The 218936-nt window shown below is 30.9% G+C and overlaps 12 protein-coding genes and 1 long non-coding RNA gene across 24 annotated transcripts; 7 read left to right on the top strand and 6 right to left on the bottom strand.

The window, feature by feature from the left end:
• Positions 1 to 8932: 8932 nt before the first annotated feature.
• Positions 8933 to 30042, bottom strand: LOC129908374 (adenylate kinase isoenzyme 1). Of its 6 annotated transcripts, none has more exons than XM_055984823.1 (7): positions 29791 to 30042; positions 16493 to 16576; positions 16071 to 16193; positions 15867 to 16009; positions 9665 to 9749; positions 9440 to 9589; positions 8933 to 9327 (listed from the first exon to the last, which is right to left on the bottom strand). In XM_055984823.1, exons 1-7 carry the CDS (start codon positions 29791 to 29793, stop codon positions 9235 to 9237), a joined length of 681 nt encoding a protein of 226 aa, XP_055840798.1. In that variant the 5' UTR covers positions 29794 to 30042; the 3' UTR covers positions 8933 to 9234. The 6 variants fall into 6 exon arrangements, with proteins under 6 accessions (XP_055840798.1, XP_055840797.1, XP_055840803.1 ...); XM_055984822.1 differs by lacking the exon at positions 29791 to 30042 and adding an exon at positions 16698 to 16804; XM_055984828.1 differs by lacking the exon at positions 16493 to 16576 and having other exon boundaries at positions 29791 to 30040.
• Positions 30043 to 41785: 11743 nt separating this feature from the next.
• On the bottom strand, positions 41786 to 54782 carry LOC129908373 (dosage compensation regulator). Of its 2 annotated transcripts, XM_055984820.1 has the most exons (6): positions 54569 to 54782; positions 53977 to 54505; positions 49474 to 49789; positions 49205 to 49414; positions 43619 to 44635; positions 41786 to 43558 (listed from the first exon to the last, which is right to left on the bottom strand). In XM_055984820.1, the coding sequence occupies exons 1-6, from the start codon at positions 54645 to 54647 to the stop codon at positions 41879 to 41881; spliced, it is 3831 nt and encodes a 1276-aa protein (XP_055840795.1). In that variant the 5' UTR covers positions 54648 to 54782; the 3' UTR covers positions 41786 to 41878. The 2 variants fall into 2 exon arrangements, with proteins under 2 accessions (XP_055840795.1, XP_055840796.1); XM_055984821.1 differs by lacking the exons at positions 53977 to 54505; positions 54569 to 54782 and adding an exon at positions 49906 to 49990.
• Positions 54783 to 62403: 7621 nt separating this feature from the next.
• On the top strand, positions 62404 to 64074 carry LOC129908370 (cytoplasmic dynein 1 intermediate chain-like). The gene is made up of 5 exons (XM_055984819.1): positions 62404 to 62751; positions 62807 to 63098; positions 63155 to 63512; positions 63571 to 63731; positions 63793 to 64074. The coding sequence occupies exons 3-5, from the start codon at positions 63344 to 63346 to the stop codon at positions 63892 to 63894; spliced, it is 432 nt and encodes a 143-aa protein (XP_055840794.1). The 5' UTR covers positions 62404 to 62751; positions 62807 to 63098; positions 63155 to 63343; the 3' UTR covers positions 63895 to 64074.
• A 204-nt stretch (positions 64075 to 64278) lies between these two features.
• LOC129908371 (uncharacterized) lies at positions 64279 to 65731 on the bottom strand. Its single transcript, XR_008771272.1, has 4 exons — positions 65475 to 65731; positions 65324 to 65394; positions 64720 to 65272; positions 64279 to 64635 (listed from the first exon to the last, which is right to left on the bottom strand). It is a non-coding gene; the product is annotated as an uncharacterized LOC129908371 (long non-coding RNA).
• Positions 65732 to 66783: 1052 nt separating this feature from the next.
• On the top strand, positions 66784 to 68593 carry LOC129909431 (uncharacterized protein KIAA1143 homolog). Its single transcript, XM_055986517.1, has 3 exons — positions 66784 to 66888; positions 66955 to 67132; positions 68415 to 68593. Exons 1-3 carry the CDS (start codon positions 66784 to 66786, stop codon positions 68591 to 68593), a joined length of 462 nt encoding a protein of 153 aa, XP_055842492.1.
• LOC129908369 (uncharacterized) lies at positions 67429 to 102331 on the top strand. 4 transcript variants are annotated; one of them, XM_055984815.1, is made up of 9 exons: positions 67429 to 67775; positions 68415 to 68615; positions 93109 to 95741; positions 95813 to 96085; positions 99235 to 99291; positions 99483 to 99746; positions 99812 to 99991; positions 100057 to 100423; positions 101991 to 102331. In XM_055984815.1, exons 3-9 carry the CDS (start codon positions 93171 to 93173, stop codon positions 101993 to 101995), a joined length of 3717 nt encoding a protein of 1238 aa, XP_055840790.1. In that variant the 5' UTR covers positions 67429 to 67775; positions 68415 to 68615; positions 93109 to 93170; the 3' UTR covers positions 101996 to 102331. The 4 variants fall into 4 exon arrangements, with proteins under 4 accessions (XP_055840790.1, XP_055840793.1, XP_055840791.1 ...); XM_055984818.1 differs by lacking the exon at positions 99235 to 99291 and having other exon boundaries at positions 67435 to 67775; XM_055984816.1 differs by lacking the exons at positions 67429 to 67775; positions 68415 to 68615 and adding an exon at positions 83543 to 84113.
• Positions 102332 to 105301: 2970 nt separating this feature from the next.
• Positions 105302 to 108526, bottom strand: LOC129912219 (uncharacterized). Its single transcript, XM_055990364.1, has 3 exons — positions 108199 to 108526; positions 105947 to 106024; positions 105302 to 105879 (listed from the first exon to the last, which is right to left on the bottom strand). The coding sequence occupies exons 1-3, from the start codon at positions 108360 to 108362 to the stop codon at positions 105501 to 105503; spliced, it is 621 nt and encodes a 206-aa protein (XP_055846339.1). The 5' UTR covers positions 108363 to 108526; the 3' UTR covers positions 105302 to 105500.
• Positions 108527 to 121951: 13425 nt separating this feature from the next.
• LOC129911767 (uncharacterized) lies at positions 121952 to 123331 on the bottom strand. Its single transcript, XM_055989681.1, has 2 exons — positions 122960 to 123331; positions 121952 to 122898 (listed from the first exon to the last, which is right to left on the bottom strand). Exons 1-2 carry the CDS (start codon positions 122981 to 122983, stop codon positions 122134 to 122136), a joined length of 789 nt encoding a protein of 262 aa, XP_055845656.1. The 5' UTR covers positions 122984 to 123331; the 3' UTR covers positions 121952 to 122133.
• Positions 123332 to 140669: 17338 nt separating this feature from the next.
• Positions 140670 to 149539, top strand: LOC129911761 (uncharacterized). 3 transcript variants are annotated; one of them, XM_055989674.1, is made up of 7 exons: positions 140670 to 140882; positions 141191 to 141417; positions 141488 to 141611; positions 144568 to 144771; positions 148157 to 148290; positions 148370 to 148579; positions 148640 to 149539. In XM_055989674.1, the coding sequence occupies exons 2-7, from the start codon at positions 141352 to 141354 to the stop codon at positions 149339 to 149341; spliced, it is 1440 nt and encodes a 479-aa protein (XP_055845649.1). In that variant the 5' UTR covers positions 140670 to 140882; positions 141191 to 141351; the 3' UTR covers positions 149342 to 149539. The 3 variants fall into 3 exon arrangements, with proteins under 3 accessions (XP_055845649.1, XP_055845646.1, XP_055845648.1); XM_055989671.1 differs by having other exon boundaries at positions 141025 to 141417; XM_055989673.1 differs by having other exon boundaries at positions 140670 to 141117.
• A 4288-nt stretch (positions 149540 to 153827) lies between these two features.
• Positions 153828 to 162722, top strand: LOC129911763 (uncharacterized). The gene is made up of 5 exons (XM_055989676.1): positions 153828 to 154487; positions 157959 to 158241; positions 158304 to 158632; positions 162134 to 162201; positions 162260 to 162722. The coding sequence occupies exons 1-5, from the start codon at positions 154413 to 154415 to the stop codon at positions 162564 to 162566; spliced, it is 1062 nt and encodes a 353-aa protein (XP_055845651.1). The 5' UTR covers positions 153828 to 154412; the 3' UTR covers positions 162567 to 162722.
• Positions 162723 to 165788: 3066 nt separating this feature from the next.
• LOC129911768 (glycine cleavage system H protein, mitochondrial) lies at positions 165789 to 168662 on the top strand. The gene is made up of 3 exons (XM_055989682.1): positions 165789 to 166174; positions 168139 to 168414; positions 168475 to 168662. The coding sequence occupies exons 1-3, from the start codon at positions 166054 to 166056 to the stop codon at positions 168570 to 168572; spliced, it is 495 nt and encodes a 164-aa protein (XP_055845657.1). The 5' UTR covers positions 165789 to 166053; the 3' UTR covers positions 168573 to 168662.
• Positions 168663 to 174945: 6283 nt separating this feature from the next.
• LOC129911755 (acetyl-coenzyme A synthetase) lies at positions 174946 to 207253 on the bottom strand. Its single transcript, XM_055989665.1, has 6 exons — positions 206852 to 207253; positions 178234 to 178972; positions 178008 to 178162; positions 177774 to 177942; positions 177522 to 177711; positions 174946 to 175600 (listed from the first exon to the last, which is right to left on the bottom strand). Exons 1-6 carry the CDS (start codon positions 207160 to 207162, stop codon positions 175152 to 175154), a joined length of 2013 nt encoding a protein of 670 aa, XP_055845640.1. The 5' UTR covers positions 207163 to 207253; the 3' UTR covers positions 174946 to 175151.
• Positions 207254 to 215219: 7966 nt separating this feature from the next.
• LOC129911765 (inositol monophosphatase 1) lies at positions 215220 to 216517 on the top strand. Its single transcript, XM_055989678.1, has 4 exons — positions 215220 to 215342; positions 215407 to 215540; positions 215600 to 215965; positions 216024 to 216517. Exons 1-4 carry the CDS (start codon positions 215271 to 215273, stop codon positions 216286 to 216288), a joined length of 837 nt encoding a protein of 278 aa, XP_055845653.1. The 5' UTR covers positions 215220 to 215270; the 3' UTR covers positions 216289 to 216517.
• Positions 216518 to 218936: the final 2419 nt, after the last annotated feature.

Here is a 218936-nt window from a genome sequence, read left to right as displayed (position 1 = left end):
ATTCCATTTCCTAGGACACTGCTATGACAAGGAATGCAACAGACCTTTGTACAAGGAACTTTAAAAAAAAACACCTTAACCTTAAAACAAGTATGTAACAAGAAATCACCGATTCGGTATCAGTTAATTTGGTGATATCAAATTGTAGTATAAAATCATAGATTAATAGACATATCTGTTATCAGGAAATTTAAACGAGCATACTAGTCCACAAATTGTACCGGGAGACTAAGCAGATGAAATAAGAATCCGCAATAATTAGAGAGTTTTTTCGCTTTTTAGAACTAATTGATCTCCTTCTCAATCCACATTGGAATTTCAGAGAATAAAAAACAAAAATACAACAATGTAAGGAACACCATATGCAAAAACAACAGTCAACTTAGAACAGGAGTGAAACATACAAGAGATTTTGGTAGGCTTTTAATTGAAAGGATTTAGAACAAGGGTAAAAGGATAATATCTGTAAGAAAAACCCCTGTTTAGTAAAGATATAAACTAGTTTTCTGACACATTCTTTTTCATGAACTATTGTTGAAACACTTCACACGAAATTTCGGTGCTTCACTCTGAGTGTAGCTGGAATTTTATATAACGTGTGTTTTCTTTTTGCAAAGCTATCCTCAGAAAGAGGGTTTCACGGGCTCTTCTTAAAATATGAATCTGTTATTTTATTTTTAAACTAAGCCTAATAGCGTCTTGATCAATAAAGTGCAGAACAAGGCTGATAATAAAGTAAAACTGAGTTCAGCTTTTTCAAAGTCTTCAAAATTTCTCATCTGTTTTTACACGAATAATATTCAAATAGATAGCAATTACAGTCGACCTCTCCAGCCAATTTTTTCATTAGCCAAATAAACACCCTGTAACGCTTATTCCTACGAATAAACTGTTTTTTTTTTATATTGACATTATTCTTCTGATAGTTTAACTGACGATTAAAAAATCAGGGCTTCGAGGAATAAAGGCCCTTATTGCGAGTATCATTTGTCTATCGATAGACGACTTTTGTCGATCATCGAAAATGACTTTTGGTATTGTGAATCTCTATCGATAGATGACTTTTGTCGAAAATCGATCATCGAAAATGAATTTTGGTGTTTTTAAATTTTGTTGTGAACGAAATTTTTCGTTTAATCGTTCGATCTTTTTCATTTACAATCTTGCTATCGACTTAAATCAAGTTAATAGTTTAAGGGCAGGCTAAGTCACCAAAGTTCTTATTTTATCCACATAACGGTAAGGGATCTTCTGGAAAAGTGGCAAGGTTCTATGTAAACAGTTTTCTTTATCAATAGTGACAATAGTACCTATTATAAATATACCTTTCATAAATTTGCTTGTTAAAATATGTAATGCAGTAAAGTCAAAAGGCTTGAGGCATTCTTAAAAGTTTGATTTAAACTGTTACTTACAGCTGATTGCAGATTACAGTGAATAGATACATTTAATACATCGTAAATATGTATATTTTTAAAAAATAATATAGTTCACTTTCAAAATTACTGGCACAACTTTCCCAAGGAAAAAAAAATGCATTGAAATGCATGTCTTTAATTTCAGTTATTCTTAACCAGTTTATTAGTGCTGAGTTATCTAATAGGGATTTTTTGAGTGTAGGATTTGTTGCAGGAATTCATTCTATCAACACTAAAGCAAGGAAACGCTAAAAAACTATCCCGAAGGGTATCGGTAGCACTAGAGGACAAACAATTTTGAATACAAATTTCTATTATCTCTTTGATAAGGTGATACTGGTTCTTTGACTTTACATAATATGCGATATCACGTAACAATATTACATAAAAACGTTTGCGTTACTAAAAAATCTACTACTTCTTCAATCCATTCCATTCATAATAAATTAATTACATTAGTCTCTTTTAGTCATTTTAAACCAACAAAAAAGATACCAACAAATTTACAATAAAACCAAATTATTAAACAATATTAAAAAAAAAAAAACAACAACCAACCGATAGTTAACTAATTTTTTTTATACAAAATGTGTAGTATTTTCTATGAAAAGTTTTATCATATATTTAATAATTTCTTCTTGACTGTTAGGAACCCATAATGTGACCATTTTATTGTTGAAATATTAATACAAACAAAAAAAAAAGTAAAATATTATTAATTATCTTGCTTTTATTTCTAGTCATGTGGTTCAATGTAAAATAAAAATGCGGGAGAATGGAATAATAAAAAGGATTTAAATATAAACAAAAAAAAGCATTTATTTAATATCTAATAATTTATTAAAACCATAAAAAATCACATCTAAGGCCTAGTCAAACATTTAAATTAAATAAACAACAGCAAAAAAAATAGCTCATTGTGCGAAATTGTTAATTTTGTTGAGCAATACTTTAAGGACATTTATGTCCTCTTATTCTTTTTTTGTACTGTAGAGGATATATAAGATATATTATACTATACATAGATATTGATTTATTAGTTATTTATTAATTTATTTTGATTAATATGAAAACAAAAACAACTGTAGCTATTGTATGTGAATAATGAACAAAGAACACCGTCCGTGTTGGCAGAACAAAAACTGAGTAGAATCACCTAGGATTTCTATTTTATAGCAAACTGAGACTTTTCGCATTTTGTATAAGAACCCTATACATTCCTTTTATTTTTGAACGACCACAAAAAAGAAATGGATGTTACTAAGCCAAAAGAAAAAAAAAAAAAACAAAAAAAAAAGTCTTCAGATTTATATTAACTATATTCCGAAATTGTTGCCAAAATACACCTTTTTATCAGAATTATTTAAAATCCGTGTTACTAAATGTTAGGTGAATCTAAATAATTCTGAATTTCAATTTATTAAAAAAAAAAGTAAAAAAAATGAAAAACAAAATTACCCTCTCCCCATTAATCCCGCCATCAAATAAAAAGGAATGAAAAAAAATATTAGTCTAGATTTTAAGAGAAAAAAAAAATAAAACAAAAATATTAAATTAAGCTCTGATTTTTCAATCGTCAGTTAGACTATCAGAAGAATAAATGTCAATATAAAAAAAACTTTTATTCCTAGGAATAAGCTCTATCTGAGGTTTATCTGACTATTGAAAAATTGACCCTAAAGTAATAAAAAAATACAAAGTTTAAGAGTCTGTTCCAAATAAAAAAATATATATGAACAAAAAAAAAAAAACAACAACAAAAACAAGTGGATAATAAATGCAATTCGGAATTATGTGGGGCTTGCCGATGTTAAAAATTTCATATAAGCTCATTAAAAAAAAATATTAATTTATATATAAACAAAACAAAAAAAAAAAACTAAATATATTACATTTAATGTTCATAGATCAAAGTAATAAATTACAATTAAAATTAAATCCATATTAACATTTATCATTTAACTTTATGATTTACATAATATTTAAAAGCGAATGCAAAAAACTTCGATTTAAGATGTATATTTTAATGTAAACAACCACAACAAAAGGTGTTAAATTATTTTTTATTTGTTTTTTTTATTATTTTTGTAAAAATTCTTTGAAAATGAAAAAAAGAAATAAACTGACATGAGTAAAAATTAGTTTGTATGTTGTTGATTTGGGCTAAGAAATCTATATGTGTTGGTATGTACAACACATCGCCGGCGGCGGCGGCGTGGCGGCGGAAAGCAAAATTGTTCTAAGTTCTTAACTTTCCGCAGACGACATGTACGTACAAGCCTTACAGTATCTTGTAGTGGTATTGCCGCAATTAAGGAGACAGTTAAAATGGATAGAGGAAGAGAATTTATTTTTAATTATGAAAAATGTTCTTACTATAAAAAAATGTTCCACATACACCCTAGTGACCCAAATTTGCTTTCAAGCTATTTTTTTTTTAAATACTTACATATATACGAAAATTCAGTTTCAAACTTTAGCACAACATATTTATCTAGAAATACAGGGTGTCCCAAAAGTAATGGATCAAACGAAGTATGCTGATAGGCCAACTTTAGGGCTCTCAGAATTGGGTAACTTATTTATCCCAAATCTTTACGGTTTTCGATTTAATGCAGTTTTTGTGAAATTTCGATAAATTCCGACTTTGCAACAGTATTTTGCTTTCTCCGCTCCGCTATGCCTTGACAGGATGTCGCCAGGCAACCAATGTGCAAACTGTTTTTTTAGACACTACCCTTAGGAAAATATAGCTTTCAACTGGTATAACGAATTGGATAGGTCGTCCTATGACGGGATTTTTTCCTTTAATATATTGAAATACGAAAATAAGGACTTTTTCAAAAAATCCCTCCGCAAAAACGGTAAGTTAAATTAAAAATTTGACAGATACGTGTCAAGTTATTTTATTTTTTCTAACTTATCAAATAAAAATTATTAAAAAAATTTCATTCTGATTTTTGGTGAATTATTTCTCTAATATCGAATTGGAGTGTCAAGACTTTAAAAAGACTATATCTCGAGTTGTAGATTTTTTACATTTTTTATTTGTATGTGCTCAAGTAGCACACTGGTGTATAAATTGGTGTAAATTCATTAATTTTGGTGTAAAATTGAGAAATTTGAATAAAATGGTGTATTTATCAAAAAAGATGTTATACAAATTATACCATCATCTTTTCTGTGCAAAATTTCAACATTTCTTTTCAGATTGCGTGCAAAAAATACGCCGATATTCAATTGTTTTTATAATACACCATTATTGGCGCATAAAATTATTCGATTCTCAAATGGACCGAAACGGTATATTTTGCACACTCTCTTTGGTGTAGGAACTACACCCTGTGGACATAAAATTCACCAGACTGCATAAGTGGGAGACGTCATATTTTTCAATGGCTGCTATTTAAATAATGAGGACAGCGATTAATTATTTTACTATTATAGTACTATATCGGCCTAATTATCCCGCATTCTTACTTTTTTTCGATTCGTTTATATTATAATAAGAGAACACTCTTCTAAAAAAATGTAAAAACAACAAAAAAAATATTATTTTTGAAAAACTGATATGTATTTAAAATCGAAAAAAAAAATCATTAATTCATTGAAATTTTTGAGGCGCTCGATTTTTAGACGGGGTAGTATCTAACATCAGTAGATGGAATTTGTTTCGTTCTTAAATTAGGCACTCCAATTCATATTTAATCATTAGTTAATTGTATTGTGAAAGAGAATAATTTATTTTCATTTATTTCATAAGAAATAGTGTACATTTTAATTCATCAAACTATTTAAGGTTAAAAAATAAACTTTGGTTCAAATTATAAATCAGAATAATTTAAATGGTGTATTTTATCCATAGATTTATTGTGTATTTTTCAATTTCAAAGGAATAATTTTTCACCAAAAACCAGTTCATTTTTTATACCACTAGCTCTATTTATATACCAATATCGGTTTAATTTTTTAACCAGCGGAGTTTATTATATACGAGAAAATGGTATATTTTTTATGATCAAAATGCATATCACGAAAGTGCAAAAAATACTCCAAATATTTTGGTGTATTTTAGACTTTTGTGCTACTTGAGGTGTGGCTTTCATATTTTTATAATATCTATCGATTGCAAATTTCAAATTTATTTCTATCACGTTTTGTTTAGAAAATAGATTTTTGCCCATTTTCTAAACTCACCTTTGTTTACCCTACTCAAACTTCAAATTTTAAAAAATCCTGAAAATCAAAATTTTCAAATGAAGTTTCCTATGACATAATATTTTTTTTATAACTCTTTGGCATTCCATATAAGCAGGGTCGCGTATTCAAAAATACGGAAAAATAAACTTTAAGGCCTGGCAACCCTATGCCTTGACAGGATATCGCTAGGCAACCCATGTGCAATTTATTTCCTTAGACACTACCTTTCAGAAAATATAACTCTCGACTGGTATAACGATGAGGGTAGGTCGTCCTATGGCGGGATCTCCTACGGTGCCGTGAAATAACGCCGAGCGAAATAACGCCGAATTCCAAAATTCGGCGTTATTTCACTTTACAAAAGCGAAATAACGCCGAATTTCAACATTCGGCCTTATTGCACTTTGTCAAAGTGAAATAACGCCGAGTTCCAACTGAGAAATAAGGCCGAATGTTAGAAAAGTGAGCATAAGAGCAGACGCAAGTTAACCGGTATGTTACCCTTTTTTTTATTTTCAAAGGCATATAAGGCCCAAATTTATTTGGGCACAATGGCTCCCATACTAATTTGGGACTTATGTCCATCCCATCGAGGTATAGGTTCAAAAAAAGTTTTGGCTCTTATATGCCTCTTAATTATTCATTAACCTAGATAAGTTTCAAGAGGTGATAAAAATGTGGCGCAGGGACATAAGACCCAAGGACATAACGCCCACTCTTTATTTTTGGGAGTTATGTTCCACTTGAGTGGGACGACATTTAATTTAAGAATTATATCCCACTTGAGTGAGACATCAGCCCAACATATTTTTTATTTAACTGGGACATAAGCCCCACACTTTTCGAAATATAAAATAATAATGTAGAATAACTTTTGTTCTATTTTATTCGCGTTTTGTTTCAGATTCTTTAAATGAAAAAGAAACTTTGAATACAACCAACCTCGCATGATAAGCGCGGGTCATTTTGAAAATTATATCGCAAATAGGGCGGTCACCACAATACAAAGATAAGAAACGAATAAATCCCACCTGTTTTAATTGGTGGAAAAGGCAAAGCGGAAAAAAATTTGCTTACATGAGAATCTATTTAATTTTCGGAACCCAAACGCGAAGCGGAAAAAATTTTGCCCACGGGAGAATCAATTTTGAGGTGTGAAAATAAAAATTCGCGCGAATTTTTATTTTCACACCTCAAAATTGATTCTCCCGTGGGCAAAATTTTTTCCGCTTCGCGTTTGGGTTCCGAAAATTAAATAGATTCTCATGTAAGCAAATTTTTTTCCGCTTCGCGTTTGCTAAGTTATAACACAAACATATCTTTGTTGTTGGTATACACATAAAAACAATAATAATACCCAGGACTTAGGCGTATAAACAGTGATGTATGTTTGGAGGCTGGGGACATGCTGTCCTGCTTTGGATACACTATTGGATAGGCGTATGTGCCAATAGGGTGGGACATAAGTGCAAAATCGAACTTTGTAACTATCCCAAATCCAGTTGGGAAATAATTTTATAACTTGTGAATTCTTCGTTAGTGAGACATAACGTCCATCTTTTATTTGTGGGTCTTATGTCCAACCTGAGTTTGACAATCAATTTGGAACTTATGTCTAACTCAAGTGGGACTTAAGTCCACAAATATAAAGTGGCTGTAATGTCCATGGGCTATGTCCCTTTGCCAAGAATATGGCATTTCAATACCAAAGTGACTACAGGTGGTTACATTGCAATTTTTCATAAGCTCCACTTAGCAGGATTTGCCTCACTGAAAAAGTGAAATAATGCCGAATCGGCGTTATTTCACTTTGTCATTGTGAAATAAGGCCGAATGTTGAAATTCGGCCTTATTTCGCTTTTGAAAGTGAAATAACGCCGAATTTTGGAATTCGGCGTTATTTCGCTCGGCGTTATTTCACGGCACCATCTCCTACTATAAGTAACTTTTACTATATGAGTAATTACTCGTATGCCCAACCAAGTCGTGCGTTTTGTTTTTTGTACTTATTTAAACGGTTAAAGTTTTGTATTCTATGGCATTTAACAATATTACTCGCAGTTAATTTAAAGTTTAAACTCATTCACCACGAAAATGCGAATTGTTGCATGCTTTAAGGATGAATATATTTCTTTTTAAAACAATTTATATTTGGTTTGTGCATTTGATAATAAAATAATTGGTTTGGTTTATGGTCTAACTAGGCCAGAGCTGTCACTTAGAAATAGTACTGTACGCAAAAAAAAACTGTACAAAATCATACTTAATGAATATTTAGAGCAAAAAGGATTTCCATACTGTGTTGTGATTGACAGCCTTATCATTGTGCTATGCAATAATTTTCTTAGATCTAGGATTAATATTCTTCTTTTTCTCAGAAAAGGCTCAAACAATTTTGATTATAATAAAAATACTAAAGGTTCTTGCCAACAATTGGCTTTAAAACTTTATCGTAAACTACTTGATTGATTCAAACGAACATTTTTGCACGGAAACGTTTTATATCGAAACGAGGAAAGAAATTCCATGGAATTAATCGAGCTAGAAAGACTGACGACTTCTTCTTTCTTTTAATCGGCGCTGGCGCTGTTACAATCTCGATGTCGGAAGTTATCATAACTCTCCCACGTTCCACATACATGCTTCACACTAGTGATCCGGAAGCGAGGTTTGCCGAGTTGACCTCAGAAATCGGCAGCAAGCCTTCTGGTTTTGTATTATTCCATTTCTGAGGCCATCTATATGCTGGAGAATTTTCATTTACTTGTACCAGGATTTTTGGGTCTACCTTTCTTCTTATTAGAACATTGTATGATATTGCCTTGTTGACGGGGTTCTTAGGATCTCTCCTTTGATCGTGTTCAATTTTTCGGGAGATTGTATTTTTAACATTGAGGCTTCCTCGGATTTTCACACTTCTAATTCGATCAAGCTTTGTCACTCCTGGTGTAATACGAAGCATCTTCATCTCATGTTTCAGCTGCCGTTAACTTACTCTCCTACTTTTTGTACATTCACTGAGGGAAAAGCCACCATAAAACCACGTAAAATCAATGAAAATCACATTGATTTAACTATTATTCGGAATGATTTTGCGTTGAAGATGAACATTTAAAAATCAACGTGGAAAAAAGGTTAATTTTTGATGGTTTCGTATCTTAAAGTCACATAAATCAAAGTAGTTCATACCTGAAATTATTGTTAATAATAGTGAACGTTTTTCTACCAAATTTTTCACAATACAAAATTGTATTCGCCGTTGCTTGCAGTAATTTAGGTTATATCAATTTAAAAAAAAAGTAAAAAAAAGAGTGTTTTAATTTTCAATTTGGTCAACAATTTGTATTTTTATACATTTATACATAAATATTTAAAAATAATTAAATAATTTTCTCATTAATTTGTTTAACAAATCAATTGTGTGCCTATAAATGAGTATTATATTATTTTTTATAAAGTTGAAAATTAAAGCAATTTTATTTAATAAAAATTAATTTAGAAAGCGAATATATTTTCTCAAAGAAAAATTTTCGCAAGGACTTGATGTTATTCTTTGGTATTGGTAATAATTTGTGTTGGCGGGCAGCATGCTTTTGTGACTACCTTAAAGTTGTAATTACGCAACTGCGGCGGCTTTCTTTTGCACAACAGCATCAATAGCACGAGTAACATCAGCAAAGATTTCATCAACGGTACGTTCGGCGTTGAGCTGGAAAGGAGAGATGGATACAAAATAATTAATATTTCAATTTTGATTGTTTATTATTTGTATTTGATCAAATATATATTAGTAAAATTCAATTACTGAAATAAACACTCACAATCAAAGTTTTATCGGTGTATTGCGAAAGAATGGCATTTGTATTGGTCCTGAATGTAGCAATGCGAGTTTTCAAGGTTTCTTCGTTGTCATCAGCACGAACTTCCGCTGATGCAGCAGCACGCTTCATAATACGTGCTACAAGAGTTTGCTAAAAAATAAGAGCAAACATAAATTTTATTACAAAATGTATTTGCATGAATAAAAATCAAAAATGTATCCATACATCAGCGCAGTCGAAAAAGATAATCAAATCAGCTGGAGCAATTTCTTTTTCAAAAGCAGCTCCTTGGTCCTTCTCTCGTGGATAACTAAAAGAAAAATGTATATCGTATAAATTAATGTATCTAAAATGTATGACGGTTTAATTAAATTAATTATTGTAAATTGAGGAACTATTATCTCCTACAAAAAAAATTTGATTTTTAATGTTTATCGATTATAGAAAATTCTAAGGTAAAAGGAAGGCAAGCTGCATAATTTTGGACAATCATACTTCTAGAATACAACTCATTAGTTCAAAGCTACACTCCGCTTCAACTGAATAAGCAGAAGCACACAAATTGTCAAAGGTAATTTGTGTATTTTTTCCTAGGATTGAGCTTAAATGTGTCATTTGATGATGTTTACCGTTAGCTTGTGATGTTGAGAAAACAAATAGGAAAGAATAATTCACAAAGTACCGCTATTTTTTTTCGTGTTCTCTTACAAAGCGTCCCATATGGAAAAATGCATTTTTTTTTCGCGTCAACTGAATAGACACACGGTCTTTCAAGGTCAATATCTTCGTTGTCTACGAGAGTTTTGAGGTGATTGGCATACCAAATGAAAGGTTGAAATGTTCTTAGTGAGATTTTGTCATTTAATTAAAATTTAAAAAAAGTAGTAGATTAAAAGCTTTGAATACTGTCGACAGAGCTAAAATTAATTTGTTAAAAGAACAAGTACTGACCGGGTCTGCTATAGCTACCAAAATTGTGTTTCCTATTCGTACCTCAAAAATGAAAGTTCGTACAGAAAAAATTTGAATTGAGGTAAAAAACTGCAAAAATAGCAGTTAATCGACGGGAAATTTTGAGATCTGCCTCCAATTCATTTGACTCTGGGGCAAAAATCAAACAAAAAGCTGTTGTTACTGCAAGTGTTTCAACACTCCGCGGAGTAATTAACAGCACGGATCATTTTAACCCATTAAAAGTCCAAAAGAAATCACCTTTAAACAAGCAACAAAATGGTATTCATTTAGAATTTTCTAGACTCCATATGAGCTGGAAAAATGAGTGACGCAATGTGGTTTTTCTCATTTGAAAAAGTTCAATTTTGATGACCCCGATTACTTCAATTATGAATCCATCAAAATTGAACTTTTTTAAATGAGAAAAACCACTTTGCGTCACTCATTTTTCCAGCTCATATGGAGTCTAGAAAATTCTAAATGAATACCTTTTTGTTGCTTTATACGATTTTAAGTTATGCTTTTCGCGGGTATCAATCATTTTAAGTTTAATTAAATTTTACGAAACTCACCGCGTATTTACAAGAAATATTAATTTTATTTCTTCGCCCCGACGAAGAAAAAATACACAAAATACCTTTGAAGATTTGTGTGCTTATTCAGTTGAAGCGGAGTGTATGTAATGCACATTGGAAGTTGAATAAGAAGTTCCAGGTTGGTCTCTATACATACAACTCAAGTGATTCCTATTATAACATTCAACTAAAACGGTCGTTATATTTATACGTCTAAAAATACATTAGGTACATCTATGAAACTATTCACGCTCATAAACTGACATGTTTTCAGTAGCTTGTTCTTCACTATCTTAAACAAAATTAAAAGTTATAGAGTCGTGGAAAATGGTTTCAGTTTGTTGCTATTCATAAATGTTTAGTGCCAAAATCATAAGAGAGTTTGTCTAAGCACTACCATTTCCCTTGATATGAATCTGTAATCTTTCACGCTGGAAATTTAGTTCCAACTTTTTTAATTACCTACTTTTTGAAGTTATACTTCTTATGGGAGGGTGAGTATGAAAATTTACTTTTTGACAAGAATGTCAAAGGGATTATGACGCGATCACCCTGGGTAGCAGGGCTGTCGTTTCACCTTTAGAGTAGGCAGTACTTTAGTATTTAAAAATGTTCGCCGCAGTACGGCAAACATAAAACACACAACACGTTGCAAGTTACATGTTTCATGTGGCAAGTTGCATGTGGCAAGTTGTATGTGGCAAGTTGCGTGTGGCAAGTTGCATGTGGCAAGCTGCATGTGGCAAGTTGCATGTGGCAAGTTGCATGTGGCAAGTTGCGTGTGGCAAGTTGCATGTGGCAAGCTGCATGTGGCAAGTTGCATGTGGCAAGTTGCATGTGGCAAGTTGCGTGTGGCAAGTTGCATGTGGCAAGTTGCATGTGGTAATTTCCATGTGGCAAGTTGCAAGGGTTGCAAAAAGCTCACATTTCAGCTCAGCTCAAATTTGAGCTAGGTACCATAGCTTAGCTCATTTGAGCTGAGCTGAAAGTGAGCGCCCCAACTTCCAACGCCTATATCGCGGAATTTTGAAGAAAATGAAAATAAAATTTTTGATGCCAAAAGGTAGAGGGGACTCTAACCTACATTTGGGTACAACTCCCATCCCTGTAGGTCCACGCGTTCTCAAACCGGGAGAATTTAAAAGTAAAAAAAAAATAGGCACGATTCTGAAAAAATAGGCATGATGTGGCGGTTTAACATGGAAGGCGATTTTTTAAAAATCTGACAATGTGCAAAGCGTAGGCCCATGGCACAAGCTATCATTTGGCATCACTCCCAAAAATTGCTCTCAAGCGGTTTAGCTTCCAGGAGCGTTCAAAGATTCGGGGATTTTTCGAAAAAAAAAATTTACCCCAACTTTCAAACGCGATTTTCTCGGAATTTTGAAAAAAGTCAAAAAACCGGATTGTACCGACATTTTTTTTATGATAAAAAAAGAAATATTTTACTTAAAAAAATAGAAATATATTTACTATTAAAAAAACCAAGAGAAAAGATCACGAAAAATTATCTGTTTTATTTATAAAAATATCCATGTGTTAAAATAATTCCATTAATAACTAGAACCAAACATCTTAAGCTATGGTGTTTTATAAAAGTTTAAAATATCTTCATATTTCTTTATACTTTCCAAATAAAAATCAATGTATCCTCTCACCCATCACAGCTATAAGATCACTTTACCTTAGCTCACCCAACAGCTCAGCTCAACCATCAGCTCAGCTCACTTTCAGCTCAAATGAGCTGAGCTATGGTACATAGCTCAAAAGTGAGCTAGCTCAAAATTTAAGCTGAGCTGTGAGCTGAGCTCAGCTCACTTTTGAGCTTTGTAGCAACCCTGCAAGTTCCATATTACAACATAAGTAAATTTCACAGATTGAAAACTACATGGACACAAGGAGGATGAAAGAATTAATTTATTGTTCACTTGATAAAAATGTAAAAAAACGAAGTGTGGATTAATTAATTTAATAATAGAAATTAAAAATATCAAATGAAATTCATTTACATATACTGAATGAGAAGTATAACTTCAGTCGCGTGTACATGTGTACACACACTCTTTTTTTGTTTATAAGAATTTTCGTTTTAGTCTATTGAATAGACCCTTTTGAATGGAACAAATTCGTTCAAGAGTTTATATTGCTGATTATAAAAATAAATATATATAATATAATAAATTAAAAAAAAAAAAAAAATATAATAAATAAAAAAATTATAAAATTAAATAAATTTGTTTGTTTGTCATATTTAGTTGATATTAAATCAATCCCTCTAAGGCCCATTTGCTGAAACGAGTCTTAAATAATTATGTGAAACATAAACCCTTAAATTAAACATAGTGGTTTGCACAAACTCAAAATTGGGTCATAAATTGCTCTAAGTTTGACATAACTTAGGGGGAAGAAATAGTAGAACTTAAGGGGTTTATGTTCTATTTAAAGTATTTTATTGACCAAAACAGAAAGAACGCGGCTTCAAAAATTGATGCATGTGGTAAAAAAGGAAATATATTTTCAATTTAATATATATTTACTCACATTCATTAACATTAACCATTTACCGGTGGTAAAATTTACAACACACATTTTTGAAACACTGTTCACTTTTTGTTTTTATATTGGTCATATATAGTTTTTGACAAACAAAAATATTTACAAAACAAATTCTGTCAAATAAATAATTTTTTTATTAAATTAAATACACTTTTATTGCCACTTTCACTATTTTACACTTTTTTCTGCAATTAAAATTGCCAAAATAATAAATTTGTTAAATTATTTTCGGTAAATTGCCCAAAAACAATTTAAATTAACTGACGTTTGTGTTGTTTGACATTTTAAATTGAAGTTCTCAGCGATTTCTCGCATGAAAGTAAATCGTTGCTAGGATGAACATAAATATTTTTTAGAAACTTAGAATAAACTAAGTAAAACATAAGAGTTATGTTCGTCCTATCTAAGACTAGAATTTATGACTAGTATGAGCAAATGGGCCTAAGTATGTTTACTTTAAAAGTCTAAAAGTTACCAATTTATACGATTTTATCGAGTTTTAAAAACTTTCTTTTAACTAAAAAAGTCAAAAATTTGGAAAAAGTGCTAATTTTTGAATAGGTACATTTAAGTTGTTTAAAAATTGCATAGGTATTATCAAAGGATTTTACCTCTACTTTATTTCATTAGTACAAAGTTTGGACGTACCGGCTACATACACAAAATGCCCCTTGATTTAGTAAAAAAAAATAAAATCGTCAATTTTTTAACTTTTTTTTCTTTGATTTTAGGTTAGAATTTCAGTGAAAAATAATTTTTAAAATTTTTTCTTCATCTTAACATGACAGAAAATTTTATTTGCTATGAAAAGTGTCCTTGAACCATTTCAAAGTTAGGCTTGGTTTTCGAGTTAAATCAAAAAAACTGAAAACCGACCAGTGTTGCCATTTTCTCAGAAATGCACCAATGGATTTAGTAGCACTTTTGGCTGGAGTATTCTTTTATACCAAGGAATCAAAATCAGCAATAAAAACTCTTGAACGTATTTGTTCTAGTTTTGCTCTGGAGCTCCGGTCTATTAAATAGACTATTTCAGCAGTAGAATAGATTGTACACTATAAAATTCAAATACCTACTACACGACCGCAAACTTTTCAGTTCTCATGGTACTATTTAATATCCACTTTTCTGATAAGTTTTATAATTATGTATATCAATCATTTCAAAAACCACATATTTATGTCACACAGTTTCTGAGGTCAATATTTTTGATACCCATAGCTTACATCAAATTGAAAGCAATTTTTCAGTTCGTTGATTGACTTATAATTTATAATGACAAAAATAATAAAATCAAACTTGTTCTTGCTTCTATAAAAAAATATTTGAAGAATTTGGCAAAAATGGTTGATATTGAATTCAGTCTGTTAGCAATCCTTTACCTACTCTTGATGTTTACGGATTTCAACCATCTTAACCCTAACAACAGATATAGTATTCACAATTGCCAATAGAGCTGTAGCAAATCGTATGTATTCGTTACTAAAATGCGGGTATTTGCTTCAGTAACGAGTAACGAACGTTTCGTAAACAGTATCGTTACTCGTATGTTTCGTTACTGGGTACTGAAATAACGAAACATACGAGATACGAAACATATTTTTGAGTAACGACCCCATTCCAATTTCAATACTAATCATTCGATACATGAGATACGAAACGAAGTGATATAATCAATTTGTCGCATTTAGCATCTTGAAGTAACGTATACATGCGGGTACTCATTTTGTCGTTACTTTTACAGCCCTAATTGCCAACACTTTACGACCATCGTTGCCACTTTCAAATAGAGATTATTTTCTTTGATAAAATCATTTTTATCAAAAAACAAAACCGACTTCCATTGGTTTTAAGGGTTTTCTAATAGTTGGCTAGAACTGAACGAAATTGAAATGGGACAACACTGCAGCCACTAGCTTTCCAATACAAAAAGAATTATCAAATTGGTTCACTCAGTTTAAAGTTATGAGGTAACAAAAATAAAAAAAAAAATTTTAAAAAACAGACGAAATGAATACCTCCCAGTTTTTGGAATTCGGTAAAAAGTGCAGTCAATCGAGCTATTTCGCTTTTGAAAAACCAATAGCGAAAAATAACTACAAATGTAAGAGTAGGTAAGTGACAAATAAAAAAGATCATTCAAATAAAACCACTTTTGATCGGTGTTATTCTTCGCTCTTTTCAGCTCTTTTTTTTGACGTACTTTTAAGTAGATAATGAACTTTAAATCTATGGTAAAAATAATTTTAATCCTTAGAAGAAGCTTTAATACATCTAAAATATAAAAAATACGGGTAACAAATGCAAAGCAAATTAAACCATAAAGTTTAATTTTAACTTACCCATCAATGAGAAAGCCCTTAGCAGTTGGTAAAGACTTTTTGATGGCATTTGAAAGCAAAAGCAGCACATCACTATTGGACACCAATTTTCCTTCTTTCATAACTTTTGCAAGTTCTTGGCCTTTTTCGGAACCAGATTTCACCTGAAATCACAACCAAACTTATTAAAGTTACAAGTTTTAAGAAATGTAAAAAGCTTTTTACCTCTTCACGAAGCAAATCTCCACTGCTTAAATGTGTGAAATCATATTTTGCAACAATTTTCTCACATTGTGTGCCTTTTCCGCATCCAGGACCTCCCAAAATCCAAATTACTGGAACGCCAACCTTCAATTAAAGATAAAAATAAAACATATGCATTAGCATTTTATATCTAATGCTGTATGAAATAACATTTTTTCCATTGACAATAATTAAGGATATTAATTGAAAGTGATTAACTTTGAGGGATATTAAGGATAGGTAATGGGTTCACTTTATTGGCAGCATACTGAAAATCGTAAATATCGTAACTTTGGTTGTTTGCTAGCATTAATAATAGTATTCAGCGGCAAAGCAGTATTTAAATTTTGAAAAAAAAAAGCTTTTTATGCTACAAATGATTTGAAATGTCTCCTCAAACTTACACCGATTTGAGCTCGTCTAATTTCCAGAGCCTTTTGTTTGTCGTCAGCTTCCTTCTTCATGGCCATTTGGTGACACATGAAAAGCTATATTATGGGTATAATCATATAAAAAAAAACAACTTCTAGATCTGATTATGAGTTAAAATGTTGCATGCAGCAAAAATAAAAGCTCAAATATTATACAAGGAGGTTTAATACATTATACCTCTAAACTTTGGGGATGTTTTGATGTCCTGGCCATTTTAGTTATCAATAAGTTTTGTTTTCTTTTTTTTTCTTAAGTTTCAATAAATTTTCAATTTAAAAGATTTATTTCTAACCCACATACCTGATGTTTAAAACAAAGTAGTTTCACCCCAGAAGTAAATAAAGCGATTTAAACATTCAATCAACAACCACAATTTATATTTGTTGTTCTTATACATATTTGGAAACATGTTCGCGAATTTCTTCCAACGAAATTGGCCAGAAGCCAACATTTTTTGAACGTTTTCTTTTGCATCCTGTTGAAGGAGTTCAAGTTTTTTCTTTCAAATAAATTGATTTTTTCGTTTGAGTGATTTGTATATGTATCGTTTTTGGTGTTAATTTATTGAGCATGACATTAGCGTAAACATTTAAAAAGTACAACGGAATGTAAACACATTGCTCATTCATCAGCAATCAGCATGGGTGGAATAAATTGGTGATATAAAAACGATTAGAACCAAAAGACGTCATTCGAAAGAGTTGTGTTGTTTTGTTGATTTTTTTTGGAATCGAAAAAGCCATGAAAAAGTTCAATTGATTTTATATTCATGTATCTATCTAATAGATACTCCATGGTTTAATTTTTGGTATGTAGAGTCCCTAGTATCATACTCCTAATTTCAATAAATAATGTTTATATGCAGTTCGGTATGCCGTATTGCGAGTGCGACGACTAAAAAGTGCCACCTTATGTGACTCCCAAATACAACATCGTCAAGAAAAATTTCTCAAACCACTTATAATTTTATTATAAACTAGAGAAACCTTCGTCCGCTTTGCAGAGGGTTTTTGAATTTTTTTTACGAACCTTTCCCTAACAAATACAAAGATTATACAAAAAGAATAAAGTAGATTGAACTCTCCGATCGTTTATTATATGCCTACAAACGAACATTTAGATTTTATATACATATGTATATGTATATGATTGATAACAGCTATATGAAAATAACGGAAACAGATGAGTTTGTTCAAAGTTTAAGATTGACTGGTCACTGTGGTGTATGCGTAATATTTTTTTTTTGTTGCAAAAATTTAAATGTTAAGAAAAAATTCTATCTCTTCCAAAATAATGAAAAGTTCGTGTTAAGGATTGTGAACTATTTAAACGATTTATTATTGCTCTGTAAAACTTTGCAATTAATTTAAATAAAATTCGAAAATGTTGTCTACTTTAATTACTTAATCGCACAATTAAACAACTATGAACATTTCGCTTTATGTTTAGTAAAATAAATCCTAAGCATGACGAAGTCAGTCTTGAATATCCGACCAATATGAGAAAATTATAATCTTCAAATGATTCAACAATTAAAAACTCTTAAAATGGACTAGAAATAGTTGATTTAAAAAGCTTATACATTGAGTTCAATTTATTGGTTGGATATTCAAAATTGAATTTTGTAAAAGCAGAATTTTTGAAAAATAGAATTTTGAAAAGTAGAATTTTGATCTCGGCAGAGTTCTGACTAAGAAATGCTGAAAAAATTGTTTTAAACTGTCTTTGAGGTTTTTCTACCTTGGTGTCATAATGACACATGCACAATCACTTAACTAGTTTGTCCATAAGTTTGAAGGTCGTTTATACCAGTAATGTTGTGTAAGTAATCGAATTAAATATTTATCATTTTAATAGCAGAAAAAAGCCTTGTTAATAGTTGATTCATTCGATGTGAAGGTATTCCGTGTGGGAACTCTTTCATATGTTCAATAAATCTGAAATGTACGAGTCATGGAATACCAAATATTTTCAATAATATTATGTACCTACTGTATTAAGTTTTCTACCCATTAAACTGTTGAGGTAATCAATGAATTGAAAAATGTATCATCTATTAAGTTGTTATTTAGATGTTTAGTTGAGTTATTTACGATGTTCATTAGTAATACAACTTTCAATATCTAGCACATAAGGCAAAGTTGTCAAAAAATGCAAAGAAACTTATAGTCTTATACATTTATGTATTTAATTTTGTTTTGATTTTTAAAGACTAGTTTTTGAGCCCACTCTAATGATTCAAATTTTTATTTTTCGTTGCAATAACTATTAACTTTTGAACGGATTGAGATATTTTAACAACTTTTTTTTTATTTTTTTTTTTTTCAAATATAGTTAAAACATTCAGCTAAAAACTGTTAATTACCAACATTGAAGACAAATTGCTTTAGTGGTTTAGGTTGTAGCTCGTATATACTGTATTGTACAGATATTTTTGAAGTAATATAATATTCTTTATCAGCTTTAGTATCAGAGTGAAAAATCGCTTTTGACAATTTTTCTTTGATTTTAAATGATAAGGAAACTAACTGTACCATAATATACAATGTTCTTACTGATGTTAAGTCGTAACACTTTTTTTTTCTTTTGTTTGTCATTCATAAGTAAAAAGCATTACCTAACTATCTTCATTATATCCATGATTTTAACCTAGATATTGTATAAATAAGTAAAACTCAAAGGTATAAAATTGTATAATCGATACAAAATATGAGGACTTTTATGCAATAAAATAAAATTGCATGTGTTCTGAATTAAAAGAGTTAAAGAAATAAATCTCAACTGTCTAATATATACGGATATGTATAATATATACACTTGATATGCAAAACAGGTTGTCCTAAAATATTTACAATCTTACCTTTTTGGAACCATCTGAATGTATGTTATATTTGAAATAAATTTTTGCATTATAGTCTTGAATCTTGGGCTGTTTATTTGTTGGTCATCCAATTCTTAGCAATTTTAAAAATTTTATGATCTGCCTTCTATCGGAAACATTTCCGAGACCAGATTTTTAGCCTTCTACGAATGTTAACCAATTATGTTCCTGCGCGATTTGAAATCGAAAAACGGTTGTTCGTAATAGCTTGCGTATTTAATTTGCTCTTGTTTTTCCGCCAAAATCACTTCGAGCAAATAATATGAATGATGATTTAAAATCGTGTAAAGACTACAAACCACATTCCGTACAATAAATCGACATGCCTAATATATTTCAGTACACCACACAGCTGGTTATTTTTCAAACATCTTGTTTAGAAATTTTAATTCCATTGTACTTTTATCACCCGTAATTGATGATTATTCAAATGGGTTTTTAAATTAGGAAGTGCTAAAATAAACAAATATTAATATTTTTTTAAGTTTTTTGAATTTGTTTGTTTAATTTTTTTCGATATAAATAGAATGAAACGGAAATTCTAGGCAAATACTTTCGGCACTCCACCGCACATTGCTAAAACTAATTTCTTTTAAATTGTCTAATAAACATACTTTATTCAATTTTATTGATAGGCTATCGTTTTGTGGTAATTTATATTGCGTTATGCTAACACGATCTTTAAATATCTGTACAAATTGAAGAATATTGGAATGAATTTGGAAATGTTTAGAATAATTTTAATTGTTATGTGTTTGAAAAAAAAATTCGTTTTCTTTGAACTTCCAATTAAATTTCGTTGTGAGCAAACTAAATAATATTTTTAATGAGCCTTAAATATTTGTGAAACTGATCATTACAAAACTATAACAATGCACCGACCAACGCAGAATATTGCATTTTATTAGAATAAAAAACATATTCAAAGAATACCGATCATCTAATCTAACTTTTGATCGAGTATTAATTTGAAATATATTTTTAAACATTTTTTTAAATCGTTTTAAACGATCTATCCGGCAGAGTATGAAAAAGAAATCATTGATAAACATAAAAATAGCAGTGGTGTCACATGGCAACTCTGAGGAACAAAATTTTTTCAAAATTCTTCGGTTTGGGTGCTAGATTGAGATTCTTATATATCGTGGGCACAACGCCCAAAACCACGAATCTGCAAAATTGAAGTTTTGAGAAAAACGGCTTCAAAGTTTTGGAAACACATGCAATCTTAAGATTGCATAATTATGGAAACTCGAGTAACGACATTTGATATTTTAGGCTTCTAGGCAACAGATGGAGGATAGGGGTCGACGCATAGTGAATAGAGGGACCGATAACAAGGTAAATGACTCTTTAAAGTGATAATGTCAAAAAATGCAGATTCGCAGTTTTGGCTTTGTGCCGACGATATGTTATAAGGCGCAGATAATTATTGCTATTCCAAAAAGGGGGATGTATTCAATTCGTCTGCATTTTTTTTGTTTTGTTTTAATGTTTGTTACCTCATAACTTTGGATTGAGTGAACCAATTTTGATAATTCTTTTTGTATTAGAAAGCTGGCAGTGGTGGTTCCATTTCAATTTCGTCCAGTTCTGGTTTTGATCCATGAGTCGGTTTTGTTTTTTTGATAAAAATGGTTATGGTAAAGTTTTCAAACCCTAGTGGGGTATTCGAAAGTTGAACCATCAGCTGATTCTCAATTTTAGTAAAATACATAAAATAAAATCTTTGGAAGTATGAAAATTTCAATTTTGTTTTATTGACAACAATTAAGAAAAAACCTAATTTCAAATTTAAGTGGTAAGCCGTGCTGACCATTTTGAGTTCTGAGAATATGGGTCTTACGTAAATTTGTCTCAGAAACATTAGCGTTTGCATTTTATAACGGTAATATTTCAAGAACGGGGGCTAATAGAATTTTTTTGACTTCGGATTCGAGTTCAGAAACCTTAAGACCTTTAGAAAAGTATATTTCAATTCTTTTGGCAAAAAAATAGTTTAATTTGGTTGACCAGTGCAGTTTTTGAGCCAACGACTTACTTAAATTTCAAATATCTGGGATGTGAGTTTTCGGATTTGAGTTTAGCACCTAAAAAACCTCTACAAAAGTATATTTTGGTTCTTTTGGCAAAAACCTTGTTGACCAGTATAATTGATGTATTGAACAAAAAGTGCATGTCTTTTAGTGAGTACAGAATTTAAAAAAATGGGGTTAGCCAGTGATAAGTTTTTCCTTGTTTTTCTTAATTTTTTATAAAAACTCAATTTTTACAACTAAGCTGAACGGATCACCCACTATTTTTGCAGATGATATTGCACACACTTATCAGTGTAACTCAAATCTTGAATACATTTTTAAAAATCTCTGAAAAACGCTAAAAATCTGATTCGTTGAGCATACATTAGTGTTAAGCGAAAAAACCATATTAAAAGGTTTTTAAGTTTCAGCGAATGAGATTCTTGATTTCAATCTATTGGCTTGCCGATTCATAATTTAATCATTTATTTTCAAAACATGATAAGTCCATGATTTTAAATTTTTCGGAAGACGAAAAAAAACGTTCTATTTTCTTTTGATGTACGTAGCAATATTTATAAAAAATATATTCTGTAGAACTTTTGCCTAGGTACAGAATACCGTTTCGTTTTAAATTTTTGGAGCTATAGCTCAAAAGATAAAAAAATAAAAACGCTTTTGGACTTATCATACCTTGAAAATAAACGGATGTGAAATTAGTTTTAAAATGGGTATACATTATACAATTTTGCTTTCATCCCCAGTCTATTACACAATTGTATTTGAGATTAAAATATAATGTCCGGAGAGCCAGTAGCCTAATATAGATGATAATTCCGGGACTTATCCTGTTTTTGATACTAAAAAAATATTTCGCGTAGTTGTAAAATCGGATATTAGATGGAGTAGATACTTAATATTTTGAAGACAGACGTGGTTATCCCTAGAGTAATAATTCAGTCAAAAAAACACGAATTTTGAAAAAAAGTAGACTTACCATGTTTTGAAAATAAATGATTCAATTGTGACAAACAAAATTTTAGTAATGATTCAAATTGCTCTTTTATCTGCTTCAACATTGAATCAGAGTAGAATTATAAATATTTTGGAGTTGGTTTCTAGCTTAATTAGAAAATACAAATTCAATCAAATCAACTATGATGGCAAAATATTTAATCCATACAAAATTAAAAAAAATGAGATAATTTTAAGCTCTTTGGCACAAAATTACCTTAACATTTTTATGGGTAGGTAATTATATCATTTGCCCTAGTTCAAACAGGCTTTTACCAAGGAAGTTTATAGTTTAAAGAAATTGAGTTAATTTTTACTAAATATGTGTTGACAAAAGATGGTTCAGATCTTTAATAGCTAATTGGATCTATTCAAATATCGTGTGAAAAGTAAATTAAGTTCTAAAATGAAAGTAGTGTAGGTAATTAAAGAAAATTATATAACAAGTTGTGAAACAATACCTAAATATACATATTTTCCAGCTTTTCGTTATATTCAAGGTATACAAATATCTAAATAACAAAAAATAATAAATGTTTCTCTAAATAACAAACTCTGCTCTACATAATACATACATCTAGCCACAAAGTGATTATTAATTTGAAAAACACAGATTAGGTATACATTTGAAAACGAAAGGAATTTTAGAAATTTACCAAGCGAGACTGAAAAAATAAAAGTTTCTCTATAGAACCACACTATACGACTGCATTGAGATAAAAATAAATCTTTTTCAATGTCATGTACCCTGCTGCTGTACGTTGTACAAGTAAACTTTAAGTACAGACAGTGCATTCTCAATTGAAAGAACATTATGTTAAGCTTTTTTTTCTTAGATGCAACAAAAATATATTATAAGCACAGGCCCACCCATATCAAGGTCAAGAGCAAACTTATTGTAGACCTTGTGTCGCAGTCTTTAAGGAGATAATTGTGTTCGACATCAACAAAAATAACAAAAACAATAGAAAAGAAAGCCAACTGAAATGTGTGTTTATTAGGTTTCTTTCTTTATACTGTTTAATAGTAGTTGTTAATTAAATATTCATACTGAATGATATTACATAAACTATTTCCTTACAGCCGGTAAGTATCTTTGGTCATTTGAAAATTTATTGTTTCCGCACAAAGTGGGCTAGAATTAGAACAACAACAAACAAGAACAAAAGAGCGCCATTATACCGATATTAAATCAACCAAACACCTGGGTAGATGAAGGGGATGAGCTGGGGATGAAGATTAAAGAGCGAATTTGCTTTCTTTCTTTCACTTTTTTTTTTGTCTTATTTTTATATCTCGCAAGGAGAACAGTGGTCAATCAATGCTAAGCAAAATTCTGTTATTTTATTTTTTTCAGACGATGACGGGACAAAATATTTATTGTATAAAAAATTTATTTTTAAACTTGTAGGTGGAAAAACAACAAAAAAATATATTATTTTTCTGTTTTTTTTTTTTTTGGTAACGAAAGGAGGTGGGACTTTTTTAATTTTTTTAGATTTGATTAGACAGAAAATATGGAAATTATATATAACTTATTTTTTTTTTTTTTTTGTTATACAACAATTTTTAATTTTTTATTATATACATACCATTAATAAAAATTGAGCAGATAATAGACACATTAACTTTAAAATAATTAAAATTTAAATGGAAAATTGTCATAAAATTTGAAAATCACGCCACACTTTTTAATTTGTTGGTAAGAAATAAGAAAATGATTTTTTTTTCTTTTGAATATAAAATACGAATATGTTTATGATTGAAAAATTCATTCAACTATGAGCTTACCACTATGTGATTTAGAAAAACTATAGAAAATAAACATTTTATGGAAAATAAAATGTATAAATGTATCATATTTTAATTTATATTTACAGCTTCACGAACAATGTTTATTGATTTGTTTTTAAATGAGAAAATAAAATTAGATTTATTAATTAAGAAAACTTGATTTTTTTTTTTTGTGTAAATATATAGATTGAATTGAATTTCTTGATGTCTCGATGATGGTCGATGAAAACCTCACTGAGTTTTGTTTGGATCGAAGCCATGTCAGTTCAAATTGTTTTCAGGGTCACAAGAAAGTCGCTACTATTAATGGGGACTTAATGAATTTTATCTATTCCGTATAAGCTTATGCAGCCAATAAAACTTCTATTATTTCTTTATTTAGTAAAATTGAGTAAAACAAGTATAATACTGGATGCAATAAAGTTGAGATTTTTGTTCCTAAGACACCATAGACTCAATTTTCTCTCCAATTATATTGCGGTTTTGAGATATTGTCATCGCAATAAACAAAATAAGGTAAGGTTACAGCATCATAATCCTCCAAGAATCAGAGTTGCCAGACATTAAAATTAAATAATGTTATGTGTTATTTTAAAATCATTTTTCTCTATTGTTATTTTGCTTACTTTAAATTTAAAAGGTGTAAAAGTGTAAAAAGTATACCTAAAGCGATTAAAGGGTTGCTACTTCCATGTTTTACATATCGAATCGAGCCCTTCCCGAAAAGTTATCATAAGCCACATGGCGCTTACAATATTTTTTTTTACAGAAAAACCTTTATTATCTTTAATTTTAGACTTGTTGAAGAAAATTTTGATGTGAATGATTTCTTGAGCAATTATTGATAAGATTAACACAAAAAATTATAAATTATTCGCTTTCAATGTTGAAAAAATACAATTATATGGTGTGGCTGTCCATAATATTACGATAATTTGGAGGGAAGGGCTCTAAAAGATTGTTTTTGTTTTTAAGAAAAGTACCCTGGACACTAGGAAAGTTTTTCCTTCAAAAGGGGAATTCGTTACTATTTTTTTACATGTCTCACGAAAACTTCAATTTGTATATAATTCAATATAAGTTCAATATATATTCAATATATATATATATATATAATATATATATATATATTCAATCACTCCACTTAAAATAGAAATAATTTTAATAATTTTTATTATTTTTGTTATTTTTTTCTTCGTTACTACAATTTGTATACAACGAGACGAAGCTCGATACACTATTTTGAATTAAAAATGCACACTTCATCAAATAAATCGGTACCAGTTCAATTTAGGAAAGCAAAATTTGCATGGCCTTTAGCGCAGTAAGAATAAACGGTTTTTGATATACCGATTGGTATTCACATGTTTTAAAATCTGTAAAAAGTCCTGTAATCTCTGCTAGCCCCGTTATAAAAGTTACAAAATTTTTATAAAAGCTAGGTTTAAGATAACAATTATGTTGTACAAACTTGATAAAAAAAATTGTCCTATAAAGTTTTCTAGTATCATAAAATTTTCTTGGAAATCATAACCTTCCTAACCATCCCATATAATTTTAATTAAATAACAAAAATAAAAATTTAAAAAAAACATAAGTAATATTATATAAAAGTTTGAAGTGCTATAATTTACACAAGAAACCTGCAATCAGTATCAGTGTTATTAAACAATGCTTAAAATCAAAAATTAAAAAAAAACACTCAATTTCCCGTTTTCGAAAAAAAAAACATTTTTTTGATCCAAGATGTATCTTTTGAAAATTTGAGTTTTGATATATCTTAAAGAAAAAAAAAATTTCGATGATAATGATTTTTGAAAAATAAAAAAACCGTTTTTTCATCGGAAGATAGACCTTTTTCAAAAAAACAACACTCGACATTTTTGTCAAATCCCAAAAAATTAACTCCGAAAATCACTCTGGGAAGTCTCCAAAAACGATCCATACTAAGCTTGAAGTGAAAAGCGACTCATTCCCATAGACTGTAGCGGAGCCAACTTTTTCGCATTCTCTACATGAACCACACCATTATAAATTTGATGGTGGTGCATAATGCATCACAAAAGCACAGTGCTATATGCACCTGTTGCACTGTTCAGCTAGAAAAAAGTTCTTTGGACTATTTTTGGTAAAGATGCGGCGATATAGCTGATCACATGAGACATGAGGGCAGCGCAATAAGAAGTATCGATAATGGCGAATGTCGATTTAAAAAAAATTAGTTTTCGATGTATTCAAAAGTTTACTAGTTATTATCGATCGTTTCTTTTCATGATAGCACTGTGGAAATATAATACATATACAATGCTAGCACTATCATTTTGTATGGTCTTCTAGAAATGCGTTATAAAAAGTGTTTAATAAATAAATGTATTCTTATGAAAACAGCAATCATAAACAAAAAATAAATACTTGGAAATCTTTTTTTGTTGCTATAAAATCCAAGTACAAGTAGTTTCAACTTTTGGAGCCTAAGGAAGGACGGTAAAGGACCCAAAAAAGGGAGAGTTGTCGTAACAGAAGACCATATAAGAATCAGAAAAACTTTTGAACTCTATGATTAATAGTTTTTCATAGATTTTAAAGCACAAATGTCACACCAATCGATGGAAAATTCTTAAAAGAATATGTTTGTCAAGAATATTCTCAATTGAACAACAAAATTCTTTGTTAAAAATGTACCTATTTCCTCATTTTTCTGATTCAAATCACAAATCATTCAAAATTAAAAATTAACATTAAATTAACGGTTTAATTAATTTTTTTACTTGCGATATAGGTACTATAGGGCAAGTTTAGGATTCGTAAAAAAAATCGAACTCGAGATAACAATTTTACATGACATTACGATGATGGAGAATGCCAAAAAAGTGGGTCCGGCAATTCTGTCTGTCTGTCTGTGTGTACCTCGAGCTACCGCCTAAACTAATGGAAAGATTTTCTTCAAACTTGGTAGTTAACAGTTTTGGGTGATTCCCTAGAGGACAAATTGAAATTTTTTTTAGGACCAAAATTAACGGTACCTGTCATATAACGGAAATAGAAAAGTTAATTTTGTTCAAAAACGGCTCTAACGATTTTGATCAAAATATTTGTGTGTAGTGAAACACATAAAAGCTTCCTTTGGAAATAAAAAAAATATTTTTTGTACCGTTATTAACGGTACCTGCCATAGAACGTTTTTTTTGATTTATGAATTTCTCGTAAACGACAAAACAGATTTCGGTCAAAATTTTTATACAGAAACGTTTAAACAATTATTATTTAAAAATTTTTTTAATTTTTAAAAAAACATATTTTTGGATTTTTAAAAAATATTTAAAAATTTTTTTTGAAAAATCAATTTTTTGGAAACGGGTTGGTGAAAAATTTTGAAATTTCGTTTTTATGTGTAAATTAATTATTTATTCAAAATTGCATATCAATTTTTTTTTGACAAATGTTAGGAAATTTTAATATATAAAAAATTAATTTTTTAAAAAACGGCTCTAACGATTTTCGGATTTTTTTTTCTAAAAATTCCTTTTTATACAAGAAATAAAATGGCATACTTAGTTTTTTGTAAAAGATCATATAAAACGGTATTTAATTATTTATAAAATCAGATTTTATTTTTTTTGCACCACTTATGAAATTCCGTGAAAATATCAAATTTTAAATTTTCTCTTATTTTGTTCAATGAAAAGCTTAAACATTAGAGTAACTTTTACCATAAGAGCAAGTACGTGCGACCCCAGTCGTGCAATTTATTTTGTTCTGAAAAGCAATTTTGTATCGATTTTCTCTGTAACCGTTTTCATAATAGCTAAAACCGACTTTTAAATTAAAAATAAAATTAAAAAAAAAAAATTATATTTACAATATTTAGATGAAATCAGATTCAGGAATGTACATTGTACAATCTTTCATTAATTGTTAATTGTACACCAGCTTTATTGTTTAAATCTATAAAATAATAATTAAAAGCGTCACACCCGTAACAACGACACCATCTACATTTACAGATAGGTAAATTTATTAAATGCGAAATAAGTTAAATTCAGAATATTACGTAATTATTCTTAGTGATACAAAAAATAACAATGTTTACCTACTGTGTAAATTTTCTGACTGACTGTAGCAACAAAGTTTATTATATCTATTCGAGATAGAGGTACATTATATCAAATTGAAATAAATATCCAAACAAAATTGATAATTGATTTAATTTTCAGTTGCAAACTTAATAAGCTTTTATTATTATCTTAAATTTTATAATTATGTTAAAAACACCGTTTTTTTCTAATCACTAAAAGGGTGATTCAATTTAAATTTATCTGAGTTTTTTTTTTTAATCAAACATATGAAAAAATGATCTCCTGCTAACATTAAGACTGTTCGTTCCTCGAATCAATAACAATCTTGACAACAAATGGATTAAATGTTAGTGTTTTTCCCGCCAGAGAGATCAAGGTACCTACATGATGTTTAAAAAGCAGCTAGTGACATTTTTTGGCAAACAATATTGTTCAATAGTCATCAATCACTTACAAAATAAAAGTTGCTATCAACAAAATGCCAAACGACCACCCTCACATTGTTAACGAAAACTACAAGGTTGGAAACATTTTGGTTTTGTATGCCAAAATTCTATTAATCCACTGGGTGGTTTTGTATTTTTAAATTATTAAATTCTGTTGAAAACTCTATTTATTCAATGGAGGTAAATAAAAACTGTTATCTTAAAATATTTGCAATTATTAAACATGTAGGATTTATTATTTTCTTAATAATTAATTCCATGCCAAAATCATCCAAATCGTTCCAAAATAAATATTATTTATTTAATATGGTAAACTATTTTTAAACCAAAACATTAGCTAACGTTAGAGAAAGTATTTATTTAAAAAAACTCAAACTAAAATAAATCAACGAAACACAATGCCATTAATGATGATGATGAGCAACGTTGCCAATAATGGTTGAAATTTTTTGGCAAGGTATTCAAAAATAACTTAGAATCAATAGAATGTACATATCTATTGTATCCATAAAGTTTTTATATAAAATAAACATGATTTTAATGTAAATTCACTTTGGCTTATAGTTCAATTTTCAAAACCACCCTGTTTCTGACTTAAAAGAAAAATATCACTCAAAAGAGAGTATTTTTTATTTATCCAAACAAGGGAGGCATACTCTACATATAATAGATACTCAGGCCAAAGCACCCTCGCATTCACTAGGTGAAGGTCAATGAGCACATTTTACTCGTTTCTCCCCAATCCCCAAACCAAATGCCAAACCCTTAACAATTTGAGAGTGCATGAAAAATTTGAAACCTTGCATTTTCTTCGAAGAAAATGAAAATGATTTTAAAAAATTTTTTTGGGTTTATTTTTATCGAATTTTCAAAAATACAAAAATACCCCTTTTAGAATTATTATGAAACTGTCACACACATGTTTCAATGGGATATGAAAATCCAACCAAAAATAAATAAAAAAAAACACTTCAAACACTCAGCAAAATTATTTTATGTTTCAGGAAGACACTGGTGGTGCTCATCTATTTCTGTACTCACCATGATGATTAATGGAATTTTATTTGACTTCTTTGGGTTAAGAAAATATGACTGCGTCAATGTAGACACCGATATAGCTTTTTATTGTCAAAAAGGGATTTCCTAAATGCACTCTTGACAGTGTTTAGTGTAAATAAAAAAAATAAAAGAAGTAGTTTTTCGCGACTTTCACTTTGTGGTGCTTTCGAGTGGATTGGACGAGTTAACCGCCCTTAGTCAAACGAGCTTAGATAGTCACTGAAAATTATTTTTTAGCTTTTCGGTGTTTTTGTATACTTTTACAATTAGTTTAGACTCAGTTCAGAGATGGTAGAGTGATAATTGAGTAAATTTATATGGTGCTTTTTTATTGAGAAAAGCACTCATTAGTGAGAGATGAAAACTATGGAGTGTAAAATATTCTGAGTAGGTAGGTACTCTTGAGGGTGGCAATTGGTATTGTTGACAGATAAAATAATATACATTTATAAGTAATAAAACGATTTAAAAAATTCTTGTTTTTTTATGAGTTTGAAACATTGTTTCTTTACATAATACATTGTCCATTGATTTCATGTAGAGTATAGGAACAAAAGTTGCAACAGATTGAATTTATTTTGTTTTAAAAGGGTACGTAGAATGGATGGTTTCAACTGAAAATTTGATAAGATTTTGTATTTAATTAATTTTGTATAATATGTACATGTACATATGTATATGTATGTTATGTATGTAATGTAGGTATGTGGTAAATTGATAATGATTTACGAGTTTTTTACTTAGACCGACTGATTATACAGCTTAAAAATATGTGCACTGAACTGCTTTGATTGATACGATTAAGAAAATGTTTAGATTTAAAAAATACTACTAAATTGGTCACCAAGACGTATACGTATTTTTAGCTTGATATATATTTTTTTTTTCGATTCGTAACAAAGATACCATTAACTGTAGTTTGAAACTGACAGTATTTGCGTAATTTGTCAAAAATAAATTCAAAGGATACAAGTATTTAAGTTTTGCGTTTTAAACTGGGAAGAAGAAAAAAAAAAGAACAAATTTAAACTTGGGTTTAAACTCTTGAAGCCAACTCCAAAGTTAGCCAACTTAAGAGTTTGCTTCAAGTTGATCAGAAGGTTAATATGAAGTTCAATCAGAAGTTTAATATTAAAATGACCCTTAAGTAGTCCAGTAATTTTAGGTTTTATCTGCGGAAAAATTTCTACTGGGCTGAATTTTGGTATACAGCTTAATGACGGCTTTGTTATGAAGATGTGAAAAATCGACATTGATATCGTGTCCGCGTTAAGAGTTATAGGGGTCAAAAGGTCACAAAAACTGGTTTTTCACGATTTTCAGCAAAACGGTAAGTCTTATCAAATAATTTTCAATGCAAGAATTGTAGACCAGATTATTATATATAAAAAGTGTCATGACACTTTTTTTCCTAAGACCCACCGTTTCTTAGGTATAACGATTCAAAAAGTTGAAGTTTAATTGTAATCGTCATAATCCTATTCCTGAAAAAAAACTCCTAACTGAAAAGTTCCTGAAATTTCATTATTTTTTTAGCTTGAAGCCAACTCCAAAGTTAGCCAACTTAAGAGTTTGCTTCAAGTTGATCAGAAGGTTAATATGAAGTTTAATCAGAACTTTAATATTAAAATGACCCTTAAGGTACAAAAAATATTTTTCAATTTACTTAATTTCACACAAATTTTAGTTGATGTTTTTCTCTCCAAACACCAGCTAAGTCTCTACACGGAGAAAAAAGAACACCGTAAAACAAGCGGATTCCACATTAAATTAAGAGGATTTCACATTAAATTAACCGTCCTAAATTAAGCGGACAAATCTTCTTTATTTCTTGAATGTGTAAATTTAAGAGAAATGCACTTAATTTATGCGTGATAAATAATCTTATTTTTATGTGGAAACATTTTAATTAAAAAAACTGGCAGCCACTGGGAATCAAGACCATAGTACACTTATAGAAGGTAATATATTGTGCATCTTGTCACACATACAAACAAAAAAGTGAGGAACTGTCTCAAACGCATTTTGGACGCGTTTTTTGGACTTTTGACGCGTTTTTCACGCGTTTCGGATGCGTTTTTGGCGCGTTTTTGACGCGTTTCGGACGCGTTTTGGACTAGTTTTGGATGCGTTTTGGACGGGTTTTTGACGCGTTTCACTACTTATTACATACAGAAAGTAAATAACTGAGTTTTTTCACGAGTGCCTATCTTTTTTCAGTGGAAAAGAAGTACTTCTTTTACTTACATATTTCACCGGTTTTTTCTGTAGTTCTACGTTTGCTGGGTTGCTTGTCATCACCTCTTAAAGGCTTGGCCACACCGGAGGGTACATGCGGTAGCGGTACGGGTAAAAGCTAGGCTTGGCTACACCGGAGGGTACATGCGGTAGCGGTACGGTTAAAGGCTAGGCTTTTGGCCACACTGGAAATTGCGGTATCATCTGCAAAAGTAGCCATTATGGTGTGATTACCAACTGGGATATCCCTTGTGTATAGTAAATACAGGGTAGGACCCAGGACACTTCCTTGTGGTACACCGGAATCTATTTTCTTCAATTCCGAATATTCTTGACCTTACTATAAACAATCGGTCTTAGATGTACGATTTTAATATTTCATAGTACTGTCTGGGAAGATCCCTTTGCAGTTTGTACACAAGTCCCTCATGCCAAACCTTGTTAAAGGCTTGAGGCTGTAGGTGGCTTACCTTGCTTGGGTATGACAATAACTTCAGCAATTTTCCAATGGTGTGGGACATGCCGTTGCTTAAGGCAAGCATTTATTATAAAGGCTTTCAATGGCATTTCTTTCATAACCTGAGCAGTAATTAGATCGTAACCTGGTGATTTTTTATTTGATAGTTGATGTAAACACATATGTAATTACTTTTTATTTCCTTTAGTCTTACAATTGGTATTTCACTTTCATCTATCTTATCAACAAACTGTAAGCTATTTTCACCCGCGTTTGTTAGGTATGGCTTAAAAACATTCGCAAGATGCTCCGCGAAAAGGTTAGCTTTTTCTTTTGGGTTACCGATTCATTTCCCATCTTGAGATTTCAAGGGCGAGTTTTGTAACTGCGGTCTTTTCAGCAGGCGCTTGGCTGCTTTCCATAGCGAAAAATCGGTTGAAGCATCAGTCGTTAAATTCTTTAGGAATGTACTGAGTGAATCATTTTTGAATTTATAAATTTGTTTTTTAAGATTGTTGCTTATACGGTTAAACGTTGTTTTATCATCTGGAAATCTAGTATTTTGCCATTTTCTTCGAGCTCTTCTTTTCTCTATTATCAACTCTCTTATCTCTAAAGGATATTTTATTTCATTTCGTCTTCTATTAGAAAATGTTGGAGTACTTTCTCCAGCAATAAATTGTTCAACTTCATGGTCAATTGTATAAATGGGAGATCTTAAATTTATAAAACTTAAAAGCTTTTCTCTAAAATCACTCCAGTTTGTTTTCTTATTTACAAGCTTTGGATTACTTTTTTCTATTACTTCCGATTCACTTAGTGATAGAATCACTGGAGTATGATCTGATGACAGGTCAAACCTTCGACACTAATACTACGTTTCCACCTACCGTAAATCTGAGATTTAGCTAAGTAGATTTAGAATAAATCTCGAGGTTTATTCTAAATCTACTTCGCTTTATCACGGATTTGGGTTCAGCTACCCCAAATCCAAGATTTTCAACCATTTTCAATATGAGATTTAGAATAAATCTCGAGTTTTTTGCTAAATCTACTTAGCTAAATCTCGGATTTAGCGTAGGTGGAAACATAGTATAATGTGATTTCGTTTGATTCCTTTAGCTACGAAAAAGTCAATAAGGTCTGGTATTTTGTTAGTATCGGAAGGCCAGTAAGTTGGCGACCTGGAGGAATAGAATTCGCAATTGTATTTACGGCCTGCTTGGAAAAGTCTTTTGCCTTTTGTTGATATAAGTCTTGAACCCCCAATGGGTGTGTTTCGCATTGAAGTCTCCACCAACAAGAAAGTTATGCCCAAGAAGATTTAAAATTTAATAGATCTGTATAGTCATCTTCTGTCGGGGAGCGCCTTGGTGGGCAGTATATAGCTGCTATCTTAAACTCTTTCTTTTTCATACCAATACTAATAGTTGTTACTTGCATAATTTCATTAGTAAGCTTGGTTTCTTCATAATGTTTCAAGCTTTCTTTTATAAGAATCGCCGATCCACCTCTTGCCTTGTCAGCTGGATGTGGAGCGTGGTAACATGAATAGTGTTCTATTACATTATCTAGACTTTGCGCATTGGAGAAATGAGTTCCGGACACCAGGCAAATATCTATATGTTCTAGATCTAAAAAGATTTTTAATTCGGATAAGTGTTGTAAAAGACCGTTTGCATTCCATGTAGCGATTTTAAGTGTTCCGTCCATAATTGTTTTTTAACCCTCTACCTATTTTATATCGATTTATTTCCGTTATATTACACCAAATGTCAAAAAGAAAAAACTACGTCTATTTTTTTATAATAAATCGGTTTTTATTATCAGTAAGAAAGTCGTGATTCTGAAATAAACTCATTGTTTCAAGAGCATGTGTAAAGTGCAAATCAGTGAATAAAAGTGTGTACTTTTCCGGTGTTTTTTTATAATTTATTATACTTTTATATGTTTACGAAGTTTGTTTTTTGTTTTTATAATAATTTTTGTCTTTTTTGGCGTTTTTTCCAAAACACCATATATGGGTTATCATGCGTTGGCGACATACATTACTGATTTTTGTACGATTTTTATTTTTTTTTGTAAAATGAATTCGAAGACTTTCTATAGAAAAAATAAGTGTGTTTATGCTATAACTCGTGATGGCTTTCGAAGTGATGATGATCTATCTTCAGATTCTGGCTCTTTTTAACATCAAACAAGCCATCTCCGAGCATTTATATGCAAATCTTTAAAACCTACAATGTCACGAAAAAGAGGACGACCTTCAACTTTGGCAGGTGATCAAAGCAGAGATGGAACAAAACAAAGGGGAGGGGGTTATACAAGTCACGGAAGTCCATCCCCATCTTATCCCGAAACTTCAATTCACTCACAACAACCAAGGGCAAAAGTCGTTGAATTCAGTGCCAACTGGAAACATCGACCATATCCCTGAATGGCAAAAAAACGCCAATATGTTAAATTTGCGTACATGAAGACGTACACAATGTGTAGAAAATGAAATGTGTTCTTCTGCTACAATGATATAAAAAAGAGTTTGAATAAATTCTATGAAAAAGAAAAGTCCATAGTAGTTAAAACATACTTTACAAAACAAACCTTGAATGCATACTAAACCATATATGGTTTTTTTTTTTGCTGGAAATCACCTTGCTGCATACTAACCCATATATGGTTTATGTTTCCAAAAATTTATATATATGTAAAAAAATAAAAATTTGTATGTAATACCTTTTTTCAACCCCTAATAAAGCTAAAAAATTGTAAACAAAAATTTTATATCACTTCCATGATAATTCATGCAGTAGAGGGTTGAGCGACTTTTTCGCTTAACTGTTTGATATTCAAATCCTGTTTATCAATTCTTTGAAGAATGAGTTGTAGCATTTCTTTTATGGAAGTCTCTCATTCTTCCGCACATTTTTTAGAATCTGAGAATAGGCTTTATTTTCATCGCTTTTACTTTGAACAGCTTTTTTAGGAGGTTCATTCTTATGTCGAATTCCTTTCAATTTTTTGAATCGCCTCAAAAAAATCGAATTTTTGGTGTTAAAACAGACCGAATTCTTTTTGCGATTGTATGTGTGTCATTTGACAACAATTTTTACACGAACGTCAAGCTGAAACCAAAACAATTTCTGCAAAATAAAACCAGAGATTTCTTTGATCAATAATTTTGTTTATTTTCTTCGGTAATATAATCAGAATCAAAGGGAAATTGCAGTTATTATTCAGATCTGAGTGAAGATGAAGTAGAAGGCTATTATTTTGGCCGTATGCTGTGGTTTTACAGAGAAAAAATTTTCTGACGACAATTACGAGAAGAAAAGTCACAGTAATTTGACTTTTTCACAAGGACTATGCCAGGAAAAATATATTTTGATCGCACATTGTTTTTTTTATTTATTTCATATTTTCATATTCCGCAATAAAAATACGATATTCAATTAAAATTTACTCTTTATTTGAAGTTGGTGTTCTCAAATAAACAAACAACACGAAGAAAACTTTCATCTTGACGTTTGAGAAATGTCAAATGTTCCAAGTGTGTCTGCAAATCCGTGTAAATCTCTCAAAAAAGAGGGATTAAAAAAAATTCGAATTCTGCTTCGTTTGAGGCGAATTTTTTTTCTATGGAACATGATTTTCAGAAAAAATTCGCTTCGAGATCGCCGAAAATTTGATTTTTGCATTGAAAGGAATTCGACATTATAGACCGAGAGCCGGCAGCATATTTTGGCAGTTTTGATATAACCGAAATTCGAGTGTGCACATATCTAGATATGCACCACAGTATCTCAACGGAAAAAGTCTGGCAGTGATCTTTTTCAGCTTTCCCTTGCCAGACGCATCCAAAGTGCAGCAAAAAATCAACTTTTGGCGTTTTGGTATAACCGAATAAATGATACACCAAAAAATCATAAAAAATCCCCTGATTTCGAAACTGTGGGTACCGCAAGTTTCTTTTTCAGCTTTCCCCCCGCCAGACCGCTTTAAAGCATTTTTAAGTGCATTTTTCTAATAAAAAACCTAATTACTTATTTTCTGTTAGGTATAACCGTATGATGGTAACAAATTAATATTCTATGTCTATTCCAGGTCCAGAAAATATAATTTTTAGCCAGCTATTTTTCAGCCTTCCCTCTGCCAGACGCATCCAAAGTGCAGTCAAAAATCAACTTTTGGCGTTTTGCTAGGTATTAACCGAATAAATGATACACCAAAAAATCATAAAAAATCCCCTGATTTCAAAAATGTCGGTACCAGAAGTTTTTTTTCAGCTTTCGGCCCGCCAGACCGCTTTGAAGCATTTTGAAATGCATTTTTCTAAAAAAAACCTAATAGCTTATTTTCTGTTGGGTTTAACCGTGTGATGGTAACAAATTAAAATTCTATGTCCATTCCTGGTTTAGAAAATATAAGTTTAAGCCAGATATTTTTCAGCCTTCCCTCTGCCAGACGCCCTTAAAGGTTTCCCAAACAGGTTTTTCCATACAAAAAACACCTAGTTTCTGTTTTTTTCTTATAAAATTGAAATAATATTTTTTTGTTTAGAGTAACCATATGATGGCCAAATATTAACTTTCTCTGAATTTTCCTGATTTAGAAAATGTAAGTTTAAGCCAGTTTTGTTTCAGCCTACCCTCTGCAAGACGCCCTAAAAGGTATCTCAATAGTACGGGAAAGTTAGATTTTGCTATATGGGGGTCTGGGAAAAAATCCGAAATGCATTTTGACTTCAGGGATCGAAAGAGCATAAACCGAGGGATCGTAAGAGTCTAAAACCACATTTTGTACAACGGTACCAAGAGTCATTTTGTTTGTCCCTATACAAAAAATTGCAATTTTTTTGAAGTTTTTTGCCTACAGATCGAAAACGGTCTGTCAATATGACAAAAATAAGAAAATCACTTTTTGACGTGTTTAAAAAAAAAAACACCCTAACTTTTAAACCAAAGGGATATTCGAAAAATGTTATTTAACATAATATATTGTAGAAAATTAAATTATTTCAAGTTTTTCATACATTGTTTTTCTGTAGGTTAACGTGAGTTATGCGAAAAACTAAAATTTTTATAAAAAAAAAATGGCGGCTAAATGACTCTTGATGCGATTGTACAAAATGTGGTTTAAGACTCGTGTCTTTATGCCTTTCGATCCCTGAAGTCAAAATGCATTTCGGATTTTTTCCCAGACCCCCATATAGCAAAATCTAACTTTCCCGTACTATTGAGATACCTTTTAGGGCGTCTTGCAGAGGGTAGGCTGAAACAAAACTGGCTTAAACTTACATTTTCTAAATCAGGAAAATTCAGAGAAAGTTAATATTTGGCCATCATATGGTTACTCTAAACAAAAAAATATTATTTCAATTTTATAAGAAAAAAACAGAAACTAGGTGTTTTTTGTATGGAAAAACCTGTTTGGGAAACCTTTAAGGGCGTCTGGCAGAGGGAAGGCTGAAAAATATCTGGCTTAAACTTATATTTTCTAAACCAGGAATGGACATAGAATTTTAATTTGTTACCATCACACGGTTAAACCCAACAGAAAATAAGCTATTAGGTTTTTTTTAGAAAAATGCATTTCAAAATGCTTCAAAGCGGTCTGGCGGGCCGAAAGCTGAAAAAAAACTTCTGGTACCGACATTTTTGAAATCAGGGGATTTTTTATGATTTTTTGGTGTATCATTTATTCGGTTAATACCTAGCAAAACGCCAAAAGTTGATTTTTGACTGCACTTTGGATGCGTCTGGCAGAGGGAAGGCTGAAAAATAGCTGGCTAAAAATTATATTTTCTGGACCTGGAATAGACATAGAATATTAATTTGTTACCATCATACGGTTATACCTAACAGAAAATAAGTAATTAGGTTTTTTATTAGAAAAATGCACTTAAAAATGCTTTAAAGCGGTCTGGCGGGGGGAAAGCTGAAAAAGAAACTTGCGGTACCCACAGTTTCGAAATCAGGGGATTTTTTATGATTTTTTGGTGTATCATTTATTCGGTTATACCAAAACGCCAAAAGTTGATTTTTTGCTGCACTTTGGATGCGTCTGGCAAGGGAAAGCTGAACAAGATCACTGCCAGACTTTTTCCGTTGAGATACTGTGGTGCATATCTAGATATGTGCACACTCGAATTTCGGTTATATCAAAACTGCCAAAATATGCTGCCGGCTCTTAGACTATTAGTATTGTTTTCAGCAGTTAAATCGATATTTACTGTGTTTCTGGGTTTTTTCTCTAGCAGATGTATTTTTGCTTCTGAACTCTTGGAATTTTTTGGCAACTGGGCAGCCTCTATAGCTTGCCGGGTGATTACCCTGGCAGTTCACACATTTTGCTTTCTGATCTTTGCTCATCGGACAATTTTTAGTTGCATGTTTTCCTTCGCATTTTACACAAGCAAACTCGCGGTTGCAGTATTTTTGGGTATGACCAAAAGCTTGGCAACGTTTGCACTGCGGAACAACTTTAGATTTTCGGAGTGGTTACGGATAATTGTATGAAAAAAATTCCAAACTGGAATAGCAAAATTCAGCTGTGGAAATTTTTGATGTTTGACGCGCAACAAAATGTATAGTGTGCCCTGGCCCTTGCATTTTTTTCAATCTGGCAACGCTTATTTCACAGAAGAAAAAAGGAACGGTAATTTTTGACGTTTATTATTTTTGTTTTTTTTTTTTTTTTTGTGTTTCCAGACTCCTGGGTGAGCACAAAATATAAACAAGAAATTTTATATATTTTAATTTATTAATAATTTAATACAATTTTAAGGTAAAACAAATAAATATTCATTATAATTTTTATATAAAGTGAATCTCTATGGTATTGTGAATGAAATAATGTAAAAAAAAATATGTTGCTTGATTTCTTTGGTACCCATTAACAGGAGTCTTATCTAAAATAGACTTTTTACTTCATTTTCTTGGAAAATGTTATCAAATAACCCAAAGAGAAACCGGTAAATTTAAGATACTTTCAACTAGATTCGCCGACTTTTCACTTTTTCAAATCAACCCATTGACATTCTTCCCAACTGTGTATTTTAATATCCGTTCACCTTCAAATACTGTTAAGTGAGTGAATTAACAAGACCGCTCGTATACTAACATGGGTCAAAAGTGGCTGCAGCTTTTAGTATTGTCAAAACTTAAATGATCAAAAAACCTACAAAAGTAACCTGCTGCGGAGGTAAAAGTTGAAATTTCAACAACTTGTAATGGAACTTACCTCTTGACCATTGTATTCAAGGGTTATAGCAGCATATTTTTTAATCTCTTTGCCTGTTATTGAACGGTTTCTTTTACTTTTAATAGCGTCAAACTGTAGTTTAAATAAAATCGGAAAAACATACATACTTATTCCTATGCAAACATTTTTTTCTTCAAATAATTTCTTGAAAAAAGATACATATAAGATAATCGAGGTATCCGTCGCAGTGGAAAATTGTCCGATTTCATACGAATCATGCTTTGGAGTGTGCTTCCGACAGGTAAAAACTCTGACTCGTATGAAATCGGACAAATTTCCGCTTAGATTCTTAACAACAACCCAAAGTATATGCAAAACTACGAATTCAGGAAAAAGTCTCAAATAATATGCTGCGCCCCTTTGAACTTATCGAGTTCAAAGGCGAATTTAATTTCAAATCAAAGCTAATAGTGTCAACTTTTGAAAATCAGAGGTCTTCCAAGTCAGAAATTGGAACTTAGGTCCATGCAGCCCGTTTTACGGTTAGGAGCTTTTTTCACTTCTAACGTTCCCACAGACTTAGGGGTGAAGTGCCAAGCTTCGATCCCCCTTCGATCGATCTCTTAATTTTGAAAGAAGATGTTATTACCTTTATTTTGACATCACTGATTCTTTAATTTCTATGTTAATAACATTTGCAGCAAACCTTTTTCTAATTTTTCCTTGTATTTTGATGATTTTAAAAATACTTTGTATGGATACAAAAAAAATTATCAACAAATGGCTTAAAAAACTTTTATGCCAGGAAGGATCTTTGATTTAATACCAACAAAACTGTTTAACTCGTCGACGAACACCACCAAAAACAGAACTTTAGCCAAAAACTCATGTTTAGCGCTTCTAACCTTAAAACGGGCTTTATGACAAAACTGCCAGGCCTTCACCCATAAGACCTCTGAATTTTAATAGCTGACAATATTACCTTTAATTTGACATTAATATCGTCTTTTAGCTCTATGCACTTTAACACGCACAATGCACTTTAAAACGCCAATCGTGCCAGGATGCGGACGAGAAGACCTGTGGTTTTCGTTACTACTAATAGCCCCCCTTCTTTTCCAATTTTAAATTTTCTTCAGCTCAATGAGTTGAGCGTTTCTGCAGTGACCACCCGGTCTAAAGTATTTTTTGCTGATATCAATAAATTGCGCGGGAAACTTTTGAGGTTCACTTACTTGTTTGGAAGGGAAACATTACCAGGAACTTTTTTTATTCACGATAACCCACAATATATCACTTAAGCGAAACTATAAGCTATAAGAGCAATAGTGGCGTAAGCCCTAAAATTCAGTTTTGGGCTACGAGGTTGAAGAAACAGGGTTTTTTTAAACAACACTTTTTTGAGTGCCATCTAGTTTTGAGTGTAGCTAGCTGCAAAAATCTAATTTTGTGTTAAAACAGATATATTAAGAAATCCATTTTTATGAAAAACTCATTTTTGAAAAAAGTGGTTTACTGTTCTCATAGCCTCATATTTGAAGTACTAATCGCACAGGTCCACAACAGACAATGGTTCCGATTTCTATAACATTCTTAGAAATTTCTTTTTTTTTTCCACAAAATATTCATTATTCTTTTATTACTCCAAATTTTGTATAAATTCATTGCAGAAATATCAGATTCAACTAAAAAATGGAATCACCCTTTGATTCAGACGATGATTCTCATTATAACGACCTGCTCCTTGATCTCTCCGCTATAACTCGTCGCACTTTGGAAAATCTAACTATTGCAGCTGTTTTATGTCCTTTCGAGACTGCTCAGGTCCAAAAGCTTGAAAAGGAGTTGAATCAGCTTAAGGAACAAAGAAAAAATCTAGAAGAAGAATTGAACAACACAAAACGTAAACGATGGTGCAGCTGGTGTCTGCTAGAAGCCGTCTTTCAAAGTGATAATGAAAGATTTTATTGTTGTTCGCGGTGCGAGCAGTTAGATATTTTACTATCAAAAAATATCTAAGAAATTAAATAATATTTTACTGTTACAAGTTGAACATTTTATCAAAAAAAAAAAAAAAATCTATTGTGTTTAAAAGAAGTCAACATTTTTGTAATAAAAATCAAATAAATAAAAAAAATTATGTTTTCATTTAAATACTAAATTTTATTGTTTATTTTAAAATCGTCTTCCTCCTCGTCCACCGCCTCGACCACGACCACCAAAGCCACCTCCACCAAAACCGCCACCACCACCACCACCAAATCGTCCACCGCCACCTCCATAACCACCACCACCTCCACTTCCAAATCGACCACCTCCTCCGAATCCACCACCATTTCCAAAACCACTGCTTCCATAACGTCCACCACCACCACCGCCGCCGCCACTGCCTCCAAAACCACCACCACCACCGCCGCCCCCGAATCCACCACCACTACCTCCATTTCCACCATCCATGCGTCTCATTTTATTTGGTGGCCCACCGCCTCCGGGCCTGCTTTGGAATGGTAAAACACCAGATTCTCGAGTCAACTGGAAATCACCAGCATCCATTACGCACAGATCTTTAATCACCTGCACTAATCTAGCATTGGCATCATCCATTTTCAAAACATCCTCTGGATTATTGCAGGCAATAGTAACCAGCTCCTCGATGGCGGGTTTCAAAGCAGCTATAGTAGCTGCAATTTTTGGATCCATTTCAAAGTTCAACCAATTGTCAAGTCGCACTATATTATCCTTAACCCAATCAACTTTCCGGCAGCCAAACAAAAGTAAATGCAACGGAGCCACCATCGTCATCTGCTTACAAGAGACAGCACGTGTGCGAATCTTCTCTCCGAAGATAAAGAATGGATATGGGAAAGTCACTGCCAAATTGCTGCAGTTAACTGAAGTCTTGTGAATCAAAGCAGCCTTCGATTCAGTTGTGAGAACCTTGCGTTTCTCCTTGTGGTAGCAAACATTTGGATACAATCCGGAACACAGCAGAGCTATGGTCATATCCAAAACGGGATCATTTGAATTGGCATCAACTTTTCCGGTTATCATAGACTCTTCGGGGAATCCAGCCTGCTGAAGCAGATCCAAAAGTTGATTCCTGGCATCAGCCATTACTCGCATAGTTGAGAGTTGCAAGCCTTTCCATTCGCAGAAACGTATCTCTTCATCTTCGCCCTTGTGTCGAGCATTTTCCCACATCTGGGTGGCTACAACCATAGCCACATGATCGGAGCATTTTTTGCCACCCAAAGCCTTTTGATGATTAGCCAAACGTCGTTGACCCATATCAAGAGCAAATACTTCGGAAAACGTACTTGAGTAAGCTGCCATACCCGAGAGAATGTCTCCACAATTAAATATCGTACCCAAAATCATCATCTTGCCCAGACGTGGCTCGATTGGAAGACGAGCGAGAATCTTACCAAGAGGAGTCAATTCATCGGATGGATCCAAACATTTCATGTCACGCAGAAGAACTTCGGCTTCAATTACAGCATCGAGTGGTGGTGGTTCGATAGCTTTGGACAAGAACTGATGAATTGAACCCAAGCGCAATAATTTTATGGTCAAGGCCATTTCGTGAAGTGGTGTTCGGAACATTTCTGGAGTAAGATGTTCTTCAAGAGCATCGAAGCGAGCTTTCGAACAAAGGGTGAAACAGAATCCAGGACGTACACGACCAGCACGCCCTTTACGCTGCTCCAAGTTGGTTCTACTGGCCCAGACTGTTGCGTAACTTGTGAGATTGTTGTGGGAAGTAAACATCTTCATGCGGGCTTTGCAAATATCAATGACGAACACGATGTCATCAATGGTAATTGAGGTTTCAGCAATGTTGGTAGAAAGAATAATCTAAATGAAATAAGAAAATTCAAATCAAGAATCAAAGATAGAAATACTCTTAGCTCTCACCTTTGTAACTCCATTGGGAACAGGTTCAAAAACCTTTCGCTGATCTTCTCGGGGAATCTGGGAATGGCATGGCAAAATCCTATAATCCTGTCCACCAAAGTTAGAACTGTTTTGCAAGAACTTCATCAAAGCGAAAATTAAATTCCAACCAGGCAAGAAAACAAGAATTGCCCCAGGAACATTCTTGCTCTTAATATGAATCAATAGTGATTCAATCAATTCAAAACTACACTCAGATTCCGAGATTAAACTCATTGAATTACGAGTTTGTTGCGAGTATTTGGGATCATTGATGACTTTGTTCAAATTTTGGAACTCTGGTGACTCGGCATTTTCCGCAGCAACGGCTGTTTCGTCGTCATCCTTTTCTTTGCGATTCTTTCGATTTTCTGGAGTTGGTACAAATTTAGTCATCTCAATGCAATCCTCAAGGAAGAATTGTTGAACGGGATAAGCTCTACCGGGAACTTCAATAACTGGGCAACCACCATAATAATTGGAGAACATTGTTGTGTCGATTGTGGCTGACATAAGAATCACTCGCAGATCGGGATATGTATGGATCATGTCACGAAGGATGACCAACAGGAAATCACTGTTCACATCACGTTCGTGAATTTCATCGACAATGATGTGGGAAATACCACGGAGACCTGCTTCCAGTTTACGCAGCAAAACACCAACTGTACAGAAGAGAATAGCTCCGTAGGGGCGAGGCATAGCTGATTCGAATCGAACAGAGTAACCGACGCTCTCGCCAAGATTTTCGCAACGTTCATTCGCCACACGCTCAGCAACAGAGATAGCCGATATACGACGTGGTTGGGTGACATAGATGTTGCACCAGGCTCCTTGACCAGAACTTATGTAGTCCTCCAAAATGTACTGAGCAATTTGTGTGGTTTTACCGCAACCAGTGTTACCGCGAATGATAACCACTGGACAATCATTGATTGCTGTCATGATTTCACTTCGCATTGCAGATATTGGAAGTTTTTCACGGAACTCGATGAATTTCTGAAATAGAAAAAGGAAAAATTAATGGTAAAAATCGATTTAGTCTTTTAACTAGAAGTCAGATATAAAAAAAAACATTATATGCAGATGCCACAAATTGAATTCTCTTATTCATTGTTGGCCTTTGCATGGGACTACTTAAATTTGTGGATCTAATTCACCATAATTATCAGATAATTTTAAATTAACTAACTAATTCAAATTAATACTCCAAAAAAATTAATACTCATAAAAAAATCAAAGATTCTATAAAATTCATAAGGTTACTTTCTGTCATAGTTTATTAATTCTCTTTTACTATTTTGTATGCACACGTGAAATTGACAGATGGCTAGCAAAAAGTAAGCTTTTAAGTTTTGAAATTAAATGTTAAGGTTACAAAATTCTGCAAAACTGGGGCTCCAACATATGAATGAAAATAATGGAAAGGTTATACCAAAATATGGAATATGGTAGCATAGACTGTACCAAATATTGCTATGTTTTATGATGGTGTTTCCAACAGACCTACCTACTTTCAGCTTGCTGGGAATTTATGTAACCTCACCCCCTTATTTTAGTCTAATTTGACCGGACTATAAGTCCTAATTTTGTTTTTAAAATTCAATGTTTTTTTTTTGTTTTTAAACAAAAATAGACCAAAAATAAGAAACCATTATATTTTTTGTTTTTCCGTAGCTAGAATATTTGGTAAATTAATTTATAAAACATTTACCTTTCGTTTACTTTTTTTTAAATATTCACACAGTATTGGATTAACCCCGAATTGATCAGTTTTTTCCGTTAATAATACCTGAAAACTGACCTGAGAATTTTTCTTACTATGTTTGGGGCTCCCGCCGCCGCCCATGGATTTTAGCTGTAAGGGAACTGTTTCAATACAACATGGATCGATTTCTATCGCTGTTCAAGCTTTTATATGCAATATATTTAAGCAGTTTTTATATGTGGCCCTATTCTGCTAATCGATTCACGTGAATCGAAGGATTCCCTTCCTTTATAACAAGAAATTGGTTTTGAAAAACTTCTAATTTTCGGCAGCAAAGTGTTGTTTCTGCCTGTCTTAGATATTCTAAAGAAAAAATATTGTCTTAGTTTAATTTTAACCGCCTTTTAAACGCTTCTTATTTTTGAGTTTCACGTGAATCGAATAGCAGAATAGGGCCGATCATTATTGTTCAACTGCCACTTCTTAAGTATATCGGGTCAGCTTGATTGTATCAAGAACTTTAATCGTTGGTTGTGATTTACGGTGTGAAATTTTACTAAGCAATTTTAAATTTACAATATAAAACGGCTTACATTAATATGAGATATTTCAGGTATACACTTCCAACCGTTCGTGATTAAAAAGTTTCAAAATTTCAAAAACAATGATTCATTTCCTATAGCTATTACCATTGAATAATTACAAATAGAAGTGGACACCCAGGGAAACTTCCGCTGTTTTATCACTGTCTCTAGTATCGTGCGTTGAATTAAAAAAAATTAAGAAAAGCAAATCAAACAATCCAAAAGCAAATCCAACAATCCAGCAACCCAAAATCAAATCCTAAATAGCTTATATAGATAAAAGTTTTCCTATTTCAAAAAGTGGAGATAGCCTAGACCTAGAGGATAAGGTGAATGTCTGTTAAGTTTACCTGCCTAGGTTCCAATCTGAAGGGAAATTGAGATTGTTTCTTTTTTTTTACATTAATTACTAGAATAAAAATTAATTAAATTTGTCAAAAAAAATCTCCGGTATTCAAACTTAGGCCAGTAGGAGTAAGAGGCATCGACCTTGTTCGCTACACTAATATGACTTTTCAATATACGAAAACTTATATCAATAGCTGTGTTTTATTTTCCTCGTGATCCAGATCAGATCAAAACAAAATCCTACTTTTGTTGTAAAGCTAATAAAAACAATGACCTGATCTGGATCACGAGGAAAATAAAACACAGCTAATATAAGCTCTTTGAAATAAATAATAACAATTATTAATTTTTTTATGAAGGTTTAAAAAAATAATTAGTTTAGACGCAACTCAAAATACATGATAGTTGAGGCGCAACCCTATGTAGTTCATCTATCTTCAGATACTCTCCTATAGTTGCAGAGTAATTTGCGGTGTCACTTCTATTTGTAATTATTCAATGCTATTACCACCCCCTTCAAGTGATCATTAAAATGAATGATGTCAACGACCTTATATTTATTTTATTAGCAGTCGACAACTTTCTCACACTAATGTACATATGTACATACATACAGCTGCGGTCAAAAAAATAGCAGTGCATAGAAAAATATTTTAAGTAAAACATAAAACATAAAAAGAGTTTCGATGATGGATTTCTTTTTTAGTAAAACTATTTCAGATACATTCTAGATTAATTTTTAGTATGAATGAAATTTAATTTATTTCTAATAGCTAAGCAATAATCCAAAAACCAAATAAACCTAAAAATTAAGCGGTCAAAATAATAGCAGTGATTTTCTTTTTCTAGTAAATTTTAATAAAACAAAGGCACAAAAAGTTCAAATAAACGGTATTTTACTTGGCAAAAGCTAGCATTTGCTCTCTTGAATTTTATTTTTAATTAAAGCTTCACAACAACCTTTTATGGGGTCGACAAGTCGCTGAGATGTATGAGGTGTTTTAGCTCACCAAACCTGCTCAACAACGGTCCATAACTGCCGTTATGTTTGGGTTTTGCTTTATAAACTTCTTCTTTTATATCCTCGCAATGATTCTAGAAAAGATCGAGGTCCAAAGACTAAGCAGTCCACTCCATAAGCTAAATCTTAATGTTTTGAAACCATTGTTTGGCTGCTTTCCTGAAGTATTTTGGGTTATTATCTTGTTGGAAGACCCATTTAAGCGGTATTTTGAAGTCGACGTATGGCAGCGTACTGTTTTACAAGATATCCAGGTGCTAATGCTGGTTTATTTTAGTTTTAATCTAATATAATAGACCAAGTCCATAGTAGTACAAGTTCCCCCAAACCATTGTACTGGATCCTCCGTGTTTAATAGTTTTTCTGCTATACCTAGGGTTATATTTCGTGTTCGGTAGTTCTACTGAGACCCTTTGCCACCATACAGAATCAATTTGCTCTAATCAGTCCAGAGAATATTCCAGGATCCAGTATAAGAATTTGGAGAAACTTGTCCTACTATGGACTTGGTCTATTATATTAGATTAAAACTAAAATAAACCAGCATTAGTACCTGGATATCTTGTAAAACAGTACGCTGCCATACGTCGACTTCAAAATACCGCTTAAATGGGTCTTCCAACAAGATCATAACCCAAAATACTTCAGGAAAACAGCCAAACAATGGTTTCAAAACATTAAGATTTAGCTTATGGAGTGGACTGCTTAGTCTTTGGACCTCGATCTTTTCTAGAATCATTGCGAGGATATAAAAGAAGAAGTTTATAAAGCAAAACCCAAACATAACGGCAGTTATGGACCGTTGTTGAGCAGGTTTGGTGAGCTAAAACACCTCATAGATCTCAGCGACTTGTCGACCCCATAAAAGGTTGTTGTGAAGCTTTAATTAAAAATAAAGGTCAAGAGAGCAAATGCTAGCTTTTGCCAAGTAAAATACCGTTTATTTGAACTTTTTGTGCCTTTGTTTTATTAAAATTTACTAGAAAAAGAAAATCACTGCTATTATTTTGACCGCTTAATTTTTAGGTTTATTTCGTTTTTGGATTATTGCTTAGCTATTAGAAATAAATTAAATTTCATTCATACTAAAAATTAATCTAGAATGTATCTGAAATAGTTTTACTAAAAAAGAAATCCATCATCGAAACTCTTTTTATGTTTTATGTTTTACTTAAAATATTTTTCGATGCACTGCTATTTTTTTGACCGCCACTGTATGTATATGTGCCCTTAACCCTTAACTATAGTGGTGGGTCCAGGGGACCCACATCAACTTTTAAAAAGTTAATAAAAACCGTTGAAAATGAATTTTCTCTTTTTTTTTTTTATTTTTTTATTTTTTTTTAAATTGTTATCTTTTGATGCTTAAAAACAAAATTTATAAAAAAATTCAATTTTGTATTTTATTTTATCATTTCAAAACACCACAAATTTTCACCACTATAGTTAAGGGTTAATTATGAAAGTTGACTAGTCATCCCTAAAAAAACGATTAAATCTAGAATAAAAATAATTATTATTTAAGCGGTAAAGTTTTTTATTGCTACTTTAGTGATTTCAAAAAAGAATACAATTAAATCGTTTTAAGAAAATTATTAAGTAAGTTTTTCTTTAACCAATGCAAAAAGTGACTTAGTCCACTTTCATAATCATGGGCACATATGTATACCAGAATTTTCTATACCGTTTAAACTTTTAATTATAATATTCTTTTAAACACTCTCAGTGTTAATTGAGTCACCGAGATCTGTTGCTTCCGTCCCTTATTCCAACAAATCTATTATAAACTTTTAAAGCGCCACATCTGGAATGTTGTATTTTTAACGAAATCTTTCTTTGAAAAATACTTTTGATCCCCAAATGCTTTTGAAACAAGAAATAAACAAACAGCTTAAAATATACCTTACCTGAAATTCAGGATTGTTCATTCGCTTTTCCTTAGATGTAGCCTCCAAGTCACTGCAAAGCTCATCCAAACTTGCATTTGCCAAGTATCCTTCATCGATGTTACAGGCGTTCCAAGCATTCCAGTTTGGCTGTGGTGGAGCCCATGGAATAACTGCACCTTGAATTTGGGAATCATTCACCTTTCTTTGAGTTTCACTCTTCACGCCAACCTGCGAAAAATAAAGTACCTCAGTCTTTTCTCTCATGCAGTAGCTTCCTTCGATCTTACCAATAAATTAATTGGAGTGTTCTCATCAGGACACCCTGATGGACTGGCAATTGGCAAACCCAATTCCTTAACTACATTCTCTACCTCAGCAATAAGGTCTGGATTAACGTTAATTTGATATGGTTTCAACTCCTCATCATCCTTGCGTTGCTTCAAAGTTCCCGAAAAAGACTCAATTACACCCAAATGGTACAACTGACGGACAAGTGACAAAGCACACGATTTACTTGCCGACTGTTTGTTCGATCCGGTTTCGCGTGAAGTTATGTTACGTTTTAGTTCGCGAACATAGATGTGCATTTCAGCCATGAAACTCCTGTCAATATGGGCAAAAATGTATGTTTAGAATTGTGAAGAAAATGTATTTGATGTCTTTCCAAGTTATTGACAATTTTTTGTGCAAAAAACACTCACTACTTCACAAAAACTCACCTGATTCAAATGGCTATCCAATTATTAAATCTCGATTCACTGCGAAAGTTTAAGCTGATTTACGGCTGTATAGCATACCCTGCAGGTATAGAAAACCTTTTGTTTGGTTTTGTGTAAAAATCATAACGCTTGCTAGATTTGCGTCTTGAGTTTTACACAGAAAAACCTTGAAATTTCATTCCACAGTGAATCGAGATCTATTTTACAGCCGATAGTCTTTGGCCCGCAAATAAATAACTCAGTACTTTTTCAAGATCTGGCCAAGAATTTTTATTCATCCTTTTTTTGGCAATATCTAGAATGTACTCAGTTTTTTATTCATACGGGCCTTGTCTTTTAATTATATTTTCATACATTTTGTCCCATTTGCTGATACAAAGCTTTAGCATTCAAGTTGAATCTAAACGTTTATGCTCTATTGTTTTGTTAAACTTCATGGTGTCCTTGAAAATAAAATTCCCTGGCTTTCCCTGATCAATTTCAAATTTTTCTCTACCTCAACGGACTTCTTATTTCTATTTTGGAGGCAACAGTAATAACTAATTTGCGGCATTCTAGTTTAAACTTTAAAATTTCTTTTTCTTCTGTAATGAACTTATTGGCCTTGAAACTATTCTCAATTTTTTTTTTTTACTTCCAATAAATTGGAATCATCAGATAGATCAATCGTTAACAACGACCAAAAGTATATGCAAAACTACGAATAATTCAGGAAAAAGTCTGCGCCCCTTTGAACTTAACGAATTAAAAGCCGAATTTAATTTCAAACTAAAGCTAATAATGTCTCCTTTTGGAAACCAGAAGTCTTCTAATTCAGAAATTGGAGGTTAGGTCATGCAGCCTGTTTTAAGGTTAGGAGCGTTTTTCACTCTAACGTTCCCCCATGGTGCGGGTTCAAACGTCAAGATTTGATCCGACGGACCTCTTAATTTTGAAAAAAATATGTTATTACCCTTATTTTGACATCACTGAATCTTTATTTCCTATATTAACAACATTTGCATCGCACCCTTTGCCTAATCTTCCCTTATATTTTAATATTTTTAAAAATACTTTTTATGGATAAAAAAAAACTATCAAAAAATGGCTTAAAAAACTTTTATGCCAGGAAAGTGCTAAGTTTTACCTTTGATTTGATACTAACAAAAATCCTTAGATCGTCCACTAACACCACCAAAAACAGGACTTTAGCCAAAAACTCTTGTTTAGGGCTTTTTGCAAAGGTATTTCAATTCAACTTCATATCAATTGTAAAAATGAAGGTCAATAACCCAAAATTGAAATTGAATTGAATTCATCGAAGCAAATAACATTTTCTTTAGATTTATTTACAGTAAGTAATATCCGATGCCGTGGTTGACGACATAATTTACATTTTTTCTTAACGAATATTTAAAGAATGATACAAAAAAGTAGATAGCTCACTGAGCGAGCTAGTAGACCTTATCCTGAAAAGAAGAATCATAAACTCAATTCTAGGAGACTTCTCAGCAAGAAGATCTGTTAGTAGAGGTACATCACAAGGAGGAGTACTCTCCCCACTTCTATGGAACTTTGTGGTTAACGAACTACTAGTCAATCTAGAAGCAGATGGATTCAAAGTGATTGCATACGCTGACAACGTCACCATTACTGTATCAGGAAAACATTTCCATACTATAATAGAACTTACGCAAACTGCTCTCAATAAGCTCCTAAAATGGCAACAAACTGTGGATTAAGGGTAAATCCTTAAAAAAACAGAACTTGTCCTCTTCACAAAGAAATATAAAATTCCACAACTAGACCCTCCTTCTATTAATGGTGCTCCAAGTACCTTGGTCTTACTTTTGGATAGTAAATTAAACTGGAAAACCAACATACAAGAAAGATTAAGAAAAGCCACAGTCACACTCTTCTCTTGCAAGAAAGCTTTAAGGAATAAATGGGGGCTGTCCCCTAAAATAATTCACTTTCTATACACTGCGGTCATCAGACCTATTCTCACTTACGGATTCGCAGTTTGGTGGGCTGCTCTGGAAAAAGTAACATATCGCGAAAAGCTAAGCAAAGTCCAACGTTCAGCCTCCATGTTTATCAGCGGAGCTCTCCGTTCGACACCTTCCGCCGCTCTAGATATATTACTTAATCTTCCACCCGTAGATATATTCAGCAAGCAAGTGGCCGCGAGTACAGCTATTCGTCTCGAAGCCATTTCTCAATAGACCAATAACTCTATTGGCCACACAAATATTCTGAATTCATTCAGTTCAATCCACAGTCGCTCCGACTACACCACCCCACAATTGGTTTTTGGCAATAATTTTGAAGTCCACATTCCCAAATAGATCAGAATGGGACAATGCCGAGTTTCTGAGAGAAGATTCAATTTCTACACAGATGGTTCTAAAACCAATGACGGAGTAGGTGGCGGGGTTTGCTCAGAAAGACTTAATCTTAGTCTTTCCTTCCGTCTCCCTAATCACTGCAGCGTGTTCCAAGCGGAAATAATGGCGATTAAAGAGGTATTGACTTAGCTCAAAGAAAATGTGATATCTACATCGCATATCCGCATCTTCTCTGAGAGCCAAGACTGGTTTAATTAGTGAGGAATTTCCTTGTATAATCATGGTATCAAAACGGACCAATAACACTGGTTTACAGCCAAAATAAACACTCAATTGCACTATTTTTTACGTACTTTGACTTCAGGGGCTCGGAAATCACTTTAAAAAAAATTAAGATGGATACGTTTTTGAGATATGGTTCAAAAAGACCAAAAACAGAAGATTTTGAAAGTCCATATTTTATCCAATTTTAGCCGTATTCAATTTTTGTGACCATTGTGTTGAAAGATAAAGTATCTTCTTCTCCTTTCATTATCTATTAATGCTCAAAGGATAAAAGTAGACCATTTAGTAAAAACATCAAACATTTCGTTTTTTTTTCTCTTTTTTGAATAGTTTTTCTTAATGTTTTTACAATATTTTAATTTTAATATTTTTAAAAAGGATACATATTTATAGGAAATCTAATTATCTACAAAAAATTGGTTAATACAAATTTTCAAATTCGGCTTAATTTACAAGTTATAGACAAAAACTTAAAAAGTAACAGAAAAAGTCGAAAATATTGATCGTTACAAAAATAGTCATATCTTTATAATTTATAGATAGATTTTAAAAATTATCTTTTTACTTTGCCAGAATGTATACTTCACATGAAAATTTTAAACTATGAGGATTCGAAAGTTTTTGATTTTTTCTTTTAGTAGTTTTTTTTGCAAAAATTTTTTTTAAGAAATCAATTAACGTTTAACGTTTTAATACATTGCACTTAAACATCTGGAGTGACCAAGAAAAGTTGTTCTAGTGTTTGTTACATATTTACTCGGCTTTCAGGCGCTGGCTTTTCTGTTCATAGTGTAAGTCGTTTATTACTCAAGATTTAGCCCGAATACTAAGTATTCTGGAAAAAACTTTGAGAAACCATATCTCGAAAACCTATCCATAAATATATTTTTAGATACAATTTTTGAGTTTTTTGGACCCAAATCTATACGAAAAGTATAATGTGATGAGTTATTTGACCAAGCGATTACTTAATTAAAGATGTTTGATGGAATTTTCTCAAACATCTTTAGAAAAGTATAATGGCACTTGATGTCCAAAAATTTTTTATTTTTTTGTAAACTAGTGTAAGACCACTTAAGGCCCAATTTATTCACACTTCATTAAATTTAAAGTCTCCATTAAAACAGGGAAATTTTAAAATTTGTATGTGATTTGACAGATTTTGGGGGTCTTTAAATATAATGTATAGTGAATAAATTGAGCCTAAATGTCAGTCGTTTTCCTGACAGCCATTTCTACCTAATCTAAGCTAACCTACAAAAAAATACCTGCCGCTTTCCAAAATCCCTGACTTTCCAGTTTACCGGACACCATAAACTTGAATGCTTAAATTTCATATCAGCCAACGGGTCTTAACTGCTTCATTGGATATTCTCAGATGAAAATCCATTGTAGCAGCTGTTTTTTTTTTCTACTTTATATAAGAAACAAGAAGAACAAATTGTATCCATCAACATACCTCGAGTGATCTGGTCCAACAGCAGTGTATTTGTAATCAGCTTGGATCTTATTCATTTGCATGAATTGATGCAACTTGGCTTTGGCATTCTCAATCGTCCAATTACCATGAATTGCCGCATTGACATCAAGTGACTCGGCTTCCTCCATTTTGAGTTGTTGCTGGGCGCGATCAATGAAATTGAATTCACGATTTTCCATCGGCCTGTAAGCCTGTCCCAAATCCTGTGGACCCATGTTGTCGGAAAAGACTCGTCGGTTTTGTTGGTTTCCTCCACCAAAGCTATTGTCACCACCACCGCCGCCATTATCACCCCCGCCCGACTGATTACCTCCACCGCCTCCGGCACCAAGGCCAAGATCACTTGGCACCTCATTGGCGGGTATTTTTCCACTTCGAACGAGAAAGTTTATGAAATCTCGAGCTGCATTGCGCTCGGCATCTTTTTTATTCGTCGAGTTACCAGCAGCTACATAGGGAAATGGAGAAACACGAACTTCGCAGAGAAAACGCTGACGATGCTTGGGTCCTGTGAAAAAGAAATGATGAAATCGATTTTTTTTGAGAAAACGAAAAAATGCAAATTACTAACCAGTTGGACGAACATCGAATGTTGGTTCGGTTTTATTTTTAGCACACCACTCATGGAAAAATGATTTTGCATCAGTCATTATTGGTTATTTTTAATATTAAAATGCTTAATATTTTATGTAAATGCTTTATTTTATAATAGAATTTATTTTCTTGAAGAATTTTCTGGGGCGCCTCTTGAAAAGTCACCCTGCCGGCTATAAAATATTCTTCAAAGTGCGAAAAAAATGCTTGAGCAGCTAAGGGCTCGATTTATTTATAGCCGTTAGCCGAGTAATGTCAAACACTAACCCAGTAGTTACATGGGCTAGTTTAGAAGAGCAAATTGTAATGCACTCACTTTATTGAATAGGATAGCTATAGTTGAGCTCTTGGGTCAATCCAAACTCGCTCCCCAGCAAACGTAGAACTACAGAAAAAACCGGTGAAATATGTACATATAAAGCCTTAACTACATTGGCTCAAAAAGTGAAAAAGTACAAAAGTGAAAATTTTCAAACGCATTTTTGTTTTTTCGGACTGGAAAGTTAAAACAAATGACGCAGAAAGCTTATTTTTTGGTTTAAAAAACAAATTGTATACTCCTTTTCACAACAAAATTGCGTTAGCCAGAAAAAAAATATTTTCACTTTTGTACTTTTTCAAAAAGTGGTGTATGTAGTTAAGCCTTTTTTTTCTGGTAAGCGCAATTTTTTTGTGAAAAAGAGTATACAAATTGTTTTTAAGACCAAAAAATAAGCTTTCTGCATCATTTGCTTTAATTTTCCAGCCCGAAAAACTATAACAAAATGCGTTTGAAATTGTTCACTTTTGTACTTTTTCACTTTTTGAGCCAATGCAGTTAAGCCTTTAAGAAGTACTTCTTTTCTACTGAAAAAAAGATCTCGGGAAAAAAACTCAGTTATATACTTTCTCCCAAGTAACAATTTTACTTGCATAAGGTCCATTTTCTTCGATTCGGCAAGCTATCCCAAGTAACAACCCAAGTAACAATTTAGCTTTCATAAGGGTCAATGCAAGCTATTTTTTGACTTGTTTAAGAAGGACAAGTCTTATGCAAATCATTTTGGCGCACATTACCGAATTTTCCCAAGACCTTCCTCCACAGGCAATCCACAAGCTAATAGCTTGTGACGAACAGCGTAAAACGACCTTATGCAGGCCTTTTTACAAAACAATGAAACATTTTAGGGAAGCTATAGCTTCGCTAAGGAAACTATCATTTGCATTGGATGTTATAATAAGGCCTTATGGAGGTTGTTATAAGTTGTTGAATTTATGAATAAAAAAAAAAGATTTTAATGAATTTTTTTTTCTTTTAATTTTTTTCTATTTTGTTTTTTCTTCTTTTTTGGCCATGTCAATATGCTTTTCCTGTCGTTCTGAAATGGGAAGAATTTTATTTTAATTGAAAAAGAACACATTTTTTTTAATTTCACAGGAATCGATCCCACGTACCTCTGCATACCAAGCCAGCACCTTACCAGTAGACCATACTCGAATATTAAAGATGAGTGGCAAAAAGGGAGCTAATTGAAACCTCACATAAAAATGCAATGTTTTTTTCTAAAGTGCTACAAACACTGCATATCTGCAGGATAAAAGCTTTGCATACTTATTGGTGAAAAACATTGCAATCTTGAGAGATGAAAACATTGCATACTTACAAGAACCTCTTGGAACATATCTTATGAAAGCCTTCTGTCACTTGAAAATAGAAGGCTTCTTTAGAACGGTTCAAACAGGTCTTATAAAGGTCTTCTTTAACTTCTATTTACAAGGCTTCTTCTAAACACTTCCAGATAGCCTTTAGGAGCATTGACTTAATATATATGGACTGCTAGAAGCATATTCAGGTTGGTTCCACTTCTTTCTTCGCGATACTAGCGCCCTAAAAAAAAGCGGAGAATAAGTGCAACATTTTTGACGAAGTGCGAAAGGAACAAATATAGAAAAACAGAGAAAGCACTACCTTTTAACGACAGATGTCATTCACTAAAAGTTTCCTCTTTTCGCCGTCTAAGGTTATACCGCTAGTAGAGCTAGAAAGATGTGGAATCATTTTTTTTTCAATTTTTGTATGGAAAAGTCAAATGACTAGCAGTCCATATATAGTAGGTCAATGTTTAGGAGACCTCCTTTTTTTCCAAAATGGATGATTTGCGTAAGTATATTTAATATTCGAGCATGGTCTACTGGTAAGGTGCTGGCTTATTATGCAGAGGTACGTGGGATCGATTCCTGGCCGGGCCATGTGATGAAAATAAAAAAATGTGTTCTTTTTCAATTAAAATAATATTCTCATCATTTCAGAACAACAGAAAACGCAGTGGAATTTCCAAATAAGGAAAAGAAACAAAATAGGAAAAAATTAATATAAATAAAATAATATGTAGAAAATGCAAAACAGAAAAAATCAAAAGAAAATAAAAAAAATTAAATAAAATTCAATAAATTCTTTGTTTTTATGCATAAATTCAACATTTTCTACAACACCTTCAACAACTTCTATAAGGCCTTATTATAACATCCTACGCAAGTAATCCCTCTGCAGGAAGACCTCCGTAAGGCCATTTTAAGCTGTTTGTCACAAGCTATTAGCTTGTGCATTACCTGTGAAGGAAAGTCCTATGCAATTTCGGTAAAATGCGCCAAAATGATTTGTATAAGACCTGTCCTTCTTGTTATGAAAGCCAAAAAATAGCTTGCATTGACCCTTATGAAAGCTAAATTGTTACTTTAAACCACCTCTAAATAGCTCTTAAGTACAAAATGTGTATTTATAAAGAATTTACACATTTAAGCAACGTTGCTTAACGATTGCTTAACTTAAACGCCGTTCACCACGTTTAGAGCTTGCTTAGAGCAATTTTAATAATGATTTGACCACATATGAATTATTACTAAGATCGTGAGCTCAGTATCATGCTATTAATTTATCTAGGGTTTTGATGTAAAGACGTCATTTTGTTTTGAAATTAAATAATTCCCTAAAAGGAGCTTGAATTTTAAATTGAAATTAAAGAATTGAAGAATATTAACCCTCTGTCGGCACACGGGTGCGAATTTAGTAGGACAAAAATGAAAAGTGGTCACAGAAAAGTGTCTTTATAAGGGTGAAAATACATTTTTTTTGAATTGTGAATACAGTAGTGGAATTCTTCGGAAAATTCTACATCAATTTCATATATGATTCTCCATAAAATAGTGAGACCGAAAAAAGTTCTAGTGCCATGAAAAAGTATAAACGAAATTCGCAATTCTCCCCTATAAGTTAAAGAAGACCTTTATAAGACCTGTTTGAACCGTTCTAAAGAAGCAAGTGACAGAAGGCTTTTATAAGACCTGTTCCAAGAGGTTCTTGTAAGTATGCAATGTTTTCATCTCTCAAGTATGCAATGTTTTTATCCTGCAGATATGCAATGTTTGTAACGCTTTAGAAAAAACATTGCATTTTTATGTGAGGTTTTAATTAGCTCCCTTTTTTCCACTCATCTTTAATATTCGAGTATGGTCTACTGGTAAGGTGCTGGCTTGGTATGCAGAGGTACGTGGGATCGATTCCTGGCCGGGTCATGTGATGAAAATAAAAAAGTGTGTTCTTTTTCAATTAAAATAATATTCTCATCATTTCAGAACAACAGAAAAAGCAGTGGAATTTCCAAAAAAGGAAAAGAAACAAAATAGGAAAAAATTAAAATTATATAGTAGAAAATACAAAACAGAAAAAAATCAAAAAAAAAAAAAAAAATGAAATAAAATTCAATTAATTCTTTTTTTTTATGCATTTTCTACAACATTTTCTACAACACCTACAACAACTTCTATAAGGCGTTATTATAACATCCTACGCAAGTAATCCGGTTTGGGCATTAGATAAACCCTCTGCAGGAAGACCTCCGTAAGGCCATTTTAAGCTGTTTGTCACAAGCTATTAGCTTGTGGATTACCTGTGATGGAAAGTCCTATGCAATTTCGGTAAAATGCGCCAAAATGATTTGCATAAGACCTGTCCTTCTTGTTATGAAAGCCAAAAAATAGCTTGCATTGACCCTCATGAAAGCTAAATTGTTACTTGGGCTGTATGTAAGAATAAGTGAAGCAGCTATCTCTTTCTTGCATGCATGATGAAATGAATCTCTCCTCCAAAGAACAGTCAATGTACTTTAAAAGTACATCAGCGAAGCACATCTGGAACCCGACAAACAATTTTGGTTCTATAAAGCTTTACAGATGCAATTGTTGCTTCTGTAAAGCATTATAGAAGCAAAATTGTTAGTAGGGAAGTTCTTCTGGATTATATGTATAATGCCAGTACTTTTTTAGCTACAGAAGAACCACTAAAAGTACTTATGCGGTACCCATAACTAACATTTCAGCTCTGGTAAAGGTATTGCAAAAGCTCATGGTATAAAAAGACAAGGTATGATCATTAGAGCCGCTATCTTACAAAATGGGGTAATGAGGTTTTGACGTTTGGCATTTGCAAAGTCAAAAGCAACAACAATTTCCAAGACAAATTTGTTAACAACAACAATTTCAATGGGCTGGGCTGCCAAAACCTTAAGTAGCCATAAGTTTTGACAGTTCTCGATACTGAGTTTTTTCTAATGATCATACCTTCTCTTTTTATACCATGGCAGAAGCTATAGTCAGCTATTACATGAAGCCTCAAGAGGCGCGCCTCTTTTCAAAACTAATGAGTGAAAAAGAGAAAGAAGATAAAACAAAAAATTATCCGACCGGAGAGTCGTGGGCCAAAATTCTGAGACTCTTTTTTGACGTTTCTTTTTCCACTCTTTCTTTTTTCAACATTCCCTTTCATTTCTTTTTGCTTCTTGGTGGAATACAACAACAACAATACTTAAATCAAAGGGAAATGTCAAATTTGAGTCTTTGACTCAAGAGGCATCGTGTAATAGTACGCGCCTCACAGAATGATTATCAAAAGAAAATTCGAAAAAAGAGTCAAGCCTCTTGAGGCTTCATGTAATAGCTGACATACATTTCAGCTTCTTTTTAACTTTAGTAAGGTTGTTGGACATGGAAAAAGGAGAAAGTTACACAAGTTTGACCGTTTATAAGAATGTACTTAGAAGGTCTATAAGGAACTTAAACGAAGCTTTAATGAAGCTCTACCGAAGCTTTGAGATTTGACAGATAGCTTCGGAAGAGTTTGTATAGCTCTTTTAATACATGTCTTATCGAAATTTAAAAAAAACAACTACAAAAACAAAAAAGAATTTTTTTATTTAATTGGTTTTGATTTGATTTTAAATCATTAATTTTATCTTTCAATCTGAAATTATATACAACACTCCATTAGTTTTTGAAGTATATCTATTAATAATAATTTTAAAAGTATATAATTTTTGTACCACACCCAGGATTCGAACTTCGTACCTACTTGGTGGCAGTCCACCACTCTACCCACTCCACCATCCTAGTATATTCATTAATAAAATCAAAAACTTAATCAGTTCAAATAGCAAAATGTCAAAAAAAATGTCTGAGCTAATTATTCAATGTCAAAACCAAAAGGTGTCCGAGCTAGATTATTCAATATCAAAACCAGAAATCAAATACAAAACTTGTTAATTTCTGTAAAGCTTCTATAAATTCATTAAACAAGCTTATCCGAAAAAAAGCTTTCTTCGGTTAAGTGTCTTTAACAGTATTAAAACAACTTATTAAGGCTTAACTACATACACCACTTTTTGAAAAAGTACAAAAGTGAAAAGATTTTTTTCTGGCTATCGCAATTGTTTTGTGATAAAGAGTATACAAATTATATTTTAGACCAAAAAATAAGCTTTCTGCATCATTTGTTTTAATTTTTCATCCCGAAAAACTATACAAAAATGCGTTTGAAAATTTTCACTTTTTGAGCCAATGTAGTTAAGGCTTTAGAAGCTGTTTAACAAGTTCGAACTTCTATAAGCAATCAAAATCAGAAGCAAGCCCAATACAAGCTGTATAAAAAGTAGTACCTGCAAGATTTCAATTTATAGAAGCTGTTGTGTTAGTTGTGTTATGTTTTTTCTTGAATTGTTTTATTTGTATTTTTATTATTTGGACTTTGAAATATTACTCGATGGTATTTTTTCACTAAAATGTTGGCTGTTGACTTTGGAGACTTAAAAATATAACAATTTTAGTAGAAATAAAATTAGCAAGTATGAAATCTTCTCAACAAAAAAAAAATCCTTATGGTGTAAGCCGATCCTTAGGTTATACAACAACAGAAATCACAGTACACATCACAGTACACATTAAAGGCTTGGCCACACCGGAGGGTATGCGGTTGCGGTACGGGTAGAGGTAACGGTACTTGTATGAAAAAAATTCCAAACTGACATATCAACGTTCAGATGTGGAATTTTGTTCATACAAATATCGTTAACGCTACCCGTACCGCTACCGCATACCCTCCGGTGTGGCCAACGCCTTAAGGCTTGGCCACACCGGAGGGTATGCGGTAGCGGTACGGGTAGCGGTGACGGTACTTGTATGAACAAAATTCCAAACTGACACATCAACGTTCAGATGTGGAATTTTTTTAATACAAATATCGTTACCGCTACCCGTACCGCTACCGCATACCCTCCGGTGTGGCCAAGCCTTTAAAGGCTTGGCCACACCGGAGGGTATGCGGTATAGCGGTAACGATATTTGTATTAAAAAAATTCCACACCCGAACGTTGATGTGTCAGTTTGGAATTTTTTCCATACAAATACCCGTACCGTTACCTGTACCTCTACCGCGTACCCTCCGGTGTGGCCAAGCCTTAAGGCTTGGCCACACCGGAGGGTATGCGGTAGCGGTACGGGTAGAGGTAACGGTACTTGTATGAAAAAAATTCCAAACTGACATATCAACGTTCAGATGTGGAATTTTTTTCATACAAATATCGTTACCGCTACCCGTACCTCTACCGCATACCCTCCGGTGTGGCCAAGCCTTTAAGGCTTGGCCACACCGGAGGGTATGCGGTATAGCGGTAACGATATTTGTACTAAAAAAATTCCGCACCTGAACGTTGATGTGTCAGTTTGGAGTTTTGTTCATACAAGTACCCTCACCGCTACCCGTACCGCTACCGCATACCCTCCAGTGTGGCCAAGCCTTTAAGGTAATATATTCCGAAAAATGTCAAAATTTGTTTGTCAAAAAATGGGCACCAATCTGTCAGGCCGGCCTTTAATTTTTATATTTCAATCGCAGTAAACAGGAAATTTTTTTTTGTTTTAATTTATAAAATGTCATTTGAAAAAATTATAAATTGAAAAATAACAAATTTTCTGCGTGTTTCGTCTCGAAAAATGGTAAATAAATGTTAAAAAATTAGTTTTGTTCGTGGTTTTTCGGTTTTTTTTGTGTTTTTCGTCGGTAATTTAAACAATTAAGAATTACGGTAGTTGACATTGGTCGCCAAGTTGTTTTTTGACAATTTGGCGACCAATGTCAATTACCTTAATTCTTAATTGCTTTAAAACCGACGAAAAACGCACAAAAACCGAAAAACCACGCACACCACTAATTTTTTTGGCAATTATTAACCATTTTCCGCGAAAAAGCATGAAGAAAATTTGTTTTTTTTTTTTTTTTCAATTTATAAATTTTTCAAATGACATTTTATAAATTAAAACAAAAACAAATTTCCTGTTTACTGCGATTGAAATATAAAAATTAAAGGCAGACTTGACAGATTGGTGCCCAATTTTGACAAACAAATTTTGACAACGTTCGGAAGATATTACCTTATTATAGGTGTGTTTTTTTGTTTATCTATATAGATTTTGTGCAAAAAAACGACATCGAGATTTTTGGAATCCGTGTTAAAATTTGGCAGCACTGAACATTTACTTTGACAACTGTCTGTCAAAAAGTTTGCTTTTGCTTTTTTATTTAAAAAATTAAAATTTAATAAAACAAAGCTCTAAACAAAATGAGAGAAAAAAAAAAAAACAAACAAAAAAAATCGTAGAATTGTTCCTGTTTTACCTATGCTTACTTATGATGCCCAAGGAGATGACGAACAGAGATCGCTGCCACACATCGACAATGGGTTCCATTCCAAACTACCACCAGGAATTCTACCACATGGTTTGCCCACTATGAAGGAAGTTGCATCAGCCATAACACCACTTGAACACAAAAAAGAACCTGAAGAGAAAAATAAAGTAAGTGAATTTTTTCTCTCCTCTCTTTACATTAATTTAACATTTGTGCTTTCAGTTAAGGAACTATCGGAAGAACAAAAACAGATGATCATCTTGTCGGCGGACTTTCAAAGGTTTGTTTTACCCGCTGGACGTGTCTTCGAAAGGGCTCTATCTGAGAATGTCGACATCTACACCGAATACATTGGAGGTGGTGATAGGAGTCAAACGATGAGAGGACACATGCTAGGTTGTCATTGAATCGAGATTTCCACGAAGACCGATGGTCTAAGAATCGATGCGTCACTTCAATGGATTGGCCAACACATTTTCCTGAACTGGTTGTTGTTTCATATCACAATCATGAGGTTTGCATTTGTATTTTTTTCTACGATTCTATCTAAAACCCACTAAATTTTTTAAGGAGAGTCACAATGAACCAGATGGTGTTGTAATGGTCTGGAACACAAAATATAAAAAACAAACACCCGAAGATGTATTCCATTGTCAAAGTGCCGTTATGTCAACATGCTTTGCTAAACCAGCAGAGCACCTCTAAGTGCAACTGCACATACGCATCCAGTGTATTGTTTGCAAATGGTTGGCACACAGAATGCAGACAATGTGTTATCGATCTCATCCGATGGCAAGCTTTGCTCATGGAGATACACTGGAATTGCAGCCACGGCAATCGAACCCAATTGCTATCAGTTGCATGTCCTTTCCATCGAATGAGATTAACAATCTGGTTATGGGTAGTGAAGATGGCAATGTTTATTATGGTAAAAGTTTGTTGTGATTTTTCATTTGCTTATAAATAAATTGTTGTTTCTACTCAAGCTTATCGACATGGAATACGTTCGGGTGTGTCTGAAGTCTATGAGAAACATTTGGGTCCAGTGACGGGAATATCAACTCATCCAAATCAATCTACAACAGATTTTGGTGATTTGTTTCTTACATCGTCCATTGATTGGACAATAAAGTTATGGAGTCTTAAGGTGAAATTTAATATCTACTATAACGACCAATATGTATTACATTTTTTGTATTTACTTGTAGGACACTAAACCATTATATTCATTTGAAGAAAATTCAAATTATGTTATGGTCTCCAATTCATCCCGCCTTGTTCGCTTCTGTCGACGGCAGTGGTCGCCTTGATTTATGGAATACCGAAGTGCCCTCGGCATCGGTGATTGTTTTTTTTTTTGTTTTGTGTATGTATGATAATGAAAATTAGTAAAAGAGTATTTACTGAGTAGGTACCTACTTATGAAAAAAAAAAAAACATGAAACAAAAATGTTAAATAAATATATAGGTAAATTTTGTCAAAAGCTGAGTAATTCTTTCTTTGAGTATGTTTTTTATTTCTAAAAACTAATACAAAGTTATGTGTTGAATTTTTTATGGAAACATTTTGTAAGTCTGATGTAAAAGTGCAGTTCCGAGATTATGCAGTGAGGCGCGCACAAATTTGTTCATTTAATTTTCATATCGGATTGGAAACTTGTCAGATAAATCTTAATGAGAAAAAGCAAAACGGATTACGTTTTAATTTTGCAATTTGCAATTTAATAATAAAATAACTTATTTCTAAGATACATTTAAAATTTTGATGGCACAAAGGGGGTCTAACGTTAAATAATAATGACAAAGTTATAAAATATAAACAAATATAATACATGGATAAACTTAGTTTAAAAAGTCTGCCGTACTCGAGTTGTTCAGACCCGGATGTCCAGTTGTAGGGTTGGTTAAGTTGGGTTGGGAATCCATGTGTTTTGCCTTAATTCCTCCCTCTGCATAACTGTTTAGGAGGGGAAAGCAATTGCGAAGAAGATTCATGCAGATTTTCTCGGGAGCTCGATGGGGGCTTTAGACCCATTTGTAGAAGACATGTCCTACAGAAACAAAACGACATCAATGCAGGCAGAGTACATAAGGAATATATCGAACCAAAAAAGGAGAATCAATAAAAATATTACCTGCAACCAATTGGGGAGCTAAATGATGCTCTGAAACAATTACCACTTTCAACATGCCATTTGTTTCCACACTTCACTTATCATGCACATGTCGTCCAAGTTTGAACGCAGTGAAGCGATCTCTTATGAAATGGTTTTTCATCAACGGGAGCTGAAGGATTTTTGGGTGTTGAATGAGCTGCATAATGCAATGTTAGGATTGTCTTGCTTGTTGCTGTCTGCTGTTTGGGATGAAAAGTGTTTCCTGGGGGAATATGTGTCGGGAGGTATGTTTGTATTTGCTTTTCTTCGCAGCGCACGCATACATGACGTGTATCATTTTAAAAATGTAAGAGACTGTTTTTGTGGTGGGCATTCTAACGATGCAATTTATTAACAACAAGAGCTTTGTTATCATTTATTCATGTTGATCGTCTAAGAATAGACGTTTTCGCAAACGAGCGCGCATTCCAAGAGCATTTGACATTACATTTTGGCTGTGAGGGTTGAAGGTACCGACACGATTAAGACCCAAGCGCATAGTACACAGAATTCTTCTTTTGTGAAATAATTCCTAGAAAAAAAGATTAATACGCTAGTTCATTGTAAGAATAAATTGATTTACTTTCCATCTCCTTTTCAGGTTTTTTTCTTTAATTTTGGGGAAGATATCGCACTCTTGCAAACACGTGAATCCTAAAATTATTAAATTAAAAAAAAAACCAAAGTTTATCGTACAATTTTCATCTTTTTCCAAAAAATATGCTTATACTTACATTGATTTGTGTTGTTTGTTATTCCTAATTGAATTCAATTTTAAATATTAAATTTTTTTTTGTCATATATCTGTCAACTGCAGCTGTCGTTTATTGGAATCTGACATTTAATAAGTGTAATGTACCTTGGCAGTACTGTTTTCTATCGAGAGAAAGTAAAATCTGGATAATTATCTGGATTTTTCAAAAATCTATACAGATAAAGTTTTTGTTGTAATTAACACGTAAATTGTTTTCATTTCAAAAATCTCGATGTCGTTTTTTTGCACAAAATCTATATAGATAAACAAAAAAACACACCTTATAGCTGCGTTCCTTTGGAAATATTTATCTACTTTTTAGTACTTAAAGCTAGTGATGGGTAGGACACGAATTTAAAATGAGTTTGTATGAGGTACTCATTTTTCGAAATGAGGTGGTACTTTGTCCCACCTCAAATGTCCCATGGGACAAACCAATTTTAGTGGACAATTTCGATTACAAAAAAAAAAAAAAAAAAATTAAAAATAACAATAACAAACCTCATTCAATTTACAACTCTTTCTTATTCTTCTTTTTCTTTTTTTTCTTTCTTTTCTTTCTTATCTTTTTTTCTTTTCTTTTCTTTCCTTTCTTTCTTTTCATTCTTCTCGTTTTCATATTTTTATTATTGGTTTCATTTTAGTACATTGTCGTATGTCCTCCTCGTTTTCTTTCTTAAAAAAAAACAAACGTCACGTCCTCCTCCTCATTACTTCACATTTTCTCCCCTCAAAATACGTACCTACTTCAAATGTCCCATAACACAAAAACCTCATACATTTATTTATTTTTCATTTTAAAACATAGTGGTGTATGGGACATTTGTATTACCTCATGTATGAGGTACCCATCACTACTTAAAGCTGCTTTGAACTACTTTTTCAGTATAGCAAGTAGATCAAAGTAGTTTTAAGTACTAAAAAGCAGCTTATGTGTACTGTGAACAGAAATCTCAGCGAAAAAAAGTGCAATCACGACCTTACGCGAAAATCAATCATTTTTGACATTTCATTTTCCGCCTTTTTTTCTTCCGACAGCTGCGTTTTTTTTTTTTTTCAATTTCCTTTTCTTCTATAGCCAACTTCAAGTCTTTTCAAGTATATAATATACTTTTCCTTTTTGAATAAAATTCTAGTTTTTTTCTTATTCCTCTGAAAAATATATCTACTTCATTGAAATTTAAAAAAAAAAATATATTAGAATTTCCTTCTTTTCATTCATAGTTTCATATAAATCTATTATTATGCTCTCCAAAGCAGTTTATATTTTATAATATTTGACAAAAAAAATGTCCAAAAGGAACATAAGTTACATCAAACCCCAAGATCCAAGTTTTTTACAAAAATTAAAAGCACAAATTGGATATAAAGACGGTCCAGACGTTGATACTAAGGTAATTTTTTAAATAATAATAAGTTTTTGCAAAGATGGTAAATATTTGCAATATTTTCCCGCCCAGCGTCAAAAACTAGAAGATCTTGATACAAACTCAGCAGACGAAGGGGATTACAACAAACAAGGTGACGGTGAGGGCGGCGACTACGAAAGGGACGACGAAAAACCCCAAATTGTTGTAATAAAATCGGGCGACCTAACTGCCGAGGAAGCAGAAGCAGAAAAGCGGAGGATAGAGAAAGGTAAGCAAGAGTTTTTTTTTGAGTTCCAAATGTTCAAGTGATGTACCTTATAGATAAAAGGTACTTTAATAGAAATAGCAACAACAAAAAATACATATATTTTTTTGCATTTTGTTGAACCAAGTTTTCTTTGCAATCACCCCCGTCCCCTGTCCCCGTAACTCGACCGACCGACAACGACAATCTCCGTCAGTCAGTCGTCGTTGCTGTCTCCGTTTCTGCTCCGCTCCGCGCCACGCCATCCACCGCATATTCTGTTGTTGTTGTTGTTGCCTTCTTCTCACTGCGTTTCAACCATTTTGTGTATATTATATACTCTTCTGTCAAAACGTTGTACATAAGAGCAGTGCCATTTACACAATGTACTAAACTTTTCGCATTTTATTTTCATTTTCTTAAAAAAATTTCCGACTGTCCCTCGCGTCGTGGGTGAAAAAAAGTCGTAAGTGTGTTTCAAAACTTCAAAAAACCTTTGAAAAACACACAAAAACAGTTAAAATCTTGGTTAGAAAACTTTTCGCATCTAAAGTGGATTAGTTTAAAGTTTTTTTTTTTTCAAAATAATTTGAATAATTAAAAAAAATAAATTTTGTTATCCAAAAAATCTTAATTTGCAACAAAATAAAACTAAAAACACTATTTGGTAAGTTTAAATTAAGTTTCTTAAAGAAAAACCTTTTTGATTTGTGGAAAATAAAAATTTTCGAAGAAAAAATCTTTCATAACCTCAATTTGTGTCCATGGGAGCGCCTCATTTTGTGCAGCACTCTCTTTACACAGTGGGAACTCCCTTGGGTAATAGAACGAATGGTTGGTTATTCCACTACGTTGTTGTTGGTATTGTTTTTTTTTCTGTCGTTGTTGTTTTTTTTTGATGGGGCGCTTGGATAGCTTGTTGGGCGGGCTGATAGAAAGACAACGAGAGGAGATACAAGAGGGGGTTGATGATGACGGTGGTAGCAGGCAGAGTAGAGCAGGGGCAACGGCAAGGCAGGCACTTTTTACCAACAAAACGAGTGTAGGTTAGTGGATTGAGAGAGGGGCTCCCCCGAAAGGAATTACCCGCGAAACAGAGACAGCATAATGTTTTGAGTCGACATCGGTATCACTATTTAAAAGGGGCAAAAGAAGAGTAGGTAGAGCCTTTTGAAGACTGAGCGGGGTGCAGGCGGGGGGATGCAAGCTGCAATGCGAATATTTTTATATATTTTACATTTTTTTATTTTGTTTTTCTAATGGATTTTTTTTTGTTTTGTTTTTTTTTTTTAACTTTTTTTTTTAGAGGAAGCCGAAAAACCAGCCGATCTTAGTCAAAGGATTATTTTCAAGACTAAAGCTAAAATTGTTGATGAGACATCAGTTAAATTGAAAAAAGATAAAAAATTAAAGAAATCAGCAGTTAAAGAGGCAAAGAGTAAATTATCTTTTGCCCAAGAGGACGAAGAAGAAGAAGATTTTTGAACAAAAAAATAAATTAAAATTGGTAAGTTTGTTGAAAGATCTTGTTGTTAACTTAACTTTAAAAACTTTTTAGGGTTTCACTGGCAAATTATTACTTTTCATAAAATACAGATTTTTTTTTTTTCATAACTTTATTTTAGATTATTACCTAACTTTTTATGCATATTACCTATGTACTAACATCATTTTAGTACGAAAATTAGGTTCAAGGAAGATATTTGCTTCATGCCAGTAATTAAAAATGAAGTCCAACTAGGGTGACAATATGGGTATTTGAAGTTCTTTAAGTTAAAAGCAATTAGGAGATGATCCTGTAATGCAAATTGATATTACATTTGTAATTGTAATATGTAATAACAATTCAAACACTTGTTCTTCTATTAAGATTCAGGAAGACTGACTAAGATTGACACACATACGTTTAGGATCTTTGAAGATCGGCTATTAAACTTAAACTGAAACATTATTCGGTTGTTTATTCTTGTGTACAAATTTTACAATAGCGGTGTTTTTGTGATAACTCAGTACTTATCGCAGTAAAGTTTTGAACGGCAAACAACAATAAATACACCATTTTGACCCTTCAACATCAAAGGATTATTTAATAATAAATAAAACTGTAATTGTTTGTTGTTGTTTACATTTTAAAATATTTACTAAACAAAGTGTTGAATTATCACAAAAACACGGCTTATATTAGCATTCAAAGAGATATAACTAACTTGCCTAAAATTAGTTCAAAATAATTAAATATTAATTGTTTTGGTATGTGTAATATACATGATTTTGAATTTTAAAAAATTATTTTTATTAAAGGATCGTAATTCTTCATTCTTAATATGTCTGTATAATATTTTCATCTATTTAATCTGATCGTAAATCAATTTTCCTAGCGAGGTCTTTGAGTAATCTAAGACAATGCATTAAAAAAAATGTTCTCACTGCTAATACATATGGTGTTAAAAATATTGGTCGATGTGCATCTTAAACCACAAATATAAATCAATCAATTCAATCAAATAAAATTAATTATTTCATATATTGCCCCAGCTGATTATATTCATTTCAAGACCTGATTAGTTCCATCTTTTGATTTGTTCCACATTTATTCACTTTTAAGTTTCGCCAAGTAAATTTGCTTAAATTCATGAACAAAAAAAATTACTAAAACTCCGAGTGTTTTTGAAAACTCCATGAATACAATTTCTAGTGCTACAGTAAAAATGCAATATGAACTTCTGTAATTATAATAAAATCTATCCACATGCCTAAATTTTTGTATAATGAATGCAGTAAAAATGCAATATGAACTTCTGTAATTAAATAAAATCTATCCACATGCCTAAATTTTTTTATAATGAAGACTTTTTGGTTTTAGGGGTATTAGGTCAGGATGATCATCCCAAGAGTGTTGCATTTAATAAATTCAAGTTGAATAATAGGATGTCCCAATAAGAGTGCACTCTTTAAATTAATGTCATTTTCCTTATGAAGCAAGTAGCAGCTTTAAAATTTGAAAGCTGCCAAATAAGATTGTTCCAATTATTAAAAAAAAATGGATTTTGTCTGCAATGTATTGTCCCTTGAAGTACAAAGTATCCAAAAATAATTTGGCGTATTACTACTCCTTGCGCTTATCCCCCAGACATCCCCCGAATTTCTTATATCGATTTATTTCAATTTTTATTGATGATAGGGAAAAAGTGTGCCAACAAAAAATATTCACGTATAACTTTTTAATATTTTATATCTCCATCTTATGGAGTTTTCGTTTGCTGACATAAATTTATTTTTGATTTAAATTTGTCAAAAAACTGTTTTTGACAATTTTCGCCTTCGACCTACCAAAACAATTGATTTTTTTTATGAGGGAGCACGGATCAAAGAGTTTAAAAAAAAACTTGAACAAATTTTTTTGTATAGAAGGTCTGTCCAGATTCATTAAACTGACCTATAGTATATAGTAGAGTAACTAAAGCAAATTATTAGGGAACCCGGCCGAACAGCTCTGATTTTGACGATTTTTTTTTTCAAACGTAGGTAATTAAAAATACTTTAAAGTCTATAGATTAAAAATTGCCGGTGTTGCCGTATTGTTTTTTTAAATTAAAATTAATTTTTTTTTAACAAAACCAATTTTATTGCTTAAATTTCATAAAACAAATTATAGCAAAAGATTCTCTAGGTAATTTAAGAGAAATATATAAAAGGCAATAAGGGACAATCTTCCATCGTTTAAGCGATAAATGCAATTTTCTAACATTCTGACCTCAAACACAAAAAAAATATTTTGAAAACAACGGCAACACCTACAATATTTTAAAATACGTTTTTAAAAACCAGAAGCTCATTCTTATCTCTTAAATTTAAATCCACTAAATTTAATCAAGACTTTTTGAAAAAATGGTCCTCAAACTCAGAATTAAAAAAAAAAACGTTATTAGAAAAATTTAAAATGACTTTTTTCCAAACTTTTTCTAATAAAATATGAATTTATTTAAAAAAAATGTTTGGCCATAAATATTATCAGTTGAATTTCGAAGCAAAAAAAGGTAAAATATATCACTTTTTTGAAAAAAAAAAAAAAATGAAAAATTACTTCAATTTCAATGGTTTTTTTTTTATTAAAACTGAATGTTTGCATTGAAATAATTAATTTTCTCAAAGACTGTGGTAAATAGGAACTTAAAATGTTTGCTATTTAACTTTCAACAGTAAGGGTTATTAAATGAATAAAAAATAATTTTTTGTTTAGATGTTGAACTTAAAAAAAAAAAATAAGTTACATTTTTTTTCAAAACTTTTATTAAAAAAAGTTCTTCGAAAATGAAATACTTTTTAATTTTTTTCATAAACCGTAATACATATTGACATTTCCTTTTATAATTTGAAATCATAATAAATGCGGCCAAAAACATTTGAAAATAATTGCATTTTATATTACGACCAAGTTTAAAAAACGACATGTTAAAATTTTTTCAATAATTTTTTTTTTTCAAAAATCTGAGTTCAATTACCATTCTTTCAAAAGCCGTTCATTCAATTAACTTAATTTTAATTTTACATACACTAGCCCAAAAAATTAAGGGAACAAAAAAAAATCGTGATTTTTTTAGTGATTTTCGATAGGCTGTATCTCAGTAAAAAATGACCGCATCGTGATAAAATAAAAAGGATGTGAAAGCTCTATTCTTCTTGTTTTAGGATTAAATATTAAATTATTTTATTTCTAACGGTAAAATAGCAAAATTGTTGCAAATGTTCAAAAACCAAAATTTTCTAATTTTTTTATGTTTTTACTTCTCTCGTAAGGAAGTGGGAAAATTTTTTCTGATAAAATGATTATTATTTTTAGAAAGGCTTTTTATTTGGCTTTAGAATTCCTTTTGTTTCAAACTTCTACGATTTTTTTTACACTGCAATATCAGTCATCAAACCAAAAACCATACTTTTGACTTTGACTGTCAATATCTCAACAACGAATCACTAAACAGAAAATTTAAGGACACATTTAAAAACTTCATTCAATTCTCTACAAAGAAAATAAGTTTGTTTTGTAAAAAAAAATGTTTTCTTATTTTTGAGATTAATTTAGGAAAGCTATCAAAATAGGCATTTTTACGGTTTTTTAGAAAATGTACCGCTATTTAATTTCTATGGGTGAAAAGATTAAACTGAGGCTTAATTATTGAAGCTTAATATACCTGGAATTAATATGCAAAGTTTCAGGCTTATTCATCAAGCAGTTTTTCTGTTGTGAAGGTTTGAACATTTGAGATGAAGTAAAACACCATATTTCTGCAGTTCTAAATGACTTACTTCTTGTTACTTTTTTATGAGCAAAATCAATTTTTTTTGAGTTTATTTGAACATTTTATTGATAAATATCGTTTAAATTATAGATAAACCAAAGAAAAACAAAAAAAATTTCAAAATTAGGAAAAATATCCAAAAATGGTATAAAAAGCTTTTTTTCAAAATTTAAGTTTTTTTGAAAACTTTTAATTTTTTCTTGGTTTATCTTAAATTTAAACGATATTTATCAATAAAATGTTCAAATAAACTCAAAAAAAATTGATTTTGCTCATAAAAAAGTAACAAGAAGTAAGTCATTTAGAACTGCAGAAATATGGTGTTTTACTTCATCTCAAATGTTCAAACCTTCACAACAGAAAAACTGCTTGATGAATAAGCCTGAAACTTTGCATATTAATTCCAGGTATATTAAGCTTCAATAATTAAGCCTCAGTTTAATCTTTTCACCCATAGAAATTAAATAGCGGTACATTTTCTAAAAAACCGTAAAAATGCCTATTTTGATAGCTTTCCTAAATTAATCTCAAAAATAAGAAAACATTTTTTTTTACAAAACAAACTTATTTTCTTTGTAGAGAATTGAATGAAGTTTTTAAATGTGTCCTTAAATTTTCTGTTTAGTGATTCGTTGTTGAGATATTGACAGTCAAAGTCAAAAGTATGGTTTTTGGTTTGATGACTGATATTGCAGTGTAAAAAAAATCGTAGAAGTTTGAAACAAAAGGAATTCTAAAGCCAAATAAAAAGCCTTTCTAAAAATAATAATCATTTTATCAGAAAAAATTTTCCCACTTCCTTACGAGAGAAGTAAAAACATAAAAAAATTAGAAAATTTTGGTTTTTGAACATTTGCAACAATTTTGCTATTTTACCGTTAGAAATAAAATAATTTAATATTTAATCCTAAAACAAGAAGAATAGAGCTTTCACATCCTTTTTATTTTATCACGATGCGGTCATTTTTTACTGAGATACAGCCTATCGAAAATCACTAAAAAAATCACGATTTTTTTTTGTTCCCTTAATTTTTTGGGCTAGTGTATATGACTAAGCTTCTAGCTTTTAAAAAATGTATATTTGAATATTGTAGGTGTTGCCGTTGTGTTCAAATATTTTTTTTTGTGTTTGAAGTCAATTAATAAGAAAATTGCATCTATCGCTTGAACTATGGAAGATTGTCCCTCACTCCCATATATTTTTTTTCCTTGAATTTCCTAGACAATCTCTTGGCATCAATTAATTTATGAAATTTAAAAAAAATTTTTGAAAACAATTTGTTTTTGTTCACAAAAATCTTCAATTAAATTTAAAAAATCAAAACGGCAACACCGGCAATTTTTAATCTATAGACTTTAAAGTATTTTTAATTACCGACGTTTGAAAAAAAAGATCATCAAAATCTAAGCTGTTCGGCCGGGTTCCCTAATATTGCCAATTTTTGAGCTTTAGTTACTCCACTAATAATCATATGACACATTTTTTTAAGTTATTTTTTTTTTTTTTGATGCTGAATCTAATGACATCATGTCATACAACAGGTAAAATATAACCGAAGCCTATGTGAAAAACATGATACACTGGTGAAATTCGGAATAAAGGTTTAAGATGAAGCAAACCGAAGCAATTCATAAAGTCCTAAAAAAAAAAAAAGTCGAGATAGCATTTTTCCATGACATTACGATGGTAGAGAATGCCAAAAAAGTGGGTGCCGGAAGTCCGTCTGTCTGTCCGTCTGTCAGTCTGTCTGTCTGTAAACGAAGCTAGAGCCTAAACGGATGGACCGATTGATGTCAAACTTGGTATATAGCATTATTTGGCGACTCTACAGAGGGGTTTTTGGAATTAATTTTTATGGTCCAAAAATAACGGTACTTGTCATATACCAATTTTAGTAAAATTGAAATTGCTCATAAACGGCTCCAACGATTTTGTTTAAAAAATTCAAATGTAGATAAGTTTAAGTTTAAGATAAGATAATTTTTTTTTTGAAAATCATTATTAACGGTACCTGCCATAGAACCGTTTTTTTTTAAATCCGATTATCTCTGAAAGTGCTTATTCGATTTCAACGAAACTTTTTGTAATGAAGCATTTATATGATTTTAGTATAAGCCAAAAATAAAATTTCCAAACAAATAATTTTTGGTGATTAAAAAAAAATTCAGAAATTTTTTTTGAAAAATCAAATTTTCGAAAACGGGACATTGAATTTTTTAGAAAATTTGTTTTTAGATGTTGATTAGTTAGTTAATGGCATACCAATTTTATTTTAAAACTTTTTTTCCAAAAAATTATTTATAAAAAATTAGTTTTTTAAAAAACGACTCTAACGATTTTGAAATTTTTTTTCTAAAAATGCATCTTAATAAATCAATCAAAACTGCATACTTGTTTTGGAGGGCAATTTGATTTCAGATTTTATTTAAAAAAAAAAAACGAATTTTATTTTTTTTTATATTTTTAAAATAGTTTTTCTTCAAGTCACAATTCATTTATCATATTTTTATCAGTCATGTTGTTTACATTTTATTCTGAGAAATTTACTCATGCCGTGCTGTTCAGAGCGCACTACATAGACCTAAAGCATGTTTGACGAAGGGCGCATATGCGCATTATGGCTATCCCATAAGAATTTTGTATGGTCGACAACTCATTCATGTCATTTTCTTTTGAAAAAAGAAATGTAAAAACTATTTGTTAAAAAATGGTTTGCCTAAACGAATTAGATAAACTCGAAAATGATAATACGTTTTATCCTGGATTGCATGACAGATTTTGTTACTATCTCAATTGTGCATTTTGACTTTGCGGTGAAAAAAAATGCAGTTTTTAAATTCATAATAAAAACAAACACAGCGAAAATCTTGGCAAAATAGATGCAACCATTCCTAAAAATTCCGCCCTCTGAGGCTGGTCCAGGTCCATGCAACACTTTCAAAAATGGTATGGTTTTTGGATATACATATCAGGCTTTTAAGATCTCATATTGTTTTCTTAATACTGAGGAAGGTTTTAAAACCTATTCCGAGTTTTCGCCCGTATTGAATAACTAAATTTCCGACTACTTTTTAGTTACAATTTTTCAAAAGATTTGTCGTTGCTTGCAGTTAAAAATGGCAAAAATTTGCGAGTAACAGATGTGAAATAAATCAAACAAAGTTTAAATTAAACAATTATATGCGTGGAATTGTTTATTAATTATTTTGGCAATATCATTAAGTGAAATACATTAATAAAAATAATTTATAGTTTTTTTTTCTTAAATTAAGTAAATAACTCACAATTTTCGGATTAAAAAAAAAAAAATTGAATGTAACAATAACTTCTCAATGGCCTTGCATTCTACAAGAACCGATTGAGCTTGATTAATTATGTAATTAAAATATTTATAATAATTTTCTAATAATTTTAGTCTGATAGATTATTGTGAAAATGGGTCGAGAAATTTGGAGGGAATATAGTAAGTTATTGGTATTTGAACTTAGTATTTTTTTCCTAGGTATAGATTATTATATATAGCAAATTTTGTTTTACTGAAACAATTTTAAATATGGAAAGTGCAGTTATGTTTCGACAGGATTTTGAATACAATAGGCGTACCATTTCTTTACTATGCACATTAAGGTTTCTTTTAAATCATGTGATATGGTATTAAATAACAGTCATTCAAAATGATGAATAAAATAAAATATAAAAATCATCTTCTTTTAAAGTTGCACTGGGATTTTCTTTATTTTCTATTATACTCGTATGTACAAAATTGTATACCTATAAAAAAATGTGGTTTTGAGTTCTTTTAAATACAATTTGCATAATCATCACAAGTAAGAAGGCAAAAAAGAATAAGAATTTAAAAGAGAATTTTTGTACGATAGATTGTTAATTTATGTAATGAAATTATGTAATAGCTAATCTTTAAGCTTAGATTGCTTATTGCAGTCAAAAAATGTTTCTTCAAATCTCGCTGGAAACTTTTGTCAGCTTTATTTATTTATGATTGAATTCGTCATCTTTATTATTTATTCACACGAGCTGTGATGTACTAATATGGATTTAATATAGTCACTTTCAATGGGCCATACTTCATGTTTGTATTGGATAGGTAATCTAATATACTTAAACTAAATAGGTTACAGTTTCTGTAAAAACTCATACAAATACAAAATATCAGTAACTTGTTCTTGTTGAAAACCTCCAAAATTTGTGGAATACCTTTCGACATTTCGTCCCTTAACGATGTTCTTTTCTTAGCTGTGATTAAACATGGAATTATAACACCACCCAATGATACAGTTTTGACAAAAATTATAAAATTGCAAAATAAACCCTATGGTGAGTTTTCCGTACAAAACTTTTCGCGCGAAACATTTTTTATGATTCAGAATTTGGAAATGGGTTGCTAGTTTCAGCCGAATAAAATTAACAATTTCCGCTAAGTTTCTACAAAATTAATTGACACAAGAGTATTCAGTTCCTTGCATTTCACCCGAAAAGTAGTTAATGATCAGGGGAATTTTCGGACCATGAACAACTTTTCGCCCGGTTTGCATGGATGGAAAGTGAAAAATTATTTTTCCGGGTGGATTCTTGTTCACTGGGAACTTACAAAATGGGTGAAGGTAAGCGTTCCTAGTTTCTTTTAAAGTACAATTTGCGCAGTTTATTTGAATAGAATATATGAAACTAGAGTTCATACAGAAATTTCAGTCACGCCGAAATTTAAATTGAATTGAATTTATAAGATTAAAATGTGTTTTAACCTAATAATTTACTTAAACAAAATTTTACGAAACAAAATTTAAGATCTTGCATTAATCCAGGAATTTTGTTTTACTACATTGATTTTGTAAAAATAATCATTTTGCAAAATTTTATAAAAAAAAGAATAAAATTTGATAAATTTTTAAAATTTTGTCGCAAAAAAAAAAAAAAAAAAACAAAGAACGAATAAAATAACAAAGAATAAATTTTATAGTCATTCTCTCCTTTTTACACCCTGTTCTTGTTTGACGCGTCACCACAGTCGACAACGTCGACATCGACATCGTCGGCGTTGTCATTTTCTCCCCGTTTCAACAAGCTTCCCATTTGAAAACAGCTTGCTTTCTCTGTCCCTCTTTTGCTATATTTTATATAATTTTAAAAGACCAACTAACTACCTGCCGCTGCTGTTGTCGCCCGCCCATGGCTTCCTAGCCTCGCAACGCTCTCTTAGCTCTGGGGGGATAGTGTATAGAAAAAACGAGCGCATTCAACCTTTTATTTTTAAATATAACAAAAATAATAAAAAAATTAAAAAAAAAAAAAACAAACAAAACTTGTTCGTCAGTCGTTATGACTATTTGACAAAAAATAAATTTTGACTACAAGCCAACGCTATGGAAAGGAATCACCAAAATCTATCTTATTCAACTTTACTAAAATTATCGCATAGTAAAGTAAAATGACTCACTCTATAGGAACCACGTTAAATTTGGGTTACAGACCGGAGTCGGAATCGGAATTGGCATATCTATTTGAATTCTTTTAGCATAGCCACTGTTTGGCTTAGTTGACTATGGTTAAAAATTTTGCTCCAAACGAGAGGAGACCAAATCATCTCTTTCATGGATATCTTAACTTCTAGATGTAACATTTTGTTAAGGTCATAAAGGGGCTGAGGGGCATTGTGGGGTATGGAACGAGCTGGCGCTGGGATCTGGTACTGCTGCTCGCTTCAGCACGAGCTTGCATGTGCGATTTTATAAATCCAACGTTACAAATTTATATATATACATACATATATATATATATATATATACATATGTATATTCGTTATGATGTACGTATTTTGTATCTATATCTACGAACTACGATGCCATTATACCACCACTACATGCACATACAATTATGTACTCGAAACCTATGTATTTGTACCGTACATATGTTTTTTTTTTTATTATTATTACTTTTTCGTGTAGGTACCTTGCCCGCTGATGAAAGTATGTGTGCGTGTCGAAAATAATTTTTCCTCGCTGTTATACTAGAATTAACAAAATCTAATTTGTTTAAAAAAAAATTGTTTTTTTTTTTGCATTTTTGGTGCATCAGTAAAAAACAACATTCTCAATGTTAATGCAAGAATTACATTTTTGCAATTTTTTAGTTTTTTTTTCACTTAAGTCAGATATCTAGGTAGGTACCTATGTTGCGTAATTTTTTCGCAAATTTGAATGAAAGTTGTTTGCCCTTGTAATTTGGAAATGCAACTGATTGCCGTCGTCACCCTTATGCGTAGGGGTGGTAATGTGCTTGTAGGTTCTTTTGATTAATATCACTCTTAAGAGATTTTCTAACAGATGTTGGTGGTTGTTTTGTTAGGGGATTAAAATTTTAATTTGTTTTCAAATTTAATTTTGAGCAAGAAAGAAAAAATGGTTTTTTATTTCTTTAATGAGAAGAGATAATGTATTTTTGTTGTTCGGGTTGAATCGTTGATCTTATTTCCTCTCAATTCCTTTCTTCTAAGCAACAAGAACATAATCGACAATGTTTTCGATTTTGCTTCTTATTGTGATTCTTTCTTGTTATATATTTTTTTTTTTTTGGTTTAATATTTTCTTGGTTCGCCTTATATTTCATTCCTTTTTGGTTTCTCATTCGTTACTATTCTTAGTTGGGTTTCTTTCCCTTAGCCTTAGTTTAGTTGTTGGCCAGTTATTTAAGATTAGGAAAAAAAGATACTAACAATGTAGAGCTGAGAATTTTTGTGATGGAGATGCGAGGGGATTTACAGAGGAAAGTTGTTCGGAAGAGAAGCAATCAACCAGCCATCTAACCACCAGTAGTTGTCGAATCTCGAATATAAAAGAAAGACAAATGAGGGCAGTCGACAATTACTCAAATTCTATTGCCAAATGTTCACAGCTCAGGGGCAGCTAGTCTATGAGGAGGGATGAAAGAAAAGTTTAAATTTTTATTTAGACCTTTTTGTCTATTTAATAAAATATTTAAAAAAAATTGCAATGTTTTTCCTTAATATTTTTGCAAACAAGCTATGTTGTTCGCTTTTGAGCTTTAAATTATAAACAATAAAAAGTATCTATTTGATAGGTAGGTGTTTCTGTATAAAAAAAAAAATGTATTATGATAGATACTTCCTACCTAAATAAATATACATAAATATAATTTTTCTCTCATGTCGATTTGATAATTTATCGTCGTAAATATTAACTCAGGTAATTATGTAGGTACTCTTGCGTTGAGTTGGAAATAAAAATAAAATTTCCTAAAATCCCAAAATCCTTCAATATTCACATATCTATTAAATAATTTCTTTGGAAAATTATTTATTTAAGGGTGGTAAAAGAATTATTTTTTTTTTCATAACATTGCAGGAAAAAAAATATTTGTTGTTTTCTTTTTTTGGAAAATTTTGTTGGAATTTTATAGCAGTTGCCGGGCGGCCATGTTGGCTTAACAATTTTATTGATTTTCTTCTTGCATTTAAGTTGATACATATATATATATATATATATGTATGAACGTTTATACATACATACATAGATAATGAAGTAAAATGGTATATTTATAGATTGGATGAAGTTTTTTTTTTAGTTAGGTGTTTTTTTTTTTGTTGAACCCAAGCAATTTTAGTTACATAAAAATACTTATAAATTGAAGCTTACGTATAGACAGGTATATAATAGCAATCATTGATTGGTCCAATAATATGTTTTTCAACTTTTTCTTTCTGCAATGGTCTTTGAACAAAATCAATATTTTTTTTTGGTTAAAAAAATGTCTTCTTTCGAATTTGTTTAAATTGTTTATGAAGGATGACTAATTGGTATGAAATAATGATTGCTTTTGGTCTGACTCATAAAAATGAATAAATGTTTTAAAACTTGGAATTTGCTTGCCACATCCAGTTTCATATTTCCTGTTACTGGGTTCTTTAGAAATTTAAAATTTGTCTTAAAAAAAAATTTAGGAACAAAATTTAAAAAATTTTGAAATATTGAATCAAACTTGGTTTTCAGCGTTTTTTAGAGTAAAAAACTATGGAACTTACTCTATACCAATGAGGAACAACTTTTTTATTTTGGTTGAAATGTTTTTTTTTCGAGTTTTGGTATTACATATTTATTTTTATTTTGCAAATTTGAGATAATTAACACTGTTCAACAAGATATTTACCATCAGAACCAAAATAAAGCTTTCTGAAAGTTTTAGGGGATTTAAACTCGAATCCGAATTCAGAAATATTATACCTAGAAGCCACCATTTTTGAAATACATACCGTTGAAAAAATGCCAAAAAATGTTTTTTGAGACTATGTTAAATGTGGTAATTTATTTCAACATAATTTGTAACGGTGTCTATAAGATTTGTTTTTCTTCCTCCAAAAACTGTTTAAATCTTTTCGATATCTCTTTTATTACAGTCTGATACATCTTAAGTGGTAGTTAACAAGCCAATGACTAACTTAAACTTATATGTGTATATCTCGGACAAGAAAAGATGTCGGAAAGTTTTAACCAGTTTTTGAAAAAAAAAAAAAAAAAAACAGTTCTTACAATGGTTCAACTTATGTTGAATCATTACCTCACATTAAATCATAACATCAAAAATAGTAAAAAAAAAATTGTTAAAAATAAAAACAATATTTATTTATTTATATGTTCAGGCAATTTGCACTTAATTTCGATAGCTTAACGCTTCTCAAGAAAAATGCACTAAAGATCTTTTTGTAGAGTGTGCAATTTCCTACAGGAATATATTATATGTATAAAGATTTTCTAAACAGTCGGTCAATAACGAGTTTTTGATTTTTTTATCTGCTACTGTAAAAATCTAAAGAGCTCATACTTCACACCTACGTTTTACAGGTGCTAAGTAATATAATTTTCTATGTCTATATTTTTTGAACCACCCTAACAAACCGAAAATAATTTACTATACTTTTTTTTTTACATAACTATCCGCAGTAAATGTTTTTACATAACTATCCGCAATTAATGTATCATAAGTTTGTTTGTACTGCAACATTTTTGCGATGTAAAATTATTTTCAATAAAAAAAAAAAAAAATGGATGGTTTTAGAACCAATCCTAAGAATTTTCAGAACAAGTCAAATCTTTCGAAACGGTGATATGTTTTTATTTCATTTTTGACATTCGTTTTTACTTTGTGAGACAGTGCGGATGCACTTTGATCTCAATTAAATAAGCTCAATGAAATAAATCAAAGACATTTATAAGAACCAGTCTAAAGTACCTAAATTGTGTGAAACAAGTAATTATGTAGACTTGAATAAAGGAAGCGTTTGATATTATTTTTTTAGGCAGCCTAAATAATGATTAAATATATCATTTATATGCATCATTAAGATTATAAAAAAATTAAAGATAAAGATGCAACCATTGCGTTTTCATAATGTCACACCAGTTACATTTGGCTTTAAGAAATTGTGTCGAAGCAGAACAGATTTATTAATCTATTAACAATTTATGAATTTTAATCAATTTACATATATATTTCTTTGATTGATGAACACTTGGATTTATGTCACTCCTGAAAATATAGTTTGAATTACCACAAGAATTTTTAAAAACTTAAAACAAAATGAAACAGCGTTGAAATCTTGTAGTTTAAGATTATATGTATGCATCAAACACAAAAAAATGTTTTAGTACGTCACCCAAAGGTTTTTTTCAAAATCGTCTTAATTTTTCAATTTTGTTGGTGAAATTTGTATGATGTAAAAATGTTATATTTTTTTAAAACTACATATAATATAAATTGGATTCTCATCGCTTGTGTGAGAAATTAACATGTCATTTGTTGGGGGATTTCCTGGTAGAATTTTTTCACTTCATAAAATTTGATTTATTTTAAGATTTTCACCAAAAGAAATTTACAGTTCTTCACTTATGAAATTTTGAGTTGAACTCCTGATAGAAAAAAAATAAATTTCATAAAATTCGAGCCTTTTTTGAAATTGTTTGACTCAAAGGGCCCCTTCTAATTTAAAGCTCACTTTAGTTGGGAGATTCGACTATAAAATGTAACCAAGCGTTAGCCTTTAAACTGACTATCAAATTGGTTTATGATAAGGTGAAATAATTATGTAGAATTCAGAAAGATATTAAAGTGAAAGTAGAGCCCAAAGAAAATGAACTTAAAACATTCCTTAACATTTTTATTATTTATAAAATGATGAATTGTTTCCTTTTGTAATTCAAAGTATTAAAATATTATTAAAAAAATTAAATGCTTTTTTTAAGAGACAAGAAAATAAAACTTAATTTGAAGTAGAGTAACGGAAGTTACTCTCATAAGGCTTCTCGAATTTCAGGGAAAATTTATTACAAACCTGTCATTTCACCTATAATGTGTTGAGGGTGTTTTCTTACCTTGTCAAAATAAAAAGTTTGTGCTTATGTACAATGGTACATATATATATGTAATGCTTTACGAATATGTAAAGTACAAAATTTAAAATTATTTGCATTTTTATAAATGTATTCTAATTTGAGGATCTTAAAAGTTCCATTAAAGAATTTCTAGCTCTTTCCTTAAATCCCAGGTGGGTGAAAAATAACAATTATTAAAATTATTATATCAACAATTAACGATTATGATAACCAAACATTTCGTAAATTTTAAAGTTTTACAACGAAATGTTTATTTAAAAAAAAAAAAAAAAAATTAAATGTTAAATGTTTTTTTTTTGCGCTAAAGATACATAATGTATACATGAATACATACATATAAACATATACATACCTACTTTAAATAAGCCCAAAGGTTGATGTTCCTTCTACAAAATTTCACATACCTACGTGTAACCTCAAATCTTGTTGGATTTTAATGTTTTTTTTTTTTTCAAATTTGAAATCCTTTTAAAAGATTAGCGGTTTTAACTGATCCTACTAATAGCGGTAATTTCTTGAAATATTTAAAATCTTCATTATTATATTTTTGATGACATAATAAATAAAAATATATTAAATAAATAAAAAAAAAAAAACGTCACAGAAAAAGTTTTTCCCATTCGTTAGATTTCATGATTCAATATTTTGTGTTGTTCAGAGAATAAAACGGAATCGAGGATAAATTTGAATGAGAAAAAAAGGTAGAAAAGTTGCAGAGACAACGGACAAAGAGGATAGAGGGTAAAAGGGGGAAAACGAAGAAAATGAAGAAGTAGAGATGAAAAAATGGAAGAAGAAGACAAAAGAAAATAGCAACAAAACTATGTTACCTTCAATAGCAACCAGGGGGCAACATCGACGCTCTTTGCCGCCCTTCTGCCCGTTCACCACCGCGCGCATCTACCAAATGGTGTACCAAGACGACGAGTAGTACACAGACACACTAACCATAACCAATTCTATCTACGTCCTGTGCTTTTCGTTTTCAGTTTGGTTCGGATTTTCTAGCGTTACTGGTCTCTTTCTGTAATCGGCTCGGCGGTGTTTGGAAACGTGGTGTACAGCGTCTGATACAGGGTTATTTTTTTTTCGTTCGTTTGCCTTCTGGTAACTCTTACAAACGTACATACACACATATAAATATATATTATATGCTTGGTCTATTAAATTTGTTTAAATAATTTTTGCGCTAGCAGAAGCAAAAACAAAATTGAAGTGTTATCGCGGATTGATGACATTTTCGAAGTTCGTCGGTACTGGTAATATTAATGCAGTATCGAAGTAAGGTTAGTTTTTCTCTTTGGATGAATGATCTTTAGCTAAATATTTAATTTTAAAGACTTAAAACAAAAGAAGAAAGTTGGTCGTTGTTGAGGAAAGCAATATGCAAGTTTTTGCTGCTTAATTTTGTGTGGTAATGACACACATACACGAAATGAGCGCGTGGTTGCGGCTTCGGTGTTTTTTTTTTGTACGTTTTCCGTACAAATGATATGTGTGTGTTTGGTGTAAAAAGTATTTTTGAGTGTATAAGTGCTTGTGGAACAACAACAAAAAAAGCAACCAAAAAATGTGAATCTATATTGTATAGGCGAGGAAGCAGCTAACAGATGTGTGGTGTACCTTACCTACGCGGATAGGTTTTCTTGTTTGTTTTTTTTTTTTTTTGTGTTTTGTATTCAACTATGGGTTACAGTATAGTGCATTAGAGGAGAAATACTTGGACTCCTCGTGTAATATTTTTTTTTTTTTTGGCAAGCAAATGTTTTGGCATTTATTTTGTCATGTGCGAGATTGTTGCTGATATCCGTTTATGTGAACGTTTTTGGAATACGAGATGCGCCGATTAAGGGATGTTTGTCAAGCTGGAATCAAGAAGTTTTGTTTACATCGTAAATTGTGTTTTTTGTTTTGTATTTTTTTTTGTATGGGGTTGGTGGAAAACCATGATGATTGTTGAACTCAGAATTAAAAAACTGAGTTTATTTGGAGTATATAAATATGGTTCCTTTCTTAGGTTGGTATTCCTCCCTTATTTATTTTCATGATTTCGCTAAACAAATAATGTATGGAAGGTACTTTTGTGGCGACCTTGACATTGCTAAAAACATCTATAAAGGATGTGTAAACAAGAGATAGCTTTAAATGAATAATTTTGAGGAAATACATACCTACTATTTTAACTCTTCAGCATGTAAGTACTTTTGTTCAAATAGAATGTTAAGATATAATGTTATCAACAACATTCTTTGGAAAAAATCATATTTAACGGTGATTTTGGCAGATTGGTTGCACTACTATTAGCAGTTTTCTAAAACCACAAACAGCTGGCAACTCATTTGATTTTGCTGAATAATTAATTGAATGCATTCAAGTTAGGTTTTGACATCCCAAAAAAAAAAATGTTCTATGATTTTCTTTGCATTTTATTTCTCCACTTTCCAAAGCTTCTCCCAAATTCTCCTTCCTTTTTTAAATCGATTTGTTTCAATATTGTTATTGATAAAACGAAAAAAAAAATGTCAAATATCTATGTACGTACAATTTTGAAAATTTTATGTAAGGGGTTTGAGGGTCTGTAGAAACTGCTCATCAGGCAGACAAAGTTCCCAAAATGTTTGAGTTTTCAAACATTTTCAAATATCAGAAAGAACATCGAAAATATTGTTGTTTTTTTTTTCGATTTTTTAAATAAAAATAATGTAGATTCAGATTGATTGAGAAATTTTCTTATTCCCTAAAATTGTTGATATAGAATTTCCCAGGGCGTACCGTTTTTTTGTCACAACAGTAAAAGTGTATAAACTTATATTTTTATTAGTTTTTCATAAGTTATTTGCTATGTGTTCGTTCGTTCGTTGTTCGCTCGGAGCACATTCTACCTATTTTGTCAGAGCGCAGAATTCAGAGTTGTCAAATCAAAATCAATTCAGTTGTTTTAGGAAAAAAATTGTTTAGAGTAGGAAAAATGAGTTGTGGTACAAAATTTGTGTGATAAATATGATATTTTTTTTCAATATAACTAAACAAATAAAAGAAGTGTCAAAATAAAAATCAGCTTTTTTGACAATTGCATGCCCTGGAGCGGGGAACAACGAACAAACCTATTCATTCACATATACAGGGTGAGTCGCATAAGATACGACAAAGAGGTAGTACGTAGAGGTTGTGTCGAAACAGGAAAAAAAATAATATGGAAGACCCCTTCCACCCATGTTGTTGGAGGCAGTTTTGTAAAAGACTGACAAAAAAAATATTACAAAAACAAAGGCATTAACAAATGCAATTAGCATCTCGGTGTTCCGTATCTTCTTTTTTCTTGAGTGAGAGTGTAGTCCATTTTTGTATTCAATATCTTGCTTAGAATTTCTTCTAAGAAGTTCTTCGTTGGATGAACAATTAGGCCAGAAAATGTTGTTTACATATTTTCGCTGAAAAAGCGGATAAAACCGAAGCAGTGTTCAACTTTGGAATTCGGGTGGTTGAATTGAATTATTAAACCTGCAGCTGTACCCAATCTTAAGATAATTACCTCATAAATTTCGAACATCAAGGAGGTTACTAATAAAACGTCAGTTGATGGCGAAATGATGGTTGAGAAATGCATTCTTGTTCATCTACTTACTTAAGGTCCAGGATGGATCTCGGCATCAACCAACAAGTCTCTCCAGCAGCGCGCCACCTAAGATGAGGTCTTCCTCTTCCACGTTGCTCAAAAAATAGTTTATGATTTGTTTTTTTTTTTTTATTTTTGCTATTGTTTTACACACTCCCAAGAGTTAGTAGTTAATTACTTATTGTCGGCACTGTATACTGGAGTTTCCGTCTACCATAGGTATTGTAATTTCTGGGTACTTGAAGCATTCCTTGGACTCTTTATCTGGTGTTAACTTCATGTTGAATTGGGTGTATGAAGCGGTTGTCGGTGTAGTACTCGAAGATAGCAGTCATTCTAAAAATATCATTAACTCGAAGAACATCAAAATTTCAATCACTACTTCGATAACTGCTGTTTTTTAATTATTTTTAGGGCTTAGTCCTCAAGCGAGTGTTCCATCTCTTATTCTCTTCTCAAACAAGGCATAATGCAGAATGCACTTGTCCTAAAACATCTTCTGAAGCATGCAACCGCGAATGGGAAAATGCGAATAGCGCTTTCTTAAAATCTGCTCTTAACATCATGATTAGCGTATTCCATAAAAAGTTGCTGTCAATTACAACTTCCAGGTATTTATAAGTTTCAACTAACTCGATGCATTGTTTTTTTTTTTTGTTAAAGGACATGCACCGTTTTCCAAATGTACTCGTTTTTTTTGTTGCGTTCAAATGAGGACTTGTGATGTGCATCATTTTAGTCTTTATTGAGTTAGTAATAAATCATTGTCGTGACATCATCTGACAGTAACTTGTTGGTGTGGACTGTACAGTATGAACAGAAGCGGGTACAATTTGGATCCCTGAGGAACTCCATACCGCATTTTCTTTTTCTCGCTTAGCACATCTTTTATTTTTACCGTTTACAAGTGTCTGTTACAATAGATACTTAATAGATAAATTTTGAAGTAGCAGAATCAGATTGAAATGACAACTTTCTGATAAAAAATTAAGTATTGCAATATGTAAAAATCTTTGAAAAGAATGAGATAGAAATAAACAAACCATTTGAGTATTTCAAGTTGCTGACCAAGAATAGATCCTTATCATGATAATATCTTTATGTAGTGCTCTCTTTTGTTTTGAAAACGGTAGAAAAGACAACGTTTTACTTAATATTTCATTTCATATTGTACTAAAAGGCAAACTTTTCACTACATAGTTATCACTCATGCGTTGATTTTCCGTTACAATTACCTTTATCTCCAAAGTATATCACACTCACCTTAGAACTAGTAAACAAAATCAAAATCACATTTAAATTCAAGACAAACATTTACCTGTTGCAGCGTATACGCAGAGTTACCTCTTCACTTAATAACAATATTCATATAGTTTACCTCATCATTCACTGAGATCTGAGAGCCCTTCTTGTTTATTGTCCGCAGCTATCACAGAAAAAAATGTATGTAGATAAGTTTCTTACTACACAACTACACCATTCACTATTCAGCAGCAATCATGTTCTTGTTTTTATTTATTCTTCTTCTCAAATAATCTAAGCTCTGGTCCGTAAAGTGAAATGTTTTTCATCATTTCCTTTATTCGTTGTTTGTTTCGCTTTTTGTTGTTAGTGTGACACCGACAACAGAAAAGCAGCTAACGAATCTGTCAGTGATGTTCCGTTTTGTTGTGTACTTCTATTTCACCGTTTTGACAGTTCTCCGAAATGAAATGTCATGCACTTTACCAGTACCACACTACCACCACATGTTGTTTAACTAATACTTATAAATGCCTTACTCACACTAGTTAAAATCATTGGCAAACCGGCAAACAAACTCACACTCATACAAATAATTGGAATGGCATACTTAGTATGTATATAAACTCGTTATTATAACAAAAAAAAAAAAAGCATGTACTTTTGAAATACATAACAGTATCTCAGGAAAAAAATAAAGAGGAACATTTTGTATGGTATATGCTTAGGTTAAATATTATTTCCAATATGGCGTCAATGGCACATTACTAGTCAAATTCGGGCACATTTTGCGTGAGTTATTTTCGCGTAAAAAACGGGAAAACTAGATCTAAAAAGTAATACACCGGCTATTGTCGCCTTGTCGGTGGCAAAGAGTGTGTTTTTATTTTGTTTATCTATCGTTGAACTTCCGTTTCTTTGACATTTCTTCGCTCTTTCATTGTAGGTACTTTTACCTAAGTTTTGTTTTCTGTTTTGGTGTTTTTGTTAGAGGTTGATTAATATGTACAGTTAGTTCTATTCTAAGAGGCAATTTGAAATTGTGTTTGTTGTTGCACTTGCATATCTGAATCAATCAATTCCATCATTAATTTTAAAGTCACGTGTGCATTTTACTTTTCTTATGATTATGCGAAAATGAATTAACAGTTTACATACATGAGAAGAAATAAACTTGTTATGTTGTAGCTGTTTGTATGAAATGAACATTTTTCTTTTATGTGTAGTGTAAGGAATCATGATGATGAAGTAAAATTTGTATTGTAGGGTAGATGTACCAATACCCGAACAGTTAACGGAAATTCAAAAGTAAAAAAGCTGCAAAAAATTATTTATTGGAGAAAAAAAGTTAAAATATTTTTTTTACGAAAGGTGTAAGAATACTTTATTATAAAAAAATAAAATTTTGTCAATGAGTACAAAAGTTTTCTTATAAGAAAATAAAAACCGAAGGCATGTCGTTTTCACCAAAAGCCGAACACAAGGTGCCTGATTCCGAACACTAATGTGCCTAATTCCGAACACCATAAATTTTAACAATTTTCTTCTATTATTTAGATAAAAACTCTTTTACAATTAATTTAAATAACAAAAATATGGAACTTTCAAGGTAAACAAAAATGTTCCATACATATATATTTATAAACCATATAGGAAACGGGCCTATATCATTTGGTTCTGGCTCTTCAATGGGCTCAGTTTTGTCGGTGCTTCCGATACAAATTTAAGAACGGTTTTTTAAAACGAACTTTTTTTTAAGTTATGGCTATGAATACGTAGCGTTAGATGTGCATTCTAATAACTGGTTGGTAGACATATAAGAGAAAGTTACTATGGATGCATTTTGTATGGTCGACCGCGAAGGGACTAATTCCATATCTGCGCAATGCATTTGTACAAAACCAAAAAGGTCTTTATTTTCTAAAACGTGCACAACAGTCCGCAGAAGTTTGCTTTTGTCACCTAGGAATTTTCCAACGTTCGTTGCCTTTTAAACTGGTCCATTCCCACCACATTGAAGCTCGGCAGTGACTTTTGAGCTCCAACATCTGCCGGCTACATGTGTAGCACGATGTGGGTTGTATTCGGAGAAGATATGAAGTGCATTTTTTTTATGAAATATGAATAATTATTTATTTTGTTTAAATATTTATAAATTTGTATAAATATTTTTATTAAAAAAATATTAAATAAATAAAATTTAAAGCAGTTGCTTAGTTCCAAACAGTACTGTTCGGAGAAAGGAAAATCATAAAAATTGGCTTCCTATTTCCGAACAGTTTAAAATAAGAATAAGTATATACAATTTAAAAAAAAAATAATAAAAATCAATTACTTATTGTCTAAACTAATGCATAAAATTATAAAATTTAGCCTAAACTTTATTTTTATTCAAATAAACACTATTTCATGTGACCACTCAAACTAATTTTTTTACAAAAAAAATACGATAATTTTACGCATCTGATCCTTCCGACAAACTGAAAGCTATTTGAACAAGAAAATATAGATTTCTGAGCGAGATATCGCAAGGAGTGATCGAATATAGTATATAGATTCTGGTTTAACCGGGTTTTTACTTCTAACGGGACAAAACAGTTTGATTTTACATATTTAAGTGAAAAGTGTTCGGCTACTGGAGCTGTTCGGAAATGGGTACATCTACCCTAGTTGTGTCACAAATCAGCTGGCATATTAAACAACAGCAGCTGGCTACATTGGCGAATAATCGCGAAATTGTGCAATGAAGTAATATTATATTAATCAGCAAAAACTGATAAAATCGCTTTTTCTTTTAAATTTCTTTTGTTATTGTCACTGTAATGTCTACAGTTTTTCGGCAGACAGCAGCTGTGTTGCAAAGGTTGTTCGCCTAACCTCAATTTGAAATACTACTGCTATTCAAACACTGGATGTTTGAGTTGTTTTATTTTATTTATTTACATTTCTATACCAATTGAGCATCGTCTGTCATTTAATTGTTGTCTATATGATCAGATTTATGGTTAATTATAGTTAAATTTTTTCTAAGTTGTTTTAGTTAGTTTGAATCATATATAATATAAATTCATACCTATGTAATCAACAAAATGGCTGCGTTTTTAACGGAATGAGAATGAAAGAAAAACGAAAGAAGAGACCGATGAAAAAAGAAAATGAAAAAGAAACGAAAATCGTGTCGTTTCGTATTCTCTTATTTCAGAAAGTGTTTCTGAACGAAAATTTGTTTATAGTGTTTTCTTAGACTCAAACGTGCGTTCGAAACAATTGATCGATCAATTCTGTTAAGTTAATTGAACAAATATAGAATTAAAAACATTGAACTTATCTGGTTTAAGACTTACCTCGAAAATAGAATTAAGAGAGTTAAAGTAAATGGACATTTTTCAAAACCAAATCATGTTGATCTGGAAGTTCCTCAAGGATCTGTATTGGGAACTCTAATGTTTATAATCTACATTAACGACATTGTTAGCATCTTAAAATATTGCGAAATTGCCCTGTTTGCTGATGATGCTTTGATCTACTGTGGTGAAGTAACTATTGAAGAATGTCACAAGGAACGTGCAAGAAGACCTAAGTAGTGTACATGAATGGCTGTGCCAAAATAAACTTAAATTAAATGGTCAAAAAATTAAATGTATATTATCAAATAAAACATGTTTTAATTTCAATACAATCTGATAATCGAAAATCAAATAATAGAAAAAGTTGATAAAATAAAATACGTTGGCATTATGATAGATTGCAAACTTACTTTTGAAAGTCATATTGAATATACTTGCAAACAAATTTCAAAAAAGATAGGTTCTTTAAAAAGAATTAGAAGAGATATATGTAACTATGTTAACAGCAATTAATATTTATAATGTCATTGTTAAACCGCATTTCGAGTATTGTTCAACTACTTTGTTTTTATGTAATGAAAGTTCAATTTACAGACTCCAAAAATTGCAAAATAAAGCAATGCGAAGCATTCTGAAATGTAATAAATATACGTCAATTAATTTTATGCTAGAAGCTTTAAAATGGCTTACCGTTAAACAAAGAATTGTTATGAATATTTTAATGTTTGTCTTCAAAAAATTAAAAATAATTTAATGCCAATATATTTGTCAAGATATGTTCAGTATGTTCGTGAAGTTCAACCTTATGCACTTAGAAATATGAATGATATGAGGCTGCCTAATTGTATAACTGCCAGAGCTCAAAATTCCTTATATACAAAGGTTTTAAGATTTTCAATAAATTACCGAGTCATGTCAAATGTGAAACAAATATTAATAGAATTAAGAGAAGCATTGTGGAATTTGTAAGACTGAAATATTTATTAAGTATTTATAAACATATTTAAATTTTAAACTTGTTAATTGTTACTATAGCCTAAATACTGTGCTCATAAATATTTATCTATCTATCATTACTTCGTAGCTCGAAAGTTCGAATAATTTTAATCTTAAAGTTCGACAACTGTCGCATTGTTGAATAAATTTGTAACTCTCTTCGTACGGTTGCAAGAATGCTCCGTAATTGGTCGTTAAAACGGCATTGGACAATAGCCCTATTAAGCTTAGTGAAACAGCTGAAGCTGTGAGGTTATCCGAAGAAAAGGTTCGAAACATCTTGCATATAAGGAATTAGCCACAATAAAGCTCTGCCCAAGTTGAGTGCCGTATTTGCTTATCGCTGATTAACAACAAGCTCGCAAAAAAATTTTAGAGGAATGTTTAAAGCGTTTAAACAGTCAGTCTATGTATCTCAAAATGAATTTTACGCTTGCAGCATTTTCAAAAATATTGAAACCGCGGCGGTTCCAAAAAGAAATTTGAATAAGATTTTCCCTTAGGCTTTTTCTATGAATAACAGATAAAAACTAACCCTATAAACTCATGCTTCATTTATCTTTTTTATCAAAAGATTTCAGTTTTTAACCCAAAAATCATTCTTATTATAAGAACAATAAAAATGCCACTTAACTCCTTCTTCCTCTAAGCGCACCTCTTTGATTTTGAAAAATGAAAATATAAAAGAGCTCGAATCTGAGTACTTTTATATATTCTTTGACACTTCATCGATGGTCAAGGCCGTGTTTCCGTGAGACTTCCTTGTTCAGTCAGTAAAAATCTAACACAAAGTTCAACAAAAACTTATAGAAAATTACTTTTCATTTATTATTCCAGTAAGAATGAAATGCTTCGAAACAATTTAAGCTGTGGAACACACGAACAAAAATGGCTTTATACCCAAATGGGCTGAGCCTTTTTGTGTGAAAAGTTTCAATCATGTTTCTATTTCCTAAAGGGTACTCCTAACACCGCGCGTTAGCTGCTGATTTCCCCATCCAATTCTTTTCTTAAAAAAATGTATTTAACATTACTTTCGTATATGCTAATGTTTTTTTTTGTTTATTTATTTTATTGCAGAACGGAAAGACTCACAAAAAAATTCCAATTAACAAAATATATCTACCCATAAAACACTGAAAATGGGTGAAGTAGGCGAAGTGATTCCTGAAAAGTCAGCAGTTGAACAATTGCCAGCTACAACTATTGCTTCAAGTAATTCCACTAACACAGCAGTAACTTCAGATGCATTAGAAAACCAGCCTGCCCAACAAAATGGCGATGTTGTCAAAGAGACTGCTAAGTCACCAGTAGAGCCCATGGCTGTAGACAGCGATGAGGATGACTCACAAACAAGCTGCGGTGATAATCAAAGTGACACAAAGGCTGGTGGCGAAAGTGCCAAAGCAAATGGTGATGTAGAAACCTCACAAGATGGGAGCGAAAGTAGACGTTTGTCAAAAGATGATGTCGAAACTAAAGACTCAGCCCTTGAGAATGGCAGCGAGGATGAGGACAACGAGGATGAAGCATCGGAAAAGTCTGAGAAATCCGAGCAGTCACAACAAACTGAGAAAACAGAGAATACTGATGCCAAAAAGAATGGCAACTCAACTGAAAATGAAGAAGACAGTCAAGACGGTGGTGAATCAGAAGCGGTAACAAGCCAGGACGATGGGGAAGAGGGTGAAGATGGTGATGATGGCGATGAGAGTCAAGATGAAACATCACAATCTGCTACCAACGATGATGAGAGTCAACAGTCAAGTCAAGCTGCGAGCAAGGTTGAAGAAGGTAGTAAGACAACTCCAAAAGAAGTTACTCCCGCCGAGACACCGAATGGAGAAGTTCAAAAGACAGAGCAAGGTGATGGCGGCATAGTAGATTTGGGGGAATCAGATGAAGAGCCCATGCCAGATGAAGCTCCAAAGCCAGATAAAGAACAAAGTAATCCTCTAACGGTGCCCGATGTCGCAGAAGAACCTGAGTCAACCAAGCCAAAAACCAGTGCAAACGACTCTGATGCTGCAGTTGTTATTGGTTCAGATTCCGAAGCCGAACAAGAAGAAAAACCAACTCCTTCGCAAAAGTCTTCTCCAAAGTCTCAAGCACCAGCACCAGCACCAACACCAGCTGAACCACAAACACAACCGCAACCTACAGAAAAACCGAAACCTCCTCAACCACCAAAGCCTGACGATGACGATGATGATGATGATTGTGTTCTAATTGAAGATGATAGTCCTAGCGAAGCTTCTGAGGCCGGCAGCAGCGTTTCGGGCCGACAACACAAAAATATGGTAAAAGTACGTGACTTTGCCTCTTTCGCAGATGGACAAGGGAACGATGACACTCAGCCATCTCCGAAAAGACAAAAGACGTTTCATTCTGCTTCAACGCCACAAATGGCCCAAATCACAATCAAGGACGCACGTTCCCTTATGTCAGGAACATCCAACACATCTCAGGGCTCCCCTATGGTCATCCTGGATTCAGACTCTAACAAACTCGCACCTCCTCTACCTCCAGGCAACATTTATCCGGTGAATATATTACCGGCTGTACCTACAAATCAAGCGCAGTCGCCTGCGGGACCAAAGGCTGTCCCAACAATGCCAGTTAGTCCAGCTATTCCCGCACTACCAACATTATCAAACGCCAATCTTCTGCCTGGTCTAACAGACGACATGTTTGTCCTTGAAGCGCCATCATTTATTGTCCCTTATATTTACGAAAAACCTCCATCGGACAATTTGCGTGAAATTGTCACTCAAATCGAAACAAAGTTCGATTTGAAGAAACACCCTATTCTCCCAGCAGATGATCTTGATTTGGATCTAGATGAAGATGGCAAAGAAAACGAAGAAAGTGCTGCGTCTTCGAGTAAAAAGAAAAAGAGGAAACGCCGCAGTGGTGACGATTCTTGGTCAGAATCTGAGGAATCAGCTGACGACGATGACGATGACTCAGATTCTGAGACTCGTACAAAAGTCCTAATAAAAGAAGCAAGCGATGATCTGAAAACCATCAAAGCCGTGATAAAGCCCATCCAGCCGGAAGCTGTCACCTCTAGCATGGCGTCACCGGCAGCAGCAAACAAATCTCAACTTGGAGCTGATAATTACTTCGATAGTCCATTGGGCAAGTTTTTCATAGATATCGGTGTTGGAATGGTGCAAGAGTTCGTCCAAGCAGACTTGATTCGCATACAAAAACGTAAAATGCGTCGCTCTTTAGGCAAGAACATAACCGAGATTGAAAAGGCAATAAATGCATTGAGTGGAAACTTGGAAGCGAGCAAAAAAAGAAATGCTCCATTTAAGTTCAACATCAAACGTTGCGAGTTTTGTAACTTTAAATCAGAGTCTGCACTGGCAATGGCACATCATTATGAGACGCCACATATGAATGGCGCTATGTACAAGTGCAATTTCTGTACGTATGAGGTGAGGAACGCTTCGGAGATAGTTTATCATATGGAAGCAATGCATAATATCAAAGCCAGACTATTTAAGCACCTTCCATACCATCAGTGCCCCAACTGTGGATTCGAGGACAACGGCAAGGCCAAGTTGGCTAGACACGCTCTAGTGTGCCAGAAGAAATTCCGCCCAGAAACGAATCTGACACCGCCACACGATTGGGAGGCGCCCGCCAAAATACCTCGAATTAAACCAAGACATGGGCTGGTAGGAACTGCTACTGCTTATCAGGTAAAATTTAAAATGATTTTTTATTTTTTGTGGTGCAAAATGTGAATTTTCTTTTTTTATTTTTTTCTAAGGCAATGGCTGCACAAGCCGCAGCACAAAAAGCAGCTTTAGCAACAATTCAACAACAACAACAACAGGCGCAACAAGCTCGTAACATCCAAGCCGCAATGGCCAGTAATAATGCCAATAAAAGTATAATGCGAGGCCGACAACAGCCACCACCACCAGCTAAGTCAACTCCTAATGGTGGTAATATGGTGCGAGGAGCTCCCATTCGGCCGGCAATGCCAACTGGTATGGTATTACCAAATAACTACCAAATTGCAGCTGGACAATTGATTCAGGTGAGTTTGTCTACTTTTGATTTTTTTGCATGTGAAAAAATGCTCAATTCATTATTATTTTTTTTGTGTGCTGGAAATTTTATTATACTAGTTTTAGAATTAATTGGGTAAATGGGACCACTTCTAATTCACTTAACCTTATTGGTTCATTATTCATTGGGGGTGTAATTAATTTTTGAAACATCACAAAGAACAAAAAGAAAACATTTTACTGTGATGGAAGTTGTTCATTCATATTATTAAAATTATAACTACTGCAATAGGTTTTTCAAACATATACATCCGAGGGAAGGGATAGGTTTTCTTCCATTGCATTCTTGCAAAGTAACTTTACGCACACAGGAATGATTGAAAGTTGTGTGTAACAACAACAAGACTTGGGTCTTCCTGTGCCTGTCGTGCCACTGATGTATTTATTTTTTAAACTGCATATTTGTTTAAAAGTTTTTATTCAAAAATTTAATATAGTTCAAAAACTTGTCTCACGAAACACGAAAACATTTGCTTTAGTCAAGATGATCCTCACCAAAGCCAAATATGAGAAATAACCCAATAAAAACATTGAGATGCCTGAGAGTTTTCAGAAACATTCCCAGAAAGAGGTTTAATAACTTTGTAGTTAGAAAGAATATGAAACTTAGCACCACCTTGGTGGTCTTTTGATAATCGAAATTGGAACCAAATCGATCATATTGCCGACGTACGGAGATACTTCTCCTAATTGTACGTACATTTAGATAAAAGAAAATCCGCTTGTTTTTGTAGATGAAAATACAACGTGAAGATGAGGAGATGTAGCGTACTTTAGGTAAATTCTTATCGAAAAGTGAAATAATAGTGAATTGACTCAAACCTGAGACGATGATGGAAATATAGTCTTGTATTTGCTGTGTGTATTTCAGAATTAAGGTTCTGGAAAACTCAACATAGTTCATTGTTCACTAGGCCAGTACACACAATTTGTATCGTTTTAAAATTCTTCCGTGAAGCTATACAGCTCCCTGTTGAAGGGTGGGTGGAAGATGTTATTGGAAGTAATAAGTAAGCATCTAAGCTATTAAATTAAGGTATTAAATTTCACTGCCATGTTTGTGTGTTCAAGGTTTTGAAAATACACACTTGAAAATGACTCAAGTTAACTTGCTTCGAATTGATCTCACAGTCAGCAAAATTATTTCATATTCAGACTCTTTTCCATTTTAATGAGACCAAACTTTGGCTTCACCAAAAGTTTGATATTTCAACCAGATGATAACGTTTGATCGATTTCCCAGCTAAAACAGCAATCGTTTGGACGGTAAAGTGTTCGTTATTGATTGCTTCCTTTACGTAAGTCGATAATCGTCAAATTGTACCTACGGTAGTAAAATAAAATGATTTGAGTTTGTCCGAAATTGTTCATATACATAGGGGAGAGTGGGGCACATTTGAACATTTTTTGCTTTCGCAACTGCTTGAACGAAATATGTTTTCTTGATTTGTAAAGTTTACTAACATTGAACATTGATTTCAAATAAAATTTGGTTAGTAAGATGAAATATTTATATTAAATTTTAATGTTGAATCAATATAGGATCTTATGTTCAAAAGTGCCCCATGTATGGGGCCGATTTGAACATGGAAGGGGCACTTTTGAAAAGCAGAAGTAGTTTTGTTGTAATGAACAAATAACACTTAACTTTTGATTAGTTTTTTAATAAGAATATACGCAAACTCAAAATTGATTATTATATCATATTCAAGGAACCAAAAAATAAAAAAAAATGAAAAAAATGAAAAAATAACCTTAAAATTTAAACTATAGTTCTCAAATTTATTAGTTGAAAAGAAAAACAAAAAATAAGAAAAATTCATATAAAACATAACTTAGAAAAATGGAATACATACCATTTATGCTTCTCAGAGTAAAATAGATTTATTTTGTGATCAACCTATATTTCTAGACATTAAATGCAAAAAATGTTAACAAAGCGGATGTTCTTCATGTACCAGGAGCGTTAATAAGTGAAGGCAGCTTGACTTTAATTTCTATACCGCTTAAGCGGTATATAATCAAGTTCTTATCGAGATCAGTCTAGTGGAACTTGAAGAATTCAGGCATTTTTTTAAAATCTTAAATAGTGTTGTACATATTTCCATTTTTTTCTTTAATTTTGCCCACAAATGCTAATTTTATTATTCTTTTTATAATAAAATTACGATTTATTAAATGAAACACATTCCAAGTGTCCTTAAAATGCCTGATACAAACTGCTCGGGCGGTTTTTAACATGTTCAAAAGTGCCCCATCACACTTGTTCAAAACTGCCCCAACTTTTTCAACGATATAAAATGTTTAATAAATATAAAACATTAATATATTTATTCAAAAATTCACAGCGATTTAGTTAAAAATTTATTAGGCATTAAAAAAATGGTATTGCGTTTTGAAATCACGCACCAAATTTTTTTTAAACTCTTACAACTAAAAAACTGAAATAATGCAAAGGCACTATATAAATCACCTTCCACCTATAAATCTTAAAGCCAGCTGAGATAACCAAGGAAAGTCATTGACGTTTATGGATATGGTGTTGAAGGGTTCAAATATCGAATAACTTCTAAAAAAGATTGATAAACTAAAATTTTATATGAAGTGTTCAAATGTGCCCCGTGTTCAAAAGTGCCCCACTCTCCCCTATGTTGTAGTTTTTTTCGTGCGTGATTAAAATTGCTCACAAGAAAACATGGTGCAAACTTAAATAACAATCTAAAACAGACATATGTATATCGACTTATCGAGGTATCCGTTTCAAAAGCATTTTTCTCCGATTTGTTTGAAATCGGAAAAATATAGTATACAAATTTCAGAATCAAAATCACGAAAGTGTGGGTAGTTTGTATGTTTTAAGATGAATGGTCCATTCGACGAAGGATTATTTTGGTGCGCGCTAAATAAGGATAACCTTGCAGGGTCAAAAAAAATTAAACGTTTTCATAAGCTTACTAACCATTTGTGTACTTTGCCTCATATTAACACACATAACATTTTTCATTTAAAAAAAATCTCTCGCGTTTAATCAGGAATACATACCATTAATGTCGCTCCGATTTCAAACCTAAAATCTAAAAATTTTAATGAACGCCATTAATTTTATTTGTCCACGTAGGTAACGGGTTCGGGTATAGCCATCCTGCCAACAACCCAAAATACCCTAACACTTCAGGTAGGTTCAGAAGCAACAAAATATAGTGGTTCTTTCCTCATAGTGAATTATTTACAACTAAAAGCTAGTATTTATACACCAATGTGTGTTTATTATCTTTTTTATTTTTTTTTGCCAATGCTAGCTTATTAGTTCCTTGATTTATTCTCTTATTCAAAGACTTTAATTTTTATGTATGTTAAATATTTCAGGCAGCAAATGTAGGAACAGCTAAGAAGAATCAAACTGGTCAACCAAGCATTTCAATCACACCTCTACCTCGTCAAAGTAGCTCGCAACAGGCTCAATCACAAGCACAAGCAGCTGCTGCAAATAAAATGCCCCCAGCAGGAATGAAACCTGGACAGAATTTAAGTGGGAACAAGGCACAGTTTGTTATATGTGAAATATGTGATGGTTACATTAAGGATCTGGAACAACTACGAAATCATATGCAATGGATGCACAAAGTTAAGGTAAATATACCCTAAAATTAATAATTACAAATAAACAAAATAATAAATAACAATTTTCATTGTAGATTCACCCGAAGATGATCTATAATCGACCGCCTTTAAATTGCCAGAAATGTCAGTTTAGATTTTTCACCGACCAAGGACTCGAGAGACATTTGCTTGGCTCTCATGGTTTGGTAACAAGCTCAATGCAGGAAGCCGCCAATAAAGGCAAAGATGCTGGTCGATGTCCTGTTTGTGGAAGGGTGAATACTTGAATTTTAAATCTTTGTTTTGAAAACATTTTTATAACTCGTGTTTTCATTCATAGATGTATCAATGGAAACTGCTCAATCATGTATCCCGTGACCATCATATGACTCTTAAACCTGCACATCTATCCTACAAATGTACAGTTTGTACAGCGACCTTTGGCATGTATAAACAATTTGAAACGCATGTGTATACCGCCCACAGCACGGTTGCCAAAAAGGCAATGGACGGCAAAAAGAACAATAGCGGCAATACAAGCATGGCGAATAATAGTGGAAGCAGTGGTAGTAGTAGTCGAAGTGGTTTGTCAGCGGCAAACGATACGTTGCTTAAGCCACTCAAGATTAACGATGAAATAACAATTATTCCACAGCCGGCGTCTAAAACTCGATCATCAATGAATAATATCGAAAGTCATGTTATTGGTAAGTTAATTGAAAAAGTAATTAAAATTTCACTTTTTAAATGTGTTAGCCTTTCTCTAATTTCTATTAAAAAATATGATGTGATGAAACTATCCGAACTTCGAAAAATGAGATATTCCTCTGTCAAGTTTTACATCAGGGAAGACATACTTACCACATGTCTCAGCTATCTCAACCGTTGCATTTTTAACTTTTTGAAAAGTTCTTTGTCGTTTCTAAGCCTGAGAGCTCAACTGCACGTGACCACGATTATCACACAGGCAAGCGCAGAACGCAAAATACGGGTTGATTGAAATCTTTTCCATATTCTTATAGCATGAATTAATTATTTTAGCGGTGTAAGATTCACTGCAACCTATTGATCTTTTGTACCTCAGTACTTTGGTTCTCTCCCGCCAACTTGATTTTAGTACACGGGAAACTTCCATACAATGTAAATGCCCCCTATTCAGCTTTGTAGTATATCAAATGTATAAATATTTTTAATGTATTAGTGCATTTCACTTGTCCAGATTTTGGTCTGGTTCTCCTCTTGCTGGTTGCAGAATTTTCATATGTCACTATTTTCTAGAACAGGAATATTAAGGTGCCTTCTTTGATTGCAGTGACCTTGAAAAAAGTTGTGATGATCCTAAGATTATTTCTACTTAAAGTACTGATGCAGTACTATAAGCACACTTGGTGTTAGTTCCTGCCTCGGTTTACCTAAGTAGTTTTGAGAAATTGTATGTACTTCTGTTTCCTCGTCGGTCCTATTAGGGGAGTCTTTGCGTCTGCCCTCAATTATAACACGCTTCCTCGTTCTCTTGGTATCAAGTGGAGATTTATTTTGTTTGTCCCTCCAATTTCGTTTAGGTTGGCATACACTCCCATACTAATTAAGAGTTTATTGTGTATAAGCTTGTCTTTATTTATTTATTTAGTACAGCTAAATACTAGCTTCAATTTACATGATAAATAAATAAATACATTACAAAATCGAGTAAAAATTTGATTGAAATTTAGAAGATAAATTAAGTGATTGGTCAAATAAATTATGAAATCTATTATTGTCGGTGACAAACAGTCACCGACTTCTTTGAGTCATTTTCCAAAAAACTATCGTTTATACTTGCCACTAAGTTTAAAAGTCTTTTCCTCGTTCCAAGTTGAGTTTTTGTTAGTATGTCAACTCAAACCAGATGGGGATCCAGAGAAAAAACCATCACAGAGACTCTGTTATCTTTTAAGTAGTAAACCAGCAACGAGTTTAGATCCTAGTATTTGTACCAATCCCCATTTTTGGCTGCTTAGACAAAGAAGATTGGCTTTTACGATCGTGATGTCTGCCTGTTTACAAGATAAGTGGGCAAAAAGTAGTTCTATTTTAACTAAAACCAATTCCCAATAAACAAAAAATGATAAACTATATCTGTTTTTTCTTTTTTTTTCTTTTAAAATGTCATCTCGCCTAGTGTGCTAAAAATTTATTTTCTTGGTTCAGATCACGATTTTCAGCAATCAATCTTATCACAATAGTTTTATTTGAACTTTAACTAACCAATTTAATTTTTTTGTTTATTTTTAGATTAAAGAAAACCTCGTTATTAGAGTGTGTAAATTCACAATAAATAAATCGGCCATATGAGTGCTCTCCAGTCAAAGCGACAGGAATTCTCAAAGGAGGACTTCAGCAGAGCGTTAACTGGCCGAAATATATTTGCAAACATTCGTACATTTATATTTTTAATTAACAAACCTCTGCTCGTTTTTTTTTTTGTAATTCATAAAAAAAAACTTTATAATATGTATGTAGAATATAAAAACAAAAAATAGTAAATTTTGCATATATACATATAATTTAAATTAAAAGATAAAACAAAAAACAATAAATAAACTATCGATTGGTTTGTCCCTTTTTTTGAATGATTTTAATTTGTTTCATTTTAATTTAAGTTCTCTTTATGTTTATCAGATAATATATCTTTAAATTCTCTTTTTATTAGACATATAAGCTTATGTTTAGGATTATTCTATTATATTCAATACAACATACTATTTAAAATAAAAAAAAAAAAAAAACAAAAAAAAATATATAAATCCCATTTGCAAAAAAAAAAATATAAAAAAAACTTAAATGGGTAACTCTGTAATATAATTATTTATAATGTAAAGATATTTTTTTTTTAATACAAAGAACAAACATTTTTTAAGGTTAAGTAAACATCATTAAATGCACATCCACAAAGCATTTGTTTCTCATGATGTAGCATAAAATAAATAAAAAATTACAAAAAAATATAAGAAATCATAAATAGAGAAAACAAACAAACAAAGAACTTGCATTAAATGTTGATACAAAAACAAAAAATAAACAAAATCTAAATTTTTAGATACACAAATGAAATACGAATAAATGTTATAATTTTATTATAACGATAAATAAAATAAAATTACTTTAAACTATTCTGATTTATGAAACTTATTTAACGATAAAATATAACAGAAAAGAAATTAATTTTTAGTGCATAAAATAATATTATTAATACATATAAATATATATTTAAATTAAAACAAATATTTGCCGTGCATACCGTCAAACAAAAAAATTTCTTGTAATAAATTTGAGGAGAAAAGAAAACCAGCATTAGGAGAAAAAAAAATTAAGAAATAAAATTTAATTAAAAATGATATCTTATGTTTTTTTGTTTTTAAAACTAAACGCTCATATTTTGCATTGTTTGGTGAATATTGGGTCAACACCCATCCCATACCGCTGAACAGGTCTGGGGTGGGTGTTGTCTTTTATTTGTTATTCTTTGTTGATTTTTTTTTTGCGACTTTCAGCACTGTACTGATACATCATATCATCAGCTCGAAGACTTACTCTGACAAACACATTTCAACCAAATCTTCATCATAATCAGACCAGTATTCAAACTCAAATGTGATAGAATAACGAAAATTAAGATTTTCACTATCCATATACATTAAGGTGGAGCGCAAATGTATGGAGAAAATTTAATCATAGTACGGTGTATTTAAATTTCATGATACCTTTTGTACTCTGGGAAGAATTTCGTAGTTCATTTTGACCCTCCTGACATCATGTCATCCCAACAAATTAATTTTTAAGACAGAGACATACACCCGAACACATTCCATGAAAAAAATTTGTTCGGAAAAAAATGCGATTTCATTTCCTAATTGGTCTGGGCTATTAGTTTAAGAGCTAGAGAGGAATTAGTTAAACTCATCTATCGTGAATCTCCAGTAGAATTGTGTTTCCCTAGAAATATTTTTTCTTACTCGGAATTTTTTGTGCAATCGTGCATCTCCTTCAGAATTTATTTCCAGGGAACATTTTATTTCTACGGAATGAAATAAAAGTGTTATTTCACTTAAAAATGTATTGCCGATACGAATAAATTCCGAGGGAAATTTTTGATGATCATTTTGGTTCCCATGTTTAAAAAATGGGAAACATTCCCAGGGAAATTTTAATCTTTTGTGAAAAAAAAGTTTTTGTAAAAATTATATTAAAACAAAAAATTTTTCATTCAATTCAATTTTTCAAAAAAAAAAAAAAAAAAAAAAAAAAAAAAAAAAAAAAAAAATCAATGGTTTGAAAAAACAATTTTTGAAAACGGTCAAATGATTTTTTTTGGAAAATTTCGTTGTGTCGATTAATCGGCCCTAGCGAGGTATCCGATTTCATACGAATTTTGCTTCGAGGTGTGCTTCCGTAGGAAATCGGACAAATTTCCGCTGCGACGGATACCTCGCTAGGGCCGAATATTTCTTTACCATACCTACCATACCAATTTGGCTCCAGGAAAATACGCCTGATTTTTTTTTTAAGGCATACAAAAATCTTCAAACTCTGGCTTCCTAGGGAAAAAGTGCAATCTTTTTTGGAATAACCAGAATTCTTGCTTTTTTGCCAGAAAACTTCTGTTATTTTGCCATTTTGAAAAAAGGAAAATAAACCTGAAAAAATCGTATAAAATGCTAGAAAAAAATTGGGCGTGGGGCAGCAATTGCGCTGGTGCCGGGCGTTGTACCACACTGTGAGTCCTAAAGTTTTTTAAGTTGGTGATATGGAGTTAACGCTTTTGATACAGCATAAAATAGGGGAGACTGGGTACGTTTACACGTACGGCGTTTAAACAAGCTTTCACGAAACGAGAATCTTCATTCTCTTATTTTGGTGAATTTTCACTGTACTGTTTTTATTTCACAAACTTGCTATTTGTCGGCACAGTTTTTAAAGTCACAGTCACTCATTCGAATATTCCAAAATTAATAAAAGTGAAAATTGCAAAAAAAAAAATATAATGTCTGACGAACAAAAATCATACGTAAACAGAAATTTCTACGTGCCTCATATACTGCCCGAATGGGAAAACCAATGCAATAGCGAAGAGTCGAAACAAGCAAAGTCTAAAATAATTCAACTAACAGATGAAAATGCTTCAAATTATGCTGAGACAACATCACGCGTGGGTTGGAAGAGGCGTGTCGATTACGCTCTGAAAAACTTTGAAAATAACAAAACTATGCAACAAGATTCCACTTTAATGGCTTGCTTGCTAGAAAATGTAATCTCAACCGTAATAGTTCTAGCGAGTGATGGTACTCTTCCAGATGAATATCTTATCAATTCTTACCTGTATCTTCGTAATTTTCGCAATGAATTTGGAGAAAATCCACCAAATATATCGAATTTTTTAGATTTATTGAAAACAAAGGCGTCAGAAGAAGTTCTTTCGTGGATCAAATCAATTGATGCTTCAGAATTAGACACATTGCCTTCAAACTTGATTGTTACTCGAGTACCTAAGGCTCTTCATAAAAAAATGAGTAAACAATAAAATTATCACTTCTTACAACAATGTAAAATGTTCTATAGGATTGTATTATTATTTTTATTAACAAACTTATGATGATGAGAAAAAAAAATTAGAGAAATTTACAGTCTTTGTTTTGTGAGGAAGAAGATGAATGTTGATGAAGATTTAAGCCTAATTAAAACTAGAGTGCTAAACCGTTCTTCAAGCACTTGCTAACTAGACTATAGCTATAGTGTACAAAATCTCTAGTCATCATCTGAAGGAACTGAATTTTTCGAAATCTCATCACTTTCATGTTTGAGTGATGGGAAAATATTAGCTGCATCAGGAATTTGGGCAATTTCCTCTTGAGTAAGGACCTGAGGTTTTTCACTTTCACTGATATTGTGAGTTGACAGTTGGAAGTATGATGTATCACTATGTGTCAGATTAACGATGGTTCCAGTAAGAGGTAGTGTGTTTAATAGCTCATTGGGATTACTGAATGCACCAATATTGACTGGTGCAATTCCCGTAAGAACTTGGCCGCTAACATTTGTTTGAATGGGAAGTGGAATATTACCAAGATCGATGTGACTGCTATTTCTGTGAGCATCAAAGAAGGTCAGATCTACACGTTCTTGGCTGAAAAGATATGTACATATTTTTGTTTAGTTAAAAATGTTTGGATTTGGAATCAGAAGTTTTTTACCTTTCAATACTGGAAGTATCGTTTTCATCTTCATCTGTTAGAATACCTATTTCATAGACCACTGCTTTCACAACGTATCTGGAAAATGAAGATAAGTTTGAGTTTATTTGGAATCCAAATCCAGTATTATTCTGTTTTATTTATTTTTATCGAAAATTTTATTGAAATTTTTAATTGAAGATTATAAAAAAAAGTTTACTTGAGTCAATACGGAAATTAAACGAAGGAGATCTTTCTCCCCTTAATGTATCATCGCAAATAAGGGGTTTTCGGTGATAAGTCATAATTAATATTGAATAATTGTTAAATAATTGTTAATTTGATAAATTTACGACGATTCATTGAAAAGGGCAAAACATTTCCTTCGGTGTCGTCTTGATTTTGTTCTTTCTTTTTGGCAAAAATCTAAATTTTTACTACATGGATAGTTGAACCATCTGAGAATTTTTGGAAATAATTTAAATTTTATATTTCATATTAAGGCAAATATAGAACAAAAACGATTTTACAAAAAAAAGTGTGGTTTGGCGCTATTTTGAAAAATGCGTTTTTGTGATTTTCTTCTGTTTATTGAAGAAGATGGGCCGATCTACTTCAAACTTGAAATGTAGCAGTTTTTGGATCCTGTACAGAGGGTTTTTGAAATTAATTTTTCTGGACCAAATATAACGGTAGGTACCTGTCATATACCAATTTTGGAAAAGTTTAATTTCTTCAAAAACTGGTCCTACAATTTTATTAAAAAAAAAATTCAAGTATCTATTTGTTCTTAGACAAGGTCTATCTTTTCATGAATAAAAGTTTTTTTTTTTCAAAAATCGTTATTAACGGTACCTCGCATAGAACCGTTATTTTGAAATCTGATTTTCTCCAAAACGATTTGCTCAATTTTTTGGATTAAAAAAAAAAAAAAAATTGAAAAAAAAAACCAGAAAAGGGTGTTTTCGTAATTTAAAAATTAACTCTTAATACTTTGTTTACATTTCTTATAAAATTATTGAAAAAATTAAATTAAAATTTTTCTTTTAAGAAGCTTAGATATAAAAAGCTTAAACCTTCTAAAGCAACATTAACCATAAGAGCAAGTACGTGCTCTAAGTAGACTTAGTCATGCATTTTATTTTCATTGATTTTTAGTCAAAATAAGTTTTAACATTTTTGAACAAACTAATTTTGATAAAAAATGTCCTTAAACCATTTTAAAAGATAAGTTTGGTTTTCGAGTTAAACAAAAAAAAACTGAATACCAATCAGTGCCGCCGTTTTGTCAGAAAAATCTTGATTGAAAGTCTTTCAGAAAATTGTGTGTGCTGAATTCGAAGGAAAAGGGTATTACATATTCATATCTTCTTCTTCTTCCTTTTTTCTCGGCGCTGTTATGATCTCGATGTCGAGGGGATCATAACCTTCCCACGTTACTGCTTCACACTAGTGATCCGCCTGTGGGGTTCGCCGGGTTGACCTCAGAAATCGGCGGCAAGCCTCCCGGTTTTGTATTGTTCCGTTTCTGAGGCCAACTGAATGCTGGTGTTTTTGCATTTGCTTGTACCAGGAGTTTTTAGGCCTACCTTTCTTTTTATTTCGTATTCATATACTAAACTTAAATTAGGTAATGTTAACTTGTTAACCCTTCTTAATGCCAGAACCGTTGAAATTCTGAGCATCATATTTTTGTCGACAACTAGTCCTCGAGGGTTAAAGTAACCAAAGATCAAAAAATCATTTCTGGACTGATAAATAATGCGGAAGTTTTTGCAGTCACGTGGAAGAGGGTTGTCGCATTCCAGGTGTAACAATTAATAGTATAGATAACATTTTAAAATTGTTATTATATGCGATTCTGTTTATTGTTCATTGTAATTTTGAGCAAACGTAAAATTTATGTCAATATCAATCATTTAAAAATACAATGTTTGTTATATTTACACACTCATGGTTGAATTGCTCTGCCTGCTTCACAGAAAAGTAATATGTAATTGGTGTTTAACCTTTTGTTTAGAAAATAACAATTTATATTTGTATTTGAAATCAATTAAGTTAACTCAAGAAAAGATGGTTGAAAATTTTGATAAAGCACAAGTACCAACAGCTTTTATCAGCGATTAAATGTTACACAACATGCAAAAATGTAAATAACAAAAAAAAAAAAAAAAATATTTTATTTCCAATCACATTTTCAAAGTTTAAAATCTTAACTACTTTAAAGTTAAAAATTTCAAACAATTGTTCCCCAATTAATTAATAGTACTCACAGATTTTTCGGTGTATCATTTACACTTGCTCTCAAACCCTCGATTGTTTCATTGTCAATTCCCGAGGATTCATCTAGGACAGGTAGCACAGGTATTCCAATTGTATTTGCCCAGATGGCTGCACAAAATACTGTCATTATTGCAATTCTTTGTAACTGATTCATTTTTTTATTTTATTAAGCTGCACTATAGAGATATTTTTATTTGTTTGGATTTTTATTTGTTCTGATTTTTGTACTTTATAAATTTTTAAATATATTTTTTTCAAAAGTGAATACAGCCAATTCACAATTTCTTTTAACAATATTTAAGACTGACTGATGGTGTTGAAATGAATTTAAAATATGATACTTCATAAGCTTTTATAATACTGTTGTTCAAAAGTTGCTAATTTATTTTTTCACTAAATGATACTCTAATTAATTTAACTCGTTTTTACTACTTTAAATTTGTTTCGTTGTTGTTCGGTTATATTGGTTTTATAGGGACTCGGGAAGTAGTTATTTTGACACGTCACTCGCATTAAGATGTGAATAGTTTTTTATAATGTGAAGTATTATCTTTTGTTAAGTTAAATATAGTTTAGAAGAGTCTTGTTAAAAGTAGATAGAGTGTAAGGTGTTTGATGTTTGGTTAATGGTTAATGTTTTATTTTTTTTTATTGTTTATTTTTAATGTGTAAATAGAATTCGTACGAGCCTTTAATGACACATCAAATCATATCACGAGGGTCGTCGTTTTGGTTTTTCTTTTATTAAAAGAAACTGCCTTATGCCAAATAAGTATTAACCATATTGCCTTTCTTTTTGCAAAATAGACCATTTTCGAGGATGTTATTAAAAAGGAAGCTAAGAAGTATTATTACTTCTAATTCAACTTCATAAAGAGTTTTTTTCTTGATATTTTGCCATTTTCTGTTTTTTTTTTCCATACCCTAAACGACAAAACATTAAAAAAGTATATTCTTTAAGTTTGAAAGTTTAACTTCCATAATAAATTTATATAGGAAAAAAAAGAAAGATAGTTATATGTCCAATGAGTTCATGAATTACACGTTTTTCAATTTGGGGACGTACAATGGGACCAAACAACCAAAACCATCTCAAAATTGGTTTTAACAAATGTGATCATTTCAAAAAAGTAATGATTGTTTAGCATAATAGAAATGTGCGCAATTATGATAGCATACATTGTTTTTAATATATTTTGGATAAAAGTACTTAAAATGAGTCTCGAACCTTACATTTTCAATTTTTATTGTTTTTCGTCCTATTTTATTTAACAATTTAAACTTAGTTTTCTCAAAAGTTTGTGAAGAAACCTTATAAGTGTTGTATATAAATAAAAAGGTCAGAATCTCTACTTTATAAATCCGTTATTTGTTTTTGAATGTACCTACTTTAAATTGATTGTTTGAAAAAAATAACAATTAATGGGAAGTAATTTGACCAACTTTAATTTTCAATTGTAGATTTCTCCTTTGCTGAGGACTGCCGATGTTGAGTTATGAATGAATTTAGAATCTCATTTTACTCAAAATTAAGGAATGAAAATAAAATTTTGCGCATATTTGCGCCATTTTGATTTACTGTCAAAAATGTATAAAATATAAATTTTCCAAAAATGTTTGAAAATCTTTTTTTTTTCTGTCATCTACAGGGTGTCTCAAAATTAATGATTCAAATGAAATATTCTGATAGGCTATTTAAAGGGCTCTTAAAATTTGGTAACTTGTCTATCCCAAATATTTACGGTTTTCGATTAAATGCACTTCTTGTGAAATTTCGAAAAATTCCTACTTTAAAACAGTATTTTGACTCCGCTGTTCATTATTTATTTTTGTTTTTTTACTAGGCAAGTTATAAAAATGATAAACCAGTTACAAAAAAAAAAACAATTTATTTTTTAGGGTGTTGCTCTAAAATAAAAGTAAGAAATTGAGTTTCATTAAAACAAAACTACTAATTTGTAGCGATATGTCGAACAAAATAAATAATGTTTTGATTAAATAATTGATTCTTATTTACCAATGTCTTAGTGAACGTTTGTAAAAACAAAAATCACTTATGAAGAGGGGAAGTAAAATATTGTTTTAAAGTAGGAATTTTTCGAAATTTCACAAGAAGTGCATTTAATCGAAAATGGTAAGAATTTGAGATATGTATGTATTTTAAATTATTACTTTTGGGATCCCCTATACAGGAAATTCCCAACAAGCTTGACATTCTGAACGGATTTCAAGTCCCATTTAATGCCGAAAATCAAAATCTGCAGATTTGATTTTATTTTATTTTATCCCATTTTTTCAAACTTTTATTTTTTTACGCTGTTTTAATTCTTATCTTAAGCTTTTGTTTTATTTAAAAAGTCTTCTCTATAAAATATAAATTATTTTCATATTCCATTTCGTTTTAATACATTTTCCTCTTTAACCCTTTTTTGTTGTTTTAGTGGAGTAACTAAAGCTCAAAAATTGGCAATATTAGGGAACCCGGCCGAACAGCTTAGATTTTGATGATCTTTTTTTTCAAACGTCGGTAATTAAAAATACTTTAAAGTCTATAGATTAAAAATTGCCGGTGTTGCCGTTTTGATTTTTTAAATTTAATTGAAGATTTTTGTGAACAAAAACAAATTTTTTTCAAAAATTTTTCTTAAATTTCATAAATTAATTGATGCCAAAAGATTGTCTAGGAAATTCAAGGAAAAAAAATATATGGGAGTGAGGGACAATCTTCCATCGTTCAAGCGATAGATGCAATTTTCTTATTAATTGACTTCAAATACAAAAAAAAATATTTGAACACAACGGCAACACCTACAATATTCAAATATACATTTTTTAAAAGCTAGAAGCTTAGTCATACATGTAAAATTAAAATTAAGTTAATTGAATGAACGGCTTTGGAAGAATGGTAATTGAACTCAGATTTTTGAAAAAAAAAAAATTATTGAAAAAATTTTAACATGTCGTTTTTTTAAACTTGGTCGTAATATAAAATGCATTTATTTTCAAATTTTGTTGGCCGCATTTATTATGATTTCAAATTATAAAAGGAAATGTCAATATGTATAACGGTTTATGAAAAAAATTAAAAAGTATTTTATTTTCGAAGAACTTTTTTTAATACAAGTTTTGAAAAAAAATGTAACTTATTGTTTTTTTTTAAGTTCAACATCTAAACATAAAATTTTTTTTTATTCATTTAATAACCCTTACTGTTGAAAGTTAAATAGCAAAAATTTAAAGTTCCTATTTACCACAGTCCTTGAGAAAATTAATTATTTCAATGCAAAAATTCAGTTTTAATAAGAAAAAACCATTGAAATGAAGTAATTTTTCATTTTTTTTTTAAAGTGTGATATATTTTACCTTTTTTGCTTCGAAATTCAACTGATAATATTTATGGCCAAAATTTTTTTAAAAATAAATTCATATTTTATTAGAAAAAGTTTGGAAAAAAGTCATTTTAAATTTTTCTAATAACATTTTTTTTTTTTTTAATTCTGAGTTTGAGGACCATTTTTTCAAAAAGTCTTGATTAAATTTAGTGGATTTAAATTTAAGAGATAAGAATGAGCTTCTGGCTTTTTAAAAATGTATTTTAAAATATTGTAGGTGTTGCCGTTGTTTTCAAAATATTTTTTTTGTGTTTGAGGTCAGAATGTTAGAAAATTGCATTTATCGCTTAAACGATGGAAGATTGTCCCTTACTGCCTTTTATATATTTTCCTTAAATTACCTAGAGAATCTTTTGCTATCATTTGTTTTATGAAATTTAAGCAAAAAAATGGTTTTGTTAAAAAAAATTAATTTTAATTAAAAAAAAAACAATACGGCAACACCGACAATTTTTAATCTATAGACTTTAAAGTATTTTTAATTACCTACGTTTGAAAAAAAAAATCGTCAAAATCAGAGCTGTTCGGCCGGGTTCCCTAATAATTTGCTTTAGTTACTCTACTATTTGAGTTTTATAAAATACACAATAATTTTGATTCGAATTTCGAAAAAAAAAGAAATTTTTTATTTTTCAATTTTCTCAAAAACTAGAAAGCATTAAAACATATGGACTTCAGTATTTAATAAGGAATCAATTGTGATACTTTATTTTATCAGCCATTTTTTGTATTGTAATCCACAATCTTGACAAAAACAGTATTGAATGTGTTTTTTAAACTTTTTTTCCCAATTTTTTACTTTTTAATCGATTATTTCAAAAACAATTGATTGAAATAACTTTAATTCAAAATTAGAATAACGTGTACAGTTCTGGCTTTTGAAAAAGCTATAATTCATAACTGTAAGTGTTGCCATTGTATTTTAATATTTTTTTTATTATTTAAAGATATTTTTTAGAAAATTGCCATTCCCGCCTAAACGGAGCCAGATAGACCACCCCTCCCATAATGAAAAAGGATCGTATTTAACTCCTCTACAAAATACTGTTATCAAATCTCGGCGCCCAAGATATAGTACCCTCCCCCATTTTTCCTTCACTTGTTTTGGTACGATCTTTTTTAAAAATTATTTTTCTTTTATCAATCTAAGAAGAATTGAGCAATATAAAAGCACGGTTTTTATAGTAAATTTAATGAGGAATACGATAAAAATAATTTTAACCGTTATAAAAAACAGTAAAACATAGTTTAAAGGCTTTTTTCCCAGCATTTATCAGTAATTTCGACTTCTAACGCCTGGGAATCAGTCAAAAATATTTTTTTTTGAAAAGAGAAAAATTGAGGTAAGTAGATCTATTGATACTCAATACTTTTTACTCAAACAGCTTTTCGATAAAAAAATTATTTAAGCTTTAAAAAAATTAAAAACTAAAAGAGCTTATTTTTTTTAATAAAGGGGTGCGCGCAACCCCTAAACATCATCGAAAAATTCTGAAAAAATTAGGGTAGCATTATTTTGTGTCGAGAAAACAAGTTATCGGTAGAGCAAATCAAAATAATGAAAAATAATTTTTTTTGGTCCACCCTTATATACATTGTAGTATATTTGTGCCAAATTTAAAAAAAAAAAATATTGAGAAACAAAAAAGTTATGGAATTTTGAGATGATTTACATCGTTTGGTCCCATAGTGGGACGCCCCATAAGACCAAAGACATGTATTACACAAATTGAGATTTATACCCACAAGCCACAACTAACTCCTAGGCAACCACGCTTAGCTGACGTCATATTATTTTTCAGATCTTCTTTATTTGACTACTAATTGACTGAAATATTTTACTAGTGAAAGATGTTGTTAACTATCTATAAAATTATGTTTTTTTTTTTGTTGAACCTAAATACATATATGTATGTAGGTACTCAGAGAAAAAATAGTCATATAATTATAACTATTTTTTAACTACATACATATTTTAATAGTCAATCGAAGTATTTTCTAAATTAATTATTAAATAGTTAATATTAAAATAGTTATTTGTGTCTATTTAAATAGTCAGATGGAGGGACTATACAAAGCTTTTTTTTACATTGGGAGGGGGTGGTTCACCTCCCTCCTTTTAGGCGGGAGGAAAAATTATATACATACATAAAAAACGACTAAAAATGAAAAAAATAGTTATTTTATAGTTTTTTTTTTCTTATTTCAAGTCGTTATTTATAGAGGGTGTCCCAGAAGTAATAGTTCTAACGAAAAATTCTGATAGGGCTGTCAGAATTAGATGCTTAAAATACTTACGGTTTTCTATTATGCTGTTCTTGTAAAATCTTCCAAAAATTCCTACTTTGAAATATTTTTAACTTGAACATTGGTTAATAATAACAAACAATTAATAAATCAAAATATTTTTTTTATAACTTTCATAATTTCGCTACACATTAGTTAAAAAATAGAAGTTTTAATAAAATACAATTTCTTATAATTATTCGAGAGCAACACTTTGAAAAAATATATCTCCATTTTTGCTCCGCACGACTTCAAACTTGTACTCGCACTGGCACATTTGCTTCTAAAAAATAGTTATTTGTAACTATATACCATAGTAACTTTTAACTTTTTTGCTATTTCATGTGACTATTATAATAGTTGTTTCTAACTATATGTAAGCATAAACGTGTTTTTTACTATTTTGGTGTGACATGTGACTATTATAATAGTCGTTTTTAACTATTTTGTAACTATTTGCTGTTGAGAAATAGTCATTTGCAAATACACTTAGGAGCAAAAAAATGGAATCAAAATTTGCGTTCTGTAAAACCGATAATTGGTCAGGATGTAATTGACATACATGAATGTCAATTGCACCATTAAAAAGCTTGAAACAACAGCTTTAAATTAATGCTAGGAACTTAAAAACCCGTTCACTTTATAAAGATCCAATCAACATAAATGAAGTATGTAAGGAAAAAAAGACTAAAACTGAAACAGAGAGTATCTGTAAAATTAAACATTTAAAAAGAAATGAAGTGCAATTTATTGACAGACAACGTCAATAGTAACGTTAGGAAAAAAAGACTCAAATTGAAGCAGCGAGTATCAAGAAAATTTAACATTTATAAAAAAAAGAAGTGCAGTTTATTGACAGATAGCGATGATACTATCGTATGCATTTTTATGTTTTTACCAACAATTCAAAGTAAAAAATTCAAGCTTTTAAATGAGACCATGAGACTTGAAGAAACATTATTTTATCCCTTGCAATTTTTGTTTTTAATATAAATAATTTATTTGATTCCGTTTTTTTGCTCCTAAGTGTAGTTACAAAATAACAATTTTATTCTCTGAGTGTATATGGTTCTTGTTTTAGTTTATTGCAAACATTCGAAGAATAATGAATAAGCAACGCGCGTGTTATTAAATTCTAACACCTTTTTGTAAATAAAAATCATTATTTAGCCGTCATTATTATTTTTGATTTTTTTTTTAATTTCTTAGCTTGGCTCGTGCAAGATGATTCAAATGCAATAGCATTTCGTAAGTTCACACAGAAACCAGAGTCATCTGGAATAAAATCAGATTTTTTTTCCTCAGCAAATAAAAGTACTCCAGCTCAAGCCGTATAGGGTAAATGAAATTTGTGTTAAATTGATTTTTTTTACTCATTCACTTGTAAAATATTACAATGTGGGTCCAATAAATTGTTCATTTTCGAGAGCTAGTCCAATAAGAATGCAATTTCATATATATATTAATAAAGTCAAACTAAATTTTTCGCCTAAGTGACTTCAATTTCTATAATTTTATGACAGAAAAACAGAACTAAACTAAAAAATCAATATTGCAATGTGTACTCCATAATCACATCCATGAATTGCCTCTACGTCCACCGTTTTCTTCAAATTAACGAATTTAATAGTTTAAAAGGAATTGGTACACTCGGGCGTATACGTACTTTTTATTATATTATTTAATTTGAATTATTTTTTATTTTTTTAACTATGAATATTTACACTGTTGATTAAGTTTTTGTTTCATATCAAAGGTCAGGTTCAATATCTCAATTAAAACCAGGGGTCGAATTACGGCATACTTTCGTTAACGAATGGTTGCTATGTGTCCCTATCGTTTTCTAATAATTAAATAGAGACAGAAATAGTCAAAACGTTAACGTATGATCGTAATCGTGTGCCGTAATTCGACCCCAGTATTAATTATAGCACAGTAATTTTCAAGGAGATAAATACTTGGTTAAAAATTAATTTTTTACTTACTCAAAGAATCAAAGAATGAGTTAACAAATTTTCTTCGAAATTTGTTAAGAGGTATTAATATCTACATTTAAGTAAGTGGAATGAAGTCTAACTCACTACCATTACATGTGTTTATATTCTTCCAAAAAATTTGGAAGACATTTTCATTGAAGCTAACTAATTCAAGTAAAATTGTTGCCTGTTTTGTAAATACATATCATAAATACAGGCAAGGAGTTAGTTTTGTTTCAAACATTCCTAGCAATAAACTTGGGTTTAAGTTAACGTGAGAAAAAAAGTATATTGAAATTGATACATAACTTTGCTGGAGTGCAACTTTTTTGTGTGAATACTCTAATAATTTTCAAAATTTGCTTAACATGATTTCTTTTGTTTGTACTTGCATTTTTTAAACGTTAAATTGAAAAATTAATCTGATCAATGCTAATGAAAGCTAATGAAATTATATTGATGGACTAAAGAATTTAACAGGATATTCTACAAGCCACTGATAATAAGATTATTTTTTGTTTTATCTCTCAATTTTTTTTTTTGTCATAATTATGCAAATCTTCAAATCTTGGACAAAATTTGAAAGTCTAAACAAATCTCGGTATTCTTTTCTAGGAAATATAATATACAGTAACTTCATCATATCTAAGATATAAGTTAATTAATTCAGTGGAAAAGTACCAACAGATAAAATAATAAACAATATACGAGAGAGTGGGTACTTTTGGTTACTTGATAAAATTGAATAAATTCATAATAGTTAAATTTAATCACATTACGTATTTTTTCTTAAGGATTCCAATTCGATGAGAAAGGTGGGCTCTTCGCAGATGAAATTTCTAATATTACTATAATAGGAAACGTTTGAAAGGAAAATGTCGATAAACTCTTCCCCAAAAATTGTTGACAGTTTTTTTTTAATAATTTGTATGATATAGCACATACATTCAATTGAGGTTTTTTTTTCAATTTCAGAACTTATTTTAGATTTCTATTTCATTTGGAAATTTCAAGTTACCCAATTCTCCTCTATAAAAGTAAAATAGTAGGGTAAGGTCGTATAAGAGTGCGCATTTTAGACAAAATGCCAAATAAAACAATAACAAACAGAATTTAACTACTTTTTTTATATATAGTTTTTAGTTTATAATCAAAGCAACGAAAAAAACTTAAAACTGGTAACAAAAATGTATTAATTCAAAAGTTATAAACAAAATACCACATTGGGAAATTTGCGCACTCTTATACATCCTATTGTGTAAGAGTGCGCGGCTTAGTTTGTAAGAGTGCGCAGCTGCGCACAGGTGTAAGTTCGCACAAAAGTCGCAAATAAAATTGCCTATCTTTAAATAAACAGAGTATTTTTCAACCCATCACTCCTTGCATGAGAAACAATCAATTCAGTCTTCGATTAATGGTTCCGAGAAAATTTCAATATTTCCTAGTTACTCTCATTCGCTTGTTTTTTGTAAAACTTTTATTTGGTTTCTTTTTGGTTGGAATTGCTTTTTCTAGCTGCTGTTTGCTGGTATATGGACAAATACCAGTTATTTTGAAGCCTTGGATAGCATTTACTGTAATTATAACCCGCGCACTCTTATACATCATCATGGTGCGCACTCTTACACGCTCAGACATGTAATCGAAGAATATATATATATTTCACAATGCACTTTATGACCAGTCTTACGTGTTATCCAAATGTTTCTTTTTGTCGACTTTTTAATTTCCCATACTTTGTTTATTGTTATTTTTTGTTGATAAGCGGAAAATTTAATTTGTTTGGCAAGAAAAATTGGAAAAAAAAGTGCTAAAAAACTTAAACTTAACTAGCACCTCTGTTTACAAACACATTTACATGAAATTTTGACAGCAGATCAAACTCATTTAGATCTTTCCAAAATAAGTGCATTCAGTCTTATATTCCCTTTCAAACCGTAGAAAATGGCCTTGCGCACTCTTATCAACCGCGCACTCTTATACCATCCTACCCTACCTAATAAAAGTACATAATTGTTTGAGCATCCAATTATATTTGTCTTAGAATTTGTTTGATCTTTACATTATACTGTTTTATTTTTAAAAGAAAATATTTGCCAAATTAGCATATTTTAGCAACTTTTTAAAAATGATGTTGAAATTCTTTAAACGGCACAAGGACAAATTTCGCACTAGCAAATAATATTGCTTATCACTGTTGTTATTCTTTGTCTATGCCTTTATTTTTATTAATGGTATGGGCATTTGGGCATAGTTATTATTTTTTGTATTTAAAATCTTTTATTCATATATTTATAATGTAATTTTTTCACACTATTGAACAAATATTTTTTAGTATCATCAAATTGTTTTTGAAGCATAATTTCTTTCAATTTGGCTTTATCTATTGATATGTCTGGCAATGGCAATTTCTGTACGTAAACACTCATCAGATTATAATCGGATAGACATAAAATATGTATTGTTGTTTTAGTAGGCCTGAAATAATTTATTCTAGCCGAAAAATAAGGAATAGACATGGGCTACTTAGGTCCGTTGCTCACAGCGTAGTCGAACTTATGTGTGCACTACTCTGATTAATAATTGTGAAAACTAACGCAAGTTCAGCAGGGTTAAAAGGATACACGTGTGCACCGGGCCTTACGCTCTTTACTATTTTCCAGAAGCTATAATTGCACGTACTTAACTTTATTTTAGAATCAAGATGAACATTTATTTTTATTTACTTTTCACTCTAGCAGTATAAAAAATCGAATATTGTTTGCATTTCCTTTTTTTCTCAATTAAAATTGCAGTGATTCAATACTAATGTGCACCTTGTGACTGTTCTCGGAAACACTCTGCAATTTTAAGCGCTTGCACTAAGCTTTAACAATTATTGAAGTATCATAATAACCCCGTTTGTTTGTGTTAATCAATCGGCAGGGGTGGACTGGGTTAAGTACATATGAGTTGACTTGAGTCGACTTAAACTTAAGGATAAAAATGGGTAAGTTTCCAACATTTCGGATATAATTTTATTTTAGTAGGTAGGTATAGGTACATAGATCATTATTTAGAACTAGCCTATTTAAATAATTAACAAATATTTTATTTCAAGGTGCACCTTACTTCTCCCTCTTTGACTGTTTATAAAACGATGATAGTTTTAAAGGATCTTATCTCTTCTATAAACTATTTAGTTGTTAGTTCAGTCAATGAATTTGAGCACTTATTTCATACTAACGAAGAAAAAAATAACAAAAATAATAAAAAATTATTAAAATTATTTTTATTTTAAGTGGAGCGAGCTCACTGACGTACCTGGGCGAAACGCTTTATAAATTTTTGGAGTTGAGGTCACTTGAACTTATAAATTGACTTATTTCATATATTTTTGAATATTTGCTGCACTATCTGAGATCTTATAACTTACAGAATAACTGTGTAAACTCAAAAACAATACCTCTCATTTTAACTTATTGAATAAAACCTTTAAAATTCGATACAAAAATGACATTGGCGTTGTTTTGACTATACTCAAATACACATTGATTACAATTTTTGTTCTTCCAGCGCCCCTTGGCGAAAATTCAGAAATGGCATGCCTAACCCCGTGTTTTTTGTTTCCAGATAATTTTTAAAATTCCAAAAAGCATACATTTTTTTAGTTCAACTGCCAAAATAATAAACTCTTTATGCATTGAACTTAGTGAATTTTGAGTAATTCAAATGGAAAATAATTCAAAAGTGGGGCCTTTCTTGAAGTCAAAATAATTTTAAAGAAAATTGGAAATGGCTTCGTTCGCAACCTTAAATTTTGGCGCACCAGGTTCACTGACTCTCTTCACTCAGACTAGATTGATTCATGGTGCGAATGAAATTCTCAAACAACAAGAGGCTCTAGAAAAAGTTCTACAAATTGACTGGCATCTGCTCCAACTCAGTCAGTTAAATGAATGGCGAATATTTGTTTGAGTTGTACGAGTGGGGCGACAAATTCGACAAAATGAACAAGTGCGAATGGGCAGGTTCAGAAACGTTAGGTCTCGGTCTCTAATTGGTCAGCTGTCAAAAAAAATCCTTCCAATTTAGGTAATTTCTCGGTCTCTAATTGGTCAGCTGTAAAAAAAAAATCCTTCCAATTTAGGTAATTTTATTGGAAAGCTGTTGTCCCATGATATCTTCTGCCATGATAACTTACACCCAACCCGAAAGTTAGGCAACAAAACTTTCCCTAAAAATTTAGGAAAGTTTTTTTGTCAACATGACAGCAGATTGTTTTTAATTAAGGAATTAATTTAGCAAAATTGAATTTATTTGTGTGAAAAACAACTAAAAAGTGCATTATCGGTTATAATTAATTTAATTTATTCATTACAGTTAAGTGAAATTTGGTGTCTTATCAATGCGACCGGTAAAATTCTTATGTCGTTTTCGATTGGCTCTCCGGAAGCGTCCGGAATCATTCAGAAGCCTTCTGAAAGCGTTTTATTCGCACGAATATGACAGGCAGAACGCTTCTCAGAAGAGAAATTCTCTTCTCGATTTAAAATCGGAATTCACTCGAGAAGCACTAATACATGAATATTTAAAAGTCAAATTAATCACTCAATCAATATTTTTTTTATTTTTTTAAATAAATTAATTTTTTTCCGAAATAAATTTTGTATTTAATTTTCAAACTTACTTAAAACATTTTGGAAACCAAATTTCCTATTAATTTCTTCAACATTACCAATTTTTAAAAAATTTAAAACATTTCATTTGAAAGAAAAATAAATTAATATAAATATTTGACATTTGAAATTTAAAAGAAAAACACACAAACACAAAAAAAAAATAGAATTGAGTGGAAGCTATTTGACCTGTTCCATTCGATTTTAGAATGAGTGAATCCTTGAGTGAAACCAATCGAAAACGACAAAAATAAAAAAACAGAATTGAGTGGAAGCGCCTTGATCTGTTCCATTCGATTTCAGAATGAGTGAATTCTTGAGTGAAACCAATCGAAAACGACATTAAATTAATTTTGAAATTTGACAATAGCATCACATCCAAACTAATTTAGTCAATTTACTCAAATTTCCTTTCAGAAAATGACGTTTCCTAAATATCTAGTCCCTAATATTTCCTGAACGTGCTCAATGAAAAAAAAATATGTTTTTTTTATTGACAGTTAGTTCAAATCAGTCAAATTTTCGAGTTTGAGAAAAAATTTTTCTCAAGACAAGATTTTTCTTTACTCAAGTGACAGCCCTATATTAAATTGCCTTGAGCGATTGCTTAAAATATTTCTCAACTTACTGGAGCTGAGAAAAATCTTAACCCGAGTAACGACTATGAATTCCGCTCATAATCTGCAGCCCAATATATCTCGATTGATACCTAAGAGCTAAGGATCTACGCGATATGGGCCAATGACGAAGATGTCATCTGATTGCGATTCTACCCTGACCTTGGAGCAGCACTCTATTAGGCACTTGCCTAATTGCTATTTCGGGCTCCATTTTTTTAACAAAATTTTGTGATAAGAAATAAAATCCCGAAACAAAGATTATAAGAAAATTTTAGCTTTTTGCCTTGAGAGTAGGTACCAAGTTTTTTTTTTGTAGATCCATTTAAACACATAATAGAAAATCTGTTTATACTGTATAAAACGCATCAGGAGAATGTTATTATACAGTATACACATACTAAACCCTGACAACAACAGTTTATTTTGATTAGCAATTAATTAATGATGTGTTCCCTTACAATTTAACTTATCATAAAAACTGATTTCAATCAAATTAGTGTTTCCTCAATCAAGTTTTAAAAAATAATCAAAACATAGATAAACATGGGAAATTTCCCTTCAAGATCACTGCTCGTGTATTGTAACCAAATCCATTTTGTCAATTATCATGTGATTCGTATTACGACAATGGCAATGAACGCAGCAGATTTTATTTTATCGTACACTTTTTTTCACAATTTGTATGCTAATTGAACTCAAATTAGTTATTCTAAACGATCTCGATTAATACATGAGAGCCCATTTTGATTTTTTTTTTTTTTTTCATTTACTTTTGTTCAATTTTTTTTATTTTTATTTGGAACTAAAAAATAGAAAATAATAGTACAAAACAAATCACATAATTTAAATAAAAGTACACATTATAATTGTTTGAGTTTTTAAATCTAACTTACACATATACATTTAAAGCAAGGAAAAAAAAATTATAGCTAACGTTAAATACTGGAACGTATTTTGGTAAAGATTTCATTATATTAAAGTATGAGTAACTTTTTAGACTCGAGCTGTAAAGATCACTGGTTCAGCCTCCACTTCACCTACTTTTTCCTTAAGTTCTTTTTCGACATTTTTCTTCTCCTCAACTGAGAGTGGTGTTGTTGATGAGGACGATGGCGAAACTGTTGTTGAAGAAGTCTTCACTTTTTTCGACTTTTCTTCTGAGGATTCATTCGATGATTCATTGGATTCTGTCGACTCTTCAGATTCATCAGATGAGTCTGATTTGTTTGCAAGTGTTGTTGCATCGCCATCTTCATCGTCATCAGGACTCAATTCAGTGGCTTCTTGGGACACATTCGTGTCTTGGACAAGAAAAGTTGGAAAAAGTCCAGCTCCAACTTCAGGTGCCTTGAACACACTTACACGATCGATGACAACATGTGATGGAACCGAATCAACAGCTGGGACATTTTCTGTAGTTTGAAGGAGAACCAAAGAAGTAGTACTTTCCACTGCTGGACTTGATTCTTCCTTTGTCGATCTCCTTTCAAGTGGATGAGGTGTAGAAGTGTTTTGAACTTCAGCATGAACATCAGTTGCCAAAGGATCAACACTCAAAGCCGTTTGCAATATTCCTGTTTCGATGTTTTCTATAAACGAGGCAAGTGAAACAGAGTGCTGATTAAGCTCGGAAGCATCATTGTTTGCTGTTCTTTTGACCAAATCACTCCTCCTTGGGAATATTATATCCCTGTTTTCTAGAACATCAATGGTAAATGGCAGGCTTTTAACGTATGAAGAGCAGATCATGAAGAAAACCTAAAATTTCCAGAAATTAGTAAAAACTTTTAACTATTCGCTTGGTTCATTGTCAACTTACCAAAAAAGCTTGAATGGAAATCATTGTGAAGAAGAACAATTTGTCAGTTTCTGATTGTATCTGATGTTTAAAATTGGAAATGGGAATAACTAACTGATGGTACGTGTATAGCTTGGAATGGGTTTGAGCAACAACTGAATTACTCTCTAGCCGAGGGTTTGGTATTTAAAGATTTTAATGGCCAGTCCGGCCAATACACATTTATACAAGCCAACAAATTTCAATGTGCAAAACTCTATTGAGTATCTATCTACTCACACGCCGGAATATGTTAATCAATGGAAACCGACTGCTATAGGCTTGGTGCCGAACTTCATTGTTGTTTAAAGGGGAAGAACTTCGAAATGGTACAGGGGTCTGATGTCTATAACTTTTTATATAATTTGCATTAATTGGGTGATAATTTTTTTGATAGATGAGGGTAGTCAAATGTTTGCAATTCAAAGTTAAATATTAACTGTAGTAATTGTTTTTTGTTTTTATTTCAATCAGGTTAAAAGAATTCAGTTAAAATTGTCTACGCAAACTTTATTACGAGGCTGTAAATTTAGTTCGATTCATAAATAATGATTGCAATTAAAATTCTCATTCATATCTTTTGTACCATGATATATATATACCTACATTTTCAGACCATGTGATGTTTTCCGAGAAAGAGAAAGATCATTTATTATGACTAATTCAGTAGATTAGTGAATCAGACCCAAATAATTGGGATAAAAGAGGTTAATGTAGGAAATTTTGTTTATTATTCAATTCAAAATTCAAACAAAATGAGATTGTTATAATTTTTCAACAAAGAATAAAAGTGTTATATAAATTCAACAGAAAAATTGGTCAATTTGGCCTTACAGTCCCAAAAGGCAGTTCTTGAAGAGCAAAATTTTTTTAGTAGAAGAATTTGGTCGTCAAAAAAGCAGTTTCGAATTTATCTAGATAGTCAGCAAAATGAAAAATTCGTTTTTGGATTTCCACCCAGTTTTAAGTTGATATTAATACTCTTCGGGGTTAGTAAACTATTTGAATAATATCTGATTCACAATATTGCAAGGCAATGAGCCGAGAGCTTTGCGAGGGTAAAATTGATATCCAGTTTTTGATGTTTGCCAAATAATTTCCTTCTTTTCACGCACATTTTTCTATATCTTTCAAAAATAATCAATTACCCAAAACAAATCATAACGATATGGAACAGGCTTACGATTTAAATGACCAAGAAAAAATGTAAATGTATTTATGTTGCAAATCAGGCAGAATTCAAAATTTTTTGGTGCATCTATCAAAAGTTACATTTTGTTTATTTTTTTTTACGACTTTATTCAATATTCTTTTAATGATCTCTGTTTTCAAAACCAATCGCATCTATATTGATGGATGATACCTATTAGACTGATTAAAAAAAAAATTTTTTTTTGTTCAAAGTAATACCGAAAATATTGTTGGAAATGACGAAAAAAAAAATACTGTAAAAGTTTCAGCCCTTAATATTAACATTAAGTACCGCCGCATCGCAAATTTCTATTTCCCATACGATTTAGGTACATGGGAAAGATTGTGTTTTTGAGTTTGGAATTTCATAACTTATTAATGGTTCATCAAAAAGACTAGATTTAATCATTTTCTTGTATAAAATTGAACGCTCTACAAAAAAGCAATAATGGAATTTAAACTGGTGTTCCCACCGGCATGGGTTAAGAATATTTATTTTGACAGCTCTTATATAATCAAATTGGAATTTGAATACTTGGATGCAAACAATCCTGCTTATTTTGAATTGTCTGCTATGTAAACTGATTCTTTCATCTTTAATTTATTTAATGCAAAAAGTTTCCAATATTTCTTGAAAAAGCGAGAAAATTGCAAGTAAACCAAATTATTCCATTTCGACAACAAAAAAGGCAATTAAAGATGATTTAGATGAGATTTATTTTCTCCATGACTTGTATGAGATTTACCATACAAATTTGTATGATAAATCTTGTGAACCAGAAAATATTTAGCGTAAATCACCCTAAATCTAGGTTTAGGTTGCGGTGGAGTTTGGTGGGTTATTATTAAAAATTTCTTAGAGGGAGTTCGACTTGGAGGGAGTCAACTGTAATTGAAAATTCGAAAATTTTGTTTTCATTAATGGCTGTGTTCTTTTAGGCTCAGTAAAGTAGTTTTTAGTACTTCTGAGTTCTGAATCCATTCAAAGACATTTTTTTATAGATGAAATGGAGTTGAATACAACCAGAAGTACTTAGCAATAGGATACTTATGGGCAAAGGAACACAGATAATTATATCTGAAAAAGAAATGCAAAATCTGTCAAATCACATACCTACAAATTTTAAAATTTCCCGTATTTATTGGAGACTTTAAGTTTAATGGAGTGTGAATAAATTGGCCCTTAGTGGGATTCAAAAAATGATTTATAAGGTCAGTGCCGGTTTAAGCACTACCGGCGCCCCAGGGCAAGATTGCAAGTGGCGCCTCTAAAAAAAAAAAATCATTTTAAAACAATTTTTTTAAATCACGAAAAAAAGCAATAGCAGATTATGTCTTACTTCTCATATACTTTTTAATGCATTTATGTAACAATGTGCAGTTTATTAAAGTAATAAGCTTAACTAAAAAAAAAAAATCATGCCTATTTATAGAACAAGATCCCAGGGCCGCCAGACATTACTTATTTTCTCAAGAAAAAAATTTATGGAATTACGTAGTGCTAGGACATACTATTAGTGTATGGATACTGGCTATCTTGTGCCGACGGCCATTTTACCGGTAACAGGTGCTAAAGATACGAAAAAAACGTACTTACTTTTCTTATTTTCTCAAGGCTGATTTTTATATATGATACTCAGGGAACTAATTCAATAATTTTTGTAATCTTGCCAGACACGCATAATAGGAATCGGGAAAGTTAGATTTTATTATATGGGGGTCTGGGAAATAATTTATAAAATATTTTGACTTCAGGACTCGAAAGAGTATCAAGACACGCGTCGAAAACCACATTTTGCACAATCGCATCTAGAGTCATTTGGCCGCCATTTTGTTTTTTTAAATAAAAATTGCAATTTTTCACATAACTCACGTATTTTTGAATCTACAGAAAAAAAAATGTATTGCAAACCTGAAGGTAATTTAATTTACTACAATATATGTTAAATTACTTTTTTCGATTATACTTTCGGTTTAACAGTTAGGGGGGTTTTATTTTTAAACCATATTTTCGTCATATCTCTTTTATTTGAGCTTTTTTGAAAATTAATTTGAAGTCTGGCAAGGTGTCAGGCCTATCCGATGGTCTGGCAGCTAACAGAATAATTTTATTGAATTAGTTCCCTAAGTATCATGTATAGAAATGAAGCTTCAGAAAATAAGTAAAGTTAAACAATTTTTTCAAAGCTTTAAGATGTCTGGAAAAAAAATGGCTGTCGGAATTGGTCTGGCAGTGTTAGTTATAAGATTTTTTTCTTGTCTGAGTGCAACCTACACGCCTAAGTTCTTGTTACATCTGATGCAAATTACCCTGTACTAGAACCTTTTTCCTATATTAAAAAATTGCAACCTTTTTGAAGTTTTTTTCCTACAGATCAAAAACGGTCTGTCAAATCGAAAAACCGTTAATGTAATAAATGAAGGTAATAAAAAGATCTACAACTTTTACTTCAAATTAATTTTCAAAAAAGCTCAAATAAAAGAGATATGACGAAAATATGGTTTAAAAATAAAACCCCCCTAACTGTTAAACCGAAAGTATAATCGAAAAAAGTAATTTAACATATATTGTAGTAAATTAAATTACCTTCAGGTTTGCAATACATTTTTTTTTCTGTAGATTCAAAAATACGTGAGTTATGTGAAAAATTGCAATTTTTATTTAAAAAAACAAAATGGCGGCCAAATGACTCTAGATGCGATTGTGCAAAATGTGGTTTTCGACGCGTGTCTTGATACTCTTTCGAGTCCTGAAGTCAAAATATTTTATAAATTATTTCCCAGACCCCCATATAATAAAATCTAACTTTCCCGATTCCTATTATGCGTGTCTGGCAAGGTGTTAGGCCCATCCGATGGGTCTGGTAGCTTACAAAAATTATTGAATTAGTTCCCTGAGTATCATATATAAAAATCAGCCTTGAGAAAATAAGAAAAGTAAGTACGTTTTTTTCGTACCTTTAGCACCTGTTACCGGTAAAATGGCCGTCGGCACAAGATAGCCAGTATCCATACACTAATAGTATGCCCTAGCACTACGTAATTCCATAAATTTTTTTCTTGAGAAAATAAGTAATGTCTGGCGGCCCTGGGATCTTGGACAATTATCGAAGACTGAATATTTTTTCAAAAACTTTTTGAAATAGGTACCTACATTAATGTCGTTTTCGATTGGAATCACTCCAATGATTCACTCATTCTGAAATCCAATAAAAAAGTTTGAATCAAGCGATTCAAACTTTCCCAATTCTGAAATTTAGTATCTGTATTGGTGAAACATCAAATTTTCGTTTTGTTTTTTTTCAGTACGAGAATAAAAAACTTGCAGCAGCCTTTTGAATGATTCCGGACGGCCAATCGAAATAGACATACCTTTATAAGTATTAGGTTTTTACGTTGTGAGCTCTAGGGCAATCTGGGTCGCTACGAATTCGTTGTCAAGCGTTTTTTGTAGCTCCTTGTTCAAATAGAGTTATTTCCTCTGTGTTTCTAGTTCGCTCTGTACGCTTCCTGAACAACTCTGGGTATTTTTTCAGAGCGGAAGAATTCAGAGTTATCAAAATGAAATCAGCTGTTTAAGAAAAAAATTGTTTGGTGTGCGAAAAGTGATTTGTCGTTTGTGGATACAAAATTTGTGTGGTAAATATGAGATTTTTCAGGAAATTCATGAAATAAGAAACTAAATAAAGTAAAAAATGTCAAAACAGAAATCAGCTGATGAAACTAAAGGGAACCCGTCAAAAGTGTGAAAACAAAAAGTATTCACGACTTTTTGTATTAGGTAGGAAAGTATGAAACAATAAAAGTATTCAAGGAAAAAAGTATGCGCGACAAATGTTCGAAAAACAGAAAACTATTATTTTGACTGGGTTTTGATCTGGCAATAGTTACAAAGAGAAATGAGAATTGGCGAAAACAAAAAGAGCGATGGACGATTATGATTGGTCAAGAAGGAATAAATAGACGAATTTATTGTTAGATAGGGCTGGGGTCTCAGAAAAAAAGAGAGTATACAGAAATATTTATTCATAAGGGTAGGAGGTCTAAATTTAATTTTCAGTCTCGCAGCTGCGATGAGCGAGGCAAGGTTAAGAGTGCGCTCGATTATTTTTTTTATCCGTAACAAAAGTGTGAAAACAAAAAGTATTCTCGACTTTTAGTATTAGGTAGGAAAGTATGAACAGATAAAAGTATTCAAGGAAAAAAAGTATGCGCGACAAAAGTTCGAAAAATGGAAAATTATTATTTTTACTGGGTTTTGTAAGAGTGAGAATAAATAGACGAATTTATTGTTAGATAGGGCTGGGGTCTCAGAAAAAAAGAGAGTATATAGGTATTCATAAGGGTAGGAGGTCTTAATTTAATTTTCAGTCTCGCAGCTGCGATGAGCGAGGTAAATTTTGACCGAACCTTGCAATTTGGGTAGGACAAGATTTTTTTGTTTTGATGTGTAGAGTAGGTTAATGTGAGTATACAATGTTGTTTTCGGGGTTGAAAACCCCGTTTAAACTGTTTTTTGCTAATATCTTGCGAACCGTTCGTCCCACAAAAAAATGTTTAACATGGTTTTTGTAGATAATTTAGTTCTCTACAATTTTGATTAAGGTACTTTTTTCTGTAAAATTGGAAATAAGAAAGTTATACTTGAAAATAGATGTACATTTTCAAGAAAAAATACTTTGAAGGGCCACAACTTTTTTTCTACAACTTTTATTGAAAAAATACTTATGACAATTTTTAAAGATCATTTAATTTCCAACAATTTGATGTGCTCATTTTGTAGATTTCGTTTACATAAAGGTGCTGCAATGGTTCTACAAAAAAAGGTAAAAATTTATTTTCGTACTTTTATAAGATATATTTTATTTTTTTTTACTTTAATACGACTGATTTCAAAGGATTATGTAAGTTGGGTCGAAGCAAGAGCAAGAAGAAAATCGTATAGTATAGGGGATTTCAGGTCCTGGGGGACCAGGGCAATTTTTTAAAAAATGTTTTACTTTTGAAAAAAAAAATTATTTAAAACCAACGATTATTCTTTTGTTAACGATTATTCTATTTTTGATAAAACCTGTTTTATAAAATAGTTTATGAAAAAATTATTTTCAAAATCAAGACTTTGAAGAAAAATTACGAAAAAAAAATATTTCGAACTAATTTTGTTCAAACGATTAACATTGAATTAATCAAAACCATCATAAAAAAAAATGTCTTGTGCACACATTAAAGTCAATCTTTATCTGAGTTTTAATTTCACAAAAATATCTTATTTAAAGGATATTCTGTACGAATGAAACACAATATTTAAATCCATCAACTTTAACTATTTTTCCTCCACTAAAAATGAGTTGAGATAAATACTTTGGAGCAATGAAATCTCAGTTTTTTTTAAATGAAAACAATACAAAATATGTAGATAAGCAAGAAGTTGATAATAATGAAAAGAATTTTAAACCATGTTTTCTGATCCTTAAGTTTCAAGAAAATTATTTCTGTCATTTGAATATCCTTATCCAGTCACATAAAAACAAAAAATGATGAGGTTTCTTAGTAGTTTCTTAATAGATTTTTTTTCTTTCTCGAAAATGACAAGACTCATTTGCATTCGGTTTTTTTTGTTTGAAAACACATAACAGCATTGAAATAAATTAGTTCGAAATATTTTATTTCGTAATTTTTCTTCAAAGTCTTGATTTTGAAAATAATTTTTTTATAAACTATTTTATAAAACAGGTTTTATCAAAAATAGAATAATCGTTAACAAAAGAATAATCGTTGGTTTTAAATAATTTTTTTTTTCAAAAGTAAAACATTTTTTAAAAAATTGCCCTGGTCCCCCAGGACCTGAAATCCCCTATACTATACGATTTTCTTCTTGCTCTTGCTTCGACCCAACTTACATAATCCTTTGAAATCAGTCGTATTAAAGTAAAAAAAAATAAAATATATCTTATAAAAGTACGAAAATAAATTTTTACCTTTTTTTGTAGAACCATTGCAGCACCTTTATGTAAACGAAATCTACAAAATGAGCACATCAAATTGTTGGAAATTAAATGATCTTTAAAAATTGTCATAAGTATTTTTTCAATAAAAGTTGTAGAAAAAAAGTTGTGGCCCTTCAAAGTATTTTTTCTTGAAAATGTACATCTATTTTCAAGTATAACTTTCTTATTTCCAATTTTACAGAAAAAAGTACCTTAATCAAAATTGTAGAGAACTAAATTATCTACAAAAACCATGTTAAACATTTTTTTGTGGGACGAACGGTTCGCAAGATATTAGCAAAAAACAGTTTAAACGGGGTTTTCAACCCCGAAAACAACATTGTATACTCACATTAACCTACTCTACACATCAAAACAAAAAAATCTTGTCCTACCCAAATTGCAAGGTTCGGTCAAAATTTACCTCGCTCATCGCAGCTGCGAGACTGAAAATTAAATTAAGACCTCCTACCCTTATGAATACCTATATACTCTCTTTTTTTCTGAGACCCCAGCCCTATCTAACAATAAATTCGTCTATTTATTCTCACTCTTACAAAACCCAGTAAAAATAATAATTTTCCATTTTTCGAACTTTTGTCGCGCATACTTTTTTTCCTTGAATACTTTTATCTGTTCATACTTTCCTACCTAATACTAAAAGTCGAGAATACTTTTTGTTTTCACACTTTTGTTACGGATAAAAAAAATAATCGAGCGCACTCTTAACCTTGCCTCGCTCATCGCAGCTGCGAGACTGAAAATTAAATTTAGACCTCCTACCCTTATGAATAAATATTTCTGTATACTCTCTTTTTTTCTGAGACCCCAGCCCTATCTAACAATAAATTCGTCTATTTATTCCTTCTTGACCAATCATAATCGTCCATCGCTCTTTTTGTTTTCGCCAATTCTCATTTCTCTTTGTAACTATTGCCAGATCAAAACCCAGTCAAAATAATAGTTTTCTGTTTTTCGAACATTTGTCGCGCATACTTTTTTCCTTGAATACTTTTATTGTTTCATACTTTCCTACCTAATACAAAAAGTCGTGAATACTTTTTGTTTTCACACTTTTGTTACGGATTCGAAACTAAAGCTCTGAGGTGTTCGATGTAAAATGAAAACCCGAGAAACTCAGATTTTTTTGACAGTTAATTGACATGACTCAGAGTGCCCTAGAGGGGGGAACAACGAGCAGACCAATTTTTTTATTCTCACACAAAAACGTAGTTTTTATGAGAAATGGAGAAGCTGTCAATTTTTGGCCTTTCTGGATTGTGGATTTTCGGGATTTTGGTATTTCGGGATTCTAAGTTTTCGGGATTTTGGATTTTCGGGATTCTGGGTTTTCGGGATTTTGGGTTTTCGGGATTTAGGGTTTTCTGGATTTGGGACTTTCTGGATTTCGGGATTCTGTCCATCTCCCTTCTGTTTCTTTATTCATTATTACAGTTTGGATATTCTCCATAAACTATTTTGTCTCGTCGGTCTTTTCTTTTCCATATCCGGAAAAAATTAAGAAACGCACTCCATCTCCACATTACCAGCTATGATTTAGTGATTTATATATAGGGGCGCCTTTGAAAAAATTAAATTGATTGGAGGAATGTTAGGATTGCTTTAGTCTTTCAAAAGATATTGGGGCGCCTTGTTCTTCAAAGATGAACGAAGATTTTGGACACCATTGTCCTTCCGGAAGCAAAACAAATTAACCCAAAATTGGGAGGCGCCTTCATTCTTCAAAAAGTATAGGACACAAAATACGAGCGCCGTTGAAAAAGTAAAATAGGAAAAAAATTAGGGCGCCTTTGTGAAAGTAAAAATAAATAAAACATCGATTGGAAACACTTTTGTAAAAGTTCGGGGCGCCCCTCAATTCTTGCGCCCCTGGGCGACGGCCCAGGCTGCCCCCCTCCCTAAAACCGGCCCTGTATAAAGTTTTGAAAGCCCAAATCTTTTTACTTGCGATATAGGTACTATAGGGCAAGTTTAGGATTCGTAAAAAAAATCGAACTCGAGATAACAATTTTACATGACATTACGATGATGGAGAATGCCAAAAAAGTGGGTCCGGCAATTCTGTCTGTCTGTCTGTCTGTCTGTCTGTGTGTCTGTCTCTATCTGGAGCTGCAGCCTAAACGAGTGAAGTGATTTTCTTCAAACTTGGTAGATAGCAGTTTTTGGTGATTCCCTAGAGGGGAAATTGAAATTTTTTTTTTATGACCAAAACTAACGGTACCTGCCATATAACGGAAATAGAAAAGGTAATTTTTTTCAAAAACGGCTCTAACGATTTTGATTAAAATTTTTGTGTGTAGTACTACACATAAGGGCCAACTTTTTAAATAAAAAAAATATTTTTTGTACCGTTATTAACGGTACCTGTCATAGAACGGTTTTTTTCGTTTCTGAATATCTCGTACAAAATTAACCCGATTTAAATGAAAATTTGTATACAAAAGTGTGTAAGTAAAGATAATATTAAAATTTTAGAAAATTTTCAAAAAACGCATTTTTGGTTTTTTAAAAAATATTTCAAAAATTTTTTTTGAAAAATCAATTTTTTGAAAACGGATCAATGAAAAATTTTGAAATTTAGTTTTTATGTGTAAATTAATTATTTCTTCAAAATCGCACACCAACTTTTTTTTTGAAAAATGTTAAAAAAATTTTATATATAAAAAATTATTTTTTAAAAAAACGGCTCCTACAATTTTCAAAATTTTTTTTTCTAAAAATACCTTTTTATACGAGAAATAAAATGGCATATTTGTTTTTTTTTTTTAAGATATTTTAAAACGGAGTTTTATTAATTATAAAAACAGATTTAATTTTTTTATACTACTTATGAAATTTCTTCAAAATATCAAATTTTAAATTTATTGAATAAAAAGCTTTAACATTATAGTTACTTTAAGCATAAGACCAAGTACTTGCGATCCCAGTCGTGCAATTTATTTCTTTTTCAAAAAAAAGAAAGGCTTACTTACTTATCTTACGATCATTGATTACAGTAATATTTATGATCAAAATTGTTCTTATGAAAGTTAAGTTAGGAAAATTATGTTAACCAAGAACAAAAAACAAAACAAACAAACAAATTTTACGCTCGTTGGTGAAAAATTTAACCCTTTTTCCAACTATTTGAAGTTGATAAAAATATTGCAGCAAACTTGCGGGGTTCCTTCTCCTCTTCTGATCTGCTTATAATTCTATTGAACTACAACTTCGACATTTTTTTTTTCTTCAGATAAATGCATTACATTAATCTATTCTGTTTCCTGTATTGACATCGCTATATTCCTAACTAAACTTTATTCATATATATGTATTTGTTTGGGAGTTCGGGGATTAACTTTTGAGGAAAATAGGCTTTTCAAATTTGGCATATGAAAGTAGTTACTAAAGTTTTTATTTCTTACTGAAAAATTTAATTTGAGGTTAATCAAGACATCCATTTACGAACGCGTAACATGTCATATAAATGTCTAGTAGCTATATCAGCCGTGTTTTATTGGTACTCAGTGTTTTACTGAGTAAACATATAAGTTTAGAAAAAATTTTTCTTTGTAAACCAAAAAATAAAACATTTTTGTTTATCCTTAGCAATCATTTGTTGTTGTTTCCCGTGCAAAATTTTACTGAGCTAAGTACTGAGTTACCAATAAAACACGGCTATCGTTTGTTAAAAATAATACAAATATATGTAGCATTAATTCAGAATTGATTTCTATTATTATTATATTTAACTATATGCTAATTGTACCTATGTTTATTTTTACAAAGTCTGCCACGTATTTTCAATAATTACATTTATTTTTCATGTGTATATTACATTACAAGCAACTACCATAAATTGATTATCTTAATTTTTTAAAACTACAACCAGATAATAGAGCGTAAATAGTATCTGGTATTTGCATTTCAGTATACGTAAATAGCGTTTCAGGTCAATGTTAACAAAACAATTTTAATTTACTTAAAACTAACGTCAGAGTTGTAAGATAGATATTTGCTGTTAGTCCTGTTTATCTTTTGATTGTCAATGGATTTCCGGTCAAGTTTGCTATTGTTAAAAAAACAAACTCAACTTTGTATACAAGTATTCAAAAAATTCTTTATCGATAATAAAAATTCGATAAATTGGCGTGACTAACTTTTGATATCAGTAGAGAAATTTCAGTATGCCAAAATAAAAAAAAAAATACGGTTAGGTTTTGATTTTGTTATTTATGTAATATATTTAAGTCAATAGTCGTTAAATAGTTTAAATAGTTTTAAAGTAATCAATCAACTCTTTCACATTTTTAACAAAAACAGCCAAATTTGAAGAAAATCTGTCCACCTGTTAAGGATGTGCAAATGCATACAGATGGACGCACAGACCGACGAACGGAATTGCCATAACCACTTTTTCGGACTTCTTCATCATCTTGAATTTTGAAACGAAACCAATACTTGAAAGTACTACATATATTATTATGTATAGTACGGTACTAGACAAGGGCGTACGCAAACTCATCCGAGAACAAGTTTGAAGCAGAATTTTTGTATATTTATTTTTTACTTCCTCTATTGATTTCGTATCACTTTCTTGAAACATGTTTTTTTGTAATTTCGTAATTTCCAAGGTGGTTATTTTAATAAATATCTCACTTAAAAAGTTTACCTCCCACACAAAATTTATGAGTATTTGCAACTTTCTCGAAAACGGCTATAGCGATTTCAATTAAATTTGGTGTACCTACATGTACATAGTGATCTAAGCTATTCTAATCAAACTGCATTTTGGTTATTTATGCATATCTTGTTAAGGGATGTACCAATTTTATTCAAATCATACACAGAGATATTTCTTATCATTTAAAAGGATTTTAATTTTTCAAATTTTCAAAAAAAAAAATTGCTTTTATTTGTTCCTGATTTTTTTTTCTATTTTTTTTATTTCTTTTTTTACCATGCTTATATTTATGTAGGAGAAGTGGGGGCAAGACTGCCTCTTTAGTGTTTAACCGTCTTAAAAACCAATAAAAAACATCTTTTAATTAAAATAAAGTTTTTATTTATTAATTTTAATGTTTTTTTTTTAAATTTCATCATAAAAAAAAAATTAAAAATTTTGTACAAAAGATAATACGTGTTTAAAAAACATCTAACAAAAAACGGTCTTAGCCCCACATGGGGGCAATTTCAACTTCTATTGATAATAAAACCGTTTCTATCTTAAAATATGGAATCTTTTTGCAATAATCACAAACGTATGCTATATTTTTATCGGTTCCCAACTTTTATTACGAAAAGAAAAAGTTAAATCTTTCAAATATTTCATTTAAAGAAGTATGAATTTCTTTTCAAACAAAACATGACGATTTGATGAAAAATCACAAAATTTACTATAACTTTTTAGGATTTCAACGAAACTTGCTCATACTTACAGACATAATCGATCTTACCAAAAGCCATTTATTTTATATTAAAAGTCCTGCCAATTTAATTTTTTTTCATACAACATAGTACAAAAACGGTCTTGCCCCCACTTCCCCTACCTTTTATTTAAGAGCAAGTACGTGTGACCCAGTAGTGCATTTTATTCATATAGAGATTAACAATTTACATATATTATGTGCAGACCAAGTGGCAAACAAATCTTTAAGTACACCTGCTATGATTTCCTCCTCTCCAATTATACCAATCAAATGATCTTCGATCATGTTTGATCTTAGCAAATAGCCACGTTTTGACTGTCCTTAACAGCCTAAAAATTCTTTCAATCGATAATGTTTTATCTTTCCAAAGATTGTAAAACAACTCAACTTTTCCAATGAAACTTTATAATCTGGCATACAACTCGACAAAAGTTTTTGATTTTAACTTCAAACTTTAACACAGTTAATGTTTAAATGCATGTCATGCTCAGAAGATTATAGTCATAGGGGCCTTTCATAAACTATAAGTCACACTATTTTTGACCCACCCCCCTTCTGTTCTTCACGCACATTCTTTGCGAATCCCTGTTTATATTTCATCATGAAAGCTAAGCCACATATCTATTTTCTATATAAATTAATTTTTAAACAGACACATTTTTTTGTTTCATAAATTTTTTCTTATTGAATTTAAATCCCCAGACTCGAGATCACTAAGGAATTGAATTATATTAATCTTTCTTTCAAAGCAAGTAAATGGACAAAAGTTTTGGAATAAAATATATAAATTCAATTTAACAAAATGTAATCTAAACTTCCCTTTTCAACTCATATCTTGTTAATTTTTTTAAAGCAATCATATCTAAAGTTATCGATAAAAGTGTAAAAAAAGTCACTTAAATAAGCAAATAATGCTAAGCAACATTTTTACGCTGTAAGGAAATACACAAGCGTTTGTTGTTGTTTATTGTGTAAAGTTTGTTCATCAGCCTATGTAATTATTAATTTATTTTAGCAATTTCAACAAGACAACTGTTAACATCAATATGTACATATGTTTTATGATAAATTTTTATTTCCCTTTAACTGAATGGTATTTTAACTTGTTTCTCTAATCAGAACACTCCAAGCAATTCTTGTGGATTGAATAGAACTTTGTTGAACAATTACAAATATCTTACAAGTACCGTGTTTATATTTTGCTCGAGACCAGCTGATAAACAAATATTTACGCAAAACACCCAAAGTAGCTCTCCAAAAAATATTTTACTTTATTTTTGTGTTTTACAAGGCATAATGTAATGTTGTCCTTATTTTATTTATTCAACCTCCATGACACACGTGAATTTATTGAAAATATTTGCTTAGTTTAAAATACATATTTGAGCTTATTCATGTTCACCGAACATCTGATAGGGAAATTCTTAATAATGTAAAGCTTTTTTTTTAAACAATTACTTCATTTACAGATTAATATTCTCTCATTCGAATATCCAACAACAATTCTTCACTTTCAACACGATAAAATCAACAGCAGCATTGACATATAAAAAAAAAAATCTTTCCTGAACGTCACAAAATATTATCGCTGATGTATTTGTTCTCAATACACCCCCAATGCTTCCCTATACTAACAAATGAATTTAAGTAGCTCTCACTGCCACCACCTAGCTATCTGAGATTATTATTAACCAACAAAAAAAAAGTGAAAAAAAACTTGGCGTCTGGGTTGGAAAATATAATGCTTAAGCGAATTGGCAACAAATTAAGCACTAGATGGAGTCGCAAGCATATGTTCTTATGATAAATTATGGAATTTTCATACGTAGGTAAAATAAAGTTTAGTTTGAATATCTAAAAATAATTAAAAATTAAAGAACACCTTTGAACAAAATGTAACTATTGTAAAACTAAGTAAAAATTGTCGTTTGAAGTTAAGTGAATAACTAATAAGAATCACTGCTCGGTCTTTAAAAATATCTTTGTTGAAAGAATAATAATATATCAGTTTTTATGGTAGAAATAACCTGTCTATTTACATTAGGGGTAATTCCATGAAAAAGTGGACACGAATTTTGAACAAATTATGCACTCTTTTTTACTTTTTTTTATTAGCAAATTACTATTTACAAACGGCAACTCTTTATGCAAGTTGCAAGAAAAGATTCTTTGTTGTATTCCCTTATGGATAGACATAAAATTCAGGGAGTTTAATAACCTTAAAGCATTTTTATAGCATAAGCTTGCCAACAACAGAAGAATTTTACATGAAAATGACGGAAAAACAAGCAAACTGAAAATATGATGAGTCTAATAGTGACGATGACAATATCCCCCCGTGAGTGCTATAAAATAAGTTAACATTTAAGCAAGCTTCGTTACACACTATTCGATTAAAAAAAACATGAATGAAAATGCATCTTTTCTTTACTTTTGGAACCACAAATCGCAGGTAACATGAGTTACCTAAATAATGTAACGTGAGTTACCTAAATATTTTAAAATTTTTCCTCGAAATATTGAAAAAATGTTTGGTTTTGTCACTCATATTAAAAGCTTGTAATTTTGTATGTATGGAATTTCCATTGAAAACAAATTGAGATTCTTAATTTCACATAAAAACTTCATACTGTCGGACTCTTAAAATTCGTGTCCGATTATTGTAACGTGAGTTACCATCAAACTTTTATTTTTCCCAAGCATATGTTAAATAAAGACAATTTTTTTAGTTAATTATGAAAGTAATAGTTATGCTCCATTCATGGATAGTAATTTCGTATCAATTTACATTAAAATTGAAAAAAAAAAAAAAAAATATTTATGTGTTGGAAATTTTTGTGAATGTAACGTGAGTTACCATGGAATTGCGTTCAATTTTATACAAGAAAATGGTTATATCTAGCCTTTTTGATGAACCATTAAAAAGTTATGAAATTCCAAACTCAAAAACACAATCTTTCCCATGTATGTAAATCATATGGGAAATAGGAATTTGCGATGCGGCGGTACTTAATGTTAATATTAAGGACTGAAACTTTTACAGTATTTTTTTTCGTCATTTCCAACAATATTTTCGGTATTACTTTTTTACCATTTAATCTTAGACTTTTTAAATTGTTTTTTTTTTAGACTTTCATCCATTGCAAAACATCTAGCTACGTCAAATTTTCATCAATTTAAGATTTTTTGACTGTGTTAGAAAGAACACATTTAAAGCTTTTCAATAATGTATAAACTATGTATTTGGTTTGGTTTAACCAAACAAAGCAAAACTAAAAAATACCTCGTTGGGTTTGGAAATTTATATTATTATAGAGTTTATTTTTTTGGTTGAACCAAACCAAATGTTTTTTACATTATTCAAATTTTCATCAAATTGATGAAAATTTGACGTAGCTAAATGTTTTGCAATGGATGAAAGTCTTAAAAAAACCGTTTTTTGGCCCTAAGTTTTAATTTTTTAGGTGTTACGGAATTTTAAAATACCGTTTTGTAATCGGTGTAATAAACTCACAGTTTAAACGTCCATAACTTTTTTTCTTATGATTTGCACTAAAATTTTCTTTCAGATAATGAAATATATGCAAAAAAAATATCAAATTCTAGGAGTCGGTTTTAGGTGACCCACTTGAGAAAATTTGACTCTTTAGAGTTTAAGTAAAAGTTTATATTTGGCACTTTGTGACTTAAAGACCGACTTGAATATTAAATGGAGCTTCTCGCACAGAATGGTTTCCATTACATACTACACTTTTAATGAAAAATGTGAAAAAGATTATTTTTTACGAAAAACCGAAACATTAATCTTAAATCAGAAAACAGAACTGTCTTAATAACACTGACCATTTTTTTTGTTCATGTATTTATGACCCTATTTTGAATAAATTTACTGTTTTATTTCGAGTTAAACAAATTTTCGAAGTTTTGATCAAAACCGACATTACAATGGCTTTCGTCATTCTTTTGGTTCGTTCGTGCGTCTTTAGTACAGCCTAGACGGATTTTCTTAAAATTTGTACAAATGATTTTTTCGTAATTTCAAAAGCCGATATATTTTTGATTTTTGATATCTCTTTAAAACGTTTACTTCTCAAATAAGGGTTATTTAAAATTACATTTTTTTGGAAAACTACTTTGAATAAATTAGAAATTTATGTCGTTAATGCTGTAAGAAATTCTAACATAATTTCGTTTCAAGTTTTTCAGAAATAGAAATATGGATTGCTGAAATGGTCTCACTCTTGAAGTTAATGTTTTTGAAAAGCATTTGTTCTCATAGTTTGAAGAAAGTTGTGGAGCAAAGAGAATCCTTAAGCCAAAGTATTGCTACAACAACATCAATTGTCCCTTCTAAAGCCTGAAGGTATTCTTATTCTCTCTGTGAAAACGTCACAATACTACTGATCAATTAAATATTTGACTTCTGATTCTGAGAGATCTCGATGCGGAAAAAAAATTACTTAAAATTTTCTTTATCTCTTATCGAAACAAAATATAATATCTAACTTTCATTATGAATTGAGAACTTTCCTAGAATTTATGTAGCCAAGAAAGCTGTAGAGCTGAACCTATTAACCGGTAAAATTATTTTTAAGATAAACTTTAAAAAAATTTCGATCATCCAGTGCTATAAAGGAAGTTACAAACTATTTTTTCTAATCACAAAAAGAATTTTTTTTTATTGTTTAATGAACTTCTTGTTTTATTCCAAATATGTAATAAAATTTCTAGTTTTGGATTTCAAAGTGATTATGAATAATTCATTATTTAAATTTTTTTAACATAAAATTTTATAGAACTTATTTTGAATTAAAAAAAGGTTTATTAAAAAAAAAAATAATATAGCCCACTTTCTTTTTTTTTGTAAAAATATTTTTAAGTATTAAAATCTCCAATGCTTTTTTTTCACAAATCATTTACTTAACCTCAAGATATCGAAGGTAAGAATCGTTAACTTCCACCTAGGGTATTTAGGTATATTGTTATCTTATCGCCAATATTGAGAATATCTCAAAAAATGAGAACAATGCGAAATTAAAAATTCGAGTGTTATCAACAATTAAAACCAAACCATATTGTTTAGCCAAAAAGCACCTTAACCACTTTCTGGGTTTTTAGTTCCCAACACAACAGGGTGACTTCAGCCCTCTCCTCACACAGATTATTCCGCGATTTGCCTCATTTGTTTCATTCTTTTTTAAAAATCATTTCGAACGTCTGCGGTGTGACTGTAGCGGGAGTATTATATCTATATACTTTGCTCATAGATACAGAAATACATCGTCCAGAGAGCTTAAAGTGAAACAATTTATTTTTATATTTTTCTTGCAAACAATAAATATTGTTAACAAAAAAAGTAGAAAAAAATAAAAGTTCAATATTACGTGTGGAATCGATCGGCACTTGTTGTACGTATTTACATGGTTTTTGAATCTCTCAGATACGGGCGCGCACACATTGTTGCATTAAACGCTTGCTGATCCGGTGTGTCACTCTCGGTTTTAGATCCGAAAATAAAAATAAAATAAAAACTGTGTGTATCTAATATAAACTATGCAGAGAGGGTGTGTTGTTTTATAATTGATTCTTCTTACTCATCTTCGCAGAGTAAATAAACAAGTTTTTATCTGTTGGATGCAAACAAGCTTCAAGCATGTGAAGTTTATTACTTCATGCCTTTGAAATCTTTTAACCGAAAAATATTCCCAGAGAAAAGTGCATTGATTAGAAAGCAAACAAAATAAGAAAATAAGTTAAATCCACAAAAATGTCCAAAAGTGTAAATACAAAATTTGGAAAATGTTTTATAATATTTATGGCCGTTGTTATTTTGGTTAGTAAATTCTATGCAATTTCTGTTTTATTTGATTTTTAAATAAAATCCCTGCAAAAACTGATTACAGGCACAAGGAGTTGTTTACCTCGGACTTGCGATACAGGGGATTAAAATGCACAATTGCTCGGGGGAGAATTCCGATCCTGTTGGAAAGACATTCGAGTTTATATTGAATTTGATATATTTTTCAAGTGAGTGCAAATTAATTAAGTACACATAACAATAATTTCTGTTTTGTGCTTCAAAAGATAAACCTTTTTTTGATTGATTCAATAAGTCAATAGTGTATTCTTATAAAATTTATTTATTACTCGTATGTATGATCACTATAATGGGTATAGGTAACGTGATAAGATTATTGTAAATTTATTTTTGAAGAGAGAGGATTTAAAAACTATTTGGTCATACATTATTTATGTACTTTTATTGGTAAGAATATGAAGAGCACGTGCCTAAATAACATTTGAAAGTTTTGGATGAAACTATTTAAGACAGTTGTATTGTATGAAATAATTTTAAGCGGACAGGTTTTGTGATTTTATTATTATATTATGTGAATAACTGTCAAGCTTTGATATTTATAAATTAACAATTTAAACTATACGATAAAACTGTTAGTTAATTTGAGAAGTTGAGTTATAAGAAGGTACGATCTACACCAGTTATATGGAGTATTAAAAAAAGAACTTGATTATCTGAGACTTATTTTTTTTACATTCAAAAATTTTAAAAGGTGGATTGTCTTAATGATTTGCAGTTGATAAATTACTTTAAAAAAAAACTTTTAATAAGCTTTGCCACTTTAAACAAAAAGAGATTTTATTTGTTTCCATCTAGCTTGGAGGATACATATTCATTTCGTTTAATAATTTTAACATTTATTTTTTAATCGGTTTGATAAATTAAAATAATAAAACCCTAAATTTCGGGGAAATAGAAACAAAATGTACGACTTAACTGAAACTTCAAATTCGTAAGAACACATTTTTAAAAAGTTTTAAACCCAAAACGTTGTATACAATTTTATTTCTCTTATATAATAAAAGTGAGTTCTTTTAGATTTTTTTTTACTAAGAATTCATTGATTAATATCTAAACCAAATTTCAAAAGTATTTACCAACTCTCTTTCAAGAAATAGGATTTTCAAAAAAAAATTATATTTTTAAATCTAAAAATAACCGTTTGGAGAAATAAAAAATGATTGAAATCGATTTAAAAGTTTATAAGAAAGTACACGGAGGAAAAAATGCCTGATTAAAATAAGATGATGCCCACATTAAATTTCACCACCTTAAAAAAAAGGTGATATCCGCTTAAAATAAGGTGATTCCACTTAAACTCAGTTAAATTTAATGTGAACTTCATCTTATTTTAATGTGAATGTTCATCTTAAGAAAACCGACCATAAATAAAAATTTTAAAATTATGCTCACACTTTAGCTTAAGTTGCAGTTTATCATACTTATTTCCAACAGTGAGATATCACGATGGTGATCCAACAGTTGTAGGTTCGATCCCCAGTGGCTGCCAGTTCTTTTTTTTTTTTATTTGCGCATTCAAGAAATTAATGTGATTTGTCACCTTAACTTAAGGTTTAAGTCATCTTAACAAAAAACCATGCAGAAATCCGCTTAATTCTATGTGGTCTGTTTTCTCCGTGTAAGAAATCAAGAAAACGGTTTTGTGATAGGTACCGATAACAACAGTTCAAAAAATATTGGTGCAAATTTTTAAACGATTTAGTAAAAAGCTAAAGCCATTTAAGTTATTTATTCAGTTTAAAATCAGTCTGCTTTTTGACTTACAAACTTACCAAAAAGGCTTTTGTCTTTTTAAAATTCTGCTCCATTTTATTTATTGAAAGGGTACGACTTTATTTCCTTTATTTATTTTGAATCAAAATTGTCAAATTCGTTTTTGAGTTAAAATTTAAAAACTTAAATTTCCATTCTTCGAATACTCAAAATCTGCATGTTTGAAGCCAATGGCTTTAGTAGTTTAGACTGTAGATCGGGGAGGATACAAACTCGAAACTCATCTAGTACTTGAGTTCGAAAACGACTTCAAAAGACGAATATTTTTTCCAATACGTACAGTAAAAAGAGACCTCGAAGATCTTGCTCACCACAAATCTACTGGACAGGACGGTATCCCTGTCTATCGTTCTGAAGAGCAGTTCTTCTACGTTGGCAAAACAACTGTTTAAGCTTTTCCATTTGCCCTATTGAACCTATCCCTTCCCAAGTAGATGGAAAACAGCATTTGTTAGCTATTTGTTCACTTTCCAAATACTGCCCTTTTCAAGGTCCTAGAAATACTGATTTATCAACTTAATAAATATCTCCAAGAACGAAAGCTTTTTAATGACCAGCAATTTTCGCTTGTATTGAAGATCTATAATGGAATTTTGACACAGATTAGAACTGGACATTTGACTTCACTCAGTTTTGAAAAAAATCTTAAATTGACACGTTGAGAATGAGGAGTTCGTTATATATTAGTTTTTTTTTTTTACTTTTTCTCGCGGATAAAGATGTCAAAGACATCCTAAATATTGGGGTAGTTACTTTTATCATTTTCATACAAAAAGTTATAAACCACGTTAGTACAAGATCATGACTTTTAATTTTTATTTATTACATCAAACAAAAAAAAAAAAATTAAAGAAACGATTGTCTTTATCAATTGTTTTTCATTGAATTTGAGCAGCTTTAGTTAACTTGAACAAATAAAATAGATGAAAGATCAATAAGAATAGACTAATATATCAAAAATGAAAATACATAAAACTATTTGATTAATAGTTTTACAAAACTTACCTCGATATTAACAAATGACAACATTGAACAAAAAAGAAACACCAAAAATAAGATAAGTTGATGAAAAGATACAAATATCAATACGAGTCAATGTTTTTTTTGTTTTGTTTTTGCACAACATGTTATCTTATCTCAAAAAGTAGTTAAATTGGTAAAAACCAAACACATATACTTGAAATTAACTACAACTACTTACAAATGCTAAACATATTTTGCTATTCAGTCATCTTCATATTTTTTTTATTCAAAAATTAATACAATAATTTGTTTAATTAAATTGTAAACATTTATATGTACTTTTATTATATTTTTATTTTTAATTTTTAGGTCAAGATTGTGGAGAACCAATTCTACATGTTCCAGAAAGTATTACTATTCCAGACATTCCAAATGGCCCACAAATTAGCCGAGATTTTAAATTGGAGATAGATTTTAAAAAAGCAAACATATTAAGTGACCGCGAGTATATATTCCTAATAGGATATGCGGTTATAAGTGCTCTTTGGGTGATAACATCATTTCTGGTTTTAGGTAAGTTTGCATAAATTGGTTGGTAGTCCGTCAAGTACTAGGTATATCATGGGTTTTTTGAGGTACAATCAATTAATTGGAAATTATAAATGCTGAGGTTCTGAGAAATCGTTAGTTGTTTCGTTAAGTTTGGGTTCTGACGTTAATCACAACTCTCAAGTATTCAATTTAGGAAAAGCAGATTGGAATATTAATTTTTTGATTGATTCTAATAATTTGAGTGAAAAATTATAAACATATCTGATTTTGTGTTACTTAGGTTTCTTCTGTAATATTCTAAACGGGCTTTGCCTGTATAAACATAACGGTTTTAAGATAAGATAAGATGACTTTTGTATTGCCTATAGTATGAGATTTAAAATAAAAATGTTACACATACACCCCAGTGACCCACAATTTTCATTTGAATGAATTTATGTACTTTCTATATGTATAGATACATAAATCCATAAAAAAAAATTATGATACATTTCTAAACCCACACACACACTCTTAAATGAACTTAAAACGCTACCGAAGAATTGGAATCTCTCGCACATACTTTCGAAACGGCAATGGTGAATCATGGTGAACCTTTCTAATGTTAGGAAAAAAAACGAGGAAAATAACCAATGTGTAATACACAAACAATCAATGGCAACCTTATAAAGATTGCATACAAAACACAAGAGAGCTCTTTCCTCACCCAAAAGCCTGGCATGAAGAGATTACTGCGAATAAATAGAAAGTGTCAAAGATTCGGCTGGAATGTGAAAATTTCTTCGAAATGTAAATTTGTGTCCGTTACTTCTGAAACGGAAAGATGGCACCACCAAACTGTCAAAGCTTTCATGACCACCAATTTTCCTGCATAAAATATTTCAGAACCTAATCAAGTCATAAGTGCTCAGACAGCACACCACCATAGATTAATGGAAATTATAACCAAGGAAAAGATTTCTGTTCCATTCTCCTTCCTTCTCGCCATACAAAATCGACAGGACGCACAGTGGGGAAAACTTCGAAAGTGACAATTTTGAGGATTCAATATTGGTTTCTTATAGTTAAATAGTTGTTAGGCCAAGAAATAATAACCGTTTGTCAATTAAAATATATTTAAAGGTCGAATTAAACACTTAAAGTTGAAAATTTGTAAAAAAAATTCTGGTACTTTTAAACGCTCCGTTCACACTCTAATCTTAACTTTTTAGACTGATTCTTTTACTAATTAGATAAAAAAAATATATATATATAAATAATATCGATACATTATTTGATCGAAAAGATAAGGTAAAATATTTTTTTGAAGTTGAAATTACATGCATTTTAAACCTGATTTGATTTTTTTTAGTACCTATCTAATATATGTGTATAGCACTGGTTTACAAAATTAATTTTTTTTTGTTGCTGAAACCAAAATATCGTCGGTATGCTGCCAAAACGCACTAAGTCATATTTTAAGGATTTTTAGATTTAAATGCAAAACGGTTCAGAATGATGATATCGATCTACTGAAATACCGCACTTAGAAATATTTGACGTACTTTATGAATTATTTGAGGTATCTTTTTGCACGAAGTCAGAAAAAACAACTTTAATACTGGCACAACGCACTAAGTTGACTTAGTGCTTTTTACCTGTAACACAAGAAAAATTAAATCAGTACTAGTTTATAGCAAGAAAGCATTAATGAGACTTAGTGCATTTTTCCTGTCTTTAAAACAACATTTTTAAATTTGAAAAATGACTTACAAAGTATCTTGTGAGGTAAATGTAAGACAAAATCGGTCAAATGTGAATAGATTAATACAAATTGTAGGTTTACCAGCGATTAAAGACGACTTGAATTTTCTATATGAATCTGTGTAACCTTTTAAAAATGAATTAGAATTCTCGTTCTTAGCTGGGGCTTCAAATTAAATGTTTTCGATACGAAAAAAAAACCGGGAATACTTCAAACTTACTATGAATTTGACCACAATTTTCGAAGCTTGAACGTTTTTAAGAGCTTTCGAAGAGGAAGAAACCCTGCTCCTAATTATCTGCCAGTAAAAAATTACCAAGACTGTACAGGGTACAGTCTTAAATATATAAGCACAACTATGAAGAAAAAACTGCTTTCAGAATAATAATGGGTTAAGTCCATTTGAAATTTGTGCATTATTTTGAACTTTGAAAAGCCTTTTCTCAAGAACTAAGGGAACTTTTGAAACACAGATAAGGAGCTGTAAACCTCTAGAATTTCTTTCTTGTATACTATTTTATATAGAACAAAACCCTTAATTTTAAAGACCTAAAAATCCGAGTTATGTATAGAGAAGTGGACTTCACCCATTATTATTCTGAACGCCTCATTTGTAAGAAAGGTATTATTCATTCTTGGTTTTCATCATTACCATCACAATGTTAGACAAAAGATTTCCTTCCAGAACCAGATGTATTAGATGAAAGAGGTATTGAATAATTTATTATTCATTATTGTAGAATTTATTATTTTAAATTGCTTCCATTTTTAAAGCCTTCTTTTATTAGTTACTTGTTTTTATTGTTCTGCGTTGTAAAATTTCTGATTTAACTAGGTATAATTGGGATTTTGTCTTTACTTTTGTGCTATAATGTTGTTTCCTTTAACTTCATTATGTCAGAAAAGTATTGATTACGAACAAATAATTGTAAATCATTACAGGTAAAAGGCACTAAGTCATGGCTTTTTCTACTTTTGCTCACATAATTATCATTTTGGTTTTTTAAAAACAAAGAAAGTTTTTGGAAACTTATGTCAAAATGTTAAGTTTGTGTTTAAAGTGATTATCTGATAAATAACAGTTAACATTGAATTTTCACAAGAGAAATAATCTTTAAAATCGATTTACTCAAAACTATGTTTTTTGACTTAGTGCATTTTGGCTGCAAAGCAACGATATACTATTCTGAAGGTTTTCGATGTGTTGAACTCAAATCCGAAGTCAGAAAAAATTAATCAGCTCCCGTTTTCGAAATATTACCGTTAGAAAATGCGAAAAAACGTTTTTTTTTTTTTTCCTATTTCAACACACCGAAAACCTTCAGAAAAGTATATTTTGGTTACGGCAAGTCACGTTGTCTTCGTTAAATTTCATGCAAAAGTACTAGTTTTCGGTTTTTTTTTTAAACTTTAGTGGGCGGGGCAGTGGGCCCCTAAAAACTACCGTTTTTTAAATAAAAAATGTTTTGACATTTAACACCTTTTAATGTGACTAGCGAACAGAGAAAACTTCAGGACTTTTCACATATTTTAAACCAACCTAACACCAAGCTGTATTTCAAAAAATCAGCCTGTTACAAATTTTTTTTTGTATCCCATACTTACATTATAACAAAATTGTTCAATAAATTAATAATTTTTAAATTTTTTTTAATTAAATAGTAACAATCTGTTGTACATTAACCAAATTGGTTGCTTTGGTGTGCTTCTGGCCATGGTTAATAAGCGTTTTACTTGGGAGTATTTTAGATGCAGTTGCTACTGGATTTCACATAAAAGACATTCTTCAAACAAAGGTAAGAGGAATTATACTGTCAAAAATGAATAGTACGTTTTTAATGAATATGTTTTTATAATATTTGTTATTAATTTTAGTCAGCGAAGAGTACTTTTGAATATGTTGGCGTAATAAACATCGATGAAGTTTTAGATTATTTCAAAGATTATCTTAAGGACTATGATATATTTTTCATGATTCCAGCCGTAGTCTTTGCATGTATTACTTCAAGAATTGTTCTAATTTGGTTATTGAACATTTTCGGTTCGATTTTCTGTATGTCATTGGCCAAGATTATGTCTTCAAATGTGAGTATTAATTTAAGCTTCAAAATTTGAAAAAATTGTTTATTTATATTATCCTTATAGAATGATGAAGAAAACTCTAAGCAATCACGCCGACCAAGCTCAGCAGACACTGCTGTTCCTTTTGATTCTAATAATGAAATGGAGGAACAAACAGTTGAAGTACGTTTTCGTCCTTCTCCCGAAACCGTTCGTAAAGTTCGTAGTACCTTGGAACCAGTTCAGAAGTCACCAGTTCAAACCCCAACGACAGAGAAACCAATAGAACCATATGCCCTTCCTGTATTACGACCAACGTCGAGCAACAAAAACTCACGTGTCAGTGTTCCCAAAAGTCCACCGATTAATCCTGCCGAAGCATCTACATACCAAATATCCGATGCACATCCTGAGAATTTAGACTATCCACCTAACCGATTGAGTACACCATCATCACATAAAAGATCTGTTACACCAGAGTTGTCAGCCATTTCACCACTTAACCTTCGTTATTCTACCGTCGATGGTGCATCGTTATTCCCAAATCAGCCTCATGTGAGCCAAGAGTTACGTGGCCAACTTCCATGGTCGTATACGAACATTATGAATGATCCCATTGCTCAAAAGAAAATTCATTCACATTTGACACCTCCTGCTGATGATGATTCCGATAAGGACTTCCCACCAATACCAGTGCCAGATTATACTCTGCATCCTCCGAAAAAGGATCGAACGCCTGTAGTGGGACAAGATAGACTATCCCAAACAGGGTATTCAAGGTGGTAGTGAAGGCGGAATATCTGATGCAACGCCATGTTGACTTTTGTTGATTTTCTTAATTTATAATTTTTTTTATCCTAAACAGTTATTTTAAGAGGAGTTTTAGCCTTCTTTCATGGGTGCTCTGTTTTTTTTGAAATAATACGTTAAGTCCTTTGTACATTTCTAAAGAAAAAATTAAAAAAGTGAATTTATGTATTTAAATTTGTTTGTTTTTTTTTCTCGCTATTTGGTCACAAAAAATTGAATAGCTACATCCACAGCTGTCACCACACTAAATCCATGCCTGATTTAAAAACATTCCATAGAGAGACTTGTAAGAATGCGGAGAACAAAACAAAATTAGATCAGATCAGTCGTTGGCGTCCTGTACTTATTTTGACGGATATATTGGTGTAAGAATTCTGGCGAAATCAGCCGATTGAAAATATGTACCTACGCAAACCAAAAGTCCTTACCTGGGATACGTCTATATCTACTCAAAGAATAACGGCCATATTATTCACTAGTTTAAAACTTACATCTAAGTGTAAAAAATTTAAATCCAAATGCACAATATTCACTATTTATATTCAATCTTAAATCCAAATTTTTAAATCCAATCTTGTTAAATCCAAATGAATTTAAACTCCTCTCTGGAGGTGTGTTTAGATTCATAAATCCAGATGTAAAATTCAATTTGACAGTATTCATTTGTTTTTCGAGTATTTTGCAAAGGAAAAATAATGTTTCAAAATCACCCATTCAAAAGCAGTAAAAGTTATAAAAAACATAAAAAATTTATTTTATAAATGAAATCAATAAATTGGTGATGTCTTCTTCGTCAAAAGACGACCGACGCGACGTCGTGATATTTGAGGAGCAGGAGACGAGGAATCAACGTTCTCCTTTTCAATAAATGCTTAAACTGAGGTTCAAAAAAATATAATGTGCTACATTCATTGCTTATAAATATTGTTTTAATCCACAGTACACATAATAAGGTAATATATTCCGAAAAATGTCAAAATTTGTTTGTCACAAAATGGGCACCAATCTGTCAGGCCGGCCTTTAATTGGGCAGGTTCAGTAACGTTAGGCACTAAATATTTAGGTAATTTCTCGGCCTCTAATTGGTCAGCTGCCAAAAAAAATCTTTCCAATTTAGGTAATTTTATTGGAAAGCTGACTGGAAAGTTAGGCAAGAAAATGTTCCCTAAAATTTAGGAAAGTTTTTTTTTTGTCAACATGACAGCAGATTGTTTTGAATTAAAGAATTAATTTAGCAAAATTAAATTTATTTGTTTGAAAAACGAGTAAAAAGTGCATTATCGGTAATAATTAATATTATTTATTCATTAAAGTTAAGTGAAATTTTGTGTCTTCCCCATGCGATCGGTAAAATATTAAAGTAAATTTTGAAATTTGACAATAGCATCATATCCAAACTAATTTAGTCAATTTCCTCAAATTTCCGTTCAGAAAATGACGTTGCCTAAATATCTAGTCCCTAATATTTCCTGAACGTGCCCATTTTTATATTTCAATCGCAGTAAACAGGAAATTTGTTTTTGTTTTAATTTATAAATTGTCATTTGAAAAAATTATAAATTGAAAAATAACAAATTTTCTGCGTGTTTCGTCTCGGAAAATGGTAAAGAAATGTTAAAAAATTAGTTGTGTGCGTGGTTTTTCGGGTTTTGTGCGTTTTTCGTCGGTAATTTAAACAATTAAGAATTCGGTAGTTGACATTGGTCGCCAAATTGTCATGTTTTGACAATTTGACAATATTACCTTTTATGTGTACTGTGGTTTTAATCAGTTTAATGAGAATTGAAAAAAGTTCCAGTAATTTGAATCCCTCTAAAATTCGAAAACGCCTTGTTTTAATTAGTTCACATTATCAAGGGACTACTGTAGTTAGAAATTCGGTTAACTTTTTGTTTTAGTTCATTATTTGGAATTTAAAAATATGGTCATCGTATGAATGAGACAAAAAAAGATACATAGTTATAGGGGAAGTGGGGGCAAGACCGCCTATGGGGGCAAGACGGTTTTCGTACTATGTTGTATGAAAAATGGTAAAATTGGCAACACTTGCAATATAAAAGAGGCCCTTTGGTACGATCGATCACGTCTGTAAGTTTTAGCAATTTCGGTTAAGACCCCGAAGAGTTACGGTAAATTTTGTGATTTTTCATCAAATTGCTATCGTTCTTGTGAAAAGTCAGTTGTATTTTTGACACTAAAATAATTAAAATTTTTAACTTTTCCTTTTTTTATTATAGAAAGTGAATATTAAAAAGTATTTTCTGCGAAAGAAGGAGTCATAAAGATAATTAAAAAATAATACAGAACATCAAATATGATATGACTGGGGCAAGACCGCCCATGGGCAAAATTGGAAGCTCTGGTAGCTTCAACAAAGTGAAAAAAGAAGTTCACCGTTAAATTTTCCAAAAAGCTAAGCAACAGGCGCCAAACAATACTGTAATTGATGATTCTGATGAAGAGGACTTTGCAGATTGTATTTGTACCTTCTATCTGCAACTGTTTTCTTGATCTTGTTGGATTAAGTTCAAAATGTGTACCAAATGATACCAAAAAGCTTGTGCTGAATGAAAATATAGTATAATTGTATAATTATTACAAATCACAGTACACATAATAAGGTAATATATTCCGAACGTTGTCAAAATTTGTTTGTCAAAAATGGGCACCAATCTGTCAGGTCGGCCTTTAATTTTTATATTTCAATCGCAGTAAACAGGAAATTTGTTTTTGTTTTAATTCATAAAATGTCATTTAAAAATATTATAAATTGAAAAATAACAAATTTTCTTCGTGTTTCATCGCGGAAAATGGTAAATAGTTGTTTAAAAATTAGTGGTATGCGTGGTTTATCGGTTTTTGTGCGTTTTTCGTCGGTATTTTAAACAATTAAGAATTCGGTAGCTGACATTGGTCGCCAAAGTGTCATGTTTTGACAATCTGGCGACCAATGTCAGTTCGGAATATATTACCTTTTTATGTGTACTGTGATTACAAATAGGCTGCATTTAAAACAATAGAAACGGTCTTTCTACTAACAAAATTTGATAGGGCGGTCTTACCCCCATGTGAGGCAAGACGGTTTTTTGTTTGATGTTTTTTCAAAACGTATTATCTTTTGTTCAGTGTTTTTTATTTTTTTATAATAATGAGAGTTTCTGCAAAAAACATTAAACTTAATGAATAAAAACTTTATTCTATTTAAAAGATGTTTTTTATTGGTTTTTAAGACAGTCAAACACTAAGTGGGCGGTCTTGCCCCCACTTCCCTACATATTTTCAACCGGAAAAGTAAGACTGGCAAAGGATTGCCATACAAAATTTGAACACTTCATAGTATTGCCGTAATTATAAAATATTTTTCTTCTTGACAGAAAATATACTATATTCTAAGGCATAGGTGTGTTGCAGTTAAACTCGGAGAAAGGAAAAAATTGTAATTTTGTCCATTTTCCTCCGTTTAGGTAGGAGGGGTATTTTTTCTTAAAAATGACTTGAAATTAAATTGAAAAAAATATAAAACAAAAGCAATACAATAACATGTGATACCTATTTAGAATTCTAAGAAGAGTATTGTTAAATTAAGAAATAAAGGAATTCCAAAAAATAGTTTTTAAAAAACAAACAGTGACAACCCTATCACGTTTTGCTTTATGTATATCTATCATAATGTTGTCCACAAAGACAAAATTAACACAGCACTCGATGAAGGAAGGTCGTAGGTGGGTGATCTAAGACAAAGACTATTCTTTCTGCTCTTATCAAATTAATGCATAAAGATTTTTGAGCTTCAATCTATTGCTTTTCCAATTGATAAAGCTGAATTGACCTTGACATTAAAATGACCATTACTGCATTTTTTTGAATTGTTGACCAGCACGTTACTCGTCCAGGCTCTCAATTGAGTGTGGACAGCAGTGGACGTGTTATTGCTGATGTTGAATGTCATTGAAATGTCATTTTTTAATTTAACTGCCCTCATTTCTTTCGTTCTTCCTAACTCTGATTAGGTAGAACTGTTTTCGTTCTTTGTTTTCATTCCAAGACAAATATTTGTCTTATATTTGCAAAAAATTTCAATGCCATCATAAAACAAATGCTTCCGATAAAACATACATAAGTAAAATTTTATTGCACAGAGTGTTGCGAAGATGTTACTGCTATTAGATCACTGCTATTATTATTATTTTGAGGGAATTTTTTTTTGTCTATTTACACGTAGCCACATCTGTTATTTGTTATACGTAAGCAATTGAAAGTAATATTTCCGTTTAAAGTGGCACACATAAAAAAGTTAGTATTCTCAAACAAAGCCCAAAGAATTCTAGATATCAAAACGATGCGTCATTTGTGTTGGCCTCAAGAATAAATTCAAGTGCCTACCGTAAAAGTTCACCTGTCATAACACCAAATCTGACACATGCGTTCCGTTATGGTTACTTTAACTTTTTTCCACGAATACACTATCATCTTCACCTACACAAATTAATACCGTTTCTATTATCAGTAGCTTTTTGATATGAGCAATTTCAAAGCTGATAAGAAGGTTTTTTGATTGTAGTGCGGCTTTTTCAGTGGTGTAAACGGGGTGTTGCCATCTGATAAGCGTAAATGTATCGAAATGTATCTGATAAGCTATCAATACACCTTTCGCATTAAAAGCTTCCAGTGACACAGAGTGAACTGAACCTAATACAGTGTTTAAATTTTGTTTTATTGTTAGAAAGGTGTAATTTGATCCTAGTCTAAAACTCCAGTCGATTTTTTAGTGGAGATCGTGATCCCTTTATTCTTGTATACCATTTTTCTATTATGTTCCAAGATTTGTATCCAGAAAAATATGATACAGCATATTCGCCATAGCTTTCTTATCTAGTTACGAGTTGAATTTCGATATCAAAAAAGTTTATTTTTGTAAAATTTCTGACAGTTCTATCGGTCAGGTGAAACAAAGTGCGCGCGCTTCTTTTACGTGCTAACATTGTGACTCACGATAAATTAACTTGATTTTTACGAATTTCGAAACGACTAAACAAAATTCGAAACAATGGAATTAACACAATGTTATAGTAGTTTTTCAAAGATTCAAACTGTTGCAAAATGGGCTGCTGTTATTGGTGGGGTTCGTATGATTTTATTTATTTTTGTTCCACAACACAAATCAAATTGTTGACACGTGTAAAAATAAACATACTTGACTTAAAATATTTCTTACATATATACAAAAAACATTAACTAATCAATTATAAAATTATCTGGTATGGTCTTCAAATAAGAATTTCTCTTTAATTAATTTATCATTATATCTTAAAAACCATGTCAAGTTGTGTAGTACAACTTCATTAAAGATAATACAAGAATGTTTTGAAGGAATTTTGATGAATTTTTCAATCCACTTTATACTCTTAATTGTTTTTACAAGACAACAAGATCCACTCGAGTGAAAATTCCAAAGTTGAAGTCCTAATAAATTGTTTTTTAAGTCAATTGGTATATTTGTTTATAGCTCAAGATTTTTTGTCACGTTAATGGAATGGGTGTTTATGACTAACTGATTTGTCAAGTTTCCTTAACTTAACTTTAACCAATACATTCAGTTAAGTTACTGTTTTTTTGTTTGTATTAGTATTAAAAAGGATGGACAATCAAAATTTTTATTTTTTACGATGTTCGGGTAAATTTAAAGGTTTAACAGGGCAGCTCTTTTATATTAATATGGTCTTAATGGCCTACTTTTTCTTGTATACATACTAAACGAATAAATGTCAAATTGTAAAAATTTCGCACCGCACTATTCCATTTTCAATTCAAACATTAAACAAATTTTAAAACCAGGGGTCGAATTACGGCATACGTTCGTTATCGTATCGTTACTATGTGTCCCTATATTTCTACTAAATAAATAGAGACAGAAATTATCAAAACGTCAACGTATGATCGTAAACGTGTGCTGTAATTCGACCCCAGTTATATTTAATTGAAGTATTGGAAGTATGGCTAGTTTGGGTTTTTTCTTTTTTCTGTAATTTTATACATTATTGCATCAAATTTATATATACATGCAGAACTCGAATTGTTTTAGTTGAAAATATGCCACCTTAATTTATTTTGAAAACAGACAGTCTTTTTAAAATCACGGGTGGGACAAATTAAAAAATAACAACTCCTTATGTTGCTACCATAACCATAACAAAAATAAAATAAATATAAAAAATGCTTGTTTTTATACAAAAGGAATCCATTTAAATGTAACGGGTTATTTCACTTTGCACGCTTCCGGCCAATTAAGGGTACCTACATATATAAATCACGGTGGGTTTTCTATTTATTTATTTTGTATCCTTAGCATATGTCTTTTGTCATTTAACTCAGTATCTTACATAGTAAACATTTTATACACTAAGCAACAATAAACGATTATTTTCATTTACTATCTATTAATAAAATAAAATCATTTGCTGTTGAAGAGTTAAAAATGTATAAGTTTAGAAAAATACATAATCCTTTTTAACAAAAAAACAAAACCGACTTCTATGGATTGAAACTTCTTTTGGTTTACTCATGGATGCCATAGTCACAAGTGGACAAAATTAAAACGGGACCACACTGCGGGCACCAGGTTTCGAATGCAAAAACAAATATTTAAATTGGTTCACACAGTCCAAAGTTATGAAATAACAAACATAAAAATATAATACATAGTGTTGCCACTTCCAAACAAAATTTGCGCAGTAGATCCATAAAAAAAGTGCAGTAGATTAAAAAAAATTTGGAGTAAATTTTATTTAACAAGCAAAATACCCGTATGTTGAACTAAAAGTCAGAATACTTTTCTTATTACAACCAAACTCATGGGCAGAATTTAAATTAATCATTTGTACTTCCTTTTAGATTTTTTTCACAAGTCCAGGCTCTATCTCTTATGCCAAAAACACTTTAAACAATGTTAATCTTGGTGTTTTGAAACTTTTTTAGAGCTGGTTTTGAGTTAAGAGCAGATTTTGTACATTTCAATACAATTTATTACAAGGGAATTGGTTTATTATTTCCTTAAAACGCTTGCAATTTGATTTGAAGAAGTGCAGTAGATTTGATTAAGTGGCAGTAGATTTATTTTTTGCAAGAAATGCAGTAGATCTGCTGCAATTGCAGCAAAGTATCAACGCAGGAATTGATAACCTCTACCTTTTTGGAAGTCGGTTGAAAAATTCTCTATAAACCACAAAAAACGAATATATGACGTTTGATTTGTCAAAGTCAAAAGCAACAACAATTTCCAAGAAAATCAACAATAATTTCAATAGGGCAGCTTTCAAAAACTTAGAAAGTCATCTTTCTTTCTTTTATCTTGTTAGTTACTTATAACTGCACATGATATTGCCTTGTCTCCTTATACCATGTTGTGAACTTATGTCCCTCCGCCACTTAGTTTTTGGCTGGCAAATAAGTTCAGAACGAAAATTCGGAGTTCGATTACTTAAAAAAGAAATGTTTTGACAAGACATGATTACACACATTTTGTATGGGACCCTATCACCTATTAAAGCGAGACATAAGTCCTTTAATAAATTGTGGAGCTATGTCCTACATCAACAGAGCGTAAACACATAATAGACAAATGAATTTTGAACCTATGTCCCTGCGCAACTTGGCGTTTGGTTGGCAAAAAAGTTCCTCCTGTCCCCTGGAATGGTCAATGTGATGCTCCTACAGTTTTCAGCTGAACCCATCTCGTTGTCATGTTCGTAAGGCACAATATTTCCGATTTTGATGAACTGATCCGCATTCCTTATTTACTTACTGTATGTAGAACCAAAGATTATAGAATATTGTATAATCTTTGGTAGAACTCATAAAGTTTTTTTATGCCAGCTTCGACATTGTGCAGAGTTATCGATATCGATTTTGAGTACTTAATTGAATCATCAGAGTTGCATTCGAGGGGTCTGACGTCAGACTGCTATAAAGGAAAGAACAAAATTTTTACTTTTTGGAACAGCTGTACTGCATTTAATTGTAGACTTGTAGTTCTCTAGTTCACCAAAAAAATACAAAAAGTTTCTGGATAAAAGAAAGGAACAAAATTGGAAAATTGCTAACGTAAAGTCTAGTAAATAAAGTTTAGGGATAAGGTATTCAATCCATGCGCTGTCTTTTTCCAAATCTAAAATCTCTAGAGGGTACTTTAGTATGGCTTTAAAACTTCTTTAGACGAGAAAACATTTTTTACTTGTTTACATTTAGATCGCCAAGTTGGTGGTTCTTCTATCATTAATCTAGGGAACTTAGTGCTTTTTATTGCTCAGTAAAATGTGTTTAACATTATTACGTTCGATATGGCCGTTTTCACATGTAAACGCTTTTAGGTCTCCTTGTCTCAGCTACAAAAGTGTAAACCATGTTTTTTCGATAAAATTAACCAGTTTTAAAAATGTTAACAAAAATTCTGTGTCCTTGGACTCCTGAAATCTGATGTTTCTACTATAAATAACGTTGTTGTTTATAGCATTTTAGATACATTCATAAATTCATTCTTTTTTCTATGTATTTTGCTGATTTAAAAAAAAAATATTGTGTTCTTTTTTTTTAATAGATTCAAGCAGTCAGTTGGATTATTTTATCAATAATATCAATCTTATTGTACCTGTGCATCTTTAATCTGGATTCCTTAGTCAGCTATGGATCAATCACAAAGTTTGTTCTCTACGAAATGTACTTCAGAGGAAATTGTGAATTAGATCCAAGTCCAGATATTAATTTCGAGCAACTTAAAAGTGTCGACACAGTGTTAAACTCGTTTGGTGTACTTATTTTTGCTTGTGTATATTTGGGAGTTTCTTTTGTTTGGGTTATAAGTTCTATTTTACTTTTAACACGTAAGTTTATATAGATAGTTTTCTTATTTGATTAAAAAAAAAATAATGTCTCTCATTTACAGATGTTAAGAAAGATAACATAAATGTTACCATAGCAGTTTTATGCACCTGGTCAAGTGTCACATTAATAACCTGCGTCATGGATTTGGCTTTGGGAGTTATGTTTGGTATCGACTTTAGTCGTTATCAGTGGAAATCATATCAATACAGCTTGGCTAGCTCACAAGCTGGTCCTGTTAATCCGGACCTTAATTTGGTGCAGCTAGTTTCAGCTGAATATTCTGCTATCTTCATGATGGTTATCTCGTTGAAAGGATTCGTTTTATGGTTGATTAATTTTGGCTTGATGATTTATGTTTTTATTGGAGCTCTTGTGGCAAGGGACACAGTGGTGAGTATGATTTAAAATTATTTTTTCCTTTTGGGCTTAATACGAGATGCCTATTTAAATGGATAAGGGGTACGGCCACGGGTATTCAGAGTGATTTTATTTTATTTTTTAAATTTAAAAACGATAAAATTCCTTTTTTATGATTCTTATCACATTATTATCTGCATAGAATTTTGAAAATTTGGTTTCAGAAATAGAATCAGCTTAACAATCATGGTTTATTGTATATAAGTACACTCAGAAAAAAATAGTTAATATTGGGATAACTATTAAAATAGTTTAAAAAAAATGGTTATTGTGATTATTTTAATATACAATCGAAGTTTTCGTATTCTCAAAATGAACTATTGAACAGTCAACAGTTTTATACTTTTACTAGACGAAGCCAAGAAACCCTACATAAGGTAGGTGCAAGATCCCGAGAAGAGAATTGTTTCTTTAATTTTTTAGAAAATAATTGTTTCTTTAATTTTTTGTTAGTCACACATTGTTATAATTAAGGGAACATAAATGTTATTACTCATATTAATTTCTTGCTATCAATCTCTTCCAAAATCTGCTTCGGACTCTAGTTCAACCATACAAACTTTTGTGTAGGTAATAGGTATTATAATAAGTTGGTAGACTCGGGCGTATACGTAATCTTTTTTTATTTGTCATACATAGATTACATAGGTAATATTCCTGATGATTCACCAGTGTTGTAGGCAAGAAAAAATCATATAGCAGGATCTATTCCTCTTTGTTCCACACCGGAAGGGGCAGTTATTCAGAGTTATATGACAGTAAAATAAAGTAGATATAGGATTCGCCCTCAATTAATGCTTTTTTTCATTAATAACACCGAAAAACTAATCAGTGAATTTTTCTTATGTGGGCCAAATTTTCAATGTTGGTTTCAAAATTCATAACTTCGGAACGGGTTGAGATATTTTAATTTTTTTAATAAACGTAAGACAAGCTATGAATTTGTCGAGTTTCAATAAAATTTGTTGACAGGGTGTTTCAGAATCTTTTTCTTGAAATTATTTTGTTTGTATTTCGTATGCCTTTTAAGACAGTTGTGTTATTGTTTAAGGTATCTTAAAGTGTTTCAATATTTGCATACATCAAACTGTAGGGACCACATCTCGTGAGTAGAAAATTTCTATTTTAAAAATATTATAATATTAAATGTTTTCTATGCATAAGACACCATCTCTAGCATTCAACCAAACTTCCAGATTCCAATATATTCAGAAGTGTTTGATAAATAATTCAGCAAAATTCTACAAAGCTTCAAGATTCAACGATGATCTGAAGTGCTTGAAAAATTTGATGAATATTTAGTGAAAATGGGCGTATACCATGCCCAATTGCCCACTGAATGAAAAATATCATATTTTCGATATCTAATTTTTATTGCACCACAAGACCTTAATGACTTGCATTTTTAAGGAAACGATAAATAAAAACTTTCGAGTGTAAAATGAAAAAGCCAAAAAAAATAACCTTTTTTAATAAAAATCTTAAACTAATCATTAAATAGGCATCTGATTTTTGTACTTAATATTTCAGGAATATTCAAAGATTAAATTTCAGTTAAGTCTGAGTAATTTTGAAAGAAATATTGTAGTTCAACTCAAAGTTAAAAAATTGAGTCAAAAATACCTCATAAAAAAAAAACAAAAATTCTTTGATTTTAAACATAAGAACAACTTGCCTCCACCTTTATCAGCTGAATCTTCGACCAAGCTTAAAATTTCTTTCGGTTTTTGAAGCTTCAAATATATTATATTATATTATATATTATTTTACATTATATTACAACGACTTTCGAAAAGGTGCTCCGTCGATAATTTCTACATTTAAAGCCCTAAAGGCAATAAAACGCAATTTTGTTTAATAATTTGCTAGCGGTACCTTGCACAGAACCGTTTCTTTAAATTCGGAATCTATCCCAAAAATCAAATTCAATTTCAACGATTTTTTTTTATACAAAACCATTTTTATAGCCTAATAAATATAAATTTAAAAGAATTTTTTGGATTAGGTATACAAAATAATTTTTTTTTTGTTGGAAAAATCAAATTTTCGAGGACGAAACACTTAATTTACAATATGTCCTACCAAATTGATTTAATTTTTGTTTTCAAAAAATTTATTTATAAGATATAAGTTGTTAAAAAAAAACGTCTATGACGATTTTAAATTTTTTTTTCTAAATATTTATCTTAGAAAAAAATGAAATTGCATATCTTTGTAGAGCTCCAAATTTAAGATATTATTTTTACTTGCGATATAGGTACTATAGGGCAAGTTTAGGATTCGTAAAAAAAATCGAACTCGAGATAACAATTTTACATGACATTACGATGATGGAGAATGCCAAAAAAGTGGGTCCGGCAATTCTGTCTGTCTGTCTGTCTGTCTGTCCGTCTGTCTGTGTGTACCTCGAGCTACCGCCTAAACTAATGGAGCGATTTTCTTCAAATTTGGTAGTTAACAGTTTTGGGTGATTCCCTAGAGGACAAATTGAAATTTTTTTTTAGGACCAAAACTAACGGTACCTGTCATATAACGGAAATAGAAAAGTTAATTTTTTTCAAAAACGGCTCTAACGATTTTGATTAAAAATTTTGTGCGTAGTAAAGCACATAAAAGCTTTCTTTGGAAATAAAAAAATATTTTTTTTACCGTTATTAACGGTACCTGCCATAGAACGGTTTTTTCGTTTTATGAATTTCTTGTAAACGACAAAACAGATTTCAACCAAAATTTTTATACAGAAACGTTTAAACAATCATTTTTTAAAAATTTAAAAAAAATTTCAAAAAGCACATTTTTTGATTTTTAAAAAATATTTCAAAATTTTTTTTTGAAAAATCAATATTTTGGAAACGGGTTGGTGAAAAATTTTGAAATTCCGTTTTTATGTGTAAATTAATTATTTGTTCAAAATGGCAAACCAACTTTTTTTTTGAAAAATGTTAGAAAATTTTTATATATAAAAAATTATTTAAAAAAAAAACGGCTCTAACGATTTTCGAAAATTTTTTTCTAAAAATTCCTTTTTATACAAGAAACAAAATGGCATACTTACTTTTTTGTAAAATATCAATTAAAACTGTATTTAATTATTTATAAAAACAGATTTTATATTTTTTTGCACCATTTATGAAATTCCGTGAAAAAATCAAATTTTCTCTTATTTAGTTATTTTGTTCAAAAAAGCTTTAACATAAGAGTAACTTTTGCCATAAGAGCAAGTACGTGCGACCCCAGTCGTGCAATTTATTTTCCTTTGAAAACGAATTTAGTTTTTTTTATCAAATTTTGTATCATTTATCAAATTTGTATATGAAAAGTTTTTAAGTAATTTTTTTTATATCTTTACTTTGTTATTTTAAGTATTTTTGCACTCGATGTATTGCGTTTTTGCTTATACCGTCCTCTTATAAACCGTAACCGTTTTGACTTTGAATTTGAACAAAATAATAATTAATTTTTTATTTTTTTCAGAATGACTTCATCAACCATACATTCAACAGCACGCACATAACCCCCATACACGCCTTCGAACCCCCAAAGTAAGTTAAACCACTGAAAATTCTACAATTTTACTAAATTTAACTTCTTATTTTACAGAGAAGAAACAACTGGTTTTGATAATGCTGCTTTTGTTGTAGAACACCGTCAGCATAAATCACCAGTTGAACTAAATGAGGAATCAATTAAACGAGCTGCTCGCATGTCTACGGATAATCTTCAAGAAAGACGTTTCCGTAACATTGATAGTTTTGAGCAATATCCCCCAGCAAAACCTCCACAAATGCCACTACAACATCCCGGACAAACGATGAATTTTGAACCACCAGTTCCAGCACCTGATTATACTCCACCAATGCCAAGGTCGAATCAAAACGGTCAAATTCGGAATACAAGATATCAATAGCTGCCTTGGCGACACCATCCTGATTTTACAATTACCATATAATTCCATAGTATAACCTAAACCCTCTTCTCTTCCATGCAAATAACCCATCACAGAATTCTAAGTGCATATTTTTTTCAATTTTATTTATAAACAACACACTTTATAGTTAGACAAATAAATATTATAATTTTTTTTTTTCAAAATGAAAATCAATTTATTATTATTTGTGAGCACTGGCTTTGCTGATTATTATTATTTGCGCCTGTTTACTATTTTTGTGGTCGTTTTGCATTGTGTTTTTCGAAAACTGATAAGTGTCCGGGTGCCCCCCAGCAAAGATTTCATTCCGTAATAACTTTTTCAGATAGTAGGTAAAGGTTATCTGTCTTGAAAAACATCAGTATCTATGACAGGGAATGAATTGATTTTGCCTACGTATGTAGATAGTGTTTGGCTAGGAAAACAAATTCTGTTTTAATGAAATTGAAGTTGGAAGAAACCCAGAATGGCTATGATTGCTAGAATAACTCAAATGGAAAATTTCGACTCTCTAATGGTCTTATCTCTAATTTGAAAGTACTTACACTTTCCTTTTTGAAGTAACATACAAAAAATGATTTTTGCCCAATTTTTAACTAGGTAAGGTTACAAAATGAAAGCTAAGCTTATGAACTGACTTTATAATTGTTGCCCTCTTTTTACTTGCGATAAAGGTACTTTAGGGCAAGTATAGGATTCCTAACAAAAATCGAACTCGAGATAACAATATTACATAAAGATGACAGATATTACGAAAAAATTGGGACCCGCAATTCTATCTGTCGGTCTGTATCTATCTTGGTTTAAAGCCTAAACTATTATGGGATTTTCTTCAAATTTGGTAGATAAGTGTGAGTTTTATAAATTTTTTTAGAGGTTAAATTGAAATTTTATATTTAGGACCGAAATTAACGGTAGGTACTTGGCAATGGCCAGAATGAAAATGGTTGTTTTTCTCAAAAACGACTCTAAATATATTGATTGAAAAAAATATATGTAAATACTTCGGCGGCGTATAAAGTTCTACTTTTAATACCTAAATAAAAATACTTTTTGAACCGTTATTAACGTACCCTGCCATAGAATTTTTACTTTCTCGTAACCCACGTAATAGATCAACGAAAAATTTTGTTCAAAAGCGTTTAAGTAGCCTTATTATGAAAATTAAAAAAAAAAAAATAAAACAAATTCACTTGAAATTTCGTTTGAATATGTGTAAAAATAATTTCTTTAAAATTGCATACCTACCAAATTATTTATTTGAAAAATTTTCGAAAGTTTTTATACACAAACAATTATTTTTTTAAAAGGCTCCCACAGCCTTGTTATATAAGAAACCAAATGGCATATTTGAGAGCGTGTTTTCTTAATTTTAAAATCAGCTTTTAATATTTTTATTTATTCTTTTTTCTTTAAAGTTTATAAAAAGCTTTAACATTTAAGCAACTTTAACCATAGAAGCAAGTAGGTACCTACATGAATTTTATTTTATTGACAACATAAAAAAATATTTTTGTATTATAAACTTTACAAAATTTGCGCAGAAAAACTTTGTTTTTGTTCACAAAAATCTAAGTTTTCATTTGAAAAATTTTCGTAAAGAGTGGCATGTTTTAACCCATAGAGGCTTAAGGATTTGTGATTTACCCACGTAAAAAAAAAAAAAAAACAAAATTAGCAACTAATCGGTTGGCTTGGGTTCGCTATTAATATAAGTTACTCCACTGAATCACTCATCGAGTACCGAGTTTTAAACCGAAGCCAAAAATAAAGTTTTTGTTCATAACAGAGGCAGATAAAGTTTTTCTGACTTCGGATTCGAGTTAAGCACCACTAAAACCTTCAGAAAATTATATTTTGAGGCACGAGTACGATAACTTAGGCGACAAGAATTGATAACGGTATTTTTTAGAGGAGTTCAATACAATCATTTTTTACTATGGGAGGGGGGTCTATCTACCCCGTTTAGGCGAGAGGTGCAATTTTCTAATATATAGAAAAGGGCAGCAAAAATGAAAGGTGTTTTTTTACTTATAAAATAATCATTCTAATCAGAAAAAACATAAATTGTTAGTTTAGTACCAAACTTAAATATGGTAAATAGCGATTTTACTTGCCAGACGAAGTATTCTTCTGTGACTCAGTAGTTTCATATTTTTCATTTCAAACATATTCGACTTAATTTGTTGTTTTTTTTTTTGTTTCCTACTATGTATGCTACTTTGTATTAGAAAAAACTCAACTTTATCAAGTAATAAAATTTTCATCAACGTCATCAGTTTGCAATAAAAAAATCTTGATTATTACCTTGATCTCTTTCTATGGCCTTTACTGTAAACAAACAAAAAAAAAAAACAAAAAAGACAAATTCACCATTATCAAATGTCATTTCATTTTATCTTTTCAATCACAATAACGATATGAAATTTTCTGTCATAATTTGTACGTATTTTTTATTTCTATTTGTATTTGTAGCCATGGTTGCCACTCGCATAAAAAATTTCCTACCAAAGTTTCCAAAAAAACCTACCAATTCAAAGAAAAACCTACCCAACGAAAATTTTCGATTTTAAGAGAATAAATTCTTGTTTAAAAAAATAAAATGCACGACTGGGTCGCAAGAACTTGCTCTTGGAGTTATAGTTGCTTAAATTTTTAAGACTTTTTATATAGAAATTTGGAAAAAAAAAATAAAATAAAATCTGAAATTAAATTGCCCTCCAAAACAAGTATTCAGTTTTGATTGATATATAAACGTGCATTTTTAGAAAAAAAATTTCAAAATCGTTAGAGCCGTTTTTTAAAAAAACAATTTTTTATAAATAATTTTTTGGAAAAAACTTTTTAAATAAAATTGTAATGCCATTTTGTAGAAATCACTAATCAAGAATGTGAAGTTAGTGTCAACACAAAACATGAAAATGGATGAGTTCAGACACCAACAATGAGGATACTGCGTTTACATACACTACTTAATATTATTACTCTAGGTTTAGATGGGCACATTTGTTTGGCACAAATATTTTGGGTAGATTTGACATAATTACAATTTTTTTTGTCAATTATTAAAAATAAAATTATTTTAGAGAAAGAACTTGGAAAAACCTACCAAATTGACTTCAAACCTACCAACCTACCCAAGGTAAAAAAAACCTACCCAGTTTGGTAGGATCCTACCCACTCCGGCAACCGTGTTTGTAGCCACTTCACTGCCACTGTGACTGTTGCTCGACCAACAACGAAGCCAACCTTTCGTCTTTTCTACTGATAACCTTTTTCATTTTTGGTGTCAATTGAATACGATTTTACTTTTTTATTCGTCACATCGATTCGAAACAAATTTTCCTATCAATTGCTGTGTATTTTAAAATTTTGCAAAACCATTTAATCATTTGTATTCGAACCAGCAAAGTTGTCGGTCAGTGTGTCGTCGGCATAGAAAGTAAAGCAATTCTCTCTTCTAAAAATGTCCATAACCGCAAAAGTGTTACAAAGTGCCGTGCGAGTTGCTTGTGCTTCTAGAATTAGATATTCTGCTGCTAATCAACAGATTAGATGTCTTAGTTTAACTAGCGTTAGAGCCGCAGGTATTGTTTTAAATTTTATCTAATAAAATTATGTAAATTTAATATTTTGGATGACATTTAAAAAAATTTATTCACAATAGTAGAATTCTTGTGTAGAAAAAGAAGAAAAAATGACATTTATCCAAAGGTTTGTGACTTGGATATAAAAGTACAGTAGAAACCAAAAGTATGAATATAATTTCTTGCGATAAAATAAAAACTTAACCCATGTACCTACTTTTTTGAATTTTTTAAAATCATTTTAAAGTTATGACGATTTGTGGCTGATTTCATAAACATTTAACAGGCTTTTAAAATGACCTATTATTGTATGGGACAAAGGATGTAATAATTTGATAAATACTTAAAAGGGCTTTATGAAATTGGCCATTAGTTTTTTAAACGTCGACGCATAAAATTAATATCGACAGGGTCGATAATTTTTGAAACCAAAAAAAATCATAGTAATATGAAACCCGTTGGCAAAGGAGTTGAATATGATAAAAATTAAAGGAAAAATAAATTACGGGAAATGGGTGGGTTGAGTTTTTAATGGTAAAAAATAGTATATCTCGATTTCTGACGAAACTAAAAGTCCTATGGAAAAAAGTTGTATGACAAAGTTGTAGGCAAAAAAAAGATCTACAACTTTTGTACTGACAATTTTTTCACATAACCTCAAAATTTATGTGAAAGATTCAAATAACCAAGTTTTTGGTTTTTATTTTTATCTTTTTCAAAAAAATGTTTTTTTTTAAGAAATTTTGTAAAAACTTACCTTATTATGTCCCAAATACACTGTAATTTAGGTGATTTAAAATATTTATTTGTATTTTATTTATTTACTTATTTTTTCACCTTATTTTGAATTAATACCAAAAAAACACCCTAATTTTCAATCGAAAATTCACGTGTTAAAATATCAGTTTTTTTTTCAAAAAGTCGATAGGCATTTTGTTCGTCGAAATCTTTACTTTCTGATAAAATTTACACTTTAATAACTCAAAAAGCGTAAGATTTATTAATGAAGCATGAAATCATGTGGTTTTTGAGTAATTAATGTGTAAATTTTAATAAATAGGCCAAAATTGTAAATAATGATAAGAAAAATTTTCGAATTCAAGCTTTTTTCATTTTTTGCATTTTCCGAGAACATTAACCATAGTATACTAATGTAAATTTTTTATCAGAAAGTTGTGATTTCAACGAACAAAATGCTTACCGACGTTTTGAAAAAAGCTGGGTTCAAATTACGGCATACGTTCATTAACGTTTTGACTATTACTCTCTCTATTTAATCAGAAGAAAATGCGTCAATACGTACGGGCCGTAGTTCGACCCCTGATATTTTGACACGAGAATTTTCTATTGAACTTTCTATTTTTGGTTTTAATTCAAAATAAGGTGAAAAAATAAATATTTTAAATCAAATAAATTACATTGTATTTGGGACATAACAAGGCAAGTTTTTACCAAATTTCGTAGAAAAAAACATTTTTTTGAAAAAGACAAAAATAAAAAACCAAAAACTCGGTTATTTGAATTTTCCCACAAATTTTGATGTTACGTTAAAAATGTTTATGTACAAAGTTGTAGATCTTTTTATTACATACAACTTTGTTCCATATTACTTGTAGTTTTGCCGTAAACCGAGATATACCATTTTTTACCATTACCCGAACTCGGCTCGCCCGTAATTTATTCACCTCATATTATAATGGTTTTCTTCCTACTGTTATTTGTTTTACTTTTTAATGTTTTTGAAGGCTTCAGCACTGGTCTATAAGTTTTGATCTGGAACTAAAATATTCGAATTTTTAAAATGCCGTTTGATTAAAATCGTTTGAATACTTGCAATAGCTTGTGTTTGTTGATGATCGACATTATCATTAAATCGCCTTTTTTTTAATCGACATTTTACGAGAATCTGATCCAACCCAGAAATGTTGTAACGACAAAAACTAAAATTTTCCTTTTCATTTCAGAACGACTCTACACCGACAAACACGAATGGGTAACAGTCGATAAAAATGTTGGCACAGTCGGTATCTCGAACTATGCTCAAGAAGCGCTAGGAGATGTTGTTTACGCTCAATTGCCTGACCCAGGCACAGACCTGACATTACATCAAGAATGTGGAGCTCTCGAAAGTGTTAAAGCTGCCAGTGAAGTCTACTCACCCGTGTCTGGAACAGTTGTGGAGAAAAACACCGAAGTAGAAGAATCACCAGCGTTGATCAATACAAATTGTTACGATAAAGGTAGATCTATTACTTACTTAAATCCGTTTCAAACACTAACTTAACTTTGTTTTATTGTAGGTTGGCTCTTTAAGGTCGATTTAGCTGATGCTGAAGAATTGAAAAAGCTGATGAATGAAAATCAGTATCAAGAGTATTTAAAGACAGATGCACATTGATTTTATTTTAAAAGCCCTAAATTATTTAAATTAAGTATGTTTTTTTGTGTGCTGTAACAAATTAATTATTATTTCTTAAGAAAAGTTGGAGATTTTGTTTTTTCTTTTTTTTTTTTAAATTAAACATGAGTACAAAAATAAACTTGCGAGTTCTACTCTCCTTATTGCTTATCAATTTTTGTGTAAATATGGAATTTTGTTTTCATATCAGAAAGTAAGGCGTATTAAAATGTCAAATTTGCTTGACCCCATCGGAAGACTAGCCGATGATTTGTTTAAAGCCACGTGACTTTGAACTTCATGGTATATGTGTTCTTATCGGGTGAGTTGGCGGATTCAGACTTTATGAATTTGTTCAATTTATTAATTTTTTTACTCTTATCAATTTCAAATAGGTGAAAGTTTTGAAACTACTTATAGTACGAATTTAATCAGCAATAATCTGTTAAAAAATGTTCACGTGAACGTTTTGTATTTGAACATACTTACGTGTCGGAGCTTAATAATTATTAATTTAATTAATGGTTGCGGATAAAAATTTAAAGCAGCGCGAAAGAATTTCAAAATTTGACTATTTTTTTTTTTTATTAATTAATAAAAATTACTTTTATCGGAATTAAATTTATCATTCAAGAGTCAAAACATTAAGGCTATAACAGTAGGAGGAAAACTGTTATGCTTAAATCATTCGACTTTGTAAAGCCTGGGACCCTACTATCTAATTTTGTGCAACTTTCGCATCTGTTTGAAAGTTAATTTCAATTGTATTTCCTACTCAAACACAAGATCTAAAATTAATAATACCAATCGAATAGAACCCAATAAAGGATTTTGAATTTTTTTTTTTCAGAATTACAAAGATCCGTTTTACAAATTCGAACACATTTTTTGTAGAATAGAATTAGGTACATTGTTAGGCCCATGGAAAGAGATCAAAGCAGTAGACATAAGATAAGAAAATAGCAAAACTACTGTCAAGTTGTCACACAAGTAAATGGAACATTCACTGCTGCAGTTAAAAATTTTTTTCAAAATACATCTGAAGACGAAATTAGAAGAACGCGTTCAAAAAGTTATTTAAGCAGGATAACATTGAAGTTGAGCTCGATTTCGAGCATTTCGAGATTAAATGACAGTTATAGCCAGGTTTCTTCGTTTTCCAGAAATTTTCAAAATTATGTCGTTTCGTCAGGGTTTACATTCGACGATTTTTTTTTTAATGACGACTTTTATTTTGTTATCGTGTAGAAAAAGTTAAGAGCTTTCCAGTAGAAAGAAATATACCTGATTGCAACAAAGGAGCTATTGTGTGTAACTGATTCTAAAGTAGTGAGCGGCAAAGTTCCCAACATTCCGTTATACTTGCGATATAGGTAATACATGTATCAAGTTATGCATTGGTAAAAAAAATTGGGATAACAATCAAACATGATATTAGGATGATAGAGAATGCGAAAAAAGTGGGTCTTGAAAGTCCGTCTTTCTGTCATTTTGTTAAGACCCCGTTGATCGGGTTTATCCCATTCAAACTTGGTATGTTGCAGTTTTTGGGCCCTGTACAGATGGGTTTTTTGAAATAATTTTTTTGTGCCAAAAAATAACGGTATAATTTTCTCAAAAACGGCCCCTTCACTTTAAAAAAATAACGATTTTAATTATTTTGAAATTTTATTTTCTAAAACTGAATCTCAATAAAAATAAATCAGATTGCATCCTTTTTTTTGAGCTCATATGAACTTAAGATGTTGTGTTTTGCCTTTAAAAGACGAATTTTACATTTTTCTCATATATACATTAGGGTGGTCCTTATTTGGGACATGCAGTTGGATAGAGCCGCCATCCCGTTGGAAATATAAAGAAAAATTTTTCCTAATTTTTTTAGATTTTTATTTGACTCCCTCTCCCGGATGAAATTTTCATGTAAAACTTGATTTCCTTTGATTTTTTTATGTAATTTTCTAATTTTATATGGGGTTTTCCGGATTGTACCGGGAGACTAGGCAGTTAAAATAAAAATTCGTAAAAATTAGAGAATTTTGTTTTCCTTATTTACAAGTAATTGATGTCCATCCACCGTGGAATTTCGGTAAAAAGCAATACAAGGACCATCTTATTGTACAAAAAAAAAAAAATTTGTCTGATTTTATCGGAATTCGTTTAGACCCAAAAATAGTTCCCTGAAAGTTTGAGCACTCAATATTAATTTTAAGTACTTCCGCAGCGCACTTTTTTATTTCCCATAAAATCGTCTTTGCTCTCTAAATCCAGGTTTTGCAACAAGAATGTTGAATATAAAAATGCAGTGTTCAGAACTGCGACCTCAAAATTTTTGAACCAAACTTGTCTAATTCGTTTGCCCATGGTTTGTCCATGTTTGTCCACCCTAAGTTAAGAAGATATTCAAAAAACAAATTTTCAAAATTATCATAAGAAAATAAGCATACACCACAGTGTACCTACTGAAAATTTCAAAGTCCCTAAAATCCCCAAAAATGACTTTTTTTTTTAATTCAAACGGCAATCGTTTGTCCACCTCGAGAAATGGATACAAACAAAAAATCATCGTTTGTCCACCATACGTTTAGGAGATATTTAAAACAAAAATTTGTACTGAAAAGTTCAAAGTCCCCTTAAAATCCCTAAAAATTACTTTTTTTTTTAAAAATTGAAATTTCTGTCGTTTGTCCACCTCAAGTTGTTTACATATACCAAAAATCATCTTTTGTCCAACCTAAGTTTATAAAACATTTAAAAAACAAATTTTGTACTGAAAAATTCAAAGTAGGTTCGTTTAGAAGATATTAAAAAAAAAAAACAAATTTTGTACTGAAAAATTCAAAGTCCCCTAAAATCTTTTGAATTTTTGAATACAAAATTTGTTTTTTAAATATCTCCTAAAAGTAGGGTGGACAAACTATGAATTTTTGATTGCATGCATTTCTCGAGGTGGTCAAGTTTGAATTTTTGAAAAAAAAGTATTAGACGATTTTTCAGTTTTCAGAATTCCTATAAAAATTTTTTTTGAAGGGTGGACAAACGAAAATTTTTGGTGGGCAAACATGGACAAACGGTGGACAACGCATTAGACAAGTTTGGTTCAAAAATTTTGACGTCGCAGTTCTAGCTTCACGGAGCTCAAAATGTACATCCCTTAGTCCCGATAAAAGTATTTTTTTATTTTGTTATTTCGATAAATAGTGTAATCCGTCAGATTTACCACTTCAATTATGAACCTTACCTATTTTAATTTTAAATACAAAATTTAGATGGAACTAACATTAAATGAAAATAAAATAAAAATACAAACGCCAATTGTGTCTTTTTTTTTCTTTAATTTTTGTATAATTCAATATCAGTTTTATGTACAGATTTATTAATTACATCAACACACTAATAGAATATCTGCATAAAGCTATTTCATCTGCATATAATAATGTACGTATTATCTTTTATTTTATACACTCAGTAAGCATACAATTATTTTGTTAGATATAATATTTTATAGTTCTTGTTTTTTTTTTTTTTATTTTGTTAACATAATCAACACGTAGGAACACTAAAACATTGAATAAAGAGTACAATAAACTGAATAACCTTTTCACATAAAATGGAAATAGGTAAAGGTACTTCCTCTCTCTTGAACAACATTTCCAAAGTTATAATTTTTGGCTAAATTGTTTTAAAATAATTTTGCATATTCTATAGGTACAATCTAAAAAATTGTTTCTAAATTTTGTCCCATTTTATGGAATGATATGTATTTCGTTGCAGGGCAGTTGCATTAAAAAAAAAAACCTTTTCCTTTTTTTGTTTGTTTTTTTTTTTTTTAATTTTAAGTTTACACTAAAACTATTTTGTAAACACTTTAGAACTTAGTTTATTCTATGATATGTATTTGTTTTGTATTGTAAGCACTTTTTTGTTGGTTTAGTAAATATATTTTTTTCTTTATTAGTTTATATAGTTTATTTTTGGGTTTGAGAACATTAAATTTGTTTAAAGGTATACAAGGTGCAAAGCTACATCAATTGAAAATATACATAGATATTTTAAAAGTACTTATAAAATAACACTTTCTCGAAAAGTTAAACAATATTTAAAAAATGGTGCATTGTACTAGTTTTTTTTTTGTAAATTGTAAAGTAATACAAAAGTAAAGAAAACAAATAAAAATTTTAAATCGAAGCAGAGGTTGATAAAATAAATGTGAAAAACAAGTGAAATATTAAAACTTCATTTACCTACCTTTATCAATAGATAAAAAAAACTTCGTCTTGTTGTCCATACAAACCTGACATTGTGACGAAAATTTGCTTCTTGGTATTGCAACTGGATCATACAGCAAAGATCTGGCAGGAGTGTTGTAAATTGTAATCTCCTCCTCCCATATTCAGCTCGAAAAAATCCTTACTAAAATAGTTTTCCTTGACTGCTGCAACATTTTTTCTGTGATTTTTGAAATGACCTGTCCACTTGAATTGTTGTTAAAAAAAAGTGTCCTTCAGACCCAATAAAATGTCGACCATATCTCTCCACATGACCCATTTTATCCTTTTTTATCTTTTTTAAAATAATTTCAATTTCTGTTAGTCAGAATCCTTAAAATGACTATCATTAAAGATTCAGGTCAGCAAAGTCAAAGACGCAAGAACTAACTTCTGAAACTGTTTTTAAATTCATTTGAAATCCATTATTAAATTTGTTTTTTGTTTAAATTTAACAATTTGATCTTAAATATTCAAATTCTTTAATACATACTTTTTAACTAATTACTGAAATATGCCTAAAAACCACATCAATCACAAGATCTTTTGTATTTAATTCAGAAAATGTGTCATGCGAGAGCTAACTATAATTCTATAGACATAATAACACCAATTTTTAAGGGATAGAATCATTGACGATTCCGATAGAATTTCTTGTTTTTGCTTTAATCTCTTAGCCCCAAGTTATTCACACTCTTTTATTTAGTAGCCATTTAAAAGACGACTTTTTTTTAAATTTGTATGCGATTTAACAGTTTTCTAATTTTCAATGGACTGCACTTGGAACCTAATAGATACTTTTTTTTTTGTGATCTTCAAAAACGAATAATTTTTTCGACAAACTATGCAGTCTGAAAATACTAAAAAAAAGGCGGAGTTGTCTGCACGTGACGTCATGTTTGTCGGTTTTTTCAGGTTGCGGTGCTAGCTTTTTTTCTGTAATTTGTAAACTTTTGTAAAATTTTGTCGCTACAAAAAAAAAAAACTAGCTTATCCCAAAATTTAAACACACGAAAACGGAATCCAACAGCTTCAATTTCTTTCTAAAAGAATCTTGATTGTAGAAACCATTATTCGTGAAATTCCATAATTAATAATTCAGGGCTGATGTGTTCAAAATCTTTCTTTAGGGAAAAGTTTAAGGATCAAACAAACTCTCAAAATTTTTAGCGATGTTTCTCATGGATGTATCTTTGTTAAAAATTTTCAAATTAGAGACATGAAGCAGTTTTCAGATAGAGCTAGTTTTAAGATCTTAAGACGAAATTTTTTTTAAGCATGTGCTGCCTTAAAAAACATTTTTTCGACTGAACTTATTTTTAAAACTTTGATTTGATCACTTGTCGATGAGCAATGGAAATTGATCGTTTTATCTTTGATCATGGATATTTTTCTAACCAAGTATTATAGAAAAAATGATTTTAGCACTGTGTTTTAACGAGAAACAGAATGTTTTGTCAAAAATTAATTTCTAATGAAACTTTATATTGAATCCCGTCCTTAATTTCGGTTTAAGCTTGTGAACAAATAACTCAACATCAACAGTGTGCAATGATTAATCTACAAACGAGCAAACTATTCAAACAAAATAAACAACTACAAAAGACAAAAATGTACAAAAATAATTATGATCAGTAAATGAAAAACTACGTGTTCAATTGAATATTTAATGTAATATTTTCAACAAACAATTGTACATATAAACATTTTATATTTTATTTAATAACTACAACAACTGAGTACATAATTTAAACTACAAACTAAATAACCTAAAAATAATTTTATTATCTCTGCTTCAAATTAAAAACAAGAAAAAACAGTAAACAAAAATTAGTAATCAAAACAACAACATGAATTTTATAGAAAATTACACATTATTTATTAAGATATGCATTAAAAGATATTCAAAAAGTGCTATATAAATAATACAATAACTATAAACATACAACTTTTACTTAAATAAAAATTAATTAACTAAAATAAAAATTTAATTAATTTTTGTTTGTAAATTTAAAAACTTAAATCAATGAAAATGTATTTAAAGAAAGGAAAATATAATTACAAAATTGTTTTTTACCTAATATATAAATTTAATATTAGGTAGTGTATTGTATAATTTAAAATTTATGTTGGAATTTGTATAACAGCTTATAGATCTTTAGTTTTTTTTTTGTTATTTTTTGTTTTGACAAAATAACACAGAATGTACAGAGTGACAGAGGTTAGGAGAGAAAAATTTATAATATTTTTTTCTACATCATTTTTCTTGTGTTGAACTATCTCCGTGTGTGGTGAGTGGGGAGGAGTATTAAGTTTACTTTGCCTCTTGGGGCCGATTGAGGAAAAGTTGTTCTACAATTCCTTCATCGGCAAGAGTTGAGATGTCTCCAATTTCTCGATCGTTGACAGCGATTTTTCGCAAAACTCTTCGTACAATTTTGCCCGAACGTGTCTTGGGCAGGCCTGGAGCATGTTGGACAACATCAGGTGCGGCAAATGCACCGATACGTTCGCGTACTAATTTCTTTAAATCGGCCACAAGTTGCTTGTCGAAAGTTTCATTTGCATTGGGTGTGATAAAGCAATAAAGACATTCACCTTTAACAGGATGAGGGCGAGATACTACTGCTGCTTCGGAAACTCGTTTGTGTTCGGTTAGTACTGACTCAACTTCCGCAGTTGACATAAGATGACCAGAAACATTTAACATATCGTCAACACGGCCGGTAATCCAGAGATAACCATCAGCATCACGACGAGCACCTGAAAGATATAATTAATAGATATCAAAATTACAAAGGGCAGAGATCAAAATTCAGTAAATGAGTTGTAATATGGGTATAAATACAATACATATAAAAAGGAATTTTTTCTTGAAACTCGCATAAACTAGTGACCTACTATTCGAAAAAAGTTAAAAGCCTTACAAAAAGTTATAGTTCTGAAAGTCAGTTAAAAACTTCTATTTGAAATAAATAAAATGCACGACTGGGGCCTCACGTACTTGCTCTTGCAGTTCAAAGCACTTTTATGTTAGCTTACTTGTAGATTATAAGAGCTGCCTCTATACAAATTTTTAAGAAATTTGGTTGATGTAGGGGAAGAGACGGTATGGAGGCCAAATGTTAGTTAAATAAAATTTTTTTATTTGACTTGACTTTTTTGAGAAAAACTAAAAATGCAGTTTTACTGCAATTGAATATTACGTATGCAAAATTTTATCAAAATCATTAGAGCCATTTTTGAGAAATGGGAAGAGCCGACATCGGCGATTTAAAACAATGTAAAGACCATATTTCCATTATCCGTATTTTTTGAGAAAAACTAAAAACGCAGTTATGTTAGATCTATTGTTTGGGTTAAGAGAAAATGTAATTTTCAACATTGAATATTTTTATAATGGTTTCAGGTATATGAAACCCCGTGTAAAATTTTTGACACTATTGAGGTTAATAAAAAAAATTTCAGCTATATGATTATTGTTTAAATTTTTTTCTGCCTTTTTTCTGCCATGATACTCGTTTTTAATAAAACAAAAAACAAAACAAAACCATCTGCAAACAAAATTTAACCCAAATTTAACCAGGTCCAGGAGCCCAATACATTTTTAACAGCTGAAAGTTTTTTATTCACCTCAATAGTGTCAAAAATTTTACACGGTGTTAACTATTTAACGAAATTCACACGCGGCCTAAGTGCCTTCAAAATACAGGAGTACCCTGTAAAATGCAGTACAAATAAAACAAAAAATATGCATGTGACTCTTTCTAGGAATATTTAATTATAATAATATCAATTATTATGGTCTTCAACGATTTTGGCATTTACACTATACATACCTTTGTCACTTTTAATTATGTTTTATTTACAATTTTTATTTTTTTTTTTTATTTACAATTTTACATTGGATTCACTTAAAATGTTTCCAAAATTCATCATACAGTTTTGCTTTGCTGACGTTTTTTATTATTACTTTGTATTACATGTTGGACCTGTCCAACATGACTTAAACCTCGATTGATAATGGCAACTGTTTCGTTATTTATAGTCAGCGATATATTAAATTTTTTTTTTTTTGTCAGGGTCACTGTGGCGTATGTGGAACTTTTTTTATCGCAAATTTTAAGCAAATACAATCAGAGGAGTTGGCCTAATCAATAATTATCTTTGATGATTGAATTGTTAGCGCGAAGTTGAACGTATTTTTTTCACCACTAAAGGATCAGTTCTAAACTTGCAATAAATATTGTACTTCAGGTCGAAAATTGATAAATTCTTAGTTTTCCACCTTTCTGACCCAATGCATTTGAATTCGTTTTCAATGCAAGCTTTAAAGCTTTAGAGATGCCTCACAAAAACCTTCAAAAAATATCACCAACAATGTAAAGGAGTAATCTAAACTTGAAAACCCTATTAAAAAAGGATTTCTTTGGTATTTAAGCGCATTTTGAGCTACATATTATTTGTTTTCATTTAACCTTCAAAAATGTTCCATTGGTTTTGGATATTTCAAGGTAAAGTAAGTCAAACTTCACAAAAATTGACAAAAACAAAAATTTATAAGTAACAAAACTTTAAACATATTTATGTAGACCGAGAGCTGGTAGCATATTTCTTGCATAAGAGGTAACCGATTTATATTCATAAAAACTAGTTTCAAAGTAAATACAAAAAAATAACTTACCATCTCCAGTGCAATAATATCCTGGGAATTTGGAAAAGTATGTGTCTTCAAATCGTTCATGGTTGTTGTATAAACTTCTCATCATGCCTGGCCAAGGTTGTGAAAATACAAGATATCCTTCACCTTCACCAGTTATTTCAATACCACTCTCATCTAATAAAGTTGGCTTAACTCCAAAGAATGGTAAGGACTAAAATATTAAAAAGAGAAGTTACTTCATGATTTATTTAAAGTCAACTATTTTATCCTTACCGCTGAACCAGGTTTCATTGGAGTACATCCAGGAAGTGGAGTTATCACATGTCCACCAGTTTCAGTCTGCCAAAATGTATCAACAATTGAACATCTCTCTTTGCCAATTAATCTATAGTACCAAAGCCAAGCTTCAGGATTGATAGGTTCTCCAACACTACCTAAAACCCTGTTAATTAAAGATACATGTAAATATACAATTTTTTGCATTTACTATGTTAGCTCAAAACTCACTTCAATTCATTAAGTTTATGCTTCTTGACGGGTGCATCTCCAAATTTCATCAGAGCACGAATAGCTGTTGGAGCTGTATAAAATTGTGAGACCTTGTACTTGTCAATAACTTCCCAGAAACGGTCATTATCTGGATAAAATGGCGTTCCTTCAAACTAAAAATTGAAAATTTAAAAAAGGACAAATTAAAAATAATATCAAAAAATCCTTGTTAGAAAATAATTACCAAAACTGAAGAAGCCCCATTTGCTAAAGGACCATACACAACATAAGTGTGCCCAGTAATCCAGCCAATATCAGCTGTGCACCAAAACACATCACCAGGCTTATAATCAAATACAATTTTAAATGTTGTTGCAGCATAAAGCAAATACCCAGCTGTAGTATGTAAAACACCCTTTGGCTTTCCCGTCGATCCACTGGTATATAACATAAACAATGGATCTTCAGCGGCCATCCATTCAGGATAGCAAGCAGGTTCTTTGTCTTCCATTTCTTCGTGCCACCAATAATCTCGATCATCCGTCCATGGAATGTCCTCTTCTTGGTAGTTTTCCTTGCACGGGGTTACCCGTTTCAAATGCGATACTACAATACATTTTTCCACACTATGACCCATCTCTTCGACCTTCTCCAACGCAATATCACAGATAGCTTTCAGGTAGAGTGGTTTTTCACCACGCCAGCCACCATCGGCTGTTAACAATATCTTAGCCTTACAATCGAACATTCGTTCCGCTAGGGAATCGGATGAAAATCCAGCAAATACAATGGAATGTACAGCACCGATACGGGCACATGCCAACATGGCAATTGGTAGCTCTAAGATCATTGGCATGTAAATCGAAACACGATCACCTTTTTTGATGCCATGATCTTTCAAAACATTCGCGAAACGGCATACTTCTTCGAGGAGCTTGCGATAGGTTAGACCACGTGAATAGTCATCAGGATGGTTGCCTTCCCTGAAAAAATTAAAAAGGAATAATTTCAGTTATTACATACATATAAGTAAATAAGATATTTGGTATGTATATTATAAACGAAAACAATATATTTGTACGCTAATGATATTTGTCATACCAATAAAAAATCAAGAAAATCCCGTTTTCATTTTGAGAAACTACTTTTCGAGGGATATAGGAGAATTTGGAACCTGTACCGAAAAAACTGTGAATAAAACGCAATAGGTATCTATAAAATTCGGTGAAAATGTTGTATTTGGTATGATATCATGAAACGTCCTTGAAAAGTTTTAACAAACATTGAGTTACTCTACTGTAAAGGCGAATTTAAAAAAGCTGGGAAAATAAAATTTTTTATAAATTTTTATTACTTTATAAAGTTTTTTTTTTTTGTGTACCTAAAAGGTCATTGAAACGTGTACCTAAAAGGTCATTGAAACGTTACTTAACTCTTTACCTATTATATTTTTTTACTTTTTAGTCTAACCTATCATGATTGAAAGTAGGTCCAATCCGACTTGGGTTGTATTAGCCTCCAAAGCTCCTCTCTTTCGCTCGTACTTGAAAAACCTATATTTTTGCATCCATACTGCATACCTATGTACATGTACATATATAGACTTAAATTGATTTGGGATGTTTCGACCCCCAATGCCCCTCTCCAGGGTCCGTATCACCAAAATATTGTGTTGTCATCCGAACTACATAATGTACAAAGTTTCAGTTCGATACGATAACTGGAAGTGGGTCAAAACTTACATAGTTCCAAGACCTTATTACATTATTGTTAGTTAGTTTGTTAGTTTGTCAGTTACAAGTGAGGCTAATAAAAAAGTATTAAAAAAAGCCAAGTTATCCCATGTAGAATATTTAAATAAAATAAATAATTCGATGTGAACAGTTTGAATAATTTTAATGAAATAAAGAAAAAATATTTTTCAATAAACAAGTTTGTTTGATAAGCTACTTAGATATTAAATTGATTATATGAGTACACAGTACAGTATTTCAACATCCCCACTTAATCAATGCACTCATTAATAATTAAATAAGTTAAAAAATTAACAATCTCAAAATATGACATGAACAAATTAAGTTTTAACAAACAATCTAGTATTTAAATAAATTATACAAACATTAACCAAATTATTTAAATAACAAAAAGATATGTTCATTAAGTTTCTAAATTAAAATAAACCCATATTCTTCTTTTTATGACGAAAATAAACGTTAGCGTCTGTTTTGGAACGAGTGTATCCAGACTTAACCATGAAATCATTCAATTTCGCATTCCATTGACGAATGGCTTGCTTTAACCCATATATTGCCTTTCTAAGCAAACACTCTCGTCCACTTAAATCATCAAAACTTTCAGTCGAACTCACTTCTGCCACCTGATCAATTTCCTGAACTCTTGTATCCGCAGTGCCAGAATTTTCTTCTTCAGTTACAGAACTATCGTACACAACAAAATCGTTAGTATGATTTGAATCAGAAAAATTACCTTTTTCCAAGAAAATGACATCACGACTGTGTATAGCACGGTTGGTTGAAGAATCATACACTCGATAGCCCTTGGTACCCTCGCAATAACCAATAAAAATCAATTCCTGGGATTTTGGATCAAATTTTCTTCTTTTCTCAGCAGGAACATGTACCATTGCACGCGACCCAAAAATTCTTAAGTGGCTTAGATTTGGTCTTGATCCGGTCCATATTTCAATTGGCGTTTTGTCGTTCAAAACACGAGATATTGAACGATTTTTTAAATACGTCGCCGTTGACATCGCTTCAGCCCAAAACTTTTTCGGAAGATCTGCATCTTGTAGCATGCACCTTGCACGCTCGATCAAAGTTCTTATTGTTCGCTCTGCAAGCCCATTTTACTGTGGTGTGTATGGCGTTGACGTCTGCCGTTAAATACCACATGCCTTAAACAACTTATTGAACCTTTGATTGTAGAATTCAGTCCCATTATCTGATCGGAATTTCTTGATTTGTTTTCCGGTTTGTTTCTCAACCAAAGCCTTGAATTCACAGAATTTAGAAAATGCTTCATCTTTCGATTTAAGAAAATAGGTAAAAGTTTTTCTGCTAAAATCGTCAACCAAAACAAATGCATAGCGAGCTCCACCAATTGAAATATTTTCGGCCCTGTTAAGTCAGCGTGTACTGTTTCTAAAAGCGCCATTGATCTTGAGCCAGCTTTCTTGAACGGCAATCTTGATTGTTTCCCTTTCAAACAAGTGACACAAACATGTTCCCCACTGTCTTCAAGAAACGAAATGCCTTCAACAGCACCAGACTTCATTTTCTTCAGGTCCTGATAGTTCAAATGACCCAACCGCCGATGGCAAGTCTCGCTACTTTCATCTGATGCAATTGCAATGAAACCACAATGTTGCAAACTATACAGGCGATATAAACCATCAATCATGGAAGCTGTTGCCAAAATGTTCTTCTGTTGGTCTCGAACTTCACATCGATCTGTAAAGAATTCAACAATATGTCCACGTTTTGTCATCTGACTTACAGATAGAAGATTCGCTGTCAAGTTCGGAATGCACAAAACGTTCTTTACTTCGATCATATTCGGTTTTCCATTTACATCAGCTAGTAACTTCACCGAACCAGAAGATTCAACCTTCATTTTAGTGCTATTCGCTGCAGTTATATCAGTTCCAAAAATGTCTGCATCGCAAACTTCCATGTGGAATAATTTTCACGTCCCTTTAGCCTTTCAATCGAAGTCAAAAAATTCTTGTCGTTTCCCATTGCACGTAATTACAATTGATACCAGGATCACCAAAAAACAAATATTAATTATTCAATACAAATTCTTCTAGAAATTTGCTGGTCCCATAACCTGTAGTAAATTAAGCTTGTTCCAGAAGAATATTAAAATAAAATAAATAATTCGATGTGAACAGTTTGAATAATTTTAATGAAGTAAAGAAAAAATATTTTTCAATAAACAAGTTTGTTTGATAAGCCTAAGTAGCTTATCAAACAAACTTGTTTATTGAAAAATATTTTTTCTTAAATTGATTATATGAGTACACAGTACAGTATTTCAACACTCTGCCATGCGGATCAGAGATTTTTGTAGAGAATTGAACGCTCTACAAAAAGGTATACAATGTTTTTTTTTTCATTTAATCAACTTAAACAGAAGTTATTCGGGGTCAAAGATAAATATATCTTAATTCAACTTCTACAAAAATCTTTGATTCGCATGGCAGTGGAGTTTATCCTTCATTAGTTATAACTCTAGAATCAGAAGTAAAAAAAAATGTCTGTGTTATTCTTATGAGAAATAAAAAAGTGTGATGCGGAAGTACTTAACATTAATATTAAAACCTCAAATTTTCAGGGACCTATTTTTGGGTCTAAACGAAACTTTTGAACCTGGTTCCGAAAAAATCAAAACAAATTTTTTTTTAACGTCCTAATATTTATAGAGGACAAATTTACGTATATACAGTTGTTTTCTAAGTCTAATTCCCAGCTAAAATCTCATTAAGGAGCAATATCAAGTATTATACTCTATAAATAAAACATAGATAAATAGATAACAAACATTAAAACAATAACAGTATAAAAGTCCAGTTTTTTTCTACAACTCAGTACCAAACAATTTTTTTATTTTATGAGCAAATAAAAACAAAACAAATACTACTTACTTATATACTAGGTTTATTTTGTTTTACGTTTAAAATAAAAAATGGGTAACTGAGTTTATAGAAAAAAAAACACGGCTTTAGTTGACGGTTTTTGAGAATATTTACTCTCTAAACTGTAGCCCATTACTACACACATCGAGACCTTTAATGAGGTTTACCCCGTTAGCAGATCAGTTCCGTCTACGACATGCAAATTTAAAATTTATTCGTTTATTAAAAAAACATTAATAAATGAACAAACCAATAGGTTTATTTTTGGTTTTCCAACCTAACAATAAAAGTAAAAATCTCTATTTTTTTGTACAGTTACATACACAGTTACTTCTTGATATGGGGGTCAATATCAAGGTTGGCCATTGACAATCTCCCACTTTAAAATATGCATAAATTTATTAATGTATACTTAAGCTACTAAACAAAGAACCAAGTTAAAAGTGATTGTTGAAGTTGCCTATTTTATTATCCATTTAAACAAGTCACGAAATGCACTTGGATGAAAGACAGATATTTTTTTTTTATTTTACCTGTGATAAATCATTAAAGCTCCATGATTCTGTATCCGCATCGCATGTGTGACATGATCTAACTAAACTAAACGGAATTAGATATTTAAAATGGAGTAATAATAAAAATACAATAAAACTTTATCCCAGTCGGTGAAAAAATACTTCAGTAAAGTAAGTAATATTCCTAACTGTGGTAAGATTTATACCTTACCCTAAACACCTGTTGAACTCTATACATTTCAAACCCTTACTGAAAAAAAAAGTTGATTGATGTTAGACAAGTTCTTGACAAACTATCAATATCTATGAGTTATTTGAAAAAAAACGTATCCACATTATGCGATAATAAAGAAGCAAAATGTGCCGCCCATTTGATATCTATGCCATCAACACAAGTTTTTCTATAATATTTGCATAATTTAATAAAATACCCGCTAATTAGACGATATGCTATCTTTGTTTCCTTGATAATAATTGAAAAAGAGAACTAAATTATCGTCACATTTATTATTAGCATAACATGCATGTAATGTATGTATGTAGGATGTAGGTGAAACAATTTATCAAAGCTTCTCTTATCTGTCATTTACTCGTACATTCCGGGAAATAAATTACCATTTTGTAGACAAATGATCGGAAACACTAGTATAATTACCTACTAATATATTTGTGGGGGCTTAACAGTTTAAATTATATCTGAGTCCTAACAAATATTTCTTTACAATGAGTTTAATCTTTAGCTACCTTCAAGGGTCCTAAGTTGTCGGTGCATTGTGATGAAGTTGAGGTTCCATTCGACACGGTTTAATCCATAGTAATTGTTTTGAAATAAGATTAACTTTTGAAAAAAAGAGGGTTTCGTGCGTTTTTTTTTTTATCTTTAGATGAAACAGATTTTATTCCTCAAAGACATAAAGGAAAAAAGTATTCTTTGGTTAACCTAAAATTCCGCATTGATTTTGAACAACAACGAACTAAATCTGAAAAAAGCTTAAACCATCGACATATCCACAATTGGCACACGACCAAATTAAAATCGTGCTCTACTTCACAAATCTAAAAGAAAGTGGAATACCCCAAAGGGGGTTGTTTGACCTCAATCAAGTAAAAATAAAAACAGCAAAATGTACTCACACTGCATTTAAAAGATTTAAAGCTGCATAGAAAAATTGGGATCATTTGATGTCACTTTATTATGAATACTAAGTTTCCAGTTCAATCAGCATAACTTGATATTGAACTTGAACTTGGCGGCTTAGTTTTGTGGATTTAATTTTTTGTATCGTCATTTGACTGCAGATGCAGTCTAATGTGGTGAGATACAAGGAATTTTGTTTGTATTTAATTGAGCTCATCGGACAGGAAAAATCAGGACGACAATATTTTTTTCACGTTTTTTTGCACATTTTATCAAAAAATTATTTAGTTTAAGCTAAAAGACCTCCAGGCTTTATAAGTATGAACTTAGAAAAGCACTTTTCGCAAATCGAATTGGGAGTAGTTTATTATTTTGTTGCTAAATTAGTAACATCAATTTGTATATTGAGTATTTCGCTAAGTTTATATCAACTAAGCGCATTCAAACTAGGTTAATATTTTGTTGCTAATTAATTGCCCCAACCTTGTTGCTCTATTTGGTGCAAAAACACCCAAAAATATCGTTTTTTGATAATAACTCGGCTATAAAATTGGTTAGAAAAATGTAATATAAGCTTTTTTCGAAATAAAAACGAAAAAAATGTGTGTTTTAAACAACTAGAATTTGACTTAAACTGGCTGCCATTTTGTAGTTATTCATTTTAATACAATGAAATTACTATAAGGAAGAGAAAATATTATTAGGAAGAGAATGTATGTTTATTTATTGGTCTACGACAAACTGGAGCAAAGATATTAGCTAAGAAGTCAAATATAAAAAAAAAATTCATTTTTGTGAATAGCTCCGCTAAGCTCCGCTAAAAAGAATGATCAGGTGGTGAGAAATTTGGTTTAAGCCTTTTAACTATACCCCTGTCGATCCATGAAAAATAAAATGCACGACTGGGTCGCACGTACTTGTTCTTGTAGTTCAAAGTATCTTTATCTTAAATATCTTGGAAATTAAAGATTTGGTTTAGTGTCGAGAAAAAAAACTTAAAAAAAAATTTCAAAATATGACTGACAAAGGTATCTAAAATATTTATTAGTCATTTTCATTTTACTTTAATTCTTTATATTAATGAAACTGACTAAAAATCAAGTTAATTATTTTCTGAATGTGCCTTCTATTGTGATTTGATTATAAAAAGGTAGTTTTTCGTAACTTTTTCGTCTTCATCTGCAATAGCTTTCAAAAATATCAGAAATTCTGGAAATTATTCTAATGACCGTTTGTGATTGTCATCGTTTTTTGTGAAAGCACTTCACACTATTTAATTGAATTCTTGTCACTATAGTGCCACACTTTTTCTGTTATTTGTAATTGAAACCATACATAATAATGAAATAAAATTCAAATTGAAATGTAGCAGACAAGTTCATTTAAATAACAAAAGCTTCAATTTGTATTTGTTTAGTTGGGAGAGAGAGCTTTTTCTATTATTTGGTAAACATTAAATTCTGCAGAGAACCGCAAAATAATACAAACAAAAACCTGAAAAAAACATGAGTTTAACACGAGAACACACTATCAAATGAAAGTATCTACAAAATTTGCAGCACAGACAGCACGCTATATCGTGGCCGGTAAAAGTGGCGCGAGTTCACTCAGTCACTATTGGATTGGGTCGGAAGAATCGGGCGATTATAATCGCGTGTTTCCTTACATTTCTCTGCGTAATGTAGATGAAGTGTTTGAAACGAAGATTTAGTTAGTAATCAGGTAGAGGAAATAAATGTGTATACAATCATGTTTTTTTTTATCTTCAAGATACATTAACGAATATAATGAATATACAAATTTGATGGTGGGAATTCCATGTGTATGTATGATTGTTTTGTAATTATTGTACAATATTTTTGCTTTTGCAAACTGAATTTGGATGGAAAGTATCATCACCTCTAGACCTAAAGAGAGGTTATGTCAGAGATCAAATAAACAAAAATTTCAAATCCTGATATTTGCGTCTAGACTTTAATGGAGTGATGTGATCTGCGATAGGCACAAAAATGAATGATTCAGTAGAAATTCAAGTACTGGTAGAAATTGAATTTTGCTTTTTTGTTTTATGATAACGGATAACTTTCGTATCAGTATCAGTCTAAGTAATTAAATTTTCTTATCTAAAATTGATGTCTTCTTATCCTAAAACAAAAAAAACAAAAAAAAATAGCTATTTACATTGACATAACAAAAATTGCTGATTCGACAAAAGTGGTACTTTAATGAAGCCTATTGAATAATAATGAGTGTTTCGAATTGGATTCATAGCTCCAACTTTTTCGTCAATGAGGAAAAAAACGAAAGCGGAACTTATGCTTTCATGCAAAAATTTCGCGAAGCGGACGAAAGCTCATAATGGACTGATACAACTTCAAAGTTTAAAGTAGTTTATTATTTTGCACACATTTTGTAGAAAAAAGTTATAAATTCGTAATTAAAATGGTCCGCTCTAACAACTCTCTGAAATAACGATTAAAAAGTCAAAACAATAAGAGTCATCTGTCACCTACCAACTAGTTTGTTACACAGCTGCTTATGAATAAGAATGTGCATTTTACAAGAAATGTCCTTAAAATTTTGGGTCGTTTCTTTTCTTGATTAACTTTCAAATAGTAATTGAAGCTTTCAAAACGAGCCTAAAAAGAAATCTGTTATCTTCTAGGCAAGGCTAGTCAAAAAAATATTTCTTTTTCGAAATTCGGTAGGGCCTCCAGGTAATCTATAGTATTAACGCTGTAACATTTCAAGTCTCTATCTTAAGCGCAAGAGGGTGCTGATTTAGTTCATTATTTAGGTTTCTGAACAAACATTATGTAATCTTGATTTTTTTCAGATTTTAACCTTCACAAAAATAAAAATAGGTCAGGAATGAAAAATTTATAATTCACAATTGAATTTTTTCTATAGCGAAAAATATCACGCATACGCCGTAGTGACCGATTTTTATTCTAATGAATATATTGTATTATAATAAAAGGACGATTGGGTTTACGAATTGAATTTTAGTTTTTCTATGATTTATTTTAAATTTGAACGATATTTATTAATGAAATGCTCAAATAAACTCCTAAAAGAATTTTACTTTGCAAATGTTATAGATAGATTTGAAGTACAATTGCAAAAAAGTGGAAAACTGTTCTATGAAAAAATATGTAATTTTGGTATATTAAACTTAAAAAATTTAACCTTACTTTATTCTTATCGTTCATAACTATAAAATAGCGGATCATTTAAAAAAATCATGAAAATACCTAATTTTGATACCATTTCTTAATTATTGATCTCAAAGAAAAAAAAAAATGTCTAGCAAAAAATTATTTATGTATTTCTTTGCAGAAAATTAAAAAGATACTTTAAAGTATTCTTGAATTTTCTTTAAAGTGATTTAAAGTGATTGTTGTGGTATTGATAACAATTTAAAGTCAAAACAATGGTTTTTGGTTTGATGATGATAAAAAATAAAAAAAAAATTGGAGCTTAATAAATAGCCTTTCTATAAAACAAACAATTCCAATTTTCCTAGGAACCGAAATAAAAACAATTTTATTTTTAAATTTTGGTTTTAGGATATTTCTACCGATTGCGCGATTTCGCGTAGTTTATAAGATAATTTTTTACTGAAATACAGGCTATCGAAAATCATTTTTTAAAAACACGAATTTTTCTTATTCCTTTGATTTGTTGGGCTAAAGTATATAGGTAATTTCATTTAAATACATATATGAACTCGGTTATTTTTCTCAGCAACAGTTAATTTCTATTTTATTGCATAAAGCATATGACTGTTTTACTAAACGTTAATTGTTATAACTTCTGACCAATTTAAGAAAAGAAAAAATTTATATTTGAAACATAAAATTCAAAAACAAAAAATGTTATAAAATTTGTCATTTAAAATCTCAAATTTTAACAAATAAATTCAACGACACTGGTTCATTGCTTCTTCAGACGAAAAGTCTTATTGTATTGTAGGTATTTTTGTCTTTGCACAAGCCAATGACACACTCATTAAATGAATATTATTTTATTTTTGCAACAAAAACAAATCAGTGATTCCCAGAAAAATTACATCCTCCCAAAACTGCAGAGAATGACTCTCTAAAAAAATTAGTAAAAAGATTTATTTTTAAACTGCTTAAAAGTTCACTAAGGTGAACCACACACCAAACAATAAAATCGGAAGTAAAAACTTTCGTTTCACTTTTCTTTTTGCTTTGCAATTTATGTAGATGTTTGCTTTGATGGCAGGGGTATGCCTTCCTTGGCAACAAAACGCCGAAACATTCAGTTTATATTTTGACTTACGCCTTCTCGCGCTCGCAGTCAATAATGTACACATGCAGTTCATTATTCAATAAGACTGTCATGTCATGCTAAGTGTTGTGGTCGTGAGTCGTGACGTAAAAAAAGTCCCACACTTCAAATTCAAAAGGCTGAATCTAATTAGAATTACACTTAAAATAATTTTTTTTCTGTTTGCCTGAAATTTATCTACCAAGTATAGACAGCAAGTATAGGTACATACTTTTTCTAATTCAAGTTTTTATTCCTAAATAAAGGGGTGTAAAGAATTACATACCTAAGATTTTAATTAGACATATTTTTTGCACATTTAAACAAAAACGAAATATGATTACGTGAAAATATTTATTATTACTTAAGGTTCCAAGGTATAAATGTTTTTTCTGTTCTGTAAATGAACATTAAACGATTGAAAAAAAAAAAATCAACAAGGTAAAAGTTCAATATTCAAATCTATTTCAAAAGTTTCAATACAAACAAAATTAAATGCAGATAGGAAGTATGTATAGACTATGTGCGGTTTTGATTAACATAAGTTTTTACAATAAATTATTTGTCAGGTAATGGAAACATGTTAATTTATTTCCGAAAAGTTCAATGATTTCCAAACCGCCAGGAAATATTTTCAATAATTTTAAACATAAATACATTGAATTGAACAAATTAATAAATATAGGTTGGTAATTAAGTCAAGTTCTTACAACTAATCATTCATTTACGTAGGAAATATAGGTAATAGAATATTCAAACAGTGCCTTGTCACACAGTGGTTCTAGTTTTATTGGAAAGTTGTCCAATTTTTTTTTTTTTTATTTTTTTACCGACTTCCAAAAAGGATGAGGTATTCAATTCTTCTGTATATTTTTTTATGTTTGTTAACCTCATAACTTTGGACGGAGTGAACCAATTTTGGTAATTCTTTTTGTATTGGAAAGCTGGTGCCATTTCAATTTCGTTCAGTTCTTGCTATAGAATGAAAAAACCATAAAACACAGTTTCGATCCATTGAAGTCGATTTTTTTTTGTGATAAAAATGATTTTTTTTTACTCCCAAAAATTTAAAAGTGATTCCGGCGGTTGTTTTTGGGAGTCCAAAATTTTTGATTTTTTCCCTTAAATTAAAGTGATAAATTTTTTTGCACTTGTTAGATTTTATTTAAAGTCAAAATCGTGGTCTTTAATTTTTAAGCAAAATTTCGATCGAATAAAACAAAATGGCTCTATGGATTGAATCGAATTTTTGCTTTTTATTTTATTGTCTTTTCGTATGAATACTTACTTTTATTTACCAAACTTCTATATAAAAAGTTTCAAAAATTTAAGCAACCTCACCTCTAAGAGCAAGTTCGTGAGACCCAGTCGTGCACTTTACAAGTTCAAGGACTTAAATCCTACTTGTTTAATATCATAGTACGACCATTTTTTAAGAGAAAAAAGTCACTTGAAAAATTTCAAAAAATTTGTAATTTTTGTTTGATCCCTTAATTATTTCCACTAGTTTAGTAGTAGTAGGGTTCGAAATTCTGGCTTAATGTCTGCGTGCATCTCCAATATGCCCTAAATCTGTAAACCAATTTTCTTCAAACTTTCCAGTTTAGCAGTTTCGGGTGAATTCCTAGAGGTTTTGGTTAAAATTTTTGCGTATTATGTTGGAAATAAGCTGGTACTTTTGTGATAATTTTTTACTTGCTCTATAGGGCAAGTATTGGTTTCGTGTAGAAAAAAAAATTGAGGTTTTAATCAAAACCAACATTACGATAATGGAGAAGATCAAAAAAGTGGTTTTCGTCATGCCGTGTCCGTATGTGCGTCCATCTCTACATCGAGTTAGGGCCTAAACGGATCAATGGATTTGCTTGAAACTTGGTACAGATGCTTTTTACGCTATTCCCTAGACAAGTTTTTTTTTTATTTTTTTAATATCGCCTTTTTAACGCATATCTCCATATCTCTATAAAATATAAAAAAAAAATATTTTTAAAAACATTTTTGAAAAAAAAAAAATTTTTAATTTAATTTTTAAACTTTCGATTTTTTTTTGATTTTTTATTTTCTCGACACTAAACAAAATCTTAAATTTCCAATAGATATTTAAGATAAAGATACTGTGAACTACAAGAGCAAGTACGTGCGACCCAGTCGTGCATTTTATTTTTTAAACAGTCATTCTGACAAAGAATGAATTTCTGAATTTTTACGTTAATTTTTATACGAAAGCATTTAAGTAACCGTTATATTAAAACTTTACAAAGTTTAAACAAAAATTTTTTGATAAAAAAATTAAAAATTTTATTTAAAAATTAATTTTTTTTGAAATTTTTAAGTGTTGATTAATATCTTCTTGAAAATGGTATACCAATTTTTTTTAATGCTAGAAAGTTTTTAAGCATTTATAAAAAATTACGTATTATTTATTTTGTAGATCAAAGCAATCAAATGGGATAGAAACACCTTTTTAAATCACCTTTGTATATCTCTAATGCCGAAATCTTAACACATATTAAAATTGGATGAAAATATTTTTACAGCATTGTTTCTACAACATTCTAAAATAGATATCATTAAGAAATCATCATCATTAAGAAATCATAATTTATTTATTATCAAACTAAATATCTAGATTCAAAGCTTCCCTTTCTAGTTTTTTATTTTCAGTAAAGTACCTACAGAAAACATTTTTCTTTACAAATTTGCAAGACATTTTTAAATTGATTAGTAATACGAGCAGGAGAAAAATCTCATTAAATTTTCAACGTTAAGAAGACATTTTACAAATTGATAGTTGCTTACATTTGACAGTAGACTTTTTTTTTTAGAAGAGCAAAAATGAAATCCAATAGTAATGAGGTGTGGTATGATATCATTATGATGTCTACATAATATGAATTTAATAATAAAAGGAAACTGGCGCCATATTTCTTACATGTGTACAAGTACTTAGGTATAGGTACAGTGGCGACAAAATAAATAGCACATGTACCCTAAAATTTCTAATATGAAAGTTCTTCGCACTTTTTTAACTTAAAAGAGCTGTTTTATTAATGAGGAAGTAAGAACACAGATATATTTGATTTATTAAAAAAGAAATTAAGTACATTGAATTCTTTAACAAAAAATAACAACAAAATCATTAATACAGCTCAAGTTTTTTAGGACAAAATAAATAGCACACTTCCTAAAAACAAAAACAAATTAACAAAAATTTTAACACAGTTAAAAGAAAATAACTAGTATTTGGTTGGGTAACCCTTATTATTTATCACAGCATAAAACCAGCGGTTAATAGACGTAACAAGACTCCGAAATCGTTCAAAAGGTACTGAGTACCAAGCTCGTCGAAATTCCTGCCAAAGTTTGTCCAAATTTGAGATATCAGACCTGTTAATCGCTTTTCCCACGTCACTCTACAAGTCCTCAGTAGGATTCAGATCTGGGGACTGGCTTGGCAATTCCATAACACCGATTTTTTGGACGGATAGCAATTGTTTCACAGACTTAGTCTTATGTTTTGGGTCGTTATCCTGTAGAAATGTCCACTTTAAAGGCATTTCCTTTACAGTAAAAGGTAGAATAGTGTCCCTTAGGATCTCCTTGTACTTAAGGTGGTCCATAATACCCTCTATCCGATGAAATGGCCCCACACCATGCCAAGAAAAACATCCCCAAACAAGAATACTGGCCCCACCGTCCTTAACAGTCTATATTTTATACTGCGGGTCACATTTCAACTGCCCCACGCGGGGAATTTCCGTATGGGGCATTTCCAAATGCCCCTATGGGGCATAAGAGGCATTTCAAAATGCCCCATACGGAAATTCCCCGCGTGAGGCAGTTGAAATGTGACCCGCAGTATAAAATATAGACTGTTAAGGACGGTGGGGCCAGTATTCTTGTTTGGGGATGTTTTTCTTGGCATGGTGTGGGGCCATTTCATCAGATAGAGGGTATTATGGACCACCTTAAGTACAAGGAGATCCTAAGGGACACTATTCTACCTTTTACTGTAAAGGAAATGCCTTTAAAGTGGACATTTCTACAGGATAACGACCCAAAACATAAGACTAAGTCTGTGAAACAATTGCTATCCGTCCAAAAAATCGGTGTTATGGAATTGCCAAGCCAGTCCCCAGATCTGAATCCTACTGAGGACTTGTAGAGTGACGTGGGAAAAGCGATTAACAGGTCTGATATCTCAAATTTGGACAAACTTTGGCCGGAATTTCGACGAGCTTGGTACTCAGTACCTTTTGAACGATTTCGGAGTCTTGTTACGTCTATTAACCGCTGGTTTTATGCTGTGATAAATAATAAGGGTTACCCAACCAAATACTAGTTATTTTCTTTTAACTGTGTTAAAATTTTTGTTAATTTGTTTTTGTTTTTAGGAAGTGTGCTATTTATTTTGTCCTAAAAAACTTGAGCTGTATTTATGATTTTGTTGTTATTTTTTGTTAAAGAATTCAATGTACTTAATTTCTTTTTTAATAAATCAAATATATCTGTGTTCTTACTTCCTCATTAATAAAACAGCTCTTTTAAGTTAAAAAAGTGCGAAGAACTTTCATTTTAGAAATTTTAGGGTAGATGTGCTATTTATTTTGTCGCCACTGTATATAGACTAAACAAAAATCCTGGTCGCCCTGTCAACTTTAATTAAAAGCAAATAGTTCAATGAAGGTCAAATGATGACACGTTTGTTGGATGGTAGCCTACAAAGAATTTATAAGAATAAAAAGAAAAATATAAATTATATAGGACTATATTCTCTCTCTCTTACTGCCCTTGAGATAAAAAAAAAAACGAACACTAAAAACAACATTAATCTTGAAAAAAAAGACAAACAAAATTCAACCAACTAGTTCAAGGATAAACAATAAATGTGCGACATTTGGTGCATCGATCCCTACACTTCAATTAGAGATTTAAAAATAACATGCCACTACAAGAAAAAAAAATCTATATGGCAGGTGTTTGTGTGCATCATTCTCACATTTCCTTTAAAACCTAAGAGGCGAGGATTATGCAATTTGACCATAGAGTGGGTTGGGTGTAGTGATGGAGAAAATATCCTGTTAAAGGTGAGAGAGCATCTCATTTGTCAAGTGTATACTTCTTCAAACGTCATTCAGTCTGCAGGGCAGGGTTAGAGGTTGATTCTGTGTTTTTTGTTGCTGCAGCTTGTTTGGTATTGTATTTCTGATGAGAGTTGAGAAGGTTACGTTTTAACTATATAGCAACTCTCTTTCTATTATGTTCTTCAATTACACTGAAATTATACTGCGCAGGTCTTTGCAAGGATTTTTAAATTACACCTTTACTGTGTAGATACAGTATGGTCACACAAAATTTAGATTGTGTGAGCTTTAATCAAATTTTACTCGAAAATGGAAACTCAACAATTTTGGAATTAGGTAAGGAACCTACATACAGATAAAATAATGACATGTTAAGCTTGAAAAAGTTAACAAACATTGCTTGATCAAATTTTAATTACTGCTGCATTGTAATTTAACTTAAATTTTCACAGTCCTGGGTTAACTTGAAATGGAGGTCATCTATAACAATTCGGTCTGGAAAGCTTTTTCCAAATCAACCAAGCAGGAAACCCGTGCGTTGTGTTTTAGATTTGATCCTTTACAGTCCTATTCTGCTATCCACGTGAATCTCAGATCCGATTCACACATTCGATTCACTTTCGCTCTACACCGCTTTTGACACCGAGGCACATTTGACTTTGCGTTTTTCGGTATGATCGTGCCCTTAATAAACAAAAGTTTGGGTGAAGAATGAAGCTTAATTTGATTTAAAGAAATTTTGTGAAATTTCGCAGTCTTTCATTAACTTTTCGCGGAGTACCACGTGTTTTCGTGTTTTCTGTATATCTGATCTAATTTTTGTATGTAAGAGATTTCAGAACCTAATACAAAATTTTTTTTAATGGTGAATCAATATTTGGATAGCACTTTGCTTAAAGTTAAGTAAATTAAAACCAACTTTGTAAAAATATAGTATTAGTTATTGAAAAAAAAGAAAAACAGTTATGAGGCTCCTTCGAGGCACCTTTGACTTTTGCAATGTGGGCACAGTTTTACGTTGATTTTGGTGAATTATATATTAAATAAATTATTTAAAAATAAATCCACATCGATTAATTTTGAATAAGATTTAAATGGAGGGATTTTTTGAAATATTTTATGGTTTTTTGTTTTTTCTTCTTCTTTTTAGAAAATGAATTTTTTGATTTATTTTTTTTTCGTTATATTGTTTAAAACAAAAATTTTTTTTCTAATTAAACAATAGACGAGCAAGATGCAAGATCCGCTGATAGTTTTAAAAATATAATGCACACGATGCGGGATTTTGTCCACTATTGTCAAATGTACCCCTTTCAAAGGCAAATGTGCCCCGGTCCCGGGGCACTTTTGGCAAAATGACTTTTTTTAGAAAACATTATTTTTTTAAATGTTGAAATGTTGTAAAGTAAAAAAATTTATTGTTAGTAAAATCTTTAATAGTCAATAAATCATATAAAAAACAAAACATTGGACAACATTAACAGTTTCCGAAAATACAGACCTTTAAAAACTAAATGTCAAATGTACCCCCTTCTCCCCTACTGTACACCCTTAAACCCAAAATGAAAATCCGGTATGACATAAACATGTTTTCAACACAAGTAAAGCGAACAATTTCACCCGAACGTTCCATTGTCAGTCAGATATTAAAGTTCTTTTCGTATGGATGTTTGATTATTTGAAATTGTTCCAAACCCCAAGTCATTTTAACTGGAAAAAAGGTTAACTATTCCCAGTTTAAGTTTTTATTGTTGAACTTTGTGTACAATTTTTACTGACTGAATTTTGTAGTTTCGCAAAACACGACTTTGTCCTCGTCCCACTGAAACAGGTCCCATTTAATATCCTTTGCACATACCTATCATACTTGGAAGAAGACTTTATCAACCTTAGATTTGGCGAATTATAGTTGTTATTTTCCCTTAAATGGTAGAGATTTTTTCCAAGTGTTCTTCATTAGGTGTTTTTTTTGTTGTTGTAAGGATATCCCGGAAACATTTTACGAACCTCCGTTCAAAGAATATTTCGAGAAGGGCATTTCAAAAGTACTGCCTTCATCCCATTATAAACGAATGGGTAATGGTAACCCTAATAAATCTACTCAGACATGCAAAGTTCAATTAAGCTTATAGTTTTTGAGAATAATTTGCAAATTATAGTAATGTGAATTAACTCCCCCTAATTAATTTGGACTTTTGTTATTTTATAATTAATATTTTACAGAAATTATTAAACTGGAGTTATGCCTCGTTAAGTTTTTCAACCACTAAGCAGTATAGTGTAATTATTCGCTATGGGTAAAACATCCACTAAACATCTTAACAATTAATTACAATCTCTTAATCTTCAACTTTAAAAAAAAAAACCCTGTGTAAGATGCAGACATAATTTAAATTAGTTTTAGGGTCACTTTTACAATATTCATCCCAGTTAGTGAAAATTTCTGGGAATAAACTTTTTTTTTAGATTGACATTATTCTTCTAATGGTCTAACTGATAATTAAATAAATTGCACGACTGGGGTCGCACGTACTTGCTCTTATGCTTAAAGTAACAATAATGTTAAAGCTTTTTATTCAAGAAATTTAAAATTTTGAAATATTTTTTAAAAAACCAAAAATTCGTTTTTTGAAAATTTTCTAAAATTTTATTATTATCTTTACTTACACACTTTTGTATAAAAATTTTCATTTAAATCGGGTTAATGTTGTACGAGATATTCAGAAACGAAAAAAACCGTTCTATGACAGGTACCGTTAATAACGTTACAAAAAATATTTTTTTTATTTCAAAAGTTGGCTCTTATGTGTAGTACTACACACAAAAATTTTAATCAAAATCCGTAGAGCCGTTTTTGAAAAAAATTAACTTTTCTATTTCCGTTATATGACAGGTACCGTTAGTTTTGGTCATAAAAAAAAAATTTAATTTCCCCTCTAGGGAATCACCAAAAACTGCTAACTACCAAGTTTGAAGAAAATCACTTCACTCGTTTAGGCTGCAGCTCCAGATAGAGACAGACACACAGACAGACAGACAGACAGACAGACAGACAGAATTGCCGGACCCACTTTTTTGGCATTCTCCATCATCGTAATGTCATGTAAAATTGTTATCTCGAGTTCGATTTTTTTTACGAATCCTAAACTTGCCCTAAAAATTAGTAAAAATTAGAGCTTAGTGTAAAACAAATATTTTTATTCATAATTTACCACAAATGTGTTGATTGCCTTAGCAAACAATGTGTAAATAATTTTATGTTAATTGAATCGAAATTCTGCTATGAAAACAATGTTATATCAACAGATTACGCACTGGCAGAGTGTATATGTAAATCATTTGACAAGTTCCATGATTATATAAGTTTTGCGATTTAATGAATGGGTTTGTCAAGATTTGTAAATTTTTAGCTTTATTGGAACTTTAGTATTTACGTACGGTTTGTATTTACCGCACGATTTGTATCACATTTTTCTGCTTTTTTTTTTGTAAATAATTTAAAATAAATGTATGCGAAAAGGTAATTATATGTATGTTGGAATAGTAAAAGAAAGTTATGTTTTTGATCTAGTAGTAGAAGACAAAAAATTTGGATGCTCTGAAAAAAATATTTTTGTTTTTCTAGAATAATTGTTTTAATTACACAAGTCAACAACGTTTTTGGTGCCGAGACTAAGATATACTTTTCTAAAGGTTTTTGGTGTGCTGAACTCTAATCTGAAGTCAAAAACATCCTATCAGCTCCCGTTTTTGAAATATTACCGTTAGAAGATGCAAACATAACTACTTTTGAGGTTATGCTATTATGTGAAGAAATTTTTTTTAAATACAATTTATTACGGTTTCTGTAAGAACTGTTTTCCTTCTTTCAAGCATTTTTTAAATCTTTTCGATATCTTTTTTATTGTTCGAGATATCGTCAGTTTTATGGCTTATTGTAATGTATCACGTTTTCATCTCCTTTTTTAATAAATTAAGCCAAACATTCTTACTCAAATTGGTTCATATTTGGGGAAAATCTTGTTAACTTCCAAATAAGTCAAAACACGATTTTTTTTAACTTTCAAACGGTAATATTTCAAAAACGGGAGCTGATAGGATATTTCTGACTTCAGATTCGAGTTCAGCACATCAAAAACCTATAGAAAAGTATATTTAAGTGCCCGCACAAAAAAAAAATAAATTTTGTAGACCAGTGTTATCATTATGTATGATTTTAAAGTGGATTCCTAAATTTTATTTACTGCTTTTATTTTGTACAAACTTTATGGCAGATAAAAATATGTAGTTATGTATCATTTATTAAACAATAACATTTAGGCCCAATTTATTCACTCTCCATTATTTTTAAAGGCTCCATTAAAAATTATAAAACTGTCAAATCGCATACAAATTGTAAAATTTCCCTTTTTCAATGGCGACTTTAAATTTAATGGAGTGTGAATAAATTGGACCTTAGACCCAATTTATTGACTCTCCATTAAACTTAAATCTCCATTAAAAATGGGAATTTTAAATTTAAAAATAAAATTCGTTTAATTCAGTCTCTTTTAAGGATTTTTTTGAAGTTTCTTATCATTAATTAATTGAGCATTAAATTTAAAAGCCCTTTTAGTTAAAACCCCAAATTCGAGCTTTTAAGAGGGATTTTTAGAGCAAATTGAGGTTTTAAACAGGTTTTTTTTTTATTCACTCTCCAGTAGAGTGGAATGTCATTTCTTTATTGTTTAATTTTATTAATTTATTTGAAAAACGTCAAATGAGCTAAAGAATTATTAAAACAACAAAACAATTATGACGCGAATTTTTTTGTAGGTACATACATACATATGTAAATGTATTTGTTCCATAAATAAGTTATGCATATATAAAATGACTGCAACTCACCAGAAATTCTTTCATTGTTATTTAGAGGGGAGAGACAACACTTCATTTTAGATTTTTAATTGACACAAAATTAAAAAAAATGCATTTCTTAGCTCAGAAAGGCACATATAGAACTTCTCCACTTAAAAAAAAACACTACTAGTAAAACCAATCAGGGTTGAGGTGCTGCATTATATAATCATCTCAAAACATTTCAGAACACTTTTGTATATCGCGACTCTCGTCTGTTTGATTTCGTCTTGCGTTTTTAGCTACAAAATAATTACGCGCCTTAGTTTTTATGTTTTTTCATATAATCTAGTTAAAATCTTCAAATTCAATTTGACAAAATCGTTCTTTTTGTTTGACAGTTTGAATTGAAAAAAAATAAAAATTCCCTAGGATATTTTTAAAAGAGTTTTAAATTTAACGTTTCCATTAAAAGTAAAGGCTTTAACTAAAGAAGAGTGAATTAAATGAATTTTTAATGATGTTTACTTAAAGGCGTCAATAGTTTAAAATCGAATCTAACTAAAACGATAAATTTCAAAATTTAATGGAAGCTCAATAAATTGGCCCTTAGTGTTTCAATTCGTTTGGTACCTACTTACTTATCTATGAATATTATAAATCTAAAACTACTAGTACCTAGTATAGGTAAATATATATTTTTTATTAGAACCTTGATTTCCCTTTTTAATTCACAGCTCAAGTGACCACTTAAATTACCAAATCCATTTATATCAATAAGTACTTTATTGACTGATAACTAAACGTAAATAAAAAATTTCAATTAAATTTTAAAAGTGGGGGATCACAAAGTTTAGCACATTACACATTGTACATATTTACATACAAACAAGTTATAGCTAGAAATAACTGAATTTTGATCTAAGGGTAAAATCTTGGATACTTTGTTCAGACAAAAAGTTAAAAAAAAACCTGGAGCCAGTTTAATAGTTGACACTTAAGTTGGTAAGAGGGTAAGATAGCAGGTGTTTATATTAACAGGAGAAGTGGCCCTGAAGTTTTTGATATTGGTTACTTAAGCGCCCTCTTAATCGATTGTGAAACTTGCAATAGGTACTTTAAGTCAATGAAAATGAAAAATCACAATATCAAAATTTCTTCAATCTGACCGATCGAAAAAGTAAATTTACTGTGAAAGCGAATCATTAGAGCCGTTTCTATAAGAGATTTTATATGCATAATTAAAAATATTTAAACGTTTACCATTCCTCGACAAATGTATGAGGAAGCGAGAGCCATAGGGCATATGTAAGTGTTCACTATGGCGTATACGTACTTTTTTTAAATTTTTTTAAACCTTATTTTAATTAATTTTATATATGTATGAAATAGAACATGAGACTGATAGATAGTGATATTCTAAATACGCTGTAAACTAAAAATCTTCATTGTATGCTCTTTGCTGATTACAAGGAATCGAAAAATCTTTTATTTGATACACAAACCGATTAACTAAAAGATCCGTACACCAACCTATTTGGACCTATTTTTGTTGCTTATGTGTTTTTCTCTAATTTTTCGTTATTCACAGATTTGAAGCATTTCCAGCTGCAACTTAAGTGGCGTTGTTTAAAATCAGTTTAAATATCTTAAATCTAAACTAAGCTACCAGACATTAAAAAAAAAAACTAATTGATTTGGATGATGATTATTTTTAAGTTCAGTTTATCTAATCAATTTGGAAATGAGGTAAAAAACTTATGGGTTTTTCGATTGGTAAAAAAATCACTTAATTTTTATTGATCTAAATCTTTCTAAACAATGATGTTTTGATAAGTTAACTGAAATTAAGAAGATCAAAAATCAGTTATTTGACAGATAAAAATTTAAAAAACAGTTTTTTTTTCAATCGAAAACCCTATTATATATACATACTAGAGTGACCGCAAGAAATCGATTTTCGAAATTTGGTCGGGGGAACCCCATAAAATGTTCCGCCTTTGCAGATTTTTAGATAACCAAAATTTCAGCTCGATTGGATAACTCTAAATGGTGCCGACACTCGCTCAAAGTATCAAAAATCTGTTTTTTCACTGTTTTTCGAAGAAAATTAGCTCTAGCTCCCAAACAGATCGGGTTATTTTCACTTTTTATATATTTAATTAAAGGTAGTGTTGCTACACATAATTCAGATGCTAAATTTGTTTAGTTTTACCAAAAAAGAAAAATTTTGTCATCAATTTAAATTTTCAGTACTTACCTCAAAAAGAGCTGAAGTGCAAACTCGATTTAAAATGAAACTTTTTTTTAACTGTTTTATTTAAAAAAACGAAACATTTAACAGAATTCTAAGGCTGTGTGTGAATTGCGTTAAATAGTTAACACTGTGTAAAATTTTTGACACTATTGAGGTGAACAAAAAAATTTCAGCTGTATGGCTTATTGTTTAATATTTTTCTCTGCCTCTTTTCTGCTATGAAACTCCTTTTTAATAAAAAAAAAAAAAACAAAACAAAACGATCTGCAAAAAAAATTTAACTCAAATTTAACCAGGTCCCAGAGCCCAATAAATTTTTAACAGTTGAAAATTTTTTATTCACCTCAACAGTGTCAAATATTTTACACTATGTGAACTATTTTACGCAATTCACACACGGCCTAAAAAACAAAAAAAAATAACATCGTGTTACATTTCTTATACATAATTAATGAAGTAAATACTAAAAAAATTTAATCAACAGATTTACAAAGTAGTTTTGGAAGCATCAGGATACAATTTTCGGCACTCACTGACTACTTGAAGTACATATTGTTTTTGTTCCTCATCTTTAGTTAAAAGGTTATTAAAATCCGTTATTAATTTGACTCCTCTTTCTGTGATGTCATTTACGACTTTAAGTGATTGCACTTTTTTAAAGCCTTCTTTAAAATGCGGGTTTTCGGGCCAAAGATTTGGAGGTTCTTTGAGAAAACTTGTGTCTATTTTCAATCGGCGGAAAAAGTTCAATGTTTCTTTGTTCACAATATTTTTTAACCCTGCTGTGACAAATTGTTCATCTTCATGTGTCTGTAGCTTTGGATTTACTATTCTGTTGGTTTCCGTTTCACTGGTTTTCAAAATTATGTTGGCCGTTTCTAATTTTGTTCGCCATCTGGTAAGGTTAGGTCAAAGAACGCCAGACCTGCCTGCTCTGAACTCAAATACCATAAATGGTTTGAGAATTTATCAAGAGCCTTCTCTGAAATATCTTTGTCTATCTTGCGGTATTCAATGCAATTACGCAAAAGATCAAGATCTTGTTTAGGAGCCAGATAAGCTCTTGGGGCATTAAACCAAGCAAAAGTTTTTTCTTGTTGAATGTAAGTTTGATTTTGAAACTACAAAGTCAATTGGATTTTGCCCTAGTGCTTCTATTGTAGCTATAATTATGCGAGAAGCATTTCTATCAGATGCCTTACATCGATCCAATAACAAAGAAAGTTTCATTGTTAATAGCTCTTTCACCCCACGACTATACCTCATACTTTTGCTACCCGAGGGCCCAGAGATAGAGAAACATCCATTCTATCCCTATCCGCAGAATAAAACAGTTAAAAAAAAGTTTAATTTTAAATCGAGTTTGCACTTCAGCTCTTTTTGTGGTAAGTACTGAAAATTTAAATTGATGACAATATTTTTCTTTTTTAGTAAAACTAAACAAATTAAGCATCTGAATTATGTGTAACAACACTACCTTTAATTAAATATATAAAAAGTGAAAATAACCCGATCTGTTTTGGAGCTAGAGCTAATTTTCTTCGAAAAACAGTGAAAAAACAGAGATTTTTGATACTTTGAGCGAGTGTCGGCACCATTTAGAGTTATCCAATCGAGCTGAAATTTTGGCTATCTAAAAATCAAAGGCGGAACATTTTATGGGGTTCCCCCGAAAAAAATTTGACGAAAAATTTTTTCTATGGGAGTTGCGGTCACTCTAATACATACATATACCAAAATTACTTTTTTTATGAATTAATTTGTTGAAAGAACAAAATTTATGGTTGAATTATTTAAAGTAATTTTCTTTTTGGCCCCAAAAAGATTAAATCATTAATTTAAAATATTTTAATCTTAGAAAAGATCATCGGATTATCGAGTTCATATGGTTATGGGTTAAATTTGATGTCAAATGAAAGATAAGGTGATATTGAAAAGGAAATAAAATACTCTTGCGACCCGAACTTAGCTTTTATAGATCAAGGTTCGTTTTATAATCTAATTATGTACATACGTATTAAAAGAAAAAAAAATGATTTCCAACATTTTTTCCAAATTTTAATTTACAAAATATGCATAATGGAGAGCTAAAAGCTGCAATGAACCAAGTCAAAATCTAGTGTCAAATTCTTTAAACATATTTTAACATAAGCAAAAAACGCAAACGGCATTTTTTTTGATAGGCATGTGACTTTTTGAACAAAAAAAAAAAAAAAATTCAGTTTTATTGCATGCAATTTTATTTATAGATATTACGTGTTCAAAGTTTAATCAAAACAGTTATATTTCTTGAGAAAATTGCAATAATTTAAAAAGTTCTGTATGGGAGGTGTACATACATTGTAAGCAAGATATTAAAAATAAGAACATCTTTCTAGAATTCTATAAAAAAAAACTTCGTTATAAATATTAAGAAAATCCGTCCACCCATTCAGGCATTGGAAAAGTAAACGCACAGACTCACAGACCAGACGCCCAGTCGCACTTTTTTGATTTATTAAAAAAAAAAAAATTGAGACGAAACCATTAGAACAAGTAAAAAATAAATTGCACGACTGGGGTCGCACGTACTTGCTCTTATGCTTAAAGTAACTATAATGTTAAAGCTTTTTATTCAAGAAATTTAAAATTTGATATTTTGAAGAAATTTCATAAGTAGTATAAAAAAATTAAATCTGTTTTTATAATTAATAAAACTCCGTTTTAAAATATCTTAAAAAAAAAAACAAATATGCCATTTTATTTCTCGTATAAAGAGATATTTTTAGAAAAAAAATTTTAAAAATTGTAGGAGCCGTTTTTTAAAAAAATAATTTTTTATATATAAAATTTTTTAACATTTTTCAAAAAAAAAGTTGGTATGCCATTTTGAAGAAATAATTAATTTACACATAAAAACTAAATTTCAAAATTTTTCATTGATCCGTTTTCAAAAAATTGATTTTTCCAAAAAAAATTTTGAAATATTTTTTAAAAAACCAAAAATGCGTTTTTTGAAAATTTTCTAAAATTTTAATATTATCTTTACTTACACACTTTTGTATAAAAATTTTCATTTAAATCGGGTTAATTTTGTACGAGATATTCAGAAACGAAAAAAACCGTTCTATGACAGGTACCGTTAATAACGGTACAAAAAATATTTTTTTTATTTAAAAAGTTGGCTCTTATGTGTAGTACTACACACAAAAATTTTAATCAAAATCGTTAGAGCCGTTTTTGAAAAAAATTACCTTTTCTATTTCCGTTATATGGCAGGTACCGTTAGTTTTGGTCATACAAAAAAAATTTCAATTTCCCCTCTAGGGAATCACCAAAAACTGCTAACTACCAAGTTTGAAGAAAATCACTTCACTCGTTTAGGCTGCAGCTCCAGATAGAGACAGACACACAGACAGACAGACAGACAGACAGACAGACAGACAGACAGACAGACAGACAGACAGACAGAATTGCCGGACCCACTTTTTTGGCGTTCTCCATCATGTCATGTAAAATTGTTATCTCGAGTTCGATTTTTTTTACGAATCCTAAACTTGCCCTATAGTACCTATATCGCAAGTAATAGGATTGTAGGTAATGACTACGCATTTATTTTGTTTACGATTTGACAAAATAATCGTTTCGATTAATTGACAAATTGGGTGATTTTGTCGTTATCAATTGGACGTTTAGACCGCGTTCAAAGGTATTTTGGATCATCCTTTAACGTTTAACAATTTAACTGGTACACAGTGGTTTTGATTAGATTAGTAGCCAGTTAGAGAGATCAGTAAAAACCATCAGTAATATTTTTCTTTTAGAGAATTTCATAATCTTATAAAAATATGTACTTGAAATATATGTAAAATTGATATCAATCGATGGAAAATCAATTGTAAAAATTTTTTTTGACAACAAAAAAAAAACAGAAGAGAATGAGAAGCTACCTACTTTTCGTCAAAAGCTTTTATACATACATATATTTTACTGACGAAAGTTATGTCGTTTTCGATTGGTTTCACTCAAGAATTAACACATTCTGATATCGAAATATCGAATAGAACAAGTCAAACACTTGGATGAAAATTTACTTTTGGAAAAGAAATGTCAAAGGGATTAGCAAGTAGCACCATCTAGCGCTCATAATAATTGTAAAACAGTTTTGTTATGGTATGAACCAACTAATTAAATATTTGTGAATTAGAAGTATAACTTCATTCAAACGCGTGTACATTTGTGTACACACACTTTTTTTTATTTTTGTGAAATTTGAAATGTCAAATATTTGTATTATTTTTTTTTTTGCAAACGAAAGTTATGGCGTTCGAATTGAAATATTATAAATCAATATTCGAAGAAAATGGTAATGGACACGTTCAGGAAATATTAGGGACTAGATATTTAGGCAACGTCATTTTCTGAACGGAAATTTGAGCAAATTGACTAAATTAGTTTGGATGTGATGCTATTGTCAAATTTCACTCAGGGAAAATTTTCTTGCCTATCTTTTTAGTCAGCTTTCCAATAAAATTACCTAAAATGGAAGGATTTTTTTTGACAGCCGACCATTCAGAGAGCGAGAAATTACCTAAATATTTAGTCCCTAACGTTTCTGAACCTGCCCAATGTAACCAATAATGTACCCATTTTTAATATTCAATTAATTGAAATTACAGAAAACAATAAATTTGAAAACGAGAAACGTTCAAGCTGAAATTTTCATGCCAATAAAACGGTTTCAAAAGGGTTCTGAATGCCTCCGGACAAATCTGGACGTCCAATCGAAAACAACATTAGTTTTACTGAACAGCAATGCCAATTTACAAAAATTGGAACATTTTCTCACAGTTTTCTTTGATTTTTTTAATGTTCCACTCTTCAGTTAACAAATTACTAAATCATTTTGCATCATTGAAAATAGAATAATAATAGGTTATGGCTAGTAGTGATTCGTTTATTTTTATAACGCGAATTGACACTTAAATACTGACATAACTTAACTTATTGTTTTAAACGAGAACGTGTACGTAAAAATTCCATTTTTCACCTGTTTCAACTTTTAATGATGATTATTTTTACTGAATAATACAACTGGCCCCCTAAAGAGAATTTATTTTTGCGATTACAAGTTAGAAATATTAAAACATAAATACTCAAACCAAATTTCATGGTACAAAGTATCTACAAATTACAAAATTGTTTCTTTTTTCATTTATTTTTAATGTGTGAATATTAAACTCATTACGGGTTACGCACCATAAATATTCTCCATAAAGATACATATTTACAATTATTCACAATAAACATTTTCAATCTACTAAAAATTTATTTGTCGTTATTTTAACAAATAAATAATTTTTAAAATTGTTCAAAAAATATCAAAAAATTGTTAAGTAAATTTGATGCGCACATTGCTCACAATTTGAATTATTTAAACGAGTGCAACAAACTGAATCGAATTGAGTAAACATTGAAATAAAATTATAGGTCAAATACAAAAAGTCTAGTTCATTGATTATTCTTGGACAGAAAATCGAATAATAAAAGTAGATACATACCTATAAGCGAAATGAAAGTGTATATAGTATGGTAAACAATGATAGATAAGGCAACCTTATTTAAAAAAAAATTGTAAACATTTAACTACCTAATTTAATCAAAATTATGTCTATTTTATTTATATTTGCATAAACTCAAAATAAAATAAAGTTATCAAAAATATCTCATAACTCTATTTGTGAATAAATCCATCGACATCATTCACTTTCATTCTTTTTCAAAAGATTCTCCAGATCACTGGCAATTGTATGATTAATTGATTTTTCCTACTTGTCCTTTCGCAAAACAAAACAAAGTAAAAAAGTAAAAAAAAAAAAAACAAAAGTGATTTGTGATTCAACCCCAAAAACGCATTCAGCCAACATTTCGTTCACAATCTAAAATAACTTGCGACTATATGTGCAAAAAATCAATAAACAGTATACGAGTCCTTTTTTTTTTCTTCACTCTGACATTTAAAGGATTCTCATCTACTTTCATTTGAATTCATCCCCCTTTTTCATCCCAACCAACCCTCCTCTCCCTTAGCATGACTTACCAATAATATGCAATAGTTTCCCCTAATCCATTGCGTACATTTCTATCCAATAAATTGTAGCAAATATTCGTTGAGGCACCTTCCATCCATTTAATAAAAATAGGTCCTTTGGAAATATTAAAATTAAATTGCAAGAATTTTTTAGCTTCAACTTGAGTTTCCCAATGAAATTGCTTGGCCACACGAGACCAAAACTCTTCGGGATTATTCAGAGATTCTTCGTAGAATTTCCGATATTCGTCCATGGACGAAATGTATGCATTGCGACTGATCAACGTATTTGGATTGTAAATTGATTTTTCAGATGGCATTTTGATATATTTTTTGGTTTTGTTCTTTTTTCGTGAATAATGTCAGTTATACACTATTGTTTCATTTATTTAAATTTGAAATAAAAATATAAAATATTTGATTAAAGTTAATTAATTTAATTTTTTTTATTCACTTTGGCATTAGTGAAGTTTTTTTTTTTATAAATATTTAAATTTTTTTTTTAATTGTTAGACCGTTCTGTCCGTCCAAAGAAAGAGTAATTCGCGAACTGAAAAGTTTAGTTTTTTTCACTTCAATATAGGGTGCTTATTCTCTGTTGCCAGTACGTGTGGACTGCTGACGATGACGACGACGAGCGTGCTATTGTGTCGTTCATTCATCTCTGCAAAATTAGAGGGGAAAAATGAGAGCTTTAATTTTGCGTATTCTTCAGATACAATAACAATAAGGTACTGAACTAAAAAACTTTTGAAATTCTCTGAGAGCAGAGAGATACAAAATAAATTGTCATGTTTTAAGTAGATTTTTATTATAGGTAGATGGAAATGGAAGAATTCAATGAACATATGGGATAGATCAAGACAGATGGCATGTTGTTTATTATTATTGTGAATAATGGGTAAATAAGTCGGATGATTTTATAATCAAATATCTAATGATGATTTGATGATATTTTCACGATACTATAGTGAATCAGAAAATTGATAATATAGACAACAGTAGCAGTAGTAACAGTTAGATACGTATCTAACTAATTAAATTTTTAAATAAACTAAGTATTTTCATTTTTTTGTAACAGTTTGTAAAAATTTGAAATAATAAAGCTTTTTTGTTAATTTGTTTCGCTGGACGGTTTATTTAGATAACTGTCATAAATTCTGTACGACAAAATTCTGTGGTCTCAAAATACTGTAAGACCAAAATTCTGTATGTCATTATACTGTAAATACAAAAAGGGTTTTTTATAACGGTTATATTTCAAGAACGGAGGCTATAATAGAAATAAATAAATCTGTATTTCAAAGTTCTGTAAAAATGCTGTAAGAAATATCGTGCGCGCGCACTTTTTTACATTATCAAAACGACATTTCTTACAGCTATTTTACAGAATTTTGATATACAGAATTTTGATGTACAGAATTTTGAAATACAGTATTTTGACCAACCAGAATTTTGACTTTCGGAATTTTGTTCGTACAGCATTTTGCACATACAGAATTTTGACATACAGTATTTTGGCATACAGTATTTTGAATACAGAATTTTGTAACATACAGCATTTCGACCACAACCCATTTTTACAATAGCCGTGTTCATAAAAAAGTTATTGAAGAAAAGTGTGATATAAATGAGTTATATAAATAATAAAAATTATGGTTAAATAACCCAATGCAAACTAACGTAAATAGTAAATGCGACTCTATAACATTTAATTTCAAAACAAATGCCTCTCTTAAACGAATGAAAATAGTTTTTAGTTTGGAAAAGATATGAGAATGAATGAAAAGAGCTTAAAGAGACCTTCCAATTGATGTCTCACTCGATGGATTTGGAGGAAATTTTTGAAAATTCCATATTTTTAGACAAACAAGGGACCTTGTACTTTTTTAGAAAAAAGACAACAGCAATAAAACAATATAGTACTTTGCATTTTGAAATGCTAACAAAATTCATTACTTATTTTCCTTCCAAACTAAGTTTTTTCGATTTGTTTTCCTTTTTATTACACTCCTGCTCAAATTTAACGCCCATCTATTTATTTTAAAGTAAAGTAATGCTATTACTTTATGCCACAGTATCATGTTTATTTTCTCAAATGAGACAATAGTGATCTTAAATTCAAGTATAGAATAAAATGTTTGTCGGGAAGATTTGGGGAGATATTTTCTGAAGTCTGTCTGTTAACCCGCGAACCTTTTAGAGAAGAGTCATAAAATTTCATGGAGTTAAATCTGCTTTACAACACCTACAGAGTTAGAGAGCCTTTCTAGACCTAAGTTAAGTACCCAAAAATACTTGACTGATGCCCTTGAACAGCATCCGGTTCCAATCACCCCTAGATTTGGTCCACAGTTTAGTCTGATGCACGATAATGCATGCTAGAGTAGTTTGAGAATATCTACAAGATTTTAATATTCCAGCTTCGGATTAACCACACAGAAATCTGGTTTTGAATTCAATAGAACATGTGTAGGAAACATTGATTAGATGCATTCGCGACCGAAATCCACCTCCAAGCAGTCTTGATCAACTGAAAACTTTAGTGAAAGAAGTGTTACAACAAAACCTTCAAAAGTTAATTAGTGGAATGGACAAACGACTCCAGGTTGTCATATGCGCTAGAGGAGACTATACCAAGTATTGCATACAATTATGGGAAAGAACCGTCACCCACTTCCATTTTTTTAAATTTTTCTTCTCAAAAACAAAAAATTATTTTATAATCAGTTTTCCTGGAATTGTTTAATTTGGTTTATCTTTTTTTTTGGTTGATAATACTGTTGCAGTTTAGCATTTTTTCGACTTCGAAAAGCAAACACAAAAAAATGCACCAAAGAATTTTAAAGCCTTTTAAAATAAGATGCAGGGGTATAACTTCAGAAAAAAAATGTGTGCGTTAATTTTGAGCAGGAGTTTAGTTTCGGTTATCTAAAGCCAATTTTTTGTATACTGATCACCCATTTGGTTTTAGAAGCAAGCACTTGACGAATAATCAAGTGCACAGAATCACCGACATCATTGAGAAAGCTCTCAAAAAAATAAAGTTGTTCATCGGTATTTTTAGGTGTGTCTCAAGCCTTTTACAAATTATGGCATGAAGACCTCAAATTAAGACAAGTCTTGGCTGAAGGGCTTTATACTAGGTATACAATTCTTAGAGAGTTTCTAAATGGAACATAATTTTGCGGTAACAGAATTTTGCACAAAATTGATTCCAGGCTAAGCCTAAGATACCCTATGTTTCCCACTTTGCATTACATATGTAATGTATACTTATATTAAGGTTATAATTTGGCCAATTATTTGAAGTTTTCTTATATTGAAGAGTTTGGTGGTGGAGATGGATCATTCAACGTAGCAAAGCCATTTTTCTTGACATTTATTCAAATACTTAGTTCTTTATCAAAATCTTTAAGTGCGCCGATTAAATTTGTTTTTTCCTATTTTTAAAAGCCTGCTTCCGTACGGACTTGACGTCAGTAACCTGAATTATTAGCAATCATTATAGAGATATTCAACTATTTCATAATGACACGAAATTTCAAGTAGGTAGGTATATTTATACATATCTAATTTATTGAAAAACAGCAATTTAAAATTAGATAACAGTATGGAAATGTCAATAAAATAAAATTTCTCCAAATAATTGATAATTCAGTTTATTGATTCCAAAAATCGTGCTGTTGTATTTTATCTGAAAGATCTTCAAGTTTTCAGTTTTCACAACAGGTACTTAGTACAAAATTAAAAAAATAAATATCATGAAATTTAAAATTTTACCACACATTTATGTTTCTGCAAGTCATCTACTTAAATATTGATTAAATTAAGATCTTTAAGATCTTTTTGAATGATAATACACGAGCCAACTTAAAAGTATCATTGAAAAGGAAGACAATTGTTTGGTAAAGTTATCTTCAACGTAATTTTTTTAAGTACCTACCGATAGATAAGTAAAACTATTTTATTTTTAATTTTACTTCAAAGGCAATTTTAAATGCTTAGCCACAAGTGAGCAAATGATAATGCCTACTCATCCTGTATCTTACTTTTTTTAGAGGATGAGAGGATTTTCCATTCCAATTTTAACCTTCAAATCCTATCAATGAAAACAGAAATTATACTTCGAATTCTATATTAAATAAAACCGTTGGTTATTAAACTGCTTATAATGCAGTTTTTAGTCTAACAGGCACTATCTGATGGGTTTAAATGATATCGCTTTGCTGTGCTGTAAGGTGTTTTCTGCCACTTCAATTTGTTTCTTTTTTTTATCATGTACCTACAAATATAATACATACCTCTTGACAAAGTATCGGCGTAACCTCATCAGCTTTTGCTCAGTTTGGTTGACTGTTTTTTCAATAAATTTTTTGAAAATCCTTTGAAAAAAAAAAACGTATCTTCTCTAAGAATGACCATTTGCTCGCTATGTCGCCATGTTGCTATGTCACCATGTCGCTATGTCGCCATGTTACATGTTGCTATGTCGCCATGTCGCTATGTCGCCATGTCGCTAAGTCGCTGTGTCGCCATGTCACAATGTCGCCATGTCGCTATGTCGCCATGTCGCTATGTTGCTATGTCACCATGTCGCCACGTCATTATGTAGCATTCTTTACTGTTTGACCACAGGTTTTTAATTGGATAAAGGTCAGGATGGTTGCCAGTTCAATTAAAAACATAAATTTTCAACGAGAATCACTTTGAGGTCCAAGGATTCAGGGTAAGTGTCGGGAGAAAAGTTTAAAAGAAAAACTCCAACCCGGCAATATTGTTCAAGGTTCAAAATTTCTCCCTAAAAATCATGTTTTGGGGTGTTTCATATCTAAAGTTCCCGCAAAACTGAAGCCAAAAGAGGGAATGATGATAATAACCAAATATGCAGAAGTTTTGACGCAAGTGCTGCTTCAAAACACTCGGAAGACATTTTCGGTACAAAATTCGGTTTTAGTAAAATGCACGACTGGGTCGCACGAACTTGATCTTAGAGTTAAAGTTACTTAAATTTTTAAGACTTTTTATATAGAAATTTGGAAAAATAAAATAAAATTCGTTTAAAAAAAAAAATAAAAAAAAATCTGAAATCAAATTGCCCTCCAAAACAAGTATGCAGTTTTGATTGATATATTAAGATGCATTTTTGGACAAAAAATTTTCAAAATCGTTAGAGCCGTTTTTTAAAAAACTAATTTTTTATAAATAATTTTTCAAAAAAAAATTTTCAAAATTTTTTTTAAAATCCAAAAATTATTTTTTTTCGAAATTTTATTTTTGGTTTATATTTGAATTATATAAATTTTTCTTCACAAAAAATTTCGTTGAAATCGTATAAGCACTTTCGGAGATAATCGGATTTGAAAAAAACGGTTCTATGGCAGGTACCGTTAATAATGATTTTCCAAAAAAAAATTTTTCATTAAGAAATAGACCTTAGCTTAAAACTAACATTTTAATTTTTTAAACAAAATCGTTGGAGCCCTTTTTGAGATATTTCAATTTTACTAAAACCGGTATAAGACAAGTACCGTTATTTTTGGTCCAAAAAAATTAATTCCAAAAATCCCTCTAGAGAGTCGCCAAATAACGCTACCTCCAAAGTTTGACATCAATCGGTCCATCCGTTTAGGCTGTAGCTTCGTTTACAGACAGACAGACTGACAGACAGACAGACGGACTTCTGGGACCCACTTTTTTGGCATTCTCTACCATCGTAATGTCATGGAAAAATGTTATCTCAACTTTTTTTTTTTTTACGAATGCATAACTTGATATATAGTTGTTACGGTGACCATATTTCTGGAAGCGAAACCCGGATAGTTTTGAAAATATTGATTTGAAAAAAAAATCTTTTTAAATTAGTTTTCATAATTGTTTCTTATTTTGATATAAAGATTTCCTTAGCGATTTTATGGGAGCATTTTCGTTGAAATCATTCAAGTCGTTTACGATAGGTACTGTCAATAACTTCTAAAAAACAAATATTTTTTTTATCAAAATCGGGAGAGCTGTTTTAAACATTAAAATTTTATTTTAAATGATTTTGAAATTGTTGGGTTCTTTCTCTCTCTCTCTTTCATATGTCGTTCATTTTTCGAAAAATAAAAACGAAATTCTTACCCTGTGCTAGAATATTTGGAAAGTTTTCAATCGTTTGTCACTACCATTTGTCTAGTCAATTTTACTTGCTCCAAAAGAGTTTTCTGACTTTGGAGACTTAGAACAATTTTCGTTTTGCTTCAGTAGCGTACTAGGCTTAATACTTTGTCCAAAAATTTGAAAAAAATTTAATTTCCAACCACTTTCCGTACAAAGTATTTAAAATTTTTAATATTAAAATTAGAGAATGTGCAAATACGGGACAATCACGGGACAAATAACAAAATACGGGACACTTATACGTCCAGGGGTCGAACTACGGCATACGTTCGTTATCGTATGGTTGCTATGTGTCTCTATCTTTTTGTTTTGATTAAATAGAGAGAGAAATAGTCAAAACGTTAACGTATGATCGTAATCGTGTGCGGTGATACGACCCCAGGTTTCTTAAATAAAAACCCGGGATAACCTGTAGAAATACGGGACAGTCCCAGGTAAACCGGGACGGATGGTCACCGTATATATAGTACCTATATCGCAAGTAAAAAAGGATCTTTCTCCATGCCACAAATCCAACAAATTGAAGCACTTCTTTGCAAGTCAAAAAATTAATGTTGTGGATTGACCTGGCAACCTCAATCCAATTGAAAACCTGTGGTCAATCAGTAAAGAACGCTCAGGAATAGAGATTGCACCACAAAAATTAGGCATATTTCTTCAATTTTTGATGTATTGTTTCATGACGATAAAATCAAAAATATTTGCGAAAAGATGGACTCATCGATGCCCAAAAGATAAAACACGCTTATAAAAACCAAGGCAGGCTATATTAAGCATCAAAACTGATCTGTTATATTTTTTTCTAATTTAATTTGAAAATATAGCAAAATTTATAGGAAACTTCGTTTGTCCCAATTATTTTGCACACGACTGTATGTCGCGTCATGTTGATTAAGCTATTTTTGATTTTACTGTATTATTTGATTTTACTGTAAAATTAAGATGTTTTATTTTGCTCCCCAGTGTTTTTCGTATTTCTTATTGTGATCTGCCACACATGTTTCATTAAAATACCATTGTGAATGATTATTTACTTTTGTTTATTTGCTCATTTCTATGTATGCGTGTTCTTTAAACGTCAAAATCTGAAAAGAAGAAGCACTTCAGATGTTTTTTTTAAAAAAGTAATTTTATAATTAGAATACAACTGTAGGAGTCATTTTAACAAAAACAAAAAAGCGAAAAAGAATTCCCTAAATTGCTCTTTTCTTAAAATAATCGAAACCATGAGATAGCAAGACAGAACATTGAGAAGCATTGTTTTGCATTCTCTTGCATTGTAATCGCATTTATTTATAAAATAGTATTGCATTCTTGTTTTTTTGTTTTTCATAAACTAAACCAAATCTAATCAGCGTATTCTACTTAGGCTTAAGGCTATGAGAAAAGGTTTGTACGCCGTGGTCAGATAATGGAATTTTTATCTGAAATGCATTTTTTAACGAAAACTTATTAATGGGCTATATTCTTAAGTTTCAAGTTATTACACAGATTAGAAGCAACTCTGTTTGATAGATATCGGATTGGCTTAGAAGTGAATTTAAATTCTCTATGAATAACTTTGAATTTGGATCATGATACTTTTATCGTACCTAATCCAGGAAAGACAGAAAACCTTGAATTGAGAGGGTCAGACAAATTAATTCATGAATTTTTATGATTTGTATTAGTAGCGAAGCAGGATTTCAATATCTCTAGCAGATTTAAAGTCTTCCAAAATCCCCTTATGGACAATTCCATGGTATTTCAAATTACATTTAGAAACATTTTCACTATACATAAATAGATAGTTTTCGTCAATTTTAATATAAACTGATAAGAAAAAAAAAATGTTTTGACTTTTTTCTTCATTCGAATGATCGGTGCAGAAGATATCGTTATTTAAAAAAAACGTACATTTTTTATTTCTTATTTATTTCTTATTGTGATCTGCCACACATGTTTCATTAAAATACCATTGTGAATGATTATTTACTTTTGTTTATTTGATCATTTGTATATATGCGTGTTCTTTAAACGTCAAAATCTGAAAAGAAGAAGCACTTCAGATGTTTTCCTGCCTTATTCGTGTACTTTAAAAAGAATCACCATTCGCAAATCATTTCTCGTCGTGTGCATTGTTTTTCAATTAAATTATCCAACCATTGCTGTATTTTTCCATTAATTTAATTAAAAAACCAGTGCGTGCATTCATCATTGTTATAACATTTTTTTTTTTTCACTTTCAATTAACGACAATCAAGTCCTTTAATTCATAACTACAACAATGGCCGAAGCCGATAGAGATGTCCAAAAATGTTTTGAAGTTGCTTTGGAATTAGTTAACCAAGCTGGAAAGGTTCTTATTATATCTATAAGATAGTTTGCTTATCAATTTCAATTGTTCTTCTTCTATTCCAAAGATTATTTCCGATCGCAATGATAGTCGCAAGTCTTTCGTGTGTAAAGGCGGTGACATTGACCTTGTTACCGAAACCGATAAGGAAGTCGAACAATTATTGATAAATGGTTTAAAGAATATATTTCCATCACATCAGTAAGATTTGTAGATTTAGAGGGAAGACTGTGTTTCTAGAATTATGTAATTTTGTATAGATTCATTGGCGAGGAAGAGAGCGCCGATGGTGTAACTGCCAAACTCACAGATGCACCAACTTGGATCATAGATCCGGTTGATGGCACAATGAACTTTGTCCATGGCTTCCCACATTCTTGTATTTCAATTGGCTTGGTTATTGACAAAGTCACTGAGATTGGAATTGTCTATAATCCAATGCTCAAACAAAAGTTTACTGCAATTAGAGGCAAAGGAGCTTTCTACAATGACAAACCGATCAATGTGAGTGGTGAGAAGGACCCAAAGAAGGCTCTTGTTACTACAGAATTTGGAACGACTCGTGACCCAGCTAAGTTGAAGGTGGTTATGGAGAATTTCGCTAAAATGGCTGCATTGGTTCATGGGTATGAAGGAGATCCCTAATTCACTCTTTAGTTATTCCTTTTTCTTATCTTTTTATAGCCTTCGTACTCTTGGCTCTGCTGCAATGAATATGGTCATGGTTGCATTGGGTGCAGCTGATTGCAACTATGAATTTGGAATTCATGCCTGGGATGTCGCCGCTGGAGATTTAATTGTTCGAGAAGCTGGTGGAGTAGTCATTGATCCGGCTGGTGGGGAATTCGATATGATGTCGAGACGTGTTTTGGCGGCTTCTAGTATGGAATTGGCTCAAGAGATTTCTAAAAATCTGACACAGTTTTATCCACAGCCAAGAGATGATTAAAAATACTTTATTAAATAACTAAATATTTATGTCTATTAATAAAACCTAATAATACCTCAGGGTATGATAATGTTGGAGATAAAGGATTTGTTGGAAGTAAAAGATATGTGTTGTAAATAATTCCATGTTGCAAGAATTTGTTAAACAAAGAAACTAATGAAATAATTTATTACTATATTAAATGTTGAAGCAAATAGTAAATAAAAAACCAAAGAATATACAGAAATCTTTTGATTTTCTTTTAACAATCATTTCTGTCTGAACGTTATGATGAACTTAAAAAAATGGTTCATAATAGCTTCTTTAATCAATAAAGAACCTCCTACAGCTTAAACAATCTGTCACTTTGGTTTAGATTTCTTAGCGGTGTTTCACTAAATCGGCTACTTACCGTTCTTCTTCTCGAGTTGATAATCGACTTGAAGATTATGAATTTTTCAATAAGGTTATGCTGCACAATATGAATTGTTAAGGTTAAGAGTTATCACACAAACGACAGGCCTTGTATTGTAAAGCATTCAGAGGATTAAGCTTAATTGTCTGTTTTCATATAGTCCTATTGAGGTTTCCGTCGGAGTGGAAATTTGTCCAATTTCATACGAATCGGAGAGACGGAGACGGATACCTTGCTAGGGCCGATTGCAAGAGAAAATTAAAACATTAAACGAATGAAAGTGGTAGTTAAATTGGCAATTGCACGGGTTTGGCATCGAATTTCATCAATATGTTTTTAATTAATTTAACACCCAGATTCTGCGACGCAGCCATAACTTTTGAGGGCCACAAAAAGAATTGATAATAAGTGTTAAGATTTTTGTGATTTTGACAAGTTATGACTGTTAGGGAAAATCATGCATTAAAAATTGTTTCTTTTTTTGAGACAACCGTTAATCACGGTTTAAAAAAGTAATTTTATAATTAAAATTAAACTGTAGGAGTCATTTTAACAAAAAAAAAAAAGAATTCCCTAAATTGCTCTTTTCTTTAAAAAATCGAAACCATGAGATAGCAAGTAAAAAGAGGGGAGGTCATGAAAACGCATACAGAACCGTGAGAAGCATTGTTTTGCATTCTCTTGCATTGTAATCGCATTTATTTATAAAAATAATATTGCATTCTAGTTTTTTTGTTTTTCATAAACTAAACCAAATCTAATCAGCGTATTCTACTTAGGCTTAAGGCTATGAGAAAAGGTTTGTACGCCGTGGTCAGATAATGGAATTTTTATCTGAAATGCATTTTTTAACGAAAACTTATTAATGGGCTATATTCTTAAGTTTCAAGTTATTACACAGATTAGAAGCAACTCTTTTTGATAGATATCGGAGTGAATTTAAATTGTCTATGAATAACTTTGAACTTGGCCCATGATACTTTTATCATAATCCAGGAAAGACAGAAAACCTTGTATTGAGAGGGTCAGACAAATTAATTCATGAATTTTTATGATTAGTAGCGAAGCAGGATTTCAATATCTCTAGCAGATTTAAAGTCTCCCAAAATCCCCTTATGGACAATTCCATGGTTTTTCAAATTACATTTAGAAACATTTTGACTATACATAAATAGATAGTTTTAGTCAATTTTAATATAAATTGATAAGAAAAAAAAATGTTTTGACTTTTTTCTTTATTCGAATGATGGTGCAGAAGATATCGTTATTTAAAAAAAACGTACGTTTTTTAAAATATAAGTTTTTTGTGTACAGTTCATAAACCGTCAATGAAAATATTTTTTTATGCAACGCTTTTATATAATCTAAGTCGAGTTAGGAAAATCATGAACGATCAAAAATTGCCTTCCTTTGAATCTACGTACACTCATTTAATTTATTTTCTACGAAAAATAATAATAGATAGGCTAACACCAGCTAACTCGAGTTAAGAAAAATTTGCAGAATATTAAAAAATGTCAAGTTTTTATGAGACGAACTCAATAATTTCTTATCTCCCCTTAAACGGTTATGGTTCGTGGACATAGTCTTGTACAAAAATGTTCTTAATATAAAATTTAGGAAATTCAATTAACTACATAAATTAGATATGATTTTTGTCTAGGACCAATTACAAAAACCGAGATATTTGACTAAAATCGAAAATAGCTGTGAAAATTCGACAAAATTTGTTTGAGCTTATTTGAGTTAGATTTAGGGTAACCATTCGTCCCCCTTTTGAGAGAACTATCCCCCATTTACATCTCAAGCACTAATTTGTCCCCCATAACTGAAAATGTGGAAGGTGGGTGCAATATTTCCCCCTTTTTGACCATCCTTAATCTATTTTCTAGTTCTGAATACATCTATCATAGCTATTTAAGTTTTCACAGCTGGATCAAAGTTGTAAAAAATCATTCTTTTAAATGCTACAAATTCAAAAAAAATATTTATTGCAAATAAAAAAAAATTGCATTAGAAAAAAAAATTATTATTTCAAGTGAAAAAAAATTAGCTGCAACTAAAAAATTGGAAATATTTTGCATTGACAAAAAAAAATGTAATTGCAATTGAAAAATATTTGCATTGAAAATATAATTTTGATTGTAAATAAAAATATTTTGATAAAAAAAAAAAATTGAATGCAAATAAAAAATGTTCTGCATTGAAAAAAAAAAATCAATGCAAAATGTGTGCATTAAATATGTTCTTTTTA

The sequence above is a fragment of the Episyrphus balteatus genome, chromosome 2 (genome assembly GCF_945859705.1).
Source record: "Episyrphus balteatus chromosome 2, idEpiBalt1.1, whole genome shotgun sequence".
Classification (NCBI taxonomy): domain Eukaryota; kingdom Metazoa; phylum Arthropoda; class Insecta; order Diptera; family Syrphidae; genus Episyrphus; species Episyrphus balteatus.
Note: the sequence above shows the minus strand (reverse complement) of the source record. Positions and strands in the feature narration are given on the sequence as shown.

Excerpts from the sequence above, each read along its gene's own strand:
- LOC129908374 (XM_055984822.1), bottom strand. The coding sequence starts at position 16,733 with ATGGCCAGGACATCAAAACATCCCCAAAGTTTAGAG. Across the intron at positions 16,010-16,070 it reads GAGATTTGCTTCGTGAAGAG|GTGAAATCTGGTTCCGAAAA; the intron begins GTAAAAAGCTTT and ends TTGTGATTTCAG. Across the intron at positions 9,328-9,439 it reads ACACCGATAAAACTTTGATT|CTCAACGCCGAACGTACCGT; the intron begins GTGAGTGTTTAT and ends TCTCCTTTCCAG.
- LOC129908373 (XM_055984820.1), bottom strand. The coding sequence starts at position 54,647 with ATGACTGATGCAAAATCATTTTTCCATGAGTGGTGTGCTAAAAATAAA. Across the intron at positions 49,790-53,976 it reads GTTGGACCAGATCACTCGAG|GAGTTTCATGGCTGAAATGC; the intron begins GTATGTTGATGG and ends CCATATTGACAG. Across the intron at positions 49,415-49,473 it reads ACACTCCAATTAATTTATTG|GTTGGCGTGAAGAGTGAAAC; the intron begins GTAAGATCGAAG and ends TATTTTTCGCAG.
- LOC129908370 (XM_055984819.1), top strand. The coding sequence starts at position 63,344 with ATGCAGACAATGTGTTATCGATCTCATCCGATGGCAAGCTTTGCTCAT. Across the intron at positions 63,513-63,570 it reads AGATGGCAATGTTTATTATG|CTTATCGACATGGAATACGT; the intron begins GTAAAAGTTTGT and ends TTTCTACTCAAG. Across the intron at positions 63,732-63,792 it reads TAAAGTTATGGAGTCTTAAG|GACACTAAACCATTATATTC; the intron begins GTGAAATTTAAT and ends ATTTACTTGTAG.
- LOC129909431 (XM_055986517.1), top strand. The coding sequence starts at position 66,784 with ATGTCCAAAAGGAACATAAGTTACATCAAACCCCAAGATCCAAGTTTT. Across the intron at positions 66,889-66,954 it reads GTCCAGACGTTGATACTAAG|CGTCAAAAACTAGAAGATCT; the intron begins GTAATTTTTTAA and ends TTTCCCGCCCAG. Across the intron at positions 67,133-68,414 it reads AAAGCGGAGGATAGAGAAAG|AGGAAGCCGAAAAACCAGCC; the intron begins GTAAGCAAGAGT and ends TTTTTTTTTTAG.
- LOC129908369 (XM_055984815.1), top strand. The coding sequence starts at position 93,171 with ATGGGTGAAGTAGGCGAAGTGATTCCTGAAAAGTCAGCAGTTGAACAA. Across the intron at positions 95,742-95,812 it reads GAACTGCTACTGCTTATCAG|GCAATGGCTGCACAAGCCGC; the intron begins GTAAAATTTAAA and ends TTTTTTTCTAAG. Across the intron at positions 99,292-99,482 it reads AAAATACCCTAACACTTCAG|GCAGCAAATGTAGGAACAGC; the intron begins GTAGGTTCAGAA and ends TAAATATTTCAG.
- LOC129912219 (XM_055990364.1), bottom strand. The coding sequence starts at position 108,362 with ATGAATCAGTTACAAAGAATTGCAATAATGACAGTATTTTGTGCAGCC. Across the intron at positions 106,025-108,198 it reads AATGATACACCGAAAAATCT|ATACGTTGTGAAAGCAGTGG; the intron begins GTGAGTACTATT and ends TTCATTTTCCAG. Across the intron at positions 105,880-105,946 it reads GATACTTCCAGTATTGAAAG|CCAAGAACGTGTAGATCTGA; the intron begins GTAAAAAACTTC and ends ATATCTTTTCAG.
- LOC129911767 (XM_055989681.1), bottom strand. The coding sequence starts at position 122,983 with ATGATTTCCATTCAAGCTTTTTTG. Across the intron at positions 122,899-122,959 it reads TTTCCATTCAAGCTTTTTTG|GTTTTCTTCATGATCTGCTC; the intron begins GTAAGTTGACAA and ends TGGAAATTTTAG.
- LOC129911761 (XM_055989674.1), top strand. The coding sequence starts at position 141,352 with ATGTCCAAAAGTGTAAATACAAAATTTGGAAAATGTTTTATAATATTT. Across the intron at positions 141,612-144,567 it reads GAATTTGATATATTTTTCAA|GTCAAGATTGTGGAGAACCA; the intron begins GTGAGTGCAAAT and ends TTTAATTTTTAG. Across the intron at positions 148,291-148,369 it reads AAGACATTCTTCAAACAAAG|TCAGCGAAGAGTACTTTTGA; the intron begins GTAAGAGGAATT and ends TATTAATTTTAG.
- LOC129911763 (XM_055989676.1), top strand. The coding sequence starts at position 154,413 with ATGGAATTAACACAATGTTATAGTAGTTTTTCAAAGATTCAAACTGTT. Across the intron at positions 154,488-157,958 it reads GGGCTGCTGTTATTGGTGGG|ATTCAAGCAGTCAGTTGGAT; the intron begins GTTCGTATGATT and ends TTTTTTTAATAG. Across the intron at positions 158,633-162,133 it reads TTGTGGCAAGGGACACAGTG|AATGACTTCATCAACCATAC; the intron begins GTGAGTATGATT and ends TATTTTTTTCAG.
- LOC129911768 (XM_055989682.1), top strand. The coding sequence starts at position 166,054 with ATGTCCATAACCGCAAAAGTGTTACAAAGTGCCGTGCGAGTTGCTTGT. Across the intron at positions 166,175-168,138 it reads AACTAGCGTTAGAGCCGCAG|AACGACTCTACACCGACAAA; the intron begins GTATTGTTTTAA and ends TTTTCATTTCAG. Across the intron at positions 168,415-168,474 it reads TACAAATTGTTACGATAAAG|GTTGGCTCTTTAAGGTCGAT; the intron begins GTAGATCTATTA and ends GTTTTATTGTAG.
- LOC129911755 (XM_055989665.1), bottom strand. The coding sequence starts at position 207,162 with ATGCCATCTGAAAAATCAATTTACAATCCAAATACGTTGATCAGTCGC. Across the intron at positions 178,973-206,851 it reads GAAACTATTGCATATTATTG|GGAAGGCAACCATCCTGATG; the intron begins GTAAGTCATGCT and ends TAATTTTTTCAG. Across the intron at positions 177,943-178,007 it reads CATAAACTTAATGAATTGAA|GGTTTTAGGTAGTGTTGGAG; the intron begins GTGAGTTTTGAG and ends TTTAATTAACAG.
- LOC129911765 (XM_055989678.1), top strand. The coding sequence starts at position 215,271 with ATGGCCGAAGCCGATAGAGATGTCCAAAAATGTTTTGAAGTTGCTTTG. Across the intron at positions 215,541-215,599 it reads AATATATTTCCATCACATCA|ATTCATTGGCGAGGAAGAGA; the intron begins GTAAGATTTGTA and ends AATTTTGTATAG. Across the intron at positions 215,966-216,023 it reads ATGGCTGCATTGGTTCATGG|CCTTCGTACTCTTGGCTCTG; the intron begins GTATGAAGGAGA and ends ATCTTTTTATAG.